This window comes from Motacilla alba, chromosome 18 (assembly GCF_015832195.1).
Source record: "Motacilla alba alba isolate MOTALB_02 chromosome 18, Motacilla_alba_V1.0_pri, whole genome shotgun sequence".
Taxonomy (NCBI): Eukaryota; Metazoa; Chordata; class Aves; order Passeriformes; family Motacillidae; genus Motacilla; species Motacilla alba.
The window spans coordinates 8906269-9112017 of NC_052033.1; the positions used below are offsets into that span (position 1 = coordinate 8906269).

The following is a 205749-nucleotide window of genomic DNA, read 5'->3' on the forward strand; positions in this document are numbered from 1 at the left end:
TTCACCTCTGAGGGTCCCACTCTGTGCAAAGGGCCTTCTTTCTGCAGCAAGGCTGGCAGACAAGTCACCATCACATTTCAGAGTGTTCAGTCTAGAAAAGGGTGAATTTGAGCTTAATTTGAGACATCATAAGGCTGGATTTCTTTTTTAGTCCTTTCAAAGAGCATCTGGAGTGAGGGCAAAGAGTTTCAGATTGTCCTTCAGAGCTGAACAAATGGTCATCTTAGAGGAAAAATATTGTCATTCCTTGACACTTTAGGGAAAACAACTTGGCCTAGATTCTATTATTCCTTTTAATATATTAAATATTCCTTGGCTTAGTCAAGGGAAGCAAAGCAACACAACTGCTTTCTAATAAATAAAATGTGCTCAGAAGAAACTCTGAAGCTTTCCAGATAACTGCATTTCGAGTTTGCCAGGAAGCCAGATGCTGCTATTGGAAAAGTAGCTGCTATGGTTTGTCATCCGAGCCTAGAAATTGATACCCAAGAATGATATGATGAGACAGACTCGATGACAGCACTGCTCTTTCTATAAATAATCTGAAGAAAACTTTTTTCATTAAAAAAAAGAAATGTTTTTTGTTAGAGAATTGCACAGCAAACCAGAAAATTAAAAAGGGTAGGCATGCTGTGTTTGAATAGGGCCAACAAAAGAACACGATATACACAATTTATAGAAGAATATATAGCAGCTCTCACACATTTTACACTACATAGGCTCTATTTTTCCCAAAATACCAATAGTTATGAAACTCATTATCTTTTTGACAATGGAGAAATGGAATATTATTCCTTTACTGGCTTGATCATGTCAAATGTCAAAGCTAATTATGAATGCTTGTCCTTCAAACACTCAGCCCTCCTGGTAAGATATTTAATATCAATAGCATTCACATTCAGCTACAGAATGAACTAATATTGCACACATCTCACAGACCTAAAGTTCACTGTGCCTGTTGCCTGCCATGCAATTCCATGTCTCGAGTCCTACCTCTGGTCCCTGTCCTAAGCATGGGGAAATTCATTGCAGTGCCAAATGGCACGTTAAAATTTACCTGGAGAAGGAGTTAAATCCATGAGCAGGGGTTATTTGTGAGTTTAAAGTGTCAAAAAGAGAATGGGAGAAAGAGCAAGTGGTTAATAAGAGTCTTGGTTTTCATCGTACTTCAAAAGCTTTTCAGAGGAATGTCCTGACTGTTGTGGGAGTTTCTAGCACAAGAAACCTGCTAAGAGGCCAGTGAAAAAAAAGTCATAATCTTTTCAGTCCTGGAGAAACAGATGTGCTGAGTGAGGGTTCACCCAGACAAGGCACTGCTGGAACGAGCTGTGCTCATTCTCAGGGCAACATCCAGAGGGAAATACAAATTCTCCTTGGGAGTACAGTACAGTGATGGGGAGGGTGGAGAAAGGGAAAAATTCTGTGAGATTCTTTCATTCCACCCATTATGAGCCACCTCTAAGAAATAATTCTGCCCTGTTTGTGCTGCAAAAACACACCCAGAGCTACTTCACACAACCTTCCATGAACTGGGAGATGGGGCAGGGAATGGGATGTCCTGTTCCAAATGGAGCAGGGAGTGGGATGTCCCGGTGATGAACGCCTCTCCAAGGGCTCTCCCTGAGCCCACAATGCCTGTGCTCATCCTGCCAGCACTCCTGGGCACCAGCTCCTTATCTCCCCACAAACAAAGCAACATTAGTCTCTTTAATGGCCTTTAGAAAACAAATATATAAATCCTCTTTGGAGCAAATGCTCCCTTTCAGACCCAAGGGGGAAGATAGGTAGAACAGCGTGGCTGGAGTCACAGGAGGGTAAAAAATGAGGCAATCTGGTGGAGAGCTCATTGCCTCTGAAGCACTGCATCCCCCACAGCCCCAGAGGGGGCAGGAGAATCACCCTTGGCCAGTGAAAGGGAAATTGCTGCACTCAGGTTGCTTTTAAACCTGAAAAAAAGGGGCTTCAATGGAAGCGTGTTAGGAGGCGGATTGAGCAAAACAGGTTTTTAGGATAAGTCTTAAATACTTAAATCAATCATGATAACTTGCTGCACTGAATTTATCTCCTAAGCTGCCTAAAGTAAATTCCTCAGATCTGTCTGAATAATTTGGAGCTGATAATGCAGCATTTGAGTAGGAAGGCTGCTGGCCACTGAAAGGATTTTCTCATTAGAATTTCAGCTGATTATTCACCAGAGAAATGGTCTTTCAGGAGCACACTCCAACAGCTCCCTTGAAAAAGTTTTATAAACACTCAGCCTGCTTAAAAATGAAATTAGAAGGTGAAATTACAGCTAGTCATTACTTCTGAGAGGTCAGGGATGGAACAAGCAGACACAAGTGGGTTTATCTACTCTTCCCTGTACTCTGGGTTTTTTATTCTACACAAGACCAGGAAATCCTTTTGGATCATCTGGAACTGCAGCCTCTGAGCACGAGTTATCAGAAACATGCTTGTCATCAGATGTTTGTGACAGGGGTCCGAAGAGCTGTTTTTCCATAGAATCACTCTTAGGAGATGGATGTTGAACCAGGGAGCCAGGGTTTTGCTGGAAGGCTCCTAGCTGGGCTGAGCTTACCTAAACAGAGAGGCTTTAAGCCTGTCCCTGACGAGCATTTCTCATTCCATTGCTCTTCTCCACTTTCAATGCAATTATTTTTCCAGATAGAGAAATCAGCAAGTGAGGGGAGGTGGGATGAACTCAAGGAGAAGTTTTGCCAAGAGGAAGAACAGAGCTTTAAACCCAATCCCAATTCATGGGTTAATTGAGGTGGAATAAATGCTGGAAGAATCCTTTCACCTCTTCCTCATTTAGCAACTGTACATGGAGTGGCAGAAACACCTTTCCACAGACCATTATGTGCCAGCAGCAGTGAGAAGAAGAGAAAGAAAAGCTGTAGCAATGATTACAAAACACGGTGTTTTAAGTGAGCTGTAAATACAGCCAGCAGAATTCCAGGAAGCCTTGCTGTCCACATTGCACTGGAAGTGTAATTTGTGCTCTCACTTCTTAAAGCCACACCAATGTCTCCATGAAGTATTTTGTCTGGGCTGAGTAAATGGTAAATGGTGTATTTATTGATTTTTATCTCTCTTCACACCTCAAATGCTGCCTGTCTGCTCAGAGCCAGGTCACAGCACACTTACTCAGCAAACACCTCCTCCTTGGCTGAGCCATAAACTCTCTGGGACAGCATTCAATCAGCATAAGGTCCCAGGGGTTTCCTCTCCTCCCCTTCTAATTTCCAAGAAGACTTAATGTTGCCCCTGATGTTTTTTGGAGGAAAAGCTGGTAGGACCAGTAACACCTTACATCCTGTTAATGCCATGTGTAAAAACGGTTTAAACTTGGCACAGTTTAAGCTGAAGTTTCCATACTCAACACAGTGATTAAGTACATCCATTTGGCAGCACCTGTATGTTGTGTTTAAATTCTTCCCCCATGGTGGTGTGGATTTTTTTTGGGAATGGGGAAGAGCTCTACAACAGACATTTATCAGTAAATTGTAAATGCAGAAAATTCTGTAAGAGGGCTTTTGTTACAGCAGCCAACATAGGAACCAAATCAAAAGCAACACAAAAGAAAAACCTCTTAAAATGTCAAAAAATAATAAAACTCAGAAGCACCTTGAACCAACATGACTTTCTCTGTTCCCCAATAAGCTCTTCTCAGAAAAATAATTAGAAGAATGTGGAAGAGATTAAGAGGTTCGTGTGGGGCTTCCCAGCCCTTCAGGGATGCTGGTGCCAAGCTCCAGTGCCAGCAGGATTGCTGCTGGGATGGAGGGGTGTGCTAGGGCTGGGAGAGCCCAGCCCAGCACCTTCCTCATACCAGGGAAGCACTGATTTGTCACCAGCTGGAAGTGCAAGGGTAGCTGTGCCAAGGGAAATACAGGCTGGAGAGCAGGAAAAAGTGTTTTACAGAAAGGGGGATCAAGTTCTGGAATGTTCTGCCCGGGGAGGTGGTGGAGTCACCATCCCTGGGTGTGTTTAACAAAGCCTGGATGTGGCACTGGGTGCCAGGGTTTAGCTGAGGGGCTGGGGCTGGGTTGGACTCAGTGATTTTGAAGGTCTCTTCCAACCTGGTGATTCTTTGAATTCTGTGAATTTTCTGAGGAGCAGCAGAGCCCCATCCCCTGGTGGGGTGGGCAAACCCATGAGATGCCAGCCCTGAGCTCCTGCCTTGGCTTTGCCATCCTGGCTGTGGGAAGGGCAATTCCAGGTCGCGCCCTCCAGAGCTGACGGCACCGGGGATGCTGCCCCGGCGCAGCGCGGCTCTCAAGGGCTGCCAAAGAGCATCCAGGAAACAGGAGGTTCTGCCCAGGAGAAAAGCCTCATCAGCTCAAAAGGAAAATGACTTTTGGAGGAAGACAAGGAATTGCAGCAGCCAGAGTTGTGAAAAGCCTTGACAAAATATTTAACGCGGAGGAGCAGGAAACGCTTGCCAAGTGTTAGAGCCTTCCTAATGCAGGTTATTAGATGGTTACTGCCACTGCTATTAAAAAGACACAATTTTCTGAGTGATCCATGCAAAGAAAGGCTGGAACACACCTACAGCTTTTCCATGTGCTTTTAGCTCTGCTAATGGAGAAAAAAAATCCCCGCATATAAAACGCAATTGAATAATTATTCAATTCAATTAACAAATAAGTAATGTCCTGTTTTGTGGTGCATCCATTAAACTTGTGCATAGGAAATTCAATAGATAAATCTCTAGAAAGTCTTTTAGGTTCATCACATGTATGTTGGTGCAGCCAGATTTTTTTTATTTTTGTACTCTATGAGGAAACTGTTAAAGAATAAGGATGAGGCTTCAAAAAGCCGAAAGGAATTAGTTTTCTACTGAGCTCCACACAACAATGTGAATAATTCTACTATAATTTACTTAGTAGAATGAAAAATAGCAGCAGCAATTCTGGTTGTAAATAATCCATTTTCTCATAGCAGAGAACCATTACCAGGTCAACATCTACTGTCAGACTTCATGATTAAACTCATTAAAACTGTCCTGCTTAATTCTATTTTTCAAAGAAAAATCATGCCTTCGACGGGATGTTTATTTTTTTTGGCCAAAAGTGCCCGCTTTTCTTGAAATACGTACATGTTCTTTCACGGAACTTAGAAATCCAAAATATGAACATCTGATCCTTCCCCGTCCTCCTCCTGTCCCGTTCCTGTCTCCCCCTGCCCCACCCCCATTCCCACACAGATCCCTTTTTTTTTTTTTTTGCATTATTTAGGTGAACATTTCTAACACAAATGTTTTTACCTTTCACAGGATTTTTTTACATTTTTCACAGGAAAGCATTCCAGCAAGATCTCTGTTAACACAATGGTTTCTAGGTAGCAAGGAAAAAAAACCCACAGCATCTCTACTGCAAGAGCTGGCAGATGTTGACTTTTTCCCCATAACAGTAATGCCTCTATAAAAAAAAGTCCATTCCAGTCTCACAAGCGTTAAAATGGAAAATAAATAGAAGTGGCAAATACGGCACGGTGAAAATTACATGTGAGGGACCAGAAATTCCAATCCCCTCTCAGAGGGGACATTGCAGAGGTAATGAGAAGATGCAGAAGCTTTTCAATCTCCCAAATCAGTCCCTGGTGGAACATGGTGGAGGCAGACAAACCAAACGGGGCAGCAGGGGCGGGCAGGATTATTTAATGAGCATTGGCTGCTGCGAGACACCCACGGCCACCCCAGACTGCAGCCTCGCCAAGGAAAGTGCCAGAAGCCATTCCCATTTGCTACAAACGGATGATGTGATGGGGTTTTCCTCTTGTTGAGACAGAGTGTGATGTTTTATTTACAGTTTCATGCAGGTTTGTGGAGGTGGGGAAGGTGTGAGGGATCCCCGGGCAGCGCTCAGCTGCAAACCCCACACAGACCTCGTGGGTTTGGTGATGGACAGAGCAAGGGCTCCAACACCATCCTCACAAAATGATATTTTAAATCCCGCACAGGGCTGGGGATGCACAGGATTTTGCTGTTCTCCATCGTGGGGCCAGGTAGGGCAGTGGTTGTCACATGGTGTGGGGACAGGCTGGGGGTCCACAGGGGCTCCCTCCCTCTGTGGTTGGGCAGCAGGGTGTGATTGCTAAACTCCGAAGCAAGCCCAGCTCGGTGATTGTGTAGAAACCTGCCTGTCTGAGAATAAGGGCACAGCCAGGTCCGGGCTGCATGCACACACTCTCTCTCCTGCCTTCTCTGGGCTTGGAGCCTGCCAGGCACCTTTTTGTTCCCCCCCACTTCTGTAGCACAGCCAGCACCTGTCCCCACAATCCCGACCCAGGGCTCAAGACAAAACAAGGTTGGAGAGGAAAGAAAGGTCAAATGGATTCCACTCTATTGCTAAAAGCTTGGAGTAATTTGCACTGTTACAGTTCCAGCAGTTGAGACGGTCAGAAAAATACATTTAATATTTCATTTTTTCCCCGCTTTTTTCCCCTAAGACATTTTTTCCTCAGTTGAGGAGAGCATTAACAATGACTTCAATAGCAGAACCAAGTTTAAAGCCCAGATCTTTCCAATTCTGCTTATTCCTTTAAGCTATTCCAATCCCCTTTATGTTCTTTCTGCATACACACATCTGTCTTCTTCAAAGCCTTAACCATCTCTGACACACCTGACCTTTCCATCCAAGCGCAATGGTTGGATGCAAAGAAAAACCCTTTACCTGCAGCAAGTAACTCTTTGTTTTGCCAGTCCCACGCCTGGAAATTTTGCTGCTGCAGGAAGTAAAATGGTGAGCAGCCTTCCCTTGGCTTTTGAAAAATGGAACTGTCATCTCTTCGAGAGAAATAACAGCTTGTCTTTATTTTGTCAGACATGACTGTTAGTTATTAGAGTTGTCTTAAGAACATGCTACAAGTAGAATTAGGACAGTATTGTCACAAAAATGTCAAGAGTTCAGAAATTAATTTGACAAGATCTGGGAGATCTCAGATATCTAATTAAACTTCCTGTGACAGTTATGTTGTGTAAATACTGGAAACCTCTTAAAAGAAAGGATCAGGTAAAACTAGTTCCATATTCAATTAATAGATGTTAGACCCATTCAACAGCTGTTACTCCGATTAAACCCATTCAGTTCATGCCAGTAAATATAATTTCATTTATTCAGGCACACAAGGTTCATCCATTTTAAACAAAAAGAGCCAATAAATTTATTGCATTAGGTAACACTGTATTATATTTTATACCATATATATATACACTATATTTTTTGCTGGAGTTTTTATAAACACCTTTCTCCTCCACTTAGTGAATGACAGCATACACTGCCTTATGATAAGAGCACATGCAGTTCTGGTTTTGAAGGTTTTAGAAAAATTTCTGTAGGAAAAACATATTCCATAGATGAAGGGAATTTAAGCTAAGAGGAATTATGGCTAATAGATTCTGACCTCAACAGGCTATAATGCAGGCAGGATTTGCACTCAGTAATACTTGCATCAAGCCCATATCTCATAGCTGTGTTAAATCATATCAATTCATCATTTAAAGAAGCCACTACATCCATTAGTAAATTGTTTTAATAGTTAATTATTAGCAGAATGAAAAGGATGTGATTATCCCCAGCCTGAGTCTCCAGAGGCACTCTCAGCACGTGGATCACACTGCTGCTGCAATTCCCATCCAAAGCCAGCAGTTTAATGAAACACGAGAAACGCTTCTGGAACTAAAGACCTTGGACCAAAGCTGGGTATTGGAGCCACCAGTCTGGGCTTAGAGCATAAACAGGGCTCAGACTTAAACACAGAGCTGGCCCAAGCCCATCCTCAGTTCCCTCTTGCAGCCAGCCCTGCTCTGCCCTGGCGTTCCTGCCCGAGCAGGGGAGGCTGTGCATCCCCAGGGATTGCTGCCAGCTGGGATGAGGTTGCTAAGCAAGTTCATCAATAGCCATTAATCCTGGAGGTGACAGTCCTGCACACGAGCACGGCCAGGAGGGGCAGGACTGCAGCTGGGGAGGTGATTAATAACCCGGCCGCCGCGGTGGCCCTGCTTCCATCAGCACCCCGAGCGAAGTGGAAAGTCACCAAGGCAGCTCCGAGCTGCCAGCCAGACCTGCAGAGTCATCCTCAGGGCAGGCACATGGGCTCGGCGTGAGGAACAACCTCTGACACTGTTCAGTGCACGGTGCTTGTGTTTGACACAGAACAATATCATAAACCGGTTGATTCCATTATTTGCTGCAATTTCTCTCGCTCATCACTCATCTCCTTAGCACTGGGGCTGGCTAGGAAGGAAGCCTGTAAAGCTTTTGAAAGAAATTCCAATAATTTAAATCAATTCCCTTCCCAAAGTGCCTTCTGATTCAAAGACGTGAAAATTACGCGTTGAATTTCAAGTTCATTCTGTTGATAGCTGAACAATGCTCATTTTTCAACTGGCGTTTTCTCTCTGCACCCTCAGCTGTTCCCATCTCTTTTCTAGTTAAGCTTCATGTTCACATTGCTTGGCCAAAACCACATCAGAGGGCAGTTACCTCTGCTGGTCCTTTGGGGCCAGCAGTCACCTCTGCTTAGGTGGCCAGAGGGGAAATGTGCATCTCTCCAGCAGCACTCCCAGAGGAGCAGCTCAATGCCACAACCTTCATCACCAAACAAACCCAGTGAACCTCACCCTGCACTTCCACTGAGGGGGAGATCAACCTGAGGAGCTGAGAAAGAGGAAGGTGCAGACAGTAAAATGATCTGAGACTAAGAAGAAAAAAGGAAGACAATTTTTTTCTTTTTTTTTTTTTTTTTTAAGTTTAGAGTGAAGGGTTCTTCTCTAAAGGTTTTTCCAATGATTAAGAAAGGAAAACCCAAACCCCCTACCAGCATGATTTGTTCTGCAGGCAGGATACAACAACGACAAATCCCATAAGCAATTTGCAGGGCTCTCTCACCAAGCACAGCCTGGCAATCTTAACTCCCCGCCTCACGTAAAACAGCTTCTCTGTTCCTGGATAACCCCCAAACCCATGGCGAGTAATGAATAAGAAAACAATGGTTGTTGTTTTCCTTCCCATTCCCAACACTCACTCTGCATTAGGCTCCATCATTTCACAACTCCCTTGATGTAACGCGATGTGGCAGAACGTACCCTGATCCAGAAGTGAACCCTGATGCAATGCAGAACAGATGCCTTGGACTCAAACTGCTCCTTCCTTGCCTCTCCTACCTTTGATCCACATTTTCTGCCTGTGACAGGCTGTTAAATAAATATCAGTGACAAGGCTTGGTATGCATTTGTTTTTCTGCAGCTTGTTTTCTTTTTGTTCAGCTCTCCAAGCTGAGCATCTTGTTGACAAATATGCACACTCCATTACCAATTAATGACTTTAGCTGGGTGTCCTCTACTGTCCTTACTCCCCAGTGCCAGTTCTACACATTAGCCTGGGTAACATTCAAAGATAATTGTGTTTTGTTTATTTGTTTTGGGAAGTAACAACAATCAGACAGGCAAATCCCAGTCCTTGCCAAAGCTGCAATTGTGTTTTCATTGTAGCCTGCTCCAAGGAGAGCTAGCTAGGAAAGCACACGTGGCATTTGCTCAGGGTGAAACTTCGCTTTTCTTTCACTCTTCATTTTTTTGTTCTTCCAAGGAAAGGACGTTTTTCTCAGCACTCGGGGCTTTCTGCAGGCTATGCACATCTAAGGCCAGGTTTTCTGCAGCCTCTGTGCTTGTTTGGTCACTTTTTAAAGCTCACCTTTGATGCATACTGCAGTTAGTTGAAAATGTGAAGTCATTCTCAATAGTTCACAGACTCACAGAATAGGCTGAGGTGGAAGGGACCCACAAGGATCATTGAGTCCAACTCCTTGCCCTGCACAGGAACGTGCCTCTCCAGGTACCTTCCATCTCCAAGAGCTCCACCATGACCCGAGAGCATTGTCCAAGCTCTCCTTGAGCTCTGTCAGGCCTGGTGCTGTCAACCCCTGCACACACATGTGGTCAGGATCCAATATTTGTGCACAGAGATCTATTTCAATGCTTGAAGAAACATCTCGTGGATATTTTCCAGTGGCCCTTGACTTTGGGTACCTCCATTTCCAACACAGTCAAAGTAATGTAATTTTTTTGAGAAATGGGTACTTGGGACCTTTGCAATCAGAAGACCCAGAAATCCAACCCCCTCGGGAATCCGTGTAAATGAGGGCCTCTGTGGAAGAAAACCCATTTGATTAACACTAAGTGCAGGCAGAGGTGGTACAGCCTGAGCTAAATTCAGCCTCCTTTTTGCGCTTGCAGAGATGTAAAGTCTTGCTGAGCAGCCGTGGCCATGCTGCACATTAACCGAGGAGACACGGCCACAGTTGGCGGAACACATTAGCATCTTCCGCTCTGATAATTAGTTTAGTGAAAAATTATTGCATTATCTGTTTGGTTTCATTAGGGACCAATTGCATTCTTAAAAAGAACGGCTCACATTAGGTGCTTTTAATAAGACAATAAGCCCTATAGTGTTTCCAAACAAGATTTAAAGCCTGTTCAGCACGTGAGTAATTAGCACAAGGCAGGTTGGAGGCCAAATGCATTATTTAGTAATGGAATTAAATTTCCTTAGAAAGAAAGAAGCCCATTAAAACCCACAGAAATGCAGAAGTGTCAAGGCAGGGTGTTTAAAATATACTGCAACAGAACCCTTAACTTCACAGTAGGATGTGGTTCAGATTTTAGCAAACAGGCACCCAATCTTGCAGGTCAACAATGGAGATTTTACTCCAGCTATGTAGGGAGAACGAATCCTTCAGAGCCATATTGCACAGCAGGTGCTCATCTTGCAGATGGGTTGAAATCAATTATCAGCACTGACTGCTGTGCCATTGGGTAAGAAGGCTGAGATCCTCTGAATTACCCTCAGATTGTCCCCATTTTCATCCCCAAGAGTCACCAGAGATAGTTTTCCTAGCACAGAAAGTTCTGCCCTTACAAAAGCAACCTTTTTCCCCCCCAAGAATGCGACACAAAGCTGCATTTTCCTACATGCTGTATTTTAATTTTTGTGTGGCATGAGCAAATATAATTATCAGTACAAAGGATTCAGAAAAAAATAAACTATGCTTAGCAACCTCCAGCAAAACTAGCAGAATGCACTTGACAAAACTTGTGCTCTGTAATGAAATTCCTATGAAGGCATTCAGTGCTTAAAAAACTAGGACAAATTATGCTGTAAGGAGCAGAATATGTAAACGTGGCAAGGAGCTGCATTTTGTATTCTGGCTTCAGAGGGGTTACAGCCAGCTGACAGCAGTGTGAACCAGACCAGGGCACGACTCACGTCCACCAGCAGAGACAACACTGGATTTCTGTGTGGGAATATAGAAACATCCCTTAAGCAAGTCCATGTGTAGGGAGTTCTGAAAAAGATGGAGTGTTTGCATCTCTGCCATGAGTACATGCAGACCCTCTCTTTTATGGCAGCCTAAGAAATAACAACAATTTTGGAGCCAAACTACCAGCTCAAGCACACAAGTGACTTGCCAGCTCATCCCTGTGGTAATTCTGCAAACCCAGTGATGCACGTACCATGTACCGGGACCACGATCATTTCCATAATAGTCAGCCAGCAGTGACAAATGGAGAGCAAAAAAGAGAGGAGAAGCAGCAAATATGGAAGCTCACTTGGTCCCGAGGCTGGTGGCCCTGGTAATAGGAAAGGACTGCTGCTGATCTCTGCTGCAAGAATTTGAGGCTTCCAAGAGTTCCAGGGGACCCACAGGTTTTCCTCCTTCAGATCCCTCAGCTCTGCGGCTTCTCCTATAAATGTGCCTCTCCAGGTACCTTCGAGGCTCAAGTTCTCACTGCAAATCTGCAGCAGAGCTGGGAGTTGGAAGAGGTGCCTGGCTCTCCCCATCAGGGCTTACAGATAAGCACTCACTGCAGAGTGATTTGTGTTCCCAGGATTTGGATGTAATCCTGCCTCCCTGGGGTAGCTGTTTACTTTCAGAGCCAATTTCCCTGATGGAGCAGGAATATCCACGTCTTGCTTTTCTTCCTTTTTTCTTTCCATCTCTGCTCAGAGAGTGGGGAAGGGATGGGGTGTGCAGCACAGAGGGACTGTGCTCACCCAGCCACACACCCTGATCCTGGAGGGGCTCTTGCTGCCTTTACAAAACAGGCACAAAATGCAGAACATCTCTGGCTTGATATATAATTCAATATATTGAATTATGTCAACTATATCCAATCAATTTTCCCCAAGCAGCTCATGCTGTTGACATTGTATTCTCCAGCTTGAAGTCAGCCATGTTTATTTCTCATTCAGCCAAGTGCAGAACCCAGAGCTGGCTGGGACACCCCCACCAGAGCCCCTGCCAGACCTAACCCCTGGGCAGGGCTGCAGGAAAGGACTTGTGTGCACATTTCCAGCCCACTCCAAACCAGCTTTTCTCTGTGCTCACAGCAACACACTGAGACACAGAGATCTCTCTGCAAGGTCTGAATAAAGCTTAAGCACAAAACAGCCTGACAATCCTGAAAGAAGCCAGGGATCTAAGGAATATGGGTTTGTAGGTGATGCAAAGCTCTCACAGATTCACTCTGAAGCTGCTGAGCCTCTTAACATCTTCAAAACCTCTTTTCTCCTCTGGGGTCACAAAGGAAGCTACGTTTCCTGGAAGGCAGCTTTGAGAGGTTTGAGACTCCAGGAAAGTCATGACATTAGCAAAAGTTCTGACACAGCTGCTTGTAAAAGCTGGAGATTGAGCTCTCTGTAGTCATTCGTCCTCCTTTGAGGCTCTTGCCCTCATTTCTGAGCTGTCCACTGCAGCGAGGAACCATCCTGCCAGTGATGTTGGACTCCACAGGCAGATTATGTGCTCTTTTTTTTTCCACATTGACCCTTCAGGCACATTCTCCAAAGGCAGCAGCATCTCAGAGGCCTTCTGCTAACAGTGCAAGCCTGGCAGCAGCTGGGCTGGGCAATGCACAGGGAGGTTGGCATGGGCAGGCAAAGTCTCATCTTCCATCCAACCCCCACTCCCTGCTGGCCCCAGGAAAAGCTCAGAGGCCCCAGCCCAAGCTGCAGGGGCAAAACCTCACACTTTGGACTACAGGTCATTAAGGCCATGAAAGCATTTCACCACTTTAAGAGTCAGTTTGGGTTTTTCCAGCATCTCACCTATTTATTGAGGGCCTTGGAAATTTGGCCAAAAGTGAGCGTGTGAAAAGCAGTTTCACATCAATTCCTCAGCCACTGAAAGCCCTTTTCCCAGCACTTCTAGTGAGTTCAGCCATTGTGCAGCTAACAATTGTCACACCCCAAAACCCAACCAGAATCCTTGGCTGGGGAGAAAATGAGACATTTTAATCACCATCATTACTAAAACAGAGACCTGTGAAGGATTACTTGCATATTATGGCAAACTTCAATTGAAATGGGCCATTAGTTGCCTCATTAATATTGCAAGTGTGTTTGAATGCTCTATGGCAAAAATATATGACTCGGAAACAAATCCAGGTGGAAGGAAAAAACCCCCACAAAACAAATTTCATTAAATAATGAACATGCATTACTCAAAACCATCCTGAGATTCAGCCCAAGAGCGTCACAGACAAAAAAAAATCCTGGTGCTCTACTTATAAATAAGGCAAAATTATCTATTCATTTAGGAAAAAGTAATCATGCTCAGTTAGACACACCAGACAAGCATATGAAAAGAAAAATGGCTTTGAAGCTGCTCCTGATAGAAGCCTTGACAGCTTTGGAAGAAAACTCTTCAATCCTTTTTTTTTATTATTTTTTTATTTTTTTAAAGTATACATTAGGAAGTCCATTAAAGAAGTGGCATGAATTGGTAATTTTTTGTTGCATAACAGTTTTGAATCTTTAAGAGAACATTAATGCAATACAGCTCTTTTTGCCAGCACCCCTGCAACTCATTTGAAAACAATTCCCAGCTAAAGGTGCTCCTTAGAAATTGGATATTAGCAGGGAATGGAATAGAAGATACACCCCTGCTGCTGTCCTTTTTGTGTCTAGATAGAGCATGGCCTACTCATTTTCTAAAGTTACAATTCAGCAAAGTTTTCTCTCATTTTACAGTTTGGAACTATCAATCATTGTTCTAACTTGGGTAGGGGAGGTTTGTTACTCACCTTTATTGGTTCGTAGTGTCAAGGAGTGCTACTAAGATCAAGCATTGAAAAAAAATAAGGCTTTTGGTCAAAAACCTCCACCACAGGTCTCAAAGGATCCAGATCTACCCTAAGTTCAAGGCTTTCCTCTGAATTTGATAAAGACAGATAAACAAATAAAGTATCCTGGTATGGAGAGAAAGCACAACAATCATCACCTGGAAGCTTGAAATTCCGTGTTTTGGGAGAAGGCAGCTGAGTCAAACCCTCCTCAAAATTAGATTTTGTCCAAGATACAATTTTTGACCAACAGTTTAGACCTGTCCCAGAGCAGAGGGACTGGGTGATGATCAACATCAAGCTGCAGCCTGACAATTAGGTGAAAACTGAAAATCCCAACACAAGCTCTGCTGCAGTGAAAGATGGATCAGGGAATCAGCAGCAGCGGTTATCCACTCAGGAATTGACCACCTGATCACAGAATTCTCTGACTGAGAGCTGCAGGAACCCATTTGTATTTTTACTTCAAGTATTTCTCACTAGGACCATAAATATTTTCTCTGGCCTGTCTCCCCCATCCTTCTCCTGCTCAGGGTGCAACATGTCTTGTCTTTATCCACATTGTGATCCTAATACATAGATATATAAATATATACATATGTAGAGATTGATAGATAGAGCTTTTTTTCTATTTTTAAAGACAGGACCATTAAAATATGACTTTTAAAGCCAACAGGCCTCCCACCAACAAACCCTCTTCCTTCCCATCAGCCCCATGGCACTCTCCAGCACAGCCTGGACCTTGCAGCAGCTGAGACCACAAGATCCAGGGTTTGCTACCCCAGTGCAACTTGATTTTCTAGGCAAGAAGCCTCTCCTGAGACTCAAAGTGCAGCCCCTGCAGGTTCTTCAGCACTGCTGGGCATAAGCAGGGCACCTCTGCTGATGGCTGCAGAGCTCCTGAGGAAATCAGGTTTAAAAATAAGATAAATTTTAATTGGGAAGGAGCAATGCCAGAGCAGAGAGGAGGATTCTTCCCTGAGCCACTGCCCTCCTCCACCCAGCACCCTGTCCACAGCTGCCTCAATGCTCACTGCAGAGCTTTTATAGCCCCACACTTCCCATCTTTTTGGCTCAAATTGCAGGGGCCAAAAGCCTCAGGAGCCTGGGAGCAAACCTGCTGTCCAGGGCAGGCAGCAGCTCAGGGGAACAGGATGTACCTGAGCCTGGCTGAGCTCAGGGCTTTGAGCAGCTCTGGAGGAGGCAGCAGGCAGAGAGAGGCACCTCCTGTGCTGCCCTTTCCTGCTAATGAGACCTTCTGCTGCAGGTGATGCTGTGGGTACTGCAGTTGGAGCAGCCATCCATAGGGAAGTGATGTCTTCTCTTATTTTTTTGCACTGGGAAAAAAAAAATGACTGTCCTGCAAAGATGCAGAGGGAAAAAAAAAAAAAAAGGCACATTTGTCCTGCCTGTGTTGCTTCTTGCATGGGCCATGCCAGGATTGGTTCCATTGGTCTGTTCTCAGATGTCTCTTGGCTGCTGGCTATATGATGGCTATATGAGCACCTCACAAAAAAAACCCCAAACACTGAGAAAAAATTCATAACTTGAAAGATTTTATTAAATCCTGATTTGCTATGCCTGTAGCTTAACCACCAAAAGTAAAAAATAACCAAGATAGTTTTCACAACAGAAATGCTCAGGCTTTAGCAAACCCAGCCCTGTCCAGGGCTCAGCTGTGGGTGAGGTGCTGCTTTTCCAGCAGAGCCTGTGCCAGGCACCTGTAGAGGTGACAGCAACCGTGGGGCTGCTGCCCTGGGCTGGGGGGTGGGAGCCACCCAGAAATTCAATGTTCTTCAACTTCTGAGTCATGTCACAGCTACTTCTCCAAGCACTCAGAGCAAACTCGTCTGCCACCTTCTGTCCCTGAAAGGATATAACTCGCATGGAGGAGGATTTTCCCATTTTTCTGTGGGCAGGATTGGTGTGTAGGGAGCAGTGAGAGGAGTTTTGGGGCTGTTTGGGGTGATTTGGGGTTAATCCCCACTGCTACGTGCCCTGTGCCGGAGCTTGGGGCACAGCCACAGCCCAGAAACACGGGCAGCAGGAGAAGCACTGGCATTTCCAGGCTAATTTCCCAAGAGAAGGAGACAGATGAATGATGGGTGCCAGGGCCTTGGCTTGCAGCGTGTGTGGAGGCATTTCCTCGGGAGGAAATCTGATGGAGGCAGGAATTCCATCGCAGAGAGGGCTGGCTTTGTGCTACAGCAATGAAAAGTGACAGCTGCACGTGGCCACAGGGCTCCGGACCCTGTGCCTCAAGCCAGGCTGATGGATCAGTGTTTGCTTCCTGATGGAGCTGCCAGCCAGGCAGGAACAAGCCCGGGCTCCCAGGGAAGCTGAGATGGGATGAGCCCCCAGCCTGCCTCCCCAGGAGCAAGGCAAAAACCAAAGTGGCACTTTGTCTGTCCCCAGACTTGTGACTGAAGGGAAAATAGAAAACAAAACCCCAAAATCAAGAACAACGAAGGCTCGACAATGGCGGCAAATTGGGTTGGTTGTCTCAATGCTCCTCAATTACTCGGCACAAATGCTAATTGCAATGGCTCCTTTCTGTGCCTCAGTCAGCACAAATCTCAAAACCCGAGATGGTTTTTCTTTTTCTGCAAGCCATCTGTCAGGCTAATTCTTCTATTGCTGAAGTTGAGGCTTGTTTTTTTTTGGTTTTTTTTTCCTCCATTAGCACCATTACAAAGAGAGAATGCTGTTTCTCCCCAGCCCAGCTCCAGGCTCCTCCATGGATGCACAGAAATCAGCAGCTTTCCCCATGGGCTGAGATCTGTGTGCTGCAGGGGGTTATTGGTGTCAGGGGACACAGGTGCTCTCCTGCAGCACTGACCTGCACACCTTGAAATTGCTCTGAAGAGCACTTGAAAATAATACCCCTGGCTGATGCTTCTTTTTCTGGGGGATTGATTTATCCTGGTACCTGTGACTGCATCTCAAAGTGCATTTAATGATTTATTCCCTTTAATACTGCAAGCAGATATTGAGGAGATCTTTAGCTTCCTCAGAAAGGCTCTTTCATTAATAAAAACCACTTTAATTTGTTTTCTTTTCAAAATTACAGCAACAGATAAACTGAGAGGGATTCTTGCTCTCTGCACATCTTTAGTTTATGAGGAATTTTCTGTGCTCTCTACTCCTGCCACGCTGTGGTCCTCAGCAAGCCACTGTTGGATGAAGGAGGATGCATTCACCTGCCCTTGTACAGCATGGACATTTTCTGCCCCATCTTCCCTCCTTTTCCTTGCCTTTCTTCCTTCTTTCCTTGCCTTTGGAGAGAACTTTTTGCAGTTAGGGTTCTTTAAAGAATGCCAGTCTGGTTTCAATGCTCCAATTTACCTGTTTGAAAGCCTGATGGGTCACATTGAGTAGTACAGGATCTAAGGGCTGTCAACAAAGTAACAGAAGATCTATATCCCTGCTAGCAAATCCATATACTTTGCTAACCTGCTTAACACCTGAGTTAACTTGGTTTACCATTTTATATCTGAAAGATGCCTTCTTTTGCCTCCCTATCCATGAAACCAGCCAGAAAATCTTTGCATTCAAATGGGAAATCCCCCGAAGTGGGTGCAAAACTCAGCTCATACGAACGGCGTTGCCTCAAGGATTTAAAAACTCCCCCACTTTGTTTGGAGAACAGCTTGCAGAAAACCTAGAGTCCTGGGAAGCTCCAGCAGAAGAAGGAAGGCTATTGCATATGTGGATGGTGTCCTAAAAGCCACTCAGATGAGAGAGGTGAGAGTGGCCTGGACTGTAAGCCTCTGAAATTGCCCTGGACTCCAAGGGTACACGTCACTGTGATATTTTATGAAAATCCCCTTTCCAGGATTTTTCTCCTGAGAAGCCTCAGAAAGGAAATGTAAACAATAGCTATCTGATGGCTGTGGAATGTGGTCTGGAGAAGGTTTACCAACACGGGCATCTTTGATTGGTCTCCTGTGAATTGTTTTTTCTTAATAACCAATCACAGCCAGCTGTGTCGAGGCTCTGCACAGTCAGGAGCTTTTGTTATTCCTTCTTCTTCATTCCTTTCTAGCTTTCTGATGTATCCTTTCTCTATTTCTTTTGGTATAGTTTTAATACAGCATATGTAATATAATATAATATAATATAATATAATATAATATAATATAATATAATATAATATAATATAATATAATATAATATAATATAATATAATATAATATAATATAATATAATATAATATAATATAATATATATATAATATATAATATAATATAATATAATATAATATAATATAATATAATATAATATAATATAATATAATATAATATAATATAATATAATATAATATATCAGCCTTCTGAAACATGGAGTCAAGATTCTTATCTCTTCCCTTGTCCTGGGACCCAAAAACACCACCACATTTGGTGGAGTGAGTGGCATTGATGGTCACCACAGGCACAGAGTATCAAATTCTGTGGAATCCTTTCCCCTGATCCTCCTCTCTGGGCTGTCCATAATTAATCAGGAGCAACCCAGCTTGAGCTGCCCAGTGCTGCAGCCTGGCTGGAGTGAGGCAGCTCTCATTAGGACAGCATTTATTAAAGGGTCAATTTTGTCCACACTGAGGCTTTCAACTCTTAGCAACAAAATCCATGTGTTTTGTGCATCTGTGTGCCTGAGGTGGCTGCAGAGGCCACACGAATCAAAGCTCAGCTGGCAGAAATCACACCAAAGAGCTGTTTATTGACACATTTCTTTGCCAGAATAAAAAAACCTGCTCCATTATTGTATGATAAAGCTCCTGCCCTGGAGCTATGGAGCTAGAGAAGGGCAGGATATTCCCTGTGGCAGGCTCTTTCCCTTTTGGGGCATCTGCTTCCATTCTGCTGTGCCATGTCCAGCAGTGGAAATGTGGAGTATCCTCAATGTCTGAGCAAAGGCAGGAGTGAGGTACCTGTCACTGGATGTCATGGACTCAGCATTTCTACACAGAAAATGTGGCTCCACTGCAATCTTCAGCAGCCACATGTGACAGCATCTGGCAGCAGGGTCCTGACACCCACAGGGAGGGTTTCCTGCCAGTGCTCAGAGCCACCAGTGAGTTGAACATTCAGAACAAAATCAATTATCCAGCTCCAAGAGGCTCCAGGTGGGGACAGGAGGGCTGGGAATCTGTGCTGGATAGGGTGAGACAGCCACCAGTGGGATCTCAGGCTTTCAGGAAAGCTTTACCTGGATGTTTGCTGCTATGGCTTTGATGCTGCTTTCCAGAAAATCCCTGATTCCACTTTTCTGCTACCACCAGCACAGGACTGAGTGCTGTCCCACTGGTTTAAGTGGCTCCTCTGTTTCTGTGCCTTCTGATTCCTTTTTCCAAGCCCACATTCTCGTTTGGCTTTCACTGCTCAAAGGTGCAACATCTCCCCTGTCACAGCACTACTTAAAGTGGTACTCCAGGAGTCCTTTATTCTGCACTTTCATATTTTATTGCCTCTTCCCTGTCTGCTAAGAATTTGTAACCCTTTTTCAGCTTTTTTTTTTTTTTTTTACCATTTTTTTAAGAAAGCCTGCTTTATGTGGTCAGTGTATGATGGTCCACAGACCTGCCAGTCTCTGTCTGCACCTTTTGAACTTCTCAGCTGTTTTAGTTTGCTGCAGGATCCCAGCTGGAGCAAGGTAAGAGTGCTACAGAGTCACTGCAAACAGCTGGATGGAAGAGGAGAGGCTGCTAAAGCCTCTCCTGGAGAAAGGATTGCTGCAGGAAGGAATCTCCAGCAGACATCAGAGCATCCACCTACTACCAGAAACCAGGCTCTGGTGGTGCTTTCATTGCCTGTGTCTCCCTTACAATGTTTTCCACATCCCTCCAGCAGCCCCAGGGCTTCTGCTGGAGCAGGGACACGTCTGGTTGGAACCACAGTGAGCAGCTGGGACTGTGACCACTGCAGGACCCCAGCGGGAGCACTGCCCAGAGCTGGGGAAGGTTTCCTTCCTCTCTGGTCACTGCTTGGTCCCAAAACAACAGTTTTGTCACCAGTGGAGTGACTTTACACTTTTTAACCCTTATTAGTTGTTCCTTTCTACTCTTAAGCAGTATTTATCTAAACTTTTTAAAATCTAAGCATACCCTAGTATTTTTCTTGTTTCAGTTTTTGTTTTCTTGTTGTCTTTAAATATTTTTGCTTTATTAAATTCCTGACAGCCTGTGTGAATTACACCTGAGAGAGGGCTCTGAGATTTGCTTTTACTTTTTGAAAAAAAAACCAAAAATCTTCCTGCAGGAGCAGCATCATTTCCAGAGGGCAGCCCTCTCTGTCGCCTCTCCAGAAAGAGTTTCATCTCCATTTTCAGCGGCCTGGGCTCCCAAAAATGATAAGTAGGGCTCAAGGTCGCTGAGGAGCATTTTCAGGATCGCTGGAGATGGAAAAAGCAGTTTCTGGGAGCCTCGCAGCGCTCCCGGCTGCTGTTCCGCCGCAGGAGCAGGAGAGGGAGCTGCGAAACCAGCGGCGGGGACAGGGACCCCCGGTGTCCCCAGCCCCAGTGTCCCCCAGCGCCAGCCCCTGAAAAGACATTTTCTCCTAGAGAGGAAAAAAATTATTACTAAGTGCCTCTGGAACTGAGCGTTTCAGCTACGAGCAGTTCAGGGGGAAGCTGGTCCACATGCTCATTCAACAATATTTTAAAGTAAAAAATAAAAAAAAAGGAACATGAAAGTGTTCAAAACTCCCCATTTTAAACATTTTCAGCTCTTCTTTCTCTGGGATTAAAGATGAACTGTACAACCTGTTGTGGCTTTCATGAAGGAAGAATGGGTGGGGGCACTCCAGCTGCTCTTTATCCATCCCTGCCTGGACCAGGTGCCAGCACTGGAGCTGGCAGGGGTCACTCCCTCCCCCTGTGCCAGGCAGATGGGCTCCTCAGGCTGCTCCTGGTGACAAGCCCTTGTCCCAGGGGTGACAGCACCTCTCAGCTGGGCACTTGGCACCCTGGGGCATTTGGAAGTGAAAAAACAAATGTCATGAATTTCCAGGGCTGAAGCCCAGCCCAGCCTGGGCGGGGAGGGCAGGGCTGAGAGTCTGTCCTGGCCCTGGAGCCTGCTGCTAGAGGGGTGTGCAGGGCAGACCCTGTGTCCTGGCACTGAGGAGAAGCAGGATTTATCCCAGCAGCTCCCTGCCCAGAACCTGCCTGCAGTAAGAATCACAGAACCACACAATAATGAGGTTGGAAGAGACCTCTAGGATCACCGAGTCCAGCCTATGCCCTAACACCTCAACTAGACTAGAGCTCCAAGTGCCATGTCCAGTCTTCTTTTAAACACATCCAGAGATGGTGATTCTACCACCTCCCTGGGAAGACAATTCCAGTATTTTATTATTCTTTTGGTGAAAACCTTTTTCCTAATATCCAGCCTATACCTTCCCTGACCTAGCTGGAGACTGTGTCCTCGTGTTGTGTCACTTGCTGCCCGGTGGAGGAGACCGACCCCACCTGTCTACAGCCTCCCTTCAGGAAGTTGTAGAGAGCAATGAGGTCACCTCTAAGCCTCCTCTTCTCCAGGCTAAACAACCCCAGTTCCTTCAAACTTCCCCCAGAATTTGGGGAGCCCAGCAGGGGCTCAGTGATTCTGGGTGCTGGCACACAGCCCTGGCTGATGCCCACACTGCCAATCATCCAGTGAGTCTGTCCCTCATCATTCCAGCTTCTGTTTGGCTGCTGCTCTCCTTCAGCCACAGCTGGAGCACAAATAGAGCCCTCAGAGCAGGACAGGCCCTCCTTGAGGTGGTTTTTAGGGAGCCATCCTGGCTGCTCTTCAGTATTTCCATCCCTGGGCCTTCCCTCAGCCTTGCTGGTGGTCCCTCAAGGCCCTCCCAAGCACTTACGGTGTCACAGAACCACGCTGGCAGCCTGGAGTGTGGCCTGCTGGCACATGGGCAGGGGGCTGGCAGCTCCCTGCTTCCCTCTGCATCACCAATATTTGATGCAATGATTGCTGCAGCTGGGGTGCCACAGCAGCCACTGCTGCTCCCAAGCCCCACTGTGTGCCCAGGATGTTGGGAACAGCCCGAGAGCCTGAACACCAGCACGGCTGCTGGGCTGAAGCTGAGACCAGGAGCTGCTCTTGAACAGGTTTGGTTGGATTTTATCCCATTCCAGGCTCCTCCAGCCTTTGTCCTCTAGACTGAAGGGTCCTGTTATATCCAAAGTCTTTCTATGTCCAATATCTTCTGTGCTGTGCCCATGGTCCCTTCAGACTCTCTCTGTTTCAAATGCCAATTATCTTCTAAATTATTTCCAAATTTCTTTGTATATTGTGAAAGTTGTTAAATCCATTGCTGAGGGAGTGTGAAATAGGGACTGGACTTCCTAAGGGTTTCTGACCTCTCTGCCCTTCCCAAGGGTTATCCTATTGATATCCCACTGATAACCCCAAGGGTTATCCTATTGATATCCCACTGATAACCCCAAGGGTTATCCCACTGATATCCCCAAGGGTTATCCCACTGATATCCCACTGATAACCCCAAGGGTTATCCCACTGATATCCCACTGATAACCCCAAGGGTTATCCCATTGATATCCCACTGATAACCCCAAGGGTTATCCTATTGATATCCCACTGATAACCCCAAGGGTTATCCCACTGATAACCCCAAGGGTTATCCTATTGATATCCCACTGATAACCCCAAGGGTTATCCCACTGATGTCCCACTGATAACCCCCGGGGTTTTCCCACTGATATCCCACTGAAAGCCACAGCCCCTGGGGTGGGATGAGCAGCCAGTGGGATGTGCCTCCTCCTCCAAACTCCTGGGGATGCAGAGTGAAATTGCTTCCCATGAAAGAGGCCGGAGGAGCTGATGATGGAGAAAACCTCCCGAGGGAGAAGCCCACAATGTCCCAGGTCAGAGACCAGCCAGAGGGTCAGGAAGGGCAGTTGTAGGGTTGGCTGATGGAAGCACATGTTGGATTAGTGGCCTCACCTTCAAAAGTCCCAGTCTGAAGCTCTCCCAGCATGACAGGAACAGTGCAAGATGAAGGTACGTGTAATTTATGTGCCAATCTTTTAATTGATTTGCCTAAACAGGCCCTGATCATTCCAAGTTTTAATTGTTACTCTGAGCTAAATGAAACCTAATTTTTTTTCCAGCATCTTTCCTGACACCTTAAAAAACTCAACCAAACACAGCCCAAGGACCCTTAAGCAAATAGGCCAGGTTGACAGGTCTATTTTCACACTACTTGAAATTGCATTTTGATCTTCCTAACCTCTTTTTCCTTGTGCAGCTCCAGCATGGGGCATGCAAGCAGCTGCTCCTTGCCAGCTGGGAAAAGGTGATGTGCATGGAAGGACAATTGTACCCCCAATACCACGAGGAATAACCAACCAACCAAAAAATCCCAGCTGATGACATCAGTTGAAACAACAACAGACCTGAGAAAAGAGAGGAAATAATGTTTCTTCTGACCATTAGTGGCTCAGTGATGGTTGCAGAGGAGGCACTGACCTGAGCCCACACCTCCATCTTTGGGAACTTCAGGGCATCACCTTCTCACCCTCGTTCTCAAACAATAGCCAGTTGCAGCCAAACCCTTTCTTTTTTCCCTTATTACAAAAGAAGCACAAGAAAAATAGAAAAATATGGCAGACAGACCCATTTTTTTTAGCTTTTTCTTTTCTTCTGCCTCTGCTGCAGGCTCTGATTTTTTGGTGATGCAGGTCCCTCAGACAGCCCTGACATCCCTGTTAGGACATTTTCTATAAGAAGCTCCAATTTCTGTTGCAAGCCCCTCACTGGGGAGAGAGCATCCTGTGAAGAGGAGCTCAGTGCTGATCACCATGCAGCCCAAGTGAGCCATTAAACCTCCAGAAAAGAAATCATTAATTATCTGTGTGCATGCTAAGGGCAGCACGCTTCACCCAGAGGTCCCCAGGTGCCAAGCTGCCAATCAAGAGTACATTTTCTGGTTTATAAATAGGAAAGCTGAGACAGAGGTGTGTTCTCCCACAGGCTGCAGCCCCACACATGGTACCTGTGGGGTGAGCTCTTAGCCCCAGAATCAGCTCTGATTTGCCCCAAAATATTTTCCTGGACCGGATGACAATGCAGGGGCTGCTGCTGAATAAAGTCCAGGTACACAGCAGGAGAGGGGCCTTGTCTGCTCCCCTTGTGCAAGGCAATTCCCAGCTTGCTCCAGAGCCTCTGGAGCATGCTAATTGCCTTGGGAAAATGCAAATAGACCAGAACTGGCTATGGGGTGGGAGTGAGGAAGAAAAAGCCCCCAGGAGCGTGGAGGTGGCAGTGTTATAATCTCAGCCTGTCATCAGTTTAACATTATTAAACAACTCCTCAAAATAGCAGCCAGACTTATTCCTATATGGAGCTCAATCTGGAGAGCTTTAAGCTCCTTCACTCTTCTGCTGCTTCACTTTCCTGCTCCAAAATGTGTGGCTTGGGGTCCCACAGCCACAGCAGAGGCGTGAGGGAGCTGCTCATCCATCAGCAAGGTGTTGCCCAAGGAAGCCCTGGCATCAGCCTAACCCAGTTTCACCAGGCTCAGCTCTGTTGACATGAACATAGTTTTTGTTGCATTTTTAATTGTAAAAATGTATTTACATGAATAAAATACAGCTCACTTGGGGATATGACCTACTTTTTATGGGAAGATAAAACAACTGTAGGTTTGTGTTTTTATTTCATATATTTCAGCTGTTCTCAGTCAGACAGGGCTGCTGAAGCAGATCAATAGGAAATCCACAGCCACCAGGATGCTTTTTTTTCCTGTAAATAATCACATTCTGATCAAGATGACAGGGGGCTGCTGCATTTCCATGATGAAGCCTTTAACCTTCAGATCAGCAGAACAGTTTTGACAGTACATAATTTATATGAAAATAAATAATTTGATGGGGATTTTAAATGTACGTGTTCTCCACTGCTGGAGAGACCTTCTGTGTTTATCTGAATTATGAATAATTACACTAAATAATATATAGTCCTATTGTCCTGGACAAACACGGGTCATCCCAAAATTTAAATGCAGCAGGAGCTGGGGATGCTCTCTCCAGAAACAGACCCTGTAATTTCTGCTAAAATATAGCACAATTTGCTTTTCCAGGATAATCAAGAGCTCTCACTCGGATATTTGAGCTTGTTTAGCATTGAAGCAGGGCAGCTTTAAAAGCCATATTATCTCAATTTAAGATGCTGGAGGGGCACAGCACAGCCTTGGCCTGTGCCACTGATTCTTCTCTTATCCCCTCACTTCTGCAGCCTTTGATGAGCCGAGCTGGAGGCAGATTAAACCAGCATGAAGACCCCCACAGCACTCAGTTATGCTAAAGTTAATGCCGCAGATTTACTTATTAAAGCCAGACAATTGAGCAGGATCTGACCTGCACTGACAGGACACACTGTGCTCCTTCTCCTGCGTGACTCCGATCGTGTTCCCTTTCCACGGAGCTGAACTCCCCACACTCCCCTTGGGAGCAGCTGAGTGACATTCCAGTATTTATTCAAATTAGCTGTTATTAATTAAATAACACCTTTCAGCTTCCTTGGCAGGTTTTCCCCTGCAGTTGCAGCGGGAAGCTGGCGTGTGTCAGGATGTCAGGCAGATGTGAGAACCTCAGGGTTACATTTTTGTGAACATGCACCTCATTAAAAAAGTTATCACTGTAGAAAATAATAAATTCATGGTTATGTCTCTGTACTGTCTCCTCTTCTGTGCCTTCCAGCTCCTTGATACAAAACCCAGCTACCAAGTGCTGTTAAACAAAGGCAGCTCTTGTTCAGCAGAGCTTTGCTTGGCCTTAATTTTGGCTCTGAGGTGGATCCTGCTGGAGTCCGAGGGGCTTCAGCACGTGCCTAAACACTTTGCTAATTAGCAACAAAGCTGAATCTCAGCTCTGGGGATTTATCTACATGCAGATTCAGGGGTGTTTGATGGTGGCTGGGACTAATTGGGGTAGGAAGGACTTTGATCCAAAATGAGCCATTTAACCAGGACTGGTGCAGCCCTTTGGGCACACGGAGCTGCAGCAGGCCCAGTTTGAGCAGCTGCAAACCTGGACAAGCACAAGCCATGGAACACCTCCTCTGCACCCCTGTCACACCTGGTCTGCCTTCAAGAAAATGAATGCACACTTTCCCAACATTAAAGATTAAAAGCAGCTGCATCTCATCATAGCCAGGAGATTTGTCCAGAGCCGATGACAAAAAACAAAGGCTTTTTGGGGAATAACCTTGACTGCTGGTGCTGCGTATTTTCAAGGCATATTCATCACAATTTCTGTGTGAATTTCACTGGAAATGGAGAGAGGGATGAGGTTTGGGGAATTCTGGGGTGGTTTGATTAAAAATGCTGGGCAGAGTCCACAGAACATCATGGCACAAACTGCTCAAGATATGAAAATATCCAGAGTCAAGGTATTCCTTGAATCCAGCCCTTGGGATAAAATCTGGCAACACAGGGGAGTGAGGGTAATTTTTTGGTTGAAATAGTTCTTTCCTGTATTACAAATTGTAATAATAATTAAAAAGGAGTATCTTTCTTCTACAAAGACTGAATTGACCAGAGATCCAAAGATGAAGCGGTGCGAAAAGAAGATGCGTTACATTTGGGAGACTGGCTTGCAATTAAAGACACAAGAAGTAATTGCTGCACCCACCCCCTGCCCTTTACAGCCACTGCCCACGGAGGCCACCGTAACCCAAAATCTGAGGTATATAAACCCTACAGGAAGATAAAGCAAGGAGGCAGCTCTTCTCTCTCTACATTCTCCTGTATCCATGGGAACAGGCTGGGATTTGACATCTACACAAAAGCTATAGACAGAAAGCCTGCAGTGCACAGAGGAAAGGTCAGTGGAGCATCCCAGCCACAGTGGCACCCACGGAGCAGCTGGGGCACTGGGGACACCCTGAGGACACCCTGCTCCCTGCCCAGCAGTCACAGCTTTCCTGTGTGCTGTGGTGCAGTCAGTTTGCAGAGAGAGGAGTTAAAGAGCTGATGTGGTTCTTGGGCACAAGGAGCTGGTGGAGCAAAGGGTGCTGCAGTGGGGTGAAGGAAACCCTACCATGACCCCAAAACTAGATGAGGAAAACAAGAAGGAGAAAAGCTGCTTTTTCTAGATAGGTTTGACTGGTAATTTGGGGAAAAAAATAAGTAAATAAATAAATCCCATGAGGAAGGAAGAAGAAGAAAAAAATAAATATCTCTCAGCTACTTCTCATTAGTGGGGGAGTATTTACTCAGGTGAATATTCTGCCTGCTCACACAGCATCCCCAGCACAGGCACACCAGCTCTGCACAGCTAACAAGCTATCAGCAGGGAAGAATAAGACTATTTAATTTCTTAGCACACCTTGAATAGCCCATGGGGCCAACTCACATTTGGGAAAATGAATACACAGCCTTGATGAATAGTATTAATAATGCAGCACAAGGACTTGAGAGCAGAGCACTGTGAGCTGGAAACCCCCGCGCTGTGTACACCAAGTCAGCTCCCGAGCCTGCCACAGTGGTGTGTTTTGGGCAAGCACCATAAAAAATACCTTTGGGTCTTGTCTGCTTGAAGCTGATAAAGGGCACAGGTCTTTAACCATGTGTCCAGATGATGCAACAGCAAAGCTCATCTGGGGCATCCCCAGCAGAAGGATTTGTTCTGCCCCTGCCTGCCTGACCAACAGCTCCATGCCCCCTCCTGGGCAAGAGCAGCACCAGCTTGCCTCAAAACATCTGCCCAAACCTCATCTCACCACAGCAGCAGCTTCACCAGGGCTCTTGGTCTGCCTCCTTGCCTGGAGTGGGGGGTTACTGCCTCACAGGAGCTCCTGCATCACCTGAACCTTCCCGGTGGCTCCTCGTGCCCACTGCCACCACAGCTGCAAGGGGAGCAGCACTGGAGGGAAGGTCATCTGCACCTCTTTGTGAATTTATGTATTTAATCACAGCTTTTCCACTGTGCAAGAAAGGGCTCTGCAGCCTCAAGATGCTCCTGCAGCAACTGGAGGAGAACAAGACCCAGCACAGCCTTGATATTCCTGGCTACTTCATTACTGCTGGTAATTGGTCTTTAATGAACCTCTTGCATCCCCACCTCATGGTTCAGTGAGGGTTGTCAGGACATTGAAAATGGTTCCCACCAGGGCCCTATCACACCTGGGGCCATGGGAGTGTTGTGGTGTGAAGAGGGAATGAGGAGAGCCCTCAGGATGCTGGCAGAGGAGCTTTCATGTCCCAGGAGATACAGGCCACAAAATGCCTTTTTGGGCTTACACAAAGGGGATTTGATTAAAAAACACCAGACACAGAAGGGCAGGGTGGCTCCTGGGAGTCCCCTGAGATGTCAGAGCACTGGGAGTTCCCAGACATCTCCACCTCTCTAGGCAGCCTCCCCTGAGATGGGGGTTCTTCACCTCCCACCTGCCATTCCCTCAGTCAGCATCCATCCATCATCCATCCATCCATCCATCCATCCATCCATCCATCCATCCATCCATCCATTATCCATCCCTCCATGCATCCCCAGGATCCACAGGACACCCAGGCTGTGGGATGGAGGTGTGTGTGTCTCTGCTGATGGCAGGGACAGAAGACCTTCCCCTGCTGCAGGCCTGAGCAGCACCTGGAGCAGGGAATGCACCTGGATCAGGCTTTATTTAACCCTTAATCCCAGTAACTCGCTCTGCTGCTGTAGTTCAAGGAGCCACAGCCTTGTGCACAAAGACTCTGACACCACTTAGTCATTCATGCAAAACCAGATTTTTGTGCTTCTCAGTATAAACCATTTTTTGTGCAGTGTCAGACAGCAGTCACCTTCCCACGGGCCTGGGGGAGGCTTGGCTCATCCCATTGGGTGAATTTAAGGACTCATCAGGGTAAAACTTCTAATTTAGTTGGTAGTTCACCCTCAAACTCCACTTTTTATTTACTGCAGTCAAAGCAACAGACACAGGACACAGCGAGAGGGCATCACTGAAATGGGTGGGACAGAGACTGCAGGAGGGGACTGAGTGCTGTTCCTCAAGAAGGGAGGATGTGGGGTAAAACCATGCCAGGTATTTAGAAGAGGTGATAAAATCATTAATAGGCATCCTAAGGGGGTGCTGCAAGTACTTACTAAGCATTTCTTGCTTGGAGAACTGCAGCTGCAGGGTGGTTCTTGGGGCAGTGAGCCTGGCAGGGTGGCTGGGCTCACCCCAGCCCCTCACCCAGGCCAGGGCTCTGAGGACCCAAGGCTCTGGAAAAGCTTCTCCAGAGTCTACAAAGGTGATAACTGCATTGGGAGGCCCACAGACACCCACAGTGAGAGCTGCTGCCACAGCAGGCACTTTGGGAGGGACAGAAGAGCTCCCAGAGGCACAACCAGTGCTGCCTGGGCTTTGCAAACACCACCTTAGCCTACTTAAAATATGCCTTTACTGAACCAACAGCAAACATTTATTTTAACAGATTTTTCTTCTGGCAGTCCTGCACTTGTGCTCACTGGGTGAATGTGTGAACTCCCAGGCTCACAAATGCAGCCACATGATGAGAATCTCTCCAATGAATTAAAATAATTACTTTTCTAATTTGCCCCTAGACTCTGCTAAACCTTCTGGGGCCTTGAGGAAGGCATGAAGTTCTTCTAATTTCTTTTACTTGTGTAGGCAAGCATTTAAATTTATAAAATGAATAATTCTGTATTTAATCAATGCAAAGGAAAATTCCACTTGGGGACAGGGACATCTCATGGTGCTGCACAGGATTAACCACAGGATGAGTCCCCAGTGTGAGGAACGTGGCCGTGGGAGAGCCCTTGTGGCTCTGGCCATCAGCAGTTTTGGTGATCCTGAACATCTCCCTCCCAAGGACTGAGAATATCAGCATCCATCAAGAGTTACATGCAAAGGCAACAGCTTTTGAGCCACCAAAAACCACCAGCATCAAGCCCAGCAAACCAGACCAGCCCCTGGGAAACTCAAAATGATCTCTTGTGAGCTCCAGTGGGCTTTTGGAGCCAAATTCACACTGAATATGGGGATCCTGAAGGAAAAGTGATGGTTTGTCAGGCTGGGGCAAGTGAGGACCAGCAGATTTGTTACTGGAGGGTGGGGCTGTGCTGTGCTTTAGTGCCTGAACCTTCCCAGCAGCCAGCCTGTCATGTAGCACTTAAAAACTGGGGCTTAAGTGAGAGCACAAAAATGCTTGAGGTCATACAGAAACTGAGGGTGAATAGAACTGTGTCTACAGAAATATGCCCTGATTTTAAAACTTTGCAAATTAGGAATCTACCCAGATATACACTAAATATGCATTACTTGTTTCTCTGGAGGAAGTGGAGAGGAGTAATCCTATTCCAGAGCTGGCTGGATACACTCCTGCACTGATGTCCTGTGGAACAGGTGCTCTAATGGATGCAAACAGTGGTGCTGCACCAGGAGTTGGCCCCTGCTTTGGAGGAGTATATAAATAATAAATATTTAATAGCAAATAGTAAATAATAATATTAAATCATAACAACCAACAGATCCAACATTCATTACGCAGTGTGCTACAAATGAGGTTAAAACTGCATATATTCTATTTCTTTTAATTAACAGTAAGACAAAACAAGATCAAATACACCAAGAATCCCCAGACTGTTTTTTTCTGCAGAATGGAAATTTTCAGAAAGGTTTAAAATAACAAGAATAGAAATAAAATTTGGGCAAAACTCTTTCTCCTGCAAGGTGACAAGCTGGGGCTCGCATGAGGGATCACAGCCTTTTCCTTCCCTGCCCTTTGTTTTCCCTCAGTGGCAGTGGTGTATTCCCCTGGCAGCTGGCTAAGGCCAAAATGTCAAAGCATCAAATGAAATTTTCAAACTTAAAACCTCAAAATAAATACACACACACACCCACACCAAAAAAAAAAAAAAAAAAAAAAAAGCAGCGAAATACCATTTTCTTGCAAAAATGTAAAATAAGCCAACTACTTTGCTGCAGTGGATTTGTAGCAATGATCTCAGCTACATCACTTTGCACCAGTTTGGGGTCTTGCCTTTCACTGAAATAACTTCTTTCCTCTAAACCCTGCACCTGATATTTCCCATGGGAAAGGTTTAGGTTGTTTTCCACTCAATGCTGCACTGAGATTCTCCCATTTATGCTCCAGGCCTCCTGTCTCTAGGACAGCAGAGGAAATTCGGGTGCTGGAGCCATCCCTCCAGCCCAGCACCCCAGAGTGCCTCCAATCTGACATGAGATATTTAAGCAACAGTTTGCAAGCGGCCGTAGAGGAACAACAACCTGCTGGTGTCCAAGCCTGCTGAGGTCTCGTGGAAGGATGGCTATTTCCCATTCCAGCCTGGCTGGAAGTGATATCAGCAGTGAGAGATACCAACCAGTAAGTGTTCAGTCAAGGCAAAATTTATATTTTCCTAATGCTGGTTGCTTCTTGGAAAGTTACGCAAATCTTTTATGCCTGCTGGCATTCAGGCCAGTAAATATAGAATTCAATGATACAGTCGAATGCACAAACTTTATCAGCCTACCTACCTACACCAAAAAATACACCTTTTTTTTTCATTAGTTCTACTCTATTTTCTTTTTCCTGCTCTTGAGTCCAGCCCTGGATTTATCCCCCAGGCAGAACTGCTGTTTGCTCAGCGGGATGAGCTGAGAGAGGAGGACTTTGGAGAGATTCTTAGTAATGCAGGGAGGAATAAAACAACCCAAAAAAACAAAGAAAGGGAAACATCCCAATTCTCTAGGTTACACTATTGGTTATATAACCAATCTCTCTGGTTATATTTACGCTCCTATAAATAGAGAATTGGCCAGAAAGAGCGGCCTAAGAAAACGACAAACGGAGTCGGGGCGCGGCGCCCACCGGAGCGGCCGCGGGGCCGCGGGGCTCAGCACGGGGACGAGGACATCTGGTCGTAGTCGGGGCACTTGAGCAGGGCTGGGTAGTTACTGTTCATCTGCAGGGACGCCTCGCTGGAGATGTCCGAGGGGCTGCGGCCCCGCGCCCACGCGTCGGGGTGCAGGAACTGCCCCGAGTAGTCGGAGCAGTTGCTCAGGCGGGGCCGGTAGAAGCCGGGGTGGGGTCTGTAGAGGTCCTCGGCCGTGTAGCGCTTCATGAACAGGTACACAGACATCACCCCGGCACTCTGTGGGACAGAGACACGGCCTGAGGCCCTCCCCGCCCACGGCTGCACCACCACCCACTCAGGACAACACAGAAATCGCCTGGTTTGTGCTGTGGTGATGCTCAAAAGCACCCGACCCCCGTCACTTCCCTGCCCCGTGGATCTGTGCAATGAATAATGCAGCACAACCACATCTCTGCTTTTCATGCCTGGCATCAAACGGTGATCAAATGCCCCATCAGTGCTCCAGGTTGGGTTTGTTCCCCAGCATGTCCCCTTCACACTATACATTACCCCCCTACCCTCCCAGCCCTCCCTTAAACCCTGTCTGAGCCCTCTTTTTGCCACCAGCCCCAGTCTGCCCACCCCTGGGAATGGGATACACTTGTTACAGGGTATGGGTACCTCTGTGAGAAGGAATGAGATGGCAGAGAAGGCAAAGGACCACCCATATTTGTAATTGAAGAATGACTCCGAGTCCTTGGTCCTGTTGAGCATCTCATCGTTAATGCTGGATATGTAGAGGACCAGCCCCACCACCAGTGACAGACCTGGGGAAGGACAGTGGGAAATGCTTCAGAGATGAAGCTGCTGAAGAAGCACCTTCCTGAAGGCCTGGCTTTGGGGGAAAGTAAAAAAACTTGGGAGTGTGCTTGTAATAACTGGGGAAAGGAGCTGCCCTCCTGCTGCTCCAACTCAGGGCACTCCTCTCATTCCAGTCAAACATTCCCTGCTCAGGGAAATCTGTGAGCACTGGGAGGAGAGATCTGGCTCCAGCAGGAGCTGCTTCAAAGCTCAGCTGTCACAGCTATTTGTTTAGCACTTGCACAACACCATGAATAAAACATTCACTTTTCTCATGTAGACACAGCCCAACTGAGCAGTTTGAAGTTTCAGATCTCTCTTGCGAGTGATGTTTCACAAGAAGCATCCTCTCCCCCACCACCTGCTCCTGCCTTGGTGGGGGGAGCCTTTCCCCACATTTCCACAAAGCTCCGCATCCATCCCACGAGGTCTGATCAGGCTGTGGGACTGAGCTGGGAGCTGAGTCCAACAAGGAGCCATCAGGACAGGTCAGGAGAGCACCAGCAGCTACCAAAGCAAACGTGCTCCATACTCAAGGGCTGTCAGGAGAAAACCTGGCCTGCAGAACTCACCTGAGAGGATGAAGAATATCCCCGAGACGAAGGCGAGGATGGTCCTGTGAGGCCGGATGTGGCCGATGTTGCTCAGGATGAAGCCGATGAACATGAAGAAGAGGCTGACCAGAGGGAAGGGGGTGGCAGAGCGGATCATCTCTGTTGAGACAGGAACAGAGGGAAGTGGGAACAGGTCAATATTCCCTAAATAGTGTGAGTAATGTACTTGGCTGTGTGAGAGGGCTCCAACCCTCCTGCTCAGACCATGTTGTGTCTGAGTTTGTCTCCCTGCTAATGAGCTGAGTAAAACATAGAATTATGCAATCACAGAATGGTTTGGGTTGGAAGGGACCTTATGTTCCAGCTCTCTGCTATGGGCAGGAACACTTTCCACAATCCCAGGTTGCTCCAGGCTCCATCCAACCTGGCCTTGAACATTTTCAGGGATGGAGCATCCACAGAATCTCTGGGCAACCTGTGCCAGTGTCCCACCTCCATGGTGGTGACTCTGCTGATGTTTGCATTTCTGAGGGTTCCTGTGTGAAGTGTTGCATAGGAAACCATCAAAACCTGCATTTTCCTCTAGCTTCACTGCATAAGTGTTTTCAAAACACTTCTATTTATTAATGCAGAAATGACTGCAGAAATCATTGTGAGAACTGTGATACTCCATCCTTAATTCATCCTGCTATATAATGTGTAAAATTGCAAGGCAATAAATACAGCTGCAAATTATGGAGAGGAGACTAAAAAGCCAAACACTTTGATAAACATTAGTGCTGAATAGCCAGTGACAGGAAATTGTACAGCTTAGAGCCTCTGTGGCCATCCTGCCATTAGAAAGGGATGTCCCCAAAAGCTTATGAGCACTCTGGGCAATTCCCACAGTAAAAAATGTAGTTGCATCATTGCGTGGCAGCACTGTCAAGGAACTCAGAGCTTCTTTGGCAAGGACACAAAGAGGATTTCTTGGAGAGGGTCCCTAGTGCTTGGCACTCGGTGATTTGCAGGATGTAAAGGGTGGAACCCCACCAAACCACTCACTCAGGACGTTGATTGTGGATTCAGAGGTCAGCTGGATGTTCATGGGCATGACGTATTCGATGGTGAAGCACCGGCCACGCTCCTCACCTGTGGCAGATGTAGACAAAAAGGTGAAATATGGAGCCAGGAGGTTTAAGGTCATCCCAGGGGCCATATCAGAGCTCCTCACTTCTCCCCCGACTTTTCCAAAGCAGCTGAAACTTTGTGACATTTCAGGTTGGTCACTTTGAGATTCCCATCCCCTTGGGTTCTACTCAACTCTGTCCCTGCAGCCAAGTTGTTTCATCAAACTTGGCACAGGCAGAGGGAATGGTCCAGATGACCTGAATTTGAATTTTGCAGGGATGAAATGGAAAGTTTTTAGCTGCTGCCCAAGGCGTCATGGTAGCAGCTCTGGAACAGGGCAGGGGGTCTGGCAGGGCAGCAGCCAACTCACCTAAGCCTGCGTGCTAAGGCAGATTTATCCTTTGGGCTGTTAAAGTCAGGCATGAAGAGATGACATTGCTTACCAAAGGTTGTGCCTGAGTTCGGAAGCAGGGATGGGTGGAGCCTCTAAAATCCCGTTTTTCTTGGCCCTTTGCTGCTGGGTGGCACTGACACACAACAAACCAAGGGGATGTTTTTGGCCGGGAGACCCTACCTGCCAGAAAGCAGACCCTCCAGAGCCCCGAGTGCAGCGAGAGCTTGATTTCGGCCGTCTGGTTTTGGGGCTGGACGATGCCCTCCTCCAGGTAGAGCCAGTAGTCGGTGCTGACGGAGATGCCCAGGAGGCCGAGGCCGCAGACGGCGAACACGCTGCTGAGCAGGGTCAGCGCCTTCCTGCTGCAGGCGCTCATCGCCAACAGCATCGGGGGCGGCCGCGGGATGGGACAGGAGGAGCGCCCAGCACGGAGCCTCCAAAGCGCTGCCCTGAACCGAGAGGAGCCATTGGAACAGTCACTGGCAGAGCCAGAGCTTGAACCAAATCCCAGAACACTGCTGCCCCGCGCCAGGCCGGGATGGGGAAGGGCACGGCATGGGATGGGGAATGGCACGGCATGGGATGGGGAATGGCACGGCATGGATGGGATGGGGAATGGCACGGCATGGGATGGGGAATGGCACGGCATGGATGGGATGGGGAATGGCACGGCATGGGATGGGGAATGGCACGGCACGGGATGGGGAATGGCACGGCACGGGATGGGGAATGGCACGGCACGGGATGGGGAATGGCACAGCACGGGATGGGGAATGGCACGGCATGGGATGGGGAATGGCACGGCACGGGATGGGGAATGGCACAGCACGGGATGGGGAATGGCACGGCATGGGATGGGGAATGGCACGGCACGGGATGGGGAATGGCACGGCATGGGATGGGGAATGGCACGGCACGGGATGGGATGGGGAATGGCACGGCATGGGATGGGGAATGGCATGGCACGGGATGGGGAATGGCACGGCATGGGATGGGGAATGGCACGGCACGGGATGGGGAATGGCACAGCACGGGATGGGGAATGGCACAGCACGGGATGGGGAATGGCACGGCACGGATGGGATGGGGAATGGCACAGCACAGACAGGAATGGGGAATGGCACAGCAGGGGATGGGGAATGCACAGCATGGATGGGATGGGGAATGGCACAGCACAGACAGGAATGGGGAATGGCACAGCAAGGACAGGAATGGGGAATGGCACAGCATGGATGGGATGGGGAATGTACAGCACGGACGGGATGGGGAATGGCAGCAGCTCTTTCCTTGACTCCTGCTGGATTTGCTGCAGGTGAATTTCTGCTGCTCCAGCCAGAGCTGGCACTGATCCCCCCAAGGATGGAGGCAAACTGCAGCATCTTATCTTATCTTATCTCCCTGCAGAGCCTTATCAAGCACTGCCAGTCCCTGGCACGGGACCTGCTGAGGATCACTGACACCACGATCAGGGATTAACAAAGCTGCTCTTAACTGCTGGACCGAGCCCAGCCCTGAGCAGCTTCCATCACCATCCCTCTCCCCTCCAACACTGCCACTTTTCCACTTCCATGGTAGATCTACCAATTAGGAGATCATGCTAATTTTGCAAAAGCCATGCTACATTTATAATATCGTCAAACAACTTGAAGCAGAGTGGCATGACACAATAATCTGCTTTTTTTTTGTTGTTGTGTTGCTCTTCCCAGAGCTACCAGTACCCTCCCTTGTCCAAACCCACCTTGTGCTTTGGAGGGAGGCAGGGAAATGGGGACAGAGAGCTGCAGGCAGGCCCTGGGCAAACCTTAAAGGAAAAGCTTTCCTCATGCCCATGTCACTTATGTATAGCATGTTTTTTAATTATTATTATTTTATTGCACATTTGCTACTTTGGGCAAGTTAGCAGTTCCTGTGGTGCCCTGCAGACTGATAGAATAGCACCAGAAATCAGAGTTCTTGGTGCAGTGGAGAAAAAGTGAAATTGGTATGGGGGGAAGGAGGGGGAAGGGAACACACAGCAACAAAAGATTAAAGGAATAAGAGCAAGAAGGGAAAAGATACGTGTGAGAGAGGTCTTGTGTGGAGTAGCAAGGAGGCAGATAGTGCCACTGACTGCTGCTGTAAAGGCAGAATGAATCACAGATAAGTGCCAGGTCATGTATATTTTCCAAGGCACATTTTGCTGCTATTCAGCACTGCAAGCAATAGGGAAAAATATCTAAATCCAGCTAGACAACAAAAGCTGCTGACTTTCTAATCAGGCTGCATCCTCCTTGGACTCCCTTTAGAGCTGCACTGGCTTTGTTTCACACCCTCAGGAGTGGCTCCATCACTCCTGTGCTCCCTTGGTGAGCAGACTCCCTGGGAGAGAAGTCCTGTTGCTATTATCACTGCAGTAAAGGTGGTGGGTTTAGTGATTAAATCAGCAGACACAAATCCTGCCTGGACCTGGAGAGGCCAACTCTCTGTTCCAACATGGCCAAACAGACTGGAGGAGGGTGGGTTTTTTTCTAGTGCCTCAGATGCAAATAGATTAATTCTTCCTTGCTTACACAGACTCTCAGAGATGCCAAAAGTCCTCACAGCTTGTACTTTTACACCTGAAAGCCTCCAAGGATAATGTTGTGCCATAATTCCCTCATGGTGAAAGCAAGTAGGTGATGCAGAGAGAGGTTTCTGCTCCTCTGGTGCTCTGGGGAGCTCTGAGCTCTTGCAGTGCTCATCCCCAGCACTTCTGTCTCACAATTCCACAGCACCAGCTCCCTACACCCATCCTGGGCTGTGTTTGCAGCAGTTTCATTTAGATTAACATGAAAGAAACTTGTAGTTTCCAAAGAAAGGCATTTACTGAACAGATGCAACATTCAAGGTCTGTGTGCCCCGCCAGCTCACTGCTCTGGGCAGCAATAAGAGAGAAAAGCAGGGAATGCTGCTGGAAGAGTATCAAATTCTTGAGTGAAAGGCAGAGAAGGAGAGAGAGTCTTTAATTATCGGATCTGACCTCGAGTCCAAAGCAGGCAAGTACATCTTGGTAGGAAGCAGATGTACTCGCACCCTCAAGCGCTGCAGCAGCTTTGACAATTCCCTTCCATATGAAATTAAGGATTTGGCTCTTCCTACGTTCACACTGTGCCTTTTCCCAGAAGGTTCCAACCTACAGGAAGGGGATTGCTGTCTCCAGACAGCCCAAGAAAGTGCTCCAGCTCACATTCCTGCAAGCTTTCCCTCCACCTTTGGCTTTGCTAACCAGCCTCATTTTGAATGTTATTTAATGCTTCCCTCAGCTCAAGAAAAGTAGGATGTGTTCCCAGGAGAAATACTCCCTGCTAGGGGAGCAAGGAGCCAAGTGCTGAGAGGATGCTCAGGTTCTTTTTTCCCTGAAAAATTAGGAGACAGCAGCCAGAGAAGAAACTGGTGGCTATGGGGCAGAGAAGCACATCAGCCCTGCAGCTGCCATTTCCTGGGGAAGATGCCACTTCCCATCTCTATGGGTTCCCACTGGATTCAGCAATCAAACAGCCAAAACACAGATCCTCGTGCTCATCCATTCTTCTCCCTAGCTCAGCCAGAGCCATATTTTCTAGTTGCTGCCTCAAAATGAACAGCATTTACTACAGGGTGTCTCATCCCTCTTGGCATTTTGGTGCCAAACTGGTAGAAGGAACTGGGATCTATTCTTGGCTCATGTATCATCAACAACCATCCTCCCTGCACATTTCAGTTAATAACGAGCCAAAAATCATAGTAGGGAGTATGTGAAGGTCCAGATAAAGACACTTAGAGGGGAATAATGAAGTATTTCCTGTGATTTGCTGTCCACCAACATCAGGCACTGGAAAATAGACCCATTTGTGCTCATTTCTGTTGGTGTCACGTGAGCAGCAGGGACAGGGGTAGGGCATCAAAGCTGCACCTCTCAATTGCCTCATTGCTTTCCCTCTCACACTTCAGTTTCCATGAGATCACAGACGGGCTAGAGACTGGTGCCTATTTCTGCCTCACTGGCACACAGAATCCAAGCTGGTGTGGTGGGGAACAGGGATGGGGATGGTGCAGAACATCTGCCTGAAACAAACCTTCCAGCACCTGGAGGATTCACAGGGCTCCCAAGTGAAAGGTTTTTCAAGGACAAGAACAGGAGCTGGCTTGATCATCAGGAAGGATTTAGTCCACAGTGACCTTTATCAATTGTGTTATGCTTCCTATGGCTGTTTGGTTTCCAACAGGAGCTGGATTTAAAATTAAATGAGTAGAGCCCCAACGATTTCCAGGAAATGGAACCTTAGAACTGCTCCTGCTCCTTCAATCACACTGTGCATTCTGGTAGTAGTCCAGGGAATAATAAAGGCTGTCTGCAATGTAATCTGCAGTCTTCTTAATGAATTTCTCCTTGCCTTGGAGCAACAGTTGCTGATGGAAACAGCACATGGCCCTTGCTGGGCCTGAATCCTTTGGGAAATGAAATGAGCACCGGCTTTGTTTCTAAGGCAGTTCACCCAGGTTTGAAGCAAGTCCTTACCTGTTGCTTCACAGTCACAGAAAGGAAACATCCTGGGCAGATTTCTGAGCCCACATCTGTGGTCTAAGGCCAAGCACAAGCCACTGCTCTGGGCTATGTGGGTGGGCTGAGAAAAATGAATATATCACTGGTCAGCTGCCCGGACAGGATGGGTCACCTCAATAAATCACTGCTCTGGGCTCATCAGAAAACAGCAGCTCCCTCCTGCCCTGGGTAAAGGCAGAAGGAGCAGGGCCAAGCCATCGATTTTTATGTGACATCATTTCCAATTTCCTGACATTTGGGAGGAAGGGAAGCATTGCCAAGGTTATCAGAGCAGACAGGAGGGAAGGGTTTGTTTGTGGAGGGGTGCTGAGGTCCAGAACAAGCCCGGTGGCCTGTGGCTGTGAATGCCTGGTCCATGCTGCAAACCAAGGGCAATCAGAGATTCAGCCATGGATCTGGAGCAGTGGGAGAGGCTGAGCAGAACGTAAAGGAGAAGGAATGAAGCCAGTGCAAGGGGAGTAGGAAACCCTCTGAGTGAGCAATGGATGTACAAAGAACATCAGGGACCTGGGTAGGAGCAATCAAGTGCTGGAGAGTGTGAGCTGTGATGGAGCTGAACTGAAAGGACCAGATCCCACTAAGCTGCAACAAGAAACTGGGCTGGCTAAAAATAAAGGGCCTTCGAGCAGTGTGATCCCTTCCCCAGGACACAATGCAGGCCATGGATGTGCACAAAAAAAAATAGGTCAAGAAGAGCAGCTTTTTCAGAGCAAAACTTCCCAGAGCTGGACTGTGCCCAGGCCACCACTGCACTGTCACCCTCCTTCAGATAGCACAACTCACCCTGGCTCCTTCAGGGGCAAATCCAGAAAAGGCTGATTTGGTCATTAATAACCCTGGTGAAATAGAATGATCCCACCGAGCTCATGGAGCACCCAAAGGATGCAAATTCTTCAGTCCCAAAAGAGGGTGTGCAGGATGCAGCCCGAGGGCAGCTGAACTGGTGCTCTTTGTGTTGGCAGAGAAAGTTGGACCAGTGTGAGGAGCACATGGGGAGCTGACTTTAACCACAGCTGAGGAGAGGAAGAGGAGGAGATGGTGAGGGCAGCGCCCACGGCTCCATCTGGGATCGCAGGAGAAGCAGCTCCACAAACCTGACCTGGAAAACTGGGCAGCTGGGAAAGACAGTTCTGGTTTTGGAATTATTGCTTGGGAAGAAACAATCCCTCCTGAAGCTTGGAAAAGATGTGCTGCAGGCAGGAGAGGAGCACAGGGCTGCTCTGGTTCCACAGAATAGCTGAAGAGAGCAGAGATGGCTGCAGAGAAAAGCAGTGTCTCTTGCTTTTCACTGAGAAGGAAATTTCCAAAGAGAATATGGGTTGGAGCTGGTCCAAGGGGTTCCAGGTGCCCTGTCCTAGGCTGCTGGCACCCACCAACTCCCCTGGCACATAGGGAGACTGAAATACATCAGGCAGCTTTAAGAGCTGCATTAGTGTCACACAGAAATGTCAGCTTGGTTTCTGAGACAGAAAATACGTATCGGAAAAATTAAGCGCAGAAATAAATCTTTTTGATGTGGAGGAGGTTTAGCCTGATATTAAGAAATAAAACAGCCCATCTCATGGCAGTTTGAACAAGGGCTTGTAACTGTGACTATGAGCAAACAAACTTCAAAAGGATCAATACTGGGCCTGAAAGCTTCCCCTCAGCTGGGAGCAGCAGCGCGGCGCTGCCATTACCGACGCATAGACACGGCAGCGCTGGATCAATGGGCACACAGGCTCTCCAGGGAGGCTTTCAAAATAAATAAATGAATAAAAAAAAGGCGGGTTATGAGTTATTTAATCCCAGATTGAGCCACAGAAATAACAAACCTATTAATTTTGTGCTTGTCATCACACACCAGGAGCACCTGACAAATAATCAGTAAGAAACCACATGTGAGCTCACACACTGCAAGGCTCACCACTAACTGATTTTGGTAATGAGATTACTTGGGATTTTCTCTCTTAAACTTGACTTACATAATTTTTCTGAGAAGTTCTCTTTTCCTTAGCACTTCCTGTGCTTCATTTCTTGCCAGAGTTATTTTTTGCATTTTGGTGAAAAAAATCCTGCCATGGCAGTGCAAGAGTGATGGAAATGCTGTATAGAAAGCACCATAACTTGAATCTCCAAGGCTGACCCACTTCCCTCTCCTTCTTTATCTCACACCAGCCTTTTTGCTGTGGAGTGCTCAAAACCTGCCCTTTTGCCTGGGTCAGGTTTGCAGAGGGCTGCTTCTGATAACTCAGCCCACTTCAGCTCCAGCACCAAATATAAGGAGATCAACTGATATTCCCAAGGTCAAAGGAGAAGTTACTGAGATTTATTTCCCACCCCAGCCCTGAAAGCAGACCAGTTCCCAAACTGGCCATCTCTGCCACGCTGCTGCACTCGCTGGAGTGATGGCACTGCTCCAGCTCTTTCACACTAATGGCTTGGGATGAACCCAGCAACTTCCAGCAAATAAAATCATCCCCCAAGCAGCCCCCATGGTCATGGTTCACAGGCTGCTGGCACAGCCATGTGTGTACAGCCAGCCTCATTCACATGGTCCTTCTGGATCCACAGATATCCCCCACAAAACTTTTATAGAACCCATCCCACCCACGCGTCTCCTTTTCCCTCGGTGTTTCAGGCTCTTACCTCTGCTAACCCCAGCTGAAGTGATGCTTTGGCAAGTGGAGAACCTCGGATGGGGCTGAAGGTGGGAAGAGCAGTTCTGGCAGATCAGCTGCAAGGAGGATGAGGGTCCTCACTGGAGGCTGCAGCTGCTGGATGGTCTGGGAGGAGCTGGGAGTGGGGTGGCTTTGGAAACAGACAGGAGCTGAAGGGAGGGCACAGCCTCAGCTCTCCCCTCTGACTGACTCACAGGAGGCTTGCAGGGTGCTGGGACACAGGGACAGGCAGATGGCAGGTAGGTCTCTGCATCCACGTGCTGGCAGCTCCTGCCCTGGGGTGTTGTAGAAAAGCATTACACAAAGTGCAAAAATTACACCAAGTGCATTTCTCGAGAGGGAAACAGGAGCTAAAGCTCTGAGCTTGCAATATTGCCCACACACCCAGGTCCAGCTCTCCAGGTCTAACCTAAATATATCTGTTCAAAGTGTACATCCCTAACAATAGCTGAGCCCTGCCCTTTGCAGAGCTCTTCCCAAAGCCCTCTCTCCCTACCAATTCTGACACAGAATTCTCCTACTCACAGTGTGTCAGAATGCTCACAGTCAGGGACCTGAGCCCAACTGCTGCTTTCAATACCCTACAAAAAGCTACAAAAGCAGAATGAAAGAGGGAAATATCTACTGCTGCAAAGCAAACCAGCTGGGGACTGTGCTAGAGGAGCTGCAGAAACCTCGCTGCCATGGGAGCCCTGCCTGCTCATTAACCTCTGCCTGAGGTGCATTGGGGCTTGTATTTAGATCCCAAAGGCATGACCTGCAGTACCCCAAGGATCCAGTGACCGTGTTCGGGCTGGCACAGGGACAGACCCAGGGACAAGGGACAGCAGCTGGGTCCACCGTGCACATTCACTCACTCCAGCACCAAGCTTGGGCTGCTCTGGTGGGCTATTAAAGCTTTAACAGCTGGCCCTTGTTCACTTCCAAGTATCATTTAAGTTGGCACAAAGTCCTATAAGAGCCCTGTAGATTAAAAAGGGGAGAATAATCCTCTTCCTTGCAGCTTTTCAAGGTTTCTGTGTCCTTCCAGCAGCAAGGCAGGTAATGATTGAAGTACTCAAGCACCTCTCCTGTAAGATATTGATGTTGTTTTGAACTGAAGTGGGTGTGAGCAGAGCCCCCAAATTCACTGTAAGCACTTCAAGGGCTGTCCATGAAATGTCTCTGGGCTATAAACACTCACTGCTGTGGAAGGTCGAAGAAAAGCCCCAGGTACAGCCCGAGCTCGGGAGCTGAGGCTGCTCAGCAGAGAGGGGCCGACACCCCCGTTCCTTCTTTCCCCCTTAACGATCAGTGCATGACAGCTTGAGCTAAATTAAGCTTGCTGGGAGGTAAAAAATAGCATCAAGAGCTAATTAAAGCTCTTGCACTCCCTGTGTCGGTGGGTACCTGAGCTGGGGAGGCAGGAAGCCACAGCTCTTCCCCCACTCCCGCTCTTCTCACCAGTGCAGGCAGCTGGAGGGGTTTTATGAACATTTTCAGAGTGATAAATGAGAGAAAGGCAGAAATCCCCCGGGGCCCTGGGCTCTGTGAGCACGGAGGGCTGCAGACAAGCGGCACATCGGGCAGGCAGCACGTGCTGCCCACGGCTGCAGGGACCTGCGTCCCCTCGGCTGCTTAAAGATGATGGATGGAGGGAGCAGTGCCTCGTTAGCCAGCAGACTGCATTCCCTCTGCCCTGCTTAGAAACCAGCTCTACTGCAAAGCCTCTGAGCAGCAAAATGATGGCATAAAGTGCACAAGGGCTGTGTCAGCCACACCTCTGGCAAACGACTTCATAACCTGGTGACACTCGTGGCTGCCACCAAACCAGTGACCAAGGCCAGCAGCTGCTCCACCTGGCTTTGCCCCAGCATTTTGAGAAACAGCTCCTTGGAAGCTGTTGGTGATGTCTTCATGCACAACTCCCCAGGTCTGATGCTGGGCAGCCACTAAAGTTTGGTCCCATTTTCACCCAGGAAAGGAGGCAGTTTGTTTTGCTTTATGCAGCTTGTTGGGTTTCATAATTAGTAATTTTGATGTACATACGTATTTATATATCACTGGAGGTACTAAACTTTCTACCACCCAGATTTTAGCAAGATTTGTTAGTTCCAGTATTTAACAGGGCAGACAGGGCAGGAAAAGCCATGCATGAGGTGGAGCAGCCTGAGAACAGGCACAGGCACCGTGGGCTGCTCAGGAGGCCGTGGGCTCACCTGTCCTGCTCAGCACAGGGAAGTGCAGCCACTGCCTGGGAAAGTCACTCTTCTCCATCCTTCCCCCAGGCCAGCACCTCTTCTCAGGTGAAACCTGGCCTGGCTGTGTGTGCCTGGTCTCTGCCTGTGCTCCTCTCCCATTCCCTTTGTACTCACCCAGCAGCGCCTCTCCTGCCACCTACACCTGACCTGATATTCCCAGCCAGAGCTGCAGCAGGGAAAAGGAACAGCTGTCCTAACCATTTTGTGTCTCCTGGGAAGGAGCCAGGGCCACCTGTGGGGCTTTGAGGCAGGTCCTGCCCTGGCATGGGGATGTCATCAGGAAGCACTGCATGGGCACTGGGTGGGGAAATGAGTTATCCACAGGTTGTCCTGGCTCAGTGGATGCAGCTGCTCTGCTGCTCCAATAACGCCCTCAGTGCAGCCTTGACACGGCTCTAACAAGGGTTTTCACTGATAAGCAATAACTCATTAATAAAAGAAAAAGTAATTTCTGTCTTCCTAAAAGACCACACACAAACTCCACTCATCTGTGACAGCCCATTTGCTGAGCCTGATGAAGGCATGTGTGTTGTCCTTTCACAAATTCCATTTTGCCAGTAAATATTTTACTACAAATATCAGAAGTTGCAACTAAACAGCTTTAAAAATCAGTGTGACTTTGACACCAAACCATCTTTCTAGAACACACCTAAGAACATAAAATGTCTTTAATTTCAGTGAGATTAAGATCTCCACATAACCAGATGATGGGGTCTAGGTCAAAAGTGATTTTTAAAATGCCAGGGGTGTAAAACCCAGGGGTTTCTGATTTAGGAAAAGCTCCTGGTCCTCACACTAGCCTTGCACAGCTCACAGCTCACTGATACCATTGAAATCTCTGCAGGCTTGTGCATTATTTCTCTTTTGTATTTTATATTCCCTCCCCTCTCCATAAATAAAGCTGAAGCTGCAAAAGCTGTGCTATGGATGCTGCCAGGTGGAAATTCATTCAGCTCAATGAATATATTCAACAGCTACAAGAACACAGCAAGGAATGGGAGAAACCCCCACGCAGAGGCATTTCTGTCCCCTGGATGTCACTTGGGGCAGCCTGGGGGCATGGTGTGATGGCACAGGATGGGCTGCTGGGAGCCAGTCTCCTGCCCTTGGGCTTTTTAGGTGGGTCCCAACATGACAGACTGAAATGTGCTGCTCAAACAGTGGCAGAGGAGCCTCTGAAAGGAGCCCAGACACGAGGCACTTGTGAAACCAAAGGGCAGCCGTGATGGAGACACAGGAACGCTCCTCCAGCAAAGCTGCCAGCCTGGGTCATGCCACCAGCACTCACTGCTGCTGCAGGAAACTCAGCAGAAATTCTCTTCTTCATCTGAAATAGTCTTTTGCAGTGTTCTGGCTGGAGCTGTGCTATCTCCAGGGAATGCAACACCCTTGCTGCCCTTCCCAAAGGCTCACCTGTACCGAGCAGACACCCACCAGCTCCGAAGAGGCCTCCTCTCCCCCAGGGGGATTCGGGGCTACAGGGACACAGTGGTGACAGCGGTGCCGAGGTCAGACCCGCTCCCCGGGCACCCCCGAAGAGCTCCTGCAGCTCTGTGCCTGGAAGCCCAACCCTAAAAGCTGCACAAAGCATCCCGAGACAGGGGCTGATGAAGTTCTCCGAACATCCGGCGATTAACCAAGAGCCAAAGGCCGTGTCACACAGAGCCTCCCTGCTCGCCGCCGTGGCTGAGCCACCACATCTCACATTTCCCATCTCACCACCTTCCCCAGGCTGTGGATAAGGAGCTCGTGGAGTGAGGCCAGGCTCCAGGTCCCCGTTCCCTGTTCATACGGTAACACACGATCCAGCCTTTCCCCTCACCCCCGGCACTTCACTTCACTTAAGAACCAGGTCAGGTTTTTCTCAGATAGCCTCGCTCAATTCTCACTCCCCTCTCCAAGGGGTTTGCTACCCTGCGAAACATTCACAGCCTGACTTCCCGCAGATTTCATATTCCCTGGGAAAAACACACATCCGTTCCCGAGCAGAACGTTCCGAACCGGCCGCTGAGGACGGGGATGCTCCCAGCGCCCGAGACACGGCCGAGCAGCCTGCGGGGGAAGCCCGGGGATGAGCATCTCAGGGGAGAAGCGCCGGGATTTTCCGGCTTCCTCGTGCTCAGCTCCTTCCGTCGGGAGCCGGGCGAAGTCAAACGCCGCCACCCGAGCGGTGCCAGTCCCCGGGCAGGGCACACGGGCACCTCACCCGGGCAGCCCAGCGGCTCCGGGGCTCGCTGCGCTCCGGGGCCGCGCTGGGATGCGGCGGATGCTGCCCGGGGCGGTGCCCGCGCCGCTCCCGGCCGGTTCCCACTCCAAGGGGAATACGGAAAGCACAGGGATACCTGCCCTGAGCCCTGCGGCTCCGCACCTGATCCCTCTTCCCTCGCCTTTGAACTTTCAGGGCTTGACACCCAATTCGGAGCCCCCCCGAAGCCATCCCCCGGGCCGTTCCCCCGCTCCCGGGGCAGCCTGGCCCGGACACGGGAAGGAGCCCCAGCCTTCCCCTCCCCACGCCAGTCGCGGCACTCACCGGCCCCGCGGGAGCTGCTCCGCGGCGGGACGCGGCCGGCGGCCCCGGGGATGCTCCGCTCCGCTCCGCTCCGCTCCGGGAGAGCCCGCGGAGGAGAGGGCATCACATGGCGCCGCCGGGGCCAGCCCACCTCTCCCTCCCCTCCGTGCCCCTGTTCCCTCCCTCCCTTCATCCCTCCTTCCCTTTCTCCATCCTCCCCTTCTTCCCTCCCCCTCCCTTCCTTCCTTCATCCACCCCTTCTTCCTCTCTACCCCCCACCCCCCGCTCACTTCCCTCTATCCCCCCTTTCCCCGTTCCTGCCTCTCTTTTCACCCTTTCCCTGTGTTTCCCCACTTTCTCTCCATTCCCCGCTTTTTTCCTCCTTTCCCTTCTCCTGCTTCGGCCCCTGAGCTGTGCCCGGCGGCTCCCGCTCACCTCTGGGGCAGGGATGGGGGCCGGCCCTGCTCCTGCCCCTCTGTGCCTCCTCCCTCCCCTGCGCCCCACACCTGCAGGAACTCTGCTCCAAGCGCTGGGGAGGCTGCGCTTCCCGGGACACGGCTCCTTTGGGACCGGGGAAGGGGAAGCTGGCTCCAGCAGCAGCGTGGAAAGCACGGCTGAGGACACAGCAGACAGCGGGGAGGGCAGCAAGCCCAGTGTGCTGGAGAGAGCCAGCTTGGCAGGGCTGGGACCGAGGCAGGGCTGAAGGAGAGAGGGACACAGGGGCAGGTGCTGTGAGCTCTGGAAACCCCTGCCAGACTGGGTGATTCAGCCAAAGCACATCGGCAATGAGAGGCAGAGCCAAGGAGAAGCAGGCAGCTCCATGGAGGTGTCCAGCAGTGGGACGCTTCCTTGGATAGAGCAGGAAGGACAAGAAAAGGGTCACACACCATGCAGGAACTCCTGCTGCAGGAGGTGCCAGCCCAGGAGCAGGGCCCAGGGAGCTCATGGACTCCATCCCAGCACCTGGGCTGGGACTGTATGGAAATTTCTGCAGGGACAGCTCATTCTCTGCAGGGGCTTTGCTCACACACCACAGTCCCCAGCTCCCTGGCTAAAACGTGCTGCATCTTGCTGAGGCGTCCCCAGTTAGCAAAACAGGACTGCTTTAAATAGAAAAACTCAAAATAAAGTGAGATCTGAGATGCGGAGGAGGTGTTGTTGGGTGGCTTGTTGGAAATCAATGGAGCCGTGTGCTCAGGCTTGGTGAGCTCTGTTTGATTTACAGAAAGAACAGAAGCTGATGCAGATGTGGAGGTTTGGATTTCTTCAACCAGAACATGGTAGAGCCCAAACTAGGCGAGTTCCAGATCCAGACTGGTAGAAAACTGCCCCCCAGTAAGAGGTTTCTGGATATTTATACTTACAAAACTCATACCATAACTTATATAACTAAAATAATAAGTTCTTTCACACAAAGTTACAGCAATACTTAAATTATAGTGAATTCAGCATGTTTTCCTGGGCTCTTATTCCCATTTGAGGAATAATTTAAAGCAGGAAATCCCCTGGGGGTTTGACAGTAAGGACAAAGCAGGGATTTGGTCAGCAGAATGGATTCTGCACGGGAAAAGGCAGCCAGAGGGGCAATGCCCTCTGGGGATCCCAGGAGAAAGAGGCTTCCCTGGGATGGAGATCATGAACAGGGAATTGCCAATAAAATCACAAATCTACAGGAGGCTTGTTAGGACTGGATGTTCCCCATGTGCTATCAGGGTAGATGATTTTATCACAGTAATTGGCTGTTCGTCGTTCTTCTTTTCTCTATATTGTTAAAAAGAAACCCAAACAAAGCAGACCTTCATTTTTCTTGACAGACAACCTGCTCTGCTGCTGCCTGGGCTCTGGGCAGGATCATTGGAGTACAGCACAAATAAAGCCACAGCTCACACAGTGACATAATTAACCACACAGTGTGAGAGGCCCCCAGCAGCCATGCATATAATCAATTAGAAATACACATTTTGAGCTTCAGTTTCTTCCCCTCCCCTTTGCTTCCATGCAGATGCAGTTGCACTGAAACACTCTGGGTGGATTTGCTGCTGCTGCTTGTCCCACACAGCAGCTCCTGCCCTGGCAAAGCAGGTGCACAATGGCAGCACTCACACCAGAAGGGTTTCCCACAGCATCCCAGGGCCGGGATCAAAGACAGCAGCAGTGATGCCTCCCAAAACCCCAGCAGCACAGCTAAACTCTCCCACCTCATTAGCAGCTCTCCAGAATTCCTTCCCAGAGCATGTACTTCCCTGATGATGGGAAAACCAGTGAAGTGGAAAAGCCTTCTCTTGGACAGAAGCTTGGCATGGCTGTCCCAGACAGGGCAATCAGCAATTTGCATCTTCTCAGCATCCCCCAAGCCTTGGGGCAGGACTTTGCCAAATCCTGCAGTAGCTGGATTCAGTTTATTGTTTCTCATAACACCAGCTGGCAGCATCACTTTTCCTTCCCCACTTCTCACTGTTCCTTCTGGGCTGTTTCCTCCTGTGGATCCTCCTCCACAGCCACACAGGGCAAATGAAGCTGGGTGGGACCTTGCCCAGGTCAGGATGTTCCACAGCTGTGCCAGACTCTGCAGGGCTGGGCTCTGCCCCAGCCACAGCAGCTCTGCCAGCCCTCGGCCACTGCAGCAGCCTTTTGTACCACCCTTTAATCAGTGTGGAAACTTGAAGCTCCATGGACACCTCAGCAGCAGCTTTTAGGATGCACCCAAGGTCAAACCTTATTACTGAGGAGGGATTTGAGCTTCATTAGTGGCTCAGAACAGAAGTGATTTGTTACAGCAGCTCTCCCTGGGCTGTCAGCAGTGCACTGGGGGTGGTGGGCACGTCTCATTTCAGCTACAAGGGTTTGATGCTGACAGGTGACATCTGCAGGGATGCTTTTTCCTGGTCTTTTCCCTATCAACAGAAGCTGCCTTGAAGGCACTTAGGTTATTATGAAATAAAAGGTCTGGTCCTGTCAGCTTGGGCCACCAACTGGTATAAAACCTCAGGTTTGCCTTCCCTCCTCTTCCTTCAAATTTGTTCTGTGCTGAATTATTTGGACAGCAAATCCACCCAGCAAAGGGCAGCCTCCCCTGAGCCCACCCATGGCTCTGATCTGGTGTCAGACAACAGCTACTGAGCAATTTTACCTGCACACCAGGCTGGGAGAAGCATTTTGGGCACAGGGAGGGGAGCTCAGCTAAGCCAGGAGTTGCAGAGTCTGCCCAAGCAAAGAGGAGAGCGAGCAGGTGAATGCAACAAGCTGGGATGCTGGAGCTGCTGTGACTGGTGTGGGAGGTGAAGGTTGCTCTGTGCCAGCTGTTCAGCTCTTGCTATTTTTTGTCATTTCGTGGGCAGCATGGCCGGGGGGAGGCTCGGGGGGGCACCGGAGCACGGTTGAGATGCAGAGCAGCCCCAGCACCACGCCCAGGGAACCCACAGGGCAGCTCCCAGAGGCTGGGAACCACTTGCTGAGGGAGACTTTTGAGATTTTTGTTTCTCATGGGTGGTGTTTGTGGGGTATTTCACACTGGCTCCAGCAGCTCGGCGTTGGGATCCACGCCTGCAGCACTCACAGCGCTGTGCAGGTGCATGGGCTGCAGCAGCCAGGTCCTGTGTGTGGAAGGAGTTCAGCCCAACTTCTGCTCCTTACCCCAGCAGCGTTGCTGTTTTATTTTTCAAACACCGAAAACAGGGAAAGACGTAAAACTCACAGCACCACAGAACACCAGCCCTTCCCCTCTCTCTGGGAGGGTTTTCACATCCTGCTTGCACCATGACTAAATTAAAGGAATTAACTCTGTGGGCTGTTGGAGCTGCAGCTCCATTTGCTGTTTCCCCTGCACATCCCTCTGCCTGGATCCGCTGCTTGGGAGGAAGCTCAAGGAGAGGTGCCACATTATTTTTAACCCAGCACCCACATGCTGTGTGAAAGCCTGAAAAAAAATAAATGCGTGGAGCCTTTCGCAGTCTCCCCGAGCAGCTCTGACTCACAGAACAACAAAGGCACACGTGTGAATGCAAGTTAGAGATTTTATTTAAAATAAAATACCCTCTGTCATCATTTGGGGCTAAACTGAGCTGATAAAAGAGGAGGATGGGCCAGTTCAGGAGTTTTCCAGGTGCAGCTTTAGCCCCTGGCAGGCACCAGCACCCCAGGCTGCCCAGGGATCGGAGCATCCCTACACGGGAGGGAAGGAGCACGAAAGAGCAAGGAGTGTCCACATCTCCCCCTTTCACCCTGAGGGCAGTGCCCTACAATGACACAAGCTGGAATTGATGCTGGCAGTGCTTTTTTTCTCACTGCTGGTGTTTTCTGTTATCCTGCTGCACAAGGAGTGGAGCTTCCACCAGCACAGGTTCCCTCTGGGAGCTGCTCCTGGAACTGGACCCATCCAGGCTCCCCAGCACAGCCCCACGGGAGCCACCAGGCTGGCTGGAAAGCAGCTGCCTGCAGGGTGAGGGATGGCTCTGGCCACAGCAATCTGATTTCAAAGGTCATGTTTTGGAAGGAGGTTTAGATGACATTAATTATTAAAGCCTCGTAACGCTTGTATTAAGGGTAATAGTTTTCCGTGTGATTTATATAGCACTGAAATTCATTACCAACCTTTTAATGATGTTAGTGTCAATCAGGCACAAGAATGCTAAATGACTTATCCCAAAAGGACCAGGAACTGATCCAAGGGGTTTTGGGATGCTCTCACTGCTGGCCTTTCCTTCCTTCTGCCTTTGCTGGTTGCTTTTACAGCTGTTTCTGGTGGATTTTTCCTGAAATCACCCCTAGTCAGTGTCCCAGACACAGTTACACTTGAAGGAGGAGCAAATGCATCCTGTTAAAAGAGTGTTTTTCTGGAGGTGTCCCTGGAAATGTTGAAGCTTTAATGAGGTTTTATATAAATTGCACAATGTTTTATATGGATTAGGAAGTCTCCCTGTTACGGGCACTGAGTTTTATGAAGTGTTCTGAATAAAGGAGCAAGGTAAGGGGGGAGGGATCAAGGCCCCAGATAGGAAAACCAGGAAAGACAGGACAGATGTGGGCCAAACTCTCTCTCTCTCTCAAAAACACACACAAAATTCATTCCCAGCATGTAAAGAGAAAAGTGATTTTTGCCAACCTTGATGGGCAAGAGTAAGATCTAAAATATTTCTAATGAAACTTCCACTGTGGAGTTGTTTGTTCGGCTTTTTTTTTTCTCCTCACCCAGGTAGGGTGCTTTAAATTGGCTTTGGAATTATTTCCTGTCCTTCATCAGACTGTGCAACAACCTCTGCTGGGATGTCAGGCACTGACTCAGGGACCAGTAATGAGCACTGGAAGTGGCAGCTGCTGTCTGACACTGTCACCCTGGCAGCAAATGCAGCAAGTCCCCAGGGAAGGAGACAGCCTTGACTCATTTCCCGTGAGACCTGCCTCATTCCATGCCCTTCTTTTGCGAAAGAAGGAAAAAAAAGTAATAAAAAGCACCTTTGCAGGTAACTCTGTGGGTCCAGCCCTGCCACTGACTGCTCTCCTCATCCCATCCCCATTTCTTTGGGTGCAGCACCACTTTGGGAAGGTGACAAGTGGCAGATGCAGCCAGGGAAAACATCCCTTTGAGGACAAGCTATCCCCACATGGCAACAGCTGTCCTGATTTGGGCCCCTGATTGATTTGCCTTTGCTTTACCAGGCTCCCCGGGGAGCAGGTGGGACTGTAATTACCTCGTGGTAATTAATGCAGTCATCATTTCAGCTACCCCAGCAGTTCTCGGAGGAGCTGGTTTTATTTGCAGCTCACACACCAGCTCTGCAAAAATATTCTGAGATTTCTGAATCAAATACCCAAATCTCTGAAGGGAGGCTGGGGCTGGGGGAGGCAGGCACGAACACTTGGTGTGATTTATGGTGCTGGGAACATTCCTGATGGAGATGCTCTCATGTGGCAGGCATGGAGAGCTTCAGCCGCTCCTGCAGGAGCTTTTAACACTTCATTTTCCCCGGAGCCACCAGCCTAATCTTGCCTGCTTAGAAAGAGTCCAAGAGGCACTGTTACAGGCATTTTCCCCTTTCCCACACCCCATCACACCAGAGCAGCCCACGCAGGCTCTCACCACCCTCTCGTGACAGCTGACTCATCCCACTGTGAGCTGAGGGATTGTCCTGCTCATGAGACCACCAGTCTGAGGTGGGAGGGTGCAGAGTGTGGCCATGGGGTAGCCAGCAGCTCTCCCACCCTGTGAGTCCATGTCCAGCCACCCGTGGCTCTGCCTGTTCAGAAACTCATGTTCTAGCTGCCACCCCAAAAGCCAACAGCCTCTTGAATGGGCTCTGTGGTGGTTTGGCCACAAATCCTGGCCAGCCAAGGGGCTGGGGGTGCAGCTCTGCAAGAATGGAGAGCTCAGGACCCCCTTCCTCCCGCCCTGGAGGAACCAACTCTGTGTCCACGAGCTCAGGGCAGGGATGTGTCCCTAAAGACACATCTGCAGAAAGCTCCCAAGGTGTTCATGGGCTTTAGAAGCTGAGAACATTGGATGACAGATGTGAAGTAGCCTGGAAACACTTGGTCTTTGGAAAAAACCCCGGAATTTCAACCATTCCTCAGGGCAAACTCAGCCAGACTTCTGCAAACGAAACAAACCCAGTAACTGAATCAGCATGAGCTTCAATCCTGTGAGAGCAGGCAGGAAAGGGAGCTGTCTGTCAAGCTGTCACAATATTTGGACATTGCTTTCAAGTTTTGAAAACCAATGATGTCAGTGTGAATGAGGCTGGGGGACGAGGGGTGGACGGGGCTGGTGGGACTGGGAGGTCCTGTCAGGTCCCCCAGGAGCCCAAGGGCAAACCAGGAGTGCTAAATCAGGTGTTTCATCACACAGGTGGGGCCCTGAGGGTCATCAGTGATCAAAACTAAAAGATTTTCCTTTAATTTTGCCTGTTGGAGTTCTGGGTGCTGAGAATTTTAGGGTATCAATCACTAAAACAACCCCTCCTCCCAGGAAGAAGCAGCAGAGGGTGGAATAAACCACCCAGGACTCCCACACTCAAAGACACAAACTGAATTTGAGTTTTTTGGGCCTGGCTGCTCCCAAGGAGGTCACATCTATCCAGCACCAAGTCCCACATCGAGCTTTGAACCAACCCCTCCAATCTGAGACCTCCTTTGGCTCCCGGGGCTGATTTCCCTTTGGCTGCCACACCTGGAGCAGCCCAGCACCGAGGTCAGCACACAGAAATCCCCTTCCAGACCCACCTTTTTTAGGTAATTCATCAACAAGAATTGAAAACAAAAACCCAGGTTAAAATTCTCTCTCTGAAGAATCAAGGGCCAGACTGGGCAACTTCTGTGGCTGCTCACACCAACCTCTCTGCAGCCTCTGGGCCTGGGGGAGTCAGTTTTGAAAGGAAATGTCATCAAGGCAGACCAAACTCTCACAAAAGTAATGATCAGTGTTTTTATTCATACACACTTGCTTTGAAACTACAGTTAATACTTAACAAAAGCATTTCATGCAAACAAAGATTGAAGGTACTGCGAATTATGAAACAAAACAAAAATAAAAGATGCTGTAATTTGTACATCAGTCTTGCCCACTACACTTCCAATGGTTGGGTTTTTAAAAAATCTTTTGAAAAATGAATGGCCTCTCCAAATTTTCTGGTAGCATCTTGCAAGTGACATGAATAAATGTCATAATGACAGACAAATGACATGAAAATAAATAATGTTCTCCTCCATATAAATACAAGATTTTGGTCTTAATATTAAAAATATTAATGAGCTCAAGGTGGGATTACTTAATGTTTAAAAAAATTAAGTAGCATACAGTCATTTGACAAGTTTCAGGTGTTCTCTGCATTGTTGTAAAAGCCACAGAGTGTTGAGAAATGCACATTTTAGAAAGAGCCAATGAGCTTCACATTTTGTTGAATTTTTTTTTTTACATACATTTTGATAACATGGCAGAGACCAAATGAAAGGTTTGGGGAACGAGCCATAGATTAAATTTTTATTACCCCATCAAGAACATTGTTTTTGTACTCCAAGGCCAACAGTGGGTACAACACACAGTAGGATTAATATTTTCAGAGAACGGGGGCTGTTGGCCAAGCACTCGGCACCCAGGGAGCTCTGTGCTTCCCTGGCTGCCTCGGAAGCTGTTGTGGGTTTGGTTTGTTAATTTTAAGATTTTTAAGCCAGGAGTGTGTGAAGATCTGGAAGGACAGAGCCCTTGGCAGTGTTACCCCAAGGGGTTCAGAGAGAAGGAAAAGAAATTCAAATAGTTCTCAGGAAAATGTTTGTAAAGATCATGAACACCATTTTCCTTTCAATTAAAACGTTCCTGCCATTTTTAATTATAAAACTAATGAAACATCAGCTGCAGAGTGTCCAATGTAACCAGTGAGAAATGAGCTTCAATGGCAGCTGTGTCAATGTTGTTGCTACTCATCCTGCACTGTTTCAAATCATTAACAGACTTAATTTATTTATTTAGGTCAACTGGCATCAGTGGAAGAAAAAAAAACAGCTTCTGGAGCAGTTTTCTTTTAAATTTGAACGACGGTGTCACAGACAAGGAAAAAAAAGAAGCACAAAGACACATTTACAACACAGAAATACATTAAAATACCAACAGAAAATATCAGCCTGTCATGGACAAACCAGCTGCACAAAGAACAGAGCTCCTCCTTCAGCAGGAGTCAGTAAAAACGGTGCTAGAAAACAGCTGTGCTGACTTTATTTACCCAAAGGGAATTTCTCCCTCCAATTATCAGTTCTGCTAAGACTTCCATCCACATGGAATTTTTAAATTGCACATAAAAATCTCAGTAGCTGGAAAAGAGGTAAGTGCAGCTGACCCACACAATCAGCAAGCATCACTCCCCATCACACCCTGACTCCAGGTACAAAAGCTGGACTCCAGATTCTGTAAGAAACTTATCAGATCTGATTTTATTTCTCTTCAAACGGTTTCAGCAGAGTTACTAAAGTTCTATAAAAAAGTAGAAACAGCATGGTATAGCCAGCAGTACCATGTGAATCCAAGAAGCTGATTTAATATTAAATATTATAATAATACTTACACAACTCTTTTCAGGTTAAAAGTGAATTAGAAACATTGCCTAAGAAGTCCTCACCCCTCCCTGTGGGTCAGTCAGTATCACCCCATTTAGAAGTGAGGTAAGGGAGGCAGAGAGGTTGACAAGTGGCCCTCTCCCTCTCAAGGATTTCCTGGGACCAGGAGGGCTGTAGTGCATGACCATTATTCATGATAAGGCTATTTCATTCCCAGTTGTTACTGGCACAGTGAGGGAATCGTGCATGTCATGGAGTCAAATCTTACTTATTTCTGCAACTCAGCTATTTCACATCCCGTCTATGAGTGAGGGGCTGAGGGAAAAAAGTGCTTTTTAGCTTGTCTACTTTTTGACTACTTGGCAGCTCAGTGCCCACCTACAGAGGGGACACATCAAACACAGCCCACACTCACGTTTGCAAAGAGACAAAACCCCTATGTACAATAGCTTATGCTAATGACTAAAAGAACTGAAAATCACATTAAATATTTCCAGAAGTTTCCTGGCAGGTCCAAAAGCCTACTGTAAACTCGATATGCTGTAGATATGCTTTCTACTGGTATCAAAGCTTTATTATTGGATTATTATTAATTATTTCCAATGCTATGCTTTGCACAATAAGGAGGATCTGCCCCCCTTGCTCACTGCATGTGTCTCCTATGGCATTTAACTGGGACTGCATCCAGAGGCACTGGCTCAGAAACACTTTTCAACTGGTACCACTCCACCCTTGGATGTGTCATCTTTCCAGCTAGAAGACAAGTTCCTCTCTTGCTCGACCTTATTAATTTTATAGAAGCCCAGCATTACTGAATTGGATTCACCCCAAAAGACAGGATGGATTTCAAAGGCCAGCAGCATTCAGACGTGAGGAGTTTTTTTTAAACTAACAGCTGATTTCCAGAAGAACTTTCTTCAGTTTGTAAAAGGAAATTCAATTGTATTTCTGGAAAGAATGAAGAATCAGAAATTGCATTTCTCTTCCAAACTGGATTAAGAAGGACTATTTTATCATAGGAATGTGCTCTCTCCTTCTCACATATGTGCCAGCCTTGCTCAGAGCACTGAGCCTGGCTGGTGGGTGAAATGGTCGTCCTGGAATCCCACCACCCTGCTCTGGTCACTCAAAGGTGCACAAAAGATGCCTCAATAATGACAGAATTTGCCTAGGAGGCAGTCAAGTCCCATTCAATCCCTGAAAACCCCTTGGAAGTTTTACATGGCAAACCTGTGCCCCTCCTGGCAGGAATGGGGCTGCCCTAGAACTATTTGGGACTTGAGCAGCACAGGGATGGAAACACAGCTCCCAAAATTTCCACCCCAGCTTCAGTGCAGTACAATTTTTAATTACAGCTCCCAAAACTTCCACCCCAACCTCAGTGCAGTACAATTTTCAATTTGCCTTTTGGGAATCTTGGTGGCAATGTGGGTGTTGGGATTACACTTGCTATCAAACACAAGTCAAAGAGAAGCAGCTCTAATTCCTCTCCTTCTGTTGATACATGTTCTCTAGAAAACCAAATCTTGTGAAAAATATTATATAAATAACATCTGTCTCTGAAAAGATATGAAAGTTCTGGCTGGATTCTTCAGGTTTTCCTTGCTATGATAAGTTTCTGGATTCTGAGCAGCCAGCGGGAGTTCTCGGGAAAGGTCAGAGCATGTGAGGGCATCAGGAAGAGCAGTGAGGGGTAACACAACTAATCCCTGCTTTATCCAACCCTGCCTTGCTCCTGCAGGATCCATGAGTTCACAGCACTTTTTCCTAAGTGGAACAGGAGCCTCCAGAAGGCAGCATGTCTGTCACAAGCCCGGGGACCCGAGGTAATGGCACTAAAGAGGAATTTCTGCTTCTATGCCAGAAAAACTGGGAGACAAACACAAGGGCTGAAGAAACTGGGTATGAGAAGTAGCCAGAAAATGAGCAGCCCTGTCCCAATATCAGAGCAGCCTGTCCCAATATCAGAGCAGCCCTGTCCCAGTGTCAGAGCAGCCCTGTCCCAATATCAGAGCAGCCCTGTCCCAGTGTCAGAGCAACCCTGTCCCAATATCAGAGCAGCCCTGTCCCAATATCAGAGCAGCCCTGTCCCAGTGTCAGAGCAGCCCTGTCCCAATATCAGAGCAGCCCTGTCCCAGTGTCAGAGCAGCCCTGTCCCAATATCAGAGCAGCCCTGTCCCAGTGCCAGAGCAGCCCTGTCCCAGTGCCAGAGCAGCCCTGTGATGCTGTGTCCTGGTGTGAACAGCACCGACTGTCACAGCTGTGCCAGCAATGGGACTTCTTGGAAAATTCAGATTTCATCAAGAAAACAGAACTGTGGGAACATCTATCTCCTGCCTGGTCTCTGCCTTGGTCCAGTTCTGCCCCTGTTCTGCTTTGCTTACTCCCCAAACCTGTATGCTGGTATTTCTCCCTGTATTTTCCTTTTTCAAAAGTGTCTTTTTCACTTCACATTTTAAAACAAGCACAATGGCACCTCTTGGCAGACTGGCATAGCTGAGAGCCCCTTCTTTAATAAAATCTGAGACTCAATAATCTCTTACCTTAATTCAATCTATTGTCTTCTACAGCATTTTACTAAACTTTGCCAGGCTAATAATATTCAGAAAAAAAAAAAAAAAAGAAGTCATGACTGCTGCATTTGGCCACATGCTTCATGGTGAATATCATTGTTTTTGAAGTACATAATACACAAAGGAGAAAATGAACTCCCAGTCTTGGATGACAACATATTTGACACAGAACAGTTTAAAAAATGTACTCCTGAAATGTTTGGAAAGTTTGGAGTCCTGTTTGTTTAGGCAATGATCTGAGTTCCTGTCAGTTGGCCAACGCCCCTCATGAGCCACACCTTGGAATGTCAGGCTTTGATCACTCCAGGATGCTCCTGGTGGGTGCTGGGGGTACAAAAGGACTGAGACAGGGCAACAGTTGGACTTCTGGAGTGTGGAAATTGCACATCCTGGCCCCAAAGCCACGTTTCCCAGGGGCCCTGCAGGGGCAGAAGCTCGCCACTGTCACCCTTCACATCCAACCACGTGTCCCTCAACAACTGCCCAGCTCCCCCAGGACACCCCCAGGTCCCACCCACCCCTCTGGCTCCCACCTGGCAGGATTGGATCTTTCTGACAGAATCTTTGGCACAGGTTCCATGTTTTATTGTCATAAAAGATGATTAGAAAGTAGGTTCCCCTCCCACCCCACCCCATTACATATTCTAGTATAAATTGAAGTATTTTATGGCAAATATCTTACTTTTTGAATATGTTTACATGCTGGAAAAATTGTAATCAGTCTGCATGCAGCAACAGAGACATCATGCTTCTGGCATCATCATGCACATCTGACAGACAAAAAGTGCCTGTGGCTGCTAATGGGATCAAGGCAGGAGAGGAAAAAAAAAAGGGAAATGCACCAACTACTATTTTACATGCTGTAACAAAACCAAAATATGCACAAAACATTATTTACTGATATTTGAGTTAATATCTTCTGGTAAGAAGTAAGAGGAAATATCAAAATTTTTTATCTAAGTGATAGGAGAGGAGAAGATTGCATTAATTACAGTGTTCATCATTGCAAATAAAGTCTATTTCCTTCTCTGCAAGTAATAAGCAGATGTGAAATGAAAGCCTAATTGAACCTCGTATAAAACCTGCAGGTAGCAATTATTATTTAAAAGTATATCTACTTTAAAAAAAAGAGATTATACCCTAAGCCAGTAACAATATTCAAAACCTAAAGTAAAAATCAAAACAATAGCAAGAAAACATTTAGCTAAATCTAAATGGTGTCATTCAGAACAAGAACTTTCACAAATAAAGCACAAGTTGTTTTATAAAATTTTTATAATACTCTTTATGCTTGATACGATTATGTCAATAATATAGATCTGCTTATTATTAACCCTTATCATTAAGAGTTATTACTAAACATGCAAAATTCATTGCATGAAGCATATGTAAGACGTATTAAATTCCATTCTATCAATAAAACAAGTTTTAGGTGCTGCTTTTTTCAGGCTTGATTATTCTACAGCCCAAAGTTTTCTGAATTAAAACCGATTATTTAAGACTAAATCTCACTTGATTTTCATGAGTTATTCTGGAGAAATCAGGAAGTCACTTGGGGCTGCATTTTTTGTTAATTTAGTGTACATAATGCTTTCTTCAATTTACTGTCCTACACTGCAGACTATAAATAGACACATGTAAATAAGATATAAGGAATTACAGTCTTGTTTTACATTCCAGGTTAATAAATTTCATAGTAAAATATTGGTATTAGAACCAGTTAACAGTAAACTTGAGGAGTGGTGTAAATGAAACCAACTGAACAGACAATGGCACCCTGGATCACAGAATAATCTCATGGAGATTAAAAATTCACAAAAGTATTATTAAAATTATTACTATTATCATTATTATTATTATTATTAAAGACAAAATTTCACCCTCAAGTGTATCACATGCTACTCCTAGCACAAATCCTAGAGACGTGGCCACCACCTCAGCGCTTTTATTTGGGATTTTACAGGATCGGTTCACCAAGCCTCGGGTCTAATTTGATTTCATCCCCCCTCCCACCCATTCCCAACTATTTTTTTCCTGCCGTGTTTTGCAAACACTTTCAGTGATGTTTTTGCAATGCCTCTCCCCCCTGGAGCTGACCCCGCTCAGTCTCTGGTGCTGCCCCTGAGGTCTCCACGTGCGCGGGGAGGAGCTCCCACATCCTGGCATCCACCCCCAAGGAATTAATACTCGAGGTGGCTTCTCATTCAGACCACGTGTCAGATGTTTTTCCAACACAACAGAGTGGAAAAGGGAGCAAAAGGACAGTGGGAAGTTACAAAATGTAGAACGTACCAAAACATGGGTAAGTTTCGACAAGTCAGTGGCGACTTCTAGAAGAAAAAGTGGGCACCGTACACTAATTTATCTCCTGTTAAGACAACATCGCTGCTGCAAAGCCCAAATCCTGACTAAGTGGCCCTTCCCTCATCTTCCACCCTCTAACCCTACAATTTCCAGGCCCAAATGGAATCAACGAGGCGAAAGCCTAAAAATTGTAGGGTTACAACTGTTCCCCACGGCGGGATTTGTTCTGCTGTTTCATGCTACATTTTCTACAAGGGGGTGCACAAACTGGGGGTTGACGTAAGAGAACCCTTCAAAATCTGTTTGGTCTATGTTGGCAATGACCAGCTGATCTGGAGGCGTCAACACCGGCTGTCCTCGTGTGAAGAACTTATCGAAGTTTTCAGCCCCTTTGCCACACTGCAAGGAAAGAGAAAAGCAGAAAAAAAGGCTGAAAAAAGCCAGTAATACAACAGCAGAGTTGTCAGGACACACGCAAGGCATGTTTCTTATGAGTAGTTGAGGGAAAATTTTCTTTTCAGACATTTTGACAAAAAAAATCCCAGACAAGCAGTGAAGTTTTAATTTTTCCTGATAAAAAGCAGTCAGAAAGGTTTCCATCCATCAGCATGAGGTGACGAGATAAAGAGGCTTAAATATTCAGCATTACTGGGATACAAAAGGAAAAAGGAAATATTTTGATAAACATATGTTGGCAAGAGATACTTTCTTTGTCAAGTTGTTTCATTCTTTTTGAAAGCCTTATCATACAAAATTAAATTTTTCGTGTTAGTCTCTGTTTCTTTTACAATCTGCAAAAAGCTTAATGCAATTCATTAATGTGCTTTGAGTTTTCACTGAACAGGCTTTGAACTCCTGAATTCCTATAAATTCATTAATTTATTTTGATTTAGAAATTTATCAATTCATAGATTCCTACAAATTCACTGAACTCCTATAAATTTATAAATTATAGCAGGGCCTCAGTCCTTGGGATGGCAGGAGGGCTGGGCAGGGAGCACATCCTGGGACAGGTCCTTGTTCCAAAACTTGCTGTCAAAGATTTCCTCCTTTATTTTCTTAAGAGACTCATTTTTGGGCAAAGTCCAGCCAAGAAGGGGGTTAAATATAGCTACAGCCTGAGCACAACTCCTTCAGAACAGAAAACAAGAGAAACCAGGTTTGCAGAAAGAAGAGTTTGGAGGAATGCAGAAAAGACTTGATAAGCAGGGAAGTATGATCAGAAGCATGCTTAAAAATAGGAAGGTGAAACCAGAATGAAATTATCTTATGTGCAAGAAAAAAAAGAATATTTGAGGAAAATCAGGCATTAAATAGTGTGGAGAGATGAAACTGGTAAATGTGCTCATCCCAAAACTACTGTAACAGATCTTTGGACAAAGCAGGTGTGGGATAAAGGTGGTGAATGTTTCTTCCCATTGTTCCTCACCCTTTCCTCTCTATCCATCCCTTTAACATCCCTGCATGTGGATATAAAGGGTAAAATTCCATTATTACTTCAGACTCAGAGGGTAACTCAGCAAGGGCAGAATATGGCTTGTAGAATAGACCACTATGAAATATTGATTTTTTTCTAAATTAATGCAACATGAGTAAATCTGTGCATTTGTAGGACGATATACTGGAGAGGGGCCCACTGAGGGGATTCAGAGTGAGAGGTTTGGAAACAGCCCAGGCAGAGTTTCCAGCCTTCCCACAGAGCACCTGGCAGGTGCTGGGCTGGCCCTGCCATCTGAGCTGAGCTGTCAAGAACTTCTGCTGCCTCAGGCACACACTGGCTCCTGCTTCAGACCATGAGGTCCTGGAGCCCAGTGCTCACAGAGGACACTTGTCCAGCCTTGGAAGAACACCAGCACAGGGACACTGCGCCATGGCCAAGCTAACGGGGCTCTGTTTTCTCCACACAGGGTTCTGCACCCATCAAATGCCTTGGTGCCCACTGAGCCTCTGCATTTTGGGACAGAATCTCTGGAAAACAAGAATGGAAAGAGTTGAACTTTGACAAGCAGAAAACCTCTGAATTATTGGCATGTAGCCCCAAATTAAGTGGAATTAATTTGGAGACACAACAGCCAGCTCAGAGCAGCCACAAAAAGAATTTTTTTAATTGCTAAAAAGGAATTTTTTTGGTAAAAAAGATGTTCTACAGATAAGCATCATCCTTCAATAAAAAATTATGCTATTTTCTTTCTTTTAAAAATTTTTTTTCCTCTTCTTTTTTCAACTAATGGAAAGTATTCAAACAAGCTGGACATTGAACCCAAAGTTCCTGAGATCATTAGGTCTCTCACACTGCTTAGGCTAGTAGAGGCTAAGAAATAAATCACATGAAATAGGGGTATATTTTGGGTGCAAATAGAGTAACTTATAAATAAATTTGTATCTTCAGTGATGTATTTGTCTTCACATTAAAGAGTAGCACTGAACCTTAAAGCATTATTAGAGTACAACTGAAATTACAGGACTCCTCAAACTCCTAAACTTGGAAATACGAGTAAATTGTCCTTGCCAAATAATCAGTCTATGCCTATAGCCTGTGAAATGTCAGTCTGGAAGGGAACATGTTATTTACAGCACCCAACTGCTGTCCCAAAATCTGCAGCCCTGTGTTCGAGTGAGGAGTGGGGAAGCAGCAGGATTATTCCTGCAGGAAAGCACTTCCTAGAGAAAATGCACCTACAAAGGTTTCCCAAAAAAATCACCCCAAACAAAGCCTATAAATACATCCATATCTTCAAACAGATTAAGGATTGTGTGTTTTTTGCTTTCTAAAATCAATATCCATCCCTGGAGGGATTTAAAACTTGTGTAGATGTGTTTAGTGACATGGGTTAGTGGTGGGCTTGGCAGTTCTGAGATAATGGTTGGAACTCAATGATTTTAAAGGTCTTTTCCAACCTAAACGATTCTGTAACTGTGTAATACTGATAAACATAGAGTCAGCAATCACCATAAATGAGTTGTGCATAGGGTATGTAAATACTGGACTTGGATTTGAAGTTATTTTTGTCCAGGAGAGTCGGGCTCCGTGTGAATCCGCCTCGGTGTATTTTAATAGCAGCCTGTGCAAACAAACCAGGTCATGATAACCAGGGAGACAGAGCACAGCTGCTCTGAGGAGGAGCCAGGACCTGCCAGGAAGCGCTGATGGAACCAGACCACACTTCAAGCTTTTAGCACCTTCATGCTGGTGTTACTTTTAACTTCAAGGAGAGTCTAAGCACCCAGCTCCTGAGCTAATAAAACTTACAGATGTGAAGGTAGATCTGCTTTATGATCAGCTTTAAATTTGACTTGAGAAGCATGCAATAAAAATCTCAAATAAAAGAAGCTCTAAGAGCTCCCCTTTGCACAGCCAGCTCTGGGGAAGGGTTGGCTGGCAGCACCACGCAAGTTCTTCACTTATTTACACCCTTCCCTGCCTGCAAAATCCACACCATAGCAAAAAAGTATTTCCTTTAGCAATAAACACCCTTCTCAGCTTCAACTCTTCTCCTGTTCATGCAAAAAAAAGTAATTAGTATGAAAAAAGTGAAGAATAATTCAGGTATTGGCATCCCTCTGTTCATTAGTTTGTGACAGACACTGGTATGTCTGTATTGGCAAATAAATCAGTGTAAAAGCAGTCATCCTACACCTGAAGTGCTAAAGCCAGCTAGGATTCTCAGCTGAAAAATAAAAGGGTTAGAGAAGAAAGATTCAATGTTAGGACATAACAATTTACAGCTGTTCCTTAAAGCTTGTGTTCTTGTGGGCAAACTCTTCTCCTTGCCTGTCAGTGAAGCACAGTACATGCTGAAAGAAATTCTGGCTCAAGAAGCAAAGCTCTTCCAATTCTATTATGCAAACAGCTCTCAGGGTAAGGACATCTTTCCACTAGCTTGGATTTCTAAAATGTTCCTATAGTTACATGTGTGCAAACCAGTAATGAACATGGAAAATAAACCAGGGATTAATCTTGCAAACTGAGCAGACATCGGTGTAGGATAGGGAATAAAACCCTCTGTGCTGGGCAGTCAGCCATGCAGAAATTCACCTCTCTAACCCAAATCCCTCAGTCAGATCCTGACTTCAGATGTTGCTCAGAGGAGACAGTTGTTAACCTCATTTATGAGCAGTCTCAAGCGGCTGATGTGGATGTGCCAATTTTCCCTGTGTTCAGCTCCTCACGTGGTGTGTGACCATCCACGCAGGCCTCAAACAACTGTGAGGCTTTTTTTGCAAGGCACAAAGTTCCCCAGGTTACACCAAAAGATGAGCAGGCTCCCAGACAGCTCTGCCCTCATCAAATGGCCTCGTTTCAGCCATGGCCCAGATCTGCAGCAGCAACCCCAGCCCAATGGGAGCAGGGCTGCAGCCACAGCCAGTGAGGGAAATGATGCCTCAGGTTTTAGCTTTTCATTTTTCAGATTCTGTGCTGCTTTAGTGTGTGGGTCTGGGCTTCATATAAAGGGATGGTGAGCTCTCTTCACAGAGTGGTGAGACAAAACAATTCCTTCTCTAGCTGGGCACCAAGGACAACTGATTCAGATCTCAGGCCCAAGAGCACAAACAACGTGGGCTGAAGAGAGAAAAACAAGAAGGATGGGACTGCATGGTCTGGAGCTGTAACTGAACAATTAACTCCAATATGCAAAAGGACCAAAACTTATAAAAATGTGAGATCTTGTGACCAAGCTCTCTTTTGCTCCCATCTTGGAGCCATCCAGGCAGAGACATGGCTGTGGCTCTGGTACTGCCGGGGTGTGGCCTTTGAAGGCTCTTCAATAAATATCCTCCTTATTCCCCTTAACTCCATCTAGCCTCTGTTCCAGCTCCTTAAGGAATCAGTTTTGGTGACCCAGATGGGACAGTGAAGCATCTGGACCTCTGGCATCTCACTCACCACTTTAGGTTTGAAAGGTGGCTGAATCTCTCTGTTCTCCAATTTTTCCCAGTCAATTCTCCTGAAGAAAGCATGTTCCCTGATGTCTCTTTCACCTTCCAGGCCACAGCCAAGGCGTTTCGCAGGATGTTTAGTCATCAGCTGTTGGGAAGAAAACAGCAAACTATTCAGTTTAATGCTGGAAGGGAAGTGAGAGGGACTTCACCCTGCCTGCAGTGCTCTGGCTCCTCTCATAAAGATACACACTGCTAATAAAATTGTTTTGAAAAGGAAAAATGAATTTTTGGAAGAACTTTATTGCTTCATCACTGGGGACAGCAAATCAGCAGCAAAATTAGGGGCTGCACTGGGGAAATTGTTCCTGCTGGGCAGAGGTTGCTGCTGGAAGTGCAGGTGGTGCCCAGGACATGCTGCCATCCCTGCTGGCTCACAACTCACAACTCACTCCTGAATTTCACCTCCAGTCTCTCAGCTCAGTCTTATAGATCTCCAGAATAGCTGCTTGCCCTATCTCAACAATCAATTAAACATCATAAATTCCAATGCACTAAAGCTCCATGAAGTACAACCCCCCCACACTCCCATTTCATTTTTCTGGGGCTTGTTCAAGACATCTCATTACAGAGCCTCCAATTCTTTGGCACTCAGCTGACAACATCTAATCTGTGTTTCCTCCCTTGCATTCTTAATGACATCCTGGTCAATACCATCCCCAGTTACAGAGATTAAACAGACTTGGGGAAACAAACCAGCCCCAAACCCACCAGCCTGGCGTGATTAGAAATTGGAATGTGCTCCCTAATTAACAAGTTCCTCAGCATTTTGCAATTGGTGTGTACACTGGGAATTGTGCAATGTAGCCTTAAACTCTCACTTCCAGTTTCGTGGGGACCTTTTAAAGCTCTTTTACAAATGCTATATGATTAATGTACTGCTGGGAGTGATACCTCAACAGATCTTCTTAAAACCTCAGTACCACTTTATTCTCCTTCCAAATGTTGAGTTGGTCCGATTCCAATTTTGAACCTAAAATAAAAGTGACTCTAAGCAGGTTTGGGAAGCAGCTGTGCACTGGGCAGGAATCACAGCCTTCTTCAAGATTAACAGCAATGTTCCCATTTTTGTTATCTTTTCCAAACCCCTTGCTTTAACAGTAGGTGATAAAAGAAAATGGGAGTATTGATTCCAGTAGTTTTAATTCTTTCCAAAGTTGCTGCATTTACCAAAACCAACAAACTCTCAATCAGTGGAATGGAAGTCAAGCAGACAAATCAATTCCAAGAGCAGAATGGGCACGTTTGTCATGCCCAATGGTGCCCAGTCCTGGGATTGCTGAGCTACCACTGACTGCAAGGGTCAGAAACTCTCTCATATTGACTTCTTAGCTCAGGAAAAACTCCCACTGAAACCTGAGATCAATTTGTCAGTTAAGCAGATGAAGAACATGTCAGTATCACAGAGACTTGCCCAAAATCTCAAGGTGCAGGGTAATTTTAGCTTTCTGCTCTCCCTTGACATGAGCAACAGAAGCAGCAAACAGGGGAGCTGAAAGCAGGGCAATTTCATCAGGTTCAGACTGTGCTGTTTGAATATGTGATTGTCACGACAAGGCAGCAATCTGAATGTACTTTACAAAAATACATCATGTTTATTTTTTGTTGGCCAGCACATCTACACTGGGATAAGCTCCAAAATTAGCATGGCCTTTCATTTTACCTTCTTGTTCCAAACACCTTTTCCTTGATGATTTTCTTTAATGGACTAATATCCAGCTCATGTATAATACTTCATAAATGGTTGAAAAGGATAGGAAGAATGTAAATACCAAATTAACTAAGTGCAGTGGTGTTTTATCAGTGTAAGTCAGACATCAAATAACCCATTACAGGCGGTGGATTGGAAAAGCTGCAGACTGATGGTGCTCTGGAGAATCACATGGAGTCAAAGGAAAGTCAAATTAATTCTTTTTTTCTGAGGCTAATCCCCTGAAGCCAAATCTATTATTTTCCTCAAAAGTTAAAAAAAAAAAAAAGAAAAATTTAGTATCTAAGACCAAATTTAGGCCACACAGGTACCACTGGGTCAGAATTTCCCTATGGTTTCCTTGCACTTATGCTAAAGATTTTTACATAAGCTCATCTTCATCTACATTTAAAAACGATTCTCCTAAACTCCAGTGCTCTGATCCTGTCATTAGGCATTCTGGGCTGAGGACTGGCTGGAGTATCTCCAGCCAAGCTGAGAAATCTCACCCTGCAGAATCGGGGCTGTGCTGCTGTGGGTCGAGAGGCAAAGCAGGAGGAGACTCTTCACACCATGGTCCTGTTTATAAATTCTGCTCTGCATTTGGCAGCCACTGATTCTGACATTTGTTCTTTCCATTAAACAAACAGGCACAGTGGGAAGAGCCCAGCACTTACCAGTGACACCAAGTGACAACACAGCTCAGCACTGCCTGACAGAAGTTGCACTTTAAAATACTACAGTGCTGTGTCAGAGCCAGGCAAACCCAGTGACTCACAAGGACTGCCAAAAAGGAACTTAATGATAAATAACATTTTATCTCACCCCCTTGCAGATGGAGACTGCTTCTTTGGACAGTGATTTTGGGTAGGAAACATTATGCTCCATTATGGACTGGAATAGTTCGTCTTCGTCTTCCCCATCGAATGGAGGCTGTTGAAAATAAATCACAAGTGAGTAACTTACTCAGTTTGCCTTCTTGTGCTTTTAAATTCTCCACTTTTTATGAAATGGCATGACAACACCATGCCCAAAGAGATCCATATACAGCAGTGCTCCTGGTCCAGGAACATCCCCAAACCCACAGCAATCTGCAGTCTGGATATCTGCTGACCCAGAAGCTTAGTGTTTGACAGTCTCAGATTAAAATCAAGGAGAAATGTTCATTTCTGTCCCCAGAATAGCAGCCAGGTTAATGAAATGTGTGCAGGATTATCTTTGTGATCAGCTTTAATCAGTTTTTAAAGCTACTGTGCACCAGACAGACAAAATACTTCAAAGGGTGAAGTTTGGAGAATAAGTTTCAATTACCTTGTGCTAAGGTACATCCATTCCTCACTTAATTCCAGTTGAACTCCAGTTTGTTTTATGTCCTGGCTGTAGATTCTGCTGCTGAGACTATCACAAGAAAGGGCTGCACTATATTTTAAAATAGAGGGGTGGGAAAGTGCCCATGGATAAATCCCCAGGATATGGGCCCTGTGCAAGAACCAGCTAATGGCAAATCTCCTTTCCCCAAAGGCATTCAGATGGCCAACTACTGCAATTCAGCCTGCAAATGGTAACAGCTGCACTTGCTACACACTAGAACTTTTTAAATGTGCACTGGAATTTTGCAGAGAAACTCTTAAAGGCATTTGTTACAGATGTATGTTTGAAGCTTGGGAAATGCCTGCCTTTACCTTACACTTCCTGAAAGCCAACTGCAGGAATCCTTTTCACCTCAAGACTGAGAACTCCTTCAAGTTGGTGCTTTTCTGCCATTTCTTGCAGCACAGTGTTGCTTCCCCACCCGAGTGACTCAGAGCAGCCTCTCATTAACTGTGCAGAATGAGGGGTCTGTAACTGAGCACATTTCCAAGTGCTGAGACCCATATTTTACCCCCAGGACATACAGTACAAAAACTGTATTCTTGGGACTTAACTGCAATGCAGAGCTTATACACACTCTTATTATGCTTCCCTGTGGTTTCAAACTCCTAAATGGTATTTCTTCCACTTGACATGCATTTTCCTGCTCAAGTGTCTCCCTTTCAATTCTGAAGATGGCTATTTATAACATTATTGCAGTACAAAGGAGCTGTATTCAAAGGCAGAGCTTGATTATGTGGGTGCAACATAAAGAGCTTAAAGCCTAAATACATTCTCAGTTGAGTCAGTCAAGAGTACAAGGAGATAACAGCAGAATGAAAAGCTTCAATCCTATCCTGTAATGGTCTAAACCTTTAGGGAGCCTTGAAACAGAGCAGCCTTGGAGGGCAGGAGGAGGTCACAGAGAGCATGGGAGGGGGAATCTTACCTGGCCAGCCAACATCTCATAGAGCAGCACACCATATGCCCACCAATCCACAGACTTCCCATAGGGCTGGTAAGCGATAATCTGCATAATCACAAAACAAAACAAAACAAAACAAAAAACAAAAGGAAAAACCCCTGTGTTAACTAACCCCAGCATTAGGCACATGTGTGACATGCAGAGAAGGACAGATTTCCTTGAAAAAGGCCAGAAAGACAGTCCTGTAAACCTCACTCCAGCTAAGCACAGGTTTCAGTGGGAGTTGGATTGTTTTGCAAGTGTTAGGCTAAACCCACCCACGCCCTTGGGTACCCTGATATCTTGGAAAATACAGCTCAGAGACTTCTTGGGATGTGCATTTGAGGGCAAAGGACGAAGTACGGCAGCACAATGCAGGAGACAAGGCAAAACCCTTATCCCAACTGTTTGTGTCAAAGTCTGAAATCATGAGGCTCACTTAACTTATGGACTATCAATAATGAAACCTTTCTTTTCAATATTTATATTTTTGTTCTGCTGTAAAAGGAATCAAAACTTAGGAAAAGAGCAAAACTCAAAAAACCTCAGTTAAGTTTTCCCAAGCTGCATGATTGTGATACTCAGGATGAAACACCAGGTACACCAAGAAGAAAGGGGGTTCTGCTGTTCAGACTAATGGAAATGTCAAACATTTTCCATGCTCTGGGTTCACATCTGACTCACAGAGCAGTACAAATTGAGTTCTGACACAGGGAAAGGCTGCAAGTGCCAGCAGCACCCAGGTCGCCTCCTGCGTCATCCTCTTTAATCAGGGCCTCCTCAGAGATCAGAGTTCATTTATTCAAGAGCTGCATTTGGTGATGGTGTGGAGGAGTTTGGAGGTGCAGGTGTTCCTCAGATCTTTCTAAACAGCTGTGAAGGGATACTGTGTACTGGGAAGGGATGCAGCACAGCCCAGTCCCTGCCCATCCCCACTGAAGGCAGCACCAGAGCCTTGGACTCCAACGTCTCCACTGCACTGGAATGAGCAGGGAGCTGAGGCAGTCACAGCTCCAGAGGGGCTTGCATTTCATTTTCCTGTTTGCTCATGTTTTTATTCTTTGTGAAATAAATTGCCCAGTCAAGCACACATCACACATCCTAAATTTTTTAGTAGTCTGAAAGAGAAGTTGAACTGCCAAGTTGTGTAGTTGCTCAGGAAAATAGTGAGTCACCAGTGCAATAAAGCAGGACTGCCTGGCTACTAAATAAAATTATGGTCTCAGTGTGGATATATGTCCTTGCCTGAGATACAGCAGCACATAATTTAAAAATTACTGCAATGTTTCTAACCAAAGGATTTCAAAATCAATTGTGCTTTGGAATGTATTAGACAAGCAGAGAAAATAAGCTTCTCATCTGGAAGACCCTACATAAAGGCAGTCCATATTAGTTGTCTCTTAGCAGTAATGTGGGCTTAAAAATATATGTTTGGGACATTCATTTCATCTTATAGTGACATACTTGGTTACTCTCCCTTCATTTCCATCACCAGTAAGTTCCTGCCTTTTGATTTATTAAATCAATATTGCCTTTTGAAACACCAAACATTTTCAAAGTTTCATCCAGGAAAAATACTGGCCTTTACACACAGAAAATGACAAAATATTTCATCCTCAGTCCTTCTCTGACAATGTCTTCCTGCCTTACGGAACAGAATATTTTATATAAAAAGGGGATATTTTTCAGGCCATTGTTTTGTAAGGGCAGAACGTTTTGTACAACAAGTGCAGTCCAGGTATGTGGTTTTGGGAGGAACAGCTTCTTTCAATTAGCAAATGAGAAAAAATGGATCCACAGCAGTGAGAAAGAGAATGCTGCCACACTGCCAAGGTTCTGTACCTGGCAGCCAGGTCTGTCCAGGAGCCCACAGCTCACTTCAGTCCCTGGTGTGGAGTTTGATGGGATTGCTGAGAGGAGGAAATCACTTAAATGCTGCAATGCAATGTCTACAGCAAAAGCTGTACCAAAGCACGGACTCAGTGATGCTGATTCTTATCCAGCAAGGGGTGAGTCAAGGCTGGGTTCTTCTCTAAACAGCATTCCCATCAGGACCTGCAACTTCCTCTATGAAATCTGCCTTTGGGAGAGAGTATCAAACAGAATCAGGAGAGGCAGAATTAACATGGAAAAAACTCCAATGGATGGTCAGAATCACTCAAGTTTTTCTGCTGTTTGCTGGCACATCTGATGAGCAGAGCAGTGCCCCTCTGAGCTGGCACACACCTCTCTGACCTGGATGGAAGAGTGGGAACTGGGACACAAACACAGCCACCAAGGCTGCAAGAGTCCTACTGCAAAGGCAATGACAATACCTTTTCCATTGAATTACCTCCATGTAGGAATAGGTGCTGCTGTCACTGTCTGCTGCTGCACATGGGGAGTTTTCTTCCTTTAACCCCATCTAAACACCCCCAGTTGGAATGACCAGCTGGGTCCTGGGGAGGCTGTGGCTCAGGGAAAGCCAGACCAGCCCTTTGCCACGTCCCGCGCAGAACCCACGGATGAGCTCCTCGGACTGGGAGCTGCTCCCTGCACCAACGGGGAAGTGCAAACCAGAGGGAAGAATGCTCACTTCAAGGGAGGAATTTCATGTGGGAGGAAGCAGATGAGCCTTCAATGCACAGTCAAACATGCATTGGTATGAAGTCAGCAAGTTCTAAACGTTGTGTTTTCAGTAGCTCCCTCCTATCACCCAGAATTCATCGAGTGCCACCTCCCAGCTGCTGCGCTCAGAGCCACCCCTGCCTGCCTTGCAGCAGCTGCCAAAGTCATGCTATCTGCATGTACAAATTTGGGTATCTCTTAGAGCACCTGGGGTATGTGAACCTGTCCTGTCTCACCACAAGGTGCAGAGCAGACCCAGAGCAGTGAGGGAGTTCCTGTCCCTAGAAATGAAGAACTGCACCCTTCTCCACCTACAATTTCTGATTTTCACTGGCCAAGCAGCAGTGGAAAGTTGATGGGATCAATTCTCTTCCCCTCCTTCTCCATCATTAATTTAAATGATTGCCTTTTTCATGTCCTTTTGCATTTCAAATGTCCCATTATACCCATCTATTGCCATGCATTAAGAGCTTCTGCCTTTCCAGGTTCTGTGCATTTGAGCACTCAGAAAGAGCTCAGGAATTTCTCTCATCAAGCAAAATTGGCAGAAGGAGTTGCTTTTTTTCCTTTTTTTTCTCTATTTTGCCTCCAAGGAAGGCACAGTTAAGAGCAGGACACAGAGATTAATATCAGCAATTTGTAGGAATGTTTAGATCATTGCAGCTAGTAGCCAGTTGGGATGAAAAGATTATATCCCAGAGGCAAGAGGAAATCTTTTGGAAGCATATATGATGTCTGCTGGAAAAGTTAAAACTCAGTTATTAAAAGAAATAAATATTACTATCACAAGAAACAGTCAAATGCACTTTCCAAACCTTTGTAATACCTATTTGCCTCCCACAATCCTGGCAAATTCAAAGTTAGAACTGAAGGTTTTGAGGCTGTGAGATGGAAGAGAAGGGAAATGGAGTTTCTAATTTGAATTCCTCTGAAATTCAGAATCAGCACTGTGGCTGCTGCAGGGATGCTGATGGTGGGGTTCTGTGCTGGCAGAATCCCTTCCCCCTAATCCTCTTGACATCCATCTCCTCCTGTCTCTCTTGACTGGTCAAGGAAACACAAAGTACTAATTGATTTCACAGCTATTTTACCACTCTGACCATAAATATTAAAGTTCAGCACATCAGGAAATACTCTGAACAAGATAACCACTTTCTGCCTGAGAGAAGCTGTCAGACCTGGGATCCCACCAGTTTAACCTCTGCACACTCCTCAAATTGCACAGCACAAGAAAATTAACAATAATTCCAGCCCATTATACACCCAGGTAATAGCAAATGGCAACTTTCCCACTCAGAAAAAAGGGAAAACATTATTTTGCAGCACACCAAATTGGGGGGTTCACTTTGCTGAAGGCAGCACTGCATTCCCCTGCTCTTCCATGCAGAGCTGCGACAGGGGACACCAGCTGAGCTGTCCCTGCAGGGTCCTTGCAGCTGTGTGTTCTCTGATCCGTCTGTGGGCAGGTCCTGCAGAGGCAGCGTGGGCTCCCTCAGGCCCCATGGGAGTCACCACATTCTTCCCCAAATGCTGCTGAAAGAGCTCATTCTCCAGGTTGGAGTGCAGCCCACTCACAGGATTCTACTCCTGATACCTTCAAGAGTTTATTTAGATTTAGCTCCTTTATCTCCACCCAGCAGGAATGTGACCATGCAAATGAATTCTCATTAAAATCTATTAGAAATTGCTAAATTTTAGCCCATGGGAACACGGGCTGAAACACCCCTGCAAGTGAAACAGGAACCTTCCTTTGAAGTTCACCACAGAACTAGTTAGCAAACTGTCAGTCACAATAATGTCTTCAGAGACAAAAAAAATCAGCCAATTAAACAAAACAAAAGCAAATCTGTTTGTATGATAACAGACTACTTTTCTCTCACTTACTGGATGTTTTGAGAAAAAGGTTTATTTCTATATATGAAATTTCCAAATAAAGTGAAGTAAGTTTGTCAAGCATTGAGCCACACTGAGCATTCTGGTATTGACAAAATGCTCTTTGGCATTAACTGGCACAATTGCCACAGAAAGGACACTTTAATTTGTAATATTGGCTTCATTTATGTTTTGACGGAAGAAAATGAAATACTACTCTGGTTGTTCTGATATCCTGCTGCAAGCAACAGCAAATGGGAGAAAAACAAGGGTGTAGAATACATAATATTTCACTCTGAAAAGCATGAATTAGCAACCGGGAAAAAACAATTTTTCATTCCAATTTCTGAGATGACAAAATTCACCTTAGACACTAATTTACTTGTCTGTGTATAAATCTCCCCTGTTCCAACAAACATTCAATTACAGCCAGAAATGCTCCAGCCAGAGCTGCCTCTTGCTCAGTACCCAGTGAACAACTGAGTCTCTTGGATCAGGATCCAGCCTCTTGCATCAAATCTGCTGCCAAACAAATCAAGACTCTTGAAAGCTCAGTATGCACAAAGACCAGATTTTAATATTCATATATTTGAATTATATCCAAATCACCACATGTGCTTGTTTTCAATTCTTTAGACCTCAACTACTGAAATACAAATCATATCCAGACTCAGAGTCTTAACTCTGAGCTTGTATTTATCCCAGTGCCTTAAAGCACAACTGGGCTCCTCATGATCATATTTTCATTTTAGACCCGCTGCAGTTGCTTCAGGCCTCAATGTCATTTTCAGTGGCTTGAAAGCTGCACGGGTATGGCCAAGTCACGGAAAACTCAAGGCAAATTATGGATTTATTACAACAACTCCACTCAAGGCTGGATCTCTCAGCTTTTGGAAGAGGCCTTCAATGACAGGAGCTTTCCTGAGGTGAGGAGCAGCAACTTGTGGCAGCTGTGCAGCACTTGCAGGACATGGCCTGGAGGAGACCACAGTGCTTCTACAGAGAGGTCAGCAAAAAGCTTCAAGGCCTCGTGAGTCCCTTCCCAAAAACCAGTGAGTGGTTTGAGATTTCCTGAAAATGCCAAATAATCCTTTGAATAAACGTGTGCTGGCAGCTGTGCTCTGAACTTGTGGAGGAGTGGATTAAAGCAGCATTGTTTGCTCCCAGTGAAATATTTGCTGATCTCAGCAACACCCATGGCATTTGTATAACTTCACAAATTGCAACGTTTAGTATAATAATATTTCCAGGCTACAAAGTTAAGATCAGAAGTTGGTGAGCCTGTTTTTTTATAAGTTTTTTGCTAGAATGAGCAAAATCTTCTCTCATAAGAAGTTAGTTTTTCAATTAACTAGGTATTTCTTAAAATAGTGACTAATCTTATTGATGACATTGCATGAATCCACAAATATACCCAATATACCTGCAGAAGTTAAAGGGTGCCATCCATGGAGTTAGAGCCATCCAAACCCAGTGGTATAAAATGTGGAGAGACAATTTCCTTTAAGGGAATAAAAGGTTCTTGAAAGGGTCACTGTTTACCTCTGGTGCAATGTAGTCTGGAGTGCCACAGAAGGTCCTGGTGGTTACTCCATCTAGCATGTGTTCCTTGCACATTCCAAAATCAGCAATTTTAATGTGTCCTTCTGAATCCAACATCACATTATCTAATTTCAGATCTCTGAGAAGAATCACAGTAATTGAAGGTTAATGTTTGGGATCAGCTGGGGTGAGCTTATTCTGAATAAGGAATATTTGCAACTCTTTGGGGATGGAGGTTCAGGGTGCCCACGTGGAGCTGGCTCAGCCTGGAGGGAGCTAGACAGACATCTAAGAATAACCTTAATATCCTGGAATGGGTTGGAAGTGACCTTAAAGCCCATCCAGTGCCACCCCTGCCATGGCAGGGACACTTCCACTGTCCCAGGCTGCTCCAAGCCCTGTCCAGCCTGGCCTTGGGCACTGCCAGGGATCCAGGGGCAGCCACAGCTGCTCTGGGCTGGACAATGAATGAAGAGGTGGCTGTGTCTGACCCCTCACCTGAGAGTTCTGGATGTGTAATATTATTAAACATCACACAGAAATACAAAAAATAGAGTTTTCCATTTGCAAGAGGGGGCAAAGCACAGGTGTCAGAAAGCTCAGGTTCAACGGGGCTTGGGTTTCCACCTCACCAGCAGCAACACAACAAAAAGAGCTCTACACTGATGGCTTTCTGTTTTAAAAATACACTGAAACGTTAAAGAAACTGATCATTTGGGGATGTTAAAAATAGTTCAGAAATTACTTATGTCAGATCACACTCACCTATAAATAATCCCTCTGTTATGGAGAAAGAACAACCCAATTGAGATCTCAGCTGCATAGAACCTGTGTGGGGGGAGAAAAAAATCAACAGATTTCTTATTGCCTCATGATTTTCTTCTGGCAAAATAAATTGGAAATGAATCATGGTAAAGGATGATAATATAGTAGCATATGAGCTATGTGATTTATAGTGTATATATACAGGTGACTTAAAAAACATATCACTTCAGCTGGACCATAACAGATACATTTCGAGTATTTGATGATAAAATAATGTAGAATCCAAAAAAAAATTGGGAAATGGCTCCCTGGACCCCCAAAAATGGTGCAGCTGGAGCACAGCTTTTTTTGCACTAACTCTGCTGCAAAGATCCTTATCTCTAATCACAGACTGATGAATTCAGGATGCAGCTCAATGTACATTGCAATTCACACGGCATGAAACAATTTGCAGAAATAGAGTTCCTTTATACAGCCTGTTAATGGATTAATTACACGAAGCTAATTAAAATGATTACCATATAAAATATAATTGCTGAATGCAGTTAAGAGGTATGGAATACTGGTGGCTGTTTGAAGCTGGTTGCCTTGGAACTGTGCAAATTACGAGCGAGAGGATTATTTAAAGATGAGATTAATTTTTAGGCTCAGCACAAGGGAGAGGAAGCAACTGAGCTCTGCAACACTCCATCCGAGGTGTTTGTGAACACGTGTGAAGATGCAGCACAGGCAAAAGCTGTCATGAAGCACCACAGATTTTGCCAAGTGTTGGCAAGTTGCATTAGCTGGAGTCAAGGATGATCTGACACTATCTTGGTTTGATTCTGTGAGTTGTTAAAATGTTTGTTTGCATCTGAAACACTTCCATTTAGAAGGCCCCTTGTTTAAACAAGCCCTGATTGCTTAAATCAAAATGAGAAATTATTTTAACTGAAGGCTTAAAGCAGTTGGTCACCCTTCATTTTGAAGTTTCATTAGTAAATGATTTATGAAACACTAACAAGTGGTGATGAGGTATTATAAGGATGGCTAAAATGGTACTGATGGATCTGTTCACTCTTAAATATGCTACAGATCAGTTTCAGTTGCTCACTGATGTGCCAGATGTCCAATTACCTGAAAAGAATCATATAGATAAAAAACTCCTAATTCCTTATTAATTCCTTATGAACACATCACACAAATTCTTACAAGCTATACATTGAATTTATCTTGTAGAAACTGTAATTTATATTACAGAACTGAGTCTATTTCTACTGCCTTTCTCTACAGCACTAATTCAGACTGAAGTGTTGTACTCGCTGGGGTTTGCTTTTAATATTTGCTTTTGAAAACAACATCAGAATATGACGTAACATCTTTAATTTCCTGCTGCCCTGCTTAAATTCTTGTCACTTTTCAATAGGCCTCTCCTGGCTTTGTTGGTGCTGTACTTTTGAATAAAGGCACAGCTACCTTTGGTCTATGTGTTCAAACAACATTTTCAAAACAAAGTTCAGATTTTGGGCCTTGAAAACAAACAAAGGCCAGCCCAGTCTTCATCCTGAGCCTGGGAAGAAGAAGAAAGCAAATCCTCCTAGAGTGTAACATCAAGATGATGGTATGATTTAAATACATGAACACTCACACTGCTTGTGGCTCCTTAAATTTTCCTACTTGCTGGATGTGATACATGAGATCCCCACCATTGACATACTCCATCACAAAATACAGCCGGTCCTAGGACAAAGTATGAAAGAGGCACATGAATACATTAGAGACAGTATTAGATATTCATTGATCAGCCCAGAAGAAGAAAAAAATCACTAGCATGTTATTAAAAAGCTTTTAGGATTATTAGGGAAAAAATTATAGATCAGGAAATGGAAGTGGAATGTTTTGTACAACCTTCAAGAGTAAATGATTGATGAGATCTGTCTAGTTTTGCCAGTTTTAGTGCCATGCTTTTACAGATTATTTGTCTCCAATGGTTTCAAGAATTATACAAAGATAGCTCAGTCTGAAAAATCTGTCCCTAAAAATAAATGAAAAAAAAAAATCAAAGATGGTAAAAGATTCCCAATTGCTTTGAGGCCATTTCTAATTGCTGCTAGGAAGTTTTCCTTTGGAAGATGGTGTGGATGAGGCCCTTGAGGACAAGGTTTCATGGGGAATGTGGGCTGATGGTTGGATGTGGTGATCTTAGAGGACTTTTCCAGCCTCAGTAATTCCATAATTCCATGTCATCCAAGAGACTGGCACAGTGACACTGGGCCATCAGATCCAACCTCAAATGTGTCACTGGGAGATGTTTTGCAATGTGATGGACAAATATCCACTTCATATATTTATAAGGAAAGAAGAAAAAAAAGCCCCTCAGTGTCACCAAGAAGTGACAGAAAAGAAAATGAAATCCACCAACACTGATCCATGACTAATAACCCCACAATATAATTACAGCCATTAAGACTTTTCAAGTACTATCCTCAGAGCTTTAAAGGTATTTGGGAACCTTTGGGAATCTGGGCTTGAGGCTCTGACTTAGCAAAGCAGACACATTTAAGAATTGTCATGCTGGCCTGCTCCAATAGCTGCATGAAGGAAAATCTTTAAAACTATTTTTTTATATTTAAGATGCAAGGAGTAATTACATGTGGGATTTCTTCACCATTTTCTATGTGCAGAGGCTACCATACATGGGTTGGATGAGAATAAATGTTACTGGAATGATAAAATCCATGGCCAGGCAGCCTGGGAAACATCAGGGTGGCAAGAAAGACAGAGCTCACGTACAACTGTCTGGAAACAAGAGTGGAGCTGTGTCAGGAACGGGGGCTTATCTTGCAGTGCCAGGACTCGTTTCTCCACCATGGTGCACTCCACATCATCATCCTGGATCACCACGTCTTTTTTCAGGATTTTGATTGCATAGAGCTCCTCTGTGCCCTTCCTGTCTGCCAGCATCACCTGCAGGACAGAGAAACAGCAGAGTGAAAATCCCCCAGTGCTGGAATCCTGGATGCTGAGAATTTTCAACTTTCTGTGCCTAAAGGAACAGACCCACAAGAGAACACTGCATTTGACCTGAGGCTGTGGAGAAGGCTTCCAAAATGGAACGACAGAACTGGGATTGTGGGTGTGGAGTTGGTTAGAAATGTGTAATATCACAGGGTGGAAAACTTAAAGAGTTTGGGGTTTTAAAATATAGAGATAAATATGAAGCAAGATGGAGGTTTTAGGGAGGAGGCAGGCTGTTCTTCTTTACCTTCTTCTTCCTTTTTCTTCATGGGTTTGGGTGATGTTTCATAATTGGACAGAAAAGTCCACATTGTGGGCTCTTTGGGATCAGTTATTGGGTTAAAAGGGAAAATAATCTAGCTGTCCTTTCTTAACTGCATGGTTTAATTTTAGAAGGCCTTGTAACAAGAGATAGTTAGCCATTTTGAGCCTTGCTAATGAAAAGCTGCCAAACTCATGGTTGTGAGACTGTTTTACTGATTAATAAAAAATAATAATAAACACCTGAGTCCCAACGTGAACTACCATCTCAAGTGCCTTCAATCCCAACCCAGAGAAACCAATACCCCAGGTTAGGGAGGGAAGGTCACTCAGATGACTGAAGATTAAGAGAGATGGCAAGCTAGCTTTTCCTTTAATTTGTATAGACAAATGTGATCAAAACTCCAAAGTCATGATCCTTGTACAGTCCAGCCAGCCTGTGCCCAAACCCGCTGCCTGACTGTGGGCTCGCTGCTGAAGGGCTGATAAAATGTTAAGTCCCAGGAGACTTCTTCAGTAAAGGGCACTTTATCACCTGAGTTTGAACTCAAACAGGCAGGAAAATAGCAGTCTGTTCTCTCAACTGTTGGATTTCTAATACATATACACACTATCCCTGGTTTTTTTTCCAACATTCACCCTTACCAATGTTGGTGATTTCCAGGAGGACTGGCCGAGTGACCTAGGTATTAAGGGCAGAAAAGCAGACCTAATTTGCTTGAAACTACCAAGAAGTAGGGATCTGAAAGTCAGCAACGAGTTTCCATCTTGCCCAACACTCTGAGTTTTTAAATTTATTTTTATCTTTCAATATGCCAATCAGGACTAAAGTCGGCTAAGCCTTAGGGGGAACGACCCTACTCCTGATAAGAAATCAAAAATTCCTTCCTCAAAATGCACATCCTTTTGGCTCTGGATTTTGCTTCTTGTAGAGCTGTTTATACATTCTTCCTCAAGGAAAAGAAAAAAATAAGAAAAAAAAAAAAAAGAAAAAGAAAAAGAAAAAGAAGAAGAAGAAAAAGAAAAAGAATGTGAGTGGATTAATTCTGAAGAATTCCTACCTTCCCAAAGCTCCCCTTTCCAAGAACCATGAGGAAGTTGAAATCTGTCAGCTTCACCCTGTCCAGATTGTTGGATGGCACACTTGAGTTCTTGTCTTCTGTTGAAGTAATGACTTTGTTACCAGCTGGCCCAAGTTTGGCTTTCTGAAGAACACACACACACATACACACACAAAAACAGCAAAGTGAGAAGAACTGCCCATTGTCCTGGCAGCAGGGATCTCTGGGTGGAAGTTAGAGCTGGAAATGGCCAGGTCTGAGGTGGCATTCCCAGGTGAAAGGCTGCATAACAAAATATGCACAGACACACCTTCAAGGACTCATTCCAGCAATACTTTTGACATTATTGAAGGAATTAAAGTGGAAAACTGTGTTCATGTATAACCAGATAAAGCAGATAACTTATCTGGTTAAAAGAGCAAAACCACAGCAAAGCCCAGAAACAAAATTTAAAAAATCATCATTTACTTTCAGGCCAAAAGCAGCTTAAATGGTGCTTTTGTTCTGAAAGACAAAAAAAAAAAAAAAAAAAGGAGGCTATCCAAAAATACCATGCTGTCATGTACATGGGGTATTTTAGGATATAAACAACCTCCTCAAAACATTCTCTTCTCAAATGGAGTTCTTCAAGTCACTGCATAGCAAGAGTTAAGAGAATTTTGACATGCACTAAGAACCTGCATTAAAAATCCCACAACACATGAGAATTAATGCAGATGAACATGGCCACTTTCAAACCAGCAGTACAATCAACTTTGATTTTCAATCAAGGGTTGATCTGGAAAAGGGAGGAAGGGGAATATTACAGACAAGGGCTGTACCAGACACTCTGGTTTACAGGGGGCTGCAAGTGTCAGTGTTTCACATGAGACACCATGGCATGGCTCAAGTAAGCTGCATTTCAAATCTCAGAGTTAATAATAGAGAAAAAAAGTAAGACTCACCAAAAGATAATGCAGGCTACAAGACAGTATCCTTTTTTTCCCCCTCAAAATAATCCCATATACCAGCAGAAGCAAAGCCAATAAGGTTTAGTAATTCTTTGGGATATAAGTGCTTTCCCCATCTGTCTGGTGTGTTGGTCTGGTTAATAACCTCTAATATGGTTAATTTACTTTTTGCCAGTGATGTATGTTTGACAATTCAGAATAACTACTCTTCTCTCTGCTTCACAGAAGGACAATATTTGTATATTATCCCTCTTTCACAGATAAAGAAAATTACAGAAATGGAGGTTTATTCAAAGTCACACAATGCCTGCCTTTGAAAGCCATGCCTGGCTTTCACCTTTGGCACTGGAAACTGGGAGTTACAATTTTTCTCTGCCCCAGAGGGGTGTAAAACCACAAAATTAAAGAGACACTTGACTCACAGACTCCATCTACTCCTGCAGTAATGTCAGATAATCATCTGACAAAATAACCTCCTGTCACTTGAAAACCATATCCAGCTTGGATGACTCTTCCTGCAACTTTTTAAGTGCAGAAAAATCTTATGCCCTGCCACAGGGATATGAATTTTGCAAATGTAGATCTCTTTATTAAAAAACTTGCAATACAGCTTAGAATGGGGAATTTCCTCCACAGCAATGTTATTACTTGTTTGCATGAAAGCAGCACTTGGGGATGCTGATCAGGTGCTGTGCAAATATTTAGGGAGAGCCAGTCCTGGATGTCAGCTTAAATCCCTGGGTCTGCAAGGGATGTTCCCAGGGCAGGGCTGGCTGCTGGGACAAATCTGTGCTGGAGCTCTTTGGCAGCACAAAGCTCCTTTTGAGGCCACACAAGATTGAGCCATGAGCAAAACAAGGGAAAAAAGATCCCAAAATCCCAATATCCGTTATTTGTACAAGATAAAGACGTGGCTCAAGGGAGCAGCTTGGCTGGCCACGCCTTTGCGACGTTCCTTTGTGATGGGATCTCAGATACAGATCTTGCTTTTCTCATGCACAAAGCAATTTCAATATCCTCCTTTTCACTGAGAAATGGAGATCCTAATCAGGCCCTGAATGGGCAGCACCAGCTTTATTTCTTACACCTTTAAACCCACTGGGCAGGGCGTTGGCAGTTTGTTTGAAAAATGCTTAACTCGAAACAAAAATCAAATTTTGTTCCAAGGCAGGGAGTGCTCTCTGCAGCACTTCAATCCCAGGCTCTGGGGTTTCCAGCACTTTTCCCATAAAAAAGCATGTCAGGTTCACCAGCAGGCTCCTGTGCCTGCTGCTGGCTCCAGAGCTGAGGCACTGCACTCACTCGGAGTCAACATGGGCTGGAATTGTCAGGATCTGAAGGCAGGATCTTAAAATAATATTTGAGAACCCAGCAAAGGCCTCCCTGCATCCTCTGAGCACTTAGATTCAATGAGCTACAGACATGCTCCTCTCAGTCCCATTTTTCAACTTTTTCTAAGTTAAACATCACTCTGAGTTTGAGAATCTCTTTTTGCAGATGGCAGATTTTTGAGGAGAACAAAAATTCCTCCTGTGCTCCTCAGGGGTTCCTCCTGTGTGCTCAGGTGGGCTCTGAGCTGTCTGACCCAGGCAGAGGTGAACAGGGCAGGAGTTTATGGATGTGCTGAGCTGTGAGTGACCTGGGATGGTGACAATCCTGGGCATCCCCTGGCTGAGCTGCCGTGGGAGGGGTGAAGAGAGAACCCTGCTGCAAACCAGCTGGAAAAACCAGGGACAGGGCAGCCAGGGAATGCTGGGGAACAACCAGACTGACTCGAAGGAAGCACGTAGCCCCAAAGTGGCAGGAACTCATGAAATTACCATAACCTGATGCAAGGTGCTTATTTCCCATCACCTTGGCCAGCCACCATCCTCTCAGAAGCGTGCAAAAAACCCTTTTTCACATTTGGCATGTGAATTCCTGTTACTGCTTTGTGGCTTAAGGTCCTGGTGGAAATAGAGTGAGAATTTCAAGATATTTCACTGAGCTCTATCATGAGTTTTATATCTGAAACACCTTGGCTGTAGCAGACAGAAAATGCCATGCAGCCAATATTCTCTTCCTGACTGCCAGAGGAAAACCAATTTTGCAGCTACAGAGGGGACATAAACTCAAATTATTCCTAAAAGCTTATTGGAAAAGACTGATATTTTTTTCCTTTCCTTTCCTACCATGACTAAAATTGAAAATTGCAGAATCCTATTTGAACCCTCCTTTATTTTTCATGGATATTAAAACTTGCTGAAGTTGAAGACAGTATTCCAGGCCCTGGATTAATTTTCAATCCTCATTCCAACTCCTTGGCTTATTATCTTGGATAAAAACATAGTATTGTTACAACAAAGCCAGCTTGCAGCAAACCAGCCAGGAAAACAGAATGTTAAAGATAAATTAGTCTGCACTGGGAGCAGGAAAGTTAATCTAGAAAGAAAACAAGACATGCACATCATCTTACTTCCTCTGCTTTGGACGCACCTTATCTCGGCCAGTTCTTTTACCCTGAAACCACAGGTGAGACATATCTTATATATTCAGCCCAAACTCACTTCTCCATTGAGTGCTAAGAAATTACAGTGTGCTACACTGGAGAGACTCTGGGAATTTGGTAGGAGCTCTTTGGAAAAGATATCTCAGGTTTTGCAGTAAAAATGCTTTGGCTTTCTTTTTAATCTAAGAGTAACAATTGTACTTTTAATTAAATAGGAAAAAAGTTATCCAAAATCTAATGAGAACTGTGATGCAAAGAAGAAACAGAAGTGATTTAGGGAATAGTAATTCTTCATTTTTTATGGCAATTGCAGTAATTCTTGATAATTATTTTCAAAATTTTCTGATTTTCCCCTGTGAAGAAAATTGAATAGGACAAAGCAATAAATCTGAATGTTGGTTCTTCTGCCCTCTGTGTACATCTGTAGTAGAGAATCTTAGGAATTACAGAGCTAAAAGACTGAATTGGTAATTTTCCATATTAGCCAATAATAAATAAAAGTTGTGATTAAAAATAAAAAATACAAAATTCCCTTTCTTACTCCCAATCTCCTCAGGGTAACGAGTCTCCTTCCAAGATGTCAGTGCTTTAACACCTTGCACTGCTCCCCTCCACTGCTTCTCTGCTGCTGGGTGAGATTGGCTTTGCTCCCACAGGGGAAACAAACACCAGGATCCAAACTCACAGCCATCCCCACCACCCCCCAAGCACAGCTTCAGGAGGGAGAAACCCACCCCCTCTGCCATGGTCAGACATCCAAGCAAACACAAAGCTCCGTGTGCAGCTCACTAGAGGAGGTGATCCTTGGTTGTCAGGGAAACTCACTCCCTGCGAGTTCCCAGATGCCAGCAGGATCATCCCTGGCACCACATTTTCAAGAGCAAAAAGTGATAAATGAAAAAATATTTAACAACAGTGCTGAATTCCCACCACATGAGCAGAGTGCTGTGTGGAGAGCCACAGTCCATCCTTTATTTATTGGCCCCACCGACACCTGATTTACCTGGGAGGTAAATCCAGAGCTCTGCTCCCAGCAGCTGAGGGCTCTGGATTCTCCCAGCTCTGCTCCACATGGATGCCAGCATTCCCTCCTCATCTTTCCAGGTTCCACCCACCACCCCTGCTCTGCCTGTGCAGAGAACAGTGAGTGCATGATGGAACAAGAGTCTGCCCAAACCCCTCAGCTCCAGCTGCACGAGGCTCAGCAGGCCAAGGAGTGACTGCACAGGGCTTGTCTCAGAGTCACAATCACTGAACAGTCTGGGCTGCAATGGACCTAAAAGATCATCTCATCCCACCCCCTGCCCTGGCAGGGACACCTTCCACCAGAGCAGGCTGCTCCAAGCCCCAATGTCCAGCCTGGCCTTGGACACTTCCAGGGATCCAGGGGCAGCCACACCTGCTCTGGACAGCCCAAGAACTGAGATTTGTGGAGCAGGAATGTCTCCTTGCTACAACTTAATCCCTCTAAAAATTCTAAAGTCAAAATCCCTGCTTCTCACGTGGCAAGAAGTTCTCAGCAGCTCTTTGCCAGAGCCCCACATGCTCCTCAGATGTCCCTGCATGAAGGAATCAGCCACCTCCCACTGCCACACCCGGACCAGGGTTTCTCCTCCTAATTCTTGAATCAACCCAAAGCCATTGCAGGTAACACTGTCCATATCACTTAGAAAAATGGCAAAATGGCTGGTGAGAAGCAGGGATGGAACAGCCTGAATAGTAAAATTCCAGCTTCACTACTCCAGCCCAGGGGGCGGCGGGTGTGAATTGAATGCTCAGCTCTGCCTGTCGCTACCTGGACCCTGCACAAGGAGCACCAGAGCAGCTCAGATCTCAGACAAACCTCAGAAGATGTCACTGACAGAACCAGCAAAGCTCAGACTAAGGATGAGAAAACGGAAATAATAACAATTTATCCAAGTCTCAAGGATGGACCCATTCAGGTTTCCAGTCATGTACACACGAAGTGGGAACTTTGATCAATGTGTTGAGCCATTAGCAAGCCTTTAATAAAGCAAATAAATCCAATAAATTTCAAGTCAAAATCTGGAAGAAAAGCCCTCCCATTCAGTGAAATGTTCTCTGTCATTGTGGCAGCTTGTTTCTTACATTATTGCATTTCCAATTCCACGTAATTATAGATGCTATGATAGACTATCAATTTCCTACTTTCCACAACTTAATTACCAGGATGCTGAGAATTTGAAATGAGCAGAGTCCGTTTCTAAGCCCCAGCAAGACCTAATGCTTCACCAGGCTGAATTGAATCTTCATGCCATAACCTAAGGCCAGTTTGTAACTCATCAGCACAGTTTTGTTGGAAGCCAGGGAGGTGCCCGGGACAGGGACACCATCAAGGATTCAAGAGGTTCACACATGGATTTCAGCCATTCCTTGGTGAATTTACACTGCAGCAACACTTCTCTGCAGCAAGGGGAACACTGAAGAGATATAAATAACCAAAAAGCTGTTTATCAGCACTCTGAGATTCATTTTCATGATGGCAGTGTCACTATGGCGAGCTAGGATGTAATTAGTAAAAACCACAATATACCAAAATGAAATTTCATTTTTCTTTCAATGGCTAAAATACTTATTGAAAAAAGAACTGGGAAAAAAAATCATAGCATTCCCATTGCTGGCAAAAAAGGCATGGGCTAAATGGGATGTTCCATAAAGATATAAATGGGTTTTATATAAATAAATATATATATCTTATGGTTCCATAAAGATATAAATGAGGTGCGTGATAAAACTCTACCTGGGACTTAAATTCCAACTATTTCATGTCTTTAGTTTACTTTTCCCCTCATTTCCTCTCCTCATCCTCTTAAAATTGTTTCATATTTACCCTGTTAATTACTAACAGTATGTTTATTTAAAGGATTTGCCTGCAACAACTATTTGTGCTGTATATGAACAGGATTAAAAACCCCTTTTGCAGGAAGCATGTCCAAGGACAGGGGAACCCCACTCCTGAAGCCACCAAAGATGTGGGCTGAGCAATCCTCAGGTGAGCAGAGCAGTACCTGCTTTTACACCTGCAATTATAAAATATTCTGATTAGAGGGAAAATCCTCGTCAGTGCTAGTTATCAAACTTGAATAAAGGGCTGGGTGAAAAATGTTATACTGAATTTTACTGAAACTAGGGATTAAATTAACGGGATTGTATTTTCTAAGGATATTTATACACAAATAATGTGGATGACTTCCTTCTTTTTAGGCCTTTTGCAGGAGCCAGCTCAGCTCTGGGAGCTTTTCCCTGTTCTTTGCTGACCTCTTGTGGTTTCTCACTGAGGAGAAATTATTTTCTCAAACTCCACTTTACTTAGGATAAAGGAAAAAAGGGAATCTGAAAGCACAAGACAACAGTTTAATATACCATGGAGCTCCTCAACAGACCTTTTTTGTGGGGTTTATAGCAACATTCCCTATTCAGTTATTTCCCTTAAACTTTTTTTTTTTTATTTTCCCCTGCTGGATAGAAGTTAGAACTGTGTGAAGTACCTGAACACACCATTTCTAAAATATTCCCAAATGTGCCAGGCACAAGGTGAAAGTAACCATATTCCCTAGAAAATGGAGACAGTGAAGTCAAAGGACTATGAAAGGCACTGGGAAAGGGGTGGATCTATCCCCAGACAGGAATTTCAGGGGATATTGCCCTGGACAACAATGTCTGTGTGAGCTGTGAAATCCAGAGAGGGAAGAGTTTCCAGTTCCCCATTTGGCACTGTCAACATGTTTAATCTGTTTAATAATCCTGCAGCCACCTGAGTCCACTTTGCTTCCTGCCTTTATTGCCAAACACTCTCTCCCCTGCAACAGAGCAGTGCCTAATGAGATGAAATGTAATTAAAGAGGCTGCCTAGGAATAATATTCAAGAATTCTTGCAGAAGTGTCCTGTGGTGGTGGTAATAAAAATCCCCAAAAGCAAAAAGGATGCTACAACACCAAACCCCTAAGTGTCAAAAGAAGAATTGCTTTTCTATATGCTCCTCCATTCTTTAATTATGCAAATTACTGCTAGTATTCAATAATAAAAAAACCTAGAGTGTGGAATTTGCTTTTAAGCATAAACCTCATTTCAATAAGGGAAGAAGAAAATTAAAATTCTGTTCCAAAAGAATTTTTAAGGACTTCAGTTCCCCCTGATCTTAGAGTAAATCCCTGCAATCAAATCCCACCAGCCATTCAAAGCTGCAGAGCAGGACTGATTTTAAAACCTTGGGATTCTGTATCCAAATCTTAATGTGCTCTGAAATGATTTATCTCTCTCTCACACACAGATGAAGGTGTTTTCTGCATGATGTTGAGAAATAATCTGTTTAAATACACACTTTGCAGTGAGACAAAAGCAGGCCAGGTGTGTGGCCCTTCCCAGTGTCTGATTATTCCATACACAAGTATTCACAATGTCTCCCATTTGCTGTGATATTATGTGATAATGTGTGATATTATAAATTGATTTCTGTACATTTCCTGGTTCCTAGCTCAGAATTGTTGTGTTATCCTCAGGAATGCTGCCCTTCCTCCTTCACTTGCTCCTGCTGCTTCCTTTCAGTTCCAGCCTTGCAAACTTGGGGATGGAACCTGTAGGAATGTGCCCCCTATGGACAGAGCGCCAGAACCTTCCTCTGTCCCCCAAAAAGGAAAGAGCCCAGAACTTTCTCCCAGTGATCAGGTAGAAAATCACTGATAGGACCTTGGGGACTTCACCTCAAGTTTGGGGACAGCTCATTGGCCATGAGCCAAAAGGTCCCGCCTGGGCCATTTAGTAGAAAAGCACAGAACAAAGAAACCAAATCGCTTTTGTGAGGTGTCTTTACCAGGAGCACAAGCTTGTGGCACCGGGATCGGTTTGAGTTTGTTATTTTGCCTTTATTAAACCTTTTTTGTTCCTGAGGCTGTCACATCAGCCTCCTGCTCCTTTTATGCCTCCTAATGAAAGCTGAGCTGTTCTGGGGTGTAGTGTCGTGGTGTTGAGAGTTTATCAGATCGGCTCAAAACCCCCGGGCAAAACACTACAGGAACCTCCCCAGCAGCCCCACACCGAGTGACTCCCCCAGGTCCCTCCCAAAGATGCTCCTGGCACAGGGATCTCCTGGACCATGATCCCCCAGGGATGCTCCTGGGCTGAGCTCAGGGCTCAGCCTCACTGCCAGCAGCAGGGGAAGGGATTTGTGCTGATTTACTGAGAAAAGACAGACAGCAAACAAGGAAGCATTTTTCCATGAAAACCCCTGAATTCCAGAGAATTCTCTGAAGGAATTCATGTTTATAATCCGCCAGGACTAAACATGAATTTTGCCCGTGAAGCAGCAGCTGTGGGAAACACTTCAATCCTTTTTTTTGGTGCATTCCTATGGTGGAAACATGAATTAACCAAGGACTTTTGTCAGCTTCTATCAGTGCTCTTCAAGGGCTGGATTTTACAGTGAGGTGAGAAAACTTCCTATTTCTGCCAGATGCATTTTATCAGGGTGACTTTTGCTCTGGTTTAAAAATGCATTTAAGTAGAGAAACTTCCAACTTCCCAGGATCAAACAGGTTCCAATGAAACCACCAATGAAACCACCACGTGATTTTATTTTCGAAATGAAGAGGTGTAAAGGATTGAGGAAGGGCAGTTCTCTTCTGTTCAGGCTTTTCTGAGATAAAAAAATCAAGGTTAAGGAAAGTGATTGATTTAATTTTTCTGGTTCAGTGTTACAACATTTGTTAAAATCATGCATTAATAATATAAACAACTCTTAAAAAGTAATGTTTGGTTTTTAAATTAAGTATTTTAAGCCTTGAGTGACAATGCAAAGTGCTCCAGGTCAGCTTCAGTTGTAAAAGTACTATTTGAAGATGATTATGGCTTCAATAATCTCAGATTCTTAGAACACAGTTTACAACACAGGAGCTTCAAATTTTAATAAAAATTGTAACTTGACCAATGTATGAAACTGAAAGTGGTTTGTGCCAGTGGCCTTTGCCCTAATAAAGCAAGATAATTTGTTAGAGATACATGCAAATATAAACAAACCAAATGTAAGTTCTCAATGCTGAGAGGTAACTTTCATGGCAGTAACTCAGTGATGTGGGGAGTAGTGAAAGGAGCAAAATGAGAAATAAACAGGTGAATTGGTATTTCAGGTATCAGAGCATCTGTGCACATGGGAAATATCTCCTACAATGTAACAAATAACATCCAGCAATAGATGTACTATGTTAAATCATAAAACATGCATGCTCTAAATTCATCTATTCAAATATATAGTGACCATGAGCATTATTTTATCTGTGAAAGTTACTTAAAGTTCCATGAATGTCTTTCAAATTAAAGATGCACCTTTTTCCATTTTCCATGAGAAGGTGGCACTCGTTTAACAAACTCTTCCAAAAAGAAAGGCACAACGCACCTGCTCAGGTGTGATCACTCTTTTTTTCTTTTGGAGTAAAATTCTAATCTGGGGATCACTTTATGACAAATTATGGAATAAAATGCAAATACTTCATACTGAATTTTTTAAAATAATTTTTAAAAAAAAATTCTTTACAATATTTCATTATTATGAAATATCATTATTATGAAGTATTATATACACAAAATATTTCATTGCTATGAAATATTATGAAGTATAATACTTCAACTATTTATTGATAATTAAAATAATACTTTTATTTTTAATTTTTTTAATACCAATTAGAAAAACTTCAAGTGGAAAAAAAAAAACCAAGTGCATCCTTAAAAGCTGGTGAGAATGAAATTAAACTGAATAAATTTCAGATGTTGGTAAGGGGGGTTGTGTGTAGGAGAACACCAAGGAGAAAACTACCTTGAAGAAGTGGATATTTACATGACAGTCCTGGAAGAAACAGGAGAGGGAGAAACACTGCGTGGTTAGTAACGGGCTGGCACAGCACAGCAACCACAATTAGTAGCAGAAATAAACAAATACAGACACAGCAGCAGCGGGAATACAGAAATGGACACGTCTGTTAAGCACGGAAAAAACCCAGGACAAATAAAAGGGTGTTAATCACAGGCAGGGGCTGTGCTGCTCCTTGCTGGGAGCTCAGCTCACAAACACACAGCCCAGGCATGGAACAGCCTCTGGCAGAGGCTCCAGCTGTGCACAGCTGGCCAGGGGCACTGGGGCTCTCAGCCCTAAACCAGCTCCACAGGGGTGACAGCACACAGGGATTTAGGATTTTTGTCCTTGCCTTGTTTTGCAACACACGTTTCACCTTTGTATAAGGGATGAGGAAATCCCTGCCATCAACGTGAGTTTTTATATTCTTCACCTCCAATCACACCCCAGTGAAAAAAGCCTTACGGAAATCAGCAAACTGAAAGCAGAGATTTGTGCCATCTAGCTAAGAAATTTCAAGTTCTCCAGTTTGAGCTGTGGTGAGTGGATGGGAAACCTCCAGACAACTGCATATGGGAATTCCCCCTGCCAAACTATAGTACAGAACAGATGGAGTCATCTAACAGCATCTCTATAATGCTGCAAACTATTCTCTAATGATTAAATATGCACAATTTAAAAATAGGAATGAGTGCCATGGCCAAAAAAAGCAGCTCTTCTTTTTATATCTCTTTATGCATAATGAGTGTGGATTGATGTGCCAGTGATATTTTGGCTGGTCATGATTTCAGTGTGGCTCAGTTTCTGTTTCCTGAAAAGTAAATTTCATCTTGTCATTTGCAATTTGAAGTGTCAGCAATGTTATTTCTCTTTCCATGTCCCCTTTGCTGACCTGCCTGAAGCTTCAAAGTGGGAATGAATATTGGTTAGAGACAGATATGGAAGAGACTGTATCTTTTATTTATTAAAAAAAAAAAAAAGAGTAAAGTAACTGCAGTGTAACAGCTCTGGGGCAAAGATGTAAAAGTAATGTTTCCTTCCCAGCCCTTATAACACTTCACAGAGACCTGGAGAACTTAACTCACAAATTAACAAAATCACAAGCTCCTCTACAGTTCATCGTAGGGGTTTTGTGGTTGTGTGTTTGTTTGGGGTGGGTTTTTTGAATGAAAATGTGCATGAAAACAGATTTAACTAGAAAACTCACTGGGCTCTTAAGAAGCCACTGAAGTCCCTGGAGTATCTGCTACGGCCCTGGCTATGCAACTGCAACACTTCTCCCCAGCCTCCAGCTCAGAATAAAGACAGCTCCAGGACGTCCTGGCCATTATTAAAGGAAAGAAATACACTGTCCTTTTAACCTCAAGTTTTTGTGAATATCAGAAAAATGCCAGATTAAGAAATTTCTGGACTTCTCCTTTCTAATGAAGCAGACAGAAACGGATTTAAAAAATTAAGAGGAGTGGTAAAGATCTAAGAAATGCAGGGCCTGCATTGAAACGATCTGATGTACTGATGTTCAGAGAAGAAATTATAAATAAAAGAAAGGTTTTTCAGCATTAGACTGTAACAGCAACAAAACTCATCAGAGAGTTTTAGTTGTGCCTTGATCTCTGGGGACAGTTTCTGCCCTGTTTAACACCAGCTGTGCTGCCACAAGGAGAGGCCTGGTGGTGTAAATCCACATGAGCTGTGTGCACACATACACAGCCCGAGGCTTCTGGGCTGGAAATTCGGGCCTGCACAGGGATTAACACACAAGTTTGGTCTAACAAAGGGCTGCCTGCACCCTGGAGGAGCTCAGGAGCAGAAATATCTCTCAGATCCTGTGTCACTGGAGAGGTTCCAGGTATTTATCACTGAGCCTGATGGCCAAGCTCCTCATTCGTCTTGTTATCTTTCAAATCAGGAGGTATTTCAGAAGACATTTTCTTTAGGATCACAATAATGATAAGGCATTTTAGAAGACCTTTTCTTTTGGATCATAATGATAGTTCTGTTTGGAAGCACTGAGAGGTCACCAAAATGTCACCACTGACTGACCACTTGCAGCGCTCAGACACGACATCCACCCTGCTCTCAGCTCTGCTCCCTCTCCTCCTGTTCTGGGCTGCAAAAGGGAACTCCACCAGCAATTCCATGGCCAAAGCAGCTGGAATCTCTCATACAAACAGAACTCAAAGCCGAGTTGATGTAGGTGTGGATGTTTGTCTCCTCCCAAGGTCCAGGGACAGTCCCTGTGGTGGGACAGCAGTCAGAGCTCTCAGAAATTAAGGGAAGGATTTTGTTTCTGTCAAAGCAACGCAGAGAGCTACACTGAGGGAAATAATTAGAACAAAAGAACATATCTGACATGAGAAGAGTGTGCACCAGAAGGAGCATTGTGTGTCTGCCCAGAGATGCTCTAAAATGAGGATTTTACGAGCAGAATCCCATTCCCTCACAGCAATGTGCTGGGATCACTGCAATTGCCAGAGCTGGGTGTAGTGACTGAGCCTGCTCCCATCACCAACACACCTCGTGCTCAGTAAATGTGTCCATGGGTAAGGATTATAGCTGCTCTGTTCTTTGTTTAATTTAAAAACCCTTTATATGGACCATAACAGCTGCTTTATTTTTAATAACATTTCCCAGTGCTGGTGATGGGAAAGAAAGGGAGAGATCATAAAACAATTCACCAGCCTACTTTTAAATCAGTATTATTCTATTATTACTCTAAGGTGATATTTAAGTATCAAGAAGTGCTTTACTAAGCAGGAAAAGTAAAAAGGGCTTGACCAAACTCAAATAATTTCCCACAATAGAAGTTTCAGAATGTGCACATTTTTCCCCCTAAATTCAGGAAACGAGGAATGATGCCCTAAGTGGCAAAGACATCTTACAGCTCAAATCACAGGTAGAAAAATCACCAGGTAGAAAAAAATACCAGAAGGTTGCATTATTTCAATATTCTGCTTTTTTCTTTGACTAGAAAAGTACTGGAAGAAGGAAATAAGTACATAACCAAGAGTAGATGCTGCAGTTAGAAGATTTCCTAGTTTGGGTCCATGGAGGCACCTGGGACTGTTGGGAGTTCCCATGGCAACTTCAGCACAATTATGGAGCAGCCACAATTATTCTGAATATGCCTGGTGAGAAGGGAGTTTTCATTTTGAGATGGTCACAAATAATGCCATTCCATAGAGAAAATTCACAACTAAAGGTTAAAAGCAACAGAAAAATAGTGACAGATTTCATCCTGCCTCCACTTCCTACAGGAGTATATTTTTATCTCTAAATATTAATAATGATGTATCATGTATAAATCACTGAGGACAGATTTGATCACACTGCTAAATGAGCAGATAAAAGATTTGTGAGTTTTAGTGAGAGGTGAGGTCCAGAATATACATAGACTGAACACAATGTGTTGTGTAGAAAATACTGCATTGCACCTCTGCATAATATCCCTCAATTTCTATCCACTGCATGGGCTCATGTAGATCACACATAGAATATAATAAGAAAACTCCTTGCAATAAAATATAAAAGGTAAAAAAAGCACAACCCTCAATTCTTTCTTTTCCAAATTTGGTCTCATTTGTGGAGAGGATTCATTCTGGGCAAAGGCTGGGTGTTAATTTTTCAGCTGTTTCAGATGTGGCAGAATGGGCCATGAGGAAACTTCTCATGACAAATACTTTTTAGCATTCAGTTACAAATATAAGCAAGAGAAGGTTTGAATCTATTACTATTTACTTATTTATAATATTTATAATGTTTTATAATGATTATAATATTTATTAATATTATATTATACTGTTACTATATTTTATAATATTTTATTGTAGATTTACATTGAATAAATGACTTAGGAAGAAGTGCCAGGAGGTCCAGTGAGCAAAGCAGCATTTCCATGAGATCTGTGTGGCTAAGAGCCACATTTCCAGAAGAAATCTGGGCCGTGAAGGTGATGTGCTAAGAAGGATGTGATGGTACACTGTAAATGGTTTGAGATCAATGAGCTTGAGGCCAAATCTTAAAGATGGCTGTTGAAAGATAGATGCAGGCAGATATTCTTAAAATTCTGATTTAAATGGGAGGTAGCTCCTAAGTGGTCTTGGACGTCCTCCTACCCACATTTCTAAACTTTAGTTAAAAGGGCTAAGTCAATTTTCAGAACATCTTACAATTTTCAAGATCAGAAAGTGGTTTCAGAAATTCTAAATTTATTGTCTCTCTGGCCTTTTGTAAGCTGAAAATAATCTTATTCTTCCTTCATATGAAACAATGAAATCCTAATCCTAAAGTTTCTCTGCTCTTGTGTAGCTTAGGTTGGTATACAGCCCTTTACTCTGAAGGCCACCATTATTGATTTTAAGTATTAGATATAAGTAATGCAATATTTTTGTGGAAATTGTTGTCATTTTGTACTCAAAGTTAAATCAATGTACCTTGGCTACCAATCACATGGTCACATATTAAAAAACAGACCAAGCACTCCAAGTGCAGACTGGATTGGGAAGAACTCTGGAGTTACTCCTTCCTTCCATCAACTGATAAATGGGAAGGTGGCACAGTGAGACCCTTTGGTCCATCTGTATTTTTAATCTCCTGACAAATTCACTCCCCCAGGAAAGTGACAGTCAAGACCTGCAATCTTCTTCCTGTAAGGCTCCAATGCTGATTTTAGAGCAGTGGAAATATTTATTTAGATGATGTCATTATGTCACAAATAGCAGCATTTTTCTCAGTGCTGTCTACTTGTTCCTTATTACAGGACACCTAAAATAAGATGCCTGTGCAAGGCAGGATATAAATGATAACAGAAATAAAGGAAAGGATGATCAGAGTCAGCAGCACTTATGTGCCATACCAGAATAGCTAATAAGTGAAATACCACCATTCAGACATCTGTGCTGTGAATTTTCAGAAGCCATCCCAGTGATGCCCCTTGAAAGCAAGGAAGAATATTCCATGGAGGGTTCTGCTTCCCTCTGCTCCTTCTCATCGTGGTAAACTTTGAGACAGGGAAAGAGGGTGAAGCCAAACCCTCCAGCCATGTAACACCACATTACACCAGCCCTGGCCCTGTGACAATTCCAGGGTTTGTTCAGCTACCAATACTCTCATTTAGCAAGTTTTAAAACTGCTCATTGTCCAGCTTGAGAAATTACAATTATTGGAGACACCGTATGCCTGTTGAAGACCCATTCCCTTCCCTGGATTAATTCAGTCACTCAAACAGCACCAAGCAGACTAGCTCAGAACAGGGAGAGCCTCAAATACACAGTGCCAAGGCTGAACTAATTAGACTTTGAGACAGACTAATTATTTCTGAGACAGAGCTGCCCCTTGGTGAAGCTGCTGTCTCTGAGACTAGGGCCAGTAGTTTTACATCAATCCTCTCAGGATTTCTACTCCACTTCATTGCAAGACATGGATAAACCCTGAATGTTCTTCCTGCAACCAAAGCATTTACAGCAGGATTAAGAATCAACCTCAGAGACTGTAAATTCAATATGCAAACACTGCATGTAATAGCTGACATTTTTAAGTGGACAATTTTAGTGACTTGTCTCTGTGCTGTCTCTGACCTGAGAAAAAATAGTTAAAATTTTATACCTATATCACCAATATATAAATATCCACCCAATTCTAGACTCTGAATAATGCACAGAAGCATGGACAGAACTACTTTTGAAGCTATTCCTTCTAGGGAGGATAAAAACCAAAAATGATCTTGAATAGCAAATGACCTAGTGCAGCAAAATGAAATCACACTGGTCAGATCACGACTGTAAAGAAAGGAAAATGGAATGGAGGCTCAAATACTTCTCAAATGTGTAACAAAAATCATAGTTCATGCTGCAGACATGGGAGCTGATCCAAATGGGTTCAGAAGAAATTGGTGCACCTTTTCTTTTTCCTTCTTGCAAGTTGAACATGTGCCGTTTTTCCTCACTTTCGTGGGTTAACCCATCTTTTATAATAACAATGGAGAATTCTGCCTGATGGTGAACATAGAAAATTGCCATTTCAGGTTGAAAGGAACAGGCAGGTTTGTTTATGCACAACAGGTACATTCATTATGTTTGGATAAACAGCTTGGCTAAGGTTGTAAACTGCAGACTGGAATATTTCCAGCTCCTGGCTGTGTGTGCAGCTGGGAGAGCAGGCAGGGGAGAGGAGCTGCCCCAGCAAACCCCTCCCACCCCAGGCCATACCTGTCCTGCTCCTGGGCTCAGTGGCCAGCACACATTTTGCTGTAATTCTGGCTGTGGTTGTCAGAAGAGGCAGAGTCTGATCATTAACAAAAAAACTCCTTTGTGTGGCACATGAGACCATCCTTGTGGCTACCAACTTCTGCAGCTGGCACCACAGGAGGCAAGACACTGCAAAAAGCATCACTTTTCTCTGGATTTTCTTATTTGTACATACCCAGGAATACCTCTGATCCTTAAAAAAAATCAACATCCTTCCCCATACTACAGAGATCAGAATTTCACATAAAAACCTTCTGCAAAGACTTTAAAGCTCCAAAGAGTGAACATTGAAAGTATTTTCTTAAAACACCCCAAGTTACAGTGTGAAACATTCAAAAGTATTAAAATACCATTGTTTCTGACAATTTCATTTGTCAAATAATGCAGATACCAGTGATAGTGGCTGGCAGATTTTGCAGCAATTGTTAAAAGACATTGAAATTATTACATATACTTGACATAACATATTTTAAATTACCAACTTCTAAGTGTCATAGCAGAGAAGCTGAACTGTCAGGAAAATGATGCCATCTCTGAATTAAACCATTTGGTCCAATCTTCAAGAAAACCACAGACACACAGAGCTGTCACAGGGACAGAAACAGGAGCACTCTAACATATGTATCATTTAACAGATTTTGGGTTTTTTTGGTAGTGAAGTGAAAAATAAATGCAATATTTAGTTGCACACATCTGTGTTTAATCCTCACCTCAAACTTCTGTCGGAGCTCTGCATTTCCATCTTCATCAGCATCTGGAATTGGAACGTTGTAGTATTCACCCTCTTCTTGATTCAGCAGCTTGTACCTGTGGTAGATTTCAGAAAAAAATGGTGACTTTATATTTTTTCCCTGATAGATTTAAAAATCTGATTTTGTTGTTTGCGTGTGGTTTGTATCAATGTCACAGGTATGCAAAGAAGTGATGTCTGAGACCTGAAGCAACCTCAGAAGTAGAATATATTTTACCTGAAATCAGATCTTTCATCCCAAGCTATCTGTCAAGGCAGTTTAATGGACAAGGAGATTCTTCCCACTCATCCTGGGATCTGATGGGAGACACCAACCCTGAGGAGGAACCTTTGTCTCCAGTGCTTCCACAGCCCTACACAAGTGTCTTTGAAGAAATGTCCTTTTTGAGATGTGATGAGTTTACCCTCTCCTGGCAGGTAATGAGGTGGCATTTTATGAGATCAGTTTCCATGTGCTTTGGATTTGCAGAGCTATATATAACATGATACACTAAGTATTGAACACATCATATTGGAGATAAAAATAAAATTTGTATCACAAGGCTGTGTTCACAGAATTGAGTTTGCAGCAGCTCCTGGCTCCAGCAGAAGTTTCAGGAACACCATAAAAGAAAAGGAATTGTTTTATTATCCCCTTTGATATATATATAGCCTGTGTTTCCTAGGTTTAGTTGCACTTCAGTGGATTTATAGCCTGAAACACAGCGAAAAGCTCAAATAAAAGGTAGATCACATTGAAAAAAAAAAAAAAAAGGACAGGTTTAAAACTTTTGGTGATGTATTCTCTCCTTCTCTTTTCAGAAACTCTTACCATCCACTGGCTGGCATTTTCATAAGCTCTGACACCCCAAAAGAGAGCGACCCCATGAAATCATTCCTGGTGGTTCGATCCCAGTCCCAGACCTCCACGGATAACCGGCGATCTTTGTCTGTAGGTTTTAATTTACTGAAAAAGGAGAGAAATGGAGGAGTGGTCAACACCAAAATAAACAATTGAATGCATCCAAAGACCCCCAGGAAATCAGGGTGTTAAACTCACAACGTGAATGACTCATTCCAGTCCGGGTTCAGGGTAGAACGGATGGTTTTTGTTTTTTGTTTACTTTCATTCTTAGGATCTGGGATGAGCTTCAGTTTGACATAAGGATCTGAAAGTCCATTTGGATCCATGGGAATGAGGTTTTTCGCTTCTCTCACTGTCAATATAAAACACAGGATTACACATCACTGTAAAAAAGAAATTACATGTCAGACCAGAGCTATTGAAGCACGCTGACAAATAAATAAGATGTGAAACCCACCTGTCAGACTTGGCATGGGAGAAACTACTTGTTGTAAGGAAAGGTTGAACTGAGTGATATTTATAAGAATAGCAGGGAGCAATGACAGGAGAAGAGTGATTCACAAGCAACACACAGCTTCCAGGCAGCTCTCCCTGCAGTGCAATGATTAAATACCCAAATCCATCACTGTAATTTTTCCAAGCAGGTACCAACTCTTTGTGCTTTTGTTCCCTCATCACTCTTAGGTTATACAACCACAGATTAGGAGCCAAAGACTGTGAGAGGCACAGGCAGATCAGAGAGGATTGCAGGGGATCAGGTGTTTGACACAAGCCCTCTTTGGAAGGTTTCTAGCACCACCCTTCCCACGGATTCACGGCTCATTAGCTGTCAGATGGAATCCTTGGGAGCACTGGCATGACAGCAACCAAAGGAAAAGCGCAGGGAACACAAGTGGAGCTCCAGCTTCACAAAAATCCTAACGCAGCTTTCTACCTTGACAATGCCAAAGGAAGAAACAAGGTGAGCTAATTTATCTCGAGCTGCTCCTGATCCCCAAGGAGAGCGGGAACACTCAGGAATCTGCAGCTGGGGAGTGCAGAGAATCCCAAAGGGGGAGCACAGCCAGCACTGCCCTCCCTCTGGCAGACACTTGAGCAACACTTACACATCCTGCAAGAAGAATTCTGAGGAATCAAAGGTGAATTTCCCTCATGCTGTGAAACCCAGCCAATCCCAGCTGATGAACTGGGATCAGGGTGGGATAGGGAATTTGGAGTTCACAGCTGGGCATCTCAAAACCTGGGGGCAGCAACGCCCTGGGCTTGTTTGGGACAGAAAACAGCTTCCACCCAGGAACTCCCTCGTAACAGCCAGAGCTTGAGGTCAGAACTGTCTCTGAAGGAAGACTGCAAGAAGCTTTGGGGTGCCATGGCTCCTAAGGGAAGAAAGAATTTCAGCCTTTGAGAGCCACTGGAGAGACTGTCCAGAGCTCACACTGCCCTCAGGCACTGCTGTCACTCCGGAGTGCTTTCCAAAATTTACCTGCCTAACTGAACAAACCTGAAGGGAATTTAGGAAAGATCAACTGTTAAGCAACTTAGTATTTCTTGATGAAAAGTGCTTCCTACAGAAATTTGGAATTTAGAGCCACTTAGAAGTCAGTTAGAGCTAATGCAAAAATGAGAGAACAGGTGTCAGGATCTTCAGCAACAAATATTTACTGTTTGCTCAAGACATTGTCCTCTTCCCCCAGATTTAAATGGCATTTTCTTACTACAACCCCAAAATTCTACACCTTCCCAGGATTTCAATCTGTTGTTTCCCAGCATGGAGGTTACAAGGCATCCAAACAACAGAGATATTTTATATAGAGAGTATATATTATATAAATATTATATATATTTATATATAACTTATATATTTATATAAATTTTTCACATATAAATTTAATATATTTTATACAAATTTCTATACATTTTATAACTAAATTTATATAAATTACATATTAAAATTTTATATTTTTAATATATTATTTACATTTTATATATAGAATAAGAGGAGTATAGGAATGTGAGCTACTGCTTTGGAAGACTCTACTTTGTCAAGATAATTCTCATGCAGAACAGATACTCTGATGTAAATTAATTAATGAAATTAGATCACGGCTGGAAACGAATCACATTAACGTGACCCAACAGTTGATACTGATTAAGTTTCTTAAATTTCTGGTTTTAAAAGGAGAGACAGAAAATGCTTATGGGCTAAAATTTTAGAACACAGTGTAATTCTATTCACTACGTGCATTCCTCAAAGAATTGTATCAGGAAAAAATCCCTGTGTGTTAAAAGCACAGAACAGAACCATGCTTTATTTTTTGCAGACCATTTCATTTGTACTTTTCTGCAACCCATGTGTAAAGCTGACAGGGTTTTGCAGCTGGGGAAACGATTCCTTTCAGGCCAGAGAAACTCCCCACTCTCATTTACTCTCAGTTTGCCATCTGGGGTCATCACACCTGTGGTCAGCTGGAAAAACATTTCTTTTCAACCCACAAAAAAAAAAAACCAAACCACCCAATTTTTAAAATTTAGTGCACTGAAAAGAATCTTCAAATACTTCCCAGGAATAACATTGAGATGAAATAACTTATTTTAGCTAAGTTTTTACAATCCCAAAGGGACTAAGAACCATGAAGCAAGTGAAGGATGAAGTGACAGCTTTCAGTGCAAGCTGCTTTCTCTCATCCTATATTTGGGTTTATTGTTGCTTTTTTGGTGTTTTTTTTTTCCAGCATGGTTTTTGTGACTGCACTGCCAGGTTTGGCACAGGAGATACTACTTCAAAATCCACTTTTTGATTTTTATTTCTACGCTGCACTTTGCCATAAGTGAGGAGCAGAAATCTCCACGTGTTCTACAGCTTCCTAAAAATACATTAGTAACTTTTCTGCTAAAATTCTCTGAACAAAATTGCTTAATTTTACCATCTCCAGGCTGAGCTTTTATGTTTAAATTTTCCCTGCAGAGGCCCAGTGTGAAACAGGCAGAATTCTGAGTGATGGGCTTGGTGGATGTGGAGGCTCTGCCAAGGAGAGATCCCTGGACAAAGCCACCCCTGCCCAGCCCTGATAAAAGCTGCAAATCAGCTCTACCAGCATGTGTAAAATTGCTGCTTTCTCCTGCAGCAAACACAGAAAATAGAAAAAAAAAACAAAAAAAAAAACAAACCACAAACTCTAAATGCAAAAAAGAGAAGCTCAAAGATTAATTGGGAAGGAAAAATGCAACATGTACTAAAACCAGGCTGCTAACGAAGTCATTATCTCACTCCCTGGTTTAAGATATCTGGCCCATTTGTACTTTTGTCTGCATAATTAATACCCTCAGACATCTTTTTCCAACTGACTTAGCACTTCTTTTCCTGAGGAAACAGCGTGATGATACTTGTGCTAAATAGTGCTTATCAAGAATTAGCATCCAAGTGGTTCATCTCTTCAATGTGCCCTATTTTTAACAGGACAGATCAGGTTTCTCTTGGAGAACTGACATGAAGAAGAGATTCCCCTCCCCACCAAAGGCAAGATTTCTTGTGTGTGGTTGAGAAAGTTAAACGAAAAAATAACTCCATGAAAATAAATCAATGTACAGTGGCTGAATTCTGCTCTAATTGTAACCATAGCAAGCAGTCTCATCCTGCTTGGTAATTATTGGTTAATTAAACTCTACGCTGTGACAGAGATGTTACCCTAAATTAGAGAAGGTTGAAGAGGGGTGCAGTTCAGCCTCACTTTGGGTAGAAACCTGAAATACTACATGTCAGTTTCCTGCCATAAATATTAGGGATGATAATAATCTCTGTACTGAGGAAAGCCACCAGGAAAATTCATGAACATTTTGTCCAGATTGGATTCTTAATGGCGTCTGAGAAAGCCCACAGATAAAAAGACAACAAAGAAAAGTATGGATTGATGTCTCAAACAAATCCAGTCTTGCTCAGGTTTTCTTCTAAAGCCCAGAAATAATTCTCAACTTGCATTATGGATAAAATGTGCCAGTTTCCTCCTCCTTGCTAATGGAGATCATAAATGTGTATTCAATGGAAAATTCAGATCATTTGATGACTGTCCTACATCTCTTCTATCAAGTACTGCTTATAAACCTGCAGTATCCATCCAGGAGCCATGGCTAGAACTGGGACACCCACTTTTCCAGGAATAGTGTAAGGACATGAGCAAATACAGAGCTGCTTCTTAGGTATTCATCCTTTAAATAAAAACCTAAATAAAACAGAGTGGGCTGACAGAGAACAACCAACATTTCTTGTAAAGAGAAGAACTTCAGGAAGGATTTTAAGGAATTCAGAGAGAGGATGACAAAGCTGAAACTTCTTCCATGAGATTGTGCAGGTCAAGAGTTGCAAGCCATATGCAGTTGTGGATTTACAGCTTCTTGAGGTACCAGCAGATAAATTTAATCATGGGGATGACTAAATAAATGTTACTGTCCCTAGGACAAAGCTGAATGATTCGAGCATGAGTCCACTCAGTTCCTTCACAAGTGAGTCACAGCTCCCTTTTTCCTGAATTCCCAAATGTGGGTAATAAAACAGTTTACTAATCACAGCAAGCATTTCTTGCCAATCTTTTAGTCCTGCAGGCAGCTGAGATGAGCAGAAATCTCTCACCCTTGTGCCAAAAGCTGCTTTTAGGAGACACTGCAAGACTCCAGTGGTCTCACCTGGCACAGTATCCAGAGAAATGAAGGAAAAGTGGGACTGCTGTTAGCTCCAATACATCATAAAGTCCCTGTCTTCTCACAACAAAGCATTCTTAAATGGTTCCAAAATTCTCATTGCCTCCTGAAGAGGTTTCTGGAGCAGATTTTCTGATTTGCCCAGTTTCCGGATGCGTCAGTGCAAGAGGATCTTGCACTCCCAACCAAGGAACTTTCTCCCCAGTACCCTCCTGCACCCCTCAATCACAGTTTTAAAGATTTACCTATCACTGAAAATAGTCTTTCTTCCCATTTTTGGATTTGTACTCTTTGAATGCAAAACCCAAATACTCAGCTTTCACTGAAGATCTTTTAGGAGATTTTATTAAAATTCGCTGAACTCTTCCTTTCTGTGCTTGTGACTCACAGGTACAACTGACTGAAACAAATCCTGCTTTCCAGGCAATTTTCAGTCTCTGTGGTTTTCATCACTAAAAGGGCTTTCAGAGATTTTCTCTATTCCATAACTAGTCCCCTGCCCAGGGAAGATTTCTTTTCATATCCCTCCCAAGCCCAGTGGCTGAGCCCTGAAAAAAGGCAGCAGAATGAACACCTGCACTGTACAGGTGAGGGACAAGGAACAGCTGAAGAATATCCTTGTCTAGAACAAGGAGAAAAATGAACCAATGTTGCATGAGACTTGATTCCTCTGTATTTATCGAGATATTCTCTCCTACTAATAAAAAATGTGCCATCATCCCTAACACTGCTTCCTAAGTTCTTCTGTCTGCAATAGGTTCAAGCTCACCTGGAAATCTCTTAGAAACAATTCTATATTAGTTTTCATGGAGATTATCTTTACAAAAAATACCACCTTAAAATATATGCACTACTGGGCAGCACAGCTGCTTAATGAAACAAAAATCTTACCACAAGATGGATCAAATAATCTGGAAAAGGCTTCAGGCTGCTCCATTTCTAATTCTTATCTTATATAAATATATAGGATCTAGTTAATATTTTTGGATGCATGCAGATGGCCATTACTGAAAAATTAATGGTTTTTTTTAAACACCTTGCATTGCCTGTTTCTTCATGGTAAAGTAAATTTAATGACTGAAGTGGGAAGGAAGCTTTTAGTTGTCACCAGGGCTGGCATTGCTAAAGGCACAGCTTTTCCTGTAATGACTGCAGCAACCCTGCAGATTCTGGGAATGTCAGAAAGAAGATATTAGTGGAGTAAACCATGAGATTCATGTTTTTTGAGATGTTCAAAATGTCTCCCACATGGAAACAATTATTTGGGATCCCTTTATAGGCATTTGGTACTAAAAGCTGGTCAAACAGCCAGAATATTCATTTATGTTCCCTTTCAAAAGCAGTTGCAGATACTATAAAATGAACGCTAACAAAGACAGACACTACCACTGACCTAGAAAATCAAAATGAAATTACCAGAGTGTGCATGGTGGGGTCTTTTAAGGAAGCAGTTTTGATGAGAATCTTGAAACGTGCCAAAACTCTGCAGTTTGTGTCCCCAGCCTGTCTGGGTGCAGGTTCCTGCCCCAGCTGCACGACAGGACATTAATATGCAGTGCCAGGAGGTGGCTCAGCACTCCCACACTCATAAAAAATCTGGGAAATGTCCAGTGGGGAGCACAGAGCTCCTGGGGAGATCACTGCTGCGGAGCCTGCTGTGTGCTCCCAACCTCTGCAGGCTTCACTCACAGCTCTCCTCTGCTCTTAAATAACAGAAGCACCACTGAAGAATAAAACCAGATTTTCTGACCCTTGCAGCTTAGGAAAATACAGTTAAAAACCCCCTTGGAAATTCTGGGCTGTACCTATATGTGTTTTAATCACAGAGTCACCACCATCCTGTCTCTAAAGAGTGTCAGGAGGGCAGATCCTCTCTGTCACCTGCTGTCACTTCCAACTCCCAGTGCCTCAGAGGTCACAGTTTAAAGTCCCAATATCGTGGCATCATTTTATATATCAGTGCACCAGATGGGTTATTTTTCTCCCAAAGGTTATTGTTCTTTCACTATAAAAATAATTCAAAAAATAAAGTTAAAAAAATCAGAACTGTGATTCAACCACCTACGAGCTCACTCAGAAGAGCCCTAAATTATCAGATGGGTCAAGGAGTAAATGTAAGAGTGAAAAAACTTCTAGCACACATCAGGAGGAAGAAAATTCAGTGTAAAAAGCAGAGATTAAGAATAGCAAAAAGCACTTTACTATGCTTAAGAGCAAACCCCCCACGTCAATCCAACCTGTGAAAGGGTCATGAACTCAGAGATTTCAGAAATATGCAAGAGTGTTTCTGTAAAAAGAAAACTACCACATTTCTGTACTGCAAGTGCCATAAATTATTAATATTCAACTCAACTCTCAAGCAAGTAACTCAACCATTGAAAACAAACCACTGATGTTTAAGAACTACAGCACAAATGAGCATTGAATGGGGCAGATGGAGCAGCCCTGGAGAAGATGGTGAGGTTATGGCAGAGGACATCAATCCAAAATTCCAGCTCCTCTGTGAAGCAGTGCTGCAGAGTCTCTGCAGTTCCCACAGAAAAACCTGGGTGTCCCCACTGATGCACCTGGGTTGAAGATCTGACTTCACTACTTGGAATTAAATGTGTTTATACACAGGACTGAATTATTTCCACCATTAATTCCATTCAGAACCTGCCATGTTGGAGATTGTGGATAATCTGAGGGAGCCACTGAGCAGCTCCTTCCTAGAATTCACTGGGAATTAAAAACCAGCCCAATTTCCACCATGTTCTCAGGAAAACACTCAGTGTGTGTGTACTGTGGGGCTTCCTGGAAACAAAAGGCACCCCAAAACCCCCCAAAGAAGCAGGCAGAAAAGAGAAATTGGGATGTGCCAGATAAGCCCTGGATCAGAAATAGATTAGGTTAGATCCAAACAGATAAACCACATCCCCCAGAGGACCCCACCCCGCAGCTGTGCCCTGGTGGGGCTGGCACCCTTGGGATGCCCATGGATCTGCACCAACACCAGTGGCAGGTCCCCTTCAGCAGCACAAATGTTTTGCATGCAATCAAGGCTGGCTGGGAAGGAATCAGCAGGAACTAATTAATAACCCAAACAGGATGCAGAGCAGGGATATTGAGGGATTCAGCTGGAGGAGTTCAACACCACAGCAATTCCTCTGAAACAGATTCAGACAAAGGCTCAAACTAAAAAGTCAATGATTGGTTATTTTTCCTGCTGTCCCTAAACCTCCTGGACGTTTAATTCACCTCCTTTCCCAAAGCTAAAGGCAGTGATGTTCTGCCTGGGAGCTCTGAGAACTGCAAATTCTTACAAAGGTTTTGTCAGTAAGTATTTTAGAAGCAATGGCTTTCTAGGAGAATATTTTTGCATTTTGTAATTGTCCGTGAACTTGCAATTGCTAACTTCCTTTTCAGTCAAACACACACAAAAGGCACCTGAAATGTCATTTTGGCTTGGTCCATATGGTATTTTTATGTAAAAACCAAAAAAGCAGCTTGCTTTCAGGACAATTTTCATTTTTATTTAAAGCAAGCTTGGAAGTGCTGACAAGCCTCAACCACAACAACAGCACTGCAATGGTTTTATACATAACAAAGTTATAGTAAATATTCTTCTTGTTGTCCAGAAACCTACTTAATTGGGGGATGGAAATGTTTTATTTATAAACACAATAGAAATGCCATTTGCCAAGTACACTCACACCTAAAAGAGCCTGTGGAGAAAACCTGTAAAATATCTGTTACAATTTTACCACGTTCACATCTCAGACAAGACCTTTTCAAATAAAACTGAGAACTAAAAGAATCCTTGTTTGTATAACCACTTTACAGTGCCTTGGTTCCACAATGACTTGTGATAAACGCTTTTGTCCCTAAAAGGATTAAACCCAACTGAATCATCAGGAAATAAGCACACACTATTTGTCAAATTATGTGCATTATTGCAGAAAGTTTAAGCCATATTTAAGAGCCTTGCTGCAAAGCGGCCCAGAATAAAGCAAATATTAAATTTTGTCACTCGGATGATTTTTAAATTAATTCCCTCTCATGGTACAATTACTTTTAGAAGCTGCATCACCATCTCTGAAACGCCTCATTACTAAGTGAAACCACCTTCTGCTAATGACAGTACCTTGGACAAATTTCCCCCTCCCACGTTGACAGGAAGCTCTTTGAAAAGTTAAGCCACAATTAAGCATCACTTGGGATCTATTCTGATCCTTTCTAACTAAATTTTATCAAACTCCTCCTTTTCAATGCATTTTACAGGCTTTGACAGGAGAATATGGAGGTATTTGGATTTAGAGAGAACAAAGCCACGGAGGAATAATGTCAACAGGGTAGTTTGCTGGGTCTGGAAGCTGTGAAAATTCAGTGATGGCCTGATTTTCTCTATGCAAAGGAGATGTTCTAAGAAACCTCCAAGTTTGTCCTGCTCTGCCTTTGCCCCCGAATTCAATTCCATTTCACAACACCAAACAGGCAGCAACAAAAGCACTGTGCCCTGTTCTGGTTTCATGGAGTGTTCTGGAATTCCAGGCTTGGGATGGGTCTGTGGGGGTGTGGGTGTGCACAGCCACAGGTTCTTCACCAATCCCAGAGAAACGCTTCCAAGGAAAGCAACTGCCACCCTCTCCTTCCTTCCTTCCTTCCTTTCTCTGCCTCCTCCCCATCTTGGTAAGCTTAAGCTTATAGGATGTGAGAACTATCTCTTTTTATTTTAAAACTCACTGGGAGCAGTATTTGGGATTGAATCCCAGTTGCCTTTGTTTATTCAACACTCTCAAATACAGGAAACAAGCCCTCAGCTGATGAAGGTTTAGTGTATCTCTCATGCTCTGAAGATGATGGGTAACTTCCTGAACAGCAACTCGTCCTGCTGGGCTGCTTTTGACAAGGAAAACTGACAAGACAGTGATTTTCTAACTAATATTTCCAAGTTTTTAAAGCTGTTACTACAGATTTTTTTTTCTACTTATTTTTACGAACACAGCTTCATAGAGTTTCTTGATCCAAAGCCATGCTGTAAGAAATCCTCCCACTTCTGGAAGGAAATTCTCCATCAGCAGCTTTAATGCACAAAGATCTAACCAAGGTACACAAACTCACAGTGTGAATCACACATTTGTAAAACCTGAAACCCTCCAAAATGAGCAGTTTACCTGTAACTTCCAGTTTGTCTCCAGTGACTTCAGCTTTCAGATAAATCCTTCCTCTCTTCTCTGTGTGGTCCATGCCACAGAGGCTTGGGACATTTATCACACATTGTTTGTGAACGTTCATGTCACAGGCTGTGGACATAAAAACGGTTCAGACACCCATAAGAAGCTAAAAATTTAGTGAAAATTTAATAAAAGTGAAAATTAAGACTAAATGCTTAATTATTGGCAAGACTTTCAGATTACAGCTGCCTGGTTTTCAACCAAACGCCACGGCTGGTTCCCATCTTGCAATACTTTCTGTAGAGGGTTAATACAACAGAAAATAAAATCATCCACTTCAGAAAGCTAAACATCTCATTATGTTTATTGCATGAAGTGCAAGAGGGGGGAAAAAGGGAAAAGGGAATAAAGACTTGCTGGGAATATGACTAAGAAAACAGAGCATTCACGTCAGCAATGAAGGAAGGCAGGTTTAATTGATTATTAGGTTTTGATAGTGGGAGTCTTCCAAGACAAATTAAACACAAGGAAAATACCAGACCTTGACTACAAATTGAACTGAAATTCCGGTCTTTGAGAGTGTATTCACCCAGACAGTCCAAAGAGAGGCTTTCTTTCTCAAGACTGCCATGACAAAGGCTCTTCAGCCACATCAAACTGAGTACACCATGTTCTCAGCAGAAGAGGTGATTTTAATTACTCAGTTATTATAGTACTGAAATGTCCACTTGAAATATACCAGGACTATAAATAGCTGACATTTGAAATTGTATTTTCCAGAGAAACGAAGTAAGAAGCTGTTATCCAGGGCTTCCACTCCCTTTCTAGAGCACCCCTTTGGCAGCAGAAGGAAAACTTCACTCACTGTCACATTTCATCCCCTGGTGCAGGAGCCCGTAGAGCAGAGACCCACAATGGTCACAGAAGGTGGGGCTGCCATAGGTGTGGATCTTGAACTTGTGCTTGCTTCTGGGATCCTGCAGGGAAAACAAACATAGATTCTAAGTCCTGGAAGATAAATTACCACGTCTTTAATTTATTACTTCAAATACCAAAAACTTTCCAGCTTTGCAAATTATGCTGCAGGACAATATGTTTCAGTGTGTAGCTTCTCCTCAGTGGTACCTGCATTGGCAGAGTCACATTGCCTCAGTTCCTAATTCTCCTTTTTATGGTGCTGTAAGAAAAAATGTGTCAGCTTAGGCTTGTTCCCATGATTTATGGACACTAAAATTCATTTACTGACTGCTCACATACATAAAGTTTAATGGCAGTGTTCGGTCTGTGGCTGAAGACTCACAGACTAATTACAGAGTGTTATTGTCACTGTTCTGAAATGTGACACAAAATACAGCAAGAGAACTGGGAAAAAACTGTTCATGGGCTAATCTGGAACACAGTCCAACGACTGTAAAATCAGGATTTTACAGATGGGATCATCTTGAAATGCTGCAACTTTATAATCTCTATTGTTGTGAGTGAAAGGAAATTAATTCTGACTTGGCACGTGGTAAATATTTTACAGAGATTGCTGTTCCCGTCTGATTTTTGAGCAGAGAAACTTAAGAGTGAGGACATTTTCAGGCCGTCAGCAGCTTGGAAATGTTTCCTAATTTAGACCCAGTGAAAGGGAATCCACCCAAATCACTTAAACACTTGACACATCCAAAGGCATCTGCTGTTTCTGTAGGAGTAAGGGTCCCCTCTGGAAAAGCAGGAACATTTATTTCAGAGGAAGAAACCACATCTTCCATATGTTCACCCATGCCAGGCTCGTTGCAGAGCTCCAGATGTGCAATGCCAAAGCAACCGTGGTGATGGCCCTGTCCTGTGCACAACTTCTTTATCCTCAAATCCTTTATGACCCCTCCCTGCTCCAGCTGCATTTTAGTCAGAACTATCCCTACACAGCCTCGGTCAGAAACTGGGGGGAGCAGTAACTCTTCATTAAAAACCACACTGGGGTTTGAAATCCAGCCTTGCTAACTCTCTTTTCAGAAAGACCTTGGAAATCATGAAATGCCAGGTCTGAAACACCCTCAGTGAAAACACAGCTGCAAAACGAGACATTAAAATGTTTCCCTTCTGTCTACATTTTGTATTATACCTTTGTATTGAGTAAGAATTGTTAAATTGTCTTATAAATATACTGTTTTTTAAAATTTACCTGCCTATCAATGCTTTCCAAAAAATCAAAAGGGAAGCCCAGCATGTTACTCAAAAGGGAAAGCCTGCTGACTCTTTCCTCAAAATGAAAAGATCTCTCTAGTGTAAGTGCTTTCTGAAGAAATCTGGGAGTTTTGATTAGTAATTCTCACAAAAATATGGCTATGAGAAGGCAAAACGTTGCCTTCAAATTTTACTATTTTGCCATATTACCCTTTGTGAAGGTTTTTAATGTTTTGGTAGCATTCTTCATGTGAATTCATTGGGTACTGATTCTGCGTTTTGCAGTGAATCTATAAGCACTGCTTTTCAATGTATGGAAGGAAATCATGGAGCACCCAGGATAACAATAAAGGCTTTACATTACAAATTCAAATTGAAACTATTTCAATAATTCTGCTTGTTGTAACAGCCTGAGACATGAAATGCTAACTGCTACCAACTGCATTTATTTTGTAAACACAGTGAACCTCAGTGGAGTGACAGCCAGGGCTCCAGAGAACATCTGTTTCATGATTTATTAAAGGCACAGCAACAGGCCTGGTGGCTCAGGGTCATGGGAACGTGCCTGTGCAGAAGGGCTCTCTGGTGGCTCAGTGACTATGTGCCTTCCAAACAATTTAAACCACAGTTGGGAAGCTAATTCTTCCCTAAATTGTTTTGTTTAGATGACAGAAGGGGACTTGTTGCCTTATAAATGTCTACACTTAAACATGACTCTGGTGAGACATCTGTGGCTGAGAAGGACAAAAGCCACAGCTCCTAAGAATGACTTTAAAACAGAGTTTTAAAGTTGTGTTTGACATCTGGCACAAGTGATATTTATGAGTATAAAGTAATGGTACAGAGGGGAAGGAGATTATTACAGTCAATGTCTACTAAATACATTGAACCTGCATATTATCCTGAAATTATGGAATACTGCCAAATAATTTCATTCCAAGCTATGGGAAATTATTACAGTCAAGGTTTACTAAATACATTGAACCTGCATATTATCCCGAAATTATGGAACACTGCCAAATAATTTCATTCCAAACAATGGAATGTGCCTGTAATTAAGTTAAGCAGGGGTGTGTGTGGCTTACAAATGTTGTGACATGTAAGGACAATGTTCTGTACTCACTGAAAACCAACACAAGTGAGGCCTCATGCCTGACTACAGAGCTCTGTGTGGCTACAAAATCCCAGGAAAAGCATTCTTAGAAAACAAGAAGAACCAGTCACATGTATAAAGAAATAAATAAATCAAGTTGGATTAAACGTTGGAGTTGGCCCTGCAGGACTCAATGTATATAATTTGATTCAGTGTTTGTTTTCTATACTGAATCTTAGTTTTCTATCCGTGTTTGAAAACTCCTCTGTGGGGCCTTTCAAATCAACAATCTTGATATGAATTAGATTTTGTAAGGAGAAGCAAAATGTTCTGACTATTATTAGCTATTATTATTCTATATGCACACAAAGTCCTTCATAACAAGAAGAGGACAATGGAAAATAATACCAAAACTACTCCTGAACTGGAAACTTTGTAGGAAATCTCTCTTTAAAGATCCCTTTAATAGAATGTCCTAAAAAACATTTAAAGCCTGCCACATAAGAGAGTACACTCTTCATCAGTGTTTTATCCTATTTTCTGCTTCAATCCCATGGTTTTGGGTTTGGTTTTTTTTTGGTTTTTTTGGTAACTTGAAGTCCAGAAGGTATTCTTATTTAGGAAGCAAGTCCAAGACCATCTAGAGAAAGCCAAGGGATCATTATCCACCCACCACAGATGACAAAATTCTTCATCTTATTCCCATATTGATGAGGATTTCTCATGCACTCAAAACTACCCTTGAATCTATACCTCATACTTTATTCTAAGCAATCATATTAATAATAATTACTACATTGCCAGCTGTAATTAGTTCTATTAACAGCAATTATTTTATCAGTTGTTAATACAGGTTCATACTTCCCAGTGTTAAATATGCATTAATAAACTTATGTGCATCATAGAGGAAATCATGTTGTCCTTAGCATTTTTTTTTTGGCTAAAGGCAAACTATGGAGCTGAAGGAAAGCTCCTGTAAATTTTCTTCAAATATCCCTTTTTCATCAATGTAAACTTTCAGTAATTCCCAAAGCAGAGCTGGCAGCCCCATTTTGTAGTAAACACAGGGAGGCAAGCCAGGATCTGACAGATGAACTGCCAAATAATGGCTGCTATTTGCAAGAGAATTGAACTTTGCATTAAACTTGGCATAGATTAATTGTGAAACTCTACAGGGAAAACCTACTTCTGTTTCCAAAATCCATCAAAGTTCTGAGGGGAGAAAGTGGCATTGGGAAAGCAATGGGGAAGTACTCGTTCAGCAGTGATGACATGCTCTAATAAAATTCGTTGTTATTTTCCTGCTAAGAAGTGAATTCTTCAGTCCTCCATTTTTGTGAGTAAAACTTAATGCAATATGGTGTAATTAAATGGGATAAAAACTTCTGGGCAATTGATATCACAGAAATTTAGATATTTTATTTGAAAAACCTTTGAATTGACAAAACTTTAGCTCTGCATTTGTATGCTTTCTAATAGACTGGAATTTCAGAGCCTGCAATGACACACATGGGTGTAGCATCCTGTAAAGATGAACCAGGCATCTATACCCCACACAGCTCTGCAAAAATCAGAATATTATCCATCATTCTCAGAGCTGAATGTGATTACAGAGAGGAGCAGCCACAGAGGGAGGGATCCACCAGGAGAAGCTTGCACACACTGGCACCAGGTGAACGACTGAAAAAAAACCCCAAAAGTGGAGCAGAAACAAAATAAATAATGAGCTTGCAGAAATGACTTGCCCAGAGAGCTCAGAGGGGTTCAGCCAGGAATGCTGCCACACTCCAGCAGAGGGAAGCAGAAGAACACAGAGGCATCTCCCCAAACCCCACACATTTTTCCATCTATCTACTGCCACTGAGATACATCCTGCCCCCCTGCCACCATCCCTGCCTTCTTCCTTTGTTTAGCACAAATGAGCCCATTTCCTTTATTGAACAGCAATGGAAAGCACCCCCCTGTGAGGAATCGTTGCATGATTTCTGTGCCTCTGAGGCGGGGGTGTGCAATAATTGAAAGCGCATGGTTAACCAGCAGCACATGTCACACTGTGCCTTAGCACAGCACAAAACAGCTCAGGAGCATTCCAGCTCAGAACTCTCCCTAAAAGCTCCCTTTTGAGCAGAATTTTATTCCCCCTGATAGCAACACTGAAGCTGCTATAACTCTGCAGGCATTAAATCACCACATTGCCTTTAATTTGGAAAGGTACAAACCCCACTTTGTGCCATGGTGCGGCACTGGAGATTTCACATCGGATTTTTTATTCCTTGGGAGCTCTTTTCATGGGATGCAGCTTGGCTGTGCCAAGGATCCACCCTGCCCTGGGCTGATCCCCAGCGTGGGCAGCAGGGACGGGGATGGGTTCTGCCCTCTGTCCCTCAGGTGAGAGCCCACCTGCAGAGCTGCCCCAGCCCCGGGCCCAGCACAGGGAGGAGCTGGAGCTGCTGCAGAGAGCCCAGAGCAGGCACCACCATGATGCCAGGCCTGGAGCCCCTCTGCAGCCAGGCTGGCAGAGCTGGGGGCGCTCACCTGGAGAAGGCTCCAGGGAAAGCTCGGAGCCCCTTCCAGGGCCTAAAGGGGCTCCAGGAGAGCTGGAGAGGGACTGGGGACAAGGGATGGAGGGACAGCACACAGGGAATGGCTTCATTGCCAGAGGGCAGGGAGGGATGGGATATTGGGAAGGAATTCCTGGCTGTGAGGGGGGTGAGCCCTGGCACAGGGTGCCCAGAGCAGCTGGGGCTGCCCCTGGATCCCTGGCAGTGCCCAAGGCCAGGCTGGACATTGGAGCTTGGAGCAGCCTGGGCCAGGGGAAGTGTCCCTGTCATGGCAAAAGGGTGGCACTGGATGGGCTTTAAGGTCCCCTCCAACCCAAACCATTCTGTGACTCTGTGACCTTTCAGTGCCAGAGCCTGGGCTGGTGATTGAGGTGTGAGGAAAAAGGACCATTTTCAGTCATTACTGCCAACACATGAACGTTAACAAGGTGTTAGGCAGGAGATGAGATTAACTTATTAAAAATTGCCTATGGTTGCTGAAAGGATTTTTTTTCCCTACCTAAACAGCTACTTTTGTGATCATGAAGAAGCAGAAAATGCAGAAGTGCAAGTGTAAAAACATTTTTGGAGAAACAGAGAATTGTATTTTTCATTACAAAAAAACCTTAAAGGAGTTCTGCAGATGAATTGTGAGGTCCTCAGGTTATATCAGGGCCTACTACAACAAAGAACACTTTTGTGTAAAGAAATGCACATGTACCCAAATTTCCATATTGTATTTCCATAACAGAACCACAAGATTATTCTTTGTCCCCAGACAAACTTTCATATATAATATATTTACTCATTTAAAAGGTGTACAGGAAAAAGAAGCTTAACATTTTCAAACTACTTCACTTAGACAAAAGAAAAAAGTAATTCTTGAATGTCAGTAGCACAAATTGTGGCACGTTTGTGTTTCTACTGAAAACAGGGGTGACAATATATCCCATATATGCAAAACAACTTACAAATTGTAACAAGAGATAGGAGGTCACTGTTCCTCTTTACCAAGGGAAAAGCCCAGAAGGACTGGCAGGTGTTTTCCCACTTTAAAACACAGCCTTTAACCATTCCCTGCTGTGACAGCACCACATCTTTTTTGTCCCTGTGAAAAACCCCAATCACTTGGTTTTAAAATTTTGAAAGTTTAATAGCAATAAAATGGTTATAAAAATAGTAATGTAATTAGAGTAATAAAAATTTGAACAATTGAGATTAGAACAATACAAGACAATAAAAACGAAGAGTTACTGACAGTCCGGGTACCTTTTCTGGGCTTAATAAACCCAAAAAAGGACCCATGTTAACAGAGGATTAACCCTTTAAAGCAACAGCCTGTTGCATATTCATACACCTCACACATGATGCATAAATTCCATTCGAACAGAGGATTCTGTCTGGTCAGTGTCAACTTCTTCCTCTTAATCCTAATGGCATCTTCAGGGCTGAGTGAGGTGGGAAGAAGTTCGTTTCTTCTGATAATGGAGCAATAAATCCTCTTTCTCTGAAAGACTGAGGTGTCCTGTGGCTGCTGTCTGGTGTGAGTACCTCATTCCTTTCTTTAAAACAATATCCCACATATACAGTTTCTATTTTAACATTATGTTATCACCTAAAACTATATTTAACACACTGCTTGAGAAAATTAATACAGCATAACTTTCTAACATAGCACATATAATATTCATCCTAATATTTGCAAAAAGCCAATCATAAAATATGCATTTTTCACAGTCCCCCCTCCAAATATCTTCAGAAGCATGGATCTGCTGCAGCAGATGGATGAAACCACTGCAATTTTACTGCACATATTTCCCTTAAAAGAGCTTCAACCTCCCCGAGCGAATACCAAGTTAATAAAACATACTTGAGAATACATTTGAGTGTGGTTTGCTCTGTACAGAGCCAAATCCTACATTCAGCCCACGCTGTCCTCAGGCAAATTTCCCTCTCAGTTCTGGAGGTCTCCAGCTTTTCTCAACACCTTCCAAGCAGTGTCTACAATATCCAGGATCCTGCTCAGATACCACACCTGTCTGTCTGAGATACTTTCTTCTGTTTGCTATTTATTTTTGCACTGAGAAAACAAAAATATTGATTGATGATTTGCTCTGCATCTTAATTTAAGAAAACAGCTTCAGCTTTGAAGCTGCAGGAGCCAAGGAGCCAGATGTGTCTATCTACTGGAAATAACTTCCAGGGCTCAAAATATGGTTTCTGTCATCAGAGCTCAGGAGCAAGGAAGAGGAAAAAGTCCTTGTTTAACTGGTCACCAGCTTTGTTCTTCCCTGGCTGAGTGAAACTGGGAGCAAAGAGAATCTGAGATTCTTAGGAATTATTAAGATCATACCATTTTTTAATATAAATGTAAAAATGCTTACAGCTTGTTTGATATTTTCCCTCTCAGAGCCGCAGTGCAGAAGAGTTTTATTGCTTTCAGAAAAGTGAAATAAAAGATCAGACTTCAAAATCAGACTTCTACTGCCTCAAAATCAAAAATATCCCAGGAGAGCTGAGGCTGGCTGGGATCGCTGAGATTCCTGAGCCCAAACTGGGCTCAAAGTGGGGCAAATCAGCAGGGTGAGGTTCATGGGGTTACTCCTCTCCAGCAGTAAGACACTTTAGAGCTCCAAATCCACCTGCCAAGCACCCAAATAAATTTTTTTCCAGGCTGACACACCAAGAGCTCCTTCCTGCAGTGGAGGAGGACAGGAATGGCATGAGTGTGCTTTCCTGCTTGGTGAGGAATTAAACCCAGGCTCTTTCCAGGAATCTACCTCCAGGCAGAATGTGAAGTTCAGAGTGACTCAAAGGAATAACTTGGAGAAAGAATTCGTTCATTCAATCCACTGACACCCGCAGGATGGGAAACCTGAACATACTGGGAGGTGTTCAGAGCATAAATAGAGTTGTATTCAACTCTACAGTAACAGTGCAAGGTACTGGTGGGGTAGGGAAACAAAGACTAAGCAAAAATAGCAAAAATACAGATTATTTAGCCTTTGCAAACCCTGCTGTGCCTCTGCACCAGCACCTGAAAGCAGCTGCAGGACAGCAAGTTCAAAATCCAGCCATTGCTCCCTGGCCTCAAGGGTTGGGATGACATTCAGAAATAAAGGATGATTCTCAAGTGCTGTAGAAGAAAAGTCTTTCATGATTACAAATATAAAAGTCTTTCATGAATATAAATTATATACACCCCAGCCAAAAATGACAACAAAAATCTCTTTTCCTGTGGTGTTAATAAGACCACTTTTATTCGTTACTACTCTAAAGAGAATTAAGAAAGTACACAAACAGAAAAAAAACTGTCTTTAAAGAAAATGGAATTTTTTCAATCAACTGTCTCTTCTCTGAATTGTATAGAAGAGCACAACGTGAGTAGAGTTGAAAATGATTCAAAGGCAGATTTTTCAGTCCCCTCCTGGAATTCACAGTAAATTATTATTTTTAATTAAAAGAAACAGGTGGTCATTGAATCAACTGATTTTGTTTGCTGCCTTTTGTTCATGTTCTTCTTGTATAGAATAGAACTGATTGAGTTGGCAAAGGGAGAAAGAAGATCTGCATGACTCTGCTCCCAGGGATTTGTAATTTCCTAATTACTAGAAAGACACATAAATCCGGAAGGGACTCGGTGTTTACTGGCTATTTTTTCTTCATTCTTTTTTAATGAAGAAACTGCAGTATAATTACAGAAAGTGCACAAACAAAAGATCCTGTTAGAAAATTATTCATGACTAGGAGAAAGGGAGAGAGAGTTTGTTTCAGATACAACTCACCATCATGTTACTGTGTAAAAATCAGTTAAATTAAGATGAAATCCAGGGATGTGGATTCAAAAGGAATTCTAGAAAGCCAGAGGCAGTCTGTATATATCTATATTGACTAAACCCCCTCATTTACTGGCTTTATAATTTTGGAATTTGTTAATTAATTTGTTGAACAGGTACACTTTTCAACACAGAGCACCCTTTACACCTTGAATACATGTTACAAAATACAGGTTAAACTGATCAGAAGCAAGGAGTAATTTTAATAAATTCCTGCTGTGTAGAAGAGTATTGCTATTTCTCCATAAGTACAATATGGTGAATTGCCCAACATTCCAAATTACAGAGGAGTTTCTATGCTTTCCAATGGATCCGCAGTGGGGTTGGGTGCAGTGATAAAGGACTTAATTGTGTGACATCAGGCTGCATGAGAACTGTTCTACATTAATATTTCTGTACAATAATTTCTCATCACTTCTTAAATATTTCAATATGTTTGAGTACAAGACCTTCCCATCATTTCTTAAATATTTCATTACTGGCCAACTTGCTCCTGATAGAGATGATACAGCTTTGTTTTTCCTCATTATCCTCAGCTGGAGCTTATACCATCCATCTTTCATTCCCTTAAACAGAAAATGAAAGGAGGTAAAGGCTGAAAACCAAAATCACCTGGAATGCCCCATTTCCCTGCCAAAGTGGTGACCCTGAGGGCAGAGGCATGGGTCAAACAATTCAACCCCTGCTGGAGCTGGACGTTGTTCCTACAGGGAATTATATGAACATTGATCCAAGAATTCTGGGGGAAATGGGACTGGCTCCAGCCACCCTTTAGGAAGCAATCCCAGCCCTAAATGAAGTTCACTGCTGGCAAATTAAAGCTTCAGAAAGTCTTTGTGACCCCAAACTTCCTGACAGCAGCCAACGGCAAAACCGAAACAAACTCCAGCTTTTATTTGTAAAGCTGAACCTGCCCTCAGCTACTCCTCTCTAAGGTGGTTTGAATGAAGGTTTTTACAACTATGAAGTGATAGATTCCAGCCCAGAATCCTGAAATGATTTGCCAAAAAAACCCCAGAGCACAGCGGGAGCGGCGCTGTGAGCGCGTGTAGGGAATGCAGCTCTGCCTCTGAGCTGATTCAGTATGCAAGGCCCTGAATAATAACTGGTTCACATTTCCCACTCCTCCTCCGTTTTCCCCTCTAAAATGCTGAAGAACCCACCAATTTATAAAGGCACACCTTACTTGTTCTCACTAAACCCTTACCCACCTATTTACATCGCTCCTTCTCTTCTTCCCGCCTCCCACAGCAGCAGCTGCACACTCCCGGAGATCTCCAAGGAAAAACATTTTTGTGTCTGGATGCGTTGCTGCCAAACAGGAACATGCAGCATCCATACACACACCAACATGTGCTCCAAAAGCTGGAGCTAGCCCCACTAACTGCTGGACAGATTTGTTTGTGGGAACTGAGTGCTGCAGGAGGGTGTTCCCTGCACAGTGAGAAGGAAATCCAAGGAGAAGTTGGTCTGTCCCAGGGAATTACACAGAATCAGGGAACATCCCCTGAGACACTCCCCAGAGCTCTGCATTGCTCCTTTACCTCTACTGCAAGTTAAGAACTGGCACATGAATTGTTATTTTTCTGGACATGCTCCACTGGAATCCTGCATTGATGTTTCAATCACACATAAGCTAATAAATAAATTTTAAAATTTTCCTGCCCTTTACAAAATGACCCTGTTTATTCTGGTACAATGGCAACACAGAGCTGAACTGAGCAAAAAATAAATAGAATAAAAGCAGAAACAGAGATTTTTGAAAAGTCTGAGAAATTTTTGGTTCAGAATCAGTCAGAATTTCACAACTCAACAGTTCCCTCACACAAGAACCTGTGGGGTGGCCTGCTGCTTTCCATTTGACAAACTTTATTAGACAGACATGAATCTGAACCACCCGAGCAAATTGCCTTCAAAGTTACTCACTGAATAATTCATTTTTTTGCCTGATATTTTATACATTGGTTAAGCACCAAAATAAAGGCAGGAGGGAGGGTAAAATATGCATAATTTAAACCCCCATGTCTCTGTTCTGTTCTGCATCTCAGCTCTGTGTTTTCAGGGATATGAATGTTACCACCTATAAACCAGGGCGACATTTCACCACACAGGCAGAATTTTGTCCTCCAGAGGCAAAAATTCCATGAGAGATCTCTACCTACAAATCCCATCAATGATTGAAGGGTTTGATTCAAATCTGTTTATCTCCAAATGTGCAGCTCAGTGTGAAAAACACTGCTCTCAATAAATCATAGCCATGATCACACCATGGGAGATGCTCAGGCACAGAGTCCTTGGATGGTCTTTTACATTGTATAACCACTCAAACACTATTTATTTCTGCATGGAACAGATGTTTTTCCATATGTCTAAATAACCCTTCTTCAGAAAAGTAACTCAAGCACATTAAATTTTGCAGACCAAGGAATATAGACATCAGACCCGTTAGTATTCTTAGAACATTTGGGATTTTTTCAATAGGGAAGTCAGTATTTCCCTTTGTAAAAAGTCACTATTCCTACTCCTCTGTATAAAACATAAATAGGCAGCTAAGAGTGAATGTGCAAGATGCTCTGACATGCTTTAGCACTCAGATCCTGACCTTACAATGGCAGAGATCCCAGCCAAGCTGTCTGGCCCATAACATTTTTCCATGCCAATGTAGCAGTTGCTATTTATTAGCCAATTAAAAATTCAGAAAACAATATTGAAACTGGAAAAAAAAGGTAATGGTAAAGCCACTGAAAGAAGGACAGGCTTTTAACACAGGCTCCTGATCCACCAACATTTGGCAGCTCTGTCTGTGCTTTAAACCCAAAATTTGATGCCACTCAAAGGGAGAAAAGTGTTTCGCCGAGACCACAGCTGAGGGCACACTCAGATTAAAAATAAGAATTGACACAAATCTGTCCCTTGAGTGGAATTTGACCCTTTTGAGGTTTTCTAATCAAAAATCTGAACACAATAAGGACTGTTTAATCACATCAGAGGAGTGCTGGAGCCCTGGAAGAAGGATTTCCTCAGGGCTGCCATCGCCGCGTTGCTCCCAAGGCTGGATGAGCCTGGACTGCTTCACAGCATCAGGAAAAGTCCTCACAGCATTTAGCAATGAATTATAATGAAATCTATAAATATTTAATGTCTGGCAATTAACTCTGCCCTCTTCAAAGGGGGGAAAAAAAGGAAATACAGAAAGCCTTCACCAAACCATTTAGTAACATGGCAAGATCCTCCCCCAGCTATTTCGAGTGTGCCCATCCCAAAACCAATCCACGGACACAAATTTCAGTAATAAGCATTTTTCCTTCTCCTTCTTTAATGAGAGTGTTTTTCTCAAGGCTGTTGATGGTAAAGGAGCTTCCCAGATGACACTGAAGGCTCTGGGTTTGGAAGAAAGCCTGCACAGAAACTGCACTGGCACAGTGCTCCCAACAAAGGGAAGGCAAGTTTGGATTCCCAGTTTTATTTCTCAGAAATCACTTTGTGGGTAAGAACATCCCTCAAAGGAGCCTCTGATGATGAAGATCTCACTGCAGAAAACACTGCAGTGTTCACCCACACTAGAGCTACATGAACCTTTATAAATATTTCATTTTCCTTGTTATTTGGAACATAAACTAAAAAACCACAGCCAAACTCTCCAAGAATCCTCATCTGTGACACTGACTGTAACAGTTCTTGATTTTACAGGTCAAGTAAGACTCCTCAGCAGACATTCCTCTTTCCTCCTCCTCCTCCTCCTCAGCCTGAGAGCTCCCAGGCAGTGTAAATTTATGGTGTCCTCAATGCTGCTGTGCCTGTCATCCATCATTGCTACAGTTTATCCTCTTGAGTGCTATCAGGTCTGTTTAATACAGGAAACATATATGCATGAGCAACAGACCAAAAAAAAACCCCAAAAAAAGAGTGAAAAATACACGAAAAGCTTTAATTTAATAAATAAATAGCTTTTTTTGTTCTCTTTACAAAGGGGAAAAGTTGTGTCATTTTGGCTCTATCCTCATTTCACAAAATCCAGTCACCAAACACGTATTGGGAGTCCCTGCAATGACAACTGCAATTACAACTGTAATTAATTTGCCAACATGAGCTTGGACACTTGTCTGCTGGTTGCATCGTTTATCACTTAGATTCAGCCTTTAGCTGCGAGCTCTGCAGGCTGATATTGCCACAGAGGAAATAAAAAATTGGAAAGATCTTATGTTCTATTCAGAAAAGGTATTCCAGAGCAATGTTTATCAGGATTACAGCAGGCACCCAGGAAAATTGCTTGCACGGATGGCAGCAGAGTAAGGGCATTATTCCTCATCTGCAAGTAATGTAATTTTTTTAAAAGAAGAAGAAAAGAAACTGCTCTTCCTCTGTAATACCAATCTGCAGATTAACAGAGGCTTTTTCTAGCACTGCCAGCTAAGCCTTTGTAAGGCTGCATCCAAAACTATTATTAAAATTAATCCCAGGTACAAATGGAATTGCATCATATTAATCCTGCTGAAAGAAAATCTGCTGTGATAAACATGTAAAAAACTGGCATGAGGAGCAAAGAATACACCTCTGAAACCCAGTTTTGCCAACACTGGTCAGGTGCTGGGCCTGTAGGAGCACAGCAACAGCACTGGTGGCAGTCAGGGGTCCCTCCTTCCTTCTCTGGTGGCCACTTTGGCAACAATCTGGACATCCACAGCCCATCAAGAAGCAGCTGGAGGTGGTTTTTTAGCTGGAGATTAAACTAAATTTAAAACCCTGGGAGAAGAATGCTTCCGTGACTGACTGCACTATGTGTGCAAGATAGAAACACCTAAATGCAAAGCAAGTATTAATGAATTAGCAGCCAGAAATTACAATTTCAGGGGTCCTTAAGAAAATTCACTTCATCCCAGAAAAAGTGTCCTCACCATTACATGAGGCAAACCCCAGGAAACAGTAATGTGTGCCCTCCAGATGAACTTTCACATTTCAGAGACAACAAATGGTTTCAGATAGTACTTTTACAATGTGCATAATCTAAACTATTAGATGGCAACATAATGCAATTAGCATGACAAAGCTTAATACTAATATAAATCCTTCTGTTACAGCTTATATTGAGAATTTAATACTTAGGAAAAAATCTGTTCATTGCTCCTCACTGGGCCTTTGGTTTTTATAAAAATAAACTAATTGATGGGTTTTAAGTTTGCACAAAAAGCTTCATCTGTTGAAATAAACCAAAGATGTGCTGCATCAAGCAGATACAACATTTAACTGCATTTTATTCCCCGTGCTGCACAGGGATCAGAGGTTTTGCACAACAGAGCAATCATGGTACAAAATGTACTGTAGTTCCTCTGGTCCAGGACTGGCATGAAGTGTCTCTGATCAGAGGGGACAGGGGAAATCCACAAACTTCAGCACGTGGAGAGGACAGAAGACACAAAGGCATAGGACTAAGCCTCTTGGGACTGCTGCATTTCCAGTCAGATTCAGGGCATCTCCATCAAATTCATGGAGTGCTTGTGCAAACAGAATACAATACCTGGTACAGATTTATTTATTTTTTAAATTCAGATAAAATCAACATCTCAACCTCTTTCCTGCATTTTGGACATTTTTCTTCACTCAAGATCATACCTAAGTGTTCATGCAGCTTAGATTTTTGTTAGAGCTCTCCCCACTGCCCTTTCCTGAGATTTATGGGCAGCTTTAATGCCTTGAAACAGTGGCAGGGACAATGACAAAGCACTTCTCTGCTCCAGCACACTCAGCCTTTGCAGGTGCCTTTGGAATCTGACATGTTTTTGAAGCCAAAAGTGGTCGTTGACTTTGCACCTCCCACCCTCGGGATTAATTCCAGACAAATAATGTGGGACATGAGCTATGGAAGGGCAAACCTCAGCTCAGCCACGAGGCACAAATCATCCATCCCACAAACAGGGATTCTGCCCCACAAATGAGGATTATTCTGGCTGCACTGCAGGGCTGGAGCTGCTGAGAACAAGCTGCTCAAGCATTTTCTACAAATGAGTCGCCGAGGAAGGAAAGGCCACGCTCTGGAGATCCTCTGACTCCAAGAAGTTATCTGAGAATTTCTAACAGCCCTTCATCACAAGGAAATAAATTTATCCGGTACCAGAAACACCACCAGCAACTCCCATGAATTCAGCATTTCTGCTGCCTCAGTGTGCATTTGGGGCCAGGCAAGAGCCTGACCCACCTTGATGTGGACTCACTCTGACATGCAATCAAAGCCAAATCAAACCCAATTCCCAGCCTAGACAGACTTTTCTCCACCTCTGCCAATTATTAGTGCTGTGCCTTAAAATTCTCCCCCAGCATTGCAACAGGCTTTGACTTAACATTAAACAACCTGCCCTGGGTTATTGTGAGCAAGGTGACAAAAGCCTAAACCACAAGAAACCCCACAACTGACCACGACCGACTGCATCTGGCACAGAAATCTATAAAAATGCATTATTTAAGAAAAAATAAATTGTATCTCACAAATAAGATCAGTTCAAGCTGGTATTTTCAGAAAAAAATATCAGTTAGAAAAGTCAACTTAAATTTGCAGTAAAATGAAACATGGCTACAACATTTAAAAAGTAATGGTAGTGTTAAGTATTTAGAAAATATTATTATCTGCCCTAAGATAAGCATGGTTTTAAAAGTGGTTAAAACAAATGTGTCTCCATGAACCACTATTACTTTTAGTCCCAAATTCACCAATTTGCTTTAAATTCATTCACTGCCTTCTCCCCTTGCCCACAGTTTCTGCCATTACCTCTTTGCCTGGCTTGTCAATCACAGGATCAGAGACTGGCACCTCTCTCCTTCCATTCATCACTTCCCCATTTGCCTTCAGCACTCAGCATCATTAATTTATCAAGTCTCATTCCTTTCAACTCCCACGGCTACTTCAAGTGTGACAGAGCATGGTCTTGTGCTATTATTTATATTTTTTTTTACATACTTCCTGTCAGGCAAAACAAATGAGGCTACTCTGCAGCAGGAACACAACATCAAGAGAAAAGCTGTTACCAGAGCTTGATAGAAGTTTAAGTACATGAAGTATAAACACAGCTCTATGCTGTAATATTATTTTTATTATTTTTTTTATCATTGTTATTAATGGAGAAGCACCCAGAAGAAGCACAGAATTTTCCCTACACAGGCAGTCACATTCTCATATCTGTACGATATGAACTATCTGTAAAGCTCTATTAAAGGATTCAGACATGTTTTATTACCACAGCAACAACATTTTTTTCAATAAGTTCTTCAGAAAAAGAGTAAATTTTGAGTCTGTCAACCAGGAAAATAAATCGTCCAACAGAAAGCAGCACCAGCCAGTTTAGCACAATCCAGTTAACTTATTAGTCAATGCCAGACACGGTGGAAATCTCCCCCACAGAGTGGTCTGGGCAGCCTCAAAGGTCACAGCAAACCTGGTTTTTGACATGCCACATCAGATTCCCAGAGCAGAAGCTGTACCAGCACAGCCAGGGGGTTTTTTGAAGATTTTGCAGTCAACCACTGTTCTAGACCCTCAAAAAAAATTTTTAAAAATGCAAAATAAAGGTTTCCCTTTTTTTTTTTTTTTTAAATCAATAACAAAATAATTCAATTTGGAAGGCACCGAACTATTTTCCAGAGATTTGACATTATGCAACTGACAGACTATCAGCAAACCAGTCCATACCTAAGACTAAGAGAAAGAATTACAAGAGGTTTGATCAAATATGACATTTATCTGTGCAAGAGCCACCACTGAGCCACTTATTTCACAGATAAATACAGATGCCGTGAGTCAGATTTTCTCTTCCTTATTATTTTTTGTATGACACTGCATTATAGATAAGAAAGAAAAACACCTGAAGTCTCACCCTGCAGAAAGAACAATTCCCAAGTGCTCCATAAATAAAACTCAAGCAGTTCTCATCATGGAGAGATATTAATTTGAAGTCCCACATCTCTGCATTTTTTTTCCCCCTATTATATATGACATAGTTCCATTATTGCACTTCATCTCCAGCAGGGCTTTGGCTGGGCCCCACTGTCTGCTGGTGATCCATGGGTGGTGAGAGAGGTTAACGAAATACAGACTTCAAACTGTACCAGTGGCTTTATCCAAGCACTTGGCTGAGCATTTTTCCTCTAACTACCGAGAGCTCCTCTCTCAATACATTCACCACTGGTGTCTGACTTCTGCTCCTGATGCAGCTCAACCTTCTGACTGACTGAACAATCTCATTTTTTAGTCTGGCTTTAGGAGGTTCCAGCCCCAACACTCACAATCAGCAGAGATATGCTCAAGTGTCTCTCAGAATATGCAACCTTGTGGGACTTAATTTTTTAATGTGCCATGGTTGAGAGGCCTCAGTTTAGGAAAGAGGTTATCGCTGAGCCAAGCTTTGATTTTATAGAGAATAAGCAATCCACTTCTTGTGAAAGCAGTGGTTCCCAACGAACACACAGAATATAATTAACATAGCACAATTAAGCAGTTTTTCTGCCTGCCCCCAGACTGTACTAAGCAAGTATATTCAAACCAACAGAAAAATGTTCTCATGTCTAATCAGACACAGTAAACCAGGTAAATACTTTTTAAAATCAAAGCTTTCCCTGGTAAATAGAGCAATGTTGAATACACGGACTGAAATAAAGCCCAAAATATGAATGCTGAATGTTTGTGAAGTAAGATTATATGTTTAAAACCTCCTCTGCAGAGAACTGTATTTACATAAACTGCAGGTTAACAAATGAAAAATGGCAAAAGCTACGAATGAAAAACTCTACAGGAAAGTATTAATTAGTCTGGTGTTAATGAAAAAGAAACAAAAATCCTCACCCTAAAGCTTCCTCTAATGCTCCTTGATAAAACATGTATTTGTTCTCACATATTACCTGTTTACCTGGTACCAGTTCATGCCCACAGCATCATGAAATGGAGAGTTTAGAGTAAGTAGTCAATCCAATAAAACGTTCTTTTATTTTGGAAATGCAGGGTTAAATGGCAATATTGATTTGAAACACAACTCCTCCATTCAGAGAGAGACATCTCTGTACAGACTCCCCGAATGTGACAGGACTGTTTGGGAAAAATATGGCAAAGGAACAAGGAACAGAAATGAGACACAGTAAAACTGAAGCAGAAATTTGGAGATGTCACAGGAATGGTATGGGAAGAGCAGGTTTTCTTTGCACCATCCTATAAGGATTGGATTACTTCTATAAATATATAAATACATAAATAAATATATGTCCCCATTTCCAACCCGAACCATTCTATGATTCTGTGACACATCTGAGGACGCTGGATCAGATTGGAGCAATGATTATCCCAAGCACTCAGAACAAATTTAAAAAACCCCCACCACACCCCTGATCTCAGAATATGAAGTTTTAATCAGGGGAGAAAGAAACTTTCCCAGTGAATTGGTGGGTGCCACACAACTCTGAAATCAGTATGCTGGCAAGGAGATACTCCCAGTTTTGGGGCCTTATGATTCCTGAAGCAGACATCTGCTTCCAGATCCCTGGGGTTTTGAATTATTTTTAAATTCTGAACAAAGAACACTTAGTACCACGTACTTCCAGTTTCACAGCTGGGTTATTTTAAGGAGACAAAAAACTTATTGGAATAATTTTTTTTTTTAATTTTGCAATATTTTAGCTTGAAGTTATTAATCTGTCCCTTGAGGATTCAGGACCTCCTAGAACACTGATTTTAAATATTCAGTGTCTTTCAAAGATACAGTCTTCTCACATGGCCTTGAAATAAATGCCTGAAATATCTCAGTGCAATAACCCAAATGGAGCCCTTGTTAAGGAAGGGGTTGGGTTTCTTCTTGATTAGAGAATCACAGAATGTCCTGAGGTGAAAGGGGCCCACAAGGATCATTGAGTCCGACTCCAAAGGGAACGGCCCAAACAGGGATCAAACATAACCTTGGTGTTTCTGGCTCCAAGCAACTGAGATCATGCCAGACACCAGAAACCTTATTCTCCAAATCTCCAACTGGAAAATGTAATCCCCATAAACATTTCCTGAGGCTGAGAAGCACAGAACTTTTATTTTCACAGTGCTCTGTGAAGGCAAAGAGAGCTCTGCAGAGCAGGGGGTGCAGAGCCCATGTGAGGTCAGGAGAGTGGGAATTCTCTCCAGGTTCCTGTGGGATGCAGGCAGGACTCATTTCCTCTCTGTCTAATTAGCAGTTTGTGAAACACCTTCATGGAAGAGTCCTTCCCCTGCAGGGATGTGCTGACTGGGGAGTTTGGGGGGTCAGGCTGAGCCCTCCTCACTGGGGCTGCAGAGCCTCAGGGAGGCTCAGCACAAACCCCAACACAGCTCCTGACTCCTGGGGAAACATCAAGAGGACACAAACCCCAACACAGCTCCTGACTCCTCGGGAAACATCAGGAGGACACAAACCCCAACACAGCTCCTGACTCCTGGGGAAACATCAAGAGGACACAAACCCCAACACAGCTCCTGACTCCTGGGGAAACATCAGGAGGACAAAGCAGCAGAGGGAATATTGCTGTAACATGGCTTAAGAGGAAAAGTCCAACCTGGAGGATAGAGGATGCACTGAGTCCCCCACATGACATGGGAAGTTTCCTCCCAAAAACCAGAAATAAGAGGCAAAGGCTCAACAAAGCCTGGGCTAATATTGAAAGCCTGCTTCTGCATTTGTTAATGATTCATTACTGACTTGATGATTGTTTCAAAGTTCTTAATGAATTCAAACTCAATTTACTCACAGTAACAGGGAGCTTTAGTAAATTTACATCTTACATATTTACAATGGAATTAAATGTCCCTCTTTGTTGCAGGATGACAAATTTTGTAGCTGTCTCCAACTTCAAATTGCTAAACAGATGCTCAGTCAGCCTTCACTGAATCACCCAAATAGTCAGCAAAGATTATTGCTTGTCTTCTCTGCTGTTCTGTATCACAAACAAAAATATTTTTCTTTTTCTCCTTTTTTTTTTAGAATAATTCAATTTCTTTTAAAAGATCATTAAAATGAGTTTTAAAGAAAATTATGGAATATTATTGCAGAGTCTCAGCATCTCAGGATATGATCACAGAGGATATTCTGGAAGCAGCAAGTTTATGCAAGGTCAGGGCAGTGAATATCCCAAAGGAAAAAACTCAGTAAAGCAGCACAAGGCACAAAGTGCTTTAGTCTCAACCATGCTATTAAAAAAAAGTTTGCTTAAGACTGACAGTGCTTGAAGTTTGATGAAGAGATATTTACAAGTAATTAATCTGAAGAATAAAAATGTTACTCTCTTTTCCATTTCTAACTCGCTCTCCTGGATGAGCTATGAATAACAGAAGTATCAGAATCTCAGGAAATTCATTCCTGTCCACAAGATCTGAGCGTGTTGCTGTGTTCACCAGTTCTCACTCCTCCAAGAAGTGAGTACTGCAAAGGAGCTCTGAAGGCCATTACATCCAAATGATTTGCCAAACAAAAGGATTTTATCATCTGAGGGAAAGGTGGTCAACTGCTCAGAACTTCTGCCAGCCAGTTAATGAAGACACTTTGGCAGCATCTTCTGCAGAGACTATTCCCAGCAAGAAATGAAACACCATCTGCATGGCCAGAGAAGGGCAAACAGGGGGTTTGTACTGAAGAGGAACTCCTGATCAGTTCTTCAGGACGAGGGCAGAGGCAGGGCTCAATGGGGAAACAAACAATTAAAATGATTGTGTTAAAAACGGAATTAAATAGAGGAAACACTGAAATGAACTAAAAGCATCAACATCCACTGAAGTGAAATCCCTAGAATCGCAACAGGTGAATCAAAAATGGTATTTCATTTTACCCAGAGAAGAAAAGAACTATTACATCTGACCAGCACAGTCAGTGAAGGCAGGTCATAACTTTAAAAGCCAGCAGCAGTCCCCACACTTTACTGGTTTTATCTTCTGCTGTTTATCAAGAGGACATGCCCAGAAATCACTTAGGTAGGAATAAAACTTAGGACACTACCTAAGCACAGATGTGCTGGAATAATTCAACACTATTGATTTTCATTAGAAAATTTACAGAGGAAACGCTTAAATACATCAGGATTTTCAGATCTCCCCGTTGGAAGCATAGCATGGAGCATGTGCAAAGTCAAGGTACAAAAGGAACATTTCTGTTGGCCAAGTAAAGTATTCTCTCTGTAGTAAGTGCAGCTTTGTTACTCTTTGTGGAAAGTCCTTTCACTCTCACCTGTCCAAAGAGCTCTGAAAACAAACAAACAAACCAGGAAAACCCCACAGCAAAGACCTAAAAAGAGAATAAAAGCTCAGGAGAAATGCCCATTAAAGGAGGGCGTCAAAGACCGCTTGGACTGGTTGTACTGCTCCTTTCCACCTGCTGTAGCTCCACAGGGCTTTTACTCTTTTCTTTGGTTTTAAATGGAAAGATTAACATTTCTTTTTTCATTTTCATGCAGACTGGCAATTTTTCCCCCAGCTTTTTTCAAGCAGACAGCAAGTATTGTCTCAGGAGGCAACAAGTTATCTTGAAGGGACTCTGCAGACTAATAAAATGCTTTGAAGAGTATTAAGGAGGTCAATCTGTCCAATTTGTTTTAATTGAACTAGACACAGATGGTATATGGTTTAGTTTAATTAGGCTGTAGATAAAGAACATTTCAACTTGCCAGTGAAGGATAAATCACTAAATAGCAGCATATACTTGAAAATATATAAGGCCAAAACCTTTGCTGCATAACTGAGAAACTGGGGCAATTTCTATCAAAGGATCAAAAGACTAGTCCCATTAGAAAAAATAAGGAAAAACTTCACAAGGGCCTACATAAATTATGAGTAAATTGAGAAAATTGAAAAATACATTCTGAGAAACATTTATTTACTACAAAAGCAATGCTGGTTCTTTCATTACAGGGACATAATACAATAAGGCACAGTAATCTATCACAAACTATAGTTACAATTAAATAGATTATTCTACCCATCCATTAAGGAGACCTAATTATGGACTATCATTAGCGAGGACATAATTCTTTTTTTCCTTTGTTTTTTCGATTACTACCTATTTGTTTTCTCCCTTTATTGACAAACTTCACTTCTAAGTCATCATCTTTTAAGTCAAAATAACATTAACAGTCTTTTAAAAACTGGCTATACTCAGATGATTTTGCACAAGGCTGGGAAGACTGGAGAAATCCAGTTGAAGCTGTTTTCCCTAGTCTGCTTTTTGAAATTATTATTCCAGGAAGCTTTTTCAACCAACAGTTTCCTGCCTTTATTTACAACTCCACCTCTTTTTAATCACAATGAATAAAACATATACAAAAGCTGCAAAGCTTATTAAAAAAAGATGGGGTGACAGCTGAGCTCTGTATTTTAGGCAAAAAAAAAAAAAATGGGGATGATGGGCACATTTACTCAAATCAACTGCCCAGCTGATGGTGGTGACTGCAGGAACAGAGAGCCCAGTTCTGCACCTGCAGAAGGAATTTCTCCTTGCTGTGGTTGTTTGAGTCTCCTAAATCCCAAGGACTGCGGGAGGACACCCTAAACCCACAGCAGCGTCTCAAATTCCATTTCCTACTAAATGAACTATAAATTTTTTATCTGGTTTAATAGGCGTCTCTCCCTATCATTTCTCCAGCAGTTGGTGCCATCACCACCAAAGGCAGAGCTCTTCCTGCCTGGGATTTTGTAGGAAATGCACTGAACACTTTTGTATAATCGACGTGTTCCTGAGGGCTCCGAGTGGAATAGATGCAGCACAGTTTATCTGGCATCTTTTTAGCCTTTCTTGCAGTTGTAAATCTCACACACTCTTTATTTCTGCGTTAAAGAAACAGTTTAAATACCAAGTTTGTAAATCAAGCACAGTTCATTAAGCACCAAAGACTCCCACTGACTCAGATGCAAATTTTGTACTAATGTTAGAAATGCTTGGAAACCCACTGCTTCCCAGACCTTTCCCTGAATTTCTCTTCACCCTCCAGACTTCCAAAGCACTACCTTGCATTCAGAACATTCTGCAAATCTCAGCCACTGGCCTGTGCAGTTAAGAGCAGTTCTCATTTTTACTGAGCTCTCCCTTGACAAACAAGTGATTTCTTAAAACTGGAATGCTGAGCCACATAACTTTCAGTACTGCAGGTTTTTTCCACCCAGGTATTTGTGGAACTGCAATGTTTTTAAAATAAATATATGCCATAAATACTTTCAGATATATTACATTTCTGCCCAAGCAGACACACAACTGCATAACAAAAATCCAGTGCAAACAGTAAATATCTTGTATTTTGAACAGCACCCTCACAAACTCCCACATCAGGTGTTGATTTATTAACCTAATTTTCAAAAGCACCAAGTGCCTCCTTGCAGCTCCTGTTGGCTCTGCTGGGGAACACAAACACTAATGAGCATGGAAAATGAACAATATCAGTGTGCACGTGCCTGCATGTGCATGGATGAGGAATTCCACATCCCCTTTAGAGTAGGGCACATTTGCCAAAAGGCCTTAATTAAAGAAATAAATCTCTTATTCCAGATACCTTCATGCATGATGTTGTCAGAAGGCAAAAAAAATCTGCTACTTATGAAGGAGGAACTCGATTTTTAATGTGATCCTTTTGAACCCCAACTTCAGGAAACTAATTTTTGGAAGGCTGTATTGATTAAGACGTGTTGGTCTTTTATTGCAGTGAGTAATAACCCAAATTCTTGGATTGTATCACAAGAGTATTGGCAAAACAAGCAGTAATGAACCTGAGAGAGGGGCTGTGACAGGAGCAGAGCGACAGGAAAATGAAATGCAGCACAAGGACGGCTGAAGTGAGAGAAAAGAAAACGCTGCTTTTTTCCTCCCTTATTTTAGAGCTACTTGAAAATGAAGTTTTATTAGAGGAGCCATTTCTGGCCTGTTATGTCACCGAAGTGACTTGATTTAGACACAGAACTCCTCGTGAGGAGCCTGGAGGAGTTGGGGTCTGTGCTGGTGCTGTCTCCTCGTTTGACCCCGGGGCTTTGCTGCTGCCAAACACAAAGCTCTGGGAACCACTTTGATTTGATTTGAGCTTGTAAGATCAGTAAACAGCTGCACCTTCTCACAGAAGAGCAAAGGATTAGTCTGGAATGGGAGAATAGAACATTTTCTACCCCTCTCTATAATGTGCTTCCAGCAAATTTAAAAAAAAAAAAGAAAAAAAAGAAAAAAAAAAAAAGTGTTTCTATTTCTCTTAATTTTACCTCTGTGTGGACAGGTTTCTAAATAAAACATGTTAAATATAAACCCATTTGTGTTTGACCAATGTCCTTCGTATTATTTATGGAGAGTCCCCTTTGTGCAGGAATATTGAACAAAGTCTGTTGATTGCAGAGTTCTTTTTCTTTTCCTGAATGATCCAATCATGCTCTTGGCACACGGAGAGACAAGCAGCAGATGTTAAACAGAACTCTGAGGGATTTATACATTTCTCCTAAAAGTTACAGGACTGCTTTATTTCTAGTGGGTTGGGGGTTTTTTTACTATCCTTCTATCTATTTTTGTTCTGCTTCTCCCAAAGTCTAAATACCAAAGTATTTTGACTCCTATCCTATTTGGTACTAAAGCAGAAAACTGATTCACTAAATTTCAAAACTGACAACTGAATTTTGGTAGAACAAGATCAACATGACAAAAGAAACACCCTAAAAAACTTGAGAATAAACACAAAAATCAAAGCCTTTGGTTATTAAAATTCTTATTTTTCTTTCTCAAGGGAAATAAAAATAATATAGTTTTAATATAGTTTTAAAAAGGGAATGCCATTAATATGCATTGAGGAATGGGACTTCAGGCTTCAGATTTAACAATCCAATATCTCTACTCATAACTAGGTCAATCTGTAGGTACTAATATAGACCTTGGAAAATAAAAGTGGATTTTGACTAAGGAAGACTATCACAAAGCTATTCATAAGAAGGAATGCCCAAGCCTTCTTCCTGCTGCATGGTAAGATTGTAGGACTCAAATTATCTTTAATTAAACACAAATAATTTTTGCAGGAAAAAACCCAATAATTTGGGAAAATCCCAGATTTCAAATGATTCTAGGGGGAAAAGTTATTCTAGAATAAAACCTGGGGCAAAGAAACGAAGAACCTTCTCCACAAACATTCCATGTATTTATGCATGGCCTATTTAACATAGGTTTTCTATATATTCTCATGCCAGTCTGTTCCAAACTCCCTCAAACCTCATCACTGCAGTCAGGGTGATTTTTATCCTATTTTTGGACAGGGCAAATCAGAATTTTTATACATCTCTACTTGTACATACACCCTAAAAGGAACCATTCTCTGGTGCCCACTGGAGTCCCGGCCCAATCAATCATAATTTGCTTTTCATTCCAAGAAATCAGACTCTCAAACTGCACCTGCCTGTGATTTTCCAGGCCACTTTTCCCACTGGAATGACCAAAGTCCATGTGAAAGAGGGAGGAAAAAGGCTTTTTATTCCTTTTCACGTATTTTTACCCAATCTCTGGCAACACAAAATGAAGAATATTGACCCCATGGACTCCAGTCTGTGATTTACAATTCCCAGCATTGTAATTAGACACCAAGTGCTCAATTTAATGATAATAAAGCAATTAGGTGGATAGGAGAAAGGCTATTTGCAGACCAAAGATGGATAATTTCTCATGTTATTATAACTTTTAGAAAAAAAGAATGAAGACCTTAAGATTCAGAAAATGCCTTTTCAAGAGGGGTTACATAGAAATTGCTTTTAAGGCAATTTCTATTACTTCTATTAAGTTTAGTTTTAAGACTTTCTTTTTGATAAACTCTTTAATTAACGTCCCTGAAGTTAATAATTTGCTACATTTCACCACTATTTCACTGCTAATAGGTTCTAACCTAAATAATGACCAGCTTTCAAAAAACTCCAAGTTTTGGGCTTCTTTTTTTTTTTTTTTTTTTTTTTTTCCCCTAAAAAAAGAATGAAAAGTAGCCAAAGCTGTGCAGACACTTCTTACAGCTATTTTTGTAGAGGCTTTTATCTCCTTTCTGGTCCGTTCTCTGCTGGTCTGATGCTCCTGTTGCCATAGAAACAGACCTGAAGGTGCTTTGATACAGATTACAATGGTGTTCCCAACACTGAGACATTTCTCTCATCCTCAGTTCAGCAGGTACTGTTCTCACGGGGACAGAAAGGAAAAGGAATAAATCAATCTCTGACTTTTCCATCAATTAAGTTCTCATTAGCAGAATTTATGATATGCTTCTGCCTTTAGTTTATGAGCTCAGCACTGAGCACTGGTACTTTAAGGACTGAGGTTCATTAATTACACAGGCCATGCCACAGTTAATTTATTTGCAAGGGAACAGCAAAAATCAAATTATGAAGGGAATCAGGACTGGCATGGTATTAACTTCAGCAGAAGCATCAGGATTTGGTTTTTCAGCACAGGTAATGCACCACTGCCTTAAAATCTGTTAGCATCAAGTTTCACTGGGCTGCTAGAAAAACCAGATCAATTGCAAAATGACAGAATATTAAGATAACACTTAATACATGTTCCCTGAGGTCACTGATTATTTCAAGACAAATCCTATCTTTCCCAAAGGCTGAAGAAAAAAAATCTGTGAGCTAGCTGGATCTCTTCAGAGTATGACCCCCATAATGGGCAGTGAAAATGAGAAAATACAAGAGCAATGGCCAAGAAGGAAACCAAACTGCTCCTGCTCATGCAGAGCTTCCTTGATGCTTTCCCAGCAGCTGATGGATAAATGGAGCTGCAGTGGAAGAGCGTGGCAGCTGCTCCCTTCCCAGCCAGGGTGTCCCCACCTCCCCTCCCTGCTTTTCCTCTCTCTCACCGCTCTGTTCCAGGGTCACAGCACCTCCATAAGAGAGCTTTGCTCTCTCCTAAGAGAACAAGTTGTTCTTTCCTGCCCACCCCCAGAGGAGCTGCACTGGAGCTGTGATTTACACCCAGGAGCTGAGGCCACACCACTTCAACTCAGCAGAGATCAGCAAACTTCTGCAGCACCCCCAGGACAGAGCCCCTGCCATCCCCAGAGATGGGGACACTCTGGTGACACATTAAAATCACTCTGAGCATATGGGATCTGCAGTGCTTTTCAGAATTAGCCCACTTCTTTTATTCCAAATTAAGATTGAATCTAATTTTGGTGCAAGAACTGCCACCTCAACAAATAGACAGTGCTAAAAATTGCCAGCATTCTGCAAGGCTCTCAGTGGTCTGTCTGTGTCTCTTCTAGCTACTGAGTTCAGTGTGCCATAATCATTCTTTTTTATTTTAAAACCCACATAGTTTTGGGGGTGGAGCCTGATAGAAATGTCTATGGTGCATTTTACATTAGTATTCTTATGCATTCTTCCCCCCTAAAGCCAAATATCAGCACATTTACACAGAGTTTAAAGATTGACACAAGAGACTTTTGCCAAGGGGAAACAAAAGCTGACTAGGAAATAATGAATCTCAACCCAAATTGCACAAAACTCAATATATTCTTAACAACTGGAAAATAAGTGCTGTTGGAATCATGCCAACTTCAATTTGGGGAGTTAGAAAGAGTTTTGATGGTGAAAATCAGCACCCAGGAGTTGCTGCCACCACAACTGCACCCTATCCACAAGATTTCTTTTTACTATTGGCAATAACTTAGCTGTGACTTCTCCTTTTATAGTCCCACTGCCTAATTGTTCTGCAGTGCTAACTTGTGAAAATCAGGGATATTTTTAGGTTCATCGTTTATATACATTTCCTAACTGTCTGAGCAGAGCTCTGTTCAGTGGTTAACTCTTGCCAGCATCACCTATGTTATATTATACATTGCACAGGAAATGGCTAGAAAGAAAAATATAAAGTCTAAATTTTATGATACAGCTATTCAGCACTTGCACTGTTCTGGATTGGGAAAATAAAAAATATTTTTTTATTTTATATACAAAAAGCTATGAACTTTCAAATCTCAGAGGCTGTAACAAAAATCTAAACTGCACTCCCAGTGTCTCAGGCACAAACTCCATGAACTGAAAGCCTGAAGGGCTGCACTGCAGGATGTGAGCAATGTTCCTTGCAGTCACACACTGCAGGCAGCCACCCACCACGGATTTGCTTCCCATGGGGTGCTCAAGGAGAGGATTCACACAGCTCTGTTCACATGGCAGGGGAAATTTCCATGCAGATGGACACAGAGCCAGTTTGGAAATTGGGTTGCAGGGAAAAGGTGGGAATTAGCAGTAGTTATAAAAGTTCATGAACCTGTTCCTCTGTAATTTAATTCTGCTTTTGCTGAGGATTGTTCACTGTAGCTAAAAGCCATTTCAGCTGCAATAAAAGGAGCCTGTGCTTTAATTTAGGAATAGAAGGTACACATGTTTTCGCAGGGGATGATTAGCTCAAACACATTCCAGCACAAGAACTGCTTTCAGGTAACCTGGGAACCTTCTTGCAGCCACTCAAAAGAAGGCATTTAAGAGAGCAGTGCCACAGACTTCTCAGTACAGCCAGAGAAGGGCAATTCCATGAACCTCTGTGCCCAGAACCTCCTCCCAATGCTGGAGGAAAATGAGCCCAATATATCCTCAGGGAAACCTTTTGGGTAGGTTTTTCCTTCTTTAATTTCTCTGCCTTCCATTAAAAAGAATCTTACCTCTGCACTGATTCTGTTCAAATTGGAATTTCATTGTCAACATAACCTCTCTTTGTAATGAGCCACTGTCACACAGCACCATGGAAAAAAAACAATTAAAACATTAGAAAACCAAGCAACTTTCCCCCACTATTAAGTTTTAGGGCTTTGAAGTCAAAACCATAGGCACGAAACCTTTATTCCTCCAAGAACTGCTTTGGATATTCTTCAAAGATTCAAAAGTCAGGGTGACCACAAGCAAGATAATGCTTATTTTCGTAAGTAAAATTATCCTGCTGTCCTGTAAAATTTGTTCTGAAGCACTTATGATAAGTAACAGAAAGAATAAAGATTTTCAGCTCCTTCAGTATCACTGCACTGCCTGTGATGATGCTGATTTTGTTATCCAGGACACGCTTCTGGGGAAAAGGCTGAGATACTATAGCAAGGAACACCATATTTTCACAAAAATATGTTTGCATTGTAATTGCTTTTTATTAAGAATATTACCTACTGCCTGCATCTAATAATGTCTATGGCAAACAAAATCAATGCGATTAATAATTATCATAATTAGAAAGCACAGACATACAAACACTTTGAGTTGTTTCCTTAATCTGTAAATAGAGGGGGCTTTCTATTTTCTGTTTAGGGAATGCAATGAAAAATTGCATCAGAGTTGCTTAAGAATCACTTCCAAAAATTCATACAGGCTTCATTTAAAAAAAAACCACATTTTTGTTAATCTGGCAAGCAGTGAACTGCTTCTGTTGTTGTGTATCTTTTGTGATGAAGCAAGAAGGTTTTCATCTTAATTACAAAGAAAATATTTCTGGGACAAGATTGCCTATTACTCAAAATTCAGATTAGCAATAAACCTGCCCCCCAAACCTTAGTGAGATATGGTTGGATTTGCTGATCTTCAAGATCCTTTCCAATCTAAGTGATTTAATGATTCTATAATATTTTATCAAGTTATGTTCTATAATATTTTATCAAGTTATGTTTGTTGCTGCTCCAGTCTCAAGATGTCCAACATTTATAACGGTTGTTTTCCATTGTAAAAAAACAACTACAGAGTTAAATCAAATCAGACAAGCCCTGCTGCTGCATTTCATTATCCTTAGAAAAAGACTGCAAAGCTTTCTGATTAAAATCCCTTTTTAACTAGTTCTACAGTAAATCTTAATACTGTGCTTCCAGTTACTGCCTTTTCTTCTCATGAGTTTGGTTTGGTTTTTTTAATTCCCTAGGCCAGTCAAGCAGCTCTCTTTTTCCACTCTGAAACCACCCTCCTACATGTAAATATGATCTAGAAACATGATTAAATGCCAGTGGGGGAAATAAAACAAAAAAAAAAACAAAAAAACAAAACAAAAAAAAAAAAAAGAAAAAGAAAAAAAAAAGAAAAAATATTTCAGCATTTCCTGGAACTGAACAGAAAAAGAAATCTGGTCAAGACACCTAAGCCCTCCAGGGCAGACCAGTTATATTAATTTATTCTGGCTTAGTACAGAGGTGATTCTTCAAATCATTTTTCTCAGAGCCCCAGCCATGAAATGAGCAGTGTAACAGTGCAGTAAATGTGGACATCAGCACTCCCTGAGCCTCAGGGCAAACCCAACTCCCTGCTGCCACTCTGAACATCAGCATTTCTGAATTAAGAGTTTCCCACTGGTCCCCCAGCACATGAATTTTTAAGGGTCAATCTTTCTCCTCCCAGCTCTAGAATCACAGAAACCATAACATGAAAATCACAGTGGAGCCTCACAGGGCTCATCTCCTCACACAGCACTCAGGGAATACCCACAGCACTGTGGAGAGAGGGAAACCCCCCCAAAAAAATCTTAATTTCTTCTATTGGCAGCCCTTTGCAGCAGTTCCCCATCCCCGCATCCAAAAACCTGCCCTGTAATGGAGCTATTCGTCCCTTGCCACAAGCTGCCCTGAAGAGATCTGGTCACAGTTTAAGAGACAAAAAAACACTCAAAGATTGTGCTTTAAAGGCCTTTAACACTTCAGTTCCTTCCCAAATTCCAATGAAGAGCTGCAGGATTCAACATGAAACATCTCCCTCAAAAACAGAATCATGATTTCTGTCATATCTCTGCCTTTGTACCAGGGGTGCACAGCTGGCCAGCAGGGAGTTTATGATCCACTGCAAATCCTGCTTCAGCTTCTTCTGAACCAGTGTCTTCATGATCACACTGATTTATTTTTATTTTTGCTTTTTTATTATTTTTTGTTGTTGTTTTAATAAATTATATCTTAACACATAGGAAAAAAATCTGAACTATTGTACCCTAGAATTGCATTATCCCAATATCCAACCCATGCAGCATCCCACAGAACCTCACAGTTGTTCACATTCCCACTGAGCTTTCAAATGTGTGTAAGATAATAAAGCTCACAAAAAATTTCAGTATCAAGAGGATAACTGACTTGGAAATTGCAGTATGTCACCTTTGACACCCTTGGCTTCAGTTACCCTGCAATGATGAGAGGGTAAAAAAAATTTTTCTGTTTGATTTTATGTAAGAACACATCTGGATCTTCCCATCCATTCTGTCCTAGGTGCTTAAAGACTAAAAACTCACCAAGCACAGTCAGATTTCAACGCCTTTCACTGCTGAGTCACTCACTCTAATTTAAACTATTTTCACTTTTTAATTTCTATTTATTTTGCTCATAATCCTCCCTTGGATTCTCTATTATTATAATCTGAAAGGGAAATAGTGCTGATCCAGAGGCCATGCTCTGTGAGTTCTTGTGCACTCAAAGTCTTACAAACCTGTACTGAAACACAAAATACAGTCAAACACTATTTTAAATTAATGCTTGGGTTTTTTAAATTACATGCAGCATGTCATCAGGAACATTTTAATATATAACAAAGGCGCCTTCTGGCCACTGAATTCCATTAACAAAGAAAACAAATATTTAACCCAGTTTTTCAAGAAAGTGACCAATTATCCCTTAATAGTGAACACACCTTAACAAAGCTCATTACAGCAGCACTCCATTTCTGAGGCTGCTCTTACATTTCTACACTGATTTACCACAGTTTTAAGCATTTCATCTGTGACTTCAAATAGTTTTAAGAACATCGAGCATCTCCCAAAAGCAAGCACCTGAACTGGAGATGAGACTTCCTGTGACTCGGGAGCTGTTCAATTCTACTCAACAGCATCACCATAAAGAGGTGGCCATAAAGAGAAGAATAATTTCTGTTGAGAGCTGTTAGACAGCAGGAAAACAACTTCCTGAGCTGCTTTTTGCTAAGAAACCAGAGCTCACACCCTGCCAAGTAATAAGGAAACGCACAATTTTTTTGATTGTGTGACTTCTTGTTTCACTGCAACAGGATATTGCTCCCCAGACACCACCACTGCAATGCCACTCCAGGATGAGCACTTTATTCCAAGTATTATTTTCCTTTTGGCACAAACAGACATTTCAACCTCACATTTCAGCTACTCTGAGTAAAACAAGAAGAGACTCATTTTAAGCTTTCCTCTTTTACACTCACCTTCATTAAGGCATTATTTTGCAAGGACTACCCCATTTATATTAAAAGTACAGGGCACCATAATTTAACATTATTCTGATACACAACAATTATTATTATATAATGATTGTAATTATTATAATTATTGCTCTGGAAAATTAATTTTATTAATGACAGTATTACTCTTACAATTAATGGAAAGGTTACACTGGAGCGTTTGAGTACACAAATTAATTGTGCACCTGCACAAAGTAATTTAGAAAAGGATGTTTTAATATTTAAAAATCTGCTAAATGTTATGATAAGCTTTATAGCACACTACATTTCAGAACAAAGCTTGTAGCAACTGGGAGAGGATTCATTTGCTGAATTGTAAAAGGGTTGAAATTATAGTCAAACATTTCAGTAAATTAAAGTATAATATTCTACAATCCTCTTTGTGTAATGGTACCCACTAATGTAGCACAGTTTTAATAAAACATATTTATTTTCTGATTGCTTTTAATCTTCAAACTGTTTTTGAGTTATTGCTGCTGTGTAAATATTGAAAATGATCATTTGGTAACCCAAATACAGAAACAAGGCATTAGGCTGATTATAATCACTGAGCCCAAAACCCCAAATCACAAAATGCAGTCAGCAATATTAAAAACCATTAACAACCTGTCACCGATTCTGTCACCATGAAAAGATTCTCAGTAAAATTAAATGGTCTCACACACAAATGTGTGTTCTCATTTCTGAACTTCAGGTGAACAACCCCAAAGAACCATCTTATAAAAAAATAAATAATCAAGAACACTTTTAAGAGCCCAATTGTTCATTATGGATACAGCAGAGCTACTCACGAGTGTCACTTCTCAATCAAGAATAACTTCCATTAATATGCTACATCACAACTGAGCACTAAACTAAAACCAGATTTGGGTTATTCCCTTGTGCTTTTAGGACTGACCGAAGTAAATGAGAAATCATCTTCTGATTAGATAATGCAGGTATATAGTTCACACCTACAAATCACTGCTTGTAGGTATGACCTACATTCACAGAATGAGGAATTCAGCAGATGTTCTTTAATTGTTCAGACTTTTCTGAAATTTTGGCCCCTTTGGGCCCAACAAGGGTTTTGCCATCAACAATCTCCAGCCAGACCAGGGTAAGAACATCACCCATGCAGGGCTGACCTGGGTTTCAGCCTCTCTGCAGCTCAAGGCACCCAAATACATGACTCCCCAGTTCCAAAAGCCTGCTTTAGCTGTTAACTACATTTACAGAGCCAAATGCCCCACTGCAAAGCTTAAAGCAATCAGGAACTTTCAGAAAAGCAAAGGTATGAAGAACAATTTTGGTTTCTTGCTCTTGCCTAATGAGTGTTTTATTGGTAAGGTCTGTATCAGCTAAACAAGAGATACTGAACACTCCTAACTTAATTACACTTCTAACTTTAGCATTTTGCTTCTGCACCTAAATATAAATTATGTGAAATGCATCAAAATGGAAGTTTTAAAAAATTCTTCTCAGTTCTTCAACATTTCCCCGTATTTAAATTTAAAAATGAGAGAACTTTTTAATATCTGAAATTTTCCAAGACCCCTAGTAGCTTCTGCCCGTATATTGTTCACTGACCTCCTGGCTGGCATATTGAAACAATTCATGAGAAGCTCATTAAAAGCTAGCAGGAAAATTCTTCTGGTGCATTTTATCAGAGGAGATAATAGCCTACAATCTAGAGCATGAATATGTGATAAGAAACAAAACAAAGCCGTTCAGACAAAGAACACTTGGAATGTATTGTTCCCATAAGCAGATGTTAAATTACTTCACTGTAAAGTGGGATTTATAAAACCCAAAGAAATGTTATTTTTATGTGAACAAATGAGATCAGTTTATTATTTCAGTATGGTGACACAAAGATCCTGCTCATGTGTCTCACCAGGCAGGCAGATGTGTTGAGAGGAAAAACTGGTTGTGGACCAAAAATGCTACAGAAGTACTGACAGAGGAGGATGGAATGGGAGTGTCCAGACTCCTAGACTAGCTCAAACATGAAAATAAAATAAAAACCCAGTAAACCAGCTGGCTCAAGATTAAATTGTCATTTAACTGGAGCTACAGATCTTTGTGTGCAGTGAGACAAGGACCAGAGACAGCTCAAAAGATACACTTTGAGATAAGATAGATACGAAGAAAGCTCAGAGAAAGCTTCAGCCTTTCTGGGAATTGTTAATGTCAAATACATCCAACATAAAGCAAAGAAAATAAAACGCTGATTCATGGCTGGGTGAATGCCTCAGGGTTGTCACATTCTGAGGATTTTGTTCTTGGTCACACACTCAAGCTTACTGCTCTTACCAAAAATAGATTTTTCAGTCCATAAATGTTCACTTCAAAACTGTTAAAACCCACTTGCACTCAATTATCTGTTGTGAAGAACCCATTGATCCTGTCTGAAATCCACTCATGGGTGTAACAACATAAATCTGTGTAAAGCAGGCTCTGAAATGTCCATGTACTCACATCAGTGTAACAACATAAATCTGTGTAAAGCAGGCTCTGAAATGTCCATGTACTCACATCAGTGTAACAATCACAAATCTGTGTAAAGCAGGCTCTGAAATGTCCATGTACTCACATCAGTGTAACAACACAAATCTGTGTAAAGCAGGCTCTGAAATGTCCATGTACTCACATCCGTGTAAACACAAATCTGTGTAAATGGGGCTCTGAAATGTCCATGTACTCACATCAGTGTAAACACAAATCTGTGTAAAGCAGGCTCTGAAATGTCCATGTACTCACATCAGTGTAACAATCACAAATCTGTGTAAATGGGGCTCTGAAATGTCCATGTACTCACATCAGGGTAACAATCACAAATCTGTGTAAATGGGGCTCTGAAATGTCCATGTACTCACATCAGGGTAAACACAAATCTGTGTAAATGGGGCTCTGAAATGTCCATGTACTCACATCAGGGTAAACACAAATCTGTGTAAATGGGGCTCTGAAATGTCCATGTACTCACATCAGGGTAAACACAAATCTGTGTAAATGGGGCTCTGAAATGTCCATGTACTCACATCAGGGTAAACACAAATCTGTGTAAAGTAGGCTCTGAAATGTCCATGTACTCACATCAGTGTAACAATCACAAATCTATGTAAATCAGGCTCTGAAATGTCCATGTACTCACATCCGTGTAAACACAAATCTGTGTAAAGCAGGCTCTGAAATGTCCATGTACTCACATCCGTGTCAGGCCCCTTGTCAGCCCCAGGACAGGAGAAGGTAACGAACTCATGGCACCTCTTGTGAACCACAAAACAGCAAACTGGCAAAAAAAAGGGGAAACAACAGTTAGAGTGGTTGGTGGTGGTGTTTCTTTTCTTTTTTTTAATTTTGTAACAAATATAAAATCAAACTTAAATATTTCACCCGTAAGTCAAGGAAAGCAAGCAGAGTCCCATGTAAAATAAAGACACAAGACACCAAGCAAACACTGTGATTAAAGAGGAGATAAGCATTCACATTTAAAAGCCAGGAGACTCTACACAATGATAAATCTTTAATGCTGGAGACAGCCCACAGTGCTCAAATACAGCGTGGGATGAGCAGTTCTACAAAGCCACATTTCCTGAATCTCAATCCTGCTCTGTCACAGAACTGTCAATGTGCATCCAGAAGGCAGAAGTGAGGAATGTGAAGCTGGAATGAAACCCATCCTTGGGTGTGGGATTTGCTCCCCTGCACGCCTGGGGACGGCCTCTACAAAAATCCAAAGTCTTTCCCAGTTAATTACTTCTGTGAGGGACCAGAGCTCTCTGTGAGTGAGGCTGTTCTAGAGAACAAAGTGTTCTCATAGCACAGAATGGCAGGAGATAATGGCAAAAGAAAATTAGCTCCTGATTGCAATGTGAAGCCCATTTAAAATTTATGAATGATCTCAAAGAACTTTTTCTTTCTGAGATTAAAAAAAATTCCTGCCACGGGATCGAGGCCATGGGTTGTCACACAGGTGCCTCCAAACCACAGCAAAAGAACAGTCTGCTTGAGGGTGCTTACTTTAAGAGTCAGTATTCCAGTTTTCACTCCCACTATGGGTTCCTTCCTAATATTATACTTAGTTCAGGTATTTTGAAATTGGTCCACATTTCAATGAAACAGACAATCAGGATCTGAGATTGAAAAAACCTTGTCATAAACACTGTACCATCAAACAGTGAGTCAGGAGACTATAATGAAATGATTTAAAAGTAATTCACAGCTTGTTTATAGGTAATGCATTCTCTGTATACTTGAAATTTTGCATTTCCAACACATAAAAACACACTATTCCCCAAATCTCAAGAATAAAATAGGCTTAAATTGCTTAACAACTGCAAACATTAAATTTTCTCAACTTCAGGGGAAGATATATTAAATTTCCTAAATTGTTCTAAAGAGCTCATTGCATGAGGCAACTTTAACACTTCTCTTTCCCATTTAAAACATGCATGAATTTATTTCATAAATAAACAGTGAAGAGAGCTGGGGCCAGGTGCACCTGCAGGTCACTGCAGACACAGCCCTGATCCCATTAATGCCAGCCTGGCCTCATCCCCACCCCTAAGTCTGCCTTTAAAGAAGTCTAATCACCCTTCTCTCCCTCCCAGCTATTTTTCATCAATATCCCATGCAGAAATTGTTTCCAACTGTTCTATTTCCGACGTGGCATATGTTCATTCTTTGGGCAAAGGGAATAAAGTGGGTTTTGCTCCACTGATTCCAGATCAGCTCTGCTGACTCCACTTGAGCCACAGCTCTGGCTCGGTGGCCACTGCCCCCTTGGTTGTCTAGTTTGTTAATCAACCTAAATCCCAGTGAATCCTGCAATTATCATTTCGATGGTTTGTTTTCTACCAACTGAGAGATCACTAAGTGGCAATTACCATTAATATTAGTTGCAGCTGAGTCATATTTTACTTTCAGATTATATTTCTGGTTCCAGATCTCCCAGTCTTGAGGACAATAGACTGATTTGTGTTTTCACTAATAAACCATATGAAAAAAATTTTAAAAACTAAAATCTTGGTATAGCCTTCAGAAAAAAAAAAGTTTACTAATTATTTTTGTAGAAGTTGCAAAATATAATGTGATAATCAGTGCAAAAGATCTGAGACATATTATGGGGATATCTGGAAATTTGTAGAATGGAGCTGTTTCACCAATGCCTGCCATTCCAATTTGGACCTTGGAGTGGCTGCTCCAGCTCGGCCTTTATTCAGCAATGTGTGTAAGGAAAACTGCCTATCTGGGCATCTACTTTGGGCAGAATTTCTGAAACACCACAGCCACAGAGTCCTATCTCTGAGCTGACAGCCTCTCAGAGCTCAGTGTGAAGGAATTCATTCAACCAGAGACAATGTTGACCTTGTTTTTAATATGATTTAAGCATCGAGATAAAGACATGGGAAGAGGAGTGCCACTGTTTGCTCCAGCCTGTGAACTTTAGCTGTGAACTTCCCTGGGAACAATGCTCATCATCACACTGCAATGGAAAGGACACTTCAGCTGCCAGAGAAAGCAAACCACAGAGGATTTGTCCTTTTGGACTTGGGCTACACCTCAAAACTGTGTGCTAACACTTTGATTATCAGTGCTGGTTACTGAAGTGTCAAAACTGAATTTGTGTTCAGCCTAATAACAGAGTTTGATAGGAGCTGATGTGGGCAACTCAACATGGACAGCCTTGTTTCTTTTTCATTTCCCATTTGTAATGGGTGACTTGTCTCTAAAGAGCCTGGCTCCTTAACAGGTGATCCAAAACCATCAGACCTTTCTCACCTTTCGAGAATTCTCAAAAAAATTCCAACAGGTCCACACAGAAATAACCAATGCAACAAGCAACTTTCATGGAATCACAAATCCAAAGGGGAAAAGAACCAGTGTCAACTGAAATCCATCTGACAGCAATCATTTCTGTACATAGAATTTAACATCCAAATTTACAAGTTGAAATCCAGCCATTGGACTGTATTTTAGCATTTGTTTTTAGTGTTTTCTTTATTTCACAGAGCAACACAGATCTGGAGAACTCATGTAAAAATTTACTTAGTTCAGCTAAGTGCAAACAAATGTCATCTGCCTAAAATAACGTGCCATTTTTTTTTTTAGGAATAGAGATGAAAAATAACCTCTCACTTGTTACTTGTTTTGAGGATGTTAAGAGCTTCACATCACTTACTGCAGCTGTTATGAAGTCACATTATGTTCACCACCTTCATGTAATGAAAGTTGTATTACACTGCTTTGCAGAGGCTGCCAGGAAATTTGTTCCTTTACAATTTACCACGAGCTGAAGGGAGCTGGCACACATTATGCAGAGTAGCTCGAGAGCAAAGTGGCATCTCAAGGCTGACAGCTAAAATTAAAAAGAAAATTATTGAGGTATTTTCGTGTTTTGACAGCGTGATTTTGATCTGTGGTGTATATATAGAATCTGGCTGCGAGCTTCCATCCTCTCCAGCTCTGGACTTGCTGGAGCCAAAGGTTCCCTGCAGCCCAGGGAGGGGAACAGGGAGGGATGCAGAGAACAAAACAGGCCTTGTGCTGCAAAACCAGACTAACTGCTCGCTCCCTGCTGGCACGTGGCATCTCCCTGGCTGCTCCCTGCCCTCCCAGAGAGCAGAAAATGCCAACTGGGCAGCACAAAACCAAGGAGGAACCTGGGAAGGAGCACTCAGAGCATTCTCAGAGCAAACAAGCTGAAGATGCTCGACAGGGCTTGTGGGATTTGTGGTACATAATGGAGGGCAATTCATTTTACCCAACAGTGCTCTGTCCAGGCACAGCACTGAGAAAAACTTGTTGTTATCAATAATACATATATATATAAATATATATACTGTCATCACTTGGAGTTACAAGGCTCCACTGTAAATTTCCAGCTTTATTCCAAATTATGTGGAGTGAAAAGATTATTGTGATATATGGTCGGGTGAGAGTTCTCTGCTAAAAAATACTGCTACTAATGGCTTGCATATATGACACAGATGGATGGGACCAAAGTGAAGTACTGCAATCATAAATAACAGAAACAGAAGCAATCTTCTCTATTAGATGATCTATAAAGAAGAAAAGCCATTGCTGAGCCCACACATCACTCAGCCATATGTCTGAAGAGCTCCACAATCACAAGCACTCCAAAGAACAAGGGATAAAAAATACCAAGACAAAAGTCACATGCTTTACAACTGAGAACTATTAGAAAAGGTCAAGAGATTTTTTTTTTTTTAAATCACTTGTAAACTCCCACTTTTGGAAGAAAAAGAACGGAGTAGGTGAGCCTTTCCACTAGATATAAATAGCTCTACTACACCACAGTATTTATTTATTCAGCAAAACAAATTCAGCTGCAAACCTAAAGGGTGGAGAAAATGTATTTGCCAGAGAGTCCTGAAATGCCAGTTACAATCCACAGAGAAATCAATGAGGCCTTTTCAAGTAATCATGACTCTTTTTTGTAATCATACAATTATTAAGGCTGGAAAAGAGCACCAAAACCATCAAGTGCAACCTTAAAACAAATACCACCATGCCCACTGAGCAACGGTGAAGACTATTGTCCCAACTCAAGTGGATAACATTTTAACCAGTGCAAAATTCACATCTTTTCCTATCTAAACCAACCCCAAAGCCGTGGCTCCACTGCCATGCCATTGCTGGGTGCCCCACTACAACTGGCACATAATTTGTTTTCAAGTTTCAAGCATTGGTTATTCCACAGTGTTGCAGTAAGGCAGAAAACCTATTAAAAAAGGCTTCATAAAGTCAAGCCTGCTCTCCTAAAATCAGTGGCTGGCCTTGTCAAGCTAGCACTTTGCAAGTTCCCATCTGAAAGCAACCCTGGTGTGAGCAGTTCATTAACATGGCAATCTATTCCTGGGTGAAAGACAACCAGCACCTGTATAAACTGTTTTTACACTGTTAAATGGAAAAATAAAAACTATCTCTCACAAACAACTTTTCCTGCACATACACATCAGGGGTTTGAGTGACCAGTCAATACAGGATAACAACTTGTTACTGACCAATAAAGTAACTGGCAAGAAAGCTGCTGACCAACTGGAGTCACACACAAGGTCTGTGAAACTGTATAAAAATGAGTTATGTGAATAAAGGATGGGCTTTTTCCACCATGAGGAAAATGGAGTTCAGCATGATTTATTCCCAGACCAGAGGAAGCAGCATTGGAGGTCTTGTGGGCAGCAAGAGGGAAGTAACTCTGTGCACACTGTATTTGTTGCTCGGTTCCTGGTTTGGGGCTTTTAAGTAAGGACTGATCCTGAACTGGACTAAGGAGCTCCCACAGAAGTTCAGTGAGAACAAAACCCCCTCGGGGTTACTCTCAGAGGGCTCTAGAGCACTTTAGAGTCTCTGCAGGAGTCTGGAGCAGGGAGTCACTGCTGTGCTGCTGTTTCACACACTTTGCATTCTCACTGAGGCCACAGGATTTCCCCCAGGGGCCCGTATCTGTGGCTGGCCTGTGCTTTCTGCACAGCACCAAGCAATGAATGAATGGATGAATGGATGAATGTGGCACATGGCATGTGTTAGATCATCCTAAGATTAAATATAGCAATTACAATAAACAGAAATAGGGTAGTACTTCAAAATAGACAAATCAATTAAATACCAACTACATTTGTTGTTTAAGTAAGTACTGTTTAAATAAGTTTACTAGGAATAGATAAACAAGAAGAGCAGCAATTAAGACACAGGATGGAGCAATATTTGTCTTTCTCCTCTTCTGAACATATTATAACTTGCACAAATATAATGAAAATCCCTGTTACATTAAATATAAGCAGGGCTGTAGATTATAAACAAATACAAGTCACAAGCAGCCCTACCTTTGACTGCTGCCGACATACTGAATCCACTGAGAATTTTTAAAAACTAAATTACCATGACTTTTCCAACATATATAATTTATAATACACCAGCGTGCTTTTGCACCAGCGTTTCACCCCATGTAGAAGGAAGTGCTGTCTCAGGAGAGTAGCCAGGCTAACACTTGCAACTGCTTTATGCAATCTTTCCACTTGGCATTTCCCACTCCTTTCTGACTAAACCAGCCTGGAGCCCAGCAAGACACAGTCTGTTCCAAGCCAGGATAGTCAATAAGAAAAACAACATCTCTGCCCATCACCTTAACCTGTTCCTAATCTTCTTAAAGCTCTTTTGTGAGCCCACAAGGTCACACAGCACCTTCACAGCACTAATCTGTGTAGTGCTACACATTCCCTGGCTCATGGGCTGCCTTCATTTTCATCGTGGTTTCTGCAAAACTCAAGCTACCTTCTTAAAAATCTACCCTGGGAGCAAAGTATAGAAATACACGAAATCAATATTGATAAATTAGGGCTGATTCCTATTTCTAAAGCTCCATGTCTACCTGCTAATAATTGCTCTGCCTAATCTCTGGTTCATACCTCTGACCTTGCTGCAGATTTTCTGCTTGGTCAAGTTCAATTAGACTAAAAAACCCAGGTGGAGGACAGAAATAACACCACTGTAAACTCTGTTTAATTTTTTTTTTTTTTAATTTGAGAGAAAGTAACAGTTAAATGCAACAATATCTTATTTGTGTGAAAGGATTATACAGATAGTCTGGACAGTCTTAACTACTCAGGTCATTAACTCCTTTACACTAAGTAGAAAACAGATGGATGTCTCTGGTAAGCTGGCTTTGCAAGCTCCACAACAGTGTGCAAATACAGGCTGTGTGCCTGGCAGGGAATGCATATGCATTTACACTTACCCAAACAACTTTAGCAGACCTGGCAGTGCCGTGGGATAAAATGATAAATATATACCTGCACATTTTAAATTAGAAATTTATACCTAACACGCTTTAGACACAGTTTGGATTTAGTAAAATACCTCATATAACACATTCAGATCTGTCTGAATACTATATTCAGATACATATTATACCAGATTTGTTGTTTCTGCCTTCCATACAGGAAAAAGAAGGTACATGATATAGTTTATTCTACTAAAACTGCAGCACAATATTTGCAAAACTGAGGAAGAGTTTCAAAATATTAGAGGATTTAATGTAATATAAAATATTCAGCACTCTTTCAATCTACTAGTTAATTATACACTTTCTGAGACAGAGACCACTGTTTCTATGTAAAGCCCTCGCTAAAATCTCACAAAACCATTAATCTCCCTCCTTTGAGGTGTCCCATTTTATAAATGAATAATAGCCCAGAAACCATCTATCAAAACCTGTGCTGAAATAGCTATTTTGAGAACTTGTACCAAGAAAAAAGGTGACCCACAATCACAGAGTTTTCTATCACTTCTGCAGTTTGAATTCAGTTCAGTTGAAGAAGCTGCTGCTGTTAATGTGTTTTCTGCAGCCACAAAGCCCCTCTGGGTGCTGCTCTCATCTGCTCTGGAGCAGAGCACAGGCACAGCAGTGAGGAACAGCACACTCTTCCAATTAAAGAGCTAGCACAATAGGAGAGCCCAGAACTGCTTCCTGTGAACGCTGAGCAGTTCTTCAGATTTTTCAGCTATTTCAGCAGTGACCCCAATTGCAGAAATGGGATGTCTTAAACAGAGAAGCTCCTTCAGTTTGAGGCATCACCCAGCAAAAAACCCAAGGGCTGGGAGGGGGAGCAGGAGGAAGCAGCACATATTAAAATTATGTAATTTAAGGCTGTAGAAAATGATGGGATACAAGCTGAAACGAACTCTCCAGAATGCAGCTGTTTGTTCTGTAATACAGCTGGAATTCCAGACACCCACAGCAAGCAAAGGGCTTTCTGAAAATCACAGTGGCAGCCTCTACAAGAGAATCCCCCACAGTCACATCATGCAGCATGAAAAATGAGGTGCTCAGTGAGTAAATCATCTCTGGAACCAAGAGCAAGTGCAATAGCTTTGCTCTGACAAGAGCAGCCAGTGTCCCATGGCCACTTCTCCCAGTTCTGCCTCCACCCCCGAGCTCAGGACCAGCTGGGAGAGCCTGGCCCAGGAGCAGAGCTGCCCTGAGCTGCCCAGAGCTGCTCCTTGCTGCCAGCCGAGCTGAAAACAGCTCTGATCACTCGGGGGAATGCATGAACACAAGCTTCTGAAACACTTATGTGGCTTTTTAATCTTTCACCTGATGTTAAATCACCCCGCGGTCAATTGAACACAGCCTGGGCCACGCTCCCAAGGAATGGCTGAGCCCCCTTGCAGCTCCAGGTGTGGAGAACTGATGGAATAAGGGAAGCTGTGAGGTTCTACCATGAACTCTTCAGTAGTAACTTTATAGCTTGCTTTTCCCAGCATCCCATCCCCATCTTACTTTACATTAAATTACAATTTAATGATACCGAGCTGTAAACCAAAGCCTTTCCTGCAAGTACAATTTGTAAGGACACCAATACAGTAAGGGAAATGCCAGAGCTGAATGCCAAGACTGGAACATTGAAGTATTTTGAGATATTTTGAATTTAGGCTTTCAGTTGTGTTTGAGAAACCCTATAACATGCTAACAAAATTAATGAACCTCCCTTGCCAGCAAACACAAGCCACACACTAATTTCATTATTGCCAAATAATGTTTATTTTTCTTCAGGATGGCAAGAAGTGAGGCCAGGATGACACTGAACAAGCTGTTGGAAATACCAACAGAGCCATACCTCAAGCACTGAACCACAAGAATGAAACTTCCTGCAATACCTGTTGGGACACAGCCCTGACTGGAGATTTGCACGGGGAGAGTTGGGGGGCTTCGAGGTGACAGATGATCAGCAGATGACTTCAGATGTGAAGTGATCCACTGGAAGGCGCAAAGCAGGGGGTGGGATGATGTCAGAAGATGTCACACAGCAGCAACTCGTGTTGCTCTAGGGTCATGAGCCTCTCACCTCCTCTCCTCTCCAGGTTTTTGGATGACTACAGCCCCACAGAGCCAGCAGCCTCCTGCCATCCCTGCCCTGAGGCCTCCAACGTTCCGTTCCAAGAAAACAAAACCACACATTATTTTGGTTTGTTTTGCAGTAATTATTCTCTGCCTGTCTAAACCTACCAAAAGTGCGTCTGGAATAGAGAAAAGCATTTTAAAACAGAAAGGTTCAAAAGACACAGCTGAAATTTTCAAAGGACGTGGAGGAAAAAGATCAAGTTCAGCTCCTTTTGCACATAAAGGTTACTAATAAAACCAACTGATAATCCTGGTTACTAACAAAAACCAGATAATAATTCCTTTAGACACTTTTCTTGAAGAATTCAAGTTTTTTAAATCCTATCCACCCATTCTCTTTCAGCAGTAGTATTATATTGAGAAATAAAAAAGATTTTGTTAATTAAAGATTTTTCCAGTTCCTGTTTCTCTTCATTATTTCCATGTTACCCAACAGATGCCCAATATTTCTTGCAAGTCTTATCCAATTACATACATCTTATTAAAGGGTCATCTGCTAGAAACTTCAATATCGCTTTCCAGCTCTCATCAGTCACTGCAAACATTTCACCTCAAAGAAACTGCAACTTCTCAGGAAGAAAAACAACATCCACAAAAAATGTGAACTCCACATTTGACTAATTACTGTTAGGAATTTGTTGCCAGTGTAAGACAACACACGAGACAAAACAAACATTGAGAAATTAATTAAAGAATTAAGAATATTCACCCTCAGATTTCTTTTCCACAGTATGTTTGGTGGGTTTATTATTTACTTATAACAAGCAGATTAATTTTGTAGATTTGAAAGTTATCAAAATTACATGGTTGACTAAAAGACATAAGTTACAATAATTCATTCCAAGAGCAAAAGTGATATTTATAAGAATTACCTGTGGGCTCAGAGGTTGGCAGTACATAAATAACAAAATATGAAACCATGGAAATATGTCATTTAATTATGAACAAATGATTTATATTTGCCGTCAACCATTTAATGAAAAAAAAAAAATTGCAAACAAAGAAGGAGCTGAGATGGGAGGTTTCCAGCAAGAAAACCCTATGGCAACAGTCAATGGAATTTTTCACCAGGTAGAATCACAGAACCATAGACTGCTGTGGGTTGGAAGGGACTTTAAAATCATCCTGTCCCACCCTGTGCCATGGCAGGGACACCTTCCCCTGTCCCAGGCTGCTCCCAGCCCCGTCCAGCCTGGCCTTGGGCACTGCCAGGGATGCAGGAGCAGCCTCAGCTGCTCTGGGCATCTGTGCCAGGGCCTGCCCACCCTTACAGGGAAGGATTTTCCTAATTTCTAATCTAAATCTTCCATCACTTTGAAGCCATTGTCCCTTGTCCAGTCACTACAGACTCCTGTGAATACTCCCTTTATATTGGGAGTATATATAATTGGGAGTAATATATATTATATAAATATATATAATCTATATTATATATTATATAAATATAGAAATATTTATCTATCCCTGTAACTTTTAAAGGTACATATTGAACATGAATTGAGAACATCTGACCAGACTGTGCCCATCAGGCTATGAACCCAGCAGCAGCCCTCCTGAGCTGGCCCAGCCTGGCTCAGGGCTGGCCCAGCTCAGCTCTTTGCACTCCTGGGGCAGCACATCCTTGGCAGGCAGAGCTGACAGAGCCATCATTTCCTCAGTCACAGTTAAGTAACCACTTTACTTTGACACATGGCACATTGCTGTCAGAACCAGTGGCCCTGCCTGCTTGTTTCTATGTCCAAACACTTATGCAGTGCATTTTTTTGGCAATGTTAGGTTTTAGCTGGAGCAGCTCCCCAGGTTAGCTCAATGCACAGCACATGGAAGCTCAGACAGCACAGAAATAGAACTGCAGGACCACCAGAGCAGCTGAGATTTTATACCAGGGAAAGTATCCATGTGACAAAAACCTGTGTCAGTGTTGAAACTCAATCTGGCATGATTAGGTCAAAGAACTGAGCTGATTTCTTCACTGTGTCCATGTGGCTGACAAACATTTCAAAGCCTTTTTAAGCAGAGACAACACTCGTAGAACCTGATAATTATCTCAAAATGCTCCCCAAAATTTAGTCTGTGTTTGAGCTCTTGATTCTTAGAAACAATCATGGTTATTCTTGTTACTAAGTCATATAAAACCCTGACTGTGAAAATTGTATAAGAGCATTTTCCACTGCATGCTCATGACATATTTGTGCAGTCTTTCCTGGCTCACTGAAGCAGCAATATAAACAGCATTTCTTCGTTTCTGTCAGACAGACTGGGTAGTATTCTCATGATATGGAAAGGTAAACACTATTCCCTCTCCCATGTATTTACTAAAAGCAATATATTAGCACAAATGAAAAACGAGGCACGAATGCCAGTGATAAATTAGCTGACATTCACCCAAGAATATTGCTTCCAACAGGCCAAGAATTTCCAAGCAGCAGTAAGGACCTGGAATTCAGTAAGCCATGACTCAAACTAAAATAAAAAAAATTATAAGAAAGATGAGATTTCAACTCATTCCCACTCACCACAGAACACGCATTAAGGGTCTGCAGAGCAAAAGTAAAGCAAATCAATTTCTGTCATTTCTGTCTTTGCAGAGTGGTTTTATTCAAGGCTTTACTGCATGGCATTGGCACTTTGGAAGTCAGGTCATAAAGGCAACTGAAAAAAATTAAAGCAGTCTGTGATTGAACATCAAATCTATAACTTGGTAAGGAAATCAAGAGCCAAAGTCTGAGCTTCAGGTTGACAGTTTTTAGAAGCAGTGACTACTAGCAGTTAAAATAAGAAATCCTTCTATTTTTCATGGGGGTTTAAAAATACAACAACTTTATTAATAAAAAAGAAGCCACTTGCTTTTGAACTTTAAAGTTTTTCTGACCTGAATAATAACTATTTCCCCTAACTAGCTGTCCCCCTTCTTACTTGCAGTGCAACAAAGCAATGCATTTTTTTACAATATGCATTTAACATCATTAGAACCTACAGCTTAACAAAGTCTCCGTAATACACTTGTGAGTGCCTGAAATGTCATATTATTCCAGAACTAATAAAAGTACTAGTGGATGTATCCATTTTAAGTGACAAGTCATTGCTAGAGGTGTCATTTAAATAAATCATCTCACTAGGTCTGAGGATAAGTTTAAAAGGGCCTATTTTTTTTTTTTTTTTTGCAGAAAGAATTAAACATGTCAGAAATGTATCACTGGACTCTCTGCTGAACTGCAGCACTCTGCTAGACTTCAGAGGGGAAAGAAGGGAAAGAAAATCCCAACCAACAGAAGCCAGGCTCTTACTACTGAAGGGGTACTGGGGACAGCTAAAGGCGATACAGAGACTCTGTTATTAGAAGGCATGAAAAGACACTTTATTATTAGAAATTTACAATTCTTATAAAAATAATGGTGGACTTAAGACCTGATTGGTTTTTAGGAATTTTCTCTGACACTACTGGTGAACTATGAATAGCACACTCTAGAGAACTGTATCTATAAACAATGGTTACAGAGAGATAATAATTGTTTGAATTTTTCCATCTAAGTTTCTTACAGCTTTTACACAGCTTCCCAGGATTTTCCTGGGAGAACTATGTTTCTCTCTGTTCAGAGGATATGTAATTACTACAGGCACTTGTGGCACACAGCCCCAGGTGACACCTGGGAGCAGTCAGCCACTGACACAGAGCACAGGGCCCTGCAGGGCAGCACAGCCCGGGGCTGCTGCCAGCCAGGTGCACATGGCCAAACCCCTCTGCAGGCAGAGCTGTGTCCACGAGTGCAAGGACAGCACCGCAAAGGCAAGGAAACACAAATAATGCTGGCAAAGGACATATGTCAGCAGGGCTGGTGAGTGCTCCCAGGAGCCCACTGGGAAATGACACAGGGACCAGAATGAAAGCACTTCAGGGGGACAAGGTTTCTTCATTGGGCTCTAAAGCCCAGGCAGTGACAATGGGAAAAGAAGAAAACTGAGGCTCAGCAGGACAAATCCTCCAGGTTTACTGGACAGGGATGCAGGGAGCCTGGGCAGGTCACCCCACTGCAGCAGTTTCCTCAGATGTCCTGTTTGTGTTTTCACAGCCCTTGCTTCCCAAATCACAGAACTCAATGCTGAATGCTAAATTCAATATTCAATGTTGAATGTCCAAGTTCTAACAGAACAATGCCTCTACTTGGCAATGTTTCTCCTCAGACCTCAGTTTGGAAACAAAGATCATTCTGCAGCTACTTTGGAGCAGGAAAAAAAAGCCACAGCCCTTGCAAGATTTGAATTTAAGTCCTTATAATTAACAGCTTGAGTAATACCCTTTTATATAATGCAGCTCATTCATTACATCTCACCCACACTTAAATGCTGTTTCATATTTCTGATGGTGAATATTCCATTATTTCAGCCAAAAATAGTTTTTATTTTCAATCACTTTATGCCTTGTAATGCTGCACACTGCAGGGTGCTTAAATCCTTCACAAATGGAGTAAAATAATGCAGTAAAACTGTATGAAAGCGAGTGATTTATAGAAAACTGCATGTTCTCTCCATAAACAATGTGACACTGTTAGAGATGCAGATGGAAAATAACAAATTCCAGGAGGCTCCAAGTGGCATGCAAACAGATGAATTCTGCATGAGTTATGCTGAAGGGGTATAATAGACGTGCAAGTAATTTCAGGCTCCGAAGTTTGGACAAGTGCATCCCACACAGAATAGTGTCACACATCAACAAACTACTAGAGAAGAGATCAAACTGCCATTAATATCTGGATGCACTGTGGATTTTCAGTGCAGCTGGAACTTTGCTTTAAAGCTGTCATGATTAATTTGCAAATATGTAATTCCTAAAATCAGTGGAGAATGGGGCTTCAGAAGGGACTGAACTGTCTTAGGCAAATGGCCAGAAGAGAGACAGAGAATGTGAGAGGTCACAAAAGACTCCAGCCAGACTCTTCCCATAGAAAGCTTCTTCAGAAAATCAAATTCTTCACCAATATGGGTGAAAACAACCCTTTGAATTGGAGGAAAAAGCTACAAGACCCACAGCCCATAGTTGCAGCGCAGCAAGAATTCTCCTGTGACACAGACTGACTGTGCTTGACAGGCAGAAAACAACTAAAAACAAGCTTAAAACAAACTAAAAACCAGCTAAAAACAAGCTCAGCCTGAAAAACCCTGCTGAAGAATGGAGCTGTAGTTCCACAGGTGCTTCACATGGGCACAAAGCAGCAGCTCTGCTGAAGGAAACCTTTCCAGCTGCCCATTCCTGCCCTGGACCAGACCCCTCTTTTTGCAGACACTGCTGGATGAGTGGGCACAAATGCATTTTCTCATCCAAGCATTCCCTTCTGGGCACACTGCACTGCTTTTATGCTGATGCAGCAAAATATTCCAAGGATTGGAGAGCAGGAAATCAGCCAGGGAAGTGCCTGAACTGCAGCTCCAGGACAGCGCCAGGCTCCTGGAGTTTGGAGCAGCTGACCTGGGTTTGTAAGGACACCAGAGCCTCCACCAAAGGCTCAGCACCTTCACAGCAGAAATCACAGAGGAAAATGGGGTTTTGCCCCATTTCCTCAGCAATCTGCTTGACCTTTGTTTTAACATTATCCACCCCTAGAGCCAAAGGTTGGACTTTGTATTAATTTTTTAACTAACTATTAAATTCTGGGCTGCCTGAGTTACGGTGGATGCGGTTGGTGAGGATTTCTACAGCTGGAAACGCAACGGATGCATTTGTTCTGAAACTCACTGACTGGCGAACACTTGTTAAAAACAGATTTATGAAAGTGACTCAGGATTTGGAACAAATTGAAGATGAGTAACAAAACACAATGAAGAAAGAATGGGTTCTATTCTTTTTAAAACCTGCGGCGCTGACAGCTCGCACCGACCCTGCTGAGGACAGAGCCCAGGTCCTTCCTTTCCTTGCCTTCAGATTTGCTTCCTTCTCTGCACTTCCTTAAGGTTAAACTGCAGAATTAAAAGGGTTTTTTTACATTTTTCTCGTGGACATACTTCTGCTAAGCAACAGCTGACAGTACAACTAATAATAGTAATGCCAGGTATTGCTGTAATCAGGAATTCATGGTTCATTTCCCTGCTGCATAACAGAACCTCATTCCCATTTCTGCAAATTTTTAAAATTGTTTTTTAAACAATTTAAACTATTTCAGTTATGTTAAGCTTCGGTAGAAAAGCCACAAAAAATATAAACTTTTCTTTGAAATTACTGCTGCGTGGTGTAAATTGGTAATCCATATATTTATTTATTTTGTTTGTCAGGGACAACAAAAGATTTTATTTGTGTTAAAAAATTAGAAAAAGGGCTTTTTTACTTTGTTTGGGTTTTACAACCATTCATAGAGACATTAACACAGTAAGTCTATTAACAAGTGCAAGGGGTATCACAAGTTCAGTTGTGGTAATTAGTCATATTTCAGCTTTAAATGACTATCTGCTCCAAAGAAAAAGATTATGGTTTTTCTTCTCGCTCTATTACCCAACTGGCATTTAAGTCAATCTGCTGAAAGTGTATCTGCTTCAATGGAAGCTCAAAATAACCCATTAAAGGAATATGCAAATCTCTGAGCTTTTTGGGATTTTTTAATACTTTAATCTAATAAGAACATTTTACATGACTGAGAAATTCCGGCTGAATCTGTTATTCAGCTCTCCTTTAGCTCTGCCATTAATTTCATTTTTGCTGTCATGAATAGGACAATAAAAAAAGAAAAAAACCCCTGTTTTACTGGCAAGATGTTTATAAGAAACATCAAGTTCTTGTACAGGTTACATGAAACAAAGCTTCATCCCAAGACATATTCCTGATGTTTAGTACAGTAAGGAAAGCCTTTCCACTGAGCATGGAATCAAAGGCTCAGTGAAAGGTTTGGGTTGGGTGGGATGTTAAGAATCATCTCATCCCACCCCTGCCATGGCAGGGACACCTTCCACTGTCCCAGGCTGCTCCCAGCCCTGTCCAGCCTGGCCTGGGGCACTGCCAGGGATCCAGGGGCAGCCACAGCTGCTCTGGGCACCTGTGCCAGGGCCTGCCCACCCTTCAAGAGTTTCCTCCTGATGTCCAGTCTGAGTCTAGAGCTGGCACACACACAAATGTTTTATTTCAGTTCAGATGGGATCCAGCACTGCAGGGCCTTCAGGGTTGCCCCCTGCAGGAAAATGCTTCATCAAAAAGTTCCTATTCCCCAAATCCTACCAGGCAAGATGACCTTTCACCTCTGCTGTTAAAGCTGCACCAGAAAATTAATTTTGTGCTGCCGTTAACAGGTTTGATAAAGAGAAGCTGAATATAAGGAATATGGAAGGATATTGATTAGCAAGTGGTCTCCTGCCACCAGCTGGGTCTCCATTGCCAGCTGGGTTCTGCTCCCTTGCAAGAGTCAGTGAATCACCAAACCTTACAGAGAGGGGGAAAAGGAGGCTGCTGTGGATTGGTGACAAACTGAAAGTTCACTTGACCCATTACTAAAAAATCCAAAAAGAACCAGACCCACACCTTCAAAAAAACCCATGTGGATCAAAATACTGGCTCCTTACACTTCATAGCACTTGTAAATTAGTCATTTGATGTAAAACAAATAAAACCAAAAAGAAATAACATAAGCAAGAGTTTAACTTTGTAATAGTTATGTTGTGCATTAACTAGCTCAATTTTTTGGAGCAAGATGCAACCAAAACCTGTCAAACTTCTATTATACTTGTGTTGTTTTGACAGCAGCTGGCACACACTGTTCTGATTTACAGAGATGCAGATTTTAGCTTGTTTTCAGGAGTTTTTGTACAATACAAATTGGCCTGTTGGGCTTTCTGTTGGCATCTTCATTTCAGGATCTTACGTGTAAGACTTGGTTAAAGGGTTTTAAAAATGGCCTATGGAAAAAGAAAAGGATAGAAATGAAACCCCACACCACCTCTTCTCTGAAGTAGGAAAATTATTCCTACTTCAGGGTAGTTATTCAGTTTGATTCAGGAATTATTAAAGCCTCAGCACCCTCAGGAGACTTTCAGCCTTCTCAGTGAATGACCCCTCTCAGCATTCTTCGTGCATTTAAATTCTACTTCCAGCCACGCCGTACACGGTCATCATTCTGTTAGCCAGGAATTTACAATAAAGGTTGATTTGCTTTAGGAGGAAAAAGCATTTCTGTTCATGTGATGGCTTCGTTCACACTGGTGTTAATAGATTTGTGTTAATGCCCTCCCAGCTCCTCCAAACACCATGGAGCAGAGCTAATGGACACTGTCGAAGCAGAACCAGGTTTTCACTTTTGCTGAGCAACACACGACTTGGTTTCTCTCTTGTTTACCATTGACATTTCTTTGTAAATAAAATTGTTATCCTTCCTGGCTGGAGCATTATGACTCAGCAAGTCACAGCAGGGGGAACCTGTCCTGGGTTTCCCAATGATTATAGGTTTATAAATGAACACCAGTGGCATTTATTGCACGTGCACGTTTAGACATTGAACAGAGGCTGGGTTTGTTTGAGCTCACGGCTCTGTAATCAATAGAGGGAAGCAGGCATGTCTGTTAAAGGCAGTGCTTCATCCTGATGTAAACTGCTTGCATTATGTGGAAAAGTAAAAAAGAAAAGTATTAGAAAAGATGGATGCTATTCTCTTATAATAAATTCTTCAGGATGAGATGAATCACATCTGAGCAGAGCTCATTCCTCTCCACAGGCTACAGAGGGATCCAAGAAACATTTACAACACTGGTGTTTAAATGTGAGCAGATTCATCTCCTGGTATAGGCCGGATAAAGTAAACTAAGGTTGAAATTAATAGGACAATCTGTGTATGCTCTGAGCTGGGAGCCAGCCCCTGCTGCTGTGCCTGCCTCTGCCCCGAGCCAGGAGGATCCCCTGTGCTGCTGGGACCAAATGAGAACTGATGCCCTGCCTCCTGCTTCCATCAGCACCACACTCACTGAAGACTTCTGAGCTGGGGTTTGAGGTTAAAACTGCTTTATCTCTGTTCTAGAGCCTGCGTGCTGCCCTCCTTCCACACAGCCAGGGCTCAGCCATTGATCACACTGCCTTTGAGCCTCCTCCAAACAGAGGGAGCTGCAGGGAGCTTGTTTAGGGCCTGGGGGTGTGTAAGGACAGGCAGACCAAAGTCCCCTATAAATAGAGCACACTGACTTTCAGCCCTTTCAGCTCATTCCTTCCCTTTTTGGACTGATTTCTGGCCATATTATGCAGGCTGAAAGAATAGATGCAAATTCCCCGGTGGCTATTAGTGTGTCTAGACTCATTCATTGACCCAGATGATGTCTTAATTGCCTCTTTTCTATCTGATGGGGAAAATATACTTTAACTTTTCCTGGCTGCAAGCTTTGCCATTAAATTTTTTGACTGAAATCAGTGAATTTAATGAAAATTGGTGATACTCTGTGTTCTCTGGGATTGAGTTATGTGCAGCACTTACCACAGGCTTACCAGGACTCACAGGAGGCCTCTGCCCATCTAAATGTTTCACAACTTCAATTTTTGGGCTCTTGGCTGCTAGACAAGGTAGTGGCTGTTACCTGTGAAACTTACACCTTTTTTACTGGGTTAGCACGAACAAAATCACTTTAACTCACATGTACCTTTTTATCAATATTTGACAATTTCAGGTAGTGGAAATTTAATAATTTTCAGAGGTGCACAAATTTACAAACTGCCTGTAAATTTACCAATACACAAACCAGTACTGTCTGACCATGCTCTGCATAAAAATTCCAGGAAGAAAATAAAACGGAGCCAGAGGTTTTGGTGTAACTTCTGCTACTATTATTTTTCAAGAGGAGAATTCATGTATTTTCTCTTTGTATGGCTGGGCAAACCCTGAGAGCAGGCTGCCACTACCAACATTAGCAATGCAATTTTTGGATTAACTGGTAAGAAATTTGAATTTCCAAGTGGAAATCTGTGTTCATGTGATAGGTCTTCATTTATAGCAAGGAGCCTGCTCCTCAAATGAAGCAACACATTGGGCAGCTGCATCATTTCATGGTTTTAAGATTAAAAGAGCCTAAGAGGCTTTTGGACTGCATGCTGCATCAAATTTACACTGCTGCAGCAGTCAGCACTAAAAGCCAAAAAAGTATTAGCAGATTTAGCAGATTTAAGCAAGGATGCATTTCACTGATTACTTCCTGCTAATGTAATTTCGTTTTAATCATTTGAACTATTAATACATCATTTGTATCACGAAGATAATAGAGGTACAGTGCACACTGTGTATCGTGGGTCACTTACTGAGTACTTCTACCCCTGTGGAATTTCCAGTTTGAATAACAGGCTTTTATCCAAAAAGCAATCAGCAGGTCATAACGTTAACCTCTTATTCCAATCCCTTCTCTGTGTAATGCCCAACAGAAACAGTAATTGAAAACTGCTTTTGAAAAGTCTCCTAGGTCTCCAAACTGAGAGAAAGCACGAGGACTTTGCTGTTGCTTCATCTGGGCAAAACAGGGGAGAAGTGCCCATGGCCATGAGGATGGAATAACAGCTCACCCCAGCTAAGGGGCAGGGATTTTCCTCCTTCGGTGCTTGTTTTGTGGGAGCAGTGGGACTTCGCTGCCAAAATATTCTGTTTTATTCATTTTTAGGACTTTATGCGTGTTCCAGCACATACATGCACACAGAAAATGAACAAAAATTATCCCAAAGCTGTATTATAATAAAACCTTGAAATCAGCTATGCTCTCTAACATGAAATTTTTGTTCCTTTGCTTAACACACTTAATACTCTTTTCCATTCTTTCAACTACTATTTTTATTCTGCTCAAAACATGACTGTCTTCAGGGACAACATGTTCATTCAAAGTATGAATGTTTCATTCACAGCCTTCGACAGCCTGAAAAAGAATTTAACTGCAGAATTTGGAGATGTGAATTTCCCTTCAGCCCAGTCCCATCATGAATGATACTCTTTCACACCAGCTGAAGTAATTTCCTGGAAAAATATGACTACTACCGTCCTTTGCCTCTTCATGTTTGTAATTTTTCCCTTAGCATGTTCTCAAAAATGTATTCATTTTTCCACTTACCATTATTCTCTAAAATGGACACATTCAGGCTGCAAATCTCTCCTTGGTGTGGCTGATTACAGGACATTTTATATCAGGGCATCTACAGAACATTCAGACTAGAGGAGGTTCTGTATTTCTATTTTTGGGAATTTTCTCGCTTCCTAAGCTGGATTTTCAAACTATTACCATGAACTCTGAAGGTAATTTTCTCCTGTAATAAATCAGTATTCAAAATGATCCAGCAAGAATATAAATAAAGTCTGTAACCAAAACACAGGGAGCCTTCCTGTCAGTCTCAATCCTGTCATCTAATTCATTTCAGAGGTGACTTCTACTGACAGCTCGGTCCTGTCTGATGCAAGATTTTCCCCCCACCTCAGCTCCATGGCAGGCAGGAGGAAGTTTGTAAGCAGCAAGTTACAGCCAAATTCTAGGTGCTACATAGTAAAGATGCTGTCAAGGAATTCCTGATTTAGATCTAATAAAATAGCATTTTAACAGAACAATTATAATGGGAAGCATTGTGAAGGAATGCATGCCAAAAATTATTAAAAAAAGAAGTTTTCTGTAAAATATGGCTGTATGAATGACTCATATAGTTCCTTTTATAACTGATTTCCAGTACAGATTGAAATGAACATTTTTTTCAGTAATTTTCCAGTAAAAAACTTGTTCTAAACATAATTCTAAAGAAGTTACATCAGAAATATACGAAGTTTGAATGCTTCAAGAGCTGAGTAAGAAAAGAAGAGCCTACAAAGAGATCCAAACAACTAAAGGATATTTATGGTGTAGCTCAGTATCAGGAGAACGAGCTGAAACGACTCCTGAGCTTTCTCCCTTTTCACAAATATATGAAACATTTCAGTGATCTGAGGGAGCAGAACTGTTACAACTTTATCTGAGAGACATTCCAAACATTTTCCCAGTTCTGACCACAAAGTCCTCCCTTTGCAGAGGACGTTCACAAGGTGAAAAAAATTCACAAGGTGAATTTTGCTGGGTGAGAGAATGAAACCACCATCATCCCCCCAAACTGAGCAAGGGAAAAAACCCAGACAGTTTAACATTAGTCCAGTGCATGTGGGTTTAATTTTAAAACAAAGCAAAAAAGCATTTGAGGCGAGGGACTCGGAGCCCTGGAAGCTCCTGCTGCGTGGAGCAGACAGATTCCAGCAGAATGCCATTTCCATTAGGAGCTCCCTGCAACATGCCAAGCTGCTGTGACAGGTACAGCCATGGTAGACTAACAGAAGCTTCTTGCACTGGGAGCCCCTGAGATTAGAAATGCCTTGATGAAAACTGCAGGAGATAAAGAAAATTTTGCCTCATTTCCTTTAGCAATTCAGAGTTTCACATTTATAGCTAAAAGGTAATAGATGTCCTTTTCTATCATCCATATTATAGTACTTTAGAGAAGGATCATTGAAGTGTTCCTAAATATGGACAAATGGACAGAACAGACACATTTACTGTGCTTTTAATAATTACAGACAAAACCAATCCAGTGATGATCATGTCTACATTTTAAAATGAACTATGAGGGGAATCAGCTTGTGCCAATTCCAAGATAGACCCTATGTACCATCATAGCTCTTACAGTTTCTGTTTAACTTTTGACATCCTTTGCCCTTTCCTTCCTCTCAGCTTCTAAATACAGGTTGAGGTCTGCAAAAATTGACTTGTAATGCATTTCATCGTTTGAATTATAGTACTTCATTCTTGTGTGACAATAAAAAGAAAATTGCTTTTTGGCAATTGCAGAAAAACTTGCTGGAGTATGAAGATATAGTTGTAAAAATTGGAATCGAACTAATGCAAGAGTTTCCTGCTGGAAACCTTTTTCTACATTCAATTTGGGAAATTTTAACCTGTATTTTGGTTAAAACTAACCTGTATTTGGTAATTTTACAAATTATCCTAATTTGTAAAAACTCTGGCCATGTGGAGAGTCGTAAAATTGTAACATGTAGAGTTTCCAAACTATGTTTGATAGCATGGTAACTTGCAAATGGCTTTAAAAAAAATCTTAAAATTTTTGGCCCTTATTGGAAATTCACATTTAAGAATTAAACTACCATTCTAATGGCTTGTTACTGAGTTACAGCAGAACTTCAGGACTCGCAGGTTTCCAGTTTAGGCTTTCTAAGGACCCTTGTTTTCTGTCTGGTTTTGCATTTTTCATTAGTGTCTGAATCAAAGGCCTTTGGAAGTTGCTGGGTGACTGCACTGAGAGAGTCCAACCAAATAGGAAAAGCCCTTCTGCAGGATGAACTGAAAAGGGAAGCAAACACTGTTTGTTCACCTCGCTGCTGCCTCAGCATGAATAAAGAGACCTTCAAAGTGCACCAGAACTGTTTATTCAAAACATAAATGCCTCCTTTCTTTCCTCTTTTGGCACAGCCTTTGAACGACCTAACCCAACAGCAAAGCATGGTGTTAATGAATTAGGGAGTTTACACCTATGTAAGTCAACTATTTATAAAAAGAAATGTTTAAAATTCCATTTTTCTTGGAAGCTCTAATGCTGTTCCCTTCTACAGAGAACCCATTCTGAATGTGAGCGCAAGCACTTGATTTTTGACATATTTTGACGTTTGTCTTTAGAATCATTACCCTGGATAAATTGAGTTATTTGGGAAATCAAAGCACACAATTGCAGAACAGAGATATGAACAATAAAACAGGGAGCAGTACAAGTGAAAAGGAAAATAGTAATTAAAAAAAAACAACCCAAACACTTCAAAGAACATTATGGTGGGCTTATGGCCAGGGTATGGGGGCTGCTGTCCCCAGCTTCAGTGAGGAGGCCCCTCAGGACACAGAAGGACCAGAAGGACGAACAGAATTTCCAGAACCTCTCCCCAGGTGCAGCATGAGCTGAGTGATCCTCACTGCTGTGCCATGCTGACCTCAGAGCACTGCAGGGCTAAGGAACAAATGCAGCAATTTAGCCAAGAGCATTGCTGGACTGCAACCCCAAACCTTTACGGCCCCTACCTTTAATTCCACCCATACAAGAAACACTTGGTTTTAGGAAGCTTTTGACAAAAAAAATCCAAAATAACACCCTGAATGGCACAGACTGAAATATATTTTAGCGGCAGATAGACCTTAGACCTTTTTTCTTTTGTTCCCAAAATTTAATGTTTCAAGTATTGTTACATTAAAATCAGCTCTTCATATTTTTAGTTTGAGGTCTTGATTTCAGCCTAAGATGAGGCTGAGAGAAACAGACAATTCTTACCTATGTTCACTAAAACTTGAAAATCCATCCTGAAACACTAAAGAAGAGTTTCCCCATAAGAATACATTTCAAATGTTTTGGAGGTTTAACCTTTCTTTCTGCATTGCTTTTGTTGTCATGCCATCCTTTGTTTCCAAGGTAGCAGGAGCAAACAGGAATCAGTGCTGAGCCAATCTTGTCTGTTTTGTGTGGACTCACGTTATTCCTCTAACTCCAATCTGTTCTTTTGTGCAAAAATATCAGCTGAGTTCATGTAAAATTAGGATACAGGAGTCTTTTAAATGGTGAGGGGATTTTTTTCTTCAATCATTACATGATAGCTAAAACCAAATTCAATGAATTTACAGAACTACAACTGAATTAGGAAGAGCTACAGAAGCAGAGGCTTAGCATTTACAGAGAATAATACAGTGCAAGTTCCATATGGGAAAACACCTCTTCAGTGTCCAAGTACTTGGGTGATGACAGCCCTAAAAATGCAATTCAGAGCATGAATCCTGAATCCCACTGCTTCCCCCAATATTATAAGGCATCTATGGCATCTGAATTCTCCTTATTGGCATAATATCTGCTGATTCCTGCCAGCTTTGAACAGCCAACCCACTACCTCTACATATGACAAAGAAAACTGGGGCAAACATTCCAATCTGACAGCTTGTTGGAGAGGGATAGAGGAAATCAATTAAAAGAGAGAGGCAAATACCTTCTCCTCTCCTCTGGTGTGGCTCAGAGGAGCCAAGCCATGCCCCCCTGTACAGGATGGCAGCAGCCCTGTTCAGTCAGCTGGCTCCAAAAAGCAAGGTTATTACAAACAACACTCCTGACCCTGCCTAGAGAGACTACTTAAAATAAAACCCAAAATGTGAATACAGCATGAATGTGTCTGCCAACAGTGTTCACTTCTTTTGAGGGTGGAACTTAGAAAATCTTCGGTGGAGACACACACAAGCAGCTGGATTGCAAGGAAACAGTAACCTGGATTTGTTCTGAGGTCATTCTAGAAGATCAAATTTTATTTTGTCTTGCAAAAAGCCTCAAAAACTGTTCATCAAGCTAAAGAACACAGAGATGTTATCAAGCATTTTATACTTTTTGCCCCTGCACAGACTGGAAACAATGCGAGTCACCTCCTTCATGTTGCTTATCAAGCCTGGGACTGAAAAGGCGCGAGCATGAAAAGGAGGAAGGGGAAAGGGAGGAGAACTTGTGCTGATTTTTTCACACCAAACACATAAGAAAACTTTTCTGAAGTTCTGGCCTCCAAAAAAACTCCTCTTGTGGTCCATGGCACTGTGCAGGAAGTGTTCTCAGTTCACCTTTGTAACACAATAGGATTTAATCCAAACAGTCAGGTATGGCACCATATAATGTGATCAGTCTCAAGAAACAAAATTCTTCAGAAGAAGCTTATGAGTAATTGAGTGACTTCTCCATTCCCAGATCCAATTACAAAGCTGCCTGTCATTACTTTAAAAGTTCCTTTTCCCTACTTATCTAACTGGATTTTCTTTCTCCCCTTTTACATACATCTCTTCTATGACTTTATCTTCATTTTTTCCACAACACACTCACGATTGGGAAATATCTGTCTTCCCTAAATTTCCATAGTAAACTTCACTCATTCAATTTATTTTCAAATAATAAGAATTTAAAGGAGTTTTGCAATCCCTTTTTTCTCCCTCCCTTGTAATTTTCTGAATGTTTTTATTCATAACTTTCTTGTAGTAGCTTCTTTCCCTGAATTCAACTGTGAAAACAACTTGACATGCGGTCAGAAAGACACCACACAAAAAGAAGTTATTCCAATGATGTAATGCCTCAGAATTTCATCATCAAGGTAGAAATGTTATTGAAAGAAACGAAGTTTTCCATGGATATTTAGTAATTATGTAATTTCACTTTGGATGGGGTTACAAAAAAATGTGCAGAGTGAAATGATAACCACATACCCCCCCTTCAGTTTGTGTTGCCTCAAGAAAGAGAACTGCAGTCAACCACCAAATAACTCCAATCCAACACGGAACAGAACTCTGCTGTCTTTTCACATCAGTGTGGACAATCCCAACAGTATTCACCTTACTTAATACCAACTAGAAAACATTATGTAAGTCTGTTTAAAATATTCAAATGAAGCTTTGTTAAATTTTTATTTAGAGCTAGAACATATGATCATCTTAGCATCACCAAGCTATCTAATTAGCCATCTGCTTCTTGGAATTCTGTTAAATATGTATTATATACTTGTAACAAAGGAGTTTTTATCAGCCTAAGTCGTCTCCTGTAATCACATTAAAGAGCAGGACCAATGAAGCATTCTCTGGACACTGAGCTAATGGGGAACCAGACATCTCAAACAATCTGCAAAAACTCCCTGAGAGCTAGAAGGAATATGAAACAACACAACTGCCCACACAAACTCCACCCATGTTCTGCTCAATAAAGAATGTCCACAAGCCATGGGCTGTAAATTCATTTAACTCTTCTCTCCACTAGGACACGTAGCTATTTATTCCTTTGGATTCTTCTCTCCAGACTTGGAGGGCTTTGGCAAAATTTGTATTTTCAGAAATTACTTACTTGAAGTGACAAAAAGCACCCAGAAGTTTATTCTCCCACTTCCCGGGGGTTTGTGACTGTCTGAAAGATCCCCTTTTAAAGCTGTAGGACCAAGACTGTGAATAGAAGCCAAAAATCTTCTCTGTGCTGGCACAACTGTCTGTGCCAACCTCAGGGCTGACCAGAAACTGAAAGGTGCAGCTGTTGAAGCAGTTGTGAGGCAGCAACAAAACATTCCCACTGAACTGAGTCAAATAATACAGGAAATATATTCAGCGTTTTCTTCCGCAGCCCCCTCCTCTTCTCTCAGGGACAGCAGTTCTCTGAGGAGCAAAGACTCTTCTCTCAAACCTGAAGTTTCCCTTTGCATTCTGCTGCTTTACTGATCTCTTAACCAGCAAAGGGCCATTAGAGCTCAGCTAAACCAGCACAACAATCCTAATGCTATTAAGCAGACAATCCAATTAAGCCATTTCCAAGTAGTGTTTGTCATTAAAGAGAGCTGTAAGTGAGCAGCAAGTCCATATCCGAAACCCAGTAATGGGAATTTTCTAGAAATGGTTCTGCCAAGGCTTTTAGCTCAATATAATGAGAACCAAGAGGATACAGTTTCTGAATATGCATATCTTTAATATTGGAGTATTTGTACTCCATGAAAAAGAACCTTTTGGGGATTTATATAGTGCAATTTGGTCACGGTCAACACGCAGCAAAAACGTGCTGACAAACAGGCAGAGAGCTTTGCCAAAATTCTCCTGGTAGGTTTGGTGCCCGACAGGATTATCCTCTAGTACACCTAATTCCAATACTAACTTCAACTACATCTCCAGTGGTCATTGTTTCTCGAAGTTATCCCATCACACAATTTACTTTGCCTCTTCAGAAGATTTTTTTTGTCTCTACTTTGTATTTTCAAAAATGAAACCAAAAGAAACTTCTAATCTGATGGTGGACTGAAAAGTCATCTTTGCAGAGTATAGAAGCCACAGCATTGTGTGTTCTTAAAATAAAAAAGCCACCAACTTTACACCTAGAGTTGTTTAGATGTAAAAAGAAATGGACAGGCTGGAACCAGGAAGACACACACGTGTGCAAAGTCATGCTAAGCTACAGGAAAACAATTGTTTTACTATCAATTAATCCTAAAGGTTAGTTAGTTAGTTGTACTAAAAGGAAAATCCAACAGGAGAAACTTTAAGTGCTGGCAGATTGATCACAGGTTAGCTAAGACACTACTGCTAGTTTAATTATTATGAAATTCAATTAAATAGTAACATTAATTCAATTTAATATTAATAAATTAATAGCAATTGATAATTACATCCTTGTCATAACTTAAAAAGCCAAAGCTTACTTATACAAACTCATACTGGACACAAAATGGAATTATTCCTGTTGAATGTAAGAAGGCAAACAATTGCTCCTACAATAAAATATTTTTAAAGGAGAAAAGCTGCCATGAATGGGCAAAACCACATCTCTGCACTGAAAGTAAAACCAGGATCACAGAACCACTGAGGCTGGAAAAGCCCTCCAAGGTCACGGAGCTCACCCAGTGACTGATCCCAACCTTGTCACCCAGCCCAGGGCACTGAGAGCCACACCCAGGCCTTCCCTGGACACCTGCAGGGACTCCACCACCCCCCTGGGCAGCCCCTTCCACTGCTTTGAAAGACAATAAAAAGAGCTGCTCCATTCCTTGCAATCTTAATTTGAAGTCAGCTTAATATTTAAGGGTAATTTGGGCAACATTCCTTGCCTAACATGATTAAAGAGCTGGGGAAGACCGGAGAGAATAATTTCTTTCTCTTAAAGAAAGATTTTCTTAGTCTTTAGCTAAAAAAAATTACACTTTTAACCACAGATTTTTAACCATCAAGGCAAAAGAAAAAAAACAGTTTTAAGTACCACCTACCTGGACAGTGTTATCAACAGTTTCATTACTTGCAGTTCCTACTAATTTCAGCTTCAATGTATTGCTCCAAGCTCGTGTTGAAGAGATGGAAAGAATGTGCATCTAATTTCATTAAAGAAATAATTTAGCAAATGCAGTTTGTATTGATTATTCAGGGCATCAAAAATCCCAGCTGACACTGTGTACTACGAGGTCTGAGGTGAATGGAAGAAATGAAACTCTTTAGAAAAAAATGCAGGAGAGAAGGAAGAGAAGTGAATTTATCCAAATCTTGTTCCATTTCCAAGAAACAAACATGAACAAAAGAATATGAGCTTGTGCTCTAATTGCATCTGAAAATTCTGCCATTTCTTGGCAGTTTTAATCATAAACCTGTATTTTTAATGGATCCACCAAAGACAGCATCTCTACCAAGCCTTTTGAACCCACATACTGAGCTATGACTCATCTGAGTTACAGGCACTGAGAGCTCCTTTGTCTTCCCCAACTCCTGCACTGCAGGAGAGAAATTCTGATGCTGAATGCAACAGGACTTTTGCACTCTGAAATTCAGTGTACAGGTGAGCAGCTACAAGGGGATGTTTTTAGAACAGGCTGCACAGAGAAGCGGCTTCCAGAAATCCAGGTGTGGCTGTGAGAGCAGCCTGGGTGGTGTTTTTAATCTAAGAGCAGCCTGAAGCTCCAGCCTGGCTCAGTGCATCTCCCAGGATATTTTCTGCTCAACTTCACAGCAAACGGTGCCAGCTAAGGCAAAAGGAGACCCTGCCAACACCCTTCTTTCACAGGTCCAATACAGAGAGGCCACAGATTTACTAAATCTTTTGCCTAAAATTTGCAGACAACGAAATTCTCACGATAAACCAGAAATTTGACACCTTTATAACAGTTCCATGATTTTTTAACAGTTTGCTTATTTTATCTCCTAAAAATTTCTTTCTTTCGTATGGAAAATACATTTCTAGCTAGACCCCACTGCTTCATTTCAACAGCAAACAAGTGGCCAAAAGATATCATGTTCCTCTCAACAAACTGCTGGCCAACACCAAAAACCCCACAAACTCTGAATTTTCCTTGAGATTAATAATGCAACACGAGTGGAATTGTGGTGGTGGTGGGCAACACACAGGACATGTAACCCAGAATATTGTTTCGTATCTCTGCTTGGGCTGTAAGGAAACTCACAGCTCACAGGACATACAAGACACAGGTAAAAGCCACCTAAGTTTAGAAGCAAACTACAGCTCTCTTTAAGAAAATTACTGTGTTTGATTTCTGCCATTAGAAAGTCACAAAGAGCTACAGAAAAAAAAATTCCTCCTTTAGCACAACAAAAAAAAAGAATTAAAAAATCAAAATAATGCTTTTATAAGAAAAAAAAATGAAACCACTAGGTAAAAAGAAATCACAAAGGTCATGAGGAATGCAAAAATTTGTTTAGATAGACAGATATATAGATATAGATAAAATTTGTTTATAGAGATAAGTAAACACGGGTAGGAGTAATAAATATTTCTGGAGTGGTTTTTTGTTCCCCAGGCACATCATACAGGAAGTAATATTGGCTGCTTGCTTGGCCCTATATCCGGGTCTGGAGAGGCAATAAAGATCCCAATCATGCACCCTGAAGCCACCCTTGTAACAACCCATTTCCTCAGGACTGGCCTGTGCTTTCCCCCCCTCCCAGGACACCAGCACAGCCCCGCCCTGGGATCATGAACTTCTAACAAACAAAACAGGTCCTGCATCAATTCCAGGTCCAGCTCAGCCCAGGGGAGCACCAGTAACCCTCAGGGCCAGACTGGTTTTACTGGGAGGGAAGCAGTAGGATTAGACTGGGCCAGTGTCTGGCAGCTAAGGGACTCAGCCTGAGGCTCATGGGATGCAGGAGGGGGAATTCCAACAAGATACTAGGAAAAAACACCAGAGCAAGGATGCTCTGCCCTTGGGGATATCCCAGCTCCAACCAGACAGGACCTCAAGCAAACCAACAAAACTTCAAAGCTGATCCAGGGCAGAGGTTGAGCAAACGACTTTAGAGGTCCTTCCACCTCCACTTGACCTGAGTTTCTGTTCCATTTCACGTGGAAAAGTGAAAGGTGGGGGTGGGGGAAAACAGTTTACTCTCAAAATACTCAGCTGCTTTAAAGCAGAGTGATGCAAAAGGTCAGATTATTAGACAGGGAAAGGAAAGAAATGTCACGTTCTACTTTCATTACCGCCCACTGCAGCTCTGCCGTTGACTGATGTTCACAAATAATGCACAGAGTTAGATAAAAGCTTCATCTTGAGCTTCTGCTGACAGTGCTGCCCGTACTACTTACTTATCTGTTAATTAGAGATGATGGCAAGAGCACAATAATACAGCTCAGTTGTAATCTTAGATCATTCACCATCTCTCTCAGCAGTGTGTATCAGCACTGCCTGTGTCAGTGCAGCAAATGTCTAAAAATGCCAGAAAAAATTAATGTCTGGATAAAGTGCTGAGTTCATATGGCTGCAGCTGATTTTAGAATGCTGCAGTGCATTATCTTCACCAACATCTGGATTAAGGAGGAGGCTGATAAAGCCCCGAGCAGCAGGGTCAGACACCACTGGCAGGGCACCTGCCTGGCTTGGGGCACCACCAGCTCCCAGCTAACAACAGGAATGCTGCCTTTTATCCTCATTTTTGGCCTCTGTTTTAACTTCTGAATTTCTGCCATTAGTGAGAAGCAGGGTAGGGTGTCACCCATAAGCCACGGGCTTAAGCTGCTCTAAACCCATAAGCTGCTCTAAACAGCCCCACACTCAGCACTTGCAAGAGCTGCCAAAATTAAACTCAGGAATATCCCCAGAGCACAATCACCCTGGTTCAGCCAGCTCAAAAAAGTGATTTCTTTGAACACTGACTAAGCCAGAACTACCAGAAGGCCAAGGCAATGATCCTGCAGCACCAACAGCAGAAAGATTTATTCTCATTCCACATGGATTTCTAGACAACTTCCACACATAAAAAGTGTCATTACATGTTACTTTATGTATTATTGACATTCCAGCCAAGCATGGCATGGCCTGATGGGGCTGGAAGCAACATAATTGTCTTGTTTGCTTTTGTCCCTGTTCCCATTACTTTCACCACAACATTTACACTTAAGAGGCATCGGGGGATGAAGAATATATAGCTGTAATTCAAGCATAAAAAACCTACAAAAACATTCATAAGACAGTACCACTGCCTGATGTACCCATAAGGACACAGACCATATTTTTGACAACCGAACAACATGAAAAAGACAGCAATTATTTTCTTTAAAGAAAAAAAAAGGCAAAAACTGCCTGCAATTAAAAAAGTACACGTGACAGCATCCTGCTGTTTCCAGATTTTCATACTTATGTCCTCAAAGAAAGGTCTTAATTGTGCTAGAAAAAATATATCAGGAGAAATTAATGCATCTGAATATTGTCAGTGCTACCATAATTGATTGTGATTCTGCAACCAAGGAACCTGAGCAAAATACACCTTTTAGGGCATATTTAAGTGACTGCAGCAATACCAGATTCAAGACCTTTGAAGCAGCAAGTTCAGGAAGCAGTGTATTTGTTTTTGCAGAGGAGGTTAACTCAGTTTAAGTTTTAAAACTCACTTTAGAGACTGCACAAAGACTTGGCTGCCAAGCCCTGTGTCACCCTGAATTTATTGGCTGCACCAAGTTTAAACCTTGGGCACTTCCACTGTTTGCAGTCACTGCAACACCTCCCTGAGGCTCAGTGAGGACAGCATGGAATTGATTCCATGTGTTCCCAAACCCTCAGGCAACAAGGAACTGCAGGTAAGAATGGGACTTCCTGTCACCTTGCTGTTAGGGACAGCCCAAATGCATTTGCTGGATCCTGCAGTGCAGAGAGAGAGAGAGAGAGAGAGAGAGAGAGAGAGGATGGCGTCCCCTGAAAGGCTTCTCTCAAGAGAAAAAAAATGAGATCTTAGGCAAAACTGGGGGTCAGTTACATGATCCAGTGCACCTTAATGGGAACTTGCCTTCCTGAAATGTCCTGTTGTCATTAGGACTGGTCCCATTTTGAGGACTTCTGCTAGGCCAAGAAAGTGTTTGGCTGCAATTGTTTTGGATTCTGTTAGTTAAGATCTGGTCCAAGCAATGACAAACAGTCAATCCAGATAAAATGCTTTCTTTTTATCTCAATAGCTTAACAAGCCAACACTGATTTTTTTAATTAAACAAGTATGGCAGTAATTAAAAGCAAAACAAAGAAAAACACTGAGACCAAAGATTTGGTCATCATTTCCCAGAAAAGCCAGATGGGACAAGAGAAATCTCCACTGAGGTTGAACATAATGCTGATTTTAAAGAGGCAACACAATCTTAAATAACACAGAGGTCTTCAATTAGGCAAGGAATAAACCTTTGCAGAACATTAAAAACTTTTAAGAATTCTTTTAGATCACTTAACACTTTCCTGACCAGCTGAGGATTAGTACTTATTTCCAGCTCCAAACACAACTACAATTATGCAACTACACAAGCAGCTTGAACAAAGAAACAAATCCACTCTGACCTCCCCATCTCATGTCACAGTAATTTTCTTATTTTCACCTCAGTCTACTCATTTTTTTTCCTCAGTTTATTTTCAAAAAGCCAAAGAAATAATGAAAAGACGAGGAAGATCAGTCAACACGTTTGTATTTTATTCCACTGACTTTCGGGTTTGAAACAAACAGTTCAGAGAGGTATCAGTCGTTATTTTCTGTTTAACAAATAATGATTTCTCTCTGCATCACTAATGGGGCCTGAAATTAAAATGGATTTTTAGTTGAGCTCCTGTTCATACACTTGTGTCATCATCAATATCAGGCTCGCTCTAGGAACAAGATTTATCTCGGCTATCCATTACAGGAGGCAAGCTGCTTATAAAAAGCACCAGGCATATTCCCAGGAGCCCCACAAACAGAGCCAAACATCAGGGTTACATAAAGCTTGAGATTCTCTAGGACTCCACTCATTAGGCTTATAAACCTAAAAATAGGGCAACCTTGGAATCAGTCTGCCTCAGCTAGTGAAAGCAAAGCTCAGCGCTGTAATTGGGGTTAAATCACATTTAGGCTGAGTTTCTGTGGAGTACCTGAAGTGCAGGGTAGCACTCAAGGTAAGCACCAAACCCCTCCCACACAGAGGACTTGAGCACCTTCACAAGTGATGCTGGAGCTCTGCTGCAAATTGCTGCCAAACCCTCCATTAGTGCAGACACTGTAGCGCAGGTAAGTAAAATTCAATACCTTGCCTGAAGCCAACAAGGTGTGCAATTCATAAACTGAGCCAAGGAAAGCACTTTCTATCCAGGTAGTTCATTTTTTTTTTTTTTCTGAGACCTTCCTTTCAGTGCTGCAGAAGATACAGGGAGTATTTTTTTCCAAACATCATCTGAATATTTTAAAAAGAGCAAACCATCTAAAGGATGGGAGTGTCTGCACCTCCCTAAACGCAGAGCTTTTTAAAAATGATATTTATTCCTTGAAGCAAGGAAATAAGACTGGGAGGGAAGCTCCAGCAAACTGTTTAAATCCTATCTGTGTTTTTTGCACAAACAAGAGGATCTTCAAACAACCACTCTTCTCCCTCCCCCCACATCTATAATTTAGCAACAAGAGCACTCCTCTCTTTATACCTAGGGGGATATGCTCATTTTAGGTCTATTTGGCATATGAAAATGAAAGGACTGGAAAAAAATCAGCAAGAAAACATCAAAGCTGAATTAAGGAGCATGCTGTATTCTAATGAATACGAAATTACTTCAAATAGGGACTTTCAACACCTTCTGTACGTGTTTTTAACAAGCTTATGACACATTTATGCCCCAAATTGTCCTACAAATTAAGAGAAGTACTTATCTTGCTTAGAAGACCTGAAGGCAATCAGGAAAGAGACAAATATATGCAGCTTTTACCTGCCTACAAGACTGTTAAATTCTCTTAATAACCAGTGCAATCCTCCCAGAAAAAGTCTACACAGCAAGACAACAACAGAAGGAAAAGCAAAATTCCCAAAAAAGAAAGGTTTATCGGAAAGCAGAACACACATAAAAGAAGTAAACAACCTAAAATAATGCAGATTGTCCAGTATTGTTCCCAATGGCCTGATTTTAAGAATTTAATCCAGGACACATCTCCTTTCTCACAAAGAGGTTGATTAGGTTAATGCAAGGATGGCCACACAGCTGTGAAGGGTATATCCTCTGAAAGCAGAACATAAAATGAAACTGATTTCACAGAGGCCAACTATTTTACTAATAATATCTAACATTCTCCATCAAACTAAGCAGTTTATCGTGGGATTACAAGGAGATTACTGAAATGCATCATATAAAAAAAGAAAAAAACAAACAAAACAGAACAAAACAACAAACCCTCCAAAACAGATTTGACACAGTGACAGCCTTTGAGGAGGTAAAATATACAAAATCTGGTAAAAACCTTCGAGCTCATGCTTGATGCTTGTCTTCATATCATCTTTTTTTTTTTGGTATATTTTCACAAATACAGCAGATTCCATACATTATAATAATAAGATTTTAATTTCAATTATTTTTTCTATCTCATATCATCAGCACTTACAAGATCAGCATTAACTTATTAGCCGGATAGAGCAAAATCCTGCTTAATTAGGACCAGAGGACTGAAAGGAACCTCCAAGGGTAATTGAATCCAGCCCCTTGCTCCTGCTGGCAACCACGACCACTTTTTTTGGAAGGTCATATTGAAATCACTTGGTTTCTTGGTCTGCTAATCTCTTCACAAAGCTATTCCTGGATAACTGCTCCCCAGCAGCCAGAAGATCAGCAATTTCCATCCTAAACTTATTAACAACAAGTTTATGCTTATTTGTCCTCAAATTAACACACCATCACTGGCACCAGATCCAAGCACTTCTGAGATAAAAATGTCACTGGCAGCCGTGTGAGTGGAAAAGGAAAAGGTGCAGGGCAGCAAATAAAAGCTCATCCGTGCTGAAATAACAGGCTGGATTTTAAATGTACAGCAGCTGCCTTCAATAGTGAGTGAAAACGAACCTGCAGGATCTGTCAGCCAGTCCCACCAGTTAGAGCCCTGCCATAACAAAGCAGGAAACTGCAGGGTGGAAATGAGGCTGCTGCCATCGGAAAGGCGATTTATCCTCAAATTGCTGTTGATGAGAGAGCAAAACTTTCAGAATTCATGTTTAAAACAATTAAGAGGTTACTAAGCTCCCCATTAGCTTTTTTTAAATTATTTTTAGGATGGCAGAATGTGGTGAAAAAATCTAGAGCACATCTTTGAAGAGACTTGGGGCTTTGCAACACTGTCAAGGAGTCACAGCTGAGATAACCATAGTTACAGAACCTTCATCCTGAGAGCACTACAGGGCCTGCCTGGCTGAAACCTCTCCTTTTATGATGTTCAGTTCATCAACATCTGACAACTGAAATAACTCTGACCACACAGATTCCTACAGAAATTACCAAATAATGCAAAATACACATAAGTGAAGTGCCAGGGAGCACCAACACCTTCCCCTCCTTTAAATTCGTGCTTTTTGAAATACCAAAAATGCTGTCACATACTTCAGCTTCTTCCCTTCAAAACTTCCCGTATTAAACACTGGTATTGATTTCAACTCATATTTAACAGTGAAAACTACAAAGACAGTAATTAAGTTTTCCAATTTAACACTGTCTCAAGTCTTCTTACATCATATTTTTGAAGATATTAATAGAGGCCCTAAAAATAAGCATCATACCGGCATCAGCCAGGAGAGATACCTAATACTCAACAAAATGCAGTCAAGGAGATAAGCACTATGCCTATTTTTAGAAAACTTCTTTTTTATAGGAGTTTAAAGACTAATTAATTTTGGGGGGAAATGGAAATGTTGAAAAATAAAATACATCAAACATGTGAGAACTGGTTGTTTGTGGGGCTGCACCTCATTCTCCCTGGCCTGGGCCATTCAAGAAGGAGAGCACTGGTTTTGGCATCACTCATCCTAAACTTTTGCTACATTTAAATTGAGGAAGTGAAATCACCAACAATTAAAAATAAATTTACACATAAATGTATTTATAACATAATGTAAACAATGCCTTATTATTCCTCTGTCAAAAATCCAGTGTCTCATCACCAAAAATCACATACAAAGGAAGCTTCACTTATAAACATTTTGAGGCTTTACTGTTATTTAAAATGAAAATAAATAATCAAGAAATAAATTGATCTATTTCAGAATATCAGAACTGACAATATTGGGGGGAAATATAAAAGTTTCTTCTAATGTGGCTGGAGTTTGATTACATCAAGATTTTGAATAAATCAAAGAATCACAGAATGGTTTGGGGTTTAAGGGACTATAAAGATCATCTACTTCTACCCCCCTCACCATAGTTAGGTTTTAACTTATATAATTACACCATAATTTGAATAAAAATAAGCTCTGAAAAATAAAAGTAAGAGATGACAGCAATTAATTTAAGCAATCTGACTTTAAATACAATGGGTAAAGACAATTCATTCTCTAAATATGAGCACTGAATAAAACTTCAGCTGTGGAATATTCTCCCTAAATATGGTTTATTATTGAGTATAAATGAGAATGCAACATTTCTGAAATAATGAGGATAAAGTGAGTTTCAGTAATATTTATTTTTTAATATCTAGCTGCCTTTCACCTGAGCCTATGTAAATGACTAAGACACACGGAAATAACTCACAGCAGGAACAAACCCTTAGAACACTTCCACAAACAAAGTGATAATACAGAAATAAAAGCCAATTTCCTCCATTCACACCAGTGTGAAAGCGCTGCTTTTCTTTCAGTTTTTTTAATTGATTCTTTTGAGCTGGTTTCTTGGTAGGTTAAATCTTCCTCCTCCCCGGAACTTTCTAATATGGTCAGACAGAGCAAGGTTCAGGGTCTGTACAGCTTTTGTTACCATCACTATTAAACTCAGGATAAGAAACCTTCACAATATCTGAGTAACTTATTTACAGGATAACTGACAAAAAGGAAAGGAAGGGAAACATTTACATGAGGAAAAAAAGGCCGGCAGGAATATTCAAACAATCCTCAGAGTGTTTAGTTCAGTCAAATATTTAATGATTTCCAACAACCAACAGCCCTGTTAAGAGGAAGGAAACGAGGTGTTTGAAATCATAGTTAAATTCCTATTGCAATTTCACGAGTGGAAATGAAACCCTGCAAATGACCCACTGGAATTTGTGAGCAGGAGGAAGCAGAGGATGACACAGACAGGACGTGCTGGGGCAGAGAACCCCAGGACAGCTCCTCTGGTGCCAGGATGGGGCTGGCAGCACCAACAGCCCCGAGTTAATTATTTCTAAAGAGCAATAATTAACCTCTGGGGCAGCTGCAGTGCTGTGCTCCACATCTTCCTGTGCAAGGCATCCCAAGTCCTACCACTCAAACCACGGGGGATGAGGAATTCTCCTGACAACCTAAAATAAGCACAGCCCCAAAGTCAGTTCCCAAATGTTTCAAGCACATACAAGAAACCAAACAGGCTGGAAGTGGAACACTCATTTTTGAGATTTTTATCCAGTCCTCGAGGAATAAAAGCAAAGCACCTGAGGGCTGGGGGCAACAGTGGTCAAACCACCCCAAAGAGAGCTGAAAAGTGAAGTGTTCTGTCCCCTGGCAGAGCAAGTCCAGCGTAACACGTTCAACCATATTCCAATATGTACACAGAGAGTGTCAGAGTTTTCCTTACACATCACAGAAGTTATCCTTCCTCATAACGTATCTGTAAATAAAAGGCTGTAATGCCATGGTATACAAGGAAGGGGTTATTTTTAGCTCAGACCAGCTGACTGCTGCAGTTCAAAGTGTGATTTGAGTGTAATAAAATAAAATTAATCTGGCAGTAAATTAAGGAAAAATATGGAAGTTGCATGGAGCTCCATTAAAAAGTGATTTCTAAGTGTGCAATTAAATGAATGCATTTCAAACTGAAAGAATTAAAGAACTGTTTCAGAATAAATGTCTGAAATATTTTTTGTTCACGTGAAAGTGACTGAGAGTGGCAAAGCAAAATACTAGAAGCCAGAGATCCTGTTACTAGCTTCATTTTTGATGGAAATTCTAGCATACAAGACTTTAATGAAATTAAATAGTGCAAATCACGTTTCACTTCTTGCTAATTAAAAAAATGAGTAACTGAAAAAAACCCCAGAAAACAACCTTCCTGCAGATGCAGCAAGGACTAGAGGAAAGGCTTCATGTCAGATAAAATCCCAATAGTGAAACAACAGTGGTGAAACACAAAACTGAAGTTGTTCAAACAGATGCAAAGCAGCATGGTGTGGAAAGTTCAGTTTACTGGAATCCATTCCTTCTCCAAGTGTTCCAACAACACAGAGGAGGTGCAAACCCAGGTGCTGGCATGCTCCAGAGCCACTCCTGCCACCTGTGAGGATGCCCAGGCAGGTCCCCAGCTCTCTGCTCCTGGCACTCTCCCTTCTCCAAGGCTCCTCCTGCTGCCTCTTGCCTGTTCCCTGCTCCTCTCTCCTCTGCTCACAGGAATCCCTTCGGTGATGGTGCAAGCTCAGGGCAGGTCCTCTCTTGCCAGGCACAAATTCCTTTGCAGGCTGGCAGGGAGGAGAAGGAGCCGCACGAGTTTCACTGCCTGGGCACTGCAGGGTGAACTCCCTGCCCTGTCTGGAAGCAGCCTGGCACCAGGCTCATCTCCAGGGGAAATTATGAGCTCTCCCTCCAGCCTGAGAGCTGCTAAACCAGAAAAAAATCTGCCTCCAATCGAGGCCAAAGGGTGTTCCTGGATGAAAGAAGCGACGTCTGGAAGCCAAAATACTTCTCAAACTCAGGGTTTAGAGCTCTGCTGGATGCTGTATTTTTAATAAATCTCCGTTTCATTCCATCAGCTTCAAATAAGGAAACATCCCAAGGATTGGTGATAGCATGCTGGATTTGTTGCTATCTGCAGAAATTAGTTCCTATAAATAGTTTTCCCAGGCTTTTTAAGACACAGCTGTACCAAGTTTCCCCCAGAATCAAACTTGCCAAGACATCGATTCCCTGCATCATTTGTCACTTGCTCAAAGGTTGTGACAGGATCCCAACAACATCCCAGGCTTGTTCTGGAGATGCCTCATCACACATTTTAATCGTATTATCTGTAAAGATGGAACACCATCTGCAACAAGCTTTTAAAGCATTTCTTCTCCAGAAGCAGAATTCAGCGATGATAACAAGATTCTGTGAGCATGACTGGATAAAATTTTAGCGTGTTAACCATGACCCAAAAAACAGTGCCATGGTTTAGGAGGAGAATTCAGAATTGCAAGAATATAGTACAAATCTCACTCCAACCTCAATATGTGCTCACTACTTCAGTCCTTCCACACAACCTGGCAGCTGCAAAGAAGGATTTGACAAAGCCAGGGTAGATACCATCAGTACCCGTAATAATATCCAAAAATCTCAGGCTCGTATGGGTTTCTCAAGTTAAATCCTGCAATGAACTAAAAGAGAGGAAGCAGCTCACTGACTTCCCAACCTAAATACATAAAATATTTCAACTCTGCAATCAGGATTTACATTCACACCTGCCAAGCGAGAGATGAAATGACAACACTGGAGCAGAGACAAGCTTGGGTCTGGCACGGGCAGGGTTATTGCAGTTTACAGAAACTCATCACTGGATTGGTGCCAGCCACAGGGATGATGCTGGGAACAGATTACTTGGGAGCAAGCAGCCAGTGAGAAAGGTACCCAGGACACGTTTATTCTCATTTAAACAACTCTTGAGTCACAGAGAGTGCTCAAGAAGGCAAAAGAGGTTTAGATTAAGAATACACTTCCCATCAGAAAACCAAATGGAAGAGTAAGAAAACATAATTCATTCTTCAGATGTAGTAAGTTATAAAAGAAATTCCTCAGTGAAAGACAAAATTGCTTCTAGGTAGTGATCTCCTCTACAACGTCCTGCTTGAAAAACTACAAATTCCCACCAGCCAAAATCTCACCTCTTATTTTGCAGCCTCAAGAGCAAGGGCAAACAGGGGAGAAACTCTGCTCAAGCAACACTATACAGCCAGCTCACTGCATCAGAGGTCAGAATTGCAGGGTTCTGCTCTTATTCTGACTCATCCCTTTAATATTCACACTCCTCAGGACCAGGAGCTCGTGAAGCATAAATACATCTTTGCACAAGACTTTGTACCACAGCAATGAAAAACAAAACAAGTCCTGTCTCCCATTTATCTCACGTTCATCTCCTTGATCCTGACACAGTCTGTGCCACCCAAGCACTGCAAAATATCCCCATTTTACAGGTGGAGGCACTATTAGTGTAGCACAAAATAAAACTCAAAGCAATCCCACTTTTAGTGTTTCGGAGAGCCTGAAATCAATGACAGAAATGCAGAGTGTTGTCTAGAAACAACATTTAGCAATGCCAGACACATTTTTGGTTTGAATACCATAAGCATGTTATGATCTGCGGGTCCGAGTGTGAAGAGACAGCCCAAGGGTGTGCAGACACAGGTTAATTAGCAAAACTAGAACATCTGGATTGCTGATACATTTCTGTCTTGTAAACACATCAGCATCTATAAATAAAAAGTTGTGCTATCAGAGATCTTGGTATCTACTCAAGAGACAGCATGCAATTTTTTTTTTAACCCTAAAATCACCCACCATCTTCATAACTGGCTCTTTTCCTAAAACTAATCTGGAATCACAGAATTTTGAATAACATCTTGGTTTAGTGCATTATTCTAGAGAAAGCCTGAAGTCTCCCATCAACAGAGAAACCATTTTGGACACATCTGTTTTGAAGCTGAGCAAGCTTTGACATTCTACATTGCTCAATTAAATTTTTGTGGAAACTGATCTCTCAACAAAAAAGATCTACAGAGAGAGGTTTTCATATCCCAACTCAACTTGAAAGCAATTCACATTTAAAACCGTTTTAAATCTGACTAATTTTAGAACCATTATGCAGGTACTACACATGTTAAATAATAACCAGTGTTCTACTTCTCCTAAAACCAAAGTCCAAAATGTGCAAGAGCAGAAAGATTTAATTTCTTTTTTTTTTTATTTTCAGTCTGAAATCTTTGAAGGCTTCATGGCTAAGGATGCTAAAAAAAGAGTGATGTTTTATCCTGTGTTAACAGCGAGTCCAGGACTCATTACCTTGCTTCATGTGCCACACCAAGGCCTTGACAAGCCTATAAATAAATAAAATAATAAATAAATAACTGGCCATGATGTGATGTGAAGAACAGGTAAGGGAGGCTGTGGTGCCTTTGCAGAGAGCGTGAGGTGGGAGAAGGGACCAGGCTGGCAGCTCTGTGTCAGGGACACAAAATTAGGACAGGCTGCTGGAAAACTCAGCAGGACATCAGCTCCTGAGAGCAGCCTTCAAAAGCATTCTCATGGCAACACGGGTTCTGCCATTAAAGCAAATTAATAAAATATCAAAGCTGGGGGCTAGGCAAATGTTAAAGAGTGGATTTGTAGCTTCATGCTTTCCTTTGGAATGCACAAATTAAGATGGTGTTCTTGCAAAAACAAGGAGGCAAGACACATAGACAAGTCGAGGCTAAATCAGGAATTATAAGCAACAAAACCTGCAAGTTTTAGATGCTGTGAAGTCACACAAACCCAGGCTGCTGCCCAGCAGGCAGCAGAGGGGCAGATCTCAGCTGAGGAAAGCCCAGAGCCCAGAGTTCACTCACCCAACAGCCCGAGAGCCAGAGCAGCTGGAGAGAAGCCAATGGAGCCAGCTCCAGGGGTTCTAAAGGAGCTCATTCACATGGCCCACACCCCCTGGTGCAGCACAGCTGTCTCCAGAGCCACTCCCCAGCCCTGACGTGTTTTTTCCAGTCCTATTTCACAAAAGATTCAAACTTATTTCCAACAGATGCGTTTTGTACTCCAGTAATTCAGTGATATTTCCTGATGACTGGTTAACACAAAAGCTGGGGCTGGTTACTCCAAAGATTGCATCTGTTACCCTGCATCTCACCAGCGGGGCAGAATGAGTGCCTAACTGCACAAAGAGACACCACGGAAAAAGAAATTACTCTGGTTTTAAGCTCAGCCTGGGGAGAAATAATTTGCCCATGCAACAAGAGCTTGAATTAAGGCTTCTATTTTTTCAAAATATGACTTAATAGAGGAAGGAAAAAAAAAAAAAGAAAACCACAACCTGAAAAGCAACTTAAACAGTTTCTTATCAATTTGACAGCTAACACAACAGAAAATACCTCTTGATTTTCTCAAGCAAGATCATCTCTGTTCCCATCAGCCCTTTGATTTCAGAGACCCTCTTAATTCAATTAACTGCATACAACAAAACAGCCTCCTTGGAAGGATTCATTCACCCTAAAACTCACTGGGAACTACAGACAGAACTTGCCTCAAGGAGTGAATCTCCTACCACAACACACAGCAGAGCCATCACCTGAGCTTTCTGTGCACACGACGGCACAGCAGGAACAGTCCCACACCAAGTCAGAAGGGTGCACCTGAGGAGAATAAGTTCTAAGTATATCATTTTCTGCTCCAACAATAGCTATAACCTAAAACAAGAGGGGAGGGGATGAAAATTAATCATCTCCTTATCATTAAGCCTGGCATAACTCTGTTTGCTGAGGAACGGTGCTGTGGGTTTTCCTTACAGGGTCAGCAGTGTGTGCCATGGTAAAATATACAAATTATTTCACAGGGTGTATTTATGTTTGACACAAGCACAGGGCATGAAGCCATCCTCAGCTTCCTAGGAACCAAGAACTGCATCTTCTCACTTGTGCCTCTTAATTACTGTTACAAGAGATATCTGCAATGAGAAATTCTTTTTGCATGATCCATTTAATTGGCCACGTTCTCCTCACAAGGATCCAGTGAATGCTTCAGGTGATGTTCACAGCTCTGTCCTTACATGCAGCCATAACAAGCATAATTTAAATTATATCAACTATTTATGCGACAGAATATTTTTATGTAAAAACTTCGGCAGACCTTATCATGCTATCAAATTGAAATTTCAATACTGAGCTCCAGCAAATAATTTCCACTTCAAAAAGTACATCTGGAAAGTGAGAGGATAATATGTGCACCTATCAGCACATCTCGTGTCTCTCTAGGTTACTAAACCTCCTGTATCAAGGGCAGCTTGCTTTACTAAATATTAATGCAGAACTCTGCATAATAGGAGGCTTCAGTTATTCAGAGGATCTCTGAACTGCAAGTAAAAATAAGCATTAAAGCCCACACTATTAACTACAGATTAAGGTCAGATCCCAACAGTTGTTCCATATAGAAGAATGTAATAGATCAACATCCACTGACCGTGATACTGATCCCTTCTACAAAGCAGATTGCAAGATCCAGGCTTTTAAATTTTTAAGAACATTTATTAGCTCAGCATGAATGCAATCCTTCACTCCCACAAAGAGCGCAGAACTGGGACAAACTGTGTTTTGGAAGTTCTGGAAAGGCATCACTTAGGGACCTGGTGGCCAGCCCAGTTTGCATTGCTGCTCTGCAAATCTGACTGTTCTAAGATTAACCCCACTGATTTTTATCACTGATTTCCTTTTCATTTGGCCATGTTAAATGTCAAATGATCCAATGTCTGACACTGCCCTTTTAATTATTACAACCAAAGCTTAAAGGTGACACACACATCCCCTCACCCTTCAAAGAGAGGCTCAATGAAACACAGGAAACAGTAAGAATTCAAAGGTCAATATTTGCATAAGTGGAATAAAAGCCAAGAAAGCAAGAATTATTAAAAATTTAATTCTACAGTAAGTTCTACAATTATCACTCTGTCTAATGTATTGATTTAAATGACAAAATAAGCTTCATAGATAGTGCTGAGGACTTCATTAAAAATTACTGAACTTATTTATCAATGCTTCCTTCAGAAAGCTCATTACAAAAACCTGCACAACCCCAATTAGAGCTCCCAAATGCATTAATGATATATGAGGTCTTTTATTCCCTCCATCAATCTTAGGCTACACATTTACTTATATAATCAATACTCCAAAGTTAAGGAATGTCCATAAATTCACGGCCTTGCATCAATGAATCTGTTCACTTAATACCTTCTCACACAGAGTCCCCATCCCTGTCAGTCACATTAACCCAGCCAACCACATTTTATTGCTCTGTAATCAGGATTCAAAAGCACTTGAGATGACAGGAGCAATAAAAACCCTTGAGACTTTATATGTCCATTATGGTGCCTGGGTTGTTTAAAAACAGGAGCTGCAGTTGCAGTCTGTGACTATAAATATGCACAGCACCAGCACAGAGCCAGGGAAACTCTGGGTGCAGGCAGGAAACAAAGGAATCTGAGGTCAAAGACCCTCTGCAGAAACCAGGGGAGGGATGCAGTGCTGACAAACGTTCGTCCTCCCTCTTCCCAAAATAGAAATAGCTCTCTTAGCAAATATTTTACAGTGGTTTAGGACTTTTTCTAGTCCATTTATGTAAAAAGAAACCTGGACAAGGCATACTGAGCAAGATGTCAGGGTGAGGTATTTGTGCTCCATTATGTCTGTCCAAGGTACTTGAGCAGTCCCGGGCCTCCAGGGATTTGCTGCTTGCTGGACTTTCAGAACCCCTGACACTGACAGACCTTGCCTTCAGCACATTTGTTGTCAAATATCCAAACCCACAAGAAACCATGCAAAACCTCTGCTGCCACAAGACCACGGTGCAGCACTGAATAAAACACGAGCCTTAAATGTTTGTAACATCATGCATTTATATTCTGAAATGAAAGTGACGCCTGGCCTTGTACCAGGTTTAATAATATACAAGAAAATTCTGTTTTTGCGAAGGGTTCAAAGAAGCTCAAGCTCAATTAGATCATCAGCACTTTATATAAACTTGACAACTAAGCTGTTCCTCATTACACAGCATCAAGAGATGCTGACAAGACTTGGGTTTTGCAGAAATCTTAGAGATGAGCTTTGCTGCCTTTTAGGAAAACAAGGGCAGGCATCAGTTTTACAGCTCCATCAGGCACACCTGGGTACCTGAGGCAGAACAAAACACTTAAAAGAACTGCTCAGTAAAACAACAACTGGCAAGAGCACACAGGGAGCACCAGAACGCAAAATCCTCTAATGCAACAGCCTGCTGTGCAGTTGGCATAACGACTGCAGATCCATTAGGAAACAATACAGCTTCCCAGGAAAATGTATAAAACATCTCCACCACTCGCACTTCAAAACCCTCTTCAGCGACTACACAGATTTTTAGTGCTCCTTTTCAGAGGCAAATCAGGGATCCTGCTGCACAGGGGCAGCAGCTACAGACACTGCAGGGTCTGTTCTGGTGGCACCAACACACGGGTCAGAGTCAGACAAGCAAAGAGCTGGAGGCCCCAGCCCAGGGAGGAGCTGGAGCTGCTGGAAAGAGTCCAGGGGAGGCACCAGGATGAGCAGAGGGAAGGAGCAGCTCTGCTGGGAGGAAAGGCTGGGAGAATTGGGATTGATCAGCCTGGAGAAGAGGAGCTTTGATGTGACCTCATTGTGGCCTTTAGTGTCGGAAGGAGCTCCAGGAAAGATGGTGAGAGACTTTTTACAAGGGATGGAGGGACAGGACACAGGGAGTGGCTTCAAACTGACAGAGAGTAGGTTTGGATGGGATACTGGGAAGGAATTCCTCTCTGTGAGGGTGGGCAGGCCCTGGCACAGGTGCCCAGAGCAGCTGGGGCTGGCCCTGGATCCCTGGCAGTGCCCAAGGCCAGGCTGGATGGGGTTTGCAGCAGCCTGGGACAGGGGAAGGTGTCCCTGCCATGGCAGGGGTGACACTGGATGGGCTTTAAGATCCCTTCCAGCCAAAACCATCCTGTGATTCTGTGAACACAAACAAATAAACTACCATTAAAAAAAATACCACTTTTTCTCACTGACATACAGGGCTAAGAACAATACTTCAGGAAGTTTTCATATCTAACAAAACACAAAATTCCTCAGGGTCTTTGGGCAATTGCCACAGTTGTGTGTTTGTCCTGGCCACACACTGCATTAAAAACACCATAAAATAGAGTTTAACTAAGCTGCACAACAAGATCTATTGAGCCTTTGCTGTGATTTAAAGGTTCACAACTTAGGGTCTCTCAATAAGATCTAGAGGAATTCTGAGCAATATCTAGGCATCAAACTATTTGAAACAGACCATAAATGAAATAATCTTTTTCCCCTTTTTTTCTGTAACATTGCAGCATTTGTCTCAATGGCACATACACAGAGCAGAACTGAAAAACACCCACCCAGAGGAATCTACCTATTGCTTTCTGCTGTATCCACATCACTTGTTTTAACAGGAAAGTTTCACTCTATAAAGTTACATCCAGCAGATGTAATTTGCAAAAGCTGATGACAAAAAAAAAAGGAAGATATAAAACTGACATACTTGGAATAAAAGCTCCGAATTAATTAATTTAAAGTTTGCAAACAAGGTAGGAACAGTCCAAAATCGTATTTTACAGCACATCACAAATTCATCAGCTAACCTGTTACAATAGAAGAACATGAGAATAACTGTATATATATATATATATATATCTTTATTTTAACTCTGCTGCTTAGTCTGTTTCTATGTTTATCATTATTTTGTAACATTTTTTACGGGAACGGGTTCAGGGAATTGTTAGGCTGAAATCTATTTTATGCAATTCTGGAACGGGAGAAAAATGGAGCTGCCCAGAACCTGTCAGCACCTCGCAGGGTGTCACCTTCAGACACACAAAAAATCCTCTCAGGATCAAAGCCTGGATGCAAGAAATGGAAAAGTATTTCAGGTAAGAGGTTCTAGGGAACAGGAGAGGTAACACCTCTCCCAGGGAATCAGGAAATGCCATGGAAATGCACATAGGGTGATAGAGGAGCAAAAATAATTATGAGGAGGATTTTTCCCAACAGCAATGCCTTAAGAAACAAAGAAACTGAAAATCAACCAAATAAAACACTGATGTACACAATCACTTTGCATAAAATAAGGATTATTTCTGCATTCTCAGAGCATAAAGATTCACTTTTTTTTTTTTCTTTACACTATTAAAGGCCAATTTCTTGAGAACAAGATTACGCTGACATGGATTCTGGCTAATCCTGCTGAGTAAAAACCAAAATAATAAACCCACACAGACTAGAAGCTGAAAGAAGATAAAGTATTATTCCAACTCCTCCTTGTACATGAATAATGGCTTGTTTACTAAGAAGCTGAAATACCACATTCAGCACACATTCCAGGGAAGTTAAAAATGCTGATAATTTCAAAGGAAAAGGAAGAGTGTGCTTTGGGAAGAGAGTTACATTGGGAATAAACTTCAGCGCTCGTCAAAATGAGAATTTCTATCTACAGTCCATGCCTTGGATATGTACTGGTCCCTCATTCAGCAGTAAAATAAAGAAAATCAGTATTTAAACCACTTTTGAGTCACTAATCCTTTTTTAACATATCCTAAATAGACACCCTCATGCACATCCTGGGGTCAAAACCCAGGCACACAGAACTCAACTTCTAAACATCTGATCCTTGTAGATTTTGAATTTGAAAATGGCAAAATAAATTGCCACCAATATTCAATTGTGTCCTCAGTGTGAGGATCATTTAGAGGGATAAAAATGTTGAATTCTCAGCAACACAGTCTTCATAAAATTCTGCTTCAGAATAAATGACAAGCTTCATTTAACTATATGGAAATGCTTGCAGTGTATGCAACACTGAGAGCTGTATATAACCCTTTTAATTGAAGTTAAAGACAAGTAAGGGGCAATAGCTGCAACTCAGTTAAAAATCACTTTTTAAAAATATGAGCTATTTCCTTAGCAAAAGGAAGACAACTTGACAATTGCTGTACAAAGCAAATAAAGCCCTGAATATGCAATTTGTGTTGATCCCTGTCCATCCACTGACACTTCTGACAGTGGCAAAACCTCTATTTGTAAATGATGAGCAAATCTTCTCAATCTTGTCTTATATAAATACAAGCATTAATTAGACTTTAGCAGCTTCATTTTAACAGCTAAGAAGTAGTAAACTAAGAGAAATAATGGCTATATTTTTGGTGTTTCTGGATGAATTTCCACTTTTAGTTCAAAAACTGTTTCTGTATCAGTCTAAACAATAAATAAAAAAGGACATTTTGTAAACTAGACAGGACAGACAAAAATAATAATTCCAGTAGACTTCTACATTTATAATGACATATTTCAGATTTCTAACAAAGCTCACTTGACGAAAAGATTCTAATTAATTTTAGAACTTAAGATTCTAATTAATAATGTGATTTCAAAATCTAGATTAAGGCAACTAGAATATAAGCAGAAAAAAAGACATACATGCCTGCAGTACCATAAAGTCCATATTATGTAATTGCAAAAAGGAACAAAAAACCTTCATGTAAATCACATTCTAATTAAGAAACCAGAGTAAATGACACTGAAATGCACAGAAAGTTACATATGCACACGTTTGGCTGCCTGACTTAGAAGGTAACAGTTATGAATCACATTTATGGAAGCCATTATACATAAATAGCTGCAATTGAAAAATTAACAGTTGATAACCAGCTCCAAGCACTCCCAGCCTCTGCAAGCCTTCAACAGGCACTGCTGGAAACAGTTAGAATTAAAATGTTCAGCATCCACGAGAATTTAAAAACACTTAAAGGGTAGTTCCTGTTATTAATTACACACAAGAGAGTCCTTCTCTCTTAGATTTTCCTGCTTTCTGCTGCAGATGGAAAAGATGAACTGAGCTGAAAGTATTTGTTAAATAACTTATTATTTTTACCTCTCACCCTGAAGAGAAAAAAACCACAAAAGCAAACATAAAAGAAATAATTATTGATGCATCCCAACAGGGAAATCTGTTTTCTTCATCTTCTTGCAACTTTCTTTCCAACGTTTCATTAAATGCTGCTCATGGCATCCACAACAATCTTGTATAAAATGAACACCATATGTGGCTGTGTAACAGCAGCTGAAGTACAGGATAACCAAGGGAGAGGGAAAAATTAAGAATATGACAAACTTTATCTTGCCCAGGCCTCATACTGGTTTATCTGTCAACTGGGGATGAGCTATTACTCCCACATGTTCAATTAGAAGCTGAAGAGCTTCGTGGAATTACAGCCAGGGCACTGGAACAGTCAGTCTCCTAACTGGAACACGCTGCTGGGATATCTGACTGATGCCAGCAAACCAAACAAACTTCACATGGTAGAATGTGGGAAGGGTGAAGATGGCTTTGCTTTTGAAATGGAATATAAGGAAAAAATGTTTGCTGCAAGGTAAGATTTAATTATGTTTGAGGTTTGATGAGCACAGTATCACCAAGGAAATTTTCTAGGAAACGGGAGTACAACTCCATTTTTATTTATTTTACTGCCATGTTCAGTGTTGAGTGAATTACACAGCTAATGTGTACTGAGTGTTGAGAATCACAGAATCATTTAGGCTGGAGAAGACCTGCAAACAATCATGGAATGATTTGGGTTGGAGGGGGCCTTAAAGCCCATCCAGTGCCACCCCCTGCCATGGCAGGGTCACCTTCCACTGTCCCAGGCTGCTCCCAGCCCTGTCCAGCCTGGCCTTGGGCATTGCCAGGGATCCAAGGGCAGCCACAGCTGCTCTGGGCACCCTGTGCCAGGGCCTGCCTGTGGGGTTTCACCCCCGGATTGGGGTGACCCCAAAAGATGGAAAAGTCCGTCCTCCAACCCGTGCCTTCGAAGAAGGACTCAGTAGTCTTCTGTTGTCTGTTCTCAAGGTTGTTTATTGTTGGTTATCTAAAAGATTCTTCTCCTGAACTGCTGTGGCCCGTTCAGCAGGTCAGACAAAGGCACACTGCCCTCCCAGGGGGCTGGTGCCATCTTTTATATCATATATTACGTACTACATGTTTATGCTTTTCCCCCAATGCCTACTATCTATATTGAATGGTGACTTTCTACTCTAAACCAATCTCTGAGTGCCAACATCACCAAAGACATGGAGGTTAGGAAGGAGAAAGAAAGAGGACAGGGCACACCCAAATCCCTCCATCTTAGAATCCCCTGACCCCCATGTACAAAACTTGGACCCCTGCGTACAAGGCTTAAAACCCCCCTGTACAGCACTCAAAAATCCTTCCTTTCACTTTGAAACTACTTCTACTACAATATCCAAACTTTTGTGACTTCTTGTTCTTCCTGCAAAGTTGGTAAACTGTTCCATGGGTCAGATTCAAAGCCACAGGGGTCTCTGGCTGTATGCCAGGGTCTCAGATGCTTTTGACCTGGGTCTGGAACATCCGAGAATGTCTGCAGGACATTCTGAGTTCTGACACCTGCCCACCCTCCCAGGGAAGAATTTCTTCCCAATTTCTAATCTAACCCTGCCCTCCTTCACTCCTATCCCTGCACACCCTGGTGATCATGAAGTCCAACCCTTAACACTGCCAATGCCACCACTAAACCATGTCCCCAAGTGCCACACCCATGTCTTCAAATCTCTCCAGGAATGGTGACTCATCCTGATCTACTCAATATATTGAACTTTTGTGAAAGCACGTGATTGTAGCAACAAAGAATCCTCACCAGTATAACCAGAGGTACCTCCCCTGTCCTGGGAGGACACAGATATCCTGCTGCCCCTTCTGCCCAGCTCAGGGACAGCACAGAAGGCTGAAAGCACAACCTGCACATCTGCGTTGTCAGGTAATGCTCCAACAGGAACACATGTGTGAAGGAAAATGCTGTGAACTGAGCTCTCAATTTCAGGGCTTTTATGTCCCATGAGCTGCAGTGGGATCCAGGAACCAAAATCCTCCAGCCCCTGCTCTGTAGCACCCAAAGGAAAAGCAAGCTCCATGCTCCAGGACCACCCAAACACAGCCAAAGCTGGGATGACTGGGATACACATTTCCAAAGGTTCTCCTGGTCTGAGCCAGCACTGATGGCTCTGCACTCATTAGGACTCAGGAGTTTCACCCATCACTGCTGTTCTCAGGAGGAACTCGGAACATGGGCAATTTTTCAAAAACCTCTCAGAGTTCACCTGCAGAAATAGGAACAGAATCTCAACTTTCACAGGCATCAGCAATTAATGGCACCATATTTCCTCATAAAATGGGTCAGATGTTGCAGAAGTAAGGACAGCCAAAGGAGGGTGGGGGGAACAATAAATAGAATCTGACAAGACAAATGCACAACAAGCACTTTATCTGTGTGTGTGTATGTCAAATTATCTGCAGATCAGTAAAATTACTGCCCTTTGATAAGGGGTCCAGAAATACACAGATCAGGCTGAGGGCAAAAGGCCAAAGGAAAGGACAAAGGAGAGAGAGGAATCATGGAAACTCTGTGCAGATACAATTCATGCTCCCAGGTGCTGTTTATTATTTTGTTTGGGTTGTGATTTTTTGGGGAGTGTGTGTAACTGTTTGGGTTTTGCTCTGGGGGGGGTTCATTTTTGGACAGATACCTCCAAGTTATGCATTAACGAGGCAGCTGCTGGAAGTGTATTTTTACTGAGTTCCCATTTCAGAAGACTTCATGCTGACTTTCAAGCTCCACAGTCACAGCCTTCCATGGAATTAATTTCTCAATCTCAGGCTTACAGCAACATTAGTTAATGTAAACTGTAGCACATGACTAATAAATAATATAAAGAGCACAAAGGAAAACACCCACATTGTTCAAGCCCTGGTCTGTAATACCCCATCTCACCACAAAAATGATAATGATACAAGAGAAGCAGTTCTGGCATAGGAAAGGGAACTTGCTTTGTGTCTTGTCCACCCTTTGGCAAAAACATTTCCAAGTAAGGAAGACAAATTATTTTTATGAGAAACAAGGCTGCAATGCAATAGATTTTTCTTTCTTAGGGTTACAAAGGAAAATGAAGATTGTAAAAGAAAGAAGAAACTGTAGGGGAAACAGCCATCAGGATGGAAAACCAAGAATTAAGCCTTGATCCATACACAAAAAAGAATAAATGGTGCTGCTCCTACTATAAATATATCAGCACTGAGGATTGATGAGAACTGTATGTGTCAACCAGGTTGGAAGTAGTCAAGAGTTTTCACTGGTTCAAATCTTCAGATCATAGAGTATTAAAAATTAGTTTCTCAACTAAATCACTACACAGACCTTTAATAGAACACTTTTAATGAAAATACATCATTTAAAAATGAGGTGGCACCAAGGAGTTCTTTGGTCTTTTTGTGGTAGAAGAGAGGTCAAGAACCATCAGATAAAAGATAAACAATGCAGAGGAAATGAAGTGCTGGTTTGATGTGCCAATGTTACAATATTTGAATATTAAAAACTGATAAAATGCCCCCATTTTCCTTTCCAGAGAAGGAATTGCTGTAGATGTCTGCCCAGCCCAGACCCAGAATGGCACGAGCTGTTCCAAGCAGCTTAGGACAACAATGGAAGGTAAAATTCAACATTCAGAGAAAACTGATCTGAAAATGAGGGAAGACAGGAAAAAACTGTGGAAAGAGCAATAGTTGCCCAGATAGGGAATCATAATGATCGGCTTTAATTGATTTCTCTAATTTTTATTTATGTGAATTAGGGAACAAACATGAAACTCTTCCTTAGCTCATTACTATGCTAAAGCCAAATGTATTTCACAGCTGAAATACAGCAGAATATTGCACTTCAGTAAAGCCTGCAGCAACCATGTCAAAGAGGAAAAACTTGCTGTTAATAACTACAAATTTTGACCATTTAGGAGGGAATGAACCACAGACCCTTGATCAGGAACATGAGCAGATCACATTTATATTACTGTAACTAAAAATATTTCTGCCCTGAGGAAATGTGCTGAGCCTTCAGAGCTGAACTTAAAACAACCTCTAAACCTACATAAATACATGTTCTACAATGTTTGTTCTTCACATCTTAGTGAATTCCTATTTGTTGATGTCTGTTCAGCAGAAAAATGCTTCTTACAAATCCAACAGAAAGAAACAAGTATAGGTTACACTCAGAGTGGAACAGTCTATCAAAAGAATGATGAAGCCAAAATTTAACTTAATTGCTTGCTTAAATTAAAGTTGGCTGTCTCAAAAGAGGAACTTTCAAGCTGTGGCAGATTGAAAAAGGTTTAAATTATTCGTGTTTTCACATTGCTCTTACAGTATTTCCAGGTGCACATCAGAGGAAAGCTTTCAGTGCTGCAGACAGCTTGCTGGCCTGCTTGACAATGTAAGAAAACAAAACAAAGCCAAAACTTCCTGGAATGATCCTCCCATCGTGTTTGCACTGCCACAGACATGATCAACAGCAAACAGCAAAAGCAAAACAGCAGAATGAGAACTCCTGCTTCACAAGCACAATATTTCAAATACTTCATGCTTCTATAAATCAACAACAAACCACAAATATCAAAAGGCAAAATGCTTTCTAATAACAGAAATAAAAATTGTATAAAATCCCAGAACCACTGAGGTTGGCAAAGACCTCCCAGACCATCGAGTCCAACCTGTGACCAATCCCCACCTTGTCACCAGCCCAGAAACTGAGTCCACACCCAGTTATTCCTTGGAAATCCAGGGATAGAGACTCCAAACCTCCCTGGGCAGCCCCTCCCAATGCCTGACCACCCTTCCCGTGAAGAAATTCTTCCTGAATCCTATTCCTAGGAGAACATTAATCCAGCAGAAGTGTTTCAAGTTCATTTTCAAACCCACACATGGCCAAAAAGACAGACATTTTCCACTGCTGCTTCATGATCCCCAAGACCCTTCTCTAAAAAACTTATTTTCAGTCATGCAACAGAATTCTGCCTCCTCTCCATGAACTAACACGTGGCTGGCTGCAAACCTCAGCAGTCTTTCTGAGCTTCTGTTTGCTGGAATATTCAACAGCCACATTAAAAGGCAGCCATTAAGAAAGACAAACTACTTAGGATGCGGACTGTCCCTTGCTGAGCGTTTGTGTGGTAATAATGCAATTGCACCTGACCCTCTGCCACATTCAGGGCATTAAAAACACACCAAAATTTAAATTGCTGTCTTTTGCAAATTCATCAGGATCCCATAAATAAAGAGGTGGAAAAAAATTATATTGCAAAGTGTTTTAGGAAAATAGATTGAAATTATTCTCTTCAATCCTAAAGAGCTTATTTAAATGTCTTTATGTAATGCTGAAGCTGAACACTCCATCAGAAACAGGCATCAAAATCTGAAAACCAAAGTGATAACATGCAAGTGAAAACAGATCTAAGCAAGTCCAATGAAAAAAAGGTATTAATAGTCCAAAATCAGATCACTTCACTAGCTTAAATTCTAATAAAATCTATATTAAAATATTAAATTAAAATATTTTGTTTGAGGACATGTAAAAATAAAACTAGGACACTTTTTTAATGGAAGTTTTAAAAATATATAAAAGCATAGGACTTTTGCTGGAATACTTACAACTGCATAACAACTAAGACCTTTTGTTTAATTAAAGAACTCTAATGCAAATATTGATAGAATTGCAGTCTTTTATAGTAGAACATCATCTGAGTGTGGTGTGTGACTGTTGTGGGCCTTCCTCTTCCTCCTGGGATGAAAGGCCAGAGAATTTCAAACAACTTTGGAAATAACAAAACCCCCAGCTCTGAATTCTGCCTGAGATCAAGTATGTGTCTGGTGGGAGATTTTACAACACTCTTGAAAACAGAGTAGAAAAGGCTTTTTATAATGGAAACACTGAAGGACCAAGAACTCCAGTTGTGCTAAGAGCTGTCACTGCAATATTCTTTTCTTCATGTCCTACTGAAAATTCCACTTTATTCTCCATTTGTCATCCTTTTCTGTAAAGACAGTCAGTTCATTATAGAAATTAGGCTTTTTTTTCTGCAGCCTACCTTTAGTTTCAGACTTTTGGTTTTAATTCCTCATGTTCTCAGTAATTTTGATCACTAATTTGGCTTTCCAGCTTTAGCTGGTGACATTTTAGACAGAAGCTTCAGATAGCTGAACTGTAAAAACACTGATTCAGTGGCTTAACTTTATCATGGAAGTTTTATTTTTCAAGAGTATTATCCCAAGAGTATGAACTCATTGATTTTGAACACCAGTGTAATGAATGATGGTTAAAAAGCCCCATTACTTAAACTCATTAGTGCAGAAACAACAGCTTGCTACAAACCCTGTAAAATCAGAATATTTCTCAGAGATTTTGACCAAGAACACAGACAAAAGCACAGGATATAGCAATCTCCAAAGAGAAAGTGTAGGTTCTCATTCTGATACAGACAAAATTCAAATTTGAACATATTTAGATTCCTAAAAAGTGTCACTTCTGAGGCATTTAAAAACAAACAGAGCTGCTCTACTGCTGTTACTCTTGGTTGTGACCATGAATGGCATCTGCAGGGGAAACAAGACTGAACCAGAACTTCAGCTGGCTCTGTACAGATCAGTCCTCAGCAGCAGAGCTGCTCCTGGCTCAGCAGAATTGCGATGGCAGGAGGAATTCCAGGCAGAGAACCCAAAGCCCTGGAGAAGAGCTGCCAGGCCAGATCCAGGGTGGATCTGTGGCTAGGGCAGGGCATCGTGCCCAGCCTGAGCCCCCAGCTGGGAGACAGGAGAAAGTCAGCAGCGTGCAAGCTGCAAAAGCTAAGCTGGATAACTGCAGCATCTAAATGCAGCCCCAATTATTTTCTGTTTACCAACAGAAATCTGTAATGAACCTCTAAATAATTCCTGAACTAGGAACCACCGAACTGTCCTCAATGAGACTGAGGAAATGCCATTCCATTACCACCTAGGCAGTGCTTTGGATGTGATGGGTGGCAAAAAACCTGGAGGATACCTACACATTAATTTATTATTAATGTTTTGGGGCACAGAGGAAAAATCATGGGTGTCTGCTCACCTCCATCAGGAAATGCTGTGCGTGTCTGCAAGATTCAACTTGCAGAAAGAAAACTTATTTATTGCTAATCTTTAAAAGGCAGCAGTCTTTGACATCCACACTCTCAGAGGTTTAATTTCAAAAAGCATCAGCTCACATCAACTTTCACAAAAATACCACAGAATCCATCATTTCCCTAACTGCTACGTAAAAGCAATGTTCAGGAGAGTCAAATGTGCTCTGAGGCAAGAGCACATACCCATCAGAAATGGCATGAAAGAAAGAAGGAGAAGGCCAGCTAATGAGTACACAACATGCAGCTGCAGCAGAAGTGCCAGGGAGAAGGTGGGCAAGTGAGAGGGACAACAAAAAGGCTCATCCTAATTAAGCAAACATATGACAAAAGAAAAAAACCTGCACTGGTTGGGTGTGGTTATTTCATGATTAAATGCTAAATAATGATAAGTATTTGGCAGAAATACAGACTGTGTGACAATACAGCATTTACAGTCGTACTACAGCAGCTTTCAGTTTCTCAAGGTTAGCAGGTTTATTAAATCAGTGATTTCATACAGGTGGATTTTTCTTTTTTTGTAATTCAGTATTACATAAGAAGAATTGTCTTGTCCTAATACAGAGATAAAGCCAAAGGTCCTCCTGAACATGCATTGTATGAAAATGAAAACCAGGGACTTTGGGTTATGAAAAGAAGCCATATGACTAAAAAGTGAATCCATTTTCCAAAACGCCCACACAGACAAGAGCTTCTGATGAGAAAAATGATCTCTGCAAAGCTAAATTGCACAGATTATTTCCATGAAAAGTTAGAATCTTGCAGATTAGACAGTATTTACTGTGCTGGCATTTAAAAAAAAATAACACTGACTTTTTATATTATTACAGTATGAATAATTACTTGATTGTTCAATGTAAATTATATAAAAATCAGTAATTACTTAATTGAATAATTGTCTTCTTTTAGAATTCACATAGGCAATGATGCTTGCTTGGTTTTTCCAGGACTGTTTCTCTCTTGCTGCTGGTGAGTTTTGGGTACCCTTAAAATGAGGTGCCACCACCTGTGTGTGCCAGCAAAGCAGCTGGGGCTTACCTTGGCACTGGAATCCTTGCTTCCCAAATCCCCTGCATAAAGAAGGAAAAAAACTGCCTTAGTATGTTTGGTTTTAATTTCTACTCAGTGATCTCTAAAAACATAAAAATAGCTTCATATTAAATTACTTCAGGTTTTGCTACGACAGCAACAGATTTTCAAATACACAACACAGACCAGCCCACCCATTTCAAAGCAGAGAACAATAGCTGTCACCAGCTATGTAATTTCAGCTTCTGGCAACAATTTTTTTATTATTATTATTTTACAAGCTATTTTGGATCTACAATTATCATCATCTGTGATTGCTGCATAATATTTCAACTCGTTTAATGCCGCATGTATATTTAACAGCCACGTAAAATATTCCAAGTTCCAGCAAAGGCACGTAAACCAAACCAGACTTGGGGTTTCATCCAGATTCTGGGATTACAAGCTGCTGTTGTGAGGCTCAGCTAGAGTCCAGCTGTTTGCCGTATGGAAAGCAAGCAGGTGAAAAGTTTTGCTTGTTTCAACATAAATGAGAAGACAGGCCCCTGATTTTCATACTGATTCTTATCCAGCTTCCTTGCTCCATTTCCATAACAAAATACAAATGTGTGTGTAGCACTTCTGCAGTGAATACAACGACAGTGGTATCCAGAGTTCCAACACATTTTGTACCTCTGGCAAACTCCACTGCTGTGGATTTATTTGTTTATCTTTAAGCATCTAACGTTCTCTTCCCACAAAAATAACTGTTTTGAGTATCCTGTCTCTAAATATTTCTCTGGCTTTTTTTTGCAGGCTGTTTTTCATCTGGAGAGCTGGAGCTGCACACACTCAAAACACAAAGGACAAATGCCATGAGCTGGAGAAGCTGTGTGCAATTAACAACATGCGGCTTAATTATCAACTTTATGGAAATGGTTTCTTAAAAAACAAAAAAAGTATCAACAATTTCTCCACTTTTTATTTATTTATTTATGGAAGAGACAAAAGCTTCAGTGCACTATTCCTTCAGGAAGAAGCTGAAATGACACAGCTTAGAGCATTTCTCTACATTTCTCTGCACAAGTTGCTACTTCTTGTTATTATAAGCAAACCTGAACTAGGAAAACCAGGAGAAAAATCAAATTATTTGTTTACTTGGCAGCACATGTGCCTATATTGTCATTCTGATGCTTTTACCATTATCTTCACAAAACTCAAAAGCTGGAAGCATGGAAATGCAATCACAGGAGAGCCGATGGTGGGACTAAGAACGTGAAACACACTTGAGATAATTTTTAATCCTTTGAAATAGACTTATTTGCAAATATTGCTGTTTTATCTACTCCAGAAGCATGGCTGTTGCTCAGTGTCTGCGCTGAATCCCTGCAGAGCCGCAGCCCATTCCACTCCCAGAGCAGTTACAATGTGATTTTTAAGTAAAAAGTCTTTTTTAAAATATCAACACTCCAGAACCAAAGTGGAGAGGTGAAAGTTGCTGAAGAGAAAAAGGAGGCACTAAACTATTTTGGTAAATATTACCTGATGAAACGTAATCTAAGGAAAATAATCTATCTGTATATTTCATTGAAAGGCTGTGTTTACTGTTCTTTATACCTTCAGAGATTGTCAACTGACACAAGTCAATTTGGAAGCACTCGATGGTGCGCGATGGTTGCTTGAGAGGGCCCATCTCCACACCAGAAAACCAAACAAGTTTTCGAGGTGTCAGATGCTCTTCTAAGGAATGTGAAGAGCTTCCCCAGGCTCAGCAAGCACGACAAGACAAGAGCACAGTCGCTCTTGCCACCTGTCAGCCACAGGATACCCTTTCAATTCCAAATCCACCCTGTCACTGGTGACAGAGCTCTGCTTTGTTTTATAATTGTGCTGCTGGGGTGCGCAAACACCGCTCGCAACAACCCTACAGTGGTTTTTCACACCTCCCAACTCATTCTGGTTTAGATTAACTTTGAAGCAGTTTTTGAAGGTCCGTCACTTTTACCACACCCAACTTCACTTTTTTTATTCCTCCCCCCCCCCCAAAAAAAAAATTAAAATAAAGAAAAACTTCGAAATTTGACTTGTTTCTTGTGCAGTCTACCATATCAGCTTTCCTTATTTACTCTGTGAATATATTTCAATCATTTCTGGCACAAGCACTGTCTTTGCTTCAGCATGCAAACAGACGAAAACTGACAGAGGAAGGAAAAGGTCCGTGTCTAGACACATAAACACACATAAAAAGAGCAAGAAGCGTGCCACGGACACAGAGCCAAGCTGAGTGCAGACCCTTTCACAACTTCGGCCAAAATAAATCACAGCTCGCGCTTTCGGCACCCAGAGCTGCAGTGCAAACTTGAAGAGCGGAGCAGGGCTGGAGCGAGGTGAAGGAGGGGAATCCCGAGCTGTTAGTGCGGCACGGTCCCTGCAGGTCCAGGACCCCCGAGGCTCGCACGGCTCCCGCCGAGCCCGGGCCGCCGCTCCTCGCTCGGGCCGCGGAACGGCCCGGCCTGCGCGGGGCTGCCGCCCTGCCCCGGCACCGCACCAACCCATGGGTGTACTTTTCCCTACCAGCTTAGTAATGAGGCTGTTGGGAGGGAGTTTTCCTGCCCTCTCGCGCCAAGAACCCTTCTCTCACAAAAACCACCCCTCCCTTTCCCCGGCGTGGACGGGAGCAGCGGTGTCACGGTGCCTGCCCGCCCCCGGCAGCAGGAGGGAGCAGGGCAGGCGCTGACCAGGAGTTAAAGCTGGGGGAGCAGAGTTTTGCCCCCCAGCAACGCCCCGGTCTGACACGGGCTGCCTCCGTCCCAGCGCGGCTGTGCCCGGCTGAGCCCCCCAGCCCAACCCCGCCGAGCAGACCCCGGGGACGAGGGGTGAGAAACACAGCTCTGGACCGTGTGGGAAGCGATGGTCCCCAAATGGGGCTCCAGACGCTGCTGGTCTCTGCGACCCCCCGAGCGCCGGCAAGTTTTGGGGCTCCCCCCGTCCCGAAAGCGGGGTGCGCCCAGCCCCGGGCCCCCCGAGCGGCGGCAGCCGCACGCAGCCCGCCGGGAGGGGGATGTGACAGCGCCGGGGCAGCGAGGTGACACGGGGGGTCACCCCCAGCGGGGTCACCTGCCCGGCCCCGGCGAGAGCGGCGGCACCGCGACCCGGCTGCCCGGGGACGCGGCGGGTGGGCGGGGAAGGGAAGGCAGGACAGGGACGGCGGCTCACCGGAGCCGGGGCTGCCCGGGGCGGGGAATCCCCCGCGGCGGAGCGGGCCCGGGCGGCGGCGGGTGCGGGGGGACGCGCGCCCCGGGCTCTCACCAGATGAAGTCGGTGCAGTGGCTGCAGAAGGTGGGCTGCTTGAAGAAGCGCGCGATGAATTTGTGCTCCTTCACCTCGTGCACGTTCTTCTGCCTCAGGGCGCCCTTGCGAGCGAAGCGCCGCGCCGCCTCCGGGTCGGCGCCGGGCTCGGAGCCCGGGAACACGTCGGCCATAGCGCCTCCTCCCCACCCCCCGCCGCTCCGGGAGTCGCCGCCCCGACGTCCGCCCCGTCCGGCGGCCGCCGAGCCTCTGGCAACGGCGGCGCTGGGCGCTGCCTCCCGCTCCCAGCCTGACGTCGGAGCGGAGGAGGATCCCGAGCCCTCTCGCCGGCTGCTCCGCCCGCGGCTGAGCGAGCGAGCCCCCGGCCGGGGCGGGGCGGGCGCGGGGCCGCCCCCGCCGGGGAGCGCCGGGGGAGAACGGGGGGGCGGCCGCACCTGCTGGCCCTCGTCAGCTCCCGCAGCGCGCCCCGGGGCTTTCTCTCTCTCACACACACACCGAGTGCTCTCACGCACACCGCGGGCTCTCACACACACACCCGCTCTCCCCGCACACCAGCTCCCCCCAAAATGCACCGGTTCCACTCAGGCACACACCGGTTCCCCCCTCTCTCTCTCATTCACCTACACAGGTTTCCCTCACACACAGGCACACACAAAAGCTCCCCTCACTCACACGCGCACGCTCAGAGGTTCCCTTAAAACGCGCACACAGAATCTCCCCTCTTACTTTCTCTCCCCCACACGCAGAGATTCACTCACACACAGAGATTCCCGTGTCACGCACAGACAGAAGATCCCCTCGCACACGCACACACAAGGTCACCTCTCACTTTCTCTCTCACACACACAGGTTCCCCTCACACCCCTGCACGCAGACCGGCTCCTCTCACCCCTCAGCTCCACACAGACACAGCAGCCGTTCTCTCTCCCCATCACACTCCCACAGCCCCAGGCGGGTCACACACACGCAGTTTGCCCGGTGTCAGCCATGGAAACCCACACCTCCCCTCCCTGCGGGCAGCAGCAGGACCGTGACCTCCGTCCCTGCTTCCACCGCTGCCTCCCTCCGCCCGGCGCGGCACAGCCACCAGCGTGTCCCAAGGCACGGGGACCTGCCCCCGCTGCTCCCGGCCGCCTTCGCCACACGGGCTTCCTGCACCCACCCGAGAATCGTTATTCCTGCACCACAACAAACGAAGTGCAGCCCTGTGCTCTCCCCCGCACCCCTTTCCC

General features: G+C 43.0%; 2 protein-coding genes across 5 annotated transcripts; both read right to left on the bottom strand.

Moving 5' to 3' along the window:
- Positions 1-29036: 29036 nt before the first annotated feature.
- On the bottom strand, positions 29037-47010 carry CACNG5 (calcium voltage-gated channel auxiliary subunit gamma 5). 2 transcript variants are annotated; one of them, XM_038156978.1, is made up of 7 exons: positions 46859-47010; positions 42057-42363; positions 35048-35316; positions 34408-34494; positions 33382-33522; positions 32630-32775; positions 29037-32245 (listed from the first exon to the last, which is right to left on the bottom strand). In XM_038156978.1, exons 3-7 carry the CDS (start codon positions 35253-35255, stop codon positions 31988-31990), a joined length of 840 nt encoding a protein of 279 aa, XP_038012906.1. In that variant the 5' UTR covers positions 35256-35316; positions 42057-42363; positions 46859-47010; the 3' UTR covers positions 29037-31987. The 2 variants fall into 2 exon arrangements, with proteins under 2 accessions (XP_038012906.1, XP_038012907.1); XM_038156979.1 differs by having other exon boundaries at positions 42057-42358; positions 46859-47001.
- Positions 47011-59010: 12000 nt separating this feature from the next.
- Positions 59011-204690, bottom strand: PRKCA (protein kinase C alpha). Of its 3 annotated transcripts, none has more exons than XM_038156964.1 (18): positions 204518-204690; positions 201239-201270; positions 144792-144874; positions 109652-109763; positions 108787-108915; positions 99137-99293; positions 98909-99043; positions 98057-98153; positions 91066-91095; positions 80801-80944; positions 79254-79427; positions 78109-78200; positions 76482-76544; positions 75717-75855; positions 69681-69761; positions 68207-68314; positions 65639-65779; positions 59011-61152 (listed from the first exon to the last, which is right to left on the bottom strand). In XM_038156964.1, the coding sequence occupies exons 1-18, from the start codon at positions 204688-204690 to the stop codon at positions 60988-60990; spliced, it is 2055 nt and encodes a 684-aa protein (XP_038012892.1). In that variant the 3' UTR covers positions 59011-60987. The 3 variants fall into 3 exon arrangements, with proteins under 3 accessions (XP_038012892.1, XP_038012893.1, XP_038012894.1); XM_038156965.1 differs by lacking the exon at positions 91066-91095 and adding an exon at positions 84226-84249 and having other exon boundaries at positions 60988-61152; XM_038156966.1 differs by lacking the exon at positions 91066-91095 and having other exon boundaries at positions 60988-61152.
- Between the last annotated feature and the right edge of the window lie 1059 nt (positions 204691-205749).

Excerpts from the sequence above, each read along its gene's own strand:
- CACNG5 (XM_038156978.1), bottom strand. The coding sequence starts at position 35,255 with ATGCTGTTGGCGATGAGCGCCTGCAGCAGGAAGGCGCTGACCCTGCTC. Across the intron at positions 34,495-35,047 it reads GAGGGTCTGCTTTCTGGCAG|GTGAGGAGCGTGGCCGGTGC; the intron begins GTAGGGTCTCCC and ends CATCTGCCACAG. Across the intron at positions 33,523-34,407 it reads ATCCACAATCAACGTCCTGA|AGATGATCCGCTCTGCCACC; the intron begins GTGAGTGGTTTG and ends CTGTCTCAACAG.
- PRKCA (XM_038156964.1), bottom strand. The coding sequence starts at position 204,690 with ATGGCCGACGTGTTCCCGGGCTCCGAGCCCGGCGCCGACCCGGAGGCG. Across the intron at positions 76,545-78,108 it reads TTTAAGGAGCCACAAGCAGT|GTTCTATGCAGCTGAGATCT; the intron begins GTGAGTGTTCAT and ends CCCCCCACACAG. Across the intron at positions 68,315-69,680 it reads ATGAGATGTTGGCTGGCCAG|CCTCCATTCGATGGGGAAGA; the intron begins GTAAGATTCCCC and ends TATTTTCAACAG.